Raw genomic sequence first — 288,358 nt, 5'->3', positions numbered from 1 at the left:
GGCGATGGAGACAGCAGCAATGGGAGGCCGTACAGGGACCCATGACAGACTCTAGACTTGGCAGCAGCATGAGGAGGCGGTATATAGGGGCCCATGGCAGATTAGGGGCCTGGCAGCAGCTATGTGAGGCCCGTAATCTGCCTGCACCCTATGTCAAAAAATTAAACACACCAGCAGTGTGAAGAGACCTGAAAGTGGCACATGGCAGAGTGTGGCGATGGAGACAGCAGCAATGGGAGGCCGTACAGGGACCCATGACAGACTCTAGACTTGGCAGCAGCATGATGAGGCGGTATATAGGGGCCCATGGCAGATTAGGGGCCTGGCAGCAGCTATGTGAGGCCCGTAATCTGCCTGCACCCTATGTCAAAAAATTTAACACACCAGCAGTGTGAAGAGACCTGAAAGTGGCACATGGCAGCAGAGTGTGGCGATGGAGACAGCAGCAATGGGAGGCCGTACAGGGACCCATGAGAGACTCTAGACTTGGCAGCAGCATGAGGAGGCGGTATATAGGGGCCCATGGCAGATTAGGGGCCTGGCAGCAGCTATGTGAGGCCCGTAATCTGCCTGCACCCTATGTCAAAAAATTAAACACACCAGCAGTGTGAAGAGACCTGAAAGTGGCACATGGCAGCAGAGTGTGGCGATGGAGACAGCAGCAATGGGAGGCCGTACAGGGACCCATGAGAGACTCTAGACTTGGCAGCAGCATGAGGAGGCGGTATATAGGGGCCCATGGCAGATTAGGGGCCTGGCAGCAGCTATGTGAGGCCCGTAATCTGCCTGCACCCTATGTCAAAAAATTAAACACACCAGCAGTGTGAAGAGACCTGAAAGTGGCACATGGCAGAGTGTGGCGATGGAGACAGCAGCAATGGGAGGCCGTACAGGGACCCATGACAGACTCTAGACTTGGCAGCAGCATGAGGAGGCGGTATATAGGGGCCCATGGCAGATTAGGGGCCTGGCAGCAGCTATGTGAGGCCCGTAATCTGCCTGCACCCTATGTCAAAAAATTTAACACACCAGCAGTGTGAAGAGACCTGAAAGTGGCACATGGCAGCAGAGTGTGGCGATGGAGACAGCAGCAATGGGAGGCCGTACAGGGACCCATGAGAGACTCTAGACTTGGCAGCAGCATGAGGAGGCGGTATATAGGGGCCCATGGCAGATTAGGGGCCTGGCAGCAGCTATGTGAGGCCTGTAATCTGCCTGCACCCTATGTCAAAAAATTTAACACACCAGCAGTGTGAAGAGACCTGAAAGTGGCACATGGCAGCAGAGTGTGGCGATGGAGACAGCAGCAATGGGAGGCCGTACAGGGACCCATGAGAGACTCTGGACTTGGCAGCAGCATGAGGAGGCGGTATATAGGGGCCCATGGCAGATTAGGGGCCTGGCAGCAGCTATGTGAGGCCCGTAATCTGCCTGCACCCTATGTCAAAAAATTTAACACACCAGCAGTGTGAAGAGACCTGAAAGTGGCACATGGCAGCAGAGTGTGGCGATGGAGACAGCAGCAATGGGAGGCCGTACAGGGACCCATGAGAGACTCTAGACTTGGCAGCAGCATGAGGAGGCGGTATATAGGGGCCCATGGCAGATTAGGGGCCTGGCAGCAGCTATGTGAGGCCCGTAATCTGCCTGCACCCTATGTCAAAAAATTTAACACACCAGCAGTGTGAAGAGACCTGAAAGTGGCACATGGCAGAGTGTGGCGATGGAGACAGCAGCAATGGGAGGCCGTACAGGGACCCATGACAGACTCTAGACTTGGCAGCAGCATGAGGAGGCGGTATATAGGGGCCCATGGCAGATTAGGGGCCTGGCAGCAGCTATGTGAGGCCCGTAATCTGCCTGCACCCTATGTCAAAAAATTTAACACACCAGCAGTGTGAAGAGACCTGAAAGTGGCACATGGCAGCAGAGTGTGGCGATGGAGACAGCAGCAATGGGAGGCCGTACAGGGACCCATGAGAGACTCTAGACTTGGCAGCAGCATGAGGAGGCGGTATATAGGGGCCCATGGCAGATTAGGGGCCTGGCAGCAGCTATGTGAGGCCCGTAATCTGCCTGCACCCTATGTCAAAAAATTTAACACACCAGCAGTGTGAGGAGACCTGAATGTGGCACATGTTTGAGGCATGATTCATGGCGGATTTAGTCAGTTGTGTCAGGAACTGGTGGTTTGAAATCCAGACTAATCCACGCCTGATTCATTTTCACAAACGTGAGTCTCTCCACACTTTGGGTGGACAGTCGTGTCCTCCGCGGAGTTACAATACCTCCTGCCGCACTAAACACGCGCTCCGATGCCACGCTACTGGCCGGGCATGACAGCCTTTCAAGGGCAAATTCAGCTAGTTGGGGCCAAAGGTCAAGTTTCGTTGCCCAGTAGTCAAGGGGATTGTCTACCTCGGTTGGCAGGGTGCTGTCCAAGTAGGCCCAAGCCTGTTGTTTGAGCTCCTGCTCCAGGTCCACCTGATGCTGCTGCTGCTGCTGCGGCTGGTTAGTAGTTTCCTCACTGCGCTGGTGAAGAAAGCTACTCATCATCGACTGCAGACTGAGGCAGCCACTGCTGGTGGAGCTGCCACTGCTCCTACCACCCCACCCCTCCCCTGCTGCCATGCCAGCGGAACGCGAGCGCACAGGGCCCACAGTGTCTGAGGATGGACGTTGGCGCACAAAGGCAGAGACCAACTGACTACATAGGTGGTTTTTATAGTACGTAATTTTGGCCTCCCTCTCAGCAGGTGTGAAAAAGGCCACCATTTTGGACCGGTAGCGAGGGTCCAACAAGGTGGACAGCCAAAAGTCATCCCTCTGTCTGATGGTTATTATTCGGCTGTCGCTACGCAAGCAACCGAGCATGCTATGGGCCATTTGTGCCAAGGAATGCGAGGGACTCCCTGCCTCCATCTCCACAGCATACTGCCACGGTGCGTCTGGGTCCTCTGTCTCCTCCTCCTCCTCCTCTACCAGATGCTCCTGCTCCTCCACTCCTGTTCGCTGAGTGGAAAAACCACCCATTTCACTCAATAATTCCTGAGCACAAATGTCCTCCTCTACCTCCTCCTCTTCTTCCTGTCCTGCCCCCACAGGGGTCATGTGGCGTTGAGATCTGTGCGCCACGTCTACCGCACCCTGACCAGCCATTGTTAACAGCATTTGTTCCAGGACGTGCAACAGAGGAATGACGTCGTTCATCCCATAGTCCTGCCGACTCACGAATAGCGTGGCCTCCTCAAAGGGCCTGAGCAAGCGGCAGGTGTCACGCATGAGCTGCCAATGGCTGACATCTAAGTTACACAGGGGAGTACCTTTATCCGCTTGTAACATCAGGAAATCGGTGATGGCCTTTCGCTGCTCGTAAAGGCGGTCTAACATGTGTAGGGTTGAATTCCACCTTGTTGCAACGTCGCAGATCAGGCGATGCTGTGGAATTCCGTTCTGCCGCTGCAGCTCAATGAGGGTGTTCTTTGCGGTGTAGGAATGGCTGAAATGCATGCACAGTTTACGTGACATTTTAAGGATGTCTTGCAGTGGGATGGTGGATTTTAGGAACCGCTTGACAACCAGATTGAACACGTGAGCCATGCATGGCGCATGGCACAACCTTCCTTGACGCAGAGCAGACACCATGTTCTTTCCGTTGTCAGTCAACATGGTTCCGATTTTTAGTTTGCGCGGAGACAGCCATCTGTCGATTTCTCTGTTCATTACACTCAGCAGTTCCTCCCCTGTGTGACTACGTTCGCCAAGGCATACCAGGTGCAGCACAGCGTGACACCGTTGCGCCCTGCACATGTGATATGCCGGTCGGGTAATGGGACTTGGCACGGGGGTGGCGGCTGAGGACACGGCGGAAAAAGAGGTGGTAGAGGCGGACATGCTTGCTGGACCAAGGACGTGCAAACGTGGAGGCAAAAGCGTCGTGACCTGTCCAAGTTGCTGGTGCGGCTGTGCCGGCACCACGTTCACCCAGTGGGCCGTAAATGACATGTACTGTCCCTGACCGTAGTTACAGCTCCACACGTCGGCGCTGCCGTGCACTTTGGCAGAGACCGACATGCTCAAAGACTGGCCCACCATCTCTTCTACATGTGAATGCAGGGCTGGCACTGCCTTTTGGGCAAAGAAATGACGGCTTGGCACTCTCCACCGCGGCGCGGCACAAGCCATCATTTCTCGGAAAGGTGCTGAGTCCACCAGTTGGAAAGGGAGGGACTGCAGCACCAGCAACTTGGACAGGAGGACGTTCAGCTTTTGCACCGTCGGGTGCGTGCTCGCAAACTGTTGTCTCTTGGATACGGATTCCAAGAAAGACTGTTGACGGAATCCGAGAAGAGGAGTAGCAGGAGAAGGAGCATCTGAACGAGCGGAAGATGCCAATGAGCGACAACTCCCCTCAGCAGAGGTGTTGGAGCCTTGACTGGCTGATAGAGGGCGATTGACGACGTCGGGTGACGGAGCAAGTAACGGAGCGGGTGATGGAGCGGGGGCTGGGGCAGGCAGAACCGCCGTATGTTTATCACGGTTTTCCCAGGCCACCGAATGGTGACGCTGCATATGCTGACGCAACGCTGTAGTCCCAACATGGGCCCCCTGGCCACGCTTGCATTTCTGGCCACATAGTCGACATACGGCTACGTTTACTTCCTCGGGCGGCTTGAGGAAAAATTGCCACACCACCGAGTAGGAAACTTTGCCCCCGCTACTCTTCACTGGCTGACTGCTACTTCCTCCGTGCGCACCGGCACCACTACTGGCCGTGGTGGTAGGCTGCAGTGGAGCTGGTGCTCTACTCCGTGGACGTTTGGCTCCACTGACACTGATGCGACCCTGCTGCTGTCTCCTGGGCAACCCACCGATTGTTTTGCTCGCTGCCAAGCTGCCACCCTCTTCTCCTGATGATGCGGAAGAAATTGCCTGATGACGACGAGGCTGCCAAGTGCGATCAACCTCCTCATCATCAAGTAGGGTCTCCGCCTCACTACTAGCCCCCTCGGCTGCGTCTGGGTCAGGAGACAGACCTGTCTCTAGACCGGCTACCGAGCCACTCTCCTCGCCAGTACTTGTTCGCTTGGCTGCTGAAAAGGCCGATGTCTCCCCCCGTTCCTGACCGCCCTCTGTTAGCTCTTCCTCACTGTACAGTGGGGCTGAGCCCACAGCATGCGATACTTCGCTTGGTGAGGGAACAGCAAAGGACAGGGGCAGGTAGAGGACACGTGATTTCAGTGGGCTTGGTCCCGGGCCATGCCAACTAACGGTTGTGTCTGACGTACCCACCGACCGTTGGCTGTAGGTGTCAGAGGTGACCTGGGAAGAGGAAGACGACCGAGCCAACCAATCAATGACGGCAGGGTTGTCGGTGGAGACACGACCGCTGGATGACACCGGGAGCACTGGCCTCTGGCTGCGAATACTGCTGCCTCGACCCCTTCCTCTGCTGCCACGTCTGCTCGCTCCTAAAACATTGCCTCCTCTGCCACTCCTCTGCATGTTGTCTGACATACTATTTAATTCAACGATTAGGTGTCCCTGAGTAACAATTCTCTGGCACTCAGTAACAATTCTGTCTGTCCCTGAGTATGAATTCTGTGGCCCTGAGTAACAATTCTGTGTCTGTGCGAGTAACAATTCTGTGTCTGTGCGAGTAACAATTCTGTGTCTGTGCAAGTAACAATTTTGTGTCTGTGCGAGTAACAATTCTCTGGCACTCAGTAACAATTCTGTCTGTCCCTGAGTAACAATTCTCTGGCACTCAGTAACAATTCTGTCTGTCCCTGAGTAACAATTCTCTGGCACTCAGTAACAATTCTGTCTGTCCCTGAGTATGAATTCTGTGGCCCTGAGTAACAATTCTGTGTCTGTGCGAGTAACAATTCTGTGTCTGTGCAAGTAACAATTTTGTGTCTGTGCGAGTAACAATTCTCTGGCACTCAGTAACAATTCTGTCTGTCCCTGAGTAACAATTCTCTGGCACTCAGTAACAATTCTGTCTGTCCCTGAGTATGAATTCTGTGGCCCTGAGTAACAATTCTGTGTCTGTGCGAGTAACAATTCTGTGTCTGTGCAAGTAACAATTTTGTGTCTGTGCGAGTAACAATTCTCTGGCACTCAGTAACAATTCTGTCTGTCCCTGAGTAACAATTCTCTGGCACTCAGTAACAATTCTGTCTGTCCCTGAGTATGAATTCTGTGGCCCTGAGTAACAATTCTGTGTCTGTGCGAGTAACAATTCTGTGTCTGTGCAAGTAACAATTTTGTGTCTGTGCGAGTAACAATTCTCTGGCACTCAGTAACAATTCTGTCTGTCCCTGAGTAACAATTCTCTGGCACTCAGTAACAATTCTGTCTGTCCCTGAGTAACAATTCTCTGGCACTCAGTAACAATTCTGTCTGTCCCTGAGTAACAATTCTCTGGCACTCAGTAACAATTCTGTGTCTGTGCGAGTAACAATTCTGTGTCTGTGCAAGTAACAATTTTGTGTCTGTGCGAGTAACAATTCTCTGGCACTCAGTAACAATTCTGTCTGTCCCTGAGTAACAATTCTCTGGCACTCAGTAACAATTCTGTCTGTCCCTGAGTAACAATTCTCTGGCACTCAGTAACAATTCTGTCTGTCCCTGAGTATGAATTCTGTGGCCCTGAGTAACAATTCTGTGTCTGTGCGAGTAACAATTCTGTGTCTGTGCAAGTAACAATTTTGTGTCTGTGCGAGTAACAATTCTCTGGCACTCAGTAACAATTCTGTCTGTCCCTGAGTAACAATTCTCTGGCACTCAGTAACAATTCTGTCTGTCCCTGAGTAACAATTCTCTGGCACTCAGTAACAATTCTGTCTGTCCCTGAGTAACAATTCTCTGGCACTCAGTAACAATTCTGTCTGTCCCTGAGTATGAATTCTGTGGCCCTGAGTAACAATTCTGTGTCTGTGCGAGTAACAATTCTGTGTCTGTGCAAGTAACAATTTTGTGTCTGTGCGAGTAACAATTCTCTGGCACTCAGTAACAATTCTGTCTGTCCCTGAGTAACAATTCTCTGGCACTCAGTAACAATTCTGTCTGTCCCTAAGTAACAATTCTCTGGCACTCAGTAACAATTCTGTCTGTCCCTGAGTATGAATTCTGTGGCCCTGAGTAACAATTCTGTGTCTGTGCGAGTAACAATTCTGTGTCTGTGCAAGTAACAATTTTGTGTCTGTGCGAGTAACAATTCTCTGGCACTCAGTAACAATTCTGTCTGTCCCTGAGTAACAATTCTCTGGCACTCAGTAACAATTCTGTCTGTCCCTGAGTAACAATTCTCTGGCACTCAGTAACAATTCTGTCTGTCCCTGAGTAACAATTCTCTGGCACTCAGTAACAATTCTGTCTGTCCCTGAGTAACAATTCTCTGGCACTCAGTAACAATTCTGTCTGTCCCTGAGTATGAATTCTGTGGCCCTGAGTAACAATTCTGTGTCTGTGCGAGTAACAATTCTGTGTCTGTGCAAGTAACAATTTTGTGTCTGTGCGAGTAACAATTCTCTGGCACTCAGTAACAATTCTGTCTGTCCCTGAGTAACAATTCTCTGGCACTCAGTAACAATTCTGTCTGTCCCTAAGTAACAATTCTCTGGCACTCAGTAACAATTCTGTCTGTCCCTGAGTATGAATTCTGTGGCCCTGAGTAACAATTCTGTGTCTGTGCGAGTAACAATTCTGTGTCTGTGCAAGTAACAATTTTGTGTCTGTGCGAGTAACAATTCTCTGGCACTCAGTAACAATTCTGTCTGTCCCTGAGTAACAATTCTCTGGCACTCAGTAACAATTCTGTCTGTCCCTGAGTAACAATTCTCTGGCACTCAGTAACAATTCTGTCTGTCCCTGAGTATGAATTCTGTGGCCCTGAGTAACAATTCTGTGTCTGTGCGAGTAACAATTCTGTGTCTGTGCAAGTAACAATTTTGTGTCTGTGCGAGTAACAATTCTCTGGCACTCAGTAACAATTCTGTCTGTCCCTGAGTAACAATTCTCTGGCACTCAGTAACAATTCTGTCTGTCCCTGAGTATGAATTCTGTGGCCCTGAGTAACAATTCTGTGTCTGTGCGAGTAACAATTCTGTGTCTGTGCAAGTAACAATTTTGTGTCTGTGCGAGTAACAATTCTCTGGCACTCAGTAACAATTCTGTCTGTCCCTGAGTAACAATTCTCTGGCACTCAGTAACAATTCTGTCTGTCCCTGAGTAACAATTCTCTGGCACTCAGTAACAATTCTGTCTGTCCCTGAGTAACAATTCTCTGGCACTCAGTAACAATTCTGTCTGTCCCTGAGTAACAATTCTGTCTGTCCCTGAGAATGAATTCTGTGGCCCTGAGTAAGAATTCTCTGGCACTCAGTAACAATTCTGTCTGTCCCTGAGTAACAATTCTCTGGCACTCAGTAACAATTCTGTCTGTCCCTGAGTAAAAATTCTGTGGCCCTAATAACGTTTCTGTGGCCCTAAGTAACAATTCTCTGGCACTGAGTGAAAATTCTGTCTGTCCCTGAGTATGAATTCTGTGGCCCTAACTAGCGTTTCTTTGTCCCTAAATAACGATTCTGTGGCCCTCATTAACAAGTCTGTGTCCCTGAGTAATGGTTCTCTGTCCCTAAGTAACTTCTCTCTGTCCCCAATTCTTGTTTCTGTGGCCCTAACTCTGTCCCTGTCCCTAGTACAGAGCGGTCTGCCTCTGTTCAATGACTGCAGGCAAATGAAGATTTCCAAAATGGCCGCTATATATACCTCGACCATTACACAGTGCTGGCTGGCTGGCTGCTGATTGGCTGATGCGATCACATGTCGTTGAGGAATGCATTATGGGGCAGCGCGCCTTGTCTGCGCGCCTTCCCCGACATCCCCGCTCCGTCGCCGCACATGTCAGCCGCCATTTTCGGAAAAATTTCGATTCGCGCGTCCGAATTAGGCTGTTTTTCGGATTCGGCACGAATCGAAATTTTTCCGATATTCGACTCGAATTCCACTTCGGATACTTCGATTCGCTCATCTCTAATTACCATATACAGGTATAAAAGTTTAGAAACTATTTTATGCTCTGAAATTACAAAGATTGATAGAGTTAGATTGAAGTTTCTAGGCGGTCTTTCTATAAATGGGAATGGGAATGAATGAGACAGGAGAATCACTTATTCTTCACTGGTTTCCATGGAATGTCTTCATGTACATCTCTCTGATATAAGAAAGAATCTCCCAATCTAATAATCCAGACAATCATCAATCATTCATTTTATTTTCAGATTGGAGAGATCTCTATGCATATATTTAGGAAAATCTGAAAAAAAAGACATTTTCCTGACTGTTACACTCAGGATATTACTTTCGGAGAGAGGACAAAGGAGGCTTCATATGGAGTGATTGGTATTGATTGTGATTAAGAATTTTCAGACACATCCTTATGTATTGTTCATTACTCATTACCACATCATTCCCTTCTTTATCTGAGGGTTTTATAACTAGGTCATTCCTCTCTTTTCTGGTCTTCTAAGGGTTCGATCTTGTTCAACAGTCAGATTTCATGGGATGGATCCTAAGGCCATAGTCTCCATTTCCTCCACCTTTATCTGAGGGTTTTATAACTAGGTCATTCCTCTCTTTTCTGGTCTTCTAAGGGTTTGATCTTGTTCAACAGTCAGATTTCATGGGATGGATCCTAAGGCCATAGTCTCCATTTCCTCCATCTTTATCTGAGGGTTTTATAACTAGGTCATTCCTCTCTTTTCGGGTCTTCTAAGGGTTCGATCTTGTTCAACGGTCAGATTTCATGGGATGGATCCTAAGGCCATAGTTTCCATTTCCTCCACCTTTATCTGAGGGTTTTATAACTAGGTCATTCCTCTCTTTTCTGGTCTTCTAAGGGTTTGATCTTGTTCAACAGTCAGATTTCATGGGATGGATCCTAAGGCCATAGTCTCCATTTCCTCCATCTTTATCTGAGGGTTTTATAACTAGGTCATTCCTCTCTTTTCGGGTCTTCTAAGGGTTCGATCTTGTTCAACGGTCAGATTTCATGGGATGGATCCTAAGGCCATAGTTTCCATTTCCTCCACCTTTATCTGAGGGTTTTATAACTAGGTCATTCCTCTCTTTTCTGGTCTTCTAAGGGTTGGATCTTGTTCAACAGTCAGATTTCATGGGATGGATACTAAGGCCATAGTCTCCATTTCCTCCATCTTTATCTGAGGGTTTTATAACTAGGTCATTCCTCTCTTTTCTGGTCTTCTAAGGGTTCGATCTTGTTCAACAGTCAGATTTCATGGGATGGATCCTAAGGCCATAGTCTCCATTTCCTCCACCTTTATCTGAGGGTTTTATAACTAGGTCATTCCTCTCTTTTCTGGTCTTCTAAGGGTTCGATCTTGTTCAACAGTCAGATTTCATGGGATGGATCCTAAGGCCATAGTCTCCATTTCCTCCATCTTTATCTGAGGGTTTTATAACTAGGTCATTCCTTTCTTTTCTGGTCTTCTAAGGGTTGGATCTTGTTCAACAGTCAGATTTCATGGGATGGATCCTAAGGCCATAGTCTCCATTTCCTCCACCTTTATCTGAGGGTTTTATAACTAGGTCATTTCTCTCTTTTCTGGTCTTCTAAGGGTTGGATCTTGTTCAACAGTCAGATTTCATGGGATGGATCCTAAGGCCATAGTCTCCATTTCCTCCACCTTTATCTGAGGATTTTATAACTAGGTCATTCCTCTCTTTTCTGGTCTTCTAAGGGTTCGATCTTGTTCAACAGTCAGATTTCATGGGATGGATCCTAAGGCCATATTCTCCATTTCCTCCACCATTCATTTGACAAATAACTCTACACTTGGGTTAGGCTGAGTTGGAAACTTAATGGATTTCTTTTTATTTTGTATTTTGGAACCGGGGTCAATGTCAGTAGTCTGCAGTATCTGTGGTAGAAAACTCTTTCCAATCTGCTGGAACATCCAATAAGGGTGTTTTTTGTTTTGTAATACTTTCACTCTCGGTCAAACATTTCTAACGTAACTTTCTACCAAACAATTTCCAACTTGTCAATTCTGCTATTATGGAAAAATGGAGACTATGCTGTCCTACTAATGGTTAGCCAACATACAGCTGACATAACTGACAGAAGCGGTGTTGTATTTCATTCCAAAACTGAATTTAATTCTGTGAATAATTTTGTAAAACTGCAATACAGTCACATAAACAGAAGTCACATTGAATACTTTTAAATACAATTTATAACAAGTTATGCCATCCATCCATCTTTATTCTAACTTGCTGTCCATGATGAAACAGCAGACGTGGCAACGCACGTGGCCAGAATAGTGAGTGAGTGCGAAAGTGAGATCATTGCATCCTGGGGATGAACTTGGCTGCAACACGGCACATGTTCAAACCACACGTGAGAATTACCTGAACTGTGACACACCAACAATGGCAGCAATGCTGTGGATTGTTCCCCAACAATCATAATGCACACGTGTCTGAATGGTTTCGTAATTTCAACATTTTCGGGGGTTAAGCTCATTGAAGGTTTTCCTGATCTCTCATTGACTTCCAGTGATGTTCTTCCACTTAAAAACACCTCAAGGGACTTATTGTAGCATTGCCGTAAACTTGCCAAATCATAGAAAATGTTTCTGTGGCAGATGTGCCTCATTTCACACAGAATTTCACATTTGCTCTTTGTTCTAACTTGATGTCTATGATGAAACAGCAGATGTGGTAACGCATGTGGTCAGAATAGCACCAGTTGCACAGCTCAATGTACACAGGACAATGTCTTTTGGCTCACTGACTTATGAAGGTTAGTGCTCCCTGTGACTTTGCATGAGGTCTTGTGCTGCTGTCTGTTGGTGTGTTACAAAATTAGTCTCAAAATCTTTTGATACCATCTAAACATTTTGAGTATCTGAAGACAGAACTGGAGATTATAGGTTATGGTAAAGATACAGGAGGAGGCCAAAGTATTTGTGCTGGAGGATGGGGGTCTCCTTCTAGAAATAACAATTAGTGTGTGCTAGAGGTCAGGCCAGAGCTTTAAAGAACCTTACAATTAAGTCCTGTGACAAAGTTCTTTCAAGAAAAATGCTTTGTTTTGCCTCCTGACCTTTCAGGGTGCTAAACGCTAACCCCTTTTCCATTCTTTCATGGAGAAACTCTGAAATAGATACTGTATCCTGAAGAGCAAATCTTTTTGACACACACCGTGAATTGAAACGCTTCCAAATCTTGAAGTAAATATCTCTTGTGATGTTCTTCTAACCAGTAAGGTCGTAATGAGCTTTCCTGATAAACCTTTCTTTCTCAGTATTATTATTATACAGTATTTATATAGTGCCAAAGGGTTTGCTCAGCGCTGTACATTATAGTGGGGGACAGAACATGAGACAATACAGTAACAATACAATACACAAGGGGTTCGAGGGCCCTGCTCTTTCAAGCTTACAATCCAGGAGGGAGGGGATAGTGGTACAGGAGGAAGTGGCTGTGGGGGATGGAGTGGTAGGTGGAGTGGAGGAGTTCGGTTGTTAGGTGATGGTGGGGTAGGCTTCCCTGATGAGATGGGTTTTTCAGGGTGCGCCTGAAGGTGAGGAGGGTAGGTGACAGTCTGATGGATTGGGGTAGGGAGTTCCAGAGGATGAGGGAAGTCCTGGAGAAGTCCTGCAGTCGGGCATGGGAGGAGGAGACCAGGGAGCTAGAGAGTAGGAGGTCCTGTGAGGAACGAAGGGCACGGGTAGGGTGGTATTTGGGTATCAGGTCGGTGAGGTAGTTTGGGGCAGCGTTGTGAATGGCTTTGTATGTCAGAGTTAGTAGTTTGAATTTAATGTGTTGGGCAATCGTGAGCCAGTGAAGGGATTGGCATAGGGGGGAGGCAGATGTGGAGCGGTTGGTGAGGTGAATGAGTCTAGCCGCTGAGTTCAGGATAGACTGGAGTGGGGATACCATTTGTTTGGGTAGGCCAGTGAGAAGGGAGTTGCAGTAGTCCAGACGTGAGATAATGAGGGAGTGTACGAGTTGTTTAGTAGCGTCTGGGGTGAGGAACGTACGTATCTTGGAGATGTTGCAGAGGTGGAGCCTGCATGACTTTGATAGTGATTGGACATGAGGTTGGAAGGAAAGGTTTGAGTCCAGGGTGACACCCAGGACTTTGGCGTGTGGGGTGGGATTGATGGTGGCGTTGCTAGTCGTGATGGAGAGGATGGGGGGGAGGGCACGGGCTGGGGGGAAAACTAGGAGCTCGGATAAGTTGATCCAGAAACCAGGCTGCTAGTGTGAGGTGACTTGATTTATGAATGGAAGAGGAGGCCTTGTGTGAGCAGATCCTCCCTGATTGGCAACATCCCGAAGACTTGGTTGGCAGGCTTAGTAAAGTTGATAACTACAATCTTTTTGGGCAGGAGGAGGCTATCAGAATGAAAGCTATGGTTTCTTATTCAGGACAAGATGAATCAACTGAAAAGGAGGGAATGCATAGCACAGATGATACAGACCAAGCATGGGCCATTGCATCTAACCCTAAAGCCTGATCCCTTCTATAAAGGGAAAAGAAGTCCGGAACCTTCATATTTGCCTGACTTGTGAATAGATCCACTTGGGGAACTCCTCAATCATTCTAAATCATTTGAAAAACCACTTAGTTCAGGCTCCATTCTGACTCCTTCCTTTTGCATAGAACATTGGCTATCTGATTCAAACTCACCTTTAGGGGCACAACTGCTAGGAAGGCTAGATTTTGTTCTGACCATTTTCAAATATGCTCCTCCAAAGCTAAGATGGTTCTGCTTTTGGTGCCCCTCTGCTTCAAAATATATGCCATGGTTGAAGCGCTGAAAGGAAACAAGACCCAACTTGATTTTATTAGGTCTCCTCATTTACATGTCCTTCTGGCCTCCTCATTTTGACCAGGAACCTTGGGCCATTTGACCATCCAGATGGGCTCCCCACACCCATCAACTTGGGTTAGCTTCTTGGTAAAATTGGTCCTATACCTCTATCCCCAAAGGGCCTTCTTCATTCAGCCAGAAAACTTGATGGTGTTTTCCAGGAACTGACAATGATTCCAGTTCTGGAGTATAAACTGCGTAAACTGTATGTGCTTGGTAAAATGCTGGTATAGAAGCTGTGAGTTGACCCTGCTAACCTCACTGACATCGACTGACTGAGTTGAATATGTTTTAAAACTAAATGGATCTTCTCTCTTTTTTCTACTGGGAGGAAGCTTTTTTCCTGCACTGAATTTACAGTGTACCCCAAAAATCTGAGAACCTGAGCAGTAACTAGATTTGATTTTTGCAGTCTCAACAACCAGCCTAAATCCTCCAGATGGGCCTTCATTATCTGTCATTTTGTCACTAACTGATCCTTGGAGTTGGCAAACAGTAGAAAATCATTCAAATACAGGACAATGGAAATCCCCTTCATTCTCGGACACAAGACCTCAGCCATCACCTTGGTGAAAATTCTTGGAGCAGAGGACAACTTGAAAGGGATAGCCCTGAACTGTAGGTGAGAAATTTTGTCTCCCACCCAGACCACAAGGCGAAGACGTCTTTGGAAACTCAAACAAATGGGAATGAGAAGATGTGCATCCCTCAGATCGAATAATGCCATGAAGCAGCCAAAGGTGAGTAACTTTCTACTCGAAAAAGCTTGTATCCACTCAAAATATTTAGTAACAAATGGATTTGTTCAAAATCATCAGGTTTGGAATTATCTGAATCTTGCCAGATTTCTTTTTTCACCAGGATCACATGGGGATTGAATCCTTGTCCTTCCTGATCACCTGTTCTGGCACAACCAGTACACCCCTTCCCCTTGTGCTCCAAAAGCCTGCTTCATCAATCTTCCAGAAGCAATATCATGGCTAAGGATTTTTTTCAGTCCCCCAGAAGCTGAGTTACAAAAAATCTCTGGGGAATCTGAAAACTCCAACCTATAACTGTGAGCGATGACATTTCAAATGAAAATACTGGATTTCATGCTCTCCTACCATGGAAGGAAGACCTGAAGCCTCCCTCCCACTGGTAGGACATTGTTATTGGCTCTTGGAGGCCTGTTCAGGAGGCCAAAGCAAAACACATCCCTTCTATTTCCTTTCTAGGGAATACAAGATTTTCTTTCCGAGCAAACTCATTGATATTTAAGGACTATTGAAAAGAACAAAAACTATGCTTTCCTATAGGCTCCTTCTTCTTCTTTGCTGGAAATGTTTTCTTCTTTTTAGTAGTTCTATAACTGCTTCTAGGTCCAGCCTGAATAAGAGGTCTCCAGAAAAAAGGTATACCACAGAGTTTGATTTTCCATGGCAAATCCCCGAATCATGTTTTGAACCAAAGGGCCCTTCAAGCAGAATTCTCATAGACCTGGCTGAGGTGTCAGCCATGTACCCTATAGCTTTCAACAAAGTGGGAATAGTGTCTAACATTTCCTCATGAGAGGTGCCACAGTGATCTGTAATTTTATTGGCTTGTTTGTCCATAGCAATTTTTTATATGCCCATTTGTAACTTTTATCTGTCAAGACAGACAAAAAAAAAAATGAAAACAATTCCAAACCACAACCCTGTGAACAGACCAACAGAAAAGCATGAGCCACCAAACTGTACATCCAAGAGACATACACCTAAAGAGAATTGGTACAGGTCCCAGTCCACTGGAGGAGAAAAACATCACACAGGATCAGGGGCAGACTGACAACTTATGGGGCCCCCGGGGCAATAGGGGATCATGAGGCTCCTGTGTCCTTGCCCACACTCAAACCACACCCAAAAAAGCCTATGAAAGGTACCAGGGACATCTCATGGGGCCCCCTACTGACCCCGGGCACTCGGGCAGTGCCCGAGTTCCCCAATAGTTAGTCCGCCCCTGCACAGGATAGAAGGCACCCCTGCACCCTGCTTACTGGCTGGTGTTCAGAGCACCTGTTACTGCTGTTGCTGTTGGGTCCACCTTTTCCATATTGCAAGGGGAACAGCAGAGAGTGCTGAGACTCTTTTTGAAAAGTGGATTCTCGTGCTTGCACCGAGCCAAGGAAGCACCAACTTGTTCCACCCCTTCCCCTTGTGCTCCAAAATCCTGCTATGCCTGGCCAGAAGTACTGCCTCCCTGATGTGATGTCAACGATCTCTGGGTCCCAGAGCGAATGGAGAGCCCTGTGAAACATTGTCAATATGGAATATGGGCAGCACAGTGGTAAAATGGTCAGCACTTCCGCCTGGCAGTACTAAGGTTGTTGGTTGGATTCCCAACCACAGCACCACCTGCCTGGAGTTTCCATGTTCTCCCTGTGCCTGCATGGGTTTCTACGGGTACTCCGGTTTCCTCCCACACTCAACAGATATGCTGGTAGGTAAATTGGCTCCTGTCTAAACTCAAGTTGGTATGGAAAGAACATTAACCCTTGAAAGCACCTGTTTACATGGTCTTCCATTAAATGGTGTAGGGGGCCTCCATTTTGTTGATGACCATGTCTATGACTTCTCTGTAGAGCACAGGGTGGTGGAGCATTATGCTGGAGTCAAACATTTCTAGATTTCTAAAGCAATGGTAGCTGTGTTCCCAAACACCAAATTGTACTGGCTGCAAGAACACATATGCACACGGACATGACTTTCATGTTAAACTTTATTGAGCCAACCAAAGACATGGCGATGTTCCCAAGTGAAGACTGCCTGTGTGACATGGTGCACCCTTATCAGCTTATTGAGCCAACCAAAGACATGGCGTTGTTCCCAAGTGAAGACTGCCTGTCTGACATGGTGCCCCCTTATCAGCTTAGTCCTAGAGACTGGGGCAGTAGGGAGCAGGATCCTTATAAACAACATATATAATCACTTAAGATGCTTTCAACCTGGCATGCAATGCCAAGCTGCGGGTTCTAAAGCGAGTAAAAATCCTCTCTTGTATTAACCTCCCTGGCGGTCTGATTATTTCAGATTTTTGGTGCTGAAAGCGGTACCATTATTTTGCATGGAAATATGTAGTTTTTTATTGTAGTCTTGTAATTTTTAGGAATAACTCACTGAAATCTGTCTAGTAACACCTAGTAAACATCCTGGGGGTGATAAAACTTGAAACACAAAATCATAAATTATAATTTAATAAATAATCATAAAAAATAATAATATAATAATAATACATTTAATTCAATAATATAATCAAACCAAAAACACTGAAATGTGAAATAGAGCGCCAAGTTCGCACATTGCTGAGCTCAGTCGCAGAATCGTTTTCAGTGTCTGATGAGGAATTTCCCCCACCAATCATTATCACTCAATCCTGCAAGTGGTTCTGATTTACTATCGCTGTTCTCTAGCCGGTCTAAAACCGCGTCTGACCTAAAGGGACGCTTTTTGGACGCCATGGACATTTCTCAGTTTCCAGGCAGAAAAAATAGTAACAATGCAGGCAGGGCGCCGGACAAAGCACTCGGGACAAAATGTATGTGAAATAGTTTGATACAGGAATGTTATACTATGTAATATAAGTTTAGAAAAAAATTAAATTTTTTAAAATTTTTAAATTTGCCGCTGGTTCCGGCGCCCGTACGTCCCGACGTCACAGGGACTGGAACACGGAAGAAGGATGCCGGAATCGGCCGGAGGAGATGGGCGAGGATGCTGCAGGGGACACATCGCGGGAGCGAAGGACAAGGTAAACGCTGCAGGGACTCCCTGAGCAACGCTGCATGGTAAGCCCGAGTGTAACTAGGGGTTACTGCTCTTGGTACTGAAACTTTACCCCGAGCTACACTAAGGAATACCACCAGGGAGGTTAAAAGAGATATAGACTCCAGAGAGAGATATCATTTCCCCCCCCCCCCGGTACAAATCATTAGTAACACCTCATCTGGAATATGCAGTTCAGTTTTGGGCACCAATTCACAAAAAGAACATTGGGGAACTGGAGAAAATACAGAGAAGGGCAACTAAACTGATAAGAGGCATGGAGGAGATCAACTATGAGGAAAGATTAGAGGAACTGAATTTATTCTCTACTGAGAAGAGGAGATTAAGAGGGGGTATGATCTCCATGTATAATACATAAGGGGGGATATGATCACCATGTATAATACATAAGGGGGGATATGATCACCATGTATAATACATAAGGGGGATATGATCTCCATGTATAATACATAAGGGGGGATATGATCTCCATGTATAATACATAAGGGGGGATATGATCTCCATGTATAATACATAAGGGGGGATATGATCTCCATGTATAATACATAAGGGGGGATATGATCTCCATGTATAATACATAAGGGGGGATATGATCACCATGTATAATACACAAGGGGGGATATGATCACCATGTATAATACACAAGGGGGGATATGATCTCCATGTATAATACATAAGGGGGGATATGATCTCCATGTATAATACATAAGGGGGATATGATCACCATGTATAATACATAAGGGGGGATATGATCACCATGTATAATACATAAGGGGGGATATGATCTCCATGTATAATACATAAGGGGGGATATGATCTCCATGTATAATACATAAGGGGGATATGATCTCCATGTATAATACATAAGGGGGGATATGATCACCATGTATAATACATAAGGGGGATATGATCTCCATGTATAATACATAAGGGGGGATATGATCTCCATGTATAATACATAAGGGGGGATATGATCTCCATGTATAATACATAAGGGGGGATATGATCACCATGTATAATACACAAGGGGGGATATGATCTCCATGTATAATACACAAGGGGGGATATGATCTCCATGTATAATACATAAGGGGGAATATGATCTCCATGTATAATACATAAGGGGGGGGTATGATCTCCATGTATAATACATAAGGGGGGATATGATCTCCATGTATAATACATAAGGGGGATATGATCTCCATGTATAATACATAAGGGGGGATATGATCTCCATGTATAATACATAAGGGGGGATATGATCTCCATGTATAATACATAAGGGGGGATATGATCTCCATGTATAATACATAAGGGGGGATATGATCACCATGTATAATACATAAGGGGGGATATGATCTCCATGTATAATACATAAGGGGGGATATGATCTCCATGTATAATACATAAGGGGGGATATGATCACCATGTATAATACATAAGGGGGATATGATCTCTATGTATAATACATAAGGGGGGATATGATCTCCATGTATAATACATAAGGGGGGATATGATCTCCATGTATAATACATAAGGGGGGGATATGATCTCCATGTATAATACATAAGGGGGGATATGATATCCATGTTTAATACATAAGGGGGGATATGATCTCCATGTATAATACATAAGGGGGGGATATGATCTCCATGTATAATACATAAGGGGGGATATGATATCCATGTTTAATACATAAGGGGGGATATGATCACCATGTATATTACATAAGGGGGATATGATCTCCATGTATAATACATAAGGGGGGGATATGATCTCCATGTATAATACATAAGGGGGATATGATCTCCATGTATAATACATAAGAGGGGATATGATCTCCATGTATAATACATAAGGGGGGATATGACCACCATGTATAATACATAAGGGGGGATATGATCACCATGTATAATACATAAGGGAGGATATGATCTCCGTGTATAATACATAAGGGGGATATGATCTCCATGTATAATACATATGGGGGGGATATGATCACCATGTATAATACATAAGGGGGGATATGATCTCCATGTATAATACATATGGGGGGGATATGATCACCATGTATAATACATATGGGGGGGATATGATCAGCATGTATAATACATAAGGGGGGATATGATCTCCATGTATAATACATAAGGAGGGATATGATCTCCATGTATAATACATAAGGGGGGATATGATCTCCATGTATAATACATAAGAGGGGATATGATCTCCATGTATAATACATAACGGGTGATATAATCTCCATGTATAATACATATGGGGGGGATATGATCACCATGTATAATACATAAGGGGGATATGATCTCCATGTATAATACATAAGAGGGAATATGATCTCCATGTATAATACATATGGGGGGATATGATCACCATGTAAAATACATATGGGGGGGATATGATCACCATGTATAATACATAAGGGGGGATATGATCTCCATGTATAATACATAAGGGGGATATGATCACCATGTATAATACATAAGGGGGATATGATCACCATGTATAATACATAAGGGGGGATATGATCACCATGTATAATACATAAGGGGGGATATGATCACCATGTATAATACATAAGGGGGATATGATCTCCATGTATAATACATAAGGGGGATATGATCTCCATGTATAATACATAAGGGGAGATATGATCTCCATGTATAATACATAAGGGGGGATATGATCACCATGTATAATACATAAGGGGGGATATGATCACCATGTATAATACATAAGGGGGGATATGATCACCATGTATAATACATAAGGGGGGATATGATCACCATGTATAATACATAAGGGGGGATATGATCTCCATGTATAATACATAAGGGGGATATGATCTCCATGTATAATACATAAGGGGGATATGATCTCCATGTATAATACATAAGGGGAGATATGATCTCCATGTATAATACATAAGGGGAGATATGATCTCCATGTATAATACATAAGGGGGGATATGATATCCATGTATAATACATATGGGGGGGATATGATCTCCATGTATAATACATAAGGGGGATATGATCTCCATGTATAATACATATGGGGGGGATATGATCACCATGTATAATACATAAGGGGGGATATGATCTCCATGTATAATACATAAGGGGGGATATGATCTCCATGTATAATACATAAGGGGGGGACATGACCTCCATGTATAATACATAAGGGGGGGACATGATCTCCATGTATAATACATAAAGGGGGATATGATCTCCATGTATAATACATAAGGGGGGATATGATCTCCATGTATAATACATAAGGGGGGATATGATCTCCATGTATAATACATAAGGGGGGATATGATCTCCATGTATAATACATAAGGGGGGATATGATCTCCATGTATAATACATAAGGGGGGATATGATCTCCATGTATAAATACATCAGTGGTTTATATAGTGAACTCGGTGTAGAGTTATTCCCCCTGAGGTAATCACAGAGGACAAGGGGGCGCTCTTTATGTCTGGAGGAAAAGAAATGTAATCTCCAAACACGGAAAGGTTTCTTCACAGTGAGAGCTGTGAGAATGTGGAATAGACTCCCTCCAGAGTTGGTTCTGGCCAGCTCAGTGGATTGCTGTAGGAAAGTCCTGGATTCTTTCTTGGATACACAGAATATAACTGGATAGAACATTTATAGGGAAAGTTCATCCAGCGAACATCCGATTGCCTCTCGGAGGATCAGGAAGGAATTTTTTCCCCTGCAGGAGCAGATTGGATCGTGCTTTGCTGGGTTTATTTTTGCCTTCCTCTGGACCAACTGTGGGTGTAGGATTATAACTTTTTTTTTTTTTAATGGTTGAACTGGATGGACTTTTGTCTTTTTTCAGCCAGACTAAGTAACCTGCTGCACTGCAGTTTGGCTACAGCACAGGTGCAACGCAGTTTAGCCATTGTTTTCATGCAGGTTACCTGTACTTTTCCGTAGACTTCTATTAGATCAGGCATGTTTGGTATGTTTTCTGAAAGCACACCTAAGTTCATTCATGCTTCATCTTTTGGTGTGCTTTTATAAAATGCATCAAAAATGCCCACTCTAATAGAAGTCCATGGAAAGTGTGGGTAGTTTGCCCAAATACTGCAGCACACTGAGCTGTAACTGCGCTGTGGCTAAACCACAGAGCAACAATGTGAAAAGGCCCTGAGATCTTTCTGCACTTTGATTTTTTTGCTTGTAAATTGTTGAATAGACTTACCCAGAAATAAACATAAGAATTCACAAATTATTGTAATAAATATAAATACATTTAAAGATACAGATATATACACTGCGGGCCAAAAGTTTTAGAACACCCCCATTTTTTTAGATTCTATTGCAATTTACACAGCTTAACCCCTCGCCCTCCAGAAGATCCCCCCCCCCCCCCCCTCCTGACCAGGCCTTGTTTTGAGATACAGAGCTGCGTTACTTTAACTGAGAATTGCACGGTCATGCAACGCTGCACCCAAATGCAATGTATGTCCTTTTTTCCCACAAATAGAGCTTTCTTTTGATGGTATTTTTTCATCTCTGCGTTTGTTTGTTTTTTTGCACTAAAAAACAAAAAAGACCAATAATTAGGAAAAAAAAAAGTTTTTGACTTTTTTCTATAAATCATATCTAATTAAAAAATTAAAAAAATAAAATGTCTTCATAAATTTAGGCCAACATATATTCTGCTACGTGTCTTTGCTAAAAAAAAAAAATCCCAATACGTGTAAATTAATTGGTTTACGTGAAAGTTATAGCGTCTACAAATGACGGTATATATACTGGGATTTTTTTTATACTAGTAATGGTGGCAATCAGCAACTTTTAGTGGGACTGCGGTGAGCGTTCTGACACTTGGGGGGGGGGGGGTGGATTGACTAATTGCCAATAACATCCCAATGACACTAATGCAGTGATCAGTGCTAATAAAAAGCACTGACAGTGTACTAATGGCAATGGGCAGGAAGGGGTTAACATCTGGGGACAATCAAAGGGTTAACTGTGTGCTGTGTGTGTTTTACTAGGGAAACATGCTGCTGTGTATTTCTTTGCTGTGCAGAGAAAAATACAGCATCATGTTACTGCTGGCAGGAGATTGATCAGTGTTGTTCACACACAGACCTCTCCCCTGTCAGTAATACTTCGTTAATCGCCGGGTGTCGTCGGGGAATCTCCGCCCAGGACCCAGTGATCAACATCTGTAGCCACCAATGGTGGTGCAAATAGGGCAGCACGTGTCCTCTACCACGAAATGCAAAATCACATATATATACGTGATTTTGCACAGCTCTGCCTCCCTGCAGCCATGCTTCTGCTATAGGAGGTTCGGGAAGCGGTTAATGTCTCAATGAATATAAAGCTTTGAACAAATAAACAATTGGACATAAAAAAGAAGACATGGAGTCATTTTTCTTAAACAAAACGTCATCTAAATATTTGACTCATTATAGTAGCCACCTTTTGCAGATACAGTATAGGGCCCCATGTACACGGGACGTTTCTGAATGATGGAAACTGACTGCTGGAAAACGTAGGTTAAAAAACATCTGTTTAGCTGTGTTTGCATACTGCGTTTGTGTGCGTTTAGAAGAATTTTTTAAAGATAAGCACAGGAGAACCTCCCAAATGCCCAGAATACACTGAAAAGTGGTAAATTATGAACTATTTCAGACTTTCATAGAAATACAGAGAGTAGAAGCACAGACAGCAGTATGTGTGGAGATTAGCTTAGGTGTGAGTTACTAATTAACATTTCTTTTGTTTCCAAGGGTGGGAAAGGTATCTGGTGGAGGGAGTCATTAAGGTCACCTGGCAGGGGGTCTTCATGAGGAAGTTGAGTTGTGAATGGTCATTAACATATCTTTTGTTTCCAAGGGTGGGAGAGGTCTGAGGTGTGAATTGGTCATTAACATATCTTTTGTTTCCAAGGCCGGGAGAGGTCTGAGGTGTGAATGGTCATTAACATATCTTTTGTTTCCAAGGGTGGGAGAGGTCTGAGGTGTGAATGGTCATTAACATATCTTTTGTTTCCAAGGGTGGGAGAGGTCTGAGGTGTGAATGGTCATTAACATATCTTTTGTTTCCAAGGGCGGGAGAGGTCTGAGGTGTGAATGGTCTTTAACATATATTTTGTTTCCAAGGGCGGGAGAGGTCTGAGGTGTGAATTGGTCATTAACATATCTTTTGTTTCCAAGGGTGGGAGAGGTCTGAGGTGTGAATTGGTCATTAACATATCTTTTGAATCCAAGGGCGGGAGAGGTCTGAGGTGTGAATGGTCTTTAACATATATTTTGTTTCCAAGGGCGGGAGAGGTCTGAGGTGTGAATTGGTCATTAACATATCTTTTGTTTCCAAGGGTGGGAGAGGTCTGAGGTGTGAATTGGTCATTACAATGTGTGACAAGCTTGGTAGGAACATTCTGTGTTTAGTGTTTTGTCCATCTGAGTACCTTGAAAATGCTTTGCATGCATTTTTCATGATGAATAAAGGCTCTGGACAGCATCAGGAACTGGAAGAGTTAAAAAAAATTTCAAACGCAAACGCTTAGAAATGCGATTTGCCGCGTTTAGTGTTTGAAATGCTTATAAAATCAACGTCTGAACGCAAGTTTGTTGCATTCAAAAAAATTACTGTAAACTCAACTTACTGTAAACAAAGATGTGTACATGGACACAGAGGAAAACATTAGGGTGAGTTCAGGGGCTGCTGAAAAAATGCAGAACAGTTCCTAAACGTGAGTTTGTCAGCTGCAGTGTACATGAGCCCTAACAGCCAAACACACTTGTGACATTCTTTCTACAATGGAAACCAAATACTGTTCAGAAAGGTCTTCCTAACATTATTACTGAAATGTGTTGGACTTGTAGGCTGCTTTGCTTTCACCTATCTGTCTAGTTCATCCCAAACTACCTCAATGGGGTTTAAGTCTGGAGACTATGTTGGCCACTCCATGATTTGAAGCCTACCGCCTCGTTTTTTTACCTTCTAAAGTAGTTCTGACGTCAGGAGGAATGTTTCGTGAGTGCCAATTGCTAACCCTGTATCCAGCAAAAGAGTCCCAGACTATCATGCATCCTCCTCCATAAGTGATAGTTGGTGTCACACACCCAGGAGTCATCTTTTCACCTATTCAACAACATACAAAAACCCTGCGTGATGAATCTCAAATTTTGATACCAGTCTTCAGTAGTCCACTGGTGGTGCTTCTTAGCCCAGGCAAGCCTCTTTTTACTATTTTGCTATCTTAGCAATGGCTTTCCTACAGCCACTCAACCTGTCAAACCTGCAGCTCGAAGTCTTCTCTCCACAGTTGAATCTGAGACTTGATTACTTTGATCAGTGTTAAGTTGTGGTTGAAGCTGTTGTCCTGTGAGCCGCCTGTCATGCAAGCTATTTACTCTCAGAAACGTGTCTTTTGATTCTGCTGTGGCTTTGGGTCTGCCTGACCTCCTCCCGTCGGAGTTTCCTGCAGCTTCCAAAGGTCTTTTGATGGTGCGGGTGTAACGGAACTGGACCGCAACGGCACTAGGGTATTTCCGTTAGACTCCCGCTTCCCTGTCCGAACACCGATCCACGGACACCACTCAAAGTAAAACCAGGAAATAAGACTGCTTTATTTTAACACAGACACAAGATATAGACATTCAAGTGTACAACCCTCCTCCCTACATATGGACACAGGGAGGGGCAAACCAAATCTAGTAACCAGACACACATCAGCAGACACCCCATCAGGGGGAAGGGCTGCCGGAAACACCCCTCACCAAGCCAGTACACAAACACATACATCCAATAACAGTTTGCTCCCAAGCAAGACACACAATAGAACAATGGGACCACATGGCAGTAAACAATGAACAACCCCCACACCAATATTAGAACATTTTACCCTGCACCCCTAACAAGCACAGGGTGACTTACACATAATAGGGATATGGGGAGCTGAGACAGGGGTCTCCCCACCCCTCCAAAGGGGGCTGTGTTCCATGGGCCCCCCACCCAAAGTGACTCCTCACTGTATATTGTACTGTTTCCTGCAGTACAATACTGCACAATTATTGCTTAGAGGGTGTATTAACACAGTCTGTTTACCTTTGTATCACTTGAGGTTATTTAATGGACTAGAATGGTTTAAATTTCAATACAGTGAAAAAATGTAGTGTACACGCATCGGGCACTTTATTAGGTCCACCTTGCTAGGCCCAGGTTGGACCCCTTTTGCCTTCATTCTTCTTGGCATAGATTCAACAAGGTGTTGGAAACATTCTTCAGGGATTTTGATCCATATTGGCATAATAGCATCACAGAGTTGCTGCAGATTTGTCGGATGCACATCCATGAACCGTTGATACAAGGCAGGATGGATCCATGCTTTCATGTTGTTTATGCCAAATTCTGACCCCACCATCTGAATGTTGCAGCTGAAATCCAAACTCATCAGACCAGGCAACATTTTTCCAATCTTCTATTGTCCAATTTTGATGAACCTGTGTGAAGTGTAGCCTCTGTTTCCTGTTTTTAGTTGACAGGAATGGCACCCTTTGTGGTCTTCTGCTGTTGTAGATCATCTGCATCAAGGTTGGACGTGTTATGTGTTCAGAGATGGTAGTCTTGGTTGTAACGAGTGGTTATTGGAGTTACTGTTGCCTTTCTATCATCTGGAACCAGTCTGCCCATTCTCCCCTGATCTCTGACATCAACAAGGCATTTTCCTCCACACAGGTGCCACTCACTGGATATTTTCTTTTTCAGACCATTCTCTGTAAACCCTAGAGATGGTTGTGCATGAAAATCCCAATAGATCAGTTTGAAAATACACAGACCAGCCCATCTTGCACCAACAACCATGCCACGTTCAAAGTCACTTAAATCCCCTTTCTTCCTCATTCTGATGCTCAGTTTGAACTTCAGCAAGTTGTGTTCATCACATCTAGATGCTTAAATGCATTAAGCTGTTGCCATGCGATTGGCTGATTAGAAATTTAGCAACTGTGTGATGCTATCATGTCAATATGGCCCAAAATCTCTGAGGAATGTTTCCAACATCTTGTTGAATGTATGCCAAAAAGAATGAAGGCAAAAGGGGGTCCAACTCGGTACTAGCAAGGTGGACTTGCTAAAGTGGCCGGGGAGTGTATGTATGAGTCTGGACTGTATGAATGTTTCTTTTAACATAGTATATACTGTATAAAGAAAATAGTAAAACCAAAATTCAATAACGGGTAAAACAAATTCCACTACTTGTCTCCCTTATTTTAAAAAAAAACCCCAAACATTTATTTAGTTATATTGAACATGAATACCGAAATAAAAAATGTTGGTGATTGCAGTTTTCCTGATTGCCTAGGAAATGAGAGGAGGGTGGAGATAGCTGTCCATCTCACTCCCGGAGTTTTTCTTTCACATAATTATACAGTGCTCAAAAAAATTAAATGACATCTTTTTACTGTAGGAGAGCTGGACAGGGCCATAGAAGGTCCTTAACCCATCAGCAGGACCGGTATCTGCTCCTTTGTACAAGGAGGACCAGGATGAGCGCTGCCAGAGCCCTACAAAATGACCTCCAACAGGTCACTGGTGGGAATGTCTCTGACCAAACAATCAGAAACAAACTTCATGAGGGTGATCTGCGGGCCCAAAGTCCTCTAGTGGGACCTGTGCTCACTGCCAGGCACCATAGAGCTTGATTGGCATTTGCCATTGAACACGAGAATTAGCAGGACTGGCACCCTATGCTTTTCACAGATGAGAGCAGGTTCACCCTGAGCACATGGAACAGACATGAAAGGGTCTGGAGAAGCCGTGGAGAACGTTCTGCTGCCTGTAAAATTGTTCAGCATGGCTGTTTTGGTGGTGGGTCAGTGATGGCCCGGGGAGGCATCTCCATGGAGGGACCCACAGACCTCTACAGGCTAGACAATGGCACCCTGACTGCCATTAGGTATTGAGATGAAATCCTTGGACCCATTGTCAGAAACTACGCTGGTGCAGTGGGTCCTGGGTTCCTCCTGGTGCAGTGGGTCCTGGGTTCCTCCTGGTGCAGTGGGTCCTGGGTTCCTCCTGGTGCAGTGGCTCCTGGGTTCCTCCTGGTGCAGTGGCTCCTGGGTTCCTCCTGGTGCAGTGGGTCCTGGGTTCCTCCTGGTGCAGTGGGTCCTGGGTTCCTCCTGATGCACGACAATGGCCGGCCTCATGCGGTGAGAGTATGCAGGCAGTTCCGGGAGGATGAAGGAATTGATACTATTGAATGGCTCCCACGCTCACCTGACCTAAATCCAATAGAACACCTCTGGGATGTCATGTTTTGGTCCATCCAATGCTGCCATGTTGCACCTCAGACTGTGCAAGAGCTCAGTGATGCCCTGGTCCAGATCTGGGAGGAAATCCCCCAGGACACCATCCGTGGTCTCATTAGGAGCTTCCCCCGATGTTGTCAGGCATGCATACAAGCACGTGGGGGCCACACAGACTACTGAGGGCCATTCTGAGTTGCTGCAATGACATTTCAGCAAAATGGACTCGCCTGCCGCGTCATCCTCAAACAATGGGGCGTTCTTACATTCCTAACACATTACCCCGTCCATATCAGTATAGAGATCCAGCAGGAGATTTGTCCCCATTGAGATGTGATGGGTTTCCAAAGTCTTCCTTTCATTTTTTTCAGCAGTGTATAATCTAGGATAGAATCATAGTAATACAAACACTTATTATCCAACTTACTCTGTGCAGGAATCCATTTTGTTCAGATGTATTTTTCATCATGTACATCCCATGTAGAGCGTGGGCCAGAACATACACAGCCCTGTATGCATAGGAGGGAAGAGTTGTATAAGCAGAAAATATGCCTGAAAAATCTCGTACACCTGAACAAAGTTTTACAGAAATGCCATGGATTAATGGTAAATAGTAATTTTTGAATATGTTTGGGGAAAGGCAGCGAAAGCGAAGTATCCAAAGATCTTGTATTATTGGGTCATTTAAAGAGCTGGACAAGTTGGCTCCAGGATCATAAGTAATGTTTAGGTTTTTTTTTTGTGGCCATAAAAAAATGAAGCTGCAGTTGATTAATGCAAAGTTGTCAATATTGATGCCAGTTAGTTTACTCCAGGATGATGGGAAAATAAATGTGACAGTTTCTGTAACAGAGGGTATTCGAGACATTACATTGGAAAATTTTATTTCGAAGGTTCCACACACTATGATGACTTTAGCTGCTGATTCACTAATAATCCTCATTCTCCGAAAATTACCAGCTTCATCAACAGTGAATCGAAAGATATAATCTGTGCAGATCCCATGTTGGCTCATCATCTTACTCAGTTCTTTGGACTCATCATCACCACTGCCATCCCATGTTGTTAATATTCCAACCCAGTTCCACCCAAAATGCTGCAAAAGTCTTATAATAGCTGCAAAACGGATCCGATCATCTGGCATCGTACGGAAGAAGGTTGGGTACATTTGTCCATCACTCAGGTGAGGGTCAGCGGGCCGATAACTGATCTGGATAATATGTTGGGAAATACATAAATGGGACGTTATTACTGAAATAATAAACAATTGTGTGGAATGGAATATAGAAATGGACACAAATAGGGCTGTATCTATGGAAAGGAGATCCCATGGCAAACACTGAAATTGCACCCCTATCCAAACGTCTGACACCCAGAGATGGTTAGACCAGGGCTCAAAATTTCAAGTCCTGAGCTACTAGCCAGGCCTTAAGAGTTACTCGCCACCAACAAACACACACAAACTGAGACACCTGTTATCTGCTCACTGTAATTGGGATAATGAGGGAATAACACACACCTGGCCATGGAACAGCTGAGAAGCCAATTGTCCCATTACTTTTGGTCCCTTAACAAGTGGGAGGCACATATGCAAACTATTGTAATTCCTACACCGTTCACCTGATTTGGATGTAAATACCCTCAAATTAAAGCTGACAGTCTGCAGTTAAAGCACATCTTGTTTGTTTCATTTCAAATCCATTGTGGTGGTGTATAGAGCCAAAAATTTTAGAATTGTGTCAATGTCCCAATATTTATGGACCTGACTGTACGTATAGTTCCCTGTGTATCACCCATACCACATGTTTGCATGAATAAAATCATAAATAATCATAAATTTACATATACATAAAATCTTTTAAGACCATTATAAGACCATGTATAAAACACTAACAATAAAAAGCTCTATACCAAGCGGAGTTAAAAGTCACTTATAAAACAATTGAGGTCAAATTCTATATTTAATCCTCTAGGTGTCAGTGTTTGCATACAGAAAATCCACCTGGACTCCGCCTGATTTATTGCTCTAACCTTGTGGCAACCTCTCCAGTGTTTCCTGTAAAGTTCTATCCCCCAAAATCTCAATCCAGAGGGATCTTTCCCATGATGACTAGCAAAGTGTTTGGATACACTATGTTTGGGATTACCTATTCTAATGTTTTTAACATGTTCCCGTAATCTAACCCACAAAGGTCTTTTAGTACGCCCCACGTATTGCAGGCTGCAATGCATTTTGATGGTGAGACATCTGTCAAGCATGTCTTCACCTTAGATAAGTTCAAGATTTAAAAAAAAAACCGCTTATGGGGGGTGCATGAAATCCTCTGAGCTTCATGGCCACGTGAGTACAGAGCTCCGCTCAGAGACCAGGAATCGCCTCTGACTCAGGAGCCCTAAAGCATCGCTGCCCAGCCTGCCAATTTTGAGCAACTTGTTTCACAAAGACATTTATGATGACTGGCTGCCTGCATGCCATTGGAAGAGATTATACTTTTTATAATTTATTTCAGGTACTTATATGTCAATATAGTACATTCACATCAGTCTCTAACCCTAAAGGGGCATATAATCCAAGGTCCCTAACTTACATTCATATACTAGGGCCAATTTAGACAGGACCCAATTAACCTATCAACATGTCTTTGGAGTGTGGGAGGAAACTGGAGTACCACAAAGGAAACCCAAGCAGTCACAGGAAGAACATGCAAATTCCAGGCAGGTGGTGCTGTGGTTGGGATTCGAACCAATAACCCTAGTAGTGCCAGGTACAGGGGCAGACTGACCATTTGGAAACTCGGGCACTGCCTGAGGGCCCGGGGTCAGTAGGGGGCCCCATGAGATGCCCCTGGTACCTTTTTCATAGGCTTTTTTGAGTTTGGGCAAGGACACAGGGGCCCCATGATCCCCTATTGCCCGGGGGCCCCATGAGTTGTCAGTCCGCCCCTGGCCAGGTGGAAGTGCTAACCATTTAGCCACTGCGCTGCCCATTTTTATTTGCATAGACATAATTCATACTCCTGTATAGATCTCTTTGTGGTTGACAAGTGATTGATGCATCAGATTTTCAGATCAGATATAACCTGGTCTGATCATGCAATGATCACTATCACCCTGGAGTAGAGGGGACTCACCAGTTCCAATTCTATTATTCAATATCCGAATAGCAGCGTGATGCTCGCTCAGCATATCCGGAATTATTTTCCTGCAATGATACCTCGATATATTTCCCTCTACATTATGGAATGCCCATAGTGTATGTATGGGAGGCACCCTATTACAATTTGGTGCCAAAGCTAAAAAGCACTTTGAGACAAACACTTCCAAACCTCTGAATGACAAAGCGTCTCCAGATAATGGTGTGGCTGCCTCCTTAGCTAAACTCCATACGGATCTCAGAAGGTTGATGGACCAACAACACGATAAATGCCTGTGGTCCTAACAGGTCTGTTTTTACACTCATATTAATCCAATCAATCAGCTGAATAATTGTTTTCAGTAATGGCCATTTTCTAAGCTTAGAGTTAAGAGATTGACAAAAAAGGGAATGGGGGGCCAGGCACTGACCTGGGGGACATGTAAAAAACATCTTTTTTTTTTTTAATTATGGCTCAATAGAGAGAGACCATTTTAGAGCATCCCAAAGGGTGACATAAAAAAATACACAATTCTTTTAAATAACATTCTTGGGCGATGCTTCAAAGTTCACCTTAAAAAAATAATAATAAATGAACATTCTTTTGCAGGTAAAAAAAAAAGTCCAATTAATATTTTTGTAGGAGCCTTGAAAGCATTGCAGCAGTGATCAGCAGATCACTGATGCCATGCAGGGCTCCTGTAGACTGTCAGTGCAAGCTAAATGCACATATTCGGCCGCACCAAGGATCTCCAAATGTTGTCCAAAAGGCTTTTACTGCAGAAAGATCACATCATAAAGTAACAAGCAGAGGCGGACGGACAACTCATGGGGCCCCCAGGAAATAGGGGATCATGGGGCCCCTGCGTCCTTGCCTAAACTCAAAAAAGCCTATGAAAAAGGTACCAGGAGCATCTCATGGGGCCCCCTACTGAATCCGGGCCTTCTGGCAGTGCCCGAGTTTGCAAATGGTCAGTCCGCCCCTGGTAACAAGTGCAACATTTTGGAGCTACGCAGGACCCGTTTGACACTCTGATTACTCCAACCAGCAATGCCAGTTATTCTAAAAACATAGAGGATTATCCTGCCTTTTTGGATGTAGAGGCCTTCATCCACATGGTAAGGGCCACCCAAACTCATAGGATCCTACAGATTCCAATTATAAAAGCAGGATCAAAAAGACAAAAAAGTCCTGTGTTGATATTTCCAGAAAAATTTCAGATTTCAAAAGTTTTTCTGCAACACAGGAAGAGAACCGCGTCTATGTATACTGTAGTATGTTTGTTGAACCCTGTTTAGAAACTGACACTGCACCTAATACATTTTTTTCCCTTGATGGCTCCATGTCAGCACCGATGAGTGAATCCCTGCCCACACCCTGCATGATCAAGACCTGCAGTCTCAGAGTTCATTTTTCTTCCTCCTGCATGCAGGAAAAGTGGTGTCTTCCCTCCTAGCTGGTCAATGGGCTGGCTATCCATCTGGCAGCAATCCATATGCTGGACGTGGTCCCTGTTGTTAATGTGAGGTGTAGGGACCCCGCTGCTGGTCCTCGGGGGCATAGTTCCTGCTGCGGCTGTTAATAGGGCTATCAGCGCTTGCTTCTACTGATTGGAAAATATCTTTTTCCTCAATCAAAGCTATGAGAAATGTAATCCCATGAACCAACTTTTATTTTCAAACATTTATGGATGATAAGTACTGCTATTCCTTTATGACTGTGAGGTACAACATTTCTTAGCCTTTCTTTGATGACACTTTAATATAACCTAGTCGTCTCTTTTTTCTAGACTCATATTCGACTTTTGTCACCGTATATTCAATGATGTTGTTATGCGCATGTATACCTTTAACGTTTCAATAAAACTTTATGGAATTAAAAAATAAAATAAAATGTGAAAAAAGAATGCAGATCACATCCCAGATGAGGAAAAGTTTGGACTGGTTACTGAGAGAATGGAACGTTACCACTCTTTACTCACAACACAGTATTGGTAGTCCAATCGGATGCCAGAAAAGGAGCTTTGGAAGCCCTATGCAAGGACATTTGGACCCAGGAGCATTGGCAGTTCAATGCTTCCAATATGGTTTCCAACACACTGGAATTGATGGTAGCTTTCTAGGCCCTCCTGGCTTTCAGAATTCAGATTTAGGGTGCAGCTGTTCTTATAAAGCAAGACAACACAACAGTGGTGACCTATATCCACAGGCAAGAGGACACCCACAGTGCTTCTCTTATGAGGAAGGTTGCACCAATTATGGAATGGGCCCAATCCAACTTACAACTGCTAATAGCAGTGTATGTGCTCGGCCAGATGAATATCAAGGTGGACTACCTTTCCAGAGTGAACTGGGACAACAATGAATGGGCACTATTACTGCAAGTCTTTCAGGATTTGGTGGCATGGGCCTTTCTCCCAGAGGTGGACCTGCTTGCTTTCCCAGAAAAGACCAAACTTTCAGTCAGCCACAAGTGATAGGGGTGGATACACAACAAATGCCTTTCCTCCGATCCCAGTAAGCCTCAACCTTCTACACCGAGTGCATCAGGAGAAGTTGACTGTCCTGGCAGTAATTCTGGATTAGCCAAGCAGACCCTGGTATCTGCTGCACCTCTCACTGAGCACACCTTCTGCCAGTAACGCCGGACCTGCCGACGGAAAGACCCATCCAAATTTCGACTATGGAGAGACTCAAACTGATGGCTTGGGTCTTGAGAGGCAAAAGCTAATCAATATGACAAGCTTTGACATGGTCACAGATAACCTGATTAAGGCCAAGATGGACAGCACAAATAGAATATGGAAGTTTGCATGCAAGCACAGTTTTTCACCAGTCTCTCGGAGAATGTGCCACGTGCTGGAGTTTCTTCAAATGGGTTTCTTCAAGCAGAATCCACCTAAATCCACCTAGATCTTTCATATTCTCAAAATGGGTCTTGCCCCTGTTATTAGATTTCCTTTTCCCTGACCCCTTTAGTCATCCTGCCTCGCTGTGGCATCTCTCTCTTAAGGCAATGTTTCTGGCAATCAGCCAGAAGGGTATCAGAGCTGGCAGACTTAGGGTTTAAAGAACCCTTCCTCTATTTCTTTCCAGATAGATTGGTGCTTAGCCAGATGCTTGGATTCATACCCAAGGTGGCCTCAGATTCCTCATGATGCAAGAAATGACACTTTCTATGTTCCTCTCAGAAAATTCCCAGGAAGAAACAGGAAACGTACCAAGTATACAGATACAGATAATTCTATTGCAGGGTCCAGGGAGAGCGGATATAGTGAATGCAGGATCCGTGGAGAGACGATATAATGAATGAAGGTCCGGGGAGACCAGATATAATGAATGCAGGGTCCAGAGAGAGCGGATATAGTGAATGCAGGGTCCGGGGAGAGCGGATATAGTGAATGCGGGGTCCGGGGAGACCGGATATAGTGAATACAGTGTCCGGGGAGAGCAGATATAATGAATGAAGGTCCGGGGAGACCAGATATAGTGAATGCAGGGTCCAGAGAGAGCGGATATAGTGAATGCATGGTCCGGGGAGACCGGATATAGTGAATACAGTGTCCGGGGAGAGCAGATATAGTGAATGCAGGGTCCGGGGAGAGCGGATATAGTGAATGCGGGGTCCGGGGAGAGCGGATATAGTGAATGAAGGGGCCCGGGAAGACCAGATATAGTGAATGCAGGGTCCGGGGAGAGAGGATATAGTGAATGCAGGGTCCGGGGAGCGGATATAGTGAATGTAGGATCCAGGAAGACCAGATATAGTGAATGCGGGGTCCGGGGAGAGCGGATATAGTGAATGCGGGGTCCAGGAAGACCGGATATAGTGAATGAAGGGTCCGGGGTTTAGTAACACTTTAAGAAGCAGGAAATTGTGAGCAGTTTGATTGGCTGTGAATCTATTCTGAATAGAACTGATTCAAGTGGGGGCATGTAGGATATTGTAATTTTATTTAAAAATATATATATATATATATATATATATATATATATATATATATAGATATATCTATATATATCTCAGTTAGGGGAATCACCTTCCCTGGGAAAGAGGTAGTCCAGACGGCAGGTCTTTCTTAAAAATCTGACTTGTAGCCAGTTTTATTTAAAAGGTTGCATGGATCATAAACAAAACAGAACGGGAAATAAATCCTTGCCATCCAGGCACTAACCAACCAGAAGAGATTCCTATATCACGGGTGAAGGGCTTCTCCCAGTCACCAACAGAACAAAAAGGTGTGCAAACCTTTTCCTTTCTTGAACAAAGAAAAATCTTTCATTCCCAGCTCCCTGGGGTACGGCTCCCTGAGTCCCAGGCCAAGAGCAACTTCTTGCTCCAGTCCTACTTTATTTATACCACCTGCTGGTGGTCATCAGTGGACCGCGAAATCTGGTTCGGAACCAACCCTGCCAAAGTGGCCTGGAAAACCCAGACTGGAGTTCACCTTAATCTTCTAGATATGAATGCATGCGAATAAATATATAACCTCCTCCACTTCAAACCCCTCAAAAAGTCATACTTTCTCCCTAGAAAGTGCAATAATCATATATTATAACCTTTTTGTGATGCAATAATAATACAATAAAACCTTAAAGTGTCATATATAATCACCAAAAACCCCCATAAATTGTCCAAAAAGAAAGAAAAGAAAAATCCAACGAAAAGTCCAGTGTTCAAAAAAAGTCCCAGATTTCCAAACTTTATCATCCAATAGGAAGGATTGAATCCTATTCCATCCCGTGATAACCTCAAAGAAAAAATATAGATACTCTAGTGCATTATCCTTATATAAAAGAATATTCACTCCGTGCAAAAACACAACCTATAAAAATGTGCAAAAACTTTTTAGGTTGAATTAATAATTATATATAGTGCACATATAGACTACAAATTAAACTGTGAGCACTCCGTGAACACTGCAACACTGTGCAACCACCAACACCAATAGTATTACATACTATTACCCTCTGTATATATATAATCAGCTCATCAGCATTAAATCAGAGATCTTCCATTTCCTCTTCAAAGATATTTTTCAAGGTCCTCAAAAGACAAGAAGGGTCTCAAGACTCATATTCAAAGTATAGGGAAAATTTTAATAGCCACTTACATTTAAAATTCCAAATTTCCAGCTCCAAACATGGCTCCTATGCAAGTTCTAACAAACAAATGCAGTAAGCCATGTGTGAACAACCAACAAAATGGCCGCGGCGACACTTCCGGTCTGCGTACGTGCGTCTTGACGTCACACCACTAACGCGTTTCGTCACTTCCGGACTTCGTCTGAAGGGATACGGACGTCCCACTTCTCACTCCTTTTAGATCAATGCCTCTCAATAGTCTGAGGCTACCGCCGCCATTTTAGAAGAGGGAAAAACAGGCAATACCAATTCCTCTGTCATTCTTATAGGTACACAAGACCTAACGCATATCGGTCTTATCAAAATACCATACCCAAAGTATAACAGGGGACTGCAGGTTACTTATACATATAACAAATCACAATTACAATATACAAATATTACTCCACTAATTCTTGCCTCAATATTAACAAAGATAATTTGATAAAATATTGCACCACATACCTAGACTATCTTACATATAATCATCACCATAATTCTAAAACCATTTTAATAAATACAGATAAAATAATGATAATTATATTAATATTAATAATAGCCCCTTAAAATTTCATTTCTATCATTATATCTTGGACTCTCATTAAAATCTTAATACTATACTCCCTCTAGTGGTCACTCTCATGAACTATCCGACCTTACAAATAAAAGCATATTTTATTATTATTTAATAGCTCATACCATTTAAAATATCAAGGTCAAAAATCTTTTTCACCTCAAATCATATAGTTCAATTCCCTTTACTACAACTACAATAAGACTGCAAATAAATGCAACTATAAAAATAAATAATTATATTAAATATAAATATATATATATATTATATATCATATTACATTATATTCTATTGCTCTCCTTAACTACCATCCTAAAATCCTAAAAGAATCCTATTAACAGCTCCCAACTAATATACTTAACTTTTCACTATTAAAAATCTGAAATAAAACAATTTAAGTCAAGTTCTATATTTAGACCCCTCGGTTTTAGTGTATTCATCCTAAATATCCAAAAAGTTTCATTTTGAGACAATTTTTGAATTTTATTCCCACCCCTCCAATGTCCTATTACAGTATCAATCCCACAAAATTTTAAAACACTTGGATCTGAGTTGTGAAATTCTTTAAAATGTCTCGAGACACTATGGTCTTTTTTGCCCTTAATGATATTCCTCACATGTTCTTCCAATCTAACAGATACATTTCTTTTCGTTCTACCTATATATTGGAAGCGGCATGGACATTCCAACATATACGTTACATAACGTGCGTTACATGTAATAAACCGCTTAATGGAAAATTCTTCTCCGGTTGAATGGGATCTAAAGGATGAAATCACCCTATCTTTTATCCCAGTAGCTCTACACATCCTACACTTTTTGCATGGAAAAAAACCTTTAAAATTGAACATCTCAAAAAATTTATCTTTTGGTGGAGAAATCACGCCTTTCACTAATGTACTCCTTAAATTATTCGCCTTTCTATAAATAAAGGACGGTTTGTCTGGTAGCACCGAACTTAAAATATTATCTTTTTTTAAAATTGGCCAATATCTCATAAATATATTTTCAATTTCTTTATATTGACAATTAAAACCTGAAATAAACACGTACTCAATTCCATTCTTCTTTTCTTTAATTTTTAATTTATTCTTAATTTTCCCATCCCCTAAGTAATTCTGACTTATTTTAAATCTAATTTTTTCCAATTTAATTGGATCATATCCCTTAGCAATAAACCTATTCATAATAACTTCTGATTGCAAAATATAGTCCTCCAATCTGGAACAATTCCTGAAAATTCTAGTAAATTGTCCCTTTGGTATGCCCTGTATCCACCGGGGATGGTGACAACTACTTGTAGGAATGTACCCGTTTCTGTCTGTATCCTTAAAAAAAGTTTTAAAATATAATTTATTATTCAACTTAAAAATAGTTAAATCTAAAAAATTGACCAATTCCTTACTGACATTATGGGTAAAAATTAGTTCATAACTATTTTTCCCAATATAGTCTAGAAATTGCTGCAGACTCTCCTCCGTACCCTCCCAAACTACCAGAATATCATCAATGTATCTTTTCCATGTTTTTAGCCCTTTCCAGTTTTTGCCATAGATTTCCTTATCCTCCCATTTAGCTAAAAAAAATGTTGGCCAGACTGGGAGCAAATTTCGCGCCCATCGCGACACCTTTCCTTTGCTCATAATATCCACCATCATACCAAAAATAATTCTTCCCCATGGAAAATTCCAATAGTTGTATGATAAACTTTCTTTGTTTAATATGTAAATCTGTATGATGTTTCAAGGCCCACTTTATTGCATCTATTCCATCTTTGTGTTTTATACTTGTGTATAAGGAATTTACATCTATGGTTACTAGATACATCTCTTGCGTAGTCTCCATGCCCTCCAATAAATTAATAACATCTTGACCGTCCTTTAAATACGAAGGCATTTTTTTAACCACCGGCTGTAAATAAAAGTCAATATATTGCCCCACCCTTGAATGTATTGACCCTATTCCATTAATAATAGGCCTACCTGGAGGATTAATCAAACTCTTATGGATTTTAGGTAGGATATACAGTCATGGCCGAAATTGTTGGCACCCTTGATATTTTTCCTGAAAATCAAGTATTTCACACAAAAAAGGTATTGCATTAACACATGTTTTGCTATACACATGTTTATTCCCTTTGTATGTATTGGAACAAATATAAAACAGAGGCAGAAAAGCAAATATGACATAATGTCACACAAAACCCCAAAAATGGGCTGGACAAAAGTATTGGCACCCTTAACTTAATATTTGGTTGCACACCCTTTGGAAAACATAACTGAAATCAGTCGCTTCCTATAACCATCAATAAGCTTCTGACACCTCTCACCCGGAATTTTGGACCACTCTTCCTTTGCAAACAGCTCCAGGTCTCTCTTATTGGAAGGACACCTTTTCCCAACAGCAATTTTAAGATCTCTCCACAGGTGTTCAATGGGATTTAGATCTGGGCTCATTGCTGGCCACTTCAGAACTCTCCAGCGCTTCTTTGCCATCCATTTCTGAGTGCTTTTTGACGTATGTTTGGGGTCATTGTCCTGCTGGAAGACCCAGGATCTTGGACGCAAACCCAGCTTTCTGACACTGGGCCCTACAGTGCGACCCAAAATCCTTTGGTAATCCTCAGATTTCATGATGCCTTGCACACAGTCAAGGCACCCAGTGCCAGAGGCAGCAAAACAACCCCAAAACATCATTGAACCTCCACCATATTTTACCGTAGGTACTGTGTTTTGTTCTTTGTAGGCCTCATTCCGTTTTCGGTAAACAGTAGAATGATGTGCTTTACCGAAAAGCTCTATCTTGGTCTCATCTGTCCACAAGACGTTTTCCCAGAAGGCTTTTGGCTTACTCAAGTACATTTTGGCAAACTGTAGTCTTGCTTTTTTATGTCTCTGTGTCAGCAGTGGGGTCCTCCTGGGTCTCCTGCCATAGCGTTTCATTTCATTTAAATGTCGACGGATAGTTCGCGCTGACACTGATGCTCCCTGAGCCTGCAGGACAGCTTGAATGTCTTTGGAACATGTTTGGGGCTGCTTATCCACCATCCGGACTATTCTGCGTTGCAATCTTTCATCAATTTTCCTCATCCGTCCACGACCAGGGAGATTAGCTACAGTGCCATGGGTTGCAAACTTCTTGATAATGTTGCGCACTGTGGACAAAGGCAAATCTAGTTCTCTGGAGATGGACTTGTAACCTTGAGATTGTTGATATTTTGCCACAATTTTGGTTCTCAGGTCCTCAGACAGTTCTCGTCTCCTCTTTCTGTTGTCCATGCTTAGTGTGGCACAGACAGACACACAATGCAAAGGTTAAGTGAACGTCTCTCCTTTTTATCTGCTTTCAGGTGTGATTTCTATATTGCCCACACCTGTTACTTGCCCCAGGTGAGTTTACAGGAGCATCACATGCTTGTAACATTCTTATTTATCCGCAGTTGTGAAAGGGTGCCAATACTTTTGTCCAGCCCATTTTTGGAGGTTTGTGTGACATTATGTCGAATTTGCTTTCTTTCCTCCCTTTTTTTGTTTTGTCCCAATACACACAAAGGGAATAAACATGTGTATAGCAAAACATGTGTTAATGCAATACGTTTCGTGAGAAATACATGATTTCCTGGAGAAATATCAAGGGTGCCAACAATTTCGGCCATGACTGTATATATGGAACCTTACAATGCAATGGAACAAGATATAACGCTTCTTTTTCATAAATAATTTTATCTTCTTCTGCTTTTTTTACCAATTTCAGGAGCTGTTTTCTATACAAGGCTGTAGGATTTTTTGAAATTTTTTCATACGTACTCCTATCTCCTAAGATTAGATTCATTTCCTCTTCATATTTCAATCTATCCATTATAACCACCCCTCCCCCCTTATCTGAACCACCCCTCCCCCCTTTACTATAGCCCAGGTCGGAACAGAGGAAGGGGGAATTTTTTTCAGAGAGGTCGGCCACCAGGTCCACCTTTTATGAGACCATACTTCCAACCCCAATGGGGAAGAGGAGGACAGAGAAATCCCCAATATTATCAACAGATGGAAGGGGAGGGAGGGAGGTTATGCTCCGAGAGAAGAAATAGGAAGGTATTATCAGGTGGAGGAGCGAACATCAGAAGGAGGAAACGAAAACAAAAGGAAGAGAAAAGAAGTGTAGGGGAAGGTATTTATAATCTTAGTTCAGTCCCGTTAACAGATGAGGAAATTTTAGTATTAGATAAAGGTCTTAAGTTTGCTCCCAAATCGAATTTAAATAAATTCGACACATATTGATATTAATAAATACATTAGGAAAATTAATATTAAGAAATATTTTGCCTCTCTACCAGGGCCGACATCTACTGCAAATTTGCAGTCTAGGTCTAGAGATGCCCATAGTGATTTAAAGAATAAATCAACGTTTAACCCTTCGAATTCTAGAAATATGAATGTAGAGGTGTTTAAACAGATGACAATAGATGATTTATATGAATTAAATGCACGGAAATTCAAAGAAGAAGAATCCATATATAAGGGTCTGCTCACATTAAAAGAAAAAAATAATGTCGTGATTCGACCAGCAGATAAGGGGGGAGGGGTGGTTATAATGGATAGATTGAAATATGAAGAGGAAATGAATCTAATCTTAGGAGATAGGAGTACGTATGAAAAAATTTCAAAAAATCCTACAGCCTTGTATAGAAAACAGCTCCTGAAATTGGTAAAAAAAGCAGAAGAAGATAAAATTATTTATGAAAAAGAAGCGTTATATCTTGTTCCATTGCATTGTAAGGTTCCATATATATACAGTTGTGTCCAAAATTATTCAACCCCCAATGCTGTAAAGGGGTTTAGGGACTATAGTGTACATTTGGAATTGTATTCAGAATCAAATCCTACAAGGACGTTGTAACTACCCAAATGCAACTAAAATGACATCAATTGTTTATGTAATACAGTAGTAAATGGTTCTTATGTGGTTTCTTCATTGCCACAATTATTCAACCCCTTAAAGACTACCACTCTGAAGAACAGAGGTTCATACAGGTGCTTTCCATCAGGTATTGAAAACACCTGTGGATGTCACCGAGCAGCAATCAAGCATAATAAGCACCAATTAGGCAGCTTTAAAATGACTGTGATACTCAGCTCCTTCTAGACATTTACTGGTGTGGTTACAAACATGGTGAAGGCAAGAGAATGGTCCAGGAAGACAAGAGAAGAGGTGATTTCTCTTCACAGGAAGGGCAATGGCTATAAGAAGATTGCAAAGATGTTAAACATACCAAGAGACACCTTAGGAAGCATCATTCGCAAATTCAAGGCAAAGGGCACTGTTGAAACGCTACCTGGTCGTGGCAGAAAGAAGATGCTGACTTCGACTGCTGTGCGCTACCTGAAGCGTAGAGTGGAGAGAAGTCCCCGTGTGACTGCTGAGGAACTGAGAAAAGATTTGTCAGATGTGGGTACAGAAGTTTCAGCCCAGACAATAAGACGCACACTGCGTAATGAAGGCCTCCGTGCCAGAACTCCCAGGCGTACCCCCTTGCTGTCTCCAAAGAATAAGAAGAGTCGACTGCAGTATGCCAAAAGCCATGTGGACAAACCACAAAAGTTGTGGGATAGTGTTCTGTGGACTGATGAAACAAAATTAGAACTGTTTGGGCCCATGGATCAACGCTATGTTTGGAGGAGGAAGAACAAGGCCTATGATGAAAAGAACACCTTGCCTACTGTGAAGCATGGTGGAGGGTCAATCATGCTTTGGGGCTGTTTTGCTTCTGCAGGTACAGGGAAGCTTCAGCGTGTGCAAGGTACCATGAATTCTCTTCAGTACCAGGAGATATTGGATGGAAACGTGATGCAGTCCGTCACACACCTGAGGCTTGGGAGACGTTGGACCTTTCAACAGGACAATGATCCCAAGCATACCTCCAAGTCCACTAGAGCATGGTTGCAGAGGAAAGGCTGGAACATTTTGGAGTGGCCATCGCAGTCACCAGACTTAAATCCGATTGAGAACCTCTGGTGGGACTTAAAGAAAGCAGTTGCAGTGCGCAAGCCTAAGAATGTGACTGAACTGGAGGCCTTTGCCCATGAAGAATGGGCGAAGATACCCGTAGATCGCTGCAAGACACTTGTGTCAAGCTATGCTTCACGTTTAAAAGCTGTTATAACTGTAAAAGGATGCTGTACTAAGTACTAAGATTGAATGTCACTTGGGGGTTGAATAAAACTGATAATGCTGTGAGCACAGAAAAGACATTTGTGGTTATTTCATTATAACTGTTATGTTATATTTGTCTGACCTACAAGTGCCTCTTTAATGTAAATGTAAGCAAGATGACTGAATGATCAAAAGCAATGTCAAACTGGCCAAAACACTCAATTTCAGTGGGGGTTGAATAATTTTGGACACAACTGTATATCCTACCTAAAATCCATAAGAGTTTGATTAATCCTCCAGGTAGGCCTATTATTAATGGAATAGGGTCAATACATTCAAGGGTGGGGCAATATATTGACTTTTATTTACAGCCGGTGGTTAAAAAAATGCCTTCGTATTTAAAGGACGGTCAAGATGTTATTAATTTATTGGAGGGCATGGAGACTACGCAAGAGATGTATCTAGTAACCATAGATGTAAATTCCTTATACACAAGTATAAAACACAAAGATGGAATAGATGCAATAAAGTGGGCCTTGAAACATCATACAGATTTACATATTAAACAAAGAAAGTTTATCATACAACTATTGGAATTTTCCATGGGGAAGAATTATTTTTGGTATGATGGTGGATATTATGAGCAAAGGAAAGGTGTTGCGATGGGCGCGAAATTTGCTCCCAGTCTGGCCAACATTTTTTTAGCTAAATGGGAGGATAAGGAAATCTATGGCAAAAACTGGAAAGGGCTAAAAACATGGAAAAGATACATTGATGATATTCTGGTAGTTTGGGAGGGTACGGAGGAGAGTCTGCAGCAATTTCTAGACTATATTGGGAAAAATAGTTATGAACTAATTTTTACCCATAATGTCAGTAAGGAATTGGTCAATTTTTTAGATTTAACTATTTTTAAGTTGAATAATAAATTATATTTTAAAACTTTTTTTAAGGATACAGACAGAAACGGGTACATTCCTACAAGTAGTTGTCACCATCCCCGGTGGATACAGGGCATACCAAAGGGACAATTTACTAGAATTTTCAGGAATTGTTCCAGATTGGAGGACTATATTTTGCAATCAGAAGTTATTATGAATAGGTTTATTGCTAAGGGATATGATCCAATTAAATTGGAAAAAATTAGATTTAAAATAAGTCAGAATTACTTAGGGGATGGGAAAATTAAGAATAAATTAAAAATTAAAGAAAAGAAGAATGGAATTGAGTACGCGTTTATTTCAGGTTTTAATTGTCAATATAAAGAAATTGAAAATATATTTATGAGACATTGGCCAATTTTAAAAAAAGATAATATTTTAAGTTCGGTGCTACCAGCCAAACCGTCCTTTATTTATAGAAAGGCGAATAATTTAAGGAGTACATTAGTGAAAGGCGTGATTTCTCCACCAAAAGATAAAATTTTTGAGATGTTCAATTTTAAAGGTTTTTATCCATGCAAAAAGTGTAGGATGTGTAGAACTACTGGGATAAAAGATAGGGTGATTTCATCCTTTAGATCCCATTCAACCGGAGAAGAATTTTCCATTAAGCGGTTTATTACATGTAACACACGTTATGTAACGTATATGTTGGAATGTCCATGCCACTTCCAATATATAGGTAGAACGAAAAGAAATGTATCTGTTAGATTGGAAGAACATGTGAGGAATATCATTAAGGGCAAAAAAGACCATAGTGTCTCGAGACATTTTAAAGAATTTCACAACTCAGATCCAAGTGTTTTAAAATTTTGTGGGATTGATACTGTAATAGGACATTGGAGGGGTGGGAATAAAATTCAAAAATTGTCTCAAAATGAAACTTTTTGGATATTTAGGATGAATACACTAAAACCGAGGGGTCTAAATATAGAACTTGACTTAAATTGTTTTATTTCAGATTTTTAATAGTGAAAAGTTAAGTATATTAGTTGGGAGCTGTTAATAGGATTCTTTTAGGATTTTAGGATGGTAGTTAAGGAGAGCAATAGAATATAATGTAATATGATATATAATATATATATATTTATATTTAATATAATTATTTATTTTTATAGTTGCATTTATTTGCAGTCTTATTGTAGTTGTAGTAAAGGGAATTGAACTATATGATTTGAGGTGAAAAAGATTTTTGACCTTGATATTTTAAATGGTATGAGCTATTAAATAATAATAAAATATGCTTTTATTTGTAAGGTCGGATAGTTCATGAGAGTGACCACTAGAGGGAGTATAGTATTAAGATTTTAATGAGAGTCCAAGATATAATGATAGAAATGAAATTTTAAGGGGCTATTATTAATATTAATATAATTATCATTATTTTATCTGTATTTATTAAAATGGTTTTAGAATTATGGTGATGATTATATGTAAGATAGTCTAGGTATGTGGTGCAATATTTTATCAAATTATCTTTGTTAATATTGAGGCAAGAATTAGTGGAGTAATATTTGTATATTGTAATTGTGATTTGTTATATGTATAAGTAACCTGCAGTCCCCTGTTATACTTTGGGTATGGTATTTTGATAAGACCGATATGCGTTAGGTCTTGTGTACCTATAAGAATGACAGAGGAATTGGTATTGCCTGTTTTTCCCTCCTCTAAAATGGCGGCGGTAGCCTCAGACTATTGAGAGGCATTGATCTAAAAGGAGTGAGAAGTGGGACGTCCGTATCCCTTCAGACGAAGTCCGGAAGTGACGAAACGCGTTAGTGGTGTGACGTCAAGACGCACGTACGCAGACCGGAAGTGTCGCCGCGGCCATTTTGTTGGTTGTTCACACATGGCTTACTGCATTTGTTTGTTAGAACTTGCATAGGAGCCATGTTTGGAGCTGGAAATTTGGAATTGTAAATGTAAGTGGCTATTAAAATTTTCCCTATACTTTGAATATGAGTCTTGAGACCCTTCTTGTCTTTTGAGGACCTTGAAAAATATCTTTGAAGAGGAAATGGAAGATCTCTGATTTAATGCTGATGAGCTGATTATATATATACAGAGGGTAATAGTATGTAATACTATTGGTGTTGGTGGTTGCACAGTGTTGCAGTGTTCACGGAGTGCTCACAGTTTAATTTGTAGTCTATATGTGCACTATATATAATTATTAATTCAGCCTAAAAAGTTTTTGCACATTTTTATAGGTTGTGTTTTTGCACGGAGTGAATATTCTTTTATATAAGGATAATGCACTAGAGTATCTATATTTTTTCTTTGAGGTTATCACGGGATGGAATAGGATTCAATCCTTCCTATTGGATGATAAAGTTTGGAAATCTGGGACTTTTTTTGAACACTGGACTTTTCGTTGGATTTTTCTTTTCTTTCTTTTTGGACAATTTATGGGGGTTTTTGGTGATTATATATGACACTTTAAGGTTTTATTGTATTATTATTGCATCACAAAAAGGTTATAATATATGAATGCATGCGAGGTTGCACATCAACCACCTCACCTTTCATAATGTCACAATATATATGGTGTATATTAATGTTATTGACCAGGCCAGCATCTGACTGAGGTAGTTTTATACAACAAAAGCATAGCCAACAACTCTATGTTAATGCTATGTTCATTTTATGTAACATCACCTTGGCACTTGGGGCCAACTTGTTACATTTCAAAGGAAGGCATTTGCAAACTTCCAAGTGTGGTATAATGCAATTTGCTCAGTCAGACTTGAAAGGACGTGGCCAGCATCGAACATCTAATAACATGGAAAGGGGTATTAAGTATGGTAAATAGCATTCTTCAAGGGATAACTTGTGTATCTAATTAATGGTAAAAGAATGCAGTTTAGGAAATATCTGGACAACTTTGGTTAGAATTTATGACTGCAGCTGTCAAAGGCCAAAAGGCATTACCTGTCACCCAGAAGATCAAAGGGACTACTAAAAGTGGCCAATCAGAGTGCTTGTCATTTTACTGAATGGGGAAGATGTGTATATTAGGGAAGGTCCTTTTTGGCTATATGATGACAGGAGAAAGTGGGTCCTCTGAAGGTGTCTGATAATTGCATGAATACTCTAAGTACTCTTTCATCTGCCTTGTCTGTACTTGTCTTATAGATTGTTGCTGAGCCCATTAAATCTCTCTCTGGAAAAGAACCGTCAAACTTGTTGCTGCGGGAAAATACGTTTAGAAATACACTCGTCATCCTTGTGGTATAAGACAACAATGCAGTCCAAGAATGTTGAGATTCCGTACTGGAAGTAATGGCTTCACTCGGCGAGTTTTAATTGTAAAGGAAGCTTCTGACTACTCTAATAAATGAAATGATTTCCAATCAGATCCGGCACTCACAATACAGTAATGTCGGCAGATGTCCAGGCTACTCGAAGGAGAACTAAACAAGAAGCGTCACTTGTTTTCCTGAACCTCCTGACTGCAGAGCCTACAATATGAGCACTAGATCCCAAACACCAGAAGAGAACTCCAAGAACCAACAAAGGGGCATGGTGGGATTAAGCCATCTGGAGTGCTCTCTTATTCTGGTTAGTAATATGGTGGGATCCAGTGGGATCCAGTGTGTGGAAAATTATCTCTGGATAATTTCTTCAGGTTACAAAGTTCTGGGTAACCTAAATAGTATAAATATGTTTCTGTTCATTTTCATCTGCATCCTTTTCAGGTTAGTAAAGCTACAAATATTCCACTCAGACTGTACTAAGTCATCTATTGAACATACTATGTCCCATGTACCATGTTACATACATGAAATAAATAAAGGATAACTTACCTGTGTAAACCGATACAGACTAAGTAACTGAGCCAACGCATGACTTGAATGGAAACTACTGTCACCAATAAATCCGGCCACTTCTCCACGTCCCTTACAGTAATAGTTGGGAGCTTCCTTCTCTCCAGACAATATCTTCATGGCATATCCCAAAGATTTCTTTGGATCATTACAAGTATTAAATATATGATAGCCCAGGGTGACATTGGGCAGAAGATCGGGGTTCATGTTGATCTCTTTGACAGCAAAGATCATCGTCAAGATGCTTTTGTACTCTTCAATGTCAACACTGAAGGATATGAAGAGGTTTAAAATGACCCAAAATGATTAGTTCTAAGATTACAGTTTGGACGCAGTCAGGGGCAGACTGACAACTCATGGGGCCCCTGGGCAATAAGAGATCATGGGGCCCCTGTGTCCTTGCCCAAACTCAGAAAAGCCTATGAAAAAGGTACCAGGGGCATCTCATGGGGCCCCCTACTGACCCCGGGCCCTCGGGCAGTGCCCGAGTTTCCAAATGGTCAGTCCGCCCCTGGGCGCAGTTCATAGTTCCATCAGAACTAACACAAATTTCTTTCAGCAAGAACAATAATAATTTAAATTTAAAAGGTATGGCAGAAAACATGTAATACAAACAGTAAAATACTAATGGTATTAATTAAACATGACAGCGTTGCCTAATTTAGACAATTATACACACTCACCGGCCACTTTATTAGGTCCACCTTGCTACTGCTGGGTTGGCCCCCCTTTTACCTTCAAAACGGCCTTCATTCTTCGTTGCATAGATTCAACAAGGTATTGGAAACCTTCTGCAGAGATTTTGGTCTATATTGACAGGATAACATCACACAGTTGCTGCAGATTTGTCGGCTGCACATCCATGAACCTTTGATAAAAGGCAGGATGGATCCACCACACCATGACACCGCCACCACCAGCCTGAACCGTTGATACAAGGCAGGATGGATCCCCCACACCATGACACCACCACCAGCCTGAACCATTGATACAAGGCAGCATGGATCCACCACACCATGACACCACCACCACCACCCTGAACTATTGATACAAGGCAGGATGGATCCCCCACACCATGACACCACCACCACCAGCCTGAACCGTTGATACAAGGCAGGATGGATCCACCACACCATGACACCACCAGCCTGAACCGTTGATACAAGGCAGGATGGATCCACCACACCATGACACCACCACCACCAGCCTGAACCATTGATACAAGGCAGGATGGATCCACCACACCATGACACCACCACCACCAGCCTGAACTGTTGATACAAGGCAGGATGGATCCACCACACCACCACCACCAGCCTGAATCGTTGATACAAGGCAGGATGAATCCATGCTTTCATGTTGTTTACGCCAACTTCTGACCCTACCATCTGATTGTTGCTGCTGAAATCCAGTCTCATTAGACTAGGAAACATTTTTCCAATCTTTTATTGTCCAATTATGATTAGCCTGTGTGAATTGTAGCCTCTGTTTCCTGTTCTTAGCTGACAGGAGTGGCACCCGGTGTGCTGCTGTAGCTCATCTGCTTCAAGGTTAAATATGTTGTGTGTTCAGAGATGGTATTCTGCATACCTTGTTTGTACTGAGTGGTTATATGAGTCATTTTTGCCTTTCTATCACCTAGAACCAGTCTGCTCATTCTCCTCTGACCTCTGACCTCAACAACACATTTTCCTCTACACAACTGCCACTCATTGGATATTTTCTCTCTTTTGGACCATTCTCTGTAAACTCTAGATATGGTTGTGCGTGAAAATCCCAGTAGATCAAGAGTTTTTGAAATACTCAAACAAGCCCGTCTGGCACCAACAACCATGCCACGTTCAAAGTCACTTAAATTCCCTTTCTTCCCCATTGTGATGCTCAGTTTGAACTTCGGCAAGTCATATTCACCACATCTAGATACCTAAATGCTTTGAGTTGGCTGGTTAGCAATTTGTGTTACCAAGCAGTTGAACAGATGGACCCCAAAAAAATTGGCTTTTGAGTGTAAAATTTTACCTTTATTCTAAATTGTCTTCTTGGAAAGCTAGCCAGCATCTCCTGTTGTACCACCCCAGACTCTAGATCAGCAATGGGCAAACTACAGGCCCGCGGGCCGTATATGGCCCGGCGGACCTTTTAATCCGGCCCGCAGAGCGTGATACTGTCAGGATGGCTGTCAGGATGTGTGTAGGCGGGGCAGCGTGACGAACGTGAGGGGAGCTAGGCTCCTCTTACAGTCCGCCCTGAAGACCTGAACGGCGCGGGAACACGGCGAGAGGAACGCACGGAGCAAAGGTAAGTAAATTGACACAGGGGGGACTTGGCTTACTACTTGGGAGGGAATAGTACTATGGGGGATGAAATACTATATGAGGGATGAATTAATATGGGGGATGAATTACTATGGGGGATGAATTAATATGGGGGATGAATTACTATATGGGGGATTAATTACTATGGGGGATGAATTACTATGGGGGATGAATTACTATGGGGGATGAATTACTATATGGGGGATTAATTACTATGGGGGATGAATTACTATGGGGGATGAATTACTATGGGGGATGAATTACTATATGGGGGATGAATTACTATGGGGGATGAATTACTATGGGGGATGAATTACTATATGGGGGATTACTTACTATGCTTACTATGGGGAAATATTACTATACTTACTATGGATGACACATACACATCATTCATCTACTCTTGGTCCGGCCCCCGGGTCCAATATATGAACCCATTGCGGCCCTCAAGTCAAAAAGTTTGCCCACCCCTGCTCTAGATACTCCTTACTCAGTTGTTCTGGTTGAATCGCTGCATTGATGGTCTTTGCTCTGGGGGCCAACGAAGTCCTGAGCTTTCCTCTTTCCAAGCTTCCCTGCCTGTAGTTGAGCCCCTGCCCATCTGGGCTTCCTCCCAGGCTCCTGCTCTCCAGCTTCACTTCTCCATCTTCCACCTGAACTCTCCCTGCTACTGAGTATTCTCACACACTCTTGAGGGCTGTCCTGGCCCCTTGCCAAGACTCCTGTTAGGGATTGGCCAGGAACCCTTATGAGTGAGTCCAGCCACTCCTTACCTCCACCCACTGCTTTCTCCAAAGTTCTAGCACAGGGTGAAGTGTCAGAGAGATGGTCTGCAGAGCTTCTCAGCCCTGACTTGAATTTGACCTTCCTCTGACTGTTGTACCAGGCTGATACTCAGCCTCTGCCTAAAAACTCTAGGCTCCCCCTAACTACCTAGGAGGGTGCTGCACCAGCATCTAGCATCAAGCCCTTCGGGTCTGGTATGGATTTTGAGAGGGACCCCCAAGCCAAAATTTGAAAAAAATGGTGTGGGGTCCCCCCCAACATCCATAGCAGACCCATATCCAAGCATGCATCCTGGCAGGTCAGGAAAAGGGGGTAATGAGCAAGCACCCCCCTTGAACCATACCAGGCCACATGCCCTCAACATGGGGGGTGTACTTTGAGGCAAGGTGGACTTCCCCCACCCAAAGCACCTTGTCCCCATGTTGATAGGGACAAGGACCTCTTCCCCACAACCCTGGGCTGTGGTTGTGGGGGTCTGCGGGTGAGGGGCTTATCAGAATCTGGAAGCCCCCTTTACAAAGGGTCCCCAGATCCCATCCCCCCATGTGAATAAGTATGCGGTACATAGTATAGCTGCCCATTCAGAAAATAATGTGTAGTGTAAAAAAGACAGGAGGCAGTCTTTGACAAGTCCTTTATTAAAAATAAAAGTAAAAAAAATGCCCCCCCTGTAGTAGATCCAACATCAATCATGATGCCTGCCGCTACCTGAAAACAAAAACGGTCCGCTCGCAATGCTGGCTCCCGCCGTCTGACAGCTGCGCCACGATGACAGTTAAATACTGTCATGATGTCACAAGGGGTCGGGGTGAACTGTAATCCTGTGCTGTGATTGGCCAAAGCATTGCACCTGACCTGTGGTCCGGTGCATTGCTTTGACCAATCACAATGCACTGTCAGGGCGCAGTGCATTGTGGGGTGTGGCAGACGAACAGCCTGCCGTATGTCTGTATTGTTCATGGATTCAGCGAACACATGAGCGGTCAATGTTCGAGTCAAGCTTAGGTTCAACTCGAACATTTAACCCAACTCTAACCAGCAAGGAGACAGTCCAGATTCTCAGCATGACAGATGGAATTCTAACATTCAGACTCCAATTCTGCATATGAATCCTTGGAGAGCAGTGGTTCAGTAACCAATTCAGAGGAGGAAAGGGTCCCAACAAAAAGAATCCGGCGTTCTGAGGAGCAGCAGGCAACCACCAGCATCTCATGTAAGTGGTGAGCACCAGCAATGCAGTACACCCAGATGAAAGACCAAATACAAGTAGTGAGTGTCAGATGACCCACCAAGGATCAGGGCCCAATACTAGTGTCCCAGAGGCACTTTATGTACTGTAGAACTGCATCCAATTTCAGCAGCACCTCTAATCCCTCCATTTACAGCACAGCTAGAGTTTCAGGCAGAAACCTCACATTTTTACACCTATTCATTTTTCTATTTTTTTTTCACAAACGATTTTTTAGTTCAGTTGTGGATCAATGCAATCTTTATGCCCAGCAGTATATTACCAAAATCCCCAGCTTTGTTTAGGACCACCTATGTGAGTGGAAACCCATCAGAGTTCAAGAATTTGAAGCGTTTCTTGGCCTCACATTGAAAAAAATGAAGTGCCGGCCTGTTGATCCACACACACCATTCGCCATATTCCACTCTATTCTTCTGTTATGTCCAGTACCCACTATAAAATAATTATGGCATTTCTACACTTCAAGGACAATTCCCTGCACCCTGTGTTGATGAGTCCCTCATCCAGGCTGGTCATCAATTAATATATCCAAAGTAAATGGGCCAGATATGAGGGAAAGTTATACAGGTACACATATACTGTAAATGGAAGAATAAATGAGATGTTTATGTCTTTTCATCTATCCATCCAGATACAAATCCTGGTAAGTGCCGGTCTGGTACAAAAACCTCTCTGCGTTCATGAGTACAATCTAATTATATGAGGTATAGATTTCAATGACCAGATAATGAAGCCCTACCTGGCAACCTTCAGATTAAGGTCTGGTATAAAAGATCAAGTACTGGTGCAAAAAAAATTGTCCATCTATTTATTACAACTGGTTGTCTACATTTCACATATCATTTATATGTCTGTACAAAGACCTGGCTCCTTCCTAAACTGTCAAGAAAAACATACACCAGCGGCATCCCAAGATGGTGGATGTGTGAAGGGTGAGCTCTGCTGATTCTCAGCCTTTACAGACCTCCTGCTACTCTTCTGCAGCAGCAACAGATCCAGGAGTGCTCTCCCCCGAGTCAGGACACTCTCAGGCACACCCATGGGCAAAATTGGGCGTTGGAAGCCACCCATGCCGCTTCCTCCGGATCCGAGGCCTTCCATGCCGGATCGCTTCTTTACTAGGCCTGCATCCCCAGCCTCGAGTAGTTGTGGCAGTCCGAGTGAGTGCTTTGGAGGGTCTGCTGAAATGGAGGGGACAGACACAGATGCCCCTGCTGCTTTGCTTCCTACTCTGGTGGTCCCTCTCTGATGGTGGATATCCTGGAGGACAAACTGCAAGTATTGTTACACAATATTACTCACACTATCTCTGCTGAAATTGGGAAACTGGCTCAAGAATTTAAGGGGGAGATTACCCAATTGGGAGACCGCACAGACCACCTTGAATCAAAGTTTGATGAATTGGTGTAATATGTACATGTCCTGGAAGAGGATAATGCGAATCTGAAACATTACATGTCTGAAACACTCCATGGCTTCCATTCAGACCCCATTCACATATTAAGGGGAACTAGATAGGGGTGTCCCCTTTCCCCTTTGATATTTGCTATAGCTATTGAATCCCTGGCCATTGCCCTTTGATCTGACCCCAACATCCAGCGGATGACCTAAAGGAACCAAACCAAACAAAACAGTCCTCTTCCCCGTTGGAGATCCTTGGAAATCACCGGGTGCCAGTGAGTAATTACCGGCTGGGGCCTTGGGATTGACAGCTGCAGCAGCACCCCCTACCTAGAAAAGCAAAATCACGTATATATACACATGATTTTGCCCACCTGTGCCACCCTGTAGCAGTATTTCTGCTATAGGACAGTCAGGAAGTGGTTAATGAATTTGTTAGGAAAAATACTTTTTTGTGTGTGCAAATGAAGAAATCTTGTTTTTAATCAATGGCCGGCATTGGTGGGAGGATTTTGTAGTATAGTGTTCCATAGAAAATGTGGATACTGAAAGGAAAGTAAAGGTTTTCTGACAAATCTGTTGGGGTGGACTCATTTATTCTGAGCTCTGCATATAACCAAGAGTGAGTTTGCTTGAACCTATGCAATACAAACTTGGACCTCTCATTCTAGTTGAGTGTGAAGGGATCAGGAGGACAGAGATGGCCATTATGCATGCTATGTTTATGGAGTATATTACAGTTCTATATTTTTTATGGTAAGCTGTCCTGGAACAGTATTGTGAGAAGACCGTGGAAGGAGATATCAGCCCCAAATGTTTGGAAAGTCCTTTGGAAAGTTAAATCATAAGGACAAGGTCCCACGGAGAACGTGAGAGGGCTCCAATTAAAGGTGGAAGTGAACCATTTCACTCACTAAAGGCAGAGGTGTATTTAGCTCGTCTGCTGCCCTAGGCAATGCTAAAATTGGGTCCCCATCCCCACCAACATCCCCCTGGCCACCGACATTAAAACTGGGTGCCCCCCACCACCATCAGCACACCCCGGCCCCCACTGCCACTAAAATTGGGCTCCCCCACCAATACCAGCACCCCCCTGCCACTAAAATTGGGTGCCTGCCACCACCACCACAAATCGGATGCCCCACCACCACTCCCTGCCAAACAAAACTCCCCCCGCCAACGCATATAAAGAGAGAGCGAGTTAGTGAAGCACTAACCTTAACCTCTCCGGAGCCAAGCCCAGTGTCTTCCTTCCTTGTGCGGAAAACTTACACCCTTCAGCGGCACGCAGCCTCCTGGGATTCCATGGTGGAGCTTCACCAGGTCTCCAGGCAGTGTGACCTCCCTGAAAATTGCCACCCTAGGCAAACGACTTGTTTGCCCCACAAGAAATACACCACTGACTAAGGGTGGAGTGGCACAGAAGTTGATCCTTTTGGAGAAAGGATCTTTGCACAAGGAAAAGAAGCCGTGGTTTGGAGGATCACATCTGCCTGAACATTTGTATATTATTTGTGTGAAAGCTATTTAATATTGCTTGGTTCAGTAAAGATCACCTCTGTGTTCATTCAGGACAAGAAAAGGATCGGTAAATATGACACAAATATTTATCAGTCCTATGCTCAGCCATCCTGAATGATCGATCCTGCCAGAGAGAGGCTGGCACTCTTCTCCCATGTACAGCCCGCTGTCCCCTCTGCTGCAGGCAGGGAGAGAAGATGTGGATCAGAGGACGCAGGGGAGATCAGGCTGCGAAGTGGACACAGAAATGATTTTTTGGCCTGTGCCCAACAGGGAGGATCTGTGCCAGCAGAGTGGCTGGTTTAACCCCTTCATGCCTGAGGGTAAAACAAATCTGAACACCTAAGCACGATTTTGTAACTTTGACATGTATTAGTAAAACCGTCCGTATCATCGCAACTACTTTGTACATCCGGGTGGATTATACCGCGTTTTTTTCAGGACAAATTGGGCTTTCATTTGGTGGTAAATGGTCATGGATATCTCCTGATTTTTTTTATTATCAAAGGAAAACTGGCCCAAAATAGTAAAATAAAATATATTTTTTTTAAATATAGCTGTGTGTTTCTTGTCACTACCATAACCTACCACCAAAGAATGACCCAAAATACATTTTCCAGCTCTTGAGGATCGCAGTGATACCATATATGTGTATGTTATTTGTTGTTTGTACCCGGAGTACAGCCCAGAAACAATAGTGCGCATTTTTTTTTGTTTACCTAAAACACACTGACAATAATACCAATTAAAAAAAATAAATCCTGACCTTTGACCCTGACCTTGAGCCAAACACTAACCCTGGCACTGAACTAGATCAAACCTTCATCTAGGTATTTTTTCTTTATTTTTTAATATTTATTTATTTATCCTTTTTTTAACAAACATTTTTTTCCCTCTATGCTAGGAGTTAAGAGAGATACAATGTATAATAGAATGTATATAACAATACAATGTATAATAGAATGTATATAACGATACAATGTATAATAGGATGTATATAACGATACAATGTATAATAGAATGTATATAACGATACAATGTATAATAGAATGTATATAATGATACAATGTATAATAGAATGTATATAATGATACAATGTATAATGGAATGTATATAATTATACAATGTATAATGGAATGGAATGTATGGAATGGAATGTATAATGGAATGTATGGAATACAATGTATAATATGATGTATATAATGATACAATGTATAATAGGATGTATATAATGATACAATGTATAATGGGATGTATAGAATGATACAATGTATAATGGATGTATATAATGATACAATGTATAATGGGGTGTATATAACGATACAATGTATAATAGAATGTATATAATGATACAATGTATAATAGAATGTATATAATGATACAATGTATAATGGAATGTATATAATGATACAATGTATAATGGAATGTATATAATGATACAATGTATAATGGAATGTATATAATGATACAATGTATACTAGGATGTATATAATGATACAATGTATAATAGAAAGTATATAATGATTCAATGTATAATAGAATGTATATATTGATACAATGTATAATAGAATGTATATAATGATACAATGTATAACAGGATGTATATAATGATACAATGTATAATAGGATGTATATAATGATACAATGTATAACAGGATGTATATAATGATACAATGTATAATATGATGTATATAATGTATAATAGGATGTATATAATGATACAATGTATAATATGATGTATACAATGATACAATGTATTATGGAATGTATATAATGATACAATGTATAATGGAATGTATATATTGACACAATGTATAATAGAATGTATATAATGATACAATGTATAATAGGATGTATATAATGATACAATGTAGAATAGAATGTATATGATGATACAATGTATAATAGAAAGTATATAATGATACAATGTATAATAGAAAGTATATAATGATTCAATGTATAATAGAATGTATATAATGATACAATGTATAATAGGATGTATATAATGATACAATGTATAATAGGATGTATATAATGATACAATGTATAAAAGAATGTATATAATGATACAATGTATAATAGGATGTATATGATGATACAATGTATAATAGAATGTATATAATGATACAATGTATAATAGGATGTATATAATGCTATAATGTATAATAGAATGTATATAATGATACAATGTATAATAGGATGTATATAATGATACAATGTATAATGGGATGTATATAATGATACAATGTATAATAAAATGTATATGATGATACAATGTATAATAGAAAGTATATAATGATTCAATGTGTAATGGAATGTATATAATGATTCAATGTGTAATGGAATTTATATAATGATACAATGTATAATATGATGTATATAATGATACAATGTATAATAGATTGAATATAATGATACAATGTATAATAGAATGTATATAATGATACAATGTATAATGGAATGTATATAATGATACAATGTATAATGGGAGGTATATAATGATACGATGTATAATGGGATGTATATAATGATACGATGTATAATGGGATGTATATAATGATACGATGTATAATGATGCATATAATGATACAATGTATAATAGAATGTATATAATGATACAATGTATAATAGGATGTATATAATGATACAATGTATAATATGATGTATATAATGATACAATGTGTAATAGAATGTATATAATGATACAATGTATAATAGGATGTATATAATGATACAATGTATAATAGAATGTATATAATGATACAATGTATAATAGAAAGTATATAATGATACAATGTATGATGGAATGTATATAATGATACAATGTGTAATGGAATGTATACAATGATACAATGTATAATAGGATGTATATAATGATACAATGTATAATGGGATGTATATAATGATACAATGTATAATAAAATGTATATGATGATACAATGTATAATGGAAAGTATATAATGATTCAATGTGTAATGGAATGTATATAATGATTCAATGTGTAATGGAATGTATATAATGATACAATGTGTAATGGAATGTATATAATGATACAATGTATAATATGATGTATATAATGATGCAATGTATAATAGATTGTATATAATGATACAATGTATAATAGAATGTATATAATGATACAATGTATAATGGGACGTATATAATGATACGATGTATAATGGGATGTATATAATGATACAATGTATAATGGGATGTATATAATGATACGATGTATAATGATGCATATAATGATACAATGTATAATAGAATGTATATAATGATACAATGTATAATAGGATGTATTTAATGATACAATGTATAATATGATGTATATAATGATACAATGTATAATAGAATGTATATAATGATACAATGTATCTCTCTCCTCCATTCATAGAGAGAAGAAAAACAAGGGGATTGGGATGTACAGTGACTGATCAATGTGGTAGCCAATCAGAGGCTATCACAGCAATCATGTGACCCGGAATCAGGAGTCCCGGGTCCCGATCGTTAGAACGAGACCTGGGGCTCTCAGTGACACCGCGGTTTTTGGTGCTGGAAGTGCACTGTGCAGCGCGCTCCCAGCACGAAGACAGGTACACAAATATGCGGCCCCACGGAAAAAAAAAAACAGTTCTGTTAAGCCGAATATTTGTGTGACATTGGCGTCAAGGGGTTAAGAAGGTGGTGGTTGTGGTGGAGGGGGGTCATGTTGTGAATGAATTGTTGTGATCGGTGACTTAGCTGCTGATCATATCTATTCTGTTCTTCGATAGAGTCCGGAGAAGCACTCTGATATTAGTCCATGGTTGCTGATGTGACCGTTAGCTGATAACAGAGTAGGAAATGCAGCCGACATAAAGCATACCGACCTGGCCAGTCCTGTGCCGCCATACACCTGATGTCACTGGCAGAAAAATGGTTGAAGAAAATTTGGAAATGTGAAATGAAGTATTTTTGCTTATGACCATTTAATATTTACCTATGGAAAGCAGATGATGAGTGTGAGGAAACAACACCGAGGAACACATTTATAAAGCAGTGGTTGTGACTTTTGCCAAACTTTCACTGGAGGGGAGTCAATCTCTATCATTTAAAACACATGCAACTGGGAGACTCATCTGCGGTGAATGTTTGGTGAATGTAAGATTCAACGTTTCATAAATACGCCCTTACATTTTCATCAGACAGATTTACTGCTACGCCGTGAATAACCTTTATTGTCAATAAACCCGAATAGCAAGATATCATACAAAAAAGCTTTTGTATAACAGCACATTTCCCTCCCTCTTTCCTGGCAGATAATGGACCATCTGGATTTTCAGTCTACTGTCTATAAGGACATGACAAGGTTATTTATTAGAAATCCCAGCATGGTGGCCTGAAGATTATTATTATTATTATTATAGAGTCTTTATATAGCACTAAATGGTTTTGGTCAGCGCTGTACATTAGAATGGCGGACAAGACATGAGACAATACATTAGCAAAACAATACACAATAAGTGAAGGTTAGAGGGCCCTGCCCTTTCGAGCTTACAGTCTAGGAGGGAGGGGATGGTGGTACAGGAGGAGATGGCTGTGGAGGATGGAATGGAGTGAGGAGTGGAGGGGATTGGCTGTTAGGTGAGGGTGGGGTAGGCTTCCCTGAAGAGATGGGTTTTCAGGGTGCGCCTAAAGGTGAGGAGGGTAGGGGACAATCTGATGGATTGGGGAAGTGAGTTCCAGAGGATGGGGGAAGCTCTGGAGAAGTCCTGCAGTCAGGCGTGGGAGGAGGAGACCAGGGAGCTAGAGAGTAGGAGGTCTTGCGAGCAGTGAAGATTACGGGTTGGGTGGTATTTGGGTATCAGGTTGGTGAGGTAGTTTGGGGCAGCGCCATGAATGGCTTTGTATGTCAGTATTAATAGTTTGAATTTGATGCGTTGGGCAATCGGGAGCCAGTGGAGGGAATGACAGAGGGGGGTGGCAGATGTGGATCAGCTGGTAAGGTGGATGAGTCTGGCCGCTGAGTTCAGGATAGACTGAAGCGGGGATAGTCTGTGATGAGGTAGGCCGGTGAGGAGGGAGTTGCAGTAGTCCAGACGTGAGATAATAAGGGAGTGTACGAGTTGTTTAGTAGTGTCTGGGGTTAGGAACGAGCTTATTTTGGAGTCGTTGCGGAGGTGGAACCTGCATGCGGTAGTCAGCGATTGGGCATGGGGTTGGAAGGACAGGTTAGAGTCTAGGATGACACCTAGGACCTTGGCTTGCGTGGTGGGACTGATTGTAACATTGTTGGTCGTGATGGAGAGGGTGGGGGGGGTGCGGGCGGGGGGAAAAATTAGGAGCTCGGTTTTGGAAAGGTTCAGTTTGAGGAAGTGGAGCAACATCCAGTCTGATATGTCGTTCAGTAGGTGGGTGATACGGGCGGAGAATGAAGGGGTGAGGCGAGGGGTGGAGAGGTAAATTTGCGTGTCATTGGCGTAGAGGTGATAGTTGAAGCCGTGGGAGTGTATCAGTTTTCCGAGGGAGGAGGTATAGATGGAGAAGAGAAGGGGCCCAGGGACAGAGCCTTGGGGACCCCAACAGAGAGGGGGAGAGAGGGGGAGGTGGCAGCGTTATAGGTAATACTGAAGGAGCGTTGGGATAGATAGGAGGAGAGCCAGGAGAGAGCAGAGTCTCTGATGCCAAGGGAGTGTAATTTGTTAAGGAGGAGGGGGTGGTCAACTGTGTCAAAGGCCGCGGAGAGGTCGAGGAGTAAGAGAACAGAGTAGTGTCCATTAGTTTTGGTGGATAGCAGGTCGTTAGTGATTTTGAGTAGGGCGGTTTCGGTGGAATGTTGGGGCGGAAGCTAAAATATGGTGGAAACCATGTGTATTACATTTACAGTATAATAATGAAACAAAGACTGTAATCTAATAATGGGGTCATATAAATGATCAGAATACACATTTGTAATTTTCATAAAATATTACAGTGAAAATGAAAAATTATATGTTCTCTTTACTGAGCTATACAGAGGGAGCAAAGATGAAAAAAGAGACTTACAGGTGACATATGGAAAAGCATGCAGGTGAACCAGGAACACCCATACTTCCGCTTGCTACATCTTTCTGATATATGGTCATAGCGTGAGCAGACACTAGTCCTCCGATAATGACATCCCCCTCCCGGTAATATTCATAGTCAAATGTTGGCTTTTGCATATGAAGTCTGCAGCCAGATGCTGAGCTCCGGGTCAATACTTCTCCATAGGATGTGATGGGAAGCACGAGGATCAGCAGGAACAGACCCAGAAGAGAGAACATCTCATGGCACACAACAGATCCTCACAGTCATCGGCAGATCTGCTCAGGAGGAGACACAATCACCAGAACTTTATACACATCGACTGAGACCGATTTACACTACAGAACAAAGAAGGGAAGAATAGAAACATCGACTGAGACCGATTTACACTACAGAACAAGGAACGGAAGAATAGAAACATCGACTGAGACCGATTTACACTACAGAACAAGGAACGGAAAAATAGAAACATCGACTGAGACCGATTTACACTACAGAACAAAGAACGGAAGAATAGAAACATCGACTGAGACCGATTTACACTACAGAACAAAGAACGGAAGATCAGAAACATGGACTGAGACCGATTTACACTACAGAACAAAGAACGGAAGATCAGAAACATCGACTGAGACCGATTTACACTACAGAACAAAGAAGGGAAGAATAGAAACATGGACTGAGACCGATTTACACTACAGAACAAAGAACGGAAGAATAGAAACATGGACTGAGACCGATTTACACTACAGAACAAAGAACGGAAGAATAGAAACATCGACTGAGACCGATTTACACTACAGAACAAAGAACGGAAGAATAGAAACATCGACTGAGACCGATTTACTCTACAGAACGGAAGAATAGTAACTTCATTCTGAAATTATACAATCTATATCAGACAATGTAACTGATTTAATAAAGTTGATTTATACTTTTATTTCACATTTAGTACACTTTCAGTAGTTTCTAGTTCTCTAAAAAATACACTCACAGGCCATTTTAGTAGGTCCACCTGTTCATTTGCTTGGTAACACAAATTGCTAATCAGCCAATCATAACAAGTCAACGCATTTAGGCATCTAGACATGGTGAAGACGACTTGCTGAAGTTCAAACCAAGCATCAAAATGGGGAAGAAAGGAGATTTAAGTCCTTTTCAACGTGGCATGGTTGTTGGTGCCAGACGGGCTGGGGGGAGTATTTCAAAAACTGCTGATCTACTGGGATTTTCACACACAGCCATCTCTAGGGTTTACAGAGAATGGTCCAATAAAGAGAAAATATCCAGTGAGTGGAATTTATGTGGATGAAAATGCCTTGTTGATGTCAGAGGTCAGAGGAGAATGGGCAGACTGGTTCGAGATGATAGACAGACAACAGTAACGCAAATAACCACTTGTTACACCCAAGGTATTCAGAATACCATCTCTGAACGCACAACAAGTCCAACCTTGAAGCAGATGGGCGGCAGCAGTAGAAGACCACACCGGGTGCCACTCCTGTCACCTAAGAACAGGAAACGGAAGCTACAATTTTCACAGGCTCACCAAAACTGGACAATAGAAGATTGGAAAAAACGTTGCCTGGTCTGATGAGTCTGGATTTCAGCTGCAACATTCAGATGGTAGAGTCAGCATTTGGCATGGATCCATCCTGCCTTGTATCAATGGTTCATGGATGTGCAACCGACAAATCTGCAGCAACTGCGTGATGCCATCATGTCAATATGGACTGAAATCTCTAAGGAATGTTTCCAACACCTTGTTGAATCTATGCCACAAAGAATGAAGGGGTCCAACCTGGTACTAGCAAGGTGGACTTAATAAAGTGGCTGTTGAGTGTATATATTTTTTTCTGATTGAAAGAGAATTTCAAAAAGGGGTGAATGAGTCCATTAAATTCCACTCTGATTTATTGGGTTTTTGGACCCGAAACTAACTCGCCAGGGAAAATTCACAACAAAAAAATGGTTTTGTAAATCAGTAAACGAGTTACTATGGTGTTGTAGGAGTTCATAGGGGCAGGTATGGCTAACTAATTAAACCTCACCCCACTGTATAGGATTTGTAGACCATTTTCCTTCTTTGTAGCAGTTTAAAAGTATCACCATCAGTTTACTTATACTCTTAAACTTAATTCATTAAGAATGCTTATTGGATTAGGATGTGATGTACAATTCTCCAACAGGGATGTAGCATAAAAACATGTCACCATTCTGGACCCTCTTATAGAACGAGTTGTCTATGTCCCTGTAGGAATAATTACCTTTCCCACATCACCAAGACAAGAAAATAAAGGGAATTGTCCCCAACTGAGACACAGACAACACTAAGACCTGAACAAGGTTCTAACCCTTGGCTTGGAGCAGAGACATATTAGATGTGACATATTTCATGTTTTCTATGTACACTATATGGCCAAAAGGATTGGCTTTCTGCCTTTCCACACACATGAACTTTAATGGCATCCCTAAGTCTTAGTCCGTAGGGGTCAATATTGAGTTGGCCCCGCCCTTTTCAGCTATAACAGCTTCAACTGTTCTGGGAAGGCCGTCCACAAGGTTTAGGAGAGTGTCTATGGAAAGGTTTGATCATTCTTCCAGAAGCACATTTGTCAGGTCAGGCACTGATGTCGGGGGAGGAGGCCTGGCTTGCAGTCTTTGCTCTAATTCATCCCAAAGGTATTCTATCGGGTTGAAGCAGGGGCCTATTTACCACAAGGCAAGCAAGGCACTTGCCTAGGGTGGCATTTTTCAGGGGGCAGCACCTCCCTCCAGAAGAATGGATGAAAGGGAGACAAGGGCCATGGGAACCAGGTGGGATCCAAGAGAGGCTACAGGCTGCTTGATAGTGTATGTAGAACCTGACTATTGTTCCCGGGATGTCTGGAGCTTAAAAGATGGGGGGGGTAGTGGAAGTCTCTCCCGGGTGGGGGCAGGGGTGTTGTTGGTCAATGCCAGGCTCTCTCCGTGGGAGGGGAAAGGGGGGTGATGGTGTTGGTCAGTGTCTGCATGCGGGCAGATGATTTTTGTTTTGCCTAGGGCAGCACAAAATATAAATACACCACTGGGTTGAAGTCAGGACTCTGTGCAGGCCAATTAAGTTCCTCCACCCCAAACTGGCTCCTCCATGTCTTTATGGACCTTTCTTTGTGCACTGGTGTGCAGTCATGTTGGAACAGGAAGGGGCCATCCCCAAACTCTTACCACAAAGTTGGGAGCATGAAATTGTCCAAAATGTCTTGGTATGCTGACGCCTTAAGCAATTGAACAGGTGGACCTAATAAAATGGCCGGTGAGTGTATTTTGTAGAGAACAAGAAACTACTGAAAGTGTACTAAATGTGAAATAAAAGTGTAAATCAACTTTATTAGATCACTGGAACTAAGGGGCCAAGCCCAACCCCTGAAAAACAACCCCACACCATAATCCCCCCTCCACCAAACTTTACACTTGGCACAATGCAGTCAGGCAAGTACTGTTCTCCTGGCCACCGCCAAACCAAGACATGTCAATCAGATTGCCAGACAGAGAAGTGTGATTGGTCACTCCAGAGAACACGTAATCACTGCTCTAGAGTCCAGTGGTGGCGTGCTTTACACCTCAGCATCCGACGCTTTGCATTGCACTTGGTGATGTAAGTCTTGGATGCGGCTGCTCGGCCATTGAAACCCATTCCATGAAGCTCTCTACGCACTGTTGTTGGGCTCATCTGAAGGCCACACCAAGTTTGGAGGTCTTTAGCTATTGATTCTGCAGACAGTTGGTGACTTCTGCGCACTGTGCGCTTCAGCGTGCGCTGACCCCGCCCTGTCATGTGACGTGGCCTACCACTTGGTGGATGAGTTGCTGTTGTTCCCAGTTGCTTCCACTTTGTTATAATCCCACTAACAGTTGAGCGTGGAATATTTAGTAGCCAGGAAATGTCACGGATGGACTTATTGCCCAGGTGGCCACCTATCACGGGACCACGCTTGGAGTCACTGAGCTCCTGAGAGCGACCCATTCTTTCACCAATGTTTGTAGAAGCAGTCTGCATGCCTAGGGGATGATTGTATACACCTGTGTCCATGGAGGGGATTGGAACACCTGAATTTGGTGATTTGGAGGGCGGGGCCAATACTTTTGGCAATATAGTTTATCTAAGATGAGTGTAAGAATGCGGCTCATTAGCATATTAACCCAAGAACAAAAGATAAATGTGGTGATTTTGGAAAAATTGATTTTGCTGTAAAATTTCCTTTTTCAGCTTTGACGATGTTAGTGCAAATTTTTCTTTGAAAAAAATGCTCCACTTTAATATATAAAAAAAAACAAACCTCATCTTCCTTTGAAATTCCTGTACCCCCCACCCACCCCTCCAGTCATCCTATTGAAAGCAAAAAGTGAAATCCCATCCCCAGGGCCGGTGCTAGACTATTTTGTTCCCTAGGCAAGACCAGCTACATGACCCCCCCCCCCCCCAACTAAATAAATAAATACAAATTTTTAAAAACAGTGGAAAATATTAAATCAACAAAACATGAAACTGCCAAAAAAAAGGTTAATTTGCAAAAATAAGCACCATAACATACCACCAGCACTAATATTAACCCCTTCACGCCGGATCGTCATGGCGTGAAGAGGAGTTCCTGCGCCAGGCGGTGGGCGGGCTTAGAGTCATGTGGCCGCCGTGACGTCGCGTCACGGCCGGTCACATGATCTGGAAAGGTCCCGATCGAAAGAGCGGACTGGGACCTTTCCGTGAGTACCGCACATGTGTGCTGGGAGCGCGCAGGGCGCGCGCTCTCAGCACATATGTTTTTTGTTACATGAACGCAAATGTGCGGACGCTCAGGCCCTGATTCACTAAGATGTGAGTGTACTAGCAGAGACTGACCATTCAGGCAGACTCAGGTCAATCAATCAGTCGTCTGACCAGCGTCTAGCAAGCTCATTAACGAGCGTCTACTGTCTACTTTGCTATTAGTAAATGGGGTATCCCATCTGGCACATTTTTAGGTGCAATACCGGATATGTTCGCTAGATGGGGCACAAGCGCGGGCTTTATTAATATTGGCGTTTTTCTGATAGCAAAAGAGAATCCTTAGAATGTAATAAATAGTACACCTGTATTAGAATTTTCTATTTTTTTTTATTTCTTTTTTTTGCTGTTTCTCCAAAATGATCAGGAAACTAATGCATTTACTAATGAATGTCATACATTCTGTATTCAAATGTTAAACATTTTCACACTTATATCTCAAATAATTTATATACTTCTAATTTCCCAATATAATTAGATATCTTCATTCTCTGTAATCACGTAACTATTCTATGTTAAAGACAAGTGCAGCGCTATAAATGCATGTGATCAATAATGAACGCATGTAAAAACCAAAAAGTGCAAAGAATTGCAATAATGATGTAAAATGGTAAATGGTGCTAAAATAAGTTCATATAATCATTCCTGAATAATGGAATGTCCTTGGTGTGAGAGTACCAACTCAGAGAGTGCCTATGAATGGCACGTGTGGTCTCTCCGTGACGGACAGTAGTGCATGAACTCGTGAAAGTTAAACCACCCTTGGGACTGGTATACACTCACCAGAACAAAAGTATTAATGTGCATGGGTTATACACATCACACATCTGGGGGTGCAGCGGTATGCTGGCAGCTATGGGTTAGTCATCCAGCTCCATCCATCCATCCATCAGGGTGGGTGCCCAAATGGTCCTGGGGAGGAATTAGCTCAGCCACAGGAGCCAGAAAGGTGCTTAATAGTGTAGTACACTGTCACAAGGGTGGATGACCTTTCACGAGTTCATGCACTACTGTTCGTGGTTATATTTATCTGGTGTAATACCATTTTAGTAGTCTATATCATTTGACCAGCGCTCGCTTTATCATTTTTAAACAATGTAACAATTCTACATTATAGCTCAAACTGTGTCTCCCACAGTGGTTTAGTGGTTAGAGCTCAGAACTTACAGCACTTGGGTCATGGGTTCTAATCCCAGTCATGGTTACATCCCAAAAAATGGAGATCAGTTTTCTGGGTTGTGTCAGTGCCAGGAATATTGATCAATCAATTATGATTTTGCCTAATGACTAGAAAGTGGATGAATGTTACCTGCGTACTGTTCTTCTGCCAATTAGGAAATGTGCAAGTTTCATGCTGTGTATATTTCATTGTAACTTTTTTCTCTTCTTTTAAATCTGTCTCCTTATACAACTTGACCCCCTCCCCCACCCCATCATCACCTGTCCCATATGCAAATCTATGGATCACCGCCCCACTCTTTTTAACTATTTACTGATCAAGCGAATGTATCTCATTTTCTATCAGCTACAGCTCAGATCTCACATTATTATACGATTGCTGATTGTATATCACCACTAGTCTGATTGAATTCACAATCCCTGGTCAGTCCCGTTCCCTGACCTCTAATAACCTTTAGGGCCAGTTCACACTACATGTGTTTCAGTTGCTTTTTCGGCATCACAAACGCACAGAAAGAAGGTTATATGGTTGTCAATGTCATAGTTCACATCAGCGCTTGCATTTTCAGTGCATTGCAGGTGCTGTAAACAAAGTTGACCATGCTGCATTGTTTCTGCACAGAACTGTACTGGAACACATTGAAATGTCCTTGAATGTACTGAAACGCACATGTCCCTAATTAAATTGAATAAAAAGAAAGTAGAAAAAACTAACTGGAAGGGATACAAAAATGCAATGCAACGTGTCCAAAATGCATCCAAAATGTACTGGAGCACAGTAAACATGCATGCCAAAAGGGCATGCAAAAACACATCAGGAACACATCTAGACTGTTTCTATAGTGTGAACTGGCCCTTAGGACTTGTTCACACCATTGGTGGTGCAGAAACGCATGCAAGAACACACATTTTGCAGCACAGCAAAGAAATGCAATGCCCTTTGCAGATGTGCGCGGTTAGGTGCAACACACTTTTAAAATAATATGCCTGCAGTATTTTTGCATGTTCCCACATGTCAGGCAGCCCATTGAAATTAACCAGCTGAGGAGAAAAAAAAAAGTAAAAAATGCCCCATTCACACAGGTCCTCTGGCCTGTACAGCATGAATGAGTGGGTTGTTTATGTGGCTAGAGCCACCTGTTACACTATGGGGACACAGCAGCTGTATGAACACAGGTTTTAATCTGACAGGTGTGATGGCGTGGGGAAGTGGCCCTGAATGGTCACTGTGTTCAGGGCTGTACACCTGCACCCATATGCTTGTCAAATTATGACCTGCAGCAATTCCATAGTGTAACATAGGTTGCCTGCAAACGGCGATAGCCACAAAAACCAACCACTGATTCCCACTCTACAGGCCGCAGCACCCATGAGCCCCAAAACCTCAATTACACACACAGCTTTATTTATGAACTCAGTACAGTTTTATCATTTAGATTTCACAGGAATATGGTTGGGATTATGTCCATTAATAATGTTTTTAGTGTATTTTTACCATAAATATAATTTGGATATTTTCTCTGGCGGTGGGGGGCTGTCAGGTATGCTGTACGGGGCCCCATGATATCTAACAGTGGCCCTGGGTGTATGCTGGTGTGTGTGCCACCTGTATAGTTAGGAAGAACCTTGAACCTCTGCTATGTACCTCAATGGATCTAGGAATTGGACATGTTTTCAACTGAAAATACAACAATTATTAGTAATGTTTCCCCAGCGAATGAGGATCAGCTCCTCGGTGGAGAACAGCGATCTCGCCATGTCCAGATGTGGTCTGGAATTCCACAAAAGAACAATTCACAAAACTAAAAAAATAGACTTGCAAATTACCACTAAACTCTCCTAACTACACTCCCATCCACTCACACTCCCCACTTCTGGGTGTGTGCAAACGTCCTTCCGCAAACGTCATGACGTATTTCCGGTATGACAGCTGCTCTAGCGCCTCCTCCAACAGCCGCCTTGGCGTTTATTTTTGCACCATAGCAATTTTACATGCGGCGTCATTGTGTATATGACATTCGCAAATATGTTTGCAGTTCTATTGTAGATTTGGCATTGGTGAATGTATGCTTGCAGCTATACTGTGTATATGACATTGGTGAATGTATGCTTGCAGCTATACTGTGTATATGACATTGCTGAATGTATGCTTGCAACTATGCTGTGTATATGGCATTGGTGAATGTATGCTTGCAGCTATACTGTGTATATGACATTGGTGAATGTATGCTTTCAGCTATACTGTGTATATGACATTGGTGAATGTATGCTTGCAGCTATACTGTGTGTATATGACATTGGCGAATATATATTTGCCAGTAAAGGCCCAAAGTCAACATAAATTGGGGGCCAATTTATTACTGTTAAGAGGATTGTAGAAAAAGGAATAGCTAGCTGCACATTGAACATGACCTATTCATTGGTACATAACATGGTCTTGTCATGCAATAGGGGGCTTTTGGTTTGTTATTTTGGACATACTTGCACATGTTCGCTCTAACAAGGAAGATTTGGGCATATTATATAGTTAGCAAAAATAAGTGTTAGGGCTGCTAGTACATTTCAGATACTTATATAACGCTGTCAATTTACGCAGCACTTTACATATAGATGTGGTAAATTCACATCAGTCCCTAACCCTCAAGGGGAGTACTAAGAGCCCTAACTTACATTCATACATATACTAGGGCCAATTTTGACAGGATCCAATTAACCTACCAGCATGTCTTTGGAGTGTGGGAGGAAACCGGAGTACCCGGAGGAAACAGGCACAGGGAGAACATGCAACCTCCAGGCAGGAGGTGCCATGGCTGGGATTCGAACCAACAATCCCAGTACTACCAGGTGGAAGTGCTAACCATTTAGCCACTGTGCTACATTCAACTAGAACATGGAATAATCCCCCCAAAAAATACATAGTACAAATGTTTATTGATCAAATACACATTCCACATTTATTTGGACAGCAACAAAAAGCTACATTCAATATCTTGGTGTGGGAAAAAAAAAAAAGCAGGATTGATGTTGCTAAAATAGAACGGTCCTGCTCATAAGAGCTTACAATCTAAAAGATTATACTTATAATGAACTGTGCTTTCACAGGTTACAGCAGGAAACAAACGGTTAATATCACTTGGGCTTATTCACAGAAGCTGCAGATCGAAATATCAATATAAAAATACATACATGCCAAAATATAAAACACTTCCCCCTCCCCAAATCCCCCACACATACATTTCTCACCATGTTTGTCTGAAAACTGCATTTCAGTCTAAATAAAGCAAACTTGGAAGAGCAGAGCAATGGACATGTGCTAGGATTACAATGCAAAGATAATAAACACAATTATTGTACAATAACACACAAACACACCTTAGATGGAAGAACATGCAAAACATTTACAGCCCACATCAAAACACAGCGTGAGTGTGGCCTGGGACAATTCACCACACTATCTCTTCCTCCCCAAACCACCACAGACAAGGACATGCAGAAATAATGTGCCTGTACAAGGCAAAAATCAGCCACTACTGCATCGCTTTATATAAGGTAGGCCACACCCACCACTGTCATTCATTTAGTCAGAGAAAGTGTTTGCACCTGATGAATCCTCTTCCCACCTGCGTTAACCCTTGGTATACAGGCCCCACAAATCAGAGTCAGAAAGAAAGCCGCAGTGACGTGTACCTGTGCAGCATACAACAGAACATTGAACAGGAATGTGAAAGGGAACCCTATTGGCAATATTGCTTGGCCCTATGGGCACAATTCACTCCAGATTATCGCATGATTTAGGGCAGTCACATGACCACATCTCGCATGCAATACTGAAAATGTCAATTCACTTTTGCTAGTATGCGGCATTTCCCATAAATCAGAAAAACACTCAGGAAATCAAACATAAAAAGGCCTTACACTGCGGTCACATCAAAGCCGATTTCGAAATTGTGCGACGTACAGTGAAGATGCTGATTTCCTTGCGATTTGCAAGACATCTGACACAGATATCTATGCAAATCGTCACAAAAGTAGTACATGTACTACTTTAGAAATCAGTGTCAGAAACGCACCCATGTGACCGCTCTAATAGCAGACAATAGGGTGCGACTTGGCATACAATTTGCAAGTCGCATGCCATGTAAATCGCATGACAAGTCGCATCCAGGGTGCACGATTTCAGGTGCGATTTGGGAATTGAAATTGTACCTGATATCCGATCTAATGAATGTGGATGTGAGTGTCTTAAGCGATTTGCTGCAGCACAATTTCAAAAGTAGTTCTCGTCTAACATTTTCAGCATTTTGTAGCGATTTCACATATAGACTACAATAGAAACCGCAGTGCAAACACAATTGAAAACGCAATAGCTCATTGGTAAATCTACAGAAAACACGGTGAAATTGCCAACAAAAAGCACAATTTTAAATCACATCTAGTGTGAACCAAGCAGGCAATTCAACAAAGGAAATAAATCCTAGAAGGCATGTGGTATCTGCATGCTCAGATAAGGGTCTGTTATGGATTTGGCGGGGGGACGGGACTCCATGCCATTATTTATTTTTTTTTTAATCCATCTCTTTCGCTCACTCTTCTCATGGTTTAACAAACTTTCCCAAAGGATTTGGAGTGCAAACCAGCATTATCCAATCAATCATTGGTCCAGGCCCTTATCTCATCCCATGGTTTGACATTCACATAAGGTGCTACTTTAAAGGTGTTTGAACAGACAAGGCCTCATTCTAATTCACATTCTAGGGATCATTTAAACAGAAAGCAAAGATGCTGCCACCAGCACATGTATGTTAGGGTAGTCACACAGAGATCATGCAAATTTATTGCTGTGGTTGGGATTCAAACCAACAACCCTAGCATTGTGAGACAGTAGTGCTAACCACTAATCCACGGAGCTGTTGAACACTAAACCTGCCTGTATTTCTGTGGTGTGAATCAATCCTAGGTCCCTGGGCAAGGTCAGTGTAACTAGCCAGATATCTCCAATGCGACACAAATGTTGTGCTATGTTGCCAATTCACATGTATGTTGGTTCTATGTATCCCAATACAAAGGATTGCAATACTAATACAGGCGTACCTTGGTTTACCAACGCCTCGGTTAACGTAATTTTTGGTTTACGAATGAAAATCCATTGAAAATAATGCCTCGGTTTACACAATTGTTAATAATTTTTTTCGCAATACAAAGTGTATGTCGGCGCCGATTTTCAAATGCAAATGCCAGCCTTTTTTTTTTCTTCACTATAGTTCACAAGCTTAGAAGTCACTTTCCCCGAAGTTACAGAAAACTTTGTATCTTTAAATAAACTCAAAGTAAACATTGTTTCCTTTAGGGATATAAATTCCAAGAACACTTTCTCTTTTAGCTGGGGGAAGTGACAGGTGAATTTCTGAGCTATAGTGAAGAAAAAAAAAAGGGAGAATTACATTTAAAAACCAGCACCATAATAAATAAAAAACGGCATGAGGTCCCCTCTCCCATCCACACCAAGCCCTTCGGGTCTGGTATGGATATTAAGGGGTAACTCCGCGCCGAAATTAAATAAAAAACAGCTTGGGGATCCCCCCAAAATCCATACCAGACCCTTATCCGAGCATGCAGCCCGGCAGGTCAGGAAAGGGAGGGGGACGAGCGAGCACCCCCCTCCTGAACCATACCAGGCCACATGCCCTCAACATGGGGGGGTGCTTTGGGGCAGGGGGGCTCCCCCCCAAAGCACCTTGTCCCCATGTTAATGGGGACAAGGGCCTCTTCCGTTAGTGGGATAATTGGTCGGCCATTTTTTGGGATTTTAGCATATTTTGTTTATCAGTAAAGTTGGAAATTTTTTTTCCAAATTTACTGATAAAAAAAATGTGCCAAAATCCCGAAAAACGGCTGACCAATTAACCCACTAACGGCCAGAAAATTGTTCGATTTTTTTTTCAGCAGAAAAATCGGCCGATTTTAGACCCATCTATGGCCTGCTTTAGATGGGTCTAAAATCATCCGAAAAAAAAATCGGCTGATTTTCGGGCCGTTAGTGGGTTAATTGGTCAGCCATTTTTGGGGATTTTGCAACTTTTTTTAATTGGTAAATTTGGCTAAAAATCGGCCGATTTTGCAGATCGGCCGCTTTTAGCTGCAATGATCGGCAAATTGGCTGATCTTTTAACAGATAAAAAAATCTGCACATGAGCCATGACCTGCAAGAAAAAGAAGAAGAAAATGAAAAAGAAGAATAAAAAAAAAGAATAAGAAAAAGAAAAATGCAGGCCATAGATGGGGCGAAAACTGACCGTTTTAAAAAAAAAACAAAAAAAACTAAAAATCGGTTGTTCAATGGGCCGACGTTACCACCAATGGTAAAAAAATTGTCCGATTTTCGCCCCGTCTATGGCCAGCAAATATAATAGCAAAGTAATTACTTCTGTCCCTGCAGAGAGCTGCGCTATTATATTTGACATTAAAAAGTATAAAGGTTGCAACATTGTATCTATATGTATCCGAATAAAACCATCTGTATCCAAAATGGATACAAATAGATACAATGTTGCAGTCTCTATACTTTTTAATGTCAAATATAATAGCGGAGCTCTCTGCAGGGACAGAAGGAATGTTTCAGCTGTCATCGGGGTTTCCCACTGACAGCTGAATTTTAAATTGTTTCCGTGAATTAAATAAATAATAAAAAAAACTGCGTGGGGTCCCCCCTCTCATCCATACCAAGCCCTTCAGGTCTGGTATGGATATTAAGGGGGAACTCCACGCTGAAATTTAAAAAAAAAAAACAGCGTGGGTCCCCCTCAATATCCATACCAGACCCTTATCCGAGCATGCAGCCTGGCAGGTCAGGAAAGGGGGGGGACGAGCGAGCGCCCCCCTCCTGAAACATACCAGGCCACATGCCCTCAACATGGGGGGGGGTGCTTTGGGGCAGGGGGGCTCCCCCTCCCCCCAAAGCACCTTGTCCCCATGTCGATGAGGACAAGGGCCTCTTCCCCACAACCCTGGCCGGTGGTTGTGGGGGTCTGCAGGCGGGGGGCTTATCAGAATCTGGAAGCCCCCTTTAACAAGGGGGCCCCCATATCCTGCCCCCCCCCCCACGTGAATGAGTCTGCGGTACAGGGTCCCGCCACTCATTCACCAAAAAAAAAGTGTGGTGTAAAAAAAAACCACAGTACAGGGTCTTTGACAAGTCCTTTATTAAAACAATGTCCCCCAAAGTAGATCCAACGTCAATCACGGTGGCGGCGGGGACCCGAAAAAAGAAAAAAAAAAAAAGTTCCGTTCCAGCCTTGTGAAGAAAAGGCTAGCTGACATTTCTTATATAGGTATGGGGCGGGGCCAGCCGGGGACATCATCCCCGCCCCTTACCTATATAAGAAATGTCACCTTGTCTCTCCACTGAGGCTAACTAGCTGAATGCAGGAGACAGTCTGACATTTCTTATATAGGTATGGGGCGGGGCCAGCCAGGAACAGCAAGCATGTGACATGGGGCGGGTCACTCGGATGATGTCCCCGCCTGGCCCCACCCCAAACCTATATAAGAAATGTCAGCTAGCCTTTTCTTCACAAGGCTGGAAGCCTCCGACGGGAGCGGAACTTTTTTTTTTTTCTTTTTTCGGGTCCCTGCCGCCATCGTGATTGACGTTGGATCTACTTCGGGGGACATTGTTTTAATAAAGGACTTGTCAAAGACCCTGTACTGTGTTTTTTTTACACCACACTTTGTTTTTTTGTGAATGAGTCGCGGGACCATGTACCGCAGACTCATTCACGTAGGGGGGGCCGGGATCAGGTAGCCCCCTTGTTAAAGGGGGCTTCCAGATTCTGATAAGCCCCCCGCCCGCAGACCCCCACAACCACTGGCCAGGGTTGTGGGGAAGAGGCCCTTGTCCTCATCGACATGGGGACAAGGTGCTTTGGGGGGGAGCCCCCCTGCCCCAAAGCACCCCCCCCATATTGAGGGCTTGTGGCCTGGTATGGTTCAGGAGGGGGGGGGGGCTCGCTTGTCCCCCCCCCCCTTTCCTGACCTGCCGGGTTGCATGCTCGGATAAGGGTCTGGTATGGATATTGAGGGTGATCCACGCTGTTTTTTTTTTTTAATTTCAGCGTGGAGTTCCCCCTTAATATCCATACCAGACCTGAAGGGCTTGGTAAGGATGAGAGGGGGGACCCATGCTGTTTTTTTTTTGTTTTTTTTTATTGCGGACCTTTATTTTTACATTCAGCTGTCAAAATAAATATTATCTAGACCTTCGAAATAAGTAAAATCATTACAGAAATAATTATAAAGGATAAGAAACAAAAATAGAATCACTAGAACTAAGGAAATCAAATTACAATACATGAAGATATGCCGAGTGCTGTTTGTTTAACACAGGAGACGCGACCAAGTGCCGGCTGTCAGAGGACTCCACCCACAGGAGACGCCACCGAGTGCCGGCTGTCAGAGGACTCCACACACAGGAGACGCGACCAAGTGCCGGCTGTCAGAGGAATCCACACACAGGAGACGCGACCGAGTGCCGGCTGTCAGAGGACTCCACACACAGGAGACGCGACCAAGTGCCGGCTGTCAGAGGAATCCACACACAGGAGACGCGACCGAGTGCCGGCTGTCAGAGGACTCCACACACAGGAGACGCGACCGAGTGCCGGCTGTCAGAGGAATCCACACACAGGAGACGCCACCGAGTGCCGGCTGTCAGAGGACTCCACACACAGGAGTTGCGACCGAGTGCCGGATGTCAGAGGAATCCACACACAGGAGACGCGACCGAGTGCCGGATGTCAGAGGAATCCACACACAGGAGACGCGACCGAGTGCCGGCTGTCAGAGGAATCCACACACAGGAGACGCGACCGAGTGCCGGCTGTCAGAGGACTCCACACACAGGAGACGCGACCGAGTGCCGGCTGTCAGAGGACTCCACACACAGGAGACGTGACCGAGTGCCGGCTGTCAGAGGAATCCACAGTGAGATTTACTATTGGGCAGTGGCTAAAAAGCAAACGCCCATGGCAGACACCTAAAATGTGTTCTGCACATGCGCATTTATATCGGCTAAAGACACTGCACGGGCGCCTAGATTTTCACTGTGTCGATTTCCTTGAAAAAAACGATTTTTAACACATTCTTAATTTTTTTGGAAATAGCAGATATTGTTTAAAGTGAAGTCCTGATATTTGGCAAAGCAAATTTCTAAGTGAACGTCTCTGCAGTGATTTTTCATGGTGTTAGACGTGCTTCTTCGCAAGTCTGCTTTGTGAGTCTGATTCCGGGCGTGTGTCTTTTTTTAAATTCGATTGGGCATCTGCTTATGGGTGCTGCTCAATAGTAAATCTCGTTGCGGGGTAAAAATAGACGGTCGCCCATTAAAATTGGGCGTTCGCCCATGAATATGCGCCCACGCCCAATAGTAAATCAGAGCGTGGTGTCTTCCCTCCTAGCTGGTCAATGGGCTGGCTATCCATCTAGCAGCAATCCATATGCTGGACGTGGTCCCTGCTGGTCCTTGGGGGCATCGTTCCTGCTGCGGCTGTTAATAGGGCTATAAGCGCTTGCTTCTACTGATTGGAAAATATCTTTTTCCTCAATAAAAGCTATGAGAAATGTAATCCCATGAACCAACTTTTATTTTCAAACATTTATGGATGATAAGTACTGTTATTCCTTTATGACTGTGAGGTACAACATTTCTTAGCCTTTCTTTGATGACTCTTTAATATAACCTAGTCGTCTCTTTTTTCTAGACTCATATTCAGCATTTGTCACCATATATTCAATGATGTTGTTATGCGCATGTATACCTTTAATGTTTCAATAAAACTTTATGGAATTAAAAAATAAAATAAAATATAAAAAAAAGAATGCAGATCACATCCCAGATGAGGAAAGGTTTGGACTGGTTATTGAGAGAATGGAATGTTACCACTCTTTACTCACAACACAGTATTGGTAGTCCAATCGGATGCCAGAAAAGGAGCTTTGGAAGCCCTATGCAAGGACATTTGGACCAAGGAGCATTGGCTGTTCAATGCTTCCAATATGGTTTCCAACACACTGGAATTGATGGTAGCTTTCTAGGCCCTCCTGGCTTTCAGAATTCAGATTTAGGGTGCAGCTGTTCTTATAAAGCAAGACAAAACAAGAGTGGTGACCTATATCCACAGGCAAGAGGACACCCACAGTGCTTCTCTTATGAGGAAGGTTGCACCAATTATGGAATGGGCCCAATCCAACTTACAACTGCTAACAGCAGTGTATGTGCTCGGCCAGATAAATATCAAGGTGGACTACCTTTCCCGAGTGAACTGGGACAATAATGAATGGGCACTATTACTGCAAGTCTTTCAGGATATGGTGGCATGGGCCTTTCTCCCAGAGGTGGAACTGCTTGCTTCCCCAGAAAACACCAAACTTTCAGTCAGCCATAAGTGATAGGGGTGGATACACAACATTATTATTATTATTATACAGTATTTATAAAGCGCCGATAGTTCGCTCAGCGCTGTACATTACAAAGGGGGACAGAACATGTGACAGAATAATAATACAATGCAAAACATGAGGGGATCCAGGGCCCTGCTCTTTCGAGCTTACAATCTAGGAGGGAGGGGATGGTGGCACAGGAGGAGATAGCTGTGGGGGATGGAGTGGTAGGAAGAGTGGAGGAGATCGGCAAGTTAGCAGGGGGTGGGGTAGGCTTCCCTGAAGAGGTGGGTTTTCAGGGTGCGCCTAAAGGAGAGGAGAGTAGGTGATAATCTGATGGGTTGGGGCAGGGAGTTCCAGAGGATGGGTGACACCCTGGAGAAGTCCTGGAGGCGGGCATGGGAGGAGGAGACCAGGGAACTAGAAAGAAGGAGGTCTTATGAGGAGCGGAGTGTGCGTGTTGGGTGGTACTTGGATATTAGGTCAGTGATGTAGTTCGGGGCAGTATGGTGGACGGCTTTGTACGTCAGTGTTAGGATTTTGAATTTGATCCGTTGCGCAATCGGAAGCCAGTGGAGGGATTGGCAGAGGGGGGTGGAGGACACTGAATGGAGGCCAGTGGAGGGATTTGCAGAGGGGGGGGGTGGAGGACACTGATTGGAGGCCAGTGGAGGGATTGGCAGAGGGGGGTGGCGGAGACGGAGCGGTTGGAAAGGTGAATGAGTCTGGCTACCATATTCAGGATTGACTGAAGCGGGGATAGCCAGTGGCGAGGCAGGCCAGTGAGGAGGGAGTTGCAGTAGTCGAGTCGTGATATGATGAGGGTGTGGATGAGCTGTTTAGTGGTTTCTGGGGTTAGGAACGTGAGGATTTTGGCGATGTTGCGGAGGTGGAGTCTGCACGAGCTTGTTAAAGATTGGACTTGGGGCTGGAAGGATAGGTTGGAGTCCAGAATAACACCAAGTACTCTGGCCTGCGGGGCGGGTTTGATGGTGGCGTTGTTGGACATGATGGAGAAGTCAATGGGGGGTGGTGTCCGGGCTGGAGGGAAGACAAGAAACTCGGTCTTGGAGAGGTTCAGTTTAAGGAAGTGGAGCAACATCCAGTCTGATATGTCGCTCAGTAGGTGTGTGATTCGGGCGGAGACCAAGGGAGTGAGGTGGGGGGTTGAGAGATAGATTTGTGTGTCGTTGGCATAGAGGTGGTAGTTGAAGCCGTGAGAGTGTATGAGTTGGCCAAGGGAGGAGGTGTAGATGGAGAAGAGAAGGGGCCCGAGGACGGAGCCTTGAGGGAGGGGGAGGTGGTAGCATTATAGGTAACGCTGAAAGAGCGTTGTGACAGGTAGGATGAGAGCCAGGAGAGAGCAGAATCTCTGAGGCCAAGGGAGTGTAGTTTTTTGAGGAGGAGGGGATGGTCGACTGTGTCGAAGGCCGCAGAGGGGTCAAGGAGTAGGAGCACTGAATAGTGGCCTTTAGCTTTGGCGGTTAGCAGATCGTTGGAGAGTTTGAGTAAGGCAGTTTCGGTGGAGTGTGGGGGACGGAAGCCAGACTGTAGGGGGTCGAGGAGGTTGTTGTCGTTGAGGTGAGAGCATAGTCCGGTGTAGACTAGGCACTCGAGGAGTTTGGATGTAAATGGGAGCAGGGAGATGGGTCTGAGGTTGTTTGGGTCATTGGGGTCCAGGGAGGGCTTTTTAAGTATGGGGGTGATGTGTGCATGTTTCAGAGGGGAGGGGAAAGTGCCGAAAGAGAGGGAGAGATTAAAGATGTGGGTGAGGGAGTGTAGGACGGAGGGGGATCGTAGGAGTTGTGAGGGGATAGGGTCGAGGGGGCAGGTGGAGAGGCGGGCATCAGAGAGGATCTTGGAGACTTCCTCGATGGTAGTAAGGTCAAAGGTGTGAAGTGTTGGGGGGGCTTCAGTATGAGGAATGAAGGGTGGGGTGGAAGTGGAGGTCAGAGCAGTGGTGGGGCCTTTCCTCCGATCCCAGTAAGCCTCAACCTTCTACACAAAGTGCATCAGGAGAAGTTGACTGTCCTGGCAGTAATTCTGGATTAGCCAAGCAGACCCTGGTATCCGCTTCTGCTCTCACTGAGCACACCTTCTGCCGGACCTGCTGACAGAAAGACCCATCCAAATTTCGACTATGGAGAGACTCAAACTGATGGCTTGGGTCTTGAGAGGCAAAAGCTAATCAATATGACAAGCTTTGACATGGTCACAGATAACCTGATTAAGGCCAAGATGGACAGCACAAATAGAATATGGAAGTTTGCATGCAAGCACAATTTTTCACCAGTCTCTCGGAGAATGTGCCACGTGCTGGAGTTTCTTCAAATGGGTTTCTTCAAGCAGAATCCACCTAAATCCACCTAGATCTTTCATATTCTCAAAATGGGTCTTGCCCCTGTTATTAGATTTCCTTTTGCCTGACCCCTTTAGTCATCCTGCCTCGCTGTGGCATCTCTCTCTTAAGGCAATGTTTCTGGCAATCAGCCAGAAGGGTATCAGAGCTGGCAGACTTAGGGTTTAAAGAACCCTTCCTCTATTTCTTTCCAGATAGATTGGTGCTTAGCCAGATGCTTGGATTCATACCCAAGGGGGCCTCAGATTCCTCATGATGCAAGAAATGACACTTTCTATGTTCCTTTCGGAAGAAGAAGAAGAAACTGGAAACTTACCAAGTATACAGATAATTCTATTGCAGGGTGCAGGGAGAGCAGATATAGTGAATGCAGGATCCGTAGAGAGCCGATATAATGAATGCAGGTCAGGGGAGACCGGATATAGTGAATGCAGGGTCCGGGGAGCGGATATAGTGAATGCAGGGTCCAGGAAGACCGGATATAGTGAATGCATTGTCTGGGGAGACCTGATATAGTGAATGCGGGGTCCTGGGAGACCAGATATAGTGAATGCAGGGTCCAGGAAGACCGGTTATAGTGAATGCGAGGTTCGGGGAGACCAGATATAGTGAATGCGGGGTCCTGGGAGACCGGATATAGTGAATGCGGGGTCCGGGCAATATACACTTAGCAACAAGAGACACACCAACAGACAGTCCCATCAGAAGGGAGGGCTGCTGGAGACACCCCCCACCAAGCCAATATACATAAACACATACATCCCATAATAGTTTGCTCCCAAGCAAGACACACTAGAACAATGGGATACAACCACATGGCATTAAACAATCAACAACCCCCCACCCCAATATTAGGACAGATCACCCTGTACCCCTAACAGGCACAGGGGGACTTACACATTGAAAAGGAAAGGTGATCTTATATAACATTCGATTACAATATGACATACGTGGCAATTGTATATGCTATATTAATTTTTTTTCATTTGCTATTTTTTTCCCACAAAAGTCAATGTTTACTGCAGAGTACAAAAGCATGGTGACAATGGACTTGGCTGTAATGTGGATTACCCAGAACCCCGATCTTCTGCCCAATGTCACCCCCTGGGCTATCTTATATTTAGTACTTGTAATGATGTAATGAAAACTTTGGGATATGTCATGAAGATATTGTCTGGAGAGAACGAAGATCCCAACTATTACTGTAAGGGACTTGGAGAAGTGGCCGGTTTTATTGGTGATGGTGCTTTCCATACAAGTCATGTGATGGCCCAGCTACTTAGTCTGTATCGGTATACACAGGAAAGTGATCCCTTCAGTATATTATGTACTGTATGTAACATGATGTGTTCAATAGATGGCTCTCTACATTCTAGGTGGCATTTCTGTACATTCTACGTGGAACGTCTCTACATTCTAGGTGGCATTTCTGTACATTCTACGTGGAACGTCTCTACATTCTAGGTGGCATGTCTGTACATTCTAGGTGGAATGTCTGTAGATTCTAGATGGAATTTCTGTAGATTCTAGATGGAATTTCAAAACATTCTAGGTGGAATGTCTGCACATTCTGGATGGAATTTCTGTACATTCTAGGTGGCATGTCTGTACATGCTTGGTGGAATTTCTGTACATTCTAAATGGAATATCTGTCCATTCTAGGTGGCATTTCTGTCCATTCTAGGTGGAATTTCTGTCCATTCTAGGTGGAAGGTCTGTAGATTCTAGATGGAGTTTCTGTCCATTCTAGATGGAATTTCTGTCCATTCTAGGTGGAATTTCTGTCCATTCTAGGTGGAAAGTCTGTAGATTCTAGATGGAATTTCTGTACATTCTAGGTGGAATGTCTGCACATTCTGGATGGAATTTCTGTACATTCTAGGTGGAAGGTCTGTAGATTCTAGATGGAATTCCTGTCCATTCTAGGTGGAATATCTGTCCATTCTAGGTGGAATATCTGTATATTCTAGGTGGAATATCTGTATATTCTAGGTGGAATGTCTGCACATTCTAGATGGAATTTCTCTACATTCTAGGTGGAATTTATTCTACATTCTAGGTGTAATTTCTGTAGCTTTACTTTTCTAGAAAAAGTACAGATCCGAAAAATTTAAATTTGAATATTTCAGGAAGGCAGAAGATTGTAATTTGGGGAAATGATTCAGTGATGATAGTTATCCACAAATTTCACTGGGTGGGTCCCACCACTTTGCAGTTTTAATGGCTTGGATGAGGCAGCAATCCAGGCTGCTCAATCCCACCACATCCCTTTGTAGGTTCTTAGAGTTCTCTTCTGGTTTTTGGATCTAAAACCCAGAATATTAAATTAACATTTAGGAGCTGTAAGAAAACAAGTTGTGGCATTTGTTTACGTCTCCTTTACGTAGTTGCTTTTAATCTGGACACTTTCATCCCCCTTCCAGTCCGGACACTTTCATCCCCCTTCCAGTCCGGACACTTTCATCCCCCTTCCAGTCCAGACACTTTCATCCCCCTTCCAGTCCAGACACTTTCATCCCCCTTCCAGTCCAGACACTTTCACCCCCTTCCAGTCCAGACACTTTCACCCCCTTCCAGTCCGGACACTTTCATCCCCCTTCCAGTCCGGACACTTTCACCCCCTTCCTGTCCGGACACTTTCACCCCCTTCCAGTCCAGACACTTTCACCCCCTTCCAGTCCGGACACTTTCATCCCCCTTCCAGTCCGGACACTTTCATCCCCCTTCCAGTCCGGACACTTTCATCCCCCTTCCAGTCCAGACACTTTCACCCCCTTCCAGTCCGGACACTTTCACCCCCTTCCTGTCCGGACACTTTCACCCCCTTCCAGTCCAGACACTTTCACCCCCTTCCAGTCCGGACACTTTCATCCCCCTTCCAGTCCGGACACTTTCACCCCCTTCCTGTCCGGACACTTTCACCCCCTTCCAGTCCGGACACTTTCCCCCCCTTCCTGTCCAGGCCAATTTTCAGCTTTCAGCGCTATCGCACTTTGAACGACAATTGCGCGGTCATGCAACACTGTACCCATATTAATTTTTTAACATTTTTTTGAGACAGAAAAAGCTTTATTTTGGTGGTATTTATTCACCAATGGGATTTTTTTTTTTGCTATATAAATGAAAACGTCCAAACATTTTGAAAAAAAGAGTTTTTCTTATAAAATTTTGCAAATAAATATTCTTTCTTCATAAATCTTGGACAACATTTATTCAGTTATCTTTTTAGATACATTTTTGTTTTTTTTAAATATATTATTAATGTTTTGTTGTTTTTTTAACATACTGTCACCCTAGCAGTACAGGGTCACCATAGTGACACTAATACTTGTGGCGGGTGATGAAGATTTTTTTTTTTTTTTTTACTACACACGAATTGCTTTTACACCCATAAAGGCTGTAAAAGCAATCATTTCTCCTTCTCTCTGGCTGCATTCCTGCAGCCATTGAGAAATACTGTGAGAGCTGTGATTGATCACAGCTTGTCACATGGTACAAGGCTGTTGTGAATAGCCCTGTGCCATGTGATCTCTGTGATCATTCACAGATTTCACTAGTAGTAAGCAATTATGTCAGGAAGTGACATCTTGCTTACTACTGTTCCTGTGATCACTGATTGGCCAATCAGTGATCACATGCTCGGGACCTCACACAGAGCTCCTGTACAATGATCCAGAGGACACACCAGGCTCCGGGTCGCAGTGCTGAGTGCTCCCAACGAGCGCGTACAAACAGGGGGCGGGGAGACCGTTTATAAAGTCAGAACTGAATGTATCTGGACATCTGACAACATTATGGTATTGTATGTGCAGACAGGACCATCCTAATAGCATCAAGGGCCCTTGGGAAAAGGAATGTACTGGGACCCCTACCAGCCTGCCCCAATTTACACACCTACTCTCAGGAATTGAAGTATAAATGATTCATAGAATTAAAGTGGTTGTAAAGGGAGAAGGTGTTTTACCGTCATGCATTCTGTATGCAGCAGTCCTCCCAGCCCTCCTAATACTTACCTGAGCCCCCCTCATTGGCTGAGATGGCAGCAGGAGTGCCCCCACTGCTGGCAATCACAGCCAATGAGCCAAGAAGGAGGAAAACCTTAAGATCCTCACTGATGGGGAAGAAAAAAACCACAAAAATGAGGAAGTAGACAACACACAAGGATCATGGTTATCCCCTACAGAAAACAACGACAGGCAGTGCAATTAGTGATACACAAACATGCATTCAATTGGGGAATACAAACAACCAGAATAAAAAGTCAACATTTTAGATAAAAAAAATCAAATAAAACCAAGAGGAGTGATCATGTGGGAAAGATAAGTAGACGTACATTTATAAACGGCCTCCCCGCCCCCTGATTGTGCGCGCTCCCTGGGAGTGCGCTGCAGCGCGATCCAGTGCCCGCGGTGCCCTCCAGACACAGAGGAACACAGATTGTTGTACGGGATCTCTGTGCGAGGTCCCGATCATGTGATCACTGATTGGCCAATTCCTTCTCTGTTTTCATAATTGTAAATGGAGTCATTACTCCTTTCTGCCGACCACACCACTGCCGGCTAATTGTTGTAGCTGGGATGTAAAAGTTTCTGTGGAGTTCGGTACAGAAGGAGTAGAATCCATTCCATGTGAAGAGCGAGCCCTTGTATTATCACCCCTTCACGTCTAAGGGGAAAACAAATCTAAATGCCTAAGCACAATTTTGCAACGTTGACCTGTGTTAGTAAATTTGTACATATCATCACAGCTACTTTGTACATCCGGGTGAATTATACTGCATTTTTTTTCAGGACAAATTGAGCTTTCATTTAGTGGTAAATGGTAATGGATATCTCCTGATTTTTTTTTATTATCAAAGGAAATCTGGCCCAAAATAGTAAAAAAAAAAATCATTTTACTGCCATAACCTCCCACCAAAGAACAACCCAAAATAAAATTCTCCAGCTACATACCATATATGTGTATTCTATTTGTTGTTTGTACCCGGAGTACAGCCCAGAAACAATAGTGCCATTTTGTTTTTGTCTTTTTTTTTTTTTTTACCTAAAACACACTGACACGGACACTGATACCAATTTTTTTTAAATCCTGACCTTTGACCTCGACCTTTGAGCCAAACAACAATCCTGGCACTGAACTAGATCAAACCTTGATCTTGGTATTTTTTCTTTATTTTTTTCTTTAATTTTTTAATATTTATCTTTTTTTTTACAAACTTTTTTTTCTCTCTATGACAGGAGTTAGAGAGATACAATGTATAATAAAATGTATATAATGATACAATGTATGATGGTATGTATATAATGATACAATGTATGATGGAATGTATATAATGATACAATGTATGATGGGATGTATATAATGATACAATGTATAATGGGATGTATATAATGATACAATGTATAATAGAATGTATATAATGATACAATGTATAATGGGATGTATATAATGATACAATGTATGATATGATGTATATAATTAAATAATGTATAATAAAATGTATATAATGATACAATGTATAATGGAATGTATATAACGATACAATGTATAATAGAATGTATATAATGATACAATGTATAATATGATGTATATAATGATACCATGTATGATGGAATGTATATAATGATACAATGTATAATAGGATGTATATAATGATACAATGTATAATAAAAATGTATATAATGATACAATGTATAATATGATGTATATAACGATACCATGTATGATGGAATGTATATAATGATACAATGCATAATAGGATGTATATAATGATACAATGTATAATAGAATGTATATAATGATACAATGTATAATATGATGTATATGCTGATACAATGTATAATAGAATGTATATAATGATACAATGGATAATAGGATGTATATAATGATCCAATGTATAATAGGATGTATATAATGATCCAATGTATAATAGGATGTATATAATGATCCAATGTATAATATAATGTATATAATGATACAATGTATAATATAATGTATATAATGATACAATGTATAATGGAATGCATATAATGATACACTGTATAATAGGATGTATATAATGATACAATGTATAATGGAATATATATAATGATACAATGTATAATAGAATGTATATAATGATACAATGTATAATATGATGTGTATAATGATACAATGTATAATAGGATGTATATAACGATACAATGTATAATGTGATGTATATAATGATACAGTGTATAATAGGATGTATATAACGATACAATGTATAATAGGATGTATATAATGATACAATGTATAATAGGATGTATATAATGATACAATGTATAATAGAATGTATATAATGATCCAATGTATAATATGATGTATATGCTGATACAATGTATAATAGAATGTATATAATGATACAATGGATAATAGGATGTATATAATGATCCAATGTATAATAGGATGTATATAATGATCCAATGTATAATAGGATGTATATAATGATCCAATGTATAATATAATGTATATAATGATACAATGTATAATATAATGTATATAATGATACAATGTATGATGGAATGTATATAATGATACAATGTATAATAGGATGTATATAATGATACAATGTATAATAGAATGTATATAATGATACAATGTATAATATGATGTATATGGTGATACAATGTATAATAGAATGTATATAATGATACAATGTATAATAGGATGTATATAATGATCCAATGTATAATAGGATGTATATAATGATCCAATGTATAATAGGATGTATATAATGATCCAATGTATAATATAATGTATATAATGATACAATGTATAATATAATGTATATAATGATACAATGTATAATGGAATGTATATAATGATACACTGTATAATAGGATGTATATAATGATACAATGTATAATGGAATGTATATAATGATACAATGTATAATGGAATGTATATAATGATACAATGTATAATAGAATGTATATAATGATACAATGTATAATAGAATGTATATAATGATACAATGTATAATATGATGTGTATAATGATACAATGTATAATAGGATGTATATAACGATACAATGTATAATGTGATGTATATAATGATACAGTGTATAATAGGATGTATATAATGATACAATGTATAATAGGATGTATATAATGATACAATGTATAATATGAAGTATATAATAATACAATGTATAATAGCATGTATATAATGATACAATGTATATTGGAATGTATATAATTATACAATGTATGATGGAATGTATATAATAATACAATGTATAATAGAATGTATATAATGATAAAATGTATAATATGATGTATATAATGATACAGTGTATAATAGGATGTATATAATGATACAATGTATAATAGGATGTATATAATGATACAATGTATAATATGAAGTATATAATGATACAATGTATATTGGAATGTATATAATGATACAATGTATAATAGGATGTATATAATGATACAATGTATAATAGAATGTATATATTGATACAATGTATAATATGATGTATATGCTGATACAATGTATAATAGAATGTATATAATGATACAATGTATAATAGGATGTATATAATGATCCAATGTATAATAGGATGTATATAATGATCCAATGTATAATAGGATGTATATAATGATCCAATGTATAATATAATGTATATAATGATACAATGTATAATAGGATGTATATAATGATACAATGTATAATGGAATGTATATAATGATACGATGTATAATGGAATGTATATAATGATACAATGTATAATAGAATGTATATAATGATACAATGTATAATAGAATGTATATAATGATACAATGTATAATATGATGTGTATAATGATACAATGTATAATAGGATGTATATAACGATACAATGTATAATGTGATGTATATAATGATACAGTGTATAATAGGATGTATATAATGATACAATGTATAATAGGATGTATATAATGATACAATGTATAATATGAAGTATATAATAATACAATGTATAATAGCATGTATATAATGATACAATGTATATTGGAATGTATATAATGATACAATGTATGATGGAATGTATATAATAATACAATGTATAATAGAATGTATATAATGATACAATGTATAATATGGTGTATATAATGATACAGTGTATAATAGGATGTATATAATGATACAATGTATAATAGGATGTATATAATGATACAATGTATAATATGAAGTATATAATAATACAATGTATAATAGCATGTATTTAATGATACAATGTATATTGGAATGTATATAATGATACAATGTATGATGGAATGTATATAATGATACAATGTATAATAGAATGTATATAATGATACAATGTATAATAGAATGTATATAATGATAAAATGTATAATGGAATGTATATAATGATACAATGTATAATAGGATGTATATAATGATACAATGTATAATAGGATGTATATAATGATACAATGTATAATGGAATGTATATAATGATACAATGTATAATAGGATGTATATAATGATACAATGTATAATAGAATGTATATAATGATACAATGTATAATGGGATGTACATAATGATACAATGTATCTCTCTTCTCCATTCATAGGAAGAGAAAAAAACTAGGGGGGCCAGGGTGCACAGTGACTGATCGTTGTGATAGCCAATCAGAGTCTATCAGAGAGATCATGTGACCCGGAATCAGGAGTCATGATTGTTAGAACGGGACCCAGGGCTCTCAGTTACGCCATGCGCTCCCAGCACAAAAGACATGTACGCAAATATGTGGCCCCGCAGGAAAAAATCCCAGGTCTGTGAAGCCGCATATTTGTGTGATGTCAGCACATTCACATTCTGAGTTCAAATATAACAATGAAATTTGTCAATTGGCTCTAGTTTTTCTGTAAACGGAAAGTTTTCTACTATAGGCGTAATGACTACATAATGCACAATAATTATATAGATAGATGTCTTTCCACAAATATAAAGCAAGTGATATGACTACATAACAGCCTAAATGGCATAATATATTGCATAGGATTACCAAGAAAAATTATAGCCATAAGCTAAGTTGAATCATTTTAATACTTAGGATTCTCACTAGTTTTGTCTTCAGTTTGTGTCGGTTTTGCTTCTCTTGGCTTTTCTCTTGTATTCGAGGAAAGGGCTATCTCTTACAACTGCACATGACTACACGCTTCAGGTTCTTCCTCACTTGACTCAACCACGAAGGATTCTGGTGCTTTAGGAATTGGTTGCCCCTCTCCATGAGGAACTGGACGTATTGCCGATGGAATATTTGGATAGTGCACAGATAACTTTTTCTTCTTATTTAGCCCTTTTACAATTGGAGGCACCATACAAAAGTAACAATTACTAACACGATCTGTTGGCTCTCTCCAAATCATTGGCACAGCGAAAGGCATAGATGCCTTTTTTCCATTCAACCATTGCTCCAGTGCCGTCCCACAAGAATTGCAGCATACATGTGGTGCCCAGCTCTTGTCCTGGTCTCCTATCTTGCAGCCAAAATACAAGTTGTAGGCTTTCTTAATCATTCCTGTTATCCTCCTTTTTTGTGAGATAAAAGTTATTTCACCGCAGATATAGCAGAAATTATCTGCTTTATTCACACAAGTTGGAGGCATTACTGAGTAGCCTATATAAGCATAAAACGAAATGTAAAGACGCTGTGGAACTCCAATCAGCTACAGATACTGCAGCTTTTATGCAGTGAAGTGATGCAATTAAAGGCTAATATTGCATCATCTCAGTATACATGCAATTTTCTATTGGTCACCAGTATCAATTGCGCAATATGCAGCTGAAGTTGCATCATAATTTTGAATGGCTTACGTCATTAGATGGGTGAATGTATCATGGAAACTAGAGCCAATCAACATTTTTTAGGGTCATATTCGTTTTCAGCACCCCAAAATTATGTAAGATTAGCTAATTTTATGCCCAAAACTTTTTACCTGTTGAACAGTGTTACCTGTACTCTGAGTGACAGAAGACCCAAAAGATCGATTATCTCAGCATGAAATGAAGAAGTATTATGAATAGTGTGTTATTTTAAGGTGAGTATCCAGCACATTATTGTGCAAATGTCGGTGAAGTTTACTTGAACCCTGGTGCTAAACCGCTTTAGCTCCGCCCTATAGCAGAAATGCTGCTACAAGGCAGCAGCTGTGGACAAAATCAGGTTTATATACGCAATTTTCCATTTCCAGATAGGGGAAGCGCATGACATACCAACGCCGCAATTCATGGCCATCAATCACTGCATCTTGGCAAAAGATTATTCGCCAGCACCGAGTGATTTCAGAGGATCTCCAACGGGGGGGGGGGGGGGGGGTTTGGAACAGTTAGTAAACAAAACAGTTCTCCATTTCAGCTCCTGCACACTTCTTTGCATGGCTGTGCACAGGACAGCCATGCAAAGCAGTGTGGTTACAGTGAAGCACAAACACAGAACATGATGTAAAACAGCACACAGTTAACCCTTTGATCACCCCACATGTTAACCCCTTCCTGCCCAGTGCCATTAGTACAGTGCCAGGGATTTTTATTAGCACTGATCACTGAATTGGTGTCACTGGGGATGTCAGTGGCAGCTAGTCAGTTCTTCCCCCCAGTGTCAGAATGCCCGCCGCAGTTCCGCAGTCGTGCTATATGACGCTGATCTAGTATCTAGTAAATAGTTACTAGTAAAAATTAAAAAATATATATAAGCAGTCAGGTCCATAAATATTGGGACATCGATATAATTCTAACATTTTTGGCTCTATACACCACCACAATGGATTTGAAATGAAACAAACAAGATGTGCTTTAACTGCAGACTGTCAGCTTTAATTTGAGGGTATTTACATCCAAATCAGGTGAACGGTGTAGGAATTGCAACAGTTTGCATATGTACCTCCCACTTGTTAAGGGACCAAAAGTAATGGGACAATTGGCTTCTCAGCTGTTCCATGGCCAGGTGTGTGTTATTCCCTCATTATCCCAATTACAATGAGCAGATAATAGGTCCAGAGTTCATTTCAAGTGTGCTATTTGCATTTGGAATCTGTTGCTTTCAACTCCCAAGATGAGATCCAAAGAGCTGTCACTATCAGTGAAGCCATCATTAGGCTGAAAAAACAAAACAAACCCATCAGAGAGATAGCAAAAACATTGGGCGTGGCCAAAACAACTGTTTGGAACATTCTTAAAAAGAAGGAACGCACCGGTGAGCTCAGCAACACCAAAAGACCCGGAAGACCACGGAAAACAACTGTGGTGGATGACCGAAGAATTCTTTCCCTGGTGAAGAAAACACCCTTCACAACAGTTGGCCAGATCAAGAACACTCTCCAGGAGGTAGGTGTATGTGTGTCAAAGTCACCAATCAAGAGAAGACTTCACCAGAGTGAATACAGAGGGTTCACCACAAGATGGAAACCATTGGTGAGCCTCAAAAACAGGAAGGCCGGATTAGAGTTTGCCAAATGACATGTAAAAAAGCCTTCACAGTTCTGGAACAACATCCTATGGACAGATGAGACCAACATCAACTTGTACCAGAGTGATGGGAAGAGAAGAGGATGGAGAAGGAACTGCTCATGATCCTAAGCATCCCACCTCATCAGTGAAGCATGGTGGTGGTAGTGTCATGGCGTGGGCATGTATGGCTGCCAATGGAACTGCTTCTCCTGTATTTATTGATGATGTGACTGCTGACAGAAGCAGCCGGATGAATTGTGAAGTGTTTCGGGAATATTATCGGCTCATATTCAGCCAAATGCTTCACAACTCATTGGACGCTTCACAGTGCAGATGGACAATGACCCAAAGCAGACTGCAAAAGCAACCAAAGAGTTTTTTAAGGGAAAGAAGTGGAATGTTATGAAATGGCCAAGTCAATCACCTGACCTGAATCTGATTGAGCATTTCACTTGCTGAAGACAAAACTGAAGGGAAAATGCCCCAAGAACAAGCAGGAACTGAAGACAGTTGAAGTAGAGGCCTGGCAGAGCATCACCAGGGATGAAACCCAGCGTCTGCTGATGTCTATGCGTTCCACACTTCAGGCTGTAATTGACTGCAAAGGATTTGCAACCAAGTATTAAACAGTGAAAGTTTGATTTATGATTATTATTCTGTCCCATTACTTTTGGTCCCTTAACAAGTGGGAGGCACATACGCAAACTGTTGTAATTCCTACACCGTTCACCTGATTTGGATGTAAATACCCTCAAATTAAAGCTAACAGTCTGCAGTTAAAGCACATCTTGTTTGTTTCATTATAAATCCATTGTGGTGGTGTATAGAGGCAAAAATGTTAGAATTGTGTCCATGTCCTGATATTTATGGACCTGACTGTATATGCCGCCATTTGTAGACGCTATAACTTTCACGTAAACCAATTAATTTACATGTATTGGGATTTTTTTTAGCAAAGACATGGAGCAGAATACATTTTGGCCTAAATTTAATTTTTTAATTCTCTTTACTGGACATGTTTAATAGCAAAAAGTCAAAAAAATTGTTTTTTTCTCAAAATTGTCACTCTTTTTTTTTATAGCGCAAAAAATAAAAACCGCACAGGTGATCAGATACCACCGAAATAAAGCTCTATTAGTGGGGTAAAAAGGACATAAATTTAATTTGGGTGCAGCGTTGCATGACTGCGCAATTGTCGTCAGTTAAATTAACACAGCGCCATAATGCAAAAAAATGGCCTGGTCAGGAAGGGGGGAAATCCTCTGGAGGGGGAGGGGTTAACAGCAACCTGTGAAGAGGAAGATACAGAAGAGGGAAAAGATGATAAAGAACCTCTATTGGCATTATTTCGCCAAATGTCTTGGTTTTGTCCCCGACCACTCCTATTTTTCAGACTCCATTTGTATGTTCTACCAGAATTTTGGCTCTTTGGCTACCGAGGTCTTTCATGAACTGATGAAGCTTTTCTTGTGAAGCAAATTGGGGAAAAGACTTAAAAGGTAGAAGCTTGGTGCTAACTTCATCTATTTCCTTGTCTACCAAAATTAAATGTTTCCTATATTCATTAACTGCTTCCCGTCCGCCTGCAATGGACTGCCGATGGGCGGCAGCCACAAGAAAAGCCACAAACTGGTACACTGCTCTGGCTGTACTAACACAGGGGGGCGCTGCGTGCTCGAGCAGGCACGCTGCACTTCCCACCCATGACTGCTGTGTCCGGCGGACACAGCGGAATGAATGTCCAAATCTTGTAGACTTCACCTCCGCAACATCTCTAACCTCCACAACATCTCCAAGATACGCCCGATCCTAACCTCGGAAACCACTAAGCAACTTATTCACTCCCTGGTTATCTCTTACCTTGACTATTGCAACTCCCTCCTCATTGGCCGACCTCATCACAGGCTATCCCCTCTTCAGTCTAACATGAATGCTGCTGCCAGACCCATCCACCATACTAACTGTTCTGTATCTGCCACCCCTCTCTGCCAATCCCTCCACTGACCTCCACTCAGTGTCCTCCACCCCTCTCTGCCAATCCCTCCACTGGCCTCCACTCAGTGTCCTCCACCCCTCTCTGCCAATCCCTCCACTGACCTCCACTCAGTGTCCTCTGCCCTTTTCTGCCAATCCTTCCACTGGCTTCCATTCAGTGTCCTCCACTCTTCTCTGCCAATCCCTCCCCTGACCTCCACTCAGTGTCCTCCGCCCCTCTCTGCCAATCCCTCCACTGGCTTCCATTCAGTGTCCTCCATTCCTCTCTGCCAATCCCTCCACTGACCTCCACTCAGTGTCCTCCACCCCTCTCTGCCAATCCCTCCACTGGCCTCCACTCAGTGTCCTCTATCCCTCTCTGCCAATCCCTCCACTGACTTCCACTCAGTGTTCTCCGCCCCTCTCTGCCAATCCCTCCACTGGCTTCCACTCAGTGTCCTCCATCCCTCTCTGCCAATCCCTCAGCTGGCTTCTCATTGCCCAATGAATAAAATTCAAAACATTAACAATAACATATACAGTAAAGTCATTTATAACTCTGCCCCAAATTACATCACCAATCTTGTCTCCAAATATCACCCAAACCATACTCTTCGCTCCTTGCACGACCTCCTGCTCTCTAGCTCCCTTGTCTCCTCCTCCCATGCTCATTTCCAGGACTTCTCCAGAGCCTCCCCATCCTCTGGAACTCTCTACCCCAATTTATCAGACTATCGCCTACTTTGCTCACCTTTAGGCGATCTCTGAAAACCTCTCTCTCTCCAGGGAAGCCTATCCTGCCCTCAGCTAATAATGGAATCTTCTACTCCTCCTACCAGTCCATCCCCCACAGTTACTACCTTTTTTACCACTAACCCCTCCCTCTTAGATTGTAAGCTCCCAGGATCAGGGCCCTCCTATCCCTCTTGTATTGTTGCTGTATTGTCTCCCGTTATATTGTAAAGCGCTGAGCAAACTGTTGGCGCCATAAATCCTGTATAATAATAATCATCATAAGATCCCGGTAAATGAGACTCGGTGATCATGTGATCGCTATGTGATCACAATGTTAGCAAAGATGGTCTGATTCATAATAGCTCTGCTTCTCTTCCTAGTGAACTGTGATTGGCCCACAGCTGTCACATGATACATGGGGGCAATCACATGACCCTCTACCTTGTGACCAGCTCCAGCCAAATCGCAGATCACTATCTTAAGCTGTCATGACAGTTCATGAATGAGTTCGGTTCATGAAAGCAAGCTTTGCATTGCAGGATAAATTATATTTATTTCTCCTAAAAGCAAAGTGTAAAAAAAAAAATATCCTTGATCACCCCCCAGAGTAGTACAATGTTACTATGGTAAGTATTTAAAAAATAATAAAAAAAGTTTTAAAAATAAATTAAAAAATACTATATTGAGAATTAAAAAAAAAAATGTAAGGGTCTTTTTTTATAACTACTTGCCGACCGCTTACCCTCACTTTGTGGGTGAGCAGTGACATAATCTTACATCGTGCCTGACCCCCCCCCCCATTGACCCCCTAGTTGGTCCAGGGAGAGAAGAGAGAACATGGCACCAAGTAAAAGTGCTACACTTTACGTGTACACGATAGATTAGCACATTTAACCCTTTGGTCACCTCTAGTAACTCTTTGATCGCCCCATTAACCCTTTGATCGCCCCGTCACCCAGCCAGTGCCATTGTTACAGTGTCAGTATATAGAATTTTTCACTGATCACTGCCACTGGCGACATCAGATAGCATCAGGGTCAGTTAGCGCCCCACCCAGGCAGTGTCAGCTAGTATTGCACACTATTGCACTCACGCTATAGGTCACTGATTACCACCATTACTAGTAGAGTGTTTGTATGGATCAATATAATGAACATGAACAGAACTATACTAGTGCATGCTTTGTATAGTGTCCCCAAAAATGCAGTGCTAGCAGGATTGGCCCCATTCGCTGTAAGCACTAGCGTTTAGCTCCTTCTGCTGATTTGTACCAATTGGTTGTGGGCCAAAGCAATTTATACGGACAACAATACATCGCCACCCACCCAAATTCAGTTCTTGCCAGACAATTTGCATGGAAACCTATCATGGTTTCTGAATTTAAAACTTTTTTGGGCCTAACCCTCAACATTGCAGAAAAGAATGAATTGAGGTCATATTGGTCCACAGACCCGATTCATCATATGCCCTTGTTCTCTGCTGTATATATATATATATAATATATACATACATACATATACACACACATACGTACATACACACACTAAAGGGAATTATTTGATCCCCTGCTGATGTTGAATGTTTGCCCACTCACAAAGAAATTATCGATCTAAAAATCGAATGTTCGGTGTATTGTAACACTGAGAGACAGAATACAACAACAAATTCAGCAGAAATGCGTCTAACAAATGATGACTGATCTGCATGTTCATGAGGGAAAGAAGGATTGGATCCCCTATCATTCAGAAGGATTTCTGGCAATCAGGTGTTTTTCATACAGGTAACAAGCTGAGATTAGAAGCAGTCTCTTAAAAGGGAGTGCTGCTAATCTAATTTTGTTACCTGTATAAAAGACACCTGTCCACAGGAGCAATCAAACAATCAGATTCCAAACTCTCCACCATGGCAAAGACCAAAGAGCTGTCCAAGGATGTCAGGGACAAGATTGTAGACCTACACAAGGCTGGACTGGGCTACCAAACTATGGCCAAGAAGCTTGGTGAGAAGGTGACAACAGTTGGTGCAATCATTCACAAATGGAAGAAACACAAAACAAGTGTCAGTCTCCCTAGGTCTGGTGCACCATGCAAGATCTCCCCTCGTGGAGTGTCAATGATCATGAGAACAGTGAGGAATCATCCCAGAACTACACGTGAGGATCTTGTCAATGATCTCCAGGCAGATGGGACCACAGTCACCAAGAAAACAATTGGTAACACACTACGCCGACAAGGACTGAAATCCTGCAGTGCCCGCAAGGTCCCTCTGCTCAAGAAAGCACATGTCCAGGCCCATCTGAAGTCTGCCACTGAACATCTGAATGATACAGAGGAGGACTGGTTGAAAGTGTTGTGGTCAGAGGAGACCGAAATCGAGCTCTTTGGCATCAACTCAACTCGCCGTGTTTGAAGGAGGAGGAATGCTGCCTATGACCCCAAGAACACCATCCCAACTGTCAAACATGGTGGTGGAAACATTCTGCTTTGGGGGTGTTTTTCTGCTAAGGGGACAGGACAACTGCACCGCATCAAAGGGACGATGGACGGGGCAATGTACCATCAAATCTTTGGTGAGAACCTTCTTCCCTCAGCCAGGGCATTGAAAATGAGTTGTGGATGGGTGTTCTAGCATGACAATGACCCAAAACACACGGCCAAGGCAGCAAAGGAGTGGCTCAAAAAGAAGCACATTAAGGTCCTGGATTGGCTTAGCCAGTCTTCAGACCTTAATCCGATTGAAAATCTGTGGAGGGAGCTGAAAGTTCGAGTTGCCACCAAACCTTAATGACTTGGAGAGGATCTGTCAAGAGGAGTGGGCCAAAATCCCTCCTGAGATGTATGCAAACCTGGGGGCCAACTACAGGAAACGTCTGACCTCTGTGATTGCCAATATGGAATTTGCCACCAAGTACTAAGTCATGTTTTGTGAAAAGGATTGAATACTTATTTCCCTCATGAACATGCAAATCAGTGCATCATTTGTTAGACGCATTTCTTTTGAATTTGTTGTTGCTATTCTGTCTCTCAGTGTTACACCGAACATTCAATTTTTAGACTGATCATTTCTTCTTGAGTGGGAAAACATTTAACATCAGCATGAGATCAAATAACTATTGCCTTCACTGTTTATATATGTATGTGTGTCAAGTACCAGGAGTGCAGAGACTCTTCCCATCGCTGTTGGCTGACTTCCTCCAGCATCTGGACCAGCTGATCTTTGTTAAGTCCCTTGTAGGCCCAAAACTCTGGCATTTTCTTGTAAGCTGGTTGCTGTCCAGTGTCGATATTCTGGGGCCTCAGATTCCATCGTATACTGACTCTCATCTCGAGTGCTTTCGTCCTGCTGCTGCCAACCAGTTTTCAAATACCAGGAGCGCAGAGAGAGAGCACACAGAAACAGATTGCACAGAACCTGGCGTGCGGGCGTTTATTGGGGAGGTTTTCCAGATACAGACAATAGATCAGTTAGTCCACAGATCAACACCAGACACAGGAACACAGTAAAGTTCTCTGGAAGGCAATATGGAACAACAGGGGGTCGATAGTCCACAGGGTTCAGTAGGACAGTGGGGTGGAGGTTTTGTGAGAATTGGGGTTCCTGGGGAGGATTGGGCTAAGTCTTTCGGGAGGCACGGGGGTTAGTCCACTAACTGGATGCAGGGAGCAGGACACGGATGGTTACAGTCCACAAAGGCAGCTCCAGGCAGTGAAGGGTTCAGTCTGCCAGGCTCACGGGCAACAAAGGGTTAAGTCCACTAGGCTCACAGGCAACAAAAAGTTAAGTCCGCCAGGCTCACAGGCAACAAAGGGTTAGGTCTGCACAGGCTCACAGGCAACAAAGGGTTAAGTCCACACAGGCTCACGGCAACAAAGGGTTAAGTCTGTACAGGGGAGAGATCCAGGCAGCAGGCTCACAGGCAGCAGAGGGTTCATCCACAGTGAGGAGCTCCAGGCAGAAGAGAGTTAACCCCACACAGGGGAGGGATCCAGCAGCAGACTGGCAGGCAGGGGAGCCAGTCAGAAGAGAGGAGAGGGATTGGAGCAATGAGGAGGCTGGCACAGAGCTCAGACCTCTCTCACTAACAGCAGGCAGGAGAACACACCTGACCGGCACCATGCTCTGTCTTAAGTACAGAGCCGGGCGCGTTGCCGTGGTAACCCGAGACTTAGCATTGGTTACCATGGCAATGGGCCCCGCCCCCGCATCTCCAGACCTGCACAGGGAATGCAGCCTTTGTCTCTGTCGGTCTTGGAGTGCAGGAATATGTGCACGAGGGGACAGGGAGGGGGGGGTGACAGGAGGGAGCCTGTATTTGGATTCCCACAGCAGGGGGGCCGACTTTCTGGTGCTCGGCCAGGGAAGCAGGATGCTCCCTTGGCAGGGGGCCAGATTGCCAGCAACAGAAGGGTGAGGGGCCACTGGGGGGGTGACTGTATTAAGGACAATAAGGACTAGAAGTCCCAGCATGGACAGGACAGAAGAGTGAGGGGCTGATGAGGGATGGGGGGTGGCAGGCAGCAAACCCATAGGATGGGGGGACATACCAGCTCTGTGACTATATATATATATATACATACATACATATATACATATATACACACACACATACTGTATATGCCCAACATGGACCAGCAATGTACTGGTACAACGCTGGACTTTGATTGGTTATATTGGAATGATGCCTGCAGCAACTGGCATCATCCTGGTATTGTTTGTTTCAGCTGGCGGTCGGCTTTCATGTAAAAGCAATTCTAGTGGCCAATTAGCTGCTGGATTGTTTTTACAAGGAAGGGACTCCCCCTCCTCCTGCCACCTTCCACAGTTTTCTTGGGCTCTTCTGTTCTACAGGGCAATCCGAGAATGCAGCCAACAGTTCTCCTGGCTGACCATAGAGCTGATTAGAGACCAGAATGGCTGCAAGAAAGGGACAGTGTAAAAAAAAAAAAAATCACCCTGCCCCTCCCCCCTTCCCATGCTCGTGCTAAAAGGCGAACGCAAGCGTTGGTCCCATGTTGGTATGTAAACAGAGATTGCACCATTCATGTGAGGTATCACCAGGAACATTAGATCAAGGGCAGTAATTCTAGCATTAGACTTCCTGTGGAAATATAAATTCATGACCTGTAAAGGCTTTTAAAGTGTTGCCTATTGATATTATTAGGATATTATTAAGATACTATTCTTCCGTTCTTTGTTCTGTAGTGTAAATCGGTCTCAGTCGATGTTTCTATTCTTCCGTTCTTTGTTCTGTAGTGTAAATCGGTCTCAGTCGATGTTTCTATTCTTCCGTTCTTTGTTCTGTGGTGTAAATCGGTCTCAGTCGATGTTTCTATTCTTCCGTTCTTTGTTCTGTAGTGTAAATCGGTCTCAGTCGATGTTTCTATTTTTCCATTCTTGGTTCTGTAGTGTAAATCGGTCTCAGTCCATGTTTCTATTCTTCCGTTCTTTGTTCTGTAGTGTAAATCGGTCTCAGTCGATGTTTCTATTTTTCCATTCTTGGTTCTGTAGTGTAAATCGGTCTCAGTCGATGTGTATAAAGTTCTGGTGATTGTGTCTCCTCCTGGGCAGATCTGCCGGTGACTGAGAGGATCTGCTGTGTGCCATGAGATGTTCTCCACTCCTCTGTGTCTGTTACCTGCTGATCCTTGTCCTTCACATCGCATTCTATGGAGTTGTAGTGACCCGGAGCTCAATATCTCCTTGTAGACTTGATATGTTAAAGCCATTGTTTGAGTATGAATATTACCAGGAGGGAGATGTCATTATCGGAGGATTAATGCCTGCTCACCATAACACCCTATATTCGAGTAAACTTAATAGTTATGGTTTGCCTGGTGCACCTCCACGCTTTGACTTTTGTGAGTTGTAAGTCTCTCTTTACAATCTTTGTTCTCTCTGTATAACTCAACAAAATAAAAGGTTTGTCTTCATTTTCACAGTAATATTGTATGAACATGTATAGCTTTTATTCTGATATAACCCTTTACATATACTAACATGTATCATTTTATATTAACCCACTACTAAAAACATACATGCTATCGGTACCTGCACAATTCTGATTGCTGGGAAGGGCTATGGCAGTTGTACAGCAGCTCCTTGTGGCTTAGTGGTGGGCGGCACAGTGGCTCAGTGGTTAGTATTCCTTCTCTGAAGCACTAAAGTCCTTGGCATGATTCCCAACTAGGAGAAGGAAGAATATCCATCTATCCTTCTCCTCTCTGACGAATGATGCCGAAAGCTATGAGGATTTTGTCATTTCCAGTTACTGATCTGTGTTTGATCAGATGCTTCGGAGGGCAGAGGAGGGATCAGGGCTACAATAGATCCCTACACTCTTCATAAAGAGTACCTGTCACTGTCTGAACGTTCACAAAGGATGTTGTTCACCTTTTGCCTACTAACTGGGCCACTGTGATCCCAGGTGTAACAGTCTCCTCTCCATGTGTAAGCGTTGGCTTCTCCTGCTGCTCCACACACCAGATCCTTTCTACATCAGCAAGGTTGGCTCAAGAGAAAAGATAACTTTCATTGTGGAATATATTAATTCAAATGCCCCAAAATATTTAAAAGCCAGAGAAAAGCTCTCACAAACAATGTACACTGTATCCCAATGAACTCAGATATATTGCCTCCATGAAAGCTGTATTGCCCCCGTAAGTAATACATAGACATCAGTACACGTGTAAAAACCTAATTTCAGGTAAGGACCCCGGAGTGATGACATCATCATCATACGGCCGCGCTCCTGCTGTGTTTGGTCATTTTACTGCAATGTTTTCTAAGGAAGACAGCCGTAACACTGTTCCTGTGCTATGTATACCAGCTTCCTATATAGAATCACCAAGATTAAAATGTTGCCTATGAATAATTGTAAGCACTGTAGTTTGTCGCCATTTTACAGGAATGCACAGTTCTAAGTCTTGACATGTTTGGTATCTATCTACTAGATGCAATATTATCTTTTACATTTTACCAAAACATTTGTATTATTTTGTGACTGTGTGCACTAAAATTCATGAAGGTTCATTTTTTTTCTGAATAGTTCAGAAAATCTTTGATGTTTGGGGGTTCAATGTAGGAAAAGTAAATCTGATACCAACCTGTATGTGATGTCATTACTATTCTGGATGGCAAGTGGTTATGTTGTCCCAATAAACCTAGATACAGTATTCATCCATTCTGCAAAACAGGATAGAAAGGACATTCCTCATAGTATCCATAAAAGCATCAAGAGACCTGGTCTGACTTGTTAGAATGTCCTACAGGGCTCCCTTCCCTTTACCAACATGGTGCACATTGAGCCATTCCTCACAGGTCTCACACCTTGCACAATGTGACCCGTCCACAACACAATGGTTCAATGTTATGGCACCACATGCAAGGAATGCACACCTACTAACATCAGACCACACAGGCAGTGATGGTCACATATACAGTAGTTCAGGTGGGCTGTGCAGCTGAGCTTGTGGATAACAACCAGCAATCCACCATCCAGATCTACACAGCCCCGCTCCGACTCACAATGGACCTCCAGAATTAAAGCCAATCTCAGGACTGCTGGAGTCCCTCTGCTGGAATAACTGGGAGGACCATGACATGGACACATCGCTCCCCAGAGTAGCACAATAAAATTGCAGGCATACAGGACATTTTCATTATATACAAATTACATGTACAAAGGTGGTTACATTAAATTCAGTGAAAAAATATATATATACACACAGTGGCTTCCCTAGGGTTGGTGTGGTAACACTTGGTGACACCCCCTCCGACAATCCCCGCAGAATGGATCGGATCTGCGGACTGATCATAATGGATCAGAGTCCGATCCATTATCCTCCTCAATCCACAGATCCCATCCATCCTGCGGGGATCATCGGCATTCAACCTATACGGGGTGACACCGGACCGGCTCCACGAAAAGGTAAGTTGTAAAGCAAGCCAATGATCCCCGCAGAGGGGATCGGATCTGTGGATTGAGCATAATGGATCAGAGTCCGATCCATTATCCTCTGCAATCCACAGATCCCATCCATCCTGTGAGGATCATCGGCATTCAACCTATATGGGGTGACACCGGACCCGCTCCACGAAAAGGTAAGTTGTAAAGCAAGCCAATGATCCCCGCAGAATGGATCGGATCTGCGGATTGAGCATAAAGGATCAGAGTCCGGTCCATTATCCTCCGCAATCCACAGATCCAATCCATCCTGCGGGGATCATTGGCATTCAACCTATACGGGGTGACACCGGATCCGCTCCACGAAAAGGTAAGTTGTAAAGCCATCTGATGATCCCTGTAGAATGGATCAGATCTGTGGATTGGGGAGGGTAATGGATCGGACTCTGATCCATTATGCTCAATCCGCAGATCTAATCCATCCTGTGCGGATCATTGGCTTGCTTTACAACTTACCTTTTCGTGGAGCGGGTCCGGTGTCACCCCGTGCGGTAGGTATCACCCGGTACCCCCCACACCTGCCTAGGGACGCCCCTGTGTATATATATATATATGTATGTATATATGTGACATGGGGGATGTATAGTTCCATGGTAGATGCATTTACAAGTGAGTTCACATCAGTCAGGAACTATATTTCAGGGCTTGGTAGCCCACTTTTATTAACCCCTTCCCGTCCAGCCACTGTTTATAAACGGCAGGAAGGTGGCAGTGCAGGGGTGGGTCGCCGTTCATAAATGGCACCCGCATTTTCAAGCTGTGCGCGCTCCCTGGGAGCGCACAGCACCGTGATCCGGACACAGTGGAACACCGATCGTCATACGGGACCTCTGTGCGAGGTTCCGATCATGTGATCACTGATTGGCCAATCAGTGATCACATGCAGAGTAGTAAGCAAGATGTTACTTCTGACATCATTGCTTACTACGTGTGAAATCTAGGAATGATCACAGAGATCACATGGTACAGGGCCATTCACAACAGCCTTGTACCATGTGACAAGCCGTGACCAATCACAGCTCTCATGGCATTTCTCAATGGCTGCAACAATGCAGCCAGAGAGAAGGAGAAATGATTGATATTACAGCCTTTATGGGTGTAAAAGCAATCAGTGTAAAAAAAAAAAAATCTTCATCACCCCCCACAAGTAGTACAGTGTCACCATGGTGACTGTACTGCTAGGGTGACAGTATGTAAAAAAAACAACAACACATAAATAACAATATAAAAAATAAAATAAAAATGTAAAAAATGTTTTTTAAAAATTATAATTTTTGGTTATAAACTAATTTGGGTTATTTTATTTTTACTAAAAAGATAACTGAATACATTTTGGCCAAGATTTATGATGGAATATCATTTATTTGCACATTTTTATAGGAAAAACACTTTTTTTTCAAAATTTTGGGACTTTTTCATTTATATAGCAAAAAAAAATTAAAATCCCAGTGGTGAATAAATACCACCAAAATAAAGCTTTATCTGTCTCAAAAAAATGCTAAAAAATTCATATGGGTACAGTGTTGCATGACCGCGCAATTGTCATTCAAAGTGTGATAGCGCTGAAAGCTGAAAATTGGCCTGGGCTGGAAGGATGGGGGGGGGGGGGGTGGAGTGTCCGGACTGGAAGTGGTTAACCCCTCGCCCTCCTTAAAATGTACCCCCATTCATGACCAGGCCATTTTTTGCTGTTCGGCACTGCACTATTTCAACTGGTAATTGCGCGGTCGTGCAGTGCTGCACCCCATTTAAATTTATGCCTTTTTTTCACACAAATAGAGCTTTTTTTTGGTGGTATTTGGTCACTTCTGTGTTTTTTACGTTTTGCGCTATAAACAAAAAAAGATTCAAAATTTTGAAAAAAAAACCAATATTTTTCAATTTTGGTTATAAAAAAATCAAACTTAGTCATAAATTTAGGCCAAAATCCCAATACGTGAAAATTAATTGGTTTGTGTGAAATTTATAGCGTCTTCAAACTATGGTATATATATTGGAATTTCCACAGATTTTACTTTCTGCCCATCACATTTCTTGAGGTGCTAAAATACCAGGACAGTACAACCCCCCCCCCCCCCCCCCCAATGATCCCTTTTTGGAAAGTAGACACCTCAAAAATTTGAAGAGAGGCATGCTGAGCCCCTGGAAATTTTTATTTTTTGCCCTTCTCTCCCTGGACTTATGTGGTGCAGCTGGGGGCCGAAAGTTCACACCACAAAATAGTAAGGGACGTAAGATTACATCGCTTTGCCCAGAGCTGCTGCTCGCCCGCAAAAATGAGGGTAAGCAGTTGGCAAGCAGTTTAACCAATTCAATATCGGGCATTTTACCCCCTTCCTGCCCACGCCATTTTTCAGGTTTCAGCGCTCTCACACTTTGAATGACAATTGCGCGGTCATACAACATTGTACCTAAACTAAAATTTTATCATTTTCTTCACACAACTAGAGCTTTCTTTTGGTGGTATTTAATCATTGCCGGGGTTTTTATTTTTTGCTAAATTAACAAAAAAAGCAAATAAATAATTGTTCTTCATAAATTGAGGCCGAGATGTATTCTGCTACATGTCTTTGGTGAAAATAACCCAAATTAGGATGTATTTTTTAGTTTGTAGGAAAGTTATAGAGTTCACAAACTATGGTATAGATCTGAATATTGATCAGTCCTGAAGTACTGACAGCCAATCTAATTTCTTGAGGTCCAAGAATGTCAGAACAGTACAGATATCCCCCAAATGTCAGAACAGTACAGATATCCCCCAAATGTCAGAACAGTACAGATATCCCCCAAATGTCAGAACAGTACAGATATCCCCCAAATGTCAGAACAGTACAGATATCCCCCAAATGTCAGGACAGTACAGATATCCCCCAAATGTCAGGACGGTACAGATATCCCCCAAATGTCAGGACGGTACAGATGTCCCCCAAATGTCAGAACAGTACAGATATCCCCCAAATGTCAGGACAGTACAGATGTCCCTCAAATGTCAGGACAGTACAGATATCCCCCAAATGTCAGGACAGTACAGATGTCCCCCAAATGTCAGGACAGGACAGATATCCCCCAAATGTCAGGACAGGACAGATATCCCCCAAATGTCAGGACAGTACAGATATCCCCCAAATGTCAGAACAGTACAGATATCCCCCAAATGTCAGGACAGTACAGATATCCCCCCAAATGTCAGGATAGTACAGATATCCCCAAATGTCAGGACAGTACAGATATCTCCCAAATGTCAGGACAGTACAGATATCCCCCAAATGTCAGAACAGTACAGATATCCCCCAAATGTCAGAACAGTACAGATATCCCCCAAATGTCAGGACAGTACAGATATCCCCCCAAATGTCAGGACAGTACAGATATCTCCCAAATGTCAGGACAGTACAGATATCTCCCAAATGTCAGGACAGTACAGATATCCCCCAAATGTCAGAACAGTACAGATATCCCCCAAATGACCCCTTTTTGCAGAGTAGACAGTCCAACGTACTTCATAAGAGGCATGGCGAGTTTTTTAAAGCTGTATTTTTTTTGTCATAATTTTTTGGAAAATGAAAAAATAAAAAAAATAATTTTCACTATTTTTTTTTTACATACTGTCACCAGTGCAGTACAGCGTCATCATATAACTGGCATGGCGGTAATCAGGGACACTGACTGGTGACAGTGTGAAAAAAATATATATATTTTTTAATTTTTTAAAAACTTTTTTATTATTTTAAATTTTTTATTCCATTTTTTTTTTCTTTTTTTTAAGATTTTGTTTTCATATTTTACTAAGACCAAAGTAGTACAATGTTACCTTAGTAACATTGTACTACTTTGGGGAAGTGATCAGTATTTTTTTTTTTTTTTTTACACAATTTGCTTATAGCAAAGAATTACTTTGCTATAAGCAAGCATTTACCTGAATGACATCGATTCATTCAGATTTTTTTTTTTTTTTTTGTGCTTAGCTGTGATTTGGCCACAGCTAATCACATGACATGTGCATGTGACCTGCTGTGACCATTCACAGCTAGACACTAGTATACAATGGATGGCATGAATGAAGCCATCCATTGTATACAACTGTCATGTGACCTGCTGTGATTGGTCACAGCAGGTCACATGGTACCGGCAACGGGGCCGATACTCAGATCTGTCATCGGCCGTGTCCGAGGTACACGGCCGTTGACAGATCGTGCCGCTGCGCGGCTCTGCAAGCGCGCGAACTGCCCATGTGCGGGAGGACGCCATATGGCGGCTTCCCGGAAAGCTAGTGCATTTTTCCGGATGCCATACGGCTATTGGCCGGGCATCAAATGGTTAGAAAAAAACCCTTACATTTTTTTTTATTCTCAATAGTATTTTTTTTTACATTCTTTTCTTTTTTTTTAATACTTTTTATCAGAAAAGTACAATATTACCATAGTATGAGCTATGTTACCGCATTGTACTACTGGGGGGGGGGGGGGGGTTGGGGTGATCAGAGATTTTTCTTTTTTTCTTTTTACACAGAAATAAAGATAATTTTTCCTGCAATGCAAAGCCTGAACTGTCATGAAGATTTAGGTTTTGACAGCTCAAGATAGTGATCTGTGATTGGCTGGAGCTGGTCACATGGTACAGGGTGCTGTGATTGGCCCCATGTATCATGTGACAGCTGTGGGCCAATCACAGCTTACTAGGAAAAGAAGCAGAGCTATTATGAATCAGATTGATTCATAACAGCTTTGCTTACATTGTGATCATGTGATTGCATAGTGATCACATGTTCACTGGGATCTTCATTCCGCTGTGTCCGTGGGGGGAGTGTTTTGCACCCGCTCGGGCCTGCAGTGCCCCCCCGTGTTAGTACAGCCTGAGTGACATACCGGTACGTCCCTTTGCCTGTAGCTGCCGCCCGGCTTCAGTACATTGCAGGCGGGTGGGTGGGAAGCGGTTGAAAGGAAAGGCAAAAACAAAAGTCCAACATAAGGTTTCCCATGCAGGGGTTCTTCTCCAGTAAAATACACACAGTCCAAATGAAAATACTAGCCCACCTGGCTACTCTTCAGTAGCACTGCTGCTATAGATACTGGTCCTTCTGACCACCAGCTCTTCCAGACCTAGTCCTCAGGCCATTAACTCGGACGCACACAGCTCCTCTGGCCTAGTCCTTAGGCCGTTAACTGTCTCTTGCCGACATTCATACTTCGGCTGCCACCTGCAGCCTCTCTGACTCCTGTAGGAGACCTTCTGTCTCTCTTGGGTGGAGCCCTGAGGTATTCCTAAACCTCCATTATAGGGGCTGTGTGCACCTGGGCACACACCCTACTGTTCCTCCACAAACCCCGGACACTATGGAATCTACAAACTAGGGAGCCCCATCCAGGACTACCAAAATCTGGAGAAAGCTGCAAAATCAGTTTTCTCCATTTAAAACCTGTGCTCCCTAGTCCTGCACTCGTCAAAAGTGCAAACCCTGATACATTTTGATGACCAATTTCACCATGACAGAGTCTCATCCGGTCACAATTTATATATATATATACACACACACACACAATGAATACAGAATTAATGTGGTGAAGCCTTTGCTACTCCAAAGCCACAAAAAGCCTGGTTACAACGTGCCCGACAACACTTTGGCACGCATCACTGGGCTGTTTTGTGGCATTGGCACAGTAAAGGGCTGAGTAGTACCCAGAGTGTGAGTCAGTCAGGTCATTTTAGGTCATGGCTGAGGGCTCTGCAGGTCAGTTCCCTGATGCCTCTGCCTGCTCTGGAAGCTTGAACATTTTCTAGAAGTCAGTGGGTGGGGGTGAGGAGGGGCTGATCTGCATAATTAAGGGATCTTGACCAATCCCCAAGAAGGAGGCTTAGCATGCAGTCAGGACAGCCTTAAATATGAGAGATCCTGGCCAGCAGCAGGAAAGTGTTGGGTGGAATATGAAGAGAGGAGGCTGGAGTGTGGAGTTTGGGGGGAGGGGGCAGGGAGGGGTCTACCTACAGGCAAGAGTCCTTGAAAGGAGATCTCTCAGCAGTCCCCTGAGAGAGGACCACCTGTATAGCAGTGAAGGAGCCAGCAGAAGGTCTGAAGGCAGCCACCAACCCAACAAGCATGCAGGAGAGGTGGAGTTAGTAAACCTACACCCCCTGGGCCAGCTAAGGGGAGAGGGCATTCGGGTGGGAAAACTAACTAGCCACCATATGAGACTGTTGATTTAAAGTGGAAGATTCTGGGTGCCCTTGGCCAGGGATTCTTTCAAGCAGCTGTGTAAAGAAGTGAATTCATCTGGGGTCTGAGACTGCAGACACACTACAGGAGATGGTCAGAGACTGCAGACACACTACAGGAGATGGTCAGAGACTGCAGACACACTGTAGGAGATGATCAGAGACTGCATATACACTACAGGAGATGGACAGAGACTGCAGACACACTGCAGGAGATGGACAGAGACTGCATATACACTACAGGAGATGGACAGAGACTGCATATACACTACAGGAGATGGACAGAGACTGCAGACACACTACAGGAGATGGACAGAGACTGCAGACACACTACAGGAGATGGTCAGAGACTGTAGACACACTACAGGAGATGGTCAGAGACTGCAGACACACTGCAGGAGATGATCCGAGACTGCAGACACACTGCAGGAGATGGTCAGAGACTGCAGACACACTGCAGGAGATGATCAGAGACTGCAGATACACTGCAGGAGATGGACAGAGACTGCAGATAGTATTATTATTATTATACAGGATTTATGGCGCCAACAGTTTGCTCAGCGCTTTACAATATAAAGGGGGACAATACAGCAACAATACAGTTCAATACAAGAGGGTTAGGAGGGCCCTGATCCTGGGAGCTTACAATCTAAGCGTACGGGAGATGGTCAGAGACTGCAGATATAGTACAGGAGATGGTCAGAGACTGCAGATATAGCACAGAGATGGTCAGAGACTGCAGATATAGTACAGGAGATGGTCAGAGACTGCATTTATGCAATGATGCCGGAACCCAGTGTAAAAGTGTATAATATTGCAGGGCTGCTCCACTCTACTTAAGCAAGCTCTGCAAGATCCAGTCAGAAATCCTCATTACAGAGTACAACAAGTGACAGGAGGCAGGAGCACTTCCAATCTTCCAGTCTTATAAAACAGTCAACTGGTCAAGAGCCGTGGAGGACAGTAATCAGTTCATGAATCTGTGAAGCTGCCAGCCCTAACCAGCAGTAACACCTCCAAAGCCAACATCAATGTGTCCAACCATGTCTCACTGGTCGCCGGCAATGCCAACCATGCGTCACTGGTCGTCGGCAATGCCAACCATGCGTCACTGGTCGTCGGCAATGCCAACCATGCGTCACTGGTCGTCGGCAATGCCAACCATGCGTCACTGGTCGCCGGCAATCCCAACCATGTCTCACTGGTCGCCGGCAATGCCAACCATGCGTCACTGGTCGCCGGAAATGCCAACCATGTCTCACTGTTCACTGGTAATGCCAACCATGTGTCACTGGTCACCGGTAATGCCAACCATGTCTCACTGGTCCCCGGCAATGCCAACCATGCGTCACCGGTCACCCGTAATGCCAATTATGCATCACCAGTCACCGGTAATGCCAACCATGTCTCACTGGTCACCCGTAATGCCAACCATGCGTCACTGGTCACTGGTAATGCCAACCATGTCTCACTGGTCACCGGTAATGCCAACCATGTCTCACTGGTCACCGGTAATGCCAACCATGTGTCATTGGTAATGCCGGCTGATCCTATCAATGTGTTCAGACAACTTGCAGGTTAGATTAGGCAGTTATAAAATGAAGAGTAATGAATGAGACAAGACAGAGGGGAGGTTGTATGTATCCTGTCTAACCTGCACGCTGCCTAAACACACGGAGAAGATTGGCCGCCATTACAGGTGACCAGTGACACAGTTGTTTCTGATTGGACCTTCTTCTTGTAGTTCCTGGGCTTCAGGTTTTATGTCTCCCCCTGCCGGAGCCCTCATTCAGCCCCGCTCCAGCCACCAGCATCTTCCATATACAGTCAAATGTGGCGGACTGGAGAAGGGGAGCATTACAGTGTTTGCTGATTGGCTAAGGATGGGCGGGAGGAGGAACAACTGTCGCTGCAGTCAGTGCAGTGTATTTGTCTTGTCCCTCCCCCATAATTAGATAGGCAGTGCTATTGGCTGCTCTACTAAGCATGCAAAAACTTGAATCTTTTGTGTAAATTCAAAGCCAAGTTAACCCCAAATGCTATTAGACCAATAAGTATGTGCTATAAATACGTTTCCAAAGTGTCCAACCCCTGACCACCAAGTTATCTCTTCCTCCTCAGGAAGCCCAAAATGTAACTCTTCCTCAGCGTTCAATCAATAAACTTCCTTAGTTTGTAACCATAAGTGATCTTTCATTTCATCCCAGCTCACCAGGTGCTCAACTTTCAAATCCTCTATGTGATATCATCCTCTTCCTCTTCTAACCCTAAAAAAAATGTGTATAAACAGCACATAGTGCATTACCTTCATCACATGGAAATCAGCTATAATAAATGACACACAAAAAGTGCTCAAAACGGGCAAAAAAACTCCACCAAGTGTCAGCATATAATATCTGTAATTCCCACCCTTACCCTCTGGGTAGGCCTCTCTTGGTTTATATATACATTTTCAATGAGTGGACTCTTCCTCTAATAATCCTCCTTGTGGATAATCATGCCTTCCAAGAGATTTAAAACATATAGTGTAATATTGTTAACAAGTAGATTTCATATAGTGCCACTCAGTGCTCCTTTTATTCCATCCTTTGACAAAGTCGTAATGACGAGACGCATACAGGAAGTGACATCAGATGCCAACCGGAAGTTGTGCGGTGGCCATTTTGGGTGAGGTCCATTCCATAGAAACTGTATACCAAACGCTGATGTACATCCCATACTTGTAAGAGCTTTTACAATTAATAAATCTGATGGTTGTGATTTGCTATGCAATGCAGATTGCCGGGCCCCTCTGGCAAAGTGGCAGGGCCCTGGCCCCCTACAGGAGGTCCCCCCTTATCAGCGGCCATGCACACAGGTGTAACAGCTTAATAATACCTAGGATCAGGGTGAATAGGCAGGAACCAAGGCAACTTGGGCAGGAGACAAAACCCAGCGCTGGATCAATGTCCATGGCAGCATGACATCTGGAGAGTCGAAGAGTTCCAAAAGTGGGGAGCTGTGAAGTTGAACATGTTGTAAGGCGTGGTCTATTTGAAGAACATGGAATGTGGTGTGGAGTAGACACAACAGAAGTCTTGGAAAGAACAAAGCTGTGATTGGAAGTACAAATGAGCAACTGGGTGGATGCTTGAAGATTCCCAATGCAAAAATATGTCACAGATGAGAGGTTCCAGTGATCCCAACCTTAACCGATGCAGAGCTGTGGATGAGAGGTGATAACAAGGCCCCACTAAAGAACTCCACACCTTGCAGGCAGTAGTGTTGGGTTCTATGTTCAAGTCAAACCTAAGTTCAACACGAACATGGACCGTTCGTGTGCTCACTGAACATAAGAATGGTATGGGAATTTGGTGGTCTGTTCGACCACCACGCCCCACAATGCACTGTGCACTGACAGTGCATTTTGATTGGTCAAAGCAATGCACCTGACTGCAAGTTTCCCTCAAGATCCATACCAGACCCAAAGTTTGTATAGCCATCTGTGTTTTTTTTACATATATTCTATTATAATATGGTTTAAATGATATTCTCTTAAAAAAAACCCTCAAGTAATTATTTAATACAACAGCCCTAAGCCCATATTTTTTTAGAAGAAGCACTCTTGCAATCAGCATGTCCTGCACCCCCACACTTCGGGTGGGACATTCCTTTGTTTTTATAACAAGAACCTGGAGTGGTAGATAGCAGAGCCATCTTTAAGGTGAGGAAAAGGGGGCAGTTGCCCTGGGCCCAGTCAAAGTTGTGGGACCCAAAGCAGCTGCCCCATACTTGCCAACTGTCCCAGTTTACATTCCCTTATCCCTTGAAGTCTTCGTCCCGCGCTGCCTTCCAATATCTCAGTGTGAAGGGCTGTCTCTTATGCTGTCCAGCTCTGACCTATTGCCAAGACTCACATGCAGACCATGTCACCATTCACATGGAAACAACTGGCATTCATATGTAAATAGAGGCGGGTCAGTAAAATTGATCTGGTAATAGTGGGGCATTCATATGTAAATATCTACAGCATTCATATGTATATTATACCCCCTGAGTGTCCCCATGTGTGTAGATGTACTTCACATGTTGGGCAGCCCATTTATTTGAATTGGCTTCTCAATGCGCTAGAAATGCAAAAATAAAGTCCTTTCAAAATTACACCCAGCCTCAGCACCCTGAATTTTGGTGCATGTGGAAATGGTCACGTCAGCAGATGTGTGAGGGTGTCACCAACAATTAATGGCACTCCTGTGTATCTGCTAAAGGGCATCACATTTCTGTGGTGTCAGGAAAGTGATTTTGCATGTGTTCCCGACACGCACAAATGTGAACATAGGCTAAATGACTCAATTACATTGGAGGTCAGTATAAATCTTCTCATCACATTGGGGCTTGGTGAAGAATCCTTTCATTCACACTAGTGGTCAGTGTAAATCCCTCCTCACATTGGTGGTCACTGTGAATGGTCCTATTTCATTAGTGGTAAGTGTAAATCCCCTTTACATTGATCGCCACTGGAAAAAATCCTCTTTATATTGGTAGGCAGTAAAAAATCCTAACTTTCATGTTTGGTCAGTGTTGAATCTTCCTTTACATTGGTGGTCCATGTAGAGGCCTCCCTTTAATTGGTGGTCAGTGTAAATTCTCCCTTACATTGGTGGCCAGTGCAGAAATGTATTGCTTGTTGTTGTAACTTCCCCCCATTACATTGGTCGTCAGTGTAAATTACTATTACATTGGTTGTCAGTGTAAATTCTCCATTACATTGGGGATCCATATATATTTCCCTTTGCATTGGTGGTAAGTGCAGAATTGCCTTTACACTAGTGGTCAGTGTAAATCCCCTCTTACATTGGTGGTCAATGTAGAAATGTCATCTTCCATCCCCATCCGGCACTGCCACTGATCCCATACACCCCAAGGACTGTCACTCATCCCATCCCCCCCAACAGTGTCACTTATCCCATCCCCCCACCACTGCCACTGATCCCATCCCCAAACCACTGCCACTGATCCCATCAACTCCCAGCACTGCCACTGATCACACCCTCCCCCCAGCACTGTCACTGATTCCAGGAGTCCTAGAATCCCTAGGAGTTTTCTGTCTTTTAGTGGGTTCCTTCGCCTTCCCATTCAATGGTGTGCAGGCAGTGAGGAGATGATGTGCTGTAACATTCAGCAATCAATCAGTGAGCTGCAATGATGTGCGGTAACCAGGGGCAGACTGACCATTCGAGCACTCGGGCACTGCCCGAGGGCCTAGGGTCAGTAGGGGGCCCCATGAAATGCCCCTGGTATCTTTTATAGGCTTTTTTGGGTGTGCTTGAGTGTGGGCAAGCACAGCCCTATTGCCCAGGGACCCCATGAGTTGACAGTCCGCCCCTGGCTGTAACTTCTAGCAATCAAGGAGGAAGTGGTAATAATGCACGGTAACCAACAGCAACCAATGAGCAGTAATAATGTGCAATAACCTCTAGCAATCAGTGAGCAGTAATGATGTGCAGAACCTCTAGCAACCAATCAGTGAACAGTAGTGATCTGCTGTAATCTCTAGCAACCAATCAGTGAGCAATAATGCTGTTCAGTAACCTTTAGCAACCAATCAGTGAGTAATAATGATGTGCAGTATCCTCTAGCAACCAGTCAGTGAACAGTAGTTGTCTGCTGTAATTCCTAGCAACCAATTTGTGAGCAATAATGATGTGCAGTAACCTCTAGCAACCAATCAGTAAGTGGTAAGGATGTTCGGTAACCTCTAGCAACCAATGGGGGATCAGTGATGATGTGCAGTAACCGCTAGCAGTCAATCAGTGAACTGTAATAACGTGCAGTAACCTTTAGCAACCAGTGACCAGTAATGATGTGCAGTAATCTCTATCAACTAACCAGCAAGCAGAAATCATGTGCTGTAACCTCCAGCAATTAATCAGTGAGACGTAATGTGTGCTGTTAGCGGTAATGATATGCTGTAACCTCCGGCAACCAATTGCAATTGATGACAGTCCTGCTAAATAAACAGATTTTAGCTGCTAAATAAACTGAGTCTATCTGCTGTCTCAGAACAGGTGAGAAGTGAAATTGCATGGGGGGCCCAATAAAATGTTTGCCCAGGGTCCAATCAATAATAAAGATGGACCTGGTAGATAGTATGCAAAATGCTTTCATATACAGTAGTTGTCATAGACACTACAATGAAAAGGGGGTTGGAGATTATAAACATCCTGAGAGTTCCATTCCACTGACCTCCATGGCCTGCAGAAGAGCCAGAAGGATCTGGTGGGATCATTGACAAGAGCTGGTGAAGGAGAGAGTGAAGGCGCTGGGGCAGTGGTAGTAGCATAATAAAATAGAACCTCACCCTTCTGTATACACAGCACATGGGCCCAGTATGAGCTGGGAATGGTGATGGTGGTGGTGGTGGTGATGGTGGTGATGGTGGGGGGGGGGGGGGGGGTTAAAACAATGGCAGTAGATGCTAACTGTGCCAGGCCAGTAGTGGTAGAAGAAACTGTTAATGGTGGCCAGCTGTGCTCATGGGGGGGCAGGAGACAGCAATAGTGGAGGACGGTGGGATTTATTTCATTCCTGTAGTGATGAAAGGAGAGGTTCAGGCTGTACAGAAAATACATATTTTAGCAGAATGACCCAATTATTCGGAAGCATCTTCAGCAGGGGCTTTTTATTTGTTCCTGATTCAGGACTGGATCATTTTCAGCCACACAACTGTGTGCAAGGACAGATGAAATAATTGGTCTGTCACAAGGACCCCCCATCACTAAATGTATGTATGTGCAGAGAGGGTACTCGCTGCAGTACAGCCCAGCAGCTTGAGTGCATACTGGGAGAGCTTTAGTCAGTGATCCATCTTTCTTGCCCAATGATCAAGGGGGTCATCCATTGTAATGGTGTCAGAATCTGCCTTTGACGCCATGTAATCCCTCACCACACGATGCAGCCTCTGCCAATAGTTGCTGGCAGTAGACAACCCTAGGCACTGGGTAGATAGAAAGGTTTTAAACACCTTGTTTCAGTAGCCTCACCCCCATAACCCCACTGCTCCTCCCTTCAACCATAACAGGCTCCAAACCACATCATCCATGAGACAGTATACTGCCGTTTTCTGGGGAAGAGGTTTACCATTTCTTTTTTTTTTGTTTACAAACGATTTTATTGTATAAAAGTAGACTGTAAAACAACAGTACATTTTCAAATAGAATTTTCAGCAAAAACAAGGCACTTTTGAATAGTACATTACAGAAAAGTATATTAACGTAAGAAAGAAAAGGAATAGAAAAAAAATAGATAGCAAGCACATGAAATGTGTAAACGATGAGTTAGGTTAAATGATACATCTGTCAACAGTATATGCCATTCAACTTTCACTGGGAATGTAATCAATCATGCAATAAATGTCTATAGTCCCTCCATGACTCCCATTTTTTATCAAATAAGTGCATCTTATCCAGTAGGGTATAATGAATGTGTTCCATGAGCATTACAGTATCAATTCTGTGTAAAACGGAGGTCAAGGGTACAGTATTGGACTTCCAATGCAAGGCAATAGACCATAAAGTGGCAATACTTATAGTATGTATCAATCTCATAGTGGCATCAGAGACCCCCGGGATATGAGCCCCCAATAAACAGGTCTGCATAGACAATCGTACCTGGGTACCCGCCAGTGAGGTAGCCACCTCAGATATTTTGCAACAAATCAAAGATATGGTCGGGCAATCCCAAAATATATGAACCAAAGTTCCTGTAAGGCCACAGCCCCGGAAGCAGAAGGGGGACGTTTGTGGGAACATGAGGTTTTCCATTTCTTTCATAGCACATCCTCCAAGTATTTTATCTTTTACTCCCTCTGCAAAGACAGGATGAGCTCTGATGCTTCCCCCTTGTGACATGGATCCTGGAGAGTTGACAACCAGTAAAGTGTCCCCTATTTGTGCCTCAAATTCTGGGGATCTTTTGAAGGCTCTGGAGCATGGATGTGACCATCTAAAACAAGTTACAGGAGGCAGAGAAAACAAAGTCCTCAGGGTCATTGAGAATGACATTTTCCTCAGCTACCTCTCCATATCTACATACAACTCCAAGGGTTTGTGAGGAAAGAAACCAACCCCCCAAAGCCTGCCCTATGCCCTCCTTCTCCTCAATGCCATCATGGCAACTATATTCCTTCTCCTCCTAATGTTGCTTCTGTACCTGCTAAGGCCTCACAGGGATGGTGGCCAGATATATCCGACCCTGAGACACTGGGAAGTTCACCTTCTAATTTTACTGTGCCCCCAGTGCCCTGTCTATAACACCATGCACTGTCTGTTCCAGCAGAAATGCCACAGGAAGAGTGATGCTGATGCCCGCATTGTTACAGCTCACCATTGTGGTTGCCTCCTCAAATCATGACGATATGGTGCATGCACCTTGTATGAGATGCTATTGACATGGGGAGAAGAATCCCAATTCCCTGAGTCTGTCCTCATTTCATACTCACAAAAGGACTCATTTATGGCCCGAAGATGCATGAGCAGTTGATGCAGCAAGACAGTAGAGGTCCACTAGCTGGGTTACATATCAGTTTCCATACATGTCAATTTCCCTGCTGAATTTCACAAAGTTGCATACTATCTGAGTGTGACCAACTGAAATGACTACAAACTCTCTTCTTGCCTGCCTCAAAAATATTTGTAAGCCAGGGTACCTGTCCAGGAAGCACTTCACCACCAGGCTGAGGACTTACACCAGGCAAAGTATGTATATGAAATTTTCATGCTGAAGGGCGGACAACAGGTTGGTGCTGTTTTCCCACATGGCCTTACCCGGCACAAAATATTGTACAATCAACCACTTCTGGGCCGACCATATCTCTACCTCAGTGGGGTTCCTGTCACCTAGGGGTACCAGCTGCAACAGCGCATGGCATCATTTTGCCTGAGCCATTGCATAGTCTCTAGATTCAGTGGCTGATTCCCCCAAAGAGGGCATTAAAGAGGCAAAGAAGTTGGAGGCTATTTTCACCATCAGCAGTTGTAAGGACACAGGAAAGAGGAATTGGCTCAGATGGTGTGCCCCATCCTACATTCACCCTTGATGCCAGCACAGTTATCCAGTGGGCCATGAGTGATAAATATATAATGCCCCCGGCCATACTGTCTGGATTACATGTCTGTGGTCAAGTGAAAAAACCCAATTCATCACGGTGTGTTTGCTCTAGACTTTTTTACAAGTTTACAATAGAGATTAGCAAACTCCGGCTTCATTTAGATGTACAATATTCTGCTTTGCTTTTAGCTTAGAATGTTTTCATTGTATGTATCTTGTCTCTGCTTTTCATTAACCTCCCTAGCGGTCTGATTATGTCCATATTTCTGTGCTCCAAGCGGTACATTTTTTTGCATGGAAATATGTATTTTTTTTATTGTAGGTCTGTAATTTTTAGGAATAACTCACTGAAATCTGTCCGAACAAGAGTCTAGTAAACATCCCGGGGATGATAAAACTTGAAACACGAAATCATCAATTATAATATAATAAATAATCATAAAAAATAATACTAATAAATTTAATTCAATAATATAATCAAACCAAAAACACTGAAATGTGAAATATAGCGCCAAGTTCTCACATCACTGAGCTCAGTCGCAGAATCGTTTTCAGTGTCTAATGAGGAATTTCCCCCACGAATCATTATCACTCAATTCTGCAAGTGGTTCTGATTTACTATCGCTGTTCTCTAGCCGGTCTAAAACCGCGTCTGACCTAAAGAGACGCTTTTTGGACGCCATGGACGTTTCTCAGTTTCCAGGCAGAAAGAACAGTAAAAATGCAGGCAGGGCGCCGGACAAAGCACTCGGGACAAAATGTATGTGAAATGGTTTGATACAGGAATGTTATACTACGTGATTTTAGTGTATTTAGTGAATGTCACTTTTTGTCATTTTTAAATTTCCCGCCAGTTCCGTCCCCCATACGTCCCGACGTCGCAGGGGACAGAAACCGGAAGATGGATGCCGGCATCTGCCGTAGGACATTAGAGGGGACACTGCAGGGGGGACATTGCGGGAGCGAAGGACAAGATAAGAGAAGAACAGATCCTGGAGCAACACCGCATGGTAATCCCGAGTGTAGCTCGGGGGGGTTACCGCTTGTGGTACTGAAACGTTACCCCGAGCTACACTCAGGAATACCGCCAGGGAGGCTACACATGTCTTCAGGTGTCCGTGATGTTTTTTAAGGGTGTTTCAGTCTGGTCTGTGGAGTTCTGGAGTTATCACCTTCTCTGAATAAGTCAATGTATAATAAAGCTGAGCTGTATTCTAGTGGGGGGGGGGGGGTTATATGAAATGTCTCACTGTCTCTGGCTGTCTACCATAGACATAAAGCAGGCCATACAGCACTTATTGATGGGGAAAAACTGAACAGACTTACAGTAGATCAATTTCTGTGCAACCAGCCTGCCCACACATGGATGGAAATTTGGCCGGTCCCTGCTGCCTTGAATGAAGTTTCCTCTATGCATGGCTGCATTAAGATTTCAATCTCACCTTTTTGTCACTCTCTTTCAACACTGTTCACCCCTTCACCCTGCCCTTCTAATCCAGAACTGCTCACTTCTGTGCCTCATCCACCCTCTTCCAAACTTGCTCACTTTTGCACCCCTGCAGACTGATCTCAGTACTGCTCCCCTCTGCACCTCCTGCAACCCTCTTCCAACAATACTCACTTCTCCCCCTTTGCATCCTTGCACCCCTGGGGTACTGCATTACAGCACTTTCAAAATGGAGTTACTGATTACCAATAGCAGTTCATGGTTTGTAATTTATGTTGTCTGCAATTGCCATTTAAATCATTTTTTTTCCTGTGAGAGTCTTAGTTTTATGATCTGTGGCTAAACTGTAATCTCAGAACTCACCATTTTCTGTGGTTTGAAAACCTCTCAATATCCTGCAGAGTTGACTTAGAAGAGTACAGAAGCATCTTAGCGATGATCTATGCTATCAATGAGGTTAACAAGGAGCCCGATCTTCTGCCCAATGTCACCCTGGGCTATCATATATTTAGTACTTGTAATGATGCAAAGAAAACTTTGGGATATGCCATAAAGATATTGTCTGGAGAGAAGGAAGCTGCTAACTATTGCTGTAAGGAACATGGGGAAGTGGCCGGTTTTATTGGTGAGAGTGGTTTCCATTCAAATTATGCATTGGCCCAGTTACTTAGTCTGTATCGGTATACACAGGTAAGTGATCACTGCAATCAATTATGTATGTAACATGGTGAGTTCAATGGATGGCTCTGTACATTCTAGGTGGAACGTTTGTACATTTACTTTTCTAGAATGAGTGCAGATCAGAATGAACAGAAATATGAATATTCCAGGTATATAGAACATTGTAATTTGGGGAAATTATTCAGTGATCATTGTCCCCAAAATCCAGCATATTACTAACCAGGTTCAATGCTTGAATGAGAGAGCAATCCAGGTGGCTCACCATGTCCCTTTGGTAGGTTCCTGGAGTTGTCTTCTGGGTTTTGGATCTAATGCCCAGAATATGAGCTCAACAATCAGGAGCTGTAAGAAATGAAGTTGTGTCATTTGTTTAGTCTCCTTTAAGTAGTTGCTTTTAAACCGATCAGAAGTGAATGTATCTGGGCATCTGCCAACATTATTGTATTGTGTGTGGAGGATCTGTACAGGAAATCATTTAAAAAGGTAGAGTAGTCAGTGACGTCTTTCACCAGGTGCCACCATTACTTCCAATCTGGAATCTCACCATTCATGGATGGTGGCTTTAAACAGAGTCCATCCCACACTGAGAATTCCTTTCAGTCTACATATAGGGATGGGAGGACAGAAATAGAGGGATCCCAGATCCAAGAAGGTGAAGTAGAATCCAGGACATCAATACAGTAAAAAGAACTAAATATAGCAAAATTTAACCAATCAAGTGACAGCATTAAGGGTTCTCCATGTATAATACATAAGGGGGGATATGATCTCCATGTATAATACATAAGGGGGGGGTATATGATCTCCATGTATAATACATAAAGGGGGATATGATCACCATGTATAATACATAAGGGGGGATATGATCTCCATGTATAATACATAAGGGGGGATATGATCTCCATGTATAATACAAAAGGGGGGATATTATCTCCATGTATAATACATAAGGGGGATATGATCTCCATGTATAATACATAAGGGGGGATATGATCACAATGTATAATACATAAGGGGGGATATGATCTCCATGTATAATACATAAGGGGGATATGATCTCCATGTATAATACATAAGGGGGGGGATATGATCTCCATGTATAATACATAAGGGGGGATATGATCTCCTTGTATAATACATAAGGGGGATATGATCTCCATGCATAATACATAAGGGGGATATGAGCTCCATGTATGATACATAAGGGGGATATGATCTCCATGTATAATACATAAGGGGGATATGATCTCCATGTATAATACATGAGGGGGGGATATGATCTCCATGTATAATACATAAGGGGGGATATGATCTCCTTGTATAATACATAAGGGGGATATGATCTCCATGTATAATACATAAGGGGGGATATGAGCTCCATGTATAATACATAAGGGGGATATGATCTCCATGTATAATACATAAGGGGGGATATGATCTCCATGTATAATACATAAAGGGGGATATGATCTCCATGTATAATACATAAGGGGGGATATGATCTCCATGTATAATACATAAGGGGGGATATGATCTCCTTGTATAATACATAAGGGGGATATGATCTCCATGTATAATACATAAGGTGGGGATATGATCTCCATGTATAATACATAAGGGGGATATGATCTCCATGCATAATACATAAGGGGGGATATGAGCTCCATGTATAATACATAAGGGGGATATGATCTCCATGTACAATACATAAGGGGGGATATGATCTCAATGTATAATACATAAGGGGGGGATATGATCTCCATGTATAATACATAAGGGGGATAAGATCTCCATGTATAATACATAAGGGGGATATGATCTCCATGTATAATACAAAAGGGGGGATATGATCTCCATGTATAATACATAAGGGGGGATATGATCTCCATGTATAATACATAAGGGGGGATATGATCTCCATGTATAATACATAAGGGGGATATGATCACCATGTATAATACATAAGGGGGGATATGATCTCCATGTATAATACATAAAGGGGATATGATCTCCATGTATAATACATAAGGGGGGATATGATCACCATGTATAATACATAAGGGGGGATATGATCTCCATGTATAATACATAAGGGGGGATATGATCACCATGTATAATACATAAGGGGGGGATATGATCACCATGTATAATACATAAGGGGGGGATATGATCACCATGTATAATACATAAGGGGGGATATGATCACCATGTATAATACATAAGGGGGGGATATGATCTCCAAGTATAATACATAAGGGGGGATATGATCTCCATGTATAATACATAAGGTGGGATATCATCTCCATGTATAATACATAAGGGGGGATATGAACTCCATGTATAATACATAAGGGGGGATATGATCACCATGTATAATACATAAGGGAGGATATGATCTCCTTGTATAATACATAAGGGGGGTATGATCACTATGTATAATACATAAGGGGGGGTATATGATCTCCATGTATAATACATAAGGGGGGAAATGAGCTACATGTATAATACATAAGGGGGGTGATATTATCTCCATGTATAATACATAAGGGGGATATGATCACCATGTATAATACATAAGGGGGGGGGTATGATCACCATGTATAATACATAAGGGGGAGGATATGATCTCCATATATAATACATAAGGGGGATATGATCTCCATGTATAATACATAAGGGGGGATATGATCTCCATGTATAATACATAAGGGGGGATATGATCTCCATGTATAATACATAAGGGGGGATATGATCTCCATGTATAATACATAAGGGGGGATATGATCACCATGTATAATACATAAGGGGGGATATGATCTCCATGTATAATACATAAGGGGGATATGATCTCCATGTATAATACATAAGGGGGGATATGATCACCATTTATAATACACAAAGGGGATATGATCTCCATGTATAATACATAAGGGGAGATGTGATCTCCATGTATAATATATAAGGGGGGATATGATCACCATGTATAGTATATAAGGGGGATATGATCTCCATGTATAATACATAAGGGGGGGATATGATCTCCATATATAATACATAAGGGAGGATATGATCTCCATATATAATACATAAGGGGGATATGATCACCATGTATAATACATAAGGGGGATATGATCTCCATGTATAATACAAAAGGGGGGATATAATCTCCATATATAATACATAAGGGGGGATATGATCTCCATGTATAATACATAAGGGGGGATATGATCTCCATGTATAATACATAAGGGGGGGGATATGATCTCCATGTATAATACATAAGGGTGTTATGATCTCCATGTGTAATACATAAGGGGGGATATGATCTCCATGTACAATACATAAGGGGGGATATGATCTCCATGTATAATACATAAGGGGGGATATGATCTCAATGTATAATACATAAGGGGGATATGATCTCCTTGTATAATACATAAGGATGGATAAGATCACCATGTATAATACATAAGGGGGATATGATCTCCATGTATCATACATAAGGAGCATATGATCTCCATGTATAATACATAAGGGGGGGGTATGACCTCCATGTATAATACATAAGGGGGGGATATGATCTCCATGTATAATACATAAGGGGGGATATGATCTAAATATATAATACATAAGGGGGATATGATCTCCATGTATAATACATAAGGGGGGATATGATCTCCATATATAATACATAAGGGGGGATATGATCTCCATATATAATACATAAGGGGGGATATGATCACCATGTATAATACACAAGGGGGGATATGATCTCCATGTATAATACATAAGGGGGGATATGATTTCCATGTATAATACATAAGGGGGATATGATCTCCATGTATAATACATAAGGGGATATGATCTCCATGTATAATACATAAGGGGGGATATGATCACCATGTATAATACATAAGGGGGATATGATCTTCATGTATAATACATAAGGGGGGATATGATAACCATGTATAATACATAAGGGGGGATATGATCGCCATATATAATACATAAGGGGGGGGTATAATCTCCATGTATAATATATAAGGGGGGATATGATCGCCATGTATAATACATAAGGGGGGATATGATCTCCATGTATAATACATAAGGGGGGATATGATCTCCATGTATAACACATAAAGGGGATATGATCACCATGTATAATACATAAGGGGGGATATGATCTCCATGTATAATACATAAGGGGGGATATGATCTCCATGTATAATACATAAGGGGGTATATGATCGCCATGTATAATACATAAGGGGGGGATATGATCTCCATGTATAATACATAAGGGGGATATGATCTCCATGTATAATACATAAAGGGGATATGATCTCCATGTATAATACATAAGGGGGGGATATGATCTCCATGTATAATACATAAGGGGGGATATGATCTCCATGTATAATACATAAGGGAATAAGATTAACATGTATAATATATAAGGGGGGATATGATCTTCATGTATAATACATAAGGGGGATATGATCTCCATGCATAATACATAAGGGGGGATATGATCACCATGTATAATACATAAGGGGGTATATGATCTCCATGTATAATACATAAGGGGGTATATGATCTCCATGTATAATACATAAGGGGGTATATGATCTCCATGTATAATACATAAGGGGGGATATGATCTCCATGTATAATACATAAATTGAGATATGATCTCCATGTATAATACATATGGGGGGATATGATCTCCATGTATAATACATAAGGGGGGATATGATCTCCATGTATAATACATAAGGGGGATATGATCACCATGTATAATACATAAGGGGGGGATATGATCACCATGTATAATACATGAGGGGGGATATGATCTCCATGTATAATACATATGGGGGGATATGATCTCCATGTATAATACATAAGGGGGGATATGATCTCCATGTATAATACATGAGGGGGGATATGATCTCCATGTATAATACATAAGGGGGGATATGATCTCCATGTATAATACATAAGGGGGGATATGATCTCCATGAATAATACATAAGGGGGATATGATCACCATGTATAATACATAGGGGGGGATATGATCTCCATGTATAATACATAAGGGGGGATATGATCTCCATGTATAATACATAAGGGGGATATGATCTCCATGTATAATACATAAGGGGGGATATGATCACCATGTATAATACATGAGGGGGGATATGATCTCCATGTATAATACATATGGGGGGATATGATCTCCATGTATAATACATAAGGGGGGATATGATCTCCATGTATAATACATAAGGGGGATATGATCACCATGTATAATACATATGGGGGGATATGATCTCCATGTATAATACATAAGGGGGGATATGATCTCCATGTATAATACATAAGGGGGATATGATCACCATGTATAATACAAAAGGGGGGGATATGATCTCCATGTATAATACATGAGGGGGGATATGATCTCCATGTATAATACATAAGGGGGGATATGATCTCCATGTATAATACATAAGGGGGGATATGATCTCCATGTATAATACATATGGGGGGATATGATCTCCGTGTATAATACATAAGGGGGGATATGATCTCCATGTATAATACATAAGGGGGATATGATCACCATGTATAATGCATAAGGGGGGGATATGATCACCATGTATAATACATGAGGGGGGATATGATCTCCATGTATAATACATAAGGGGGGATATGATCTCCATGTATAATACATAAGGGGGATATGATCTCCATGTATAATACATAAGGGGGATATGATCTCCATGTATGATACATAAGGGGGATATGATATCCATGTATAATACATAAGGGGGGATATTATTATTATTATTATTATTATTATTATTATACAGTATTTATAAAGCGCCAATAGTTCGCTCAGCGCTGTACATTACAAAGGGGGACAGAACATGTGACAGAACAATACCAATACAATGCAAAACATGAGGGGATCGAGGGCCCTGCTCTTTCAAGCTTACAATCTAGGAGGGAGGGGATGGTGGCACAGGAGGAGATAGCTGTGGGGGATGGAGTGGTAGGCAGAGTGGAGGAGGTCGGCAAGTTAGCATGGGGCGGGGTAGGCTTCCCTGAAGAGATGGGTTTTCAGGGTGCGCCTAAAGGAGAGGAGAGTAGGTGATAATCTGATGGGTTGGGGCAGGGAGTTCCAGAGGATGGGTGACACCCTGGAGAAGTCCTGGAGGCGGGCATGGGAGGAGGAGACCAGGGAACTAGAGAGAAGGAGGTCTTGTGAGGAGCGGAGTGTGCGTGCTGGGCGGTACTTGGATATTAGGTCAGTGATGTAGTTCGGGGCAGTATGGTGGACAGCTTTGTACGTCAGCGTTAGGATTTTGAATTTGATCCGTTGCGCAATCTGAAGCCAGTGGAGGGATTGGCAGAGGGGGGTGGAGGACACTGAGTGGAGGCCAGTGGAGGGATTGGCAGAGGGGGGTGGCGGAAACGGAGCGGTTGGAAAGGTGAATGAGTCTGGCAGCCGTATTCAGGATGGACTGAAGCGGGGATAGCCAGCGGCGAGGCAGGCCAGTGAGGAGGGAGTTGCAGTAGTCGAGTCGCGATATGATGAGGGAGTGGATGAGCTGTTTAGTGGTTTCTGGAGTTAGGAACGTGAGGATTTTGGCGATGTTGCGGAGGTGGAGTCTGCACGAGTTTGTTAAAGAGTGGACTTGGGGCTGGAAGGATAGGTTGGAGTCCAAAATGACACCAAGTACTCTGGCCTGCGGGGCGGGTTTGATGGTGGCGTTGTTGGACATGATGAAGAAGTCAATGGGGGGTGGTGTCCGGGCTGGAGGGAAGACAAGAAACTCGGTTTTGGAGAGGTTCAGTTTAAGGAAGTGGAGCGACATCCAGTCTGATATGTCGCTCAACAGGTGTGTGATTCGGGCGGAGACCGAGGGGGTGAGGTGGGGGGTTGAGAGATAGATTTGTGTGTCGTCGGCATAGAGGTGGTAGTTGAAGCCGTGAGAGTGTATGAGTTGGCCAAGGGAGGAGGTGTAGATGGAGAAGAGAAGGGGCCCAAGGACAGAGTCTTGAGGGACCCCAACAGAGAGGGGGAGTGAGAGGGAGGTGGTGGCATTATAGGTAACGCTGAAAGAGCGTTGTGACAGGTAGGATGAGAGCCAGGAGAGAGCAGAATCTCTGAGGCCGAGGGAGTGTAGTTTTTTGAGGATATGATCTCCATGTATAATACATAAGGGGGGATATGATCCCCATGTATAATACATAAGGGGGGATATGATCTCCATGTATAATACATAAGGGGGATATGATCACCATGTATAATACATAGGGGGGATATGATCTCCATGTATAATACATAAGGGGGGATATGATCTCCATGTATAATACATAAGGGGGGATATGATCACCATGTATAATACATAAGGGGGGATATGATCTCCATGTATAATACATAAGGGAGATATGATCTCCATGTATAATACATAAGGGGGATATGATCACCATGTATAATACATAAGGGGGGGATATGATAACCATGTATAATACATGAGGGGGGATATGATCTCCATGTATAATACATAAGGGGGGATATGATCTCCATGTATAATACATAAGGGGGATATGATCTCCATGTATGATACATAGGGGGGGTATGATCTCCATGTATAATACATATGGGGGGATATGATCTCCATTTATAATACATGAGGGGGGATATGATCTCCATGTATAATACATATGGGGGGATATGATCTCCATGTATAATACATAAGGGGGGATATGATCTCCATGTATAATACATAAGGGGGATATGATCACCATGTATAATACATAAGGGGGGGATATGATCACCATATATAATACATGAGGGGGGATATGATCTCCATGTATAATACATAAGGGGGGATATGATCTCCATGTATAATACATAAGGGGGATATGATCTCCATGTATGATACATAGGGGGGGTATGATCTCCATGTATAATACATATGGGGGGATATGATCTCCATGTATAATACATAAGGGGGGATATGATCTCCATGTATAATACATAAGGGGGATATGATCACCATGTATAATACATAGGGGGGGATATGATCTCCATGTATAATACATAAGGGGGGATATGATCTCCATGTATAATACATAAGGGGGGATATGATCACCATGTATAATACATAAGGGGGGATATGATCTCCATGTATAATACATAAGGGGGGATATGATCTCCATGTATAATACATAAGGGGGGATATAATCTCCATGTATAATACATAAGGGGGATATGATCACCATGTATAATACATAAGGGGGATATGATCTCCATGTATAATACATAAGGGGGGATATGATCGCCATGTATAATACATAAGGGGGGAGGGGTATATGATCTCCATGTATAATACATAAGGGGGATATGATCACCATGTATAATACATAAGGGGGGATATGATCACCATGTATAATACATAAGGGGGGATATGATCTCCATGTATAATACCTAAAGGGGGATATGATCTCCATGTATAATACATAAGGGGGGATATGATCACCATGTATAATACATAAGGGGGATATGATCTCCATGTATAATACATAAGGGGCATATGATCTCCATGTATAATACATAAGGGGGATATGATCTCCATGTATAATACATAAGGGGGAGGGGTATATGATCTCCATGTATAATACATAAGGGGGATATGATCTCCATGTATAATACATAAGGAGGTATATGATCTCCATGTATAATACATAAGGGGGGATATGATCACCATGTATAATACATAAGGGGGGGGGTATGATCTCCATGTATAATACATAAGGGGGGATATGATCTCCATGTATAATACATAAGGGGGATATGATCTCCATGTATAATACATAAGGGAATAAGATTAACATGTATAATATATAAGGGGGGATATGATATCCATGTATAATACATAAGGGGGGATATGATCTCCATTTATAATACATAAGGGGGGATATGATCTCCATGTATAATACATAAGGGGGGATATGATCTCCATGTATAATACATAAGGGGGATATGATCTCCATGTTTAATACATAAGGGGGATATGATCTCCATGTATAATACATAAGGGGGGATAGGATCTCCATGTATAATACATAAGGGGGATATGATCACCATGTATAATACATAAGGGGGGGATATGATCTCCATGTATAATACATAAGGGGGGATATGATCTCCATGTATAATACATAAGGGGGGATATGATAACCCTGTATAATACATAAGGGGGGATATGATCTCCATGTATAATACATAAGGGGGGATATGATTTCCATGTATAATACATAAGGGGGGGATATGATCTCCATGTATAATACATAAGGGGGATATAATCTCCATGTATAATACATAAGGGGGATATGATCACCATGTATAATACATAAGGGGGGATATGATCTCCATGTATAATACATAAGGGGGATATGATCACCATGTATAATACATAAGGGGGGATATGATCTCCATGTATAATACATAAGGGGGATATGATCTCCATGTATAATATATAAGGGGGATATGATCACCATGTATAATACATAAGGAGGTATATGATCTCCATGTATAATACATAAGGGGGATATGATCACCATGTATAATACATAAGGGGGGATATGATCACCATGTATAATACATAAGGGGGGGATATGATCTCCATGTATAATACATAAGGGGGGATATGATCTCCATGTATAATACATAGGGGGGATATGATCTCCATGTATAATACATAAGGGAATAAGATTAACATGTATAATATATAAGGGGGGATATGATATCCATGTATAATACATAAGGGGGGATATGATCTCCATTTATAATACATAAGGGGGGATATGATCTCCATGTATAATACATAAGGGGGGATATGATCTCCATGTATAATACATAAGGGGGGATATGATCTCTATATATAATACATAAGGGGGATATGATCTCCATGTTTAATACATAAGGGGGATATGATCTCCATGTATAATACATAATGGGGGATAGGATCTCCATGTATAATACATAAGGGGGATATGATCACCATGTATAATACATAAGGGGGGGATATGATCTCCATGTATAATACATAAGGGGGGATATGATCTCCATGTATAATACATAAGGGGGGATATGATCACCCTGTATAATACATAAGAGGGGATATGATCTCCATGTATAATACATAAGGGGGGATATGATTTCCATGTATAATACATAAGGGGGGGAAATGATCTCCATGTATAATACATAAGGGGGATATGATCTCCATGTATAATACATAAGGAAGGATATGATCTCCATGTATAATACATAAAGGGGATATGATCTCCATGTATAATACATAAGGGGGGATATGATCTCCATGTATAATACATAAGGGGGGATATGATCTCCATGTATAATACATAAGGGGGGATATGATCACCATGTATGATACATAAGGGGGGATATGATCACCATGCATAATACATAAGGGGGATATGATCTCCATGTATAATACATAAGGGGCATATGATCTCCATGTATAATATATAAGGGGGGATATGATCTCCATGTATAATACATAAGGGGGATATGATCACCATGTATAATACATAAGGGGGGATATGATCACCATGTATAATACATAAGGGGGGATATGATCTCCATGTATAATACATAAGGGGGGATATGATCACCATGTATAAAACATAAGAGGGGATATGATCTCCATGTATAATACATAAGGGGGGATATGATCTCCATGTATAATACATAAGGGGGATATGATCTCCATGTATAATACATAAGGGGGGATATGATCTCCATGTATAATACATAAGGGGGATATGATCTCCATGTATAATACATAAGGGGGGATATGATCTCCATGTATAATATATAAGGGGGGATATGATCTCCATGTATAATACATAAGGGGGATATGATCACCATGTATAATACATAAGGGGGGATATGATCACCATGTATAATACATAAGGGGGGGATATGATCTCCATGTATAATACATAAGGGGGGATATGATCACCATGTATAAAACATAAGAGGGGATATGATCTCCATGTATAATACATAAGGGGGGATATGATCTCCATGTATAATACATAAGGGGGATATGATCTCCATGTATAATACATAAGGGGGGATATGATCTCCATGCATAATACATAAGGGGGGATATGATCACCATGTATAAAACATAAGGGGGATATGATCTCTATGTAAAATACATAAGGGGGATATGATCTCCATGTATAATACATAAGGGGGGATATGATCACCATTTATAATACACAAGGGGGATATGATCTCCATGTATAATACATAAGGGGAGATGTGATCTCCATTTAAAATACATAAGGGGGGTATGATCTCCATGTATAATACATAAGGGGAGATATGATCACCATGTATAATACATAAGGGGGATATGATCTACATGTATAATACATAAGGGGGGGATATGATCTCCATATATAATACATAAGGGGGGATATGATCTCCATATATAATACATAAGGGGATATGATCTCCATGTATAATACATAAGGGGGGTATATGATCTCCATGTATAATACATAAGAGGGGATATGATCTCCATGTACAATACATAAGGGGGGATATGATCTCCATGTATAATACATAAGGGGGGGTATGATCTCCATGTATAATACATAAGGGGGGATATGATCTCAATGAATAATACATAAGGGGGGATATGATCTCCATGTATAATACATAAGGGGGGATATGATCTCCATGTATAATACATAAGGGGGATATCATCTCCATGTATAATACATAAGGGGGGATATGATCTCCATGTATAATACATAAGGGCGGATATCATCTCCATATATAATACATAAGGGGGGATATGATCTCCATGTATAATACATAAGGGGGGATATGATCTCCATATATAATACACAGGGGGGATATGATCTCCATATATAATACATAAGGGGGGATATGATCTCCATGTATAATACATAAGGGGGATATGATCTCCATGTATGATACATAGGGGGGTATGATCTCCATGTATAATACATATGGGGGGATATGATCTCCATGTATAATACATAAGGGGGGATATGATCTCCATGTATAATACATAAGGGGGATATGATCACCATGTATAATACATAGGGGGGGATATGATCTCCATGTATAATACATAAGGGGGGATATGATCTCCATGTATAATACATAAGGGGGGATATGATCTCCATGTATAATACATAAGGGGGGATATGATCACCATGTATAATACATAAGGGGGGATATGATCTCCATGTATAATACATAAGGGAGATATGATCTCCATGTATAATACATAAGGGGGGATATGATCTCCATGTATAATACATATGGGGGGATATGATCTCCATGTATAATACATAAGGGGGATATGATCACCATGTATAATACATAAGGGGGGGATATGATCACCATGTATTATACATAAGGGGGATAGGATCACCATGTATAATACATAAGGGGGATATGATCTCCATGTATGATAAATAGGGGGGGTATGATCTCCATGTATAATACATAAGGGGGGATATGATCTCCATGTATAATACATAAGGGGGGATATGATCTCCATGTATAATACATAAGGGGGGATATGATCTCCATGTATAATACATAAGGGGGATATGATCTCCATGTATGATAAATAGGGGGGGTATGATCTCCATGTATAATACATATGGGGGGATATGATCTCCATGTATAATACATAAGGGGGGATATGATCTCCATGTATAATACATAAGGGGGATATGATCACCATGTATAATACATAGGGGGGATATGATCTCCATGTATAATACATAAGGGGGGATATGATCTCCATGTATAATACATAAGGGGGGATATGATCACCATGCATAATACATAAGGGGGATATGATCTCCATGTATAATACATAAGGGGCATATGATCTCCATGTATAATATATAAGGGGGGATATGATCTCCATGTATAATACATAAGGGGGATATGATCACCATGTATAATACATAAGGGGGGATATGATCACCATGTTTAATACATAAGGGGGGATATGATCTCCATGTATAATACATAAGGGGGGATATGATCACCATGTATAAAACATAAGAGGGGATATGATCTCCATGTATAATACATAAGGGGGGATATGATCTCCATGTATAATACATAAGGGGGATATGATCTCCATGTATAATACATAAGGGGGGATATGATCTCCATGTATAATACATAAGGGGGATATGATCTCCATGTATAATATATAAGGGGGGATATGATCTCCATGTATAATACATAAGGGGGATATGATCACCATGTATAATACATAAGGGGGGATATGATCACCATGTATAAAACATAAGAGGGGATATGATCTCCATGTATAAAACATAAGGGGGGATATGATCTCCATGTATAATACATAAGGGGGATATGATCTCCATGTATAATACATAAGGGGGGATATGATCTCCATGCATAATACATAAGGGGGGATATGATCACCATGTATAAAACATAAGGGGGATATGATCTCTATGTAAAATACATAAGGGGGATATGATCTCCATGTATAATACATAAGGGGGGATATGATCACCATTTATAATACACAAGGGGGATATGATCTCCATGTATAATACATAAGGGGAGATGTGATCTCCATTTAAAATACATAAGGGGGGTATGATCTCCATGTATAATACATAAGGGGAGATATGATCACCATGTATAATACATAAGGGGGATATGATCTACATGTATAATACATAAGGGGGGGATATGATCTCCATATATAATACATAAGGGGGGATATGATCTCCATATATAATACATAAGGGGATATGATCTCCATGTATAATACATAAGGGGGGTATATGATCTCCATGTATAATACATAAGAGGGGATATGATCTCCATGTACAATACATAAGGGGGGATATGATCTCCATGTATAATACATAAGGGGGGGTATGATCTCCATGTATAATACATAAGGGGGGATATGATCTCAATGAATAATACATAAGGGGGGATATGATCTCCATGTATAATACATAAGGGGGATATGATCTCCATGTATACTACATACGGATGGATAAGATCACCATGTATAATACATAAGGGGGGATATGATCTCCATGTATAATACATAAGGGGGATATCATCTCCATGTATAATACATAAGGGGGGATATGATCTCCATGTATAATACATAAGGGCGGATATCATCTCCATATATAATACATAAGGGGGGATATGATCTCCATGTATAATACATAAGGGGGGATATGATCTCCATGTATAATACATAAGGGGGGATATGATCTCCATGTATAATACATAAGGGGGATATGATCTCCATGTATAATACATAAGGGGGGATATGATCTCCATGTATAATATATAAGGGGGGATATGATCTCCATGTATAATACATAAGGGGGATATGATCACCATGTATAATACATAAAGGGGGATATGATCACCATGTATAATACATAAGGGGGGGATATGATCTCCATGTATAATACATAAGGGGGGATATGATCACCATGTATAAAACATAAGAGGGGATATGATCTCCATGTATAATACATAAGGGGGGATATGATCTCCATGTATAATACATAAGGGGGATATGATCTCCATGTATAATACATAAGGGGGGATATGATCTCCATGCATAATACATAAGGGGGGATATGATCACCATGTATAAAACATAAGGGGGATATGATCTCTATGTATAATACATAAGGGGGGATATGATCACCATTTATAATACACAAGGGGGATATGATCTCCATGTATAATACATAAGGGGAGATGTGATCTCCATTTAAAATACATAAGGGGGGTATGATCTCCATGTATAATACATAAGGGGAGATATGATCACCATGTATAATACATAAGGGGGATATGATCTACATGTATAATACATAAGGGGGGGATATGATCTCCATATATAATACATAAGGGGGGATATGATCTCCATATATAATACATAAGGGGATATGATCTCCATGTATAATACATAAGGGGGGTATATGATCTCCATGTATAATACATAAGAGGGGATATGATCTCCATGTACAATACATAAGGGGGGATATGATCTCCATGTATAATACATAAGGGGGGGTATGATCTCCATGTATAATACATAAGGGGGGATATGATCTCAATGAATAATACATAAGGGGGGATATGATCTCCATGTATAATACATAAGGGGGATATGATCTCCATGTATACTACATACGGATGGATAAGATCACCATGTATAATACATAAGGGGGGATATGATCTCCATGTATAATACATAAGGGGGATATCATCTCCATGTATAATACATAAGGGGGGATATGATCTCCATGTATAATACATAAGGGCGGATATCATCTCCATATATAATACATAAGGGGGGATATGATCTCCATGTATAATACATAAGGGGGGATATGATCTCCATATATAATACACAGGGGGGATATGATCTCCATATATAATACATAAGGGGGGATATGATCTCCATGTATAATACATAAGGGGGATATGATCTCCATGTATGATACATAAGGGAGGATATGATCTCCATGTATAATACATAAGGGGGATATGATCACCATGTATAATACATAGGGGGGGATATGATCTCCATGTATAATACATAAGGGGGGATATGATCTCCATGTATAATACATAAGGGGGGATATGATCTCCATGTATAATACATAAGGGGGGATATGATCACCATGTATCATACATAAGGGGGGATATGATCTCCATGTATAATACATAAGGGAGATATGATCTCCATGTATAATACATAAGGGGGGATATGATCTCCATGTATAATACATATGGGGGGATATGATCTCCATGTATAATACATAAGGGGGATATGATCACCATGTATAATACATAAGGGGGGGATATGATCACCATGTATAATACATAAGGGGGATAGGATCACCATGTATAATACATAAGGGGGATATGATCTCCATGTATGATAAATAGGGGGGGTATGATCTCCATGTATAATACATAAGGGGGGATATGATCTCCATGTATAATACATAAGGGGGGATATGATCTCCATGTATAATACATAAGGGGGGATATGATCTCCATGTATAATACATAAGGGGGATATGATCTCCATGTATGATAAATAGGGGGGGTATGATCTCCATGTATAATACATATGGGGGGATATGATCTCCATGTATAATACATAAGGGGGGATATGATCTCCATGTATAATACATAAGGGGAATATGATCACCATGTATAATACATAGGGGGGGATATGATCTCCATGTATAATACATAAGGGGGGATATGATCTCCATGTATAATACATAAGGGGGGATATGATCACCATGTATAATACATAAGGGGGGATATGATCTCCATGTATAATACATAAGGGGGGATATGATCTCCATGTATAATACATAAGGGGGGATATAATCTCCATGTATAATACATAAGGGGGATATGATCACCATGTATAATACATAAGGGGGATATGATCTCCATGTATAATACATAAGGGGCATATGATCTCCATGTATAATACAAAAGGGGGGATATGATCTCCATGTATAATACATAAGGGGGGAGGGGTATATGATCTCCATGTATAATACATAAGGGGGATATGATCACCATGTATAATACATAAGGGGGGATATGATCACCATGTATAATACATAAGGGGGGATATGATCTCCATGTATAATACCTAAGGGGGATCTGATCTCCATGTATAATACATAAGGGGGGAGGGGGATATGATCTCCATGTATAATACATAAGGGGGATATGATCACCATGTATAATACATAAGGAGGTATATGATCTCCATGTATAATACATAAGGGGGATATGATCACCATGTATAATACATAAGGGGGGATATGATCACCATGTATAATACATAAGGGGGGGATATGATCTCCATGTATAATACATAAGGGGGGATATGATCTCCATGTATAATACATAGGGGGGATATGATCTCCATGTATAATACATAAGGGAATAAGATTAACATGTATAATATATAAGGGGGGATATGATATCCATGTATAATACATAAGGGGGGATATGATCTCCATTTATAATACATAAGGGGGGATATGATCTCCATGTATAATACATAAGGGGGGATATGATCTCCATGTATAATACATAAGGGGGATATGATCTCCATGTATAATACATAAGGGGGGATATGATCTCCATGCATAATACATAAGGGGGGATATGATCACCATGTATAAAACATAAGGGGGATATGATCTCTATGTATAATACATAAGGGGGGATATGATCACCATTTATAATACACAAGGGGGATATGATCTCCATGTATAATACATAAGGGGAGATGTGATCTCCATTTAAAATACATAAGGGGGGTATGATCTCCATGTATAATACATAAGGGGAGATATGATCACCATGTATAATACATAAGGGGGATATGATCTACATGTATAATACATAAGGGGGGGATATGATCTCCATATATAATACATAAGGGGGGATATGATCTCCATATATAATACATAAGGGGATATGATCTCCATGTATAATACATAAGGGGGGTATATGATCTCCATGTATAATACATAAGAGGGGATATGATCTCCATGTACAATACATAAGGGGGGATATGATCTCCATGTATAATACATAAGGGGGGGTATGATCTCCATGTATAATACATAAGGGGGGATATGATCTCAATGAATAATACATAAGGGGGGATATGATCTCCATGTATAATACATAAGGGGGATATGATCTCCATGTATACTACATACGGATGGATAAGATCACCATGTATAATACATAAGGGGGGATATGATCTCCATGTATAATACATAAGGGGGATATCATCTCCATGTATAATACATAAGGGGGGATATGATCTCCATGTATAATACATAAGGGCGGATATCATCTCCATATATAATACATAAGGGGGGATATGATCTCCATGTATAATACATAAGGGGGGATATGATCTCCATATATAATACACAGGGGGGATATGATCTCCATATATAATACATAAGGGGGGATATGATCTCCATGTATAATACATAAGGGGGATATGATCTCCATGTATGATACATAAGGGAGGATATGATCTCCATGTATAATACATAAGGGGGATATGATCACCATGTATAATACATAGGGGGGGATATGATCTCCATGTATAATACATAAGGGGGGATATGATCTCCATGTATAATACATAAGGGGGGATATGATCTCCATGTATAATACATAAGGGGGGATATGATCACCATGTATAATACATAAGGGGGGATATGATCTCCATGTATAATACATAAGGGAGATATGATCTCCATGTATAATACATAAGGGGGGATATGATCTCCATGTATAATACATATGGGGGGATATGATCTCCATGTATAATACATAAGGGGGATATGATCACCATGTATAATACATAAGGGGGGGATAGGATCACCATGTATAATACATAAGGGGGATATGATCTCCATGTATGATAAATAGGGGGGGTATGATCTCCATGTATAATACATAAGGGGGGATATGATCTCCATGTATAATACATAAGGGGGGATATGATCTCCATGTATAATACATAAGGGGGGATATGATCTCCATGTATAATACATAAGGGGGATATGATCTCCATGTATGATAAATAGGGGGGGTATGATCTCCATGTATAATACATATGGGGGGATATGATCTCCATGTATAATACATAAGGGGGGATATGATCTCCATGTATAATACATAAGGGGAATATGATCACCATGTATAATACATAGGGGGGGATATGATCTCCATGTATAATACATAAGGGGGGATATGATCTCCATGTATAATACATAAGGGGGGATATGATCACCATGTATAATACATAAGGGGGGATATGATCTCCATGTATAATACATAAGGGGGGATATGATCTCCATGTATAATACATAAGGGGGGATATAATCTCCATGTATAATACATAAGGGGGATATGATCACCATGTATAATACATAAGGGGGATATGATCTCCATGTATAATACATAAGGGGCATATGATCTCCATGTATAATACAAAAGGGGGGATATGATCTCCATGTATAATACATAAGGGGGGAGGGGTATATGATCTCCATGTATAATACATAAGGGGGGATATGATCTCCATGTATAATACATAAGGGGGGATATGATCTCCATATATAATACACAGGGGGGATATGATCTCCATATATAATACATAAGGGGGGATATGATCTCCATGTATAATACATAAGGGGGATATGATCTCCATGTATGATACATAAGGGAGGATATGATCTCCATGTATAATACATAAGGGGGATATGATCACCATGTATAATACATAGGGGGGGATATGATCTCCATGTATAATACATAAGGGGGGATATGATCTCCATGTATAATACATAAGGGGGGATATGATCTCCATGTATAATACATAAGGGGGGATATGATCACCATGTATAATACATAAGGGGGGATATGATCTCCATGTATAATACATAAGGGAGATATGATCTCCATGTATAATACATAAGGGGGGATATGATCTCCATGTATAATACATATGGGGGGATATGATCTCCATGTATAATACATAAGGGGGATATGATCACCATGTATAATACATAAGGGGGGGATAGGATCACCATGTATAATACATAAGGGGGATATGATCTCCATGTATGATAAATAGGGGGGGTATGATCTCCATGTATAATACATAAGGGGGGATATGATCTCCATGTATAATACATAAGGGGGGATATGATCTCCATGTATAATACATAAGGGGGGATATGATCTCCATGTATAATACATAAGGGGGATATGATCTCCATGTATGATAAATAGGGGGGGTATGATCTCCATGTATAATACATATGGGGGGATATGATCTCCATGTATAATACATAAGGGGGGATATGATCTCCATGTATAATACATAAGGGGAATATGATCACCATGTATAATACATAGGGGGGGATATGATCTCCATGTATAATACATAAGGGGGGATATGATCTCCATGTATAATACATAAGGGGGGATATGATCACCATGTATAATACATAAGGGGGGATATGATCTCCATGTATAATACATAAGGGGGGATATGATCTCTATGTATAATACATAAGGGGGGATATAATCTCCATGTATAATACATAAGGGGGATATGATCACCATGTATAATACATAAGGGGGATATGATCTCCATGTATAATACATAAGGGGCATATGATCTCCATGTATAATACAAAAGGGGGGATATGATCTCCATGTATAATACATAAGGGGGGAGGGGTATATGATCTCCATGTATAATACATAAGGGGGATATGATCACCATGTATAATACATAAGGGGGGATATGATCACCATGTATAATACATAAGGGGGGATATGATCTCCATGTATAATACCTAAGGGGGATATGATCTCCATGTATAATACATAAGGGGGGAGGGGTATATGATCTCCATGTATAATACATAAGGGGGATATGATCACCATGTATAATACATAAGGAGGTATATGATCTCCATGTATAATACATAAGGGGGATATGGTCACCATGTATAATACATAAGGGGGGATATGATCACCATGTATAATACATAAGGGGGGGATATGATCTCCATGTATAATACATAAGGGGGGATATGATCTCCATGTATAATACATAGGGGGGATATGATCTCCATGTATAATACATAAGGGAATAAGATTAACATGTATAATATATAAGGGGGGATATGATATCCATGTATAATACATAAGGGGGGATATGATCTCCATTTATAATACATAAGGGGGGATATGATCTCCATGTATAATACATAAGGGGGGATATGATCTCCATGTATAATACATAAGGGGGGTATGATCTCCATGTTTAATACATAAGGGGGATATGATCTCCATGTATAATACATAAGGGGGGATATGATCTCCATGTATAATACATAAGGGGGATATGATCACCATGTATAATACATAAGGGGGGGATATGATCTCCATGTATAATACATAAGGGGGGAAATGATCTCCATGTATAATACATAAGGGGGGATATGATCACCCTGTATAATACATAAGGGGGGATATGATCTCCATGTTTAATACATAAGGGGGGATATGATTTCCATGTATAATACATAAGGGGGGGATATGATCTCCATGTATAATACATAAGGGGGATATGATCTCCATGTATAATACATAAGGAAGGATATGATCTCCATGTATAATACATAAGGGGGGATATGATCTCCATGTATAATACATAAGGGGGATATGATCTCCATGTATAATACATAAGGGGGGATATGATCACCATGTATGATACATAAGGGGGGATATGATCACCATGCATAATACATAAGGGGGATATGATCTCCATGTATAATACATAAGGGGGATATGATCTCCATGTATAATATATAAGGGGGGATATGATCTCCATGTATAATACATAAGGGGGATATGATCACCATGTATAATACATAAGGGGCGATATGATCACCATGTATAATACATAACGGGGGGATATGATCTCCATGTATAATACATAAGGGGGGATATGATCACCATGTATAAAACATAAGGGGGGATATGATCTCCATGTATAATACATAAGGGGGGATATGATCTCCATGTATAATACATAAGGGGGATATGATCTCCATGTATAATACATAAGGGGGGATATGATCTCCATGTATCATACATAGGGGGGATATGATCTCCATGTATCATACATAAGGGGGATATGATCTCCATGCATAATACATAAGGAGGGATATGATCACCATGTATAAAACATATTGGGGATATGATCTCTATGTAAAATACATAAGGGGGATATGATCTCCATGTATAATACAAAAGGGGGGATATGATCACCATTTATAATACACAAGGGGGATATGATCTCCATGTATAATACATAAGGGGAGATGTGATCTCCATTTAAAATACATAAGGGGGGTATGATCTCCATGTATAATACATAAGGGGAGATATGATCACCATGTATAATACATAAGGGGGATATGATCTACATGTATACTACATAAGGGGGGATATGATCACCATGTATGATACATAAGGGGGATATGATCTCCATGTATAATACATAAGGGGGGATATGATCTCCATGTATAATACATAAGGGGGGGATATGATCTCCATGTATAATACATAAGGGGGGATATGATCTCCATGTATAATACATAAGGGGGGTATGATCTCCATGTATAATACATAAGGGGAGATATGATCACCATGTATAATACATAAGGGGGATATGATCTACATGTATAATACATAAGGGGGGGATATGATCTCCATATATAATACATAAGGGGGGATATGATCTCCATATATAATACATAAGGGGATATGATCTCCATGTATAATACATAAGGGGGGTATATGATCTCCATGTATAATACATAAGAGGGGATATGATCTCCATGTACAATACATAAGGGGGGATATGATCTCCATGTATAATACATAAGGGGGGGTATGATCTCCATGTATAATACATAAGGGGGGATATGATCTCAATGAATAATACATAAGGGGGGATATGATCTCCATGTATAATACATAAGGGGGATATGATCTCCATGTATAATACATACGGATGGATAAGATCACCATGTATAATACATAAGGGGGGATATGATCTCCATGTATAATACATAAGGGGGATATCATCTCCATGTATAATACATAAGGGGGGATATGATCTCCATGTATAATACATAAGGGCGGATATCATCTCCATATATAATACATAAGGGGGGATATGATCTCCATGTATAATACATAAGGGGGGATATGATCTCCATATATAATACACAGGGGGGATATGATCTCCATATATAATACATAAGGGGGGATATGATCTCCATGTATAATACATAAGGGGGATATGATCTCCATGTATGATACATAGGGGGGTATGATCTCCATGTATAATACATATGGGGGGATATGATCTCCATGTATAATACATAAGGGGGGATATGATCTCCATGTATAATACATAAGGGGGATATGATCACCATGTATAATACATAGGGGGGGATATGATCTCCATGTATAATACATAAGGGGGGATATGATCTCCATGTATAATACATAAGGGGGGATATGATCTCCATGTATAATACATAAGGGGGGATATGATCACCATGTATAATACATAAGGGGGGATATGATCTCCATGTATAATACATAAGGGAGATATGATCTCCATGTATAATACATAAGGGGGGATATGATCTCCATGTATAATACATATGGGGGGATATGATCTCCATGTATAATACATAAGGGGGATATGATCACCATGTATAATACATAAGGGGGGGATATGATCACCATGTATAATACATAAGGGGGATAGGATCACCATGTATAATACATAAGGGGGATATGATCTCCATGTATGATAAATAGGGGGGGTATGATCTCCATGTATAATACATAAGGGGGGATATGATCTCCATGTATAATACATAAGGGGGGATATGATCTCCATGTATAATACATAAGGGGGGATATGATCTCCATGTATAATACATAAGGGGGATATGATCTCCATGTATGATAAATAGGGGGGGTATGATCTCCATGTATAATACATATGGGGGGATATGATCTCCATGTATAATACATAAGGGGGGATATGATCTCCATGTATAATACATAAGGGGGATATGATCACCATGTATAATACATAGGGGGGGATATGATCTCCATGTATAATACATAAGGGGGGATATGATCTCCATGTATAATACATAAGGGGGGATATGATCACCATGCATAATACATAAGGGGGATATGATCTCCATGTATAATACATAAGGGGCATATGATCTCCATGTATAATATATAAGGGGGGATATGATCTCCATGTATAATACATAAGGGGGATATGATCACCATGTATAATACATAAGGGGGGATATGATCACCATGTATAATACATAAGGGGGGATATGATCTCCATGTATAATACATAAGGGGGGATATGATCACCATGTATAAAACATAAGAGGGGATATGATCTCCATGTATAATACATAAGGGGGGATATGATCTCCATGTATAATACATAAGGGGGATATGATCTCCATGTATAATACATAAGGGGGGATATGATCTCCATGTATAATACATAAGGGGGATATGATCTCCATGTATAATACATAAGGGGGGATATGATCTCCATGTATAATATATAAGGGGGGATATGATCTCCATGTATAATACATAAGGGGGATATGATCACCATGTATAATACATAAGGGGGGATATGATCACCATGTATAATACATAAGGGGGGGATATGATCTCCATGTATAATACATAAGGGGGGATATGATCACCATGTATAAAACATAAGAGGGGATATGATCTCCATGTATAATACATAAGGGGGGATATGATCTCCATGTATAATACATAAGGGGGATATGATCTCCATGTATAATACATAAGGGGGGATATGATCTCCATGCATAATACATAAGGGGGGATATGATCACCATGTATAAAACATAAGGGGGATATGATCTCTATGTAAAATACATAAGGGGGATATGATCTCCATGTATAATACATAAGGGGGGATATGATCACCATTTATAATACACAAGGGGGATATGATCTCCATGTATAATACATAAGGGGAGATGTGATCTCCATTTAAAATACATAAGGGGGGTATGATCTCCATGTATAATACATAAGGGGAGATATGATCACCATGTATAATACATAAGGGGGATATGATCTACATGTATAATACATAAGGGGGGGATATGATCTCCATATATAATACATAAGGGGGGATATGATCTCCATATATAATACATAAGGGGGTATGATCTCCATGTATAATACATAAGGGGGGTATATGATCTCCATGTATAATACATAAGAGGGGATATGATCTCCATGTACAATACATAAGGGGGGATATGATCTCCATGTATAATACATAAGGGGGGGTATGATCTCCATGTATAATACATAAGGGGGGATATGATCTCAATGAATAATACATAAGGGGGGATATGATCTCCATGTATAATACATAAGGGGGATATGATCTCCATGTATGATAAATAGGGGGGGTATGATCTCCATGTATAATACATATGGGGGGATATGATCTCCATGTATAATACATAAGGGGGGATATGATCTCCATGTATAATACATAAGGGGAATATGATCTCCATGTATGATAAATAGGGGGGGTATGATCTCCATGTATAATACATAAGGGGGGATATGATCTCCATGTATAATACATAAGGGGGGATATGATCTCCATGTATAATACATAAGGGGGGATATGATCTCCATGTATAATACATAAGGGGGATATGATCTCCATGTATGATAAATAGGGGGGGTATGATCTCCATGTATAATACATATGGGGGGATATGATCTCCATGTATAATACATAAGGGGGGATATGATCTCCATGTATAATACATAAGGGGAATATGATCACCATGTATAATACATAGGGGGGGATATGATCTCCATGTATAATACATAAGGGGGGATATGATCTCCATGTATAATACATAAGGGGGGATATGATCACCATGTATAATACATAAGGGGGGATATGATCTCCATGTATAATACATAAGGGGGGATATGATCTCCATGTATAATACATAAGGGGGGATATAATCTCCATGTATAATACATAAGGGGGATATGATCACCATGTATAATACATAAGGGGGATATGATCTCCATGTATAATACATAAGGGGCATATGATCTCCATGTATAATACAAAAGGGGGGATATGATCTCCATGTATAATACATAAGGGGGGAGGGGTATATGATCTCCATGTATAATACATAAGGGGGATATGATCACCATGTATAATACATAAGGGGGGATATGATCACCATGTATAATACATAAGGGGGGATATGATCTCCATGTATAATACCTAAGGGGGATATGATCTCCATGTATAATACATAAGGGGGGAGGGGTATATGATCTCCATGTATAATACATAAGGGGGATATGATCACCATGTATAATACATAAGGAGGTATATGATCTCCATGTATAATACATAAGGGGGATATGATCACCATGTATAATACATAAGGGGAGATATGATCACCATGTATAATACATAAGGGGGGGATATGATCTCCATGTATAATACATAAGGGGGGATATGATCTCCATGTATAATACATAGGGGGGATATGATCTCCATGTATAATACATAAGGGAATAAGATTAACATGTATAATATATAAGGGGGGATATGATATCCATGTATAATACATAAGGGGGGATATGATCTCCATTTATAATACATAAGGGGGGATATGATCTCCATGTATAATACATAAGGGGGGATATGATCTCCATGTATAATACATAAGGGGGGTATGATCTCCATGTTTAATACATAAGGGGGATATGATCTCCATGTATAATACATAAGGGGGGATATGATCTCCATGTATAATACATAAGGGGGATATGATCACCATGTATAATACATAAGGGGGGGATATGATCTCCATGTATAATACATAAGGGGGGAAATGATCTCCATGTATAATACATAAGGGGGGATATGATCACCCTGTATAATACATAAGGGGGGATATGATCTCCATGTTTAATACATAAGGGGGGATATGATTTCCATGTATAATACATAAGGGGGGGATATGATCTCCATGTATAATACATAAGGGGGATATGATCTCCATGTATAATACATAAGGAAGGATATGATCTCCATGTATAATACATAAGGGGGGATATGATCTCCATGTATAATACATAAGGGGGATATGATCTCCATGTATAATACATAAGGGGGGATATGATCACCATGTATGATACATAAGGGGGGATATGATCACCATGCATAATACATAAGGGGGATATGATCTCCATGTATAATACATAAGGGGGATATGATCTCCATGTATAATATATAAGGGGGGATATGATCTCCATGTATAATACATAAGGGGGATATGATCACCATGTATAATACATAAGGGGCGATATGATCACCATGTATAATACATAACGGGGGGATATGATCTCCATGTATAATACATAAGGGGGGATATGATCACCATGTATAAAACATAAGGGGGGATATGATCTCCATGTATAATACATAAGGGGGGATATGATCTCCATGTATAATACATAAGGGGGATATGATCTCCATGTATAATACATAAGGGGGGATATGATCTCCATGTATCATACATAAGGGGGATATGATCTCCATGCATAATACATAAGGAGGGATATGATCACCATGTATAAAACATATTGGGGATATGATCTCTATGTAAAATACATAAGGGGGATATGATCTCCATGTATAATACAAAAGGGGGGATATGATCACCATTTATAATACACAAGGGGGATATGATCTCCATGTATAATACATAAGGGGAGATGTGATCTCCATTTAAAATACATAAGGGGGGGTATGATCTCCATGTATAATACATAAGGGGAGATATGATCACCATGTATAATACATAAGGGGGATATGATCTACATGTATACTACATAAGGGGGGATATGATCACCATGTATGATACATAAGGGGGATATGATCTCCATGTATAATACATAAGGGGGGATATGATCACCATGCATAATACATAAGGGGGATATGATCTCCATGTATAATACATAAGGGGGATATGATCTCCATGTATAATATATAAGGGGGGATATGATCTCCATGTATAATACATAAGGGGGATATGATCACCATGTATAATACATAAGGGGCGATATGATCACCATGTATAATACATAAGGGGGATATGATCTCCATGTATAATACATAAGGGGGATATGATCTCCATGTATAATATATAAGGGGGGATATGATCTCCATGTATAATACATAAGGGGGGGATATGATCTCCATGTATAATACATAAGGGGGATATGATCTCCATGTATAATACATAAGGAAGGATATGATCTACATGTATAATACATAAAGGGGATATGATCTCCATGTATAATACATAAGGGGGGATATGATCTCCATGTATAATACATAAGGGGGATATGATCTCCATGTATAATACATAAGGGGGGATATGATCACCATGTATGATACATAAGGGGGGATATGATCACCATGCATAATACATAAGGGGGATATGATCTCCATGTATAATACATAAGGGGGATATGATCTCCATGTATAATATATAAGGGGGGATATGATCTCCATGTATAATACATAAGGGCGATATGATCACCATGTATAATACATAACGGGGGGATATGATCTCCATGTATAATACATAAGGGGGGATATGATCACCATGTATAAAACATAAGGGGGGATATGATCTCCATGTATAATACATAAGGGGGGATATGATCTCCATGTATAATACATAAGGGGGATATGATCTCCATGTATAATACATAAGGGGGGATATGATCTCCATGTATAATACATAAGGGGGATATGATCTCCATGCATAATACATAAGGGGGGATATGATCACCATGTATAAAACATATTGGGGATATGATCTCTATGTAAAATACATAAGGGGGATATGATCTCCATGTATAATACATAAGGGGGGATATGATCACCATTTATAATACACAAGGGGGATATGATCTCCATGTATAATACATAAGGGGAGATGTGATCTCCATTTAAAATACATAAGGGGGGTATGATCTCCATGTATAATACATAAGGGGAGATATGATCACCATGTATAATACATAAGGGGGATATGATCTACATGTATACTACATAAGGGGGGATATGATCACCATGTATGATACATAAGGGGGATATGATCTCCATGTATAATACATAAGGGGGGATATAATCACCATGCATAATACATAAGGGGGGATATGATCACCATGCATAATACATAAGGGGGATATGATCTCCATGTATAATACATAAGGGGGATATGATCTCCATGTATAATATATAAGGGGGGATATGATCTCCATGTATAATACATAAGGGGGATATGATCACCATGTATAATACATAAGGGGCGATATGATCACCATGTATAATACATAAGGGGGATATGATCTCCATGTATAATACATAAGGGGGATATGATCTCCATGTATAATACATAAGGGAGGATATGATCTCCATGTATAATACATAAGGGGGGTATGATCACCATGTATAATACATAGGGGGGATATGATCTCCATGTATAATACATAAGGGGGGATATGATCTCCATGTATAATACATAAGGGGGGATATGATCACCATGTATAATACATAAGGGGGGACATGATCTCCATGTATAATACATAAGGGGGGATATGATCTCCATGTATAATACATAAGGGGGGATATAATCTCCATGTATAATACATAAGGGGGATATGATCACCATGTATAATACATAAGGGGGATATGATCTCCATGTATAATACATAAGGGGCATATGATCTCCATGTATAATACATAAGGGGGGATATGATCTCCATGTATAATACATAAGGGGGGAGGGGTATATGATCTCCATGTATAATACATAAGGGGGATATGATCACCATGTATAATACATAAGGGGGGATATGATCACCATGTATAATACATAAGGGGGGATATGATCTCCATGTATAATACCTAAGGGGGATATGATCTCCATGTATAATACATAAGGGGGGAGGGGTATATGATCTCCATGTATAATACATAAGGGGGATATGATCACCATGTATAATACATAAGGAGGTATATGATCTCCATGTATAATACATAAGGGGGATATGATCACCATGTATAATACATAAGGGGGGATATGATCACCATGTATAATACATAAGGGGGGGATATGATCTCCATGTATAATACATAAGGGGGGATATGAACTCCATGTATAATACATAGGGGGGATATGATCTCCATGTATAATACATAAGGGAATAAGATTAACATGTATAATATATAAGGGGGGATATGATATCCATGTATAATACATAAGGGGGGATATGAACTCCATTTATAATACATAAGGGGGGATATGATCTCCATGTATAATACATAAGGGGGGATATGATCTCCATGTATAATACATAAGGGGGATATGATCACCATGTATAATACATAAGGGGGGGATATGATCTCCATGTATAATACTTAAGGGGGGATATGATCTCCATGTATAATACATAAGGGGGGATATGATCACCCTGTATAATACATAAGGGGGGATATGATCTCCATGTTTAATACATAAGGGGGGATATGATTTCCATGTATAATACATAAGGGGGGGATATGATCTCCATGTATAATACATAAGGGGGATATGATCTCCATGTATAATACATAAGGAAGGATATGATCTCCATGTATAATACATAAAGGGGATATGATCTCCATGTATAATACATAAGGGGGGATATGATCTCCATGTATAATACATAAGGGGGATATGATCTCCATGTATAATACATAAGGGGGGATATGATCACCATGTATGATACATAAGGGGGGATATGATCACCATGCATAATACATAAGGGGGATATGATCTCCATGTATAATACATAAGGGGGATATGATCTCCATGTATAATATATAAGGGGGGATATGATCTCCATGTATAATACATAAGGGGGATATGATCACCATGTATAATACATAAGGGGCGATATGATCACCATGTATAATACATAACGGGGGGATATGATCTCCATGTATAATACATAAGGGGGGATATGATCACCATGTATAAAACATAAGGGGGGATATGATCTCCATGTATAATACATAAGGGGGGATATGATCTCCATGTATAATACATAAGGGGGATATGATCTCCATGTATAATACATAAGGGGGGATATGATCTCCATGTATAATACATAAGGGGGATATGATCTCCATGCATAATACATAAGGGGGGATATGATCACCATGTATAAAACATATTGGGGATATGATCTCTATGTAAAATACATAAGGGGGATATGATCTCCATGTATAATACATAAGGGGGGATATGATCACCATTTATAATACACAAGGGGGATATGATCTCCATGTATAATACATAAGGGGAGATGTGATCTCCATTTAAAATACATAAGGGGGGTATGATCTCCATGTATAATACATAAGGGGAGATATGATCACCATGTATAATACATAAGGGGGATATGATCTACATGTATACTACATAAGGGGGGATATGATCACCATGTATGATACATAAGGGGGATATGATCTCCATGTATAATACATAAGGGGGGATATGATCACCATCCATAATACATAAGGGGGATATGATCTCCATGTATAATACATAAGGGGGATATGATCTCCATGTATAATATATAAGGGGGGATATGATCTCCATGTATAATACATAAGGGGGATATGATCACCATGTATAATACATAAGGGGCGATATGATCACCATGTATAATACATAAGGGGGATATGATCTCCATGTATAATACATAAGGGGGATATGATCTCCATGTATAATATATAAGGGGGATATGATCTCCATGTATAATACATAAGGGGGATATGATCACCATGTATAATACATAAGGGGCGATATGATCACCATGTATAATACATAAGGGGGGGATATGATCTCCATGTATAATACATAAGGGGGGATATGATCACCATGTATAAAACATAAGGGGGGATATGATCTCCATGTATAATACATAAGGGGGGATATGATCTCCATGTATAATACATAAGGGGGATATGATCTCCATGTATAATACATAAGGGGGGATATGATCTCCATGTATAATACATAAGGGGGATATGATCTCCATGCATAATACATAAGGGGGGATATGATCACCATGTATAAAACATAAGGGGGATATGATCTCTATGTAAAATACATAAGGGGGATATGATCTCCATGTATAATACATAAGGGGGGATATGATCACCATTTATAATACACAAGGGGGATATGATCTCCATGTATAATACATAAGGGGAGATATGATCACCATGTATAATACATAAGGGGGATATGATCTACATGTATAATACATAAGGGGGGGATATGATCTCCATATATAATACATAAGGGGGGACATGATCTCCATATATAATACATAAGGGGATATGATCTCCATGTATAATACATAAGGGGGGTATATGATCTCCATGTATAATACATAAGAGGGGAAATGATCTCCATGTACAATACATAAGGGGGGATATGATCTCCATGTATAATACATAAGGGGGGGTATGATCTCCATGTATAATACATAAGGGGGGATATGATCTCAATGTATAATACATAAGGGGGGATATGATCTCCATGTATAATACATAAGGGGGATATGATCTCCATGTATAATACATACGGATGGATAAGATCACCATGTATAATACATAAGGGGGGGATATGATCTCCATGTATAATACATAAGGGGGATATCATCTCCATGTATAATACATAAGGGGGGATATGATCTCCATGTATAATACATAAGGGGGGATATGATCTCCATATATAATACACAGGGGGGATATGATCTCCATATATAATACATAAGGGGGGATATGATCTCCATGTATAATACATAAGGGGGATATGATCTCCATGTATGATACATAGGGGGGTATGATCTCCATGTATAATACATATGGGGGGATATGATCACCATGTATAATACATAAGGGGGGATATGATCTCCATGTATAATACATAAGGGGGATATGATCACCATGTATAGTACATAGGGGGGGATATGATCTCCATGTATAATACATAAGGGGGGATATGATCTCCATGTATAATACATAAGGGGGGATATGATCTCCATGTATAATACATAAGGGGGGATATGATCACCATGTATAATACATAAGGGGGGATATGATCTCCATGTATAATACATAAGGGAGATATGATCTCCATGTATAATACATAAGGGGGGATATGATCTCCATGTATAATACATATGGGGAAATATGATCTCCATGTATAATACATAAGGGGGGATATGATCTCCATGTATAATACATAAGGGGGATATGATCACCATGTATAATACATAAGGGGGGGATATGATCACCATGTATAATACATGAGGGGGGATATGATCTCCATGTATAATACATAAGGGGGGATATGATCTCCATGTATAATACATAAGGGGGATATGATCTCCATGTATGATACATAGGGGGGGGTATGATCTCCATGTATAATACATATGGGGGATATGATCTCCATTTATAATACATAAGGGTGTATATAATCTCCATTTATAATACATAAGGGGGGATATGATCTCCATGTATAATACATATGGGGGGATATGATCTCCATGTATAATACATAAGAAGGGATATGATCTCCATGTATAATACATAAGGGGGATATGATCACCATGTATAATACATAAGGGGGGGATATGATCACCATGTATAATACATGAGGGGGGATATGATCACCATGTATAATACATAAGGGGGATATGATCTCCATGTATGATACATAGGGGGGGTATGATCTCCATGTATAATACATATGGGGGGATATGATCTCCATGTATATTACATAAGGGGGGATATGATCTCCATGTATAATACATAAGGGGGATATGATCACCATGTATAATACATAGGGGGGGATATGATCTCCATATATAATACATAAGGGGGATATGATCTCCATGTATAATACATATGGGGGGATATGATCACCATGTATAATACATAAGGGGGGATATAATCTCCATGTATAATACATAAGGGGGATATGATCACCATGTATAATACATAAGGGGGATATGATCTCCATGTATAATACATAAGGGGCATATGATCTCCATGTATAATACATAAGGGGGGAGGGGTATATGATCTCCACGTATAATACATAAGGGGGATATGATCACCATGTATAATACATAAGGGGGGATATGATCACCATGTATAATACATAAGGGGGGATATGATCTCCATGTATAATACCTAAGGGGGATATGTTCTCCATGTATAATACATAAGGGGGGATATGATCACCATGTATAATACATAAGGGGGGAGGGGTATATGATCTCCATGTATAATACATAAGGGGGATATGATCACCATGTATAATACATAAGGAGGTATATGATCTCCATGTATAATACATAAGGGGGATATGATCACCATGTATAATACATAAGGGGGGATATGATCACCATGTATAATACATAAGGGGGGATATGATCTCCATGTATAATACATAAGGGGGGATATGATCTCCATGTATAATACATAGGGGGGATATGATCTCCATGTATAATACATAAGGGAATAAGATTAACATGTATAATATATAAGGGGGGATATGATATCCATGTATAATACATAAGGGGGGATATGATCTCCATTTATAATACATAAGGGGGGATATGATCTCCATGTATAATACATAAGGGGGGATATGATCTCCATGTATAATACATAAGGGGGATATGATCTCCATGTTTAATACATAAGGGGGATATGATCTCCATGTATAATACATAAGGGGGGATATGATCTCCATGTATAATACATAAGGGGGATATGATCACCATGTATAATACATAAGGGGGGGATATGATCTCCATGTATAATACATAAGGGGGGATATGATCTCCATGTATAATACATAAGGGGGGATATGATCACCCTGTATAATACATAAGGGGGGATATGATCTCCATGTTTAATACATAAGGGGGGATATGATTTCCATGTATAATACATAAGGGGGGGATATGATCTCCATGTATAATACATAAGGGGGATATGATCTCCATGTATAATACATAAGGAAGGATATTATCTCCATGTATAATACATAAAGGGGATATGATCTCCATGTATAATACATAAGGGGGGATATGATCTCCATGTATAATACATAAGGGGGATATGATCTCCATGTATAATACATAAGGGGGGATATGATCACCATGTATAATACATAAGGGGCATATGATCTCCATGTATACTACATAAGGGGGGATATGATCACCATGTATGATACATAAGGGGGGATATGATCACCATGCATAATACATAAGGGGGATATGATCTCCATGTATAATACATAAGGGGGATATGATCTCCATGTATAATATATAAGGGGGGATATGATCTCCATGTATAATACATAAGGGGGATATGATCACCATGTATAATACATAAGGGGCGATATGATCACCATGTATAATACATAACGGGGGGATATGATCTCCATGTATAATACATAAGGGGGGATATGATCACCATGTATAAAACATAAGGGGGGATATGATCTCCATGTATAATACATAAGGGGGGATATGATCTCCATGTATAATACATAAGGGGGATATGATCTCCATGTATAATACATAAGGGGGGATATGATCTCCATGTATAATACATAAGGGGGATATGATCTCCATGCATAATACATAAGGGGGGATATGATCACCATGTATAAAACATATTGGGGATATGATCTCTATGTAAAATACATAAGGGGGATATGATCTCCATGTATAATACATAAGGGGGGATATGATCACCATTTATAATACACAAGGGGGATATGATCTCCATGTATAATACATAAGGGGAGATGTGATCTCCATTTAAAATACATAAGGGGGGTATGATCTCCATGTATAATACATAAGGGGAGATATGATCACCATGTATAATACATAAGGGGGATATGATCTACATGTATACTACATAAGGGGGGATATGATCACCATGTATGATACATAAGGGGGATATGATCTCCATGTATAATACATAAGGGGGGATATGATCACCATGCATAATACATAAGGGGGATATGATCTCCATGTATAATACATAAGGGGGATATGATCTCCATGTATAATATATAAGGGGGGATATGATCTCCATGTATAATACATAAGGGGGATATGATCACCATGTATAATACATAAGGGGCGATATGATCACCATGTATAATACATAAGGGGGATATGATCTCCATGTATAATACATAAGGGGGATATGATCTCCATGTATAATATATAAGGGGGGATATGTTCTCCATGTATAATACATAAGGGGGATATGATCACCATGTATAATACATAAGGGGCGATATGATCACCATGTATAATACATAAGGGGGGGATATGATCTCCATGTATAATACATAAGGGGGGATATGATCACCATGTATAAAACATAAGGGGGGATATGATCTCCATGTATAATACATAAGGGGGGATATGATCTCCATGTATAATACATAAGGGGGATATGATCTCCATGTATAATACATAAGGGGGGATATGATCTCCATGTATAATACATAAGGGGGATATGATCTCCATGCATAATACATAAGGGGGGATATGATCACCATGTATAAAACATAAGGGGGATATGATCTCTATGTAAAATACATAAGGGGGATATGATCTCCATGTATAATACATAAGGGGGGATATGATCACCATTTATAATACACAAGGGGGATATGATCTCCATGTATAATACATAAGGGGAGATGTGATCTCCATTTAAAATACATAAGGGAGGTATGATCTCCATGTATAATACATAAGGGGAGATATGATCACCATGTATAATACATAAGGGGGATATGATCTACATGTATAATACATAAGGGGGGGATATGATCTCCATATATAATACATAAGGGGGGATATGATCTCCATATATAATACATAAGGGGATATGATCTCCATGTATAATACAGAAGGGGGGTATATGATCTCCATGTATAATACATAAGAGGGGAAATGATCTCCATGTACAATACATAAGGGGGGATATGATCTCCATGTATAATACATAAGGGGGGGGTATGATCTCCATGTATAATACATAAGGGGGGATATGATCTCAGTGTATAATACATAAGGGGGGATATGATCTCCATGTATAATACATAAGGGGGATATGATCACCATGTATAATACATAAGGGGGGATATGATCTCAATGTATAATACATAAGGGGGGATATGATCTCCATGTATAATACATAAGGGGGGATATGATCTCCATGTATAATACATAAGGGGGATATGATCTCCATGTATAATACATAAGGGGGGATATGATCTCCATGTATAATACATAAGGGGGATATGATCTCCATGCATAATACATAAGGGGGGATATGATCACCATGTATAAAACATATTGGGGATATGATCTCTATGTAAAATACATAAGGGGGATATGATCTCCATGTATAATACATAAGGGGGGATATGATCACCATTTATAATACACAAGGGGGATATGATCTCCATGTATAATACATAAGGGGAGATGTGATCTCCATTTAAAATACATAAGGGGGGTATGATCTCCATGTATAATACATAAGGGGAGATATGATCACCATGTATAATACATAAGGGGGATATGATCTACATGTATACTACATAAGGGGGGATATGATCACCATGTATGATACATAAGGGGGATATGATCTCCATGTATAATACATAAGGGGGGATATGATCACCATGCATAATACATAAGGGGGATATGATCTCCATGTATAATACATAAGGGGGATATGATCTCCATGTATAATATATAAGGGGGGATATGATCTCCATGTATAATACATAAGGGGGATATGATCACCATGTATAATACATAAGGGGCGATATGATCACCATGTATAATACATAAGGGGGATATGATCTCCATGTATAATACATAAGGGGGATATGATCTCCATGTATAATATATAAGGGGGGATATGTTCTCCATGTATAATACATAAGGGGGATATGATCACCATGTATAATACATAAGGGGCGATATGATCACCATGTATAATACATAAGGGGGGGATATGATCTCCATGTATAATACATAAGGGGGGATATGATCACCATGTATAAAACATAAGGGGGGATATGATCTCCATGTATAATACATAAGGGGGGATATGATCTCCATGTATAATACATAAGGGGGATATGATCTCCATGTATAATACATAAGGGGGGATATGATCTCCATGTATAATACATAAGGGGGATATGATCTCCATGCATAATACATAAGGGGGGATATGATCACCATGTATAAAACATAAGGGGGATATGATCTCTATGTAAAATACATAAGGGGGATATGATCTCCATGTATAATACATAAGGGGGGATATGATCACCATTTATAATACACAAGGGGGATATGATCTCCATGTATAATACATAAGGGGAGATGTGATCTCCATTTAAAATACATAAGGGGGGTATGATCTCCATGTATAATACATAAGGGGAGATATGATCACCATGTATAATACATAAGGGGGATATGATCTACATGTATAATACATAAGGGGGATATGATCTCCATATATAATACATAAGGGGGGATATGATCTCCATATATAATACATAAGGGGATATGATCTCCATGTATAATACAGAAGGGGGGTATATGATCTCCATGTATAATACATAAGAGGGGAAATGATCTCCATGTACAATACATAAGGGGGGATATGATCTCCATGTATAATACATAAGGGGGGGGTATGATCTCCATGTATAATACATAAGGGGGGATATGATCTCAGTGTATAATACATAAGGGGGGATATGATCTCCATGTATAATACATAAGGGGGATATGATCACCATGTATAATACATAAGGGGGGATATGATCTCAATGTATAATACATAAGGGGGGATATGATCTCCATGTATAATACATAAGGGGGATATGATCTCCATGTATAATACATACGGATGGATAAGATCACCATGTATAATACATAAGGGGGGGATATGATCTCCATGTATAATACATAAGGGGGATATCATCTCCATGTATAATACAAAAGGGGGGATATGATCTCCATGTATAATACATAAGGGGGGAAATGATCTCCATATATAATACACAGGGGGGATATGATCTCCATATATAATACATAAGGGGGGATATGATCTCCATGTATAATACATAAGGGGGATATGATCTCCATGTATGATACATAGGGGGGTATGATCTCCATGTATAATACATATGGGGGGATATGATCTCCATGTATAATACATAAGGGGGGATATGATCTCCATGTATAATACATAAGGGGGATATGATCACCATGTATAATACATAGGGGGGGATATGATCTCCATGTATAATACATAAGGGGGGATATGATCTCCATGTATAATACATAAGGGGGGATATGATCTCCATGTATAATACATAAGGGGGGATATGATCACCATGTATAATACATAAGGGGGGATATGATCTCCATGTATAATACATAAGGGAGATATGATCTCCATGTATAATACATAAGGGGGGATATGATCTCCATGTATAATACATATGGGGAAAAATGATCTCCATGTATAATACATAAGGGGGGATATGATCTCCATGTATAATACATAAGGGGGATATGATCACCATGTATAATACATAAGGGGGGGATATGATCACCATGTATAATACATGAGGGGGGATATGATCTCCATGTATAATACATAAGGGGGGATATGATCTCCATGTATAATACATAAGGGGGATATGATCTCCATGTATGATACATAGGGGGGGTATGATCTCCATGTATAATACATATGGGGGGATATGATCTCCATGTATAATACATAAGGGGGGATATGATCTCCATTTATAATACATAAGGGGGGATATGATCTCCATGTATAATACATATGGGGGGATATGATCTCCATGTATAATACATAAGGGGGGATATGATCTCCATGTATAATACATAAGGGGGATATGATCACCATGTATAATACATAAGGGGGGGGATATGATCACCATGTATAATACATGAGGGGGGATATGATCTCCATGTATAATACATAAGGGGGGATATGATCTCCATGTATAATACATAAGGGGGATATGATCTCCATGTATGATACATAGGGGGGGTATGATCTCCATGTATAATACATATGGGGGGATATGATCTCCATGTATATTACATAAGGGAGGATATGATCTCCATGTATAATACATAAGGGGGATATGATCACCATGTATAATACATAGGGGGGGATATGATCTCCATGTATAATACATAAGGGGGATATGATCTCCATGTATAATACATAAGGGGGGATATGATCACCATGTATAATACATAAGGGGGGATATGATCTCCTTGTATAATACATAAGGGGGGATATGATCTCCATGTATAATACATAAGGGGGGATATAATCTCCATGTATAATACATAAGGGGGATATGATCACCATGTATAATACATAAGGGGGATATGATCTCCATGTATAATACCTAAGGGGGATATGTTCTCCATGTATAATACATAAGGGGGGATATGATCACCATGTATAATACATAAGGGGGATATGATCTCCATGTATAATACATAAGGGGCATATGATCTCCATGTATAATACATAAGGGGGGATATGATCTCCATGTATAATACCTAAGGGGGGAGGGGTATATGATCTCCATGTATAATACATAAGGGGGATATGATCACCATGTATAATACATAAGGAGGTATATGATCTCCATGTATAATACATAAGGGGGGGATATGATCTCCATATATAATACATAAGGGGGGATATGATCTCCATATATAATACATAAGGGGGGATATGATCTCCATGTATATTACATAAGGGGGGATATGATCTCCATGTATATTACATAAGGGGGGATATGATCTCCATGTATAATACATAAGGGGGATATGATCTCCATGTATATTACATAAGGGGGGATATGATCTCCATGTATATTACATAAGGGGGGATATGATCTCCATGTATATTACATAAGGGGGGGTATAATCTCCATGTATAATACATATGGGGGGATATGATCTCCATGTATATTACATAAGGGGGGATATGATCTCCATGTATAATACATAAGGGGGATATGATCACCATGTATAATACATAGGGGGGGGATATGATCTCCATGTATAATACATAAGGGGGATATGATCACCATGTATAATACATAAGGGGGATATGATCTCCATGTATAATACATAAGGGGCATATGATCTCCATGTATAATACATAAGGGGGGATATGATCTCCATGTATAATACATAAGGGGGATATGATCTCCATGTATAATACATAAGGGGGATATGATCACCATGTATAATACATAAGGGGGATATGATCTCCATGTATAATACATAAGGGGCATATGATCTCCATGTATAATACATAAGGGGGAGGGGTATATGATCTCCATGTATAATACATAAGGGGGAGGGGTATATGATCTCCATGTATAATACATAAGGGGGATATGATCACCATGTATAATACATAAGGAGGTATATGATCTCCATGTATAATACATATGGGGGATATGATCACCATGTATAATACATAAGGGGGGATATGATCACCATGTATAATACATAAGGGGGGGATATGATCTCCATGTATAATACATAAGGGGGGATATGATCTCCATGTATAATACATAGGGGGGATATGATCTCCATGTATAATACATAAGGGGGGATATGATCTCCATGTATAATACATAAGGGAATAAGATTAACATGTATAATATATAAGGGGGGATATGATATCCATGTATAATACATAAGGGGGGATATGATCTCCATTTATTATACATAAGGGGGGATATGATCTCCATGTATAATACATAAGGGGGCATATGATCTCCATGTATAATACATAAGGGGGATATGATCTCCATGTTTAATACATAAGGGGGATATGATCTCCATGTATAATACATAAGGGGGGATAGGATCTCCATGTATAATACATAAGGGGGATATGATCACCATGTATAATACATAAGGGGGTGATATGATCTCCATGTATAATACATAAGGGGGGATATGATCTCCATGTATAATACATAAGGGGGGATATGATCACCCTGTATAATACATAAGGGGGGATATGATCTCCATTTATAATACATAAGGGGGGATATGATTTCCATGTATAATACATAAGGGGGGGATATGATCTCCATGTATAATACATAAGGGGGATATGATCTCCATGTATAATACATAAGGGGGATATGATCTCCATGTATAATACATAAGGGGCATATGATCTCCATGTATAATACATAAGGGGGGAGGGGTATATGATCTCCATGTATAATACATAAGGGGGATATGATCACCATGTATAATACATAAGGGGGGATATGATCACCATATATAATACATAAGGGGGGGATATGATCTCCATGTATAATACATAAGGGGGGATATGATCACCATGTATAAAACATAAGGGGGGATATGATCTCCATGTATAATACATAAGGGGGGATATGATCTCCATGTATAATACATAAGGGGGATATGATCTCCATGTATAATACATAAGGGGGGATATGATCTCCATGTATAATACATAAGGGGGATATGATCTCCATGTATAATACATAAGGGGGGATACGATCACCATGTATAAAACATAAGGGGGATATGATCTCCATGTAAAATACATAAGGGGGGATATGATCACCATTTATAATACACAAGGGGGATATGATCTCCATGTATAATACATAAGGGGGGATATGATCACCATTTATAATACACAAGGGGGATATGATCTCCATGTATAATACATAAGGGGAGATGTGATCTCCATTTAAAATACATAAGGGGGGTATGATCTCCATGTATAATACATAAGGGGAGATGTGATCTCCATTTAAAATACATAAGGGGGATATGATCTCCATGTATAATACATAAGGGGGGATATGATCACCATTTATAATACACAAGGGGGATATGATCTCCATGTATAATACATAAGGGGAGATGTGATCTCCATTTAAAATACATAAGGGGGGTATGATCTCCATGTATAATACATAAGGGGAGATATGATCACCATGTATAATACATAAGGGGGATATGATCTACATGTATAATACATAAGGGGGGGATATGATCTCCATATATAATACATAAGGGGGGATATGATCTCCATATATCATACATAAGGGGATATGATCTCCATGTATAATACATAAGGGGGGGGATATGATCTCCATGTATAATACATAAGGGGGATATGATCTCCATGTATAATACATAAGGGGGATATGATCACCATGTATAATACATAAGGGGGATATGATCTCCATGTATAATACATAAGGGGGGTATATGATCTCCGTGTATAATACATAAGAGGGGATATGATCTCCATGTACAATACATAAGGGGGGATATGATCTCCATGTATAATACATAAGGGGGGGTATGATCTCCATGTATAATACATAAGGGGGGATATGATCTCAATGTATAATACATAAGGGGGGATATGATCTCCATGTATAATACATAAGGGGGATATGATCTCCATGTATAATACATACGGATGGATAAGATCACCATGTATAATACATAAGGGGGGGATATGATCTCCATGTATAATACATAAGGGGGGATATGATCTCCATGTATAATACATAAGGGCGGATATCATCTCCATATATAATACATTAGGGGGGATATCATCTCCATGTATAATACATAAGGGGGGGATATGATCTCCATATATAATACACAGGGGGGATATGATCTCCATATATAATACATAAGGGGGGATATGATCACCATGTATAATACATAAGGGGGGATATGATCACCATGTATAATACATAAGGGGGGATATGATCTCCATGTATAATACATAATTGGGATATGATCACCATGTATAATACATAAGGGGGGATATGATCTCCATGTATAATACATAAGGGAGGATATGATCTCCATGTATAATACATAAGGGGGGGGTATGATCTCCATGTATAATACATAAGGGGGGATATGATCACCATGTATAATACATAAGGGGGGGATATGATCTCCATGTATAATACATAAGGGGGATATGATCTCCATGTATAATACATAAGGGGGGATATGATCTCCATGTATAATACATAAGGGGGGGATATGATCTCCATGTATAATACATAAGGGGGTATATGATCACCATGTATTATACATAATTGGGATATGATCACCATGTATAATACATAAGGGGGGATATGATCACCATGTATAATACATAAGGGGGATATGATCTCCATGTATAATACATAATTGGGATATGATCTCCATGTATAATACATAAGGGGGATATGATCTCCATGTATAATACATAATTGGGTTATGATCTCCATGTATAATACATAAGGGGGATATGATCACCATGTATAATACATAGGGGGGGATATGATCTCCATGTATAATACATAAGGGGGATATGATCTCCATGTATAATACATAAGGGGGGATATGATCACCATGTATAATACATAAGCGGGGATATGATCTCCATGTATAATACATAAGGGGGGATATGATCTCCATGTATAATACATAAGGGGGGATATAATCTCCATGTATAATACATAAGGGGGATATGATCACCATGTATAATACATAAGGGGGATATGATCTCCATGTATAATACATAAGGGGCATATGATCTCCATGTATAATACATAAGGGGGGATATGATCTCCATGTATAATACATAAGGGGGGAGGGGTATATGATCTCCATGTATAATACATAAGGGGGATATGATCACCATGTATAATACATAAGGGGGGATATGATCACCATGTATAATACATAAGGGGGGATATGATCTCCATGTATAATACCTAAGGGGGATATGATCTCCATGTATAATACATAAGGGGGGATATGATCACCATGTATAATACCTAAGGGGGATATGATCTCCATGTATAATACATAAGGGGGATATGATCTCCATGTATAATACATAAGGGGGGATATGATCTCCATGTATAATACATAAGGGGGGATATAATCTCCATGTATAATACATAAGGAAGGATATGATCTCCATGTATAATACATAAAGGGGATATGATCACCATGTATAATACATAAGGGGGATATGATCTCCATGTATAATACATAAGGGGGGATATGATCTCCATGTATAATACATAAGGGGGATATGATCACCATGTATAATACATAAGGGGGGATATGATCTCCATGTAAAATACATAAGGGGGATATGATCTCCATGTATAATACATACGGGGGGATATGATCACCATTTATAATACACAAGGGGGATATGATCTCCATGTATATTACATAAGGGGAGATGTGATCTCCATTTAAAATACATAAGGGGGGTATGATCTCCATGTATAATACATAAGGGGAGATATGATCACCATGTATAATACATAAGGGGGATATGATCTACATGTATAATACATAAGGGGGGGATATGATCTCCATATATAATACATAAGGGGGGATATGATCTCCATATATAATACATAAGGGGATATGATCTCCATGTATAATACATAAGGGGGGGGATATGATCTCCATGTATAATACATAAGGGGGGATATGATCTCCATGTATAATACATAAGGGGTGATATGATCTCCATGTATAATACATAAGGGGGATATGATCTCCATGTATAATACATAAGGGGGATATGATCTCCATGTATAATACATAAGGGGGGTATATGATCTCCGTGTATAATACATAAGAGGGGATATGATCTCCATGTACAATACATAAGGGGGGATATGATCTCCATGTATAATACATAAGGGGGGGTATGATCTCCATGTATAATACATAAGGGGGGATATGATCTCAATGTATAATACATAAGGGGGGATATGATCTCCATGTATAATACATAAGGGGGATATGATCTCCATGTATAATACATACGGATGGATAAGATCACCATGTATAATACATAAGGGGGGGATATGATCTCCATGTATAATACATAAGGGGGGATATCATCTCCATGTATAATACATAAGGGGGGATATGATCTCCATGTATAATACATAAGGGCGGATATCATCTCCATATATAATACATTAGGGGGGATATCATCTCCATGTATAATACATAAGGGGGGGATATGATCTCCATATATAATACACAGGGGGGATATGATCTCCATATATAATACATAAGGGGGGATATGATCACAATGTATAATACATAAGGGGGGATATGATCACCATGTATAATACATAAGGGGGGATATGATCTCCATGTATAATACATAATTGGGATATGATCACCATGTATAATACATAAGGGGGGATATGATCTCCATGTATAATACATAAGGGAGGATATGATCTCCATGTATAATACATAAGGGGGGGGGTATGATCTCCATGTATAATACATAAGGGGGGATATGATCACCATGTATAATACATAAGGGGGGGATATGATCTCCATGTATAATACATAAGGGGGATATGATCTCCATGTATAATACATAAGGGGGGATATGATCTCCATGTATAATACATAAGGGGGTATATGATCACCATGTATTATACATAATTGGGATATGATCTCCATGTATAATACATAAGGGGGATATGATCTCCATGTATAATACATAATTGGGATATGATCTCCATGTATAATACATAAGGGGGATATGATCACCATGTATAATACATAGGGGGGGATATGATCTCCATGTATAATACATAAGGGGGATATGATCTCCATGTATAATACATAAGGGGGGATATGATCACCATGTATAATACATAAGGGGGGATATGATCTCCATGTATAATACATAAGGGGGGATATGATCTCCATGTATAATACATAAGGGGGGATATAATCTCCATGTATAATACATAAGGGGGATATGATCACCATGTATAATACATAAGGGGGATATGATCTCCATGTATAATACATAAGGGGCATATGATCTCCATGTATAATACATAAGGGGGGATATGATCTCCATGTATAATACGTAAGGGGGGAGGGGTATATGATCTCCATGTATAATACATAAGGGGGATATGATCACCATGTATAATACATAAGGGGGGATATGATCACCATGTATAATACATAAGGGGGGATATGATCTCCATGTATAATACCTAAGGGGGATATGATCTCCATGTATAATACATAAGGGGGGATATGATCACCATGTATAATACCTAAGGGGGATATGATCTCCATGTATAATACATAAGGGGGATATGATCTCCATGTATAATACATAAGGGGGGATATGATCTCCATGTATAATACATAAGGGGGGATATGATCTCCATGTATAATACCTAAGGGGGATATGATCTCCATGTATAATACATAAGGGGGATATTATTATTATTATTATTATTATACAGTATTTATAAAGCGCCAATAGTTCGCTCAGCGCTGTACATTACAAAGGGAGACAGAACATGTGACAGAACAATACCAATACAATGCAAAACATGAGGGGATCGAGGGCCCTGCTCTTTCGAGCTTACAATCTAGGAGGGAGGGGGTGGTGGCACAGGAGGAGATAGCTGTGGGGGATGGAGTGGTAGGAAGAGTGGAGGAGGTCGGCAAGTTAGCAGGGGGTGGGGTAGGCTTCCCTGAAGAGATGGGTTTTCAGGGTGCGCCTAAAGGAGAGGAGAGTGGGTGATAATCTGATGGGTTGGGGCAGGGAGTTCCAGAGGATGAGTGACACCCTGGAGAAGTCCTGGAGGCGGGCATGGGAGGAGGAGACCAGGGAACTAGAGAGAAGGAGGTCTTGAGAGGAGCGGAGTGTGCGTGCTGGGCGGTACTTGGATATTAGGTCAGAAATGTAGTACGGGGCAGTATGGTGGACAGCTTTGTACGTCAGCGTTAGGATTTTGAATTTGATCCGTTGCGCAATCGGAAGCCAGTGGAGGGATTGGCAGAAGGGGGTGGCGGAGACAGAGCGGTTGGAAAGGTGAATGAGTCTGGCAGCCGTATTCAGGATGGACTGAAGCGGGGATAGCCTGTGGCGAGGCAGGCCAGTGAGGAGGGAGTTGCAGTAGTCGAGTCGTGATATGATGAGGGAGTGGATGAGCTGTTTAGTGGTTTCTGGGGTTAGGAACGTGCGGATTTTGGCGATGTTGCGGAGGTGGAGTCTGCACGAGTTTGTTAAAGATTGGACTTGGGGCTGGAAGGATAGGTTGGAGTCCAGAATGACACCAAGTACTCTGGCCTGCAGGGCGGGTTTGATGGTAGCGTTGTTGGATGTGACGGAGAAATCAGTGGGGGGTGGTGTCCGGGCTGGGGGGAAGACAACAAACTCGGTTTTGGAGAGGTTCAATTTAAGGAAGTGGAGTGACATCCAGTCTGATATGTCGCTCAGTAGGTGTGTGATTCGGGCTGAGACCAAGGGGGTGAGGTGGGGGGTTGAGAGATAGATTTGTGTGTCGTCGGCATAGAGGTGGTAGTTGAAGCCGTGAGAGTGTATGAGTTGGCCAAGGGAGGAGGTATAGATGGAGAAGAGAAGGGGCCCGAGGACAGAGCCTTGAGGGACCCCAACAGAGAGGGGGAGTGAGGGGGAGGTAGTAGCATTATAGGTAACGCTGAAGGAGCGTTGTGACAGGTAGGATGAGAGCCAGGAGAGAGCAGAATCTCTGAGGCCGAGGGAGTGTAGTTTTTTGAGGAGGAGGGGGTGGTCGACTGTGTCGAAGGCCGCAGAGAGGTCAAGGAGTAGGAGCACTGAATAGTGGCCATTAGCTTTGGCGGTTAGCAGGTCGTTGGAGAGTTTGAGTAAGGCAGTTTCGGTGGAGTGTAGGGGACGGAAGCCGGACTGTAGGGGATCGAGGAGGTTGTTGTCGTTGAGGTGAGAGCATAGGCGGGTGTAGACTAGGCGCTCGAGGAGTTTAGATGTAAATGGGAGCAGGGAGATGGGTCTGAGGTTGTTCGGGTCATTGGGGTCCAGGGAGGGCTTTTTAAGTATGGGGGTGATGTGTGCATGTTTCAGAGGGGAGGGGAAAGTGCCTGAGGAGAGGGAGAGATTGAAGATGTGGGTGAGGGAGCGTAGGATGGAGGAGGAGGAAGGTCGTAGGAGTTGTGAGGGGATAGGGTCGAGGGGGCAGGTGGTGAGGCGGGCATCAGAGAGGATCTTGGAGACTTCCTCGATGGTAGTAAGGTCAAAGGTGTGGAGTGTTGGGGGAGCTTCAGTATGAGGAATGTAGGGTGGGGTGGAAGAGGAGGTCAGAGCAGTGGTGGGGCCTTGGGAGAGGGGTGATGAGGGGGTAGCTGAGTGAGGGTGAAGGGGGTTGGAGAGAGTTTGAGCAGCGACGAAGTCCCTGCGGGTTATGTCGAGGGGGAGGGGGGATAAGGGGGTAGCTGTGTGAGAGGGGACGGGTTGAGAGGGCGTGTGAGTTGCGGCAATGTCCTTGCGAATTGTGTCAATTTTGTTTTGGAAGTGATTGGCAATCTCAAGGGCAGTGAGTGAGGTGCTGGGTGGAGGTGGGGGTGGAGAGAGTAGAGAGTTGAAGGCAGAGAAGAGTCGGCGAGGATTGGAGGAGAGGGCCTTGACGAGGGTCAAGAAGTAGGCCTGTTTGGCAGCATGGAGGGAGGAGGTGTAGGTGTGGAAGGCAGATTTGTAGCGGGTGAAGGCTTGTTGGGATTTGGTTTTGCGCCATAGTCGCTCCAGGGCACGACTTTGTCGTTTGAGGGTTTTGGTGTGATCAGTCTGCCAGGGCTGGAGCGGTCGGGGTCTGATGTTGCGTGTGGTTAAAGGCGCTAGTGAGTCAAGGGCTGTTGAGAGCGCATTGTTGTAGGCGGTCAAAGCCAAGTCGGGGCAGGACAGGGGGAGGATGCGGTCGTGGAGTTGATCAGCTGCAGAGTGGAGGGAGGCAGGGTTAAGGTTGCGGAGGTTACGGCTGGTAGTAGTGTGACATTTGGAGGGGTAGGCGTTGGAGGACGAGGAGATAGAGAAGGTGATCAGGTTGTGGTCAGAGAGAGGGAAGGGGGTGTTAGTGAGGTTGTGGGGAGCGCAGCGGTTGGAGAAGACAAGGTCCAGGATATTTCCGTCGGAGTGGGTGGTGGATTGTATGCACTGTGCAAGTGCAAAGGAGGAGGTTAGGTGGAGGAGACGGGCTGTGTCCGGGTTGTCGAGGTTGACAGGGATGTTGAAATCCCCAAGAATTATGGTGGGTAGCTCAGAGGAGAGGAAGAAGGGTAGCCAGGAGGAGAAGTCATCCAGGAAGCGGGGTATGGATCCAGGAGGCCGGTATATCACAGCAATCTTCAGGGGGGTTGGGGAGAATAGTCGGAGGCAGTGGGCCTCGAAGGAGGAGAAGGATAGGGAGGGGGGGTTTGGGAGGACTCGGAAGGTGAGGGAAGCAGTGAGGACACGATATACAAATGTTTGGGAGGGGTGGAGGGATATAGTGAATGGATTTTGGGAACGGAGGAGAGGAAAATGAGAAGGAGGAGTGGAAGAGACATTTTGGGGATGTGAAGAGAGCAGTAGTAGGGAGATGATAGCAGTGAGGGGGAGATGTACAGGTTGTGGGGTGGAGCAGAGGGGTAAAGAAATGAGATTTGGAACAGAGGATAGTAATATGATAAGGAGAAGAGGGGCGTATTATATAAAGGTACACGGAGTGGGTCTCAGGCATGTAAGAGGTTTCCCGGGGTGTTTGCTTGCAGTCTTCCAGCATGCAGTAGAGCTTCTTGCTGTTGTTGTGTCTTCCTGCTGCTTGGGTTCTCCTGCTTTAGTTCAACTGCTGCGTTTAACTGCTTCTTCTATGCACTCGTTCGAAGCCGCACTCAATCTGAAGCAGCACCCCATCAGAGATCTCCCCCATGAGCTGATCTAAATTTATAGGGAGATGCTCAAATGAGCATTCAACTCCACCCCAATTAGAAGCTGATAAAGATCACATGAGGAGTGGGGGATGATTCTCTCAGGAAACAGGCACCGGTCGTAAAACGGGTGCAGCTGAAGGTGAGAGCTTGTCAACATATACAAAAATATAAATACACCATTTGTTTTGAATATAGCAGGAGTCAATGCGTTTTGGAGTTAAGAGTGGAGGTAGGAGAAAGGTGAATTTACCCAGGAGGAAGGCAGCAGGAGTCAATGCAATACATGATCTCCATGTATAATACATAAGGGGCATATGATCTCCATGTATAATACATAAGGGGGGATATGATCTCCATGTATAATACATAAGAGGGGATATGATCTCCATGTATAATACATAAGGGGGGATATGGTCACCATGTATAATACATAAGGGGGGGGGATATGATCTCCATGTATAATACATAAGGGGGATATGATCTCCATGTATAATACATAAGGGGGGATATGACCTCCATGTATAATACATAAGGGAATAAGATTAACATGTATAATACATAAGGGGGGATATGATCTCCATGTATAATACATAAGGGGGGATATGATCACCATGTATAATACCTAAGGGGGGATATGATCTCCATGTATAATACATAAGAGGGGATATGATCTCCATGTATAATACATAAGGGGGGATATGATCTCCATGTATAATACATAAGGGGGGATATGATCTCCATGTATAATACATAAGGGGGGATATGATCTCCATGTATAATACATAAGGGGGATATGATCTCCATGTATAATACATAAGGGGGGATATGATCTCCATGTATAATACATAAGGGGGGATACGATCACCATGTTAATATATTAGGGGGGATATGATCTCCATGTATAATACATAAGGGGGGGATATGATCTCCATGTATAATACATAAGGGGGATATGATCTCCATGTTTAATACATAAGGGGGATATGATCTCCATGTATAATACATAAGGGGGGATAGGATCTCCATGTATAATACATAAGGGGGATATGATCACCATGTATAATACATAAGGGGGGGATATGATCTCCATGTATAATACATAAGGGGGGATATGATCTCCATGTATAATACATAAAGGGGGATATGATCACCCTGTATAATACATAAGGGGGGATATGATCTCCATGTATAATACATAAGGGGGGATATGATTTCCATGTATAATACATAAGGGGGGGATATGATCTCCATGTATAATACATAAGGGGGATATGATCTCCATGTATAATACATAAGGGGGATATGATCTCCATGTATAATACATAAGGGGGATATGATCTCCATGTATAATACATAAAGGGGATATGATCTCCATGTATAATACATAAGGGGGGTATATGATCTCCGGGTATAATACATAAGAGGGGATATGATCTCCATGTACAATACATAAGGGGGGATATGATCTCCATGTATAATACATAAGGGGGGTATGATCTCCATGTATAATACATAAGGGGGGATATGATCTCAATGTATAATACATAAGGGGGATATGATCTCCATGTATAATACATAAGTATGGATAAGATCACCATGTATAATACATAAGGGGGGGATATGATCTCCATGTATAATACATAAGGGGGATGTCATCTCCATGTATAATACATAAGGGGGGATATGATCTCCATGTATAATACATAAGGGCGGATATCATCTCCATATATAATACATAAGGGGGGATATCATCTCCATGTATAATACATAAGGGGGGGATATGATCTCCATATATAATACACAGGGGGGATATGATCTCCATATATAATACATAAGGGGGGATATGATCACCATGTATAATACATAAGGGGGGATATGATCACCATGTATAATACATAAGGGGGGATATGATCTCCATGTATAATACATAATTGGGATATGATCACCATGTATAATACATAAGGGGGATATGATCTCCATGTATAATACATAAGGGGGGATATGATCTCCATGTATAATACATAAGGGAGGATATGATCTCCATGTATAATACATAAAGGGGGGTATGATCTCCATGTATAATACATAAGGGGGGATATGATCACCATGTATAATACATAAGGGGGGGATATGATCTCCATGTATAATACATAAGGGGGATATGATCTCCATGTATAATAAATAAGGGGGGATATGATCTCCATGTATAATACATAAGGGGGGGATATGATCTCCATGTATAATACATAAGGGGGGTATATGATCACCATGTATAATACATAATTGGGATATGATCACCATGTATAATACATAAGGGGGGATATGATCTCCATGTATAATACATAAGGGGGGATATGATCACCATGTATAATACATAAGGGGGGATATGATCTCCATGTATAATACATAAGGGGGGATATGATCTCCATGTATAATACATAAGGGGGATATGATCTCCATGTATAATACATAAGGGGGATATGATCACCATGTATAATACATAAGGGGGGATATGATCTTCATGTATAATACATAAGGGGGATATGATCTCCATGTATAATACATAAGGGGGATATGATCTCCATGTATAATACATAAGGGGGGATATGATCACCATGTATAATACATGAGGGGGGATATGATCTCCATGTATAATACATAAGGGGGGATATGATCTCCATGTATAATACATAAGGGGGGATATCATCACCATGTATAATACATAAGGGGGGATATGATCTCCATGTAAAATACATAAGGGGGGATATGATCTCCATGTATAATACATAAGGGGGATATGATCGCCATGTATAATACATAAGGGGGGGAATTGATCACCATGTATAATACATAAGGGGGGATATGATCTCCATGTATAATACATAAGAGGGGATATGATCTCCATGTATAATACATAAGGGGGGATATGGTCACCATGTATAATACATAAGGGGGGGGGATATGATCTCCATGTATAATACATAAGGGGGATATGATCTCCATGTATAATACATAAGGGGGGATATGACCTCCATGTATAATACATAAGGGAATAAGATTAACATGTATAATACATAAGGGGGGATATGATCTCCATGTATAATACATAAGGGGGGATATGATCACCATGTATAATACCTAAGGGGGGATATGATCTCCATGTATAATACATAAGAGGGGATATGATCTCCATGTATAATACATAAGGGGGGATATGATCTCCATGTATAATACATAAGGGGGGATATGATCTCCATGTATAATACATAAGGGGGGATATGATCTCCATGTATAATACATAAGGGGGATATGATCTCCATGTATAATACATAAGGGGGGATATGATCTCCATGTATAATACATAAGGGGGGATACGATCACCATGTTAATATATTAGGGGGGATATGATCTCCATGTATAATACATAAGGGGGGGATATGATCACCATGTATAATACATAAGGGGGGGATATGATCACCATGTATAATACATAAGGGGGGATATGATCACCATGTATAATACATAAGGGGGGATATGATTGCCATGTATAATACATAAGGGGGGGATATGATCACCATGTATAATACATAAGGGGGGATATGATCTCCATGTATAATACATAAGGGGGGAAATGATCTCCATATATAATACATAAGGGGGGATATGATCGCCATGTACAATACATAAGGGGGGGATATGATCTCCATGTATAATACATAAGGGGGATATGATCTCCATGTATAATACATAAGGGAGTATATGATCTCCATGTATAATACATAAGGGGGGATATGATCTCCATGTATAATACATAAGGGGGGATATGATCTCCATGTATAATACATAAGGGGGGGATATGATCTCCATGTATAATACATAAGGGGGGATATGATCTCCATGTATAATACATAAGGGGGGATATGATCACCATGTATAATACATAAGGGGGGATATGATCTCCATGTATAATACATTAGGGGGGATATCATCTCCATGTTTAATACATAAGGGGGGATATCATCACCATGTATAATACATAAGGGGGGGGATATGATCACCATGTATAATACATAAGGGGGGAAATGATCTCCATGTATAATACATAAGGGGGGATATGATCGCCATGTATAATACATAAGGGGGGATATGATCTCCATGTATAATATTTAAGGGGGATATGATCTCCATGTATAATACATAAGGGGGATATGATCTCCATGTATAATATTTAAGGGGGATATGATCTCCATGTATAATACATAAGGGGGGTATATGATCTCCATGTATAATACATAAGGGGGGATATGATCTCCATGTATAATACATAAGGGGGGATATGATCTCCATGTATAATACATAAGGGGGGATATGATTGCCATGTATAATACATAAGGGGGGGATATGATCTCCATGTATAATACATAAGGGGGATATGATCTCCATGTATAAAACATAAGGGGGGGATATGATCTCCATGTATAATACATAAGGGGGATATTATCTCCATGTATAATACATAAGGGGGATATGATCACCATGTATAATACATAAGGGGGGATATGATCTCCATGTATAATACATACGGGGGGATATGATCACCATGTATAATACATAAGGGGGGGTATGATCACCATGTATAATACATAAGGGGGGATATGATCTCCATGTATAATACATAAGGGGGATATGATCTCCATGTATAATACATAAGGGGGGATATGATCTCCATGTATAATACATAAGGGGGGATATGATCTCCATGTATAATACATAAGGGGGGGATATGATCTCCATGTATAATACATAAGGGGGGATATGATCTCCATGTATAATACATAAGGGGGGATATGATAACCATGTATAATACATAAGGGGGGATATGATCTCCATGTATAATACATAAGGGGGGATATGATCACCATGTATAATAAATAAGGGGGGATATGATCACCATTAGAGATGAGCGAATCGAAGTATCCAAAGTGGAATTCGAGTCGAATATCGGAAAAATTTCGATTCGTGCCGAATCCGAAAAATAGCCTAATTCGGACGCGCGAATCGAAATTTTTCCGATATTCGACTCGAATTCCACTTCGGATACTTCGATTCGCTCATCTCTAATGGTGATCATATCCCCCCTTATTTATTATTCCTCAACTACATGTGATCACATCAGCCAATCAGCAGCCAGCCAGCCAGCACTGTGTAATGGTCGAGCTATAAATAGCGGCCATTTTGGAAATCTTCATTTGCCTGCAGTCATTGAACAGAGGCAGACCGCTCTGTACTAGGGACAGGGACAGAGTTAGGGCCACAGAAACGATAATTGGGGACAGAGAAAAGTTACTTAGGGACAGAGAACCATTACTCAGGGACACAGACTTGTTAATGAGGGCCACAGAATCGTTATTTAGGGACAAAGAAACGCTAGTTAGGGCCACAGAATTCATACTCAGGGACAGACAGAATTGTTACTCAGTGCCAGAGAATTGTTACTTAGGGCCACAGAAACGTTATTAGGGCCACAGAATTTTTACTCAGGGACAGACAGAATTGTTACTGAGTGCCAGAGAATTGTTACTCAGGGACAGACAGAATTGTTACTGAGTGCCAGAGAATTGTTACTTAGGGCCACAGAAACTTTACTTAGGGCCACAGAATTTTTACTCAGGGACAGACAGAATTGTTACTGAGTGCCAGAGAATTGTTACTCAGGGACAGACAGAATTGTTACTGAGTGCCAGAGAATTGTTACTCAGGGCCCCAGAACCTTTACTTAGGGCCACAGAATTTTTACTCAGGGACAGACAGAATTGTTACTGAGTGCCAGAGAATTGTTACTCAGGGACAGACAGAATTGTTACTGAGTGCCAGAGAATTGTTACTTAGGGCCACAGAAACTTTACTTAGGGCCACAGAATTGTTACTCGCACAGACACAGAATTGTTACTCGCACAGACACAGAATTGTTACTGAAGGCCACAGAACTGTTACTTAGGGCCACAGAATTGTTACTCGCACAGACACAGAATTGTTACTTGCACAGACACAGAACTGTTACTGAGGGCCACAGAACTGTTACTTAGGGCCACAGAATTGTTACTCGCACAGACACAGAATTGTTACTCAGGGCCACAGAACTGTTACTTAGGGACAAAGAAACGCTAGTTAGGGCCACAGAATTCATACTCAGGGACAGACAGAATTGTTACGGAGTGCCAGAGAATTGTTACTCAGGGCCACAGAAACTTTACTTAGGGCCACAGAATTTTTACTCAGGGACAGACAGAATTGTTACTGAGTGCCAGAGAATTGTTACTCAGGGCCCCAGAAACTTTACTTAGGGCCACAGAATTTTTACTCAGGGACAGACAGAATTGTTACTGAGTGCCAGAGAATTGTTACTTAGGGCCACAGAAACTTTACTTAGGGCCACAGAATTGTTACTCGCACAGACACAGAATTGTTACTGAGGGCCACAGAACTGTTACTTAGGGCCACAGAATTGTTACTCGCACAGACACAGAATTGTTACTCAGGGCCACAGAACTGTTACTTAGGGACAAAGAAACGCTAGTTAGGGCCACAGAATTCATACTCAGAGAACAGACAGAATTGTTACGGAGTGCCAGAGAATTGTTACTCAGGGCCACAGAAACTTTAATTAGGGCCACAGAATTTTTACTCAGGGACAGACAGAATTGTTACTGAGTGCCAGAGAATTGTTACTCAGGGACAGACAGAATTGTTACGGAGTGCCAGAGAATTGTTACTCAGGGCCACAGAAACTTTACTTAGGGCCACAGAATTTTTACTCAGGGACAGACAGAATTGTTACTGAGTGCCAGAGAATTGTTACTCAGGGACAGACAGAATTGTTACTGAGTGCCAGAGAATTGTTACTCAGGGACAGACAGAATTGTTACGGAGTGCCAGAGAATTGTTACTCAGGGCCACAGAAACTTTACTTAGGGCCACAGAATTTTTACTCAGGTACAGACAGAATTGTTACTGAGTGCCAGAGAATTGTTACTCAGGGACAGACAGAATTGTTACTGAGTGCCAGAGAATTGTTACTCAGGGCCACAGAAACATTACTTAGGGCCACAGAATTTTTACTCAGGGACAGACAGAATTGTTACGGAGTGCCAGAGAATTGTTACTCAGGGCCACAGAAACTTTAATTAGGGCCACAGAATTTTTACTCAGGGACAGACAGAATTGTTACTGAGTGCCAGAGAATTGTTACTCAGGGACAGACAGAATTGTTACTGAGTGCCAGAGAATTGTTACTTAGGGCCACAGAAACTTTACTTAGGGCCACAGAATTTTTACTCAGGGACAGACAGAATTGTTACTGAGTGCCAGAGAATTGTTACTCAGGGACAGACAGAATTGTTACTGAGTGCCAGAGAATTGTTACTTAGGGCCACAGAAACTTTACTTAGGGCCACAGAATTGTTACTCGCACAGACACAGAATTGTTACTCAGGGCCACAGAACTGTTACTTAGGGACAAAGAAACGCTAGTTAGGGCCACAGAATTCATACTCAGGGACAGACAGAATTGTTACGGAGTGCCAGAGAATTTTTACTCAGGGACAGACAGAATTGTTACTGAGTGCCAGAGAATTGTTACTCAGGGACAGACAGAATTGTTACTGAGTGCCAGAGAATTGTTACTCAGGGACAGACAGAATTGTTACGGAGTGCCAGAGAATTGTTACTCAGGGCCACAGAAACTTTACTTAGGGCCACAGAATTTTTACTCAGGTACAGACAGAATTGTTACTGAGTGCCAGAGAATTGTTACTCAGGGACAGACAGAATTGTTACTGAGTGCCAGAGAATTGTTACTCAGGGCCACAGAAACATTACTTAGGGCCACAGAATTTTTACTCAGGGACAGACAGAATTGTTACGGAGTGCCAGAGAATTGTTACTCAGGGCCACAGAAACTTTAATTAGGGCCACAGAATTTTTACTCAGGGACAGACAGAATTGTTACTGAGTGCCAGAGAATTGTTACTCAGGGACAGACAGAATTGTTACTGAGTGCCAGAGAATTGTTACTTAGGGCCACAGAAACTTTACTTAGGGCCACAGAATTTTTACTCAGGGACAGACAGAATTGTTACTGAGTGCCAGAGAATTGTTACTCAGGGACAGACAGAATTGTTACTGAGTGCCAGAGAATTGTTACTTAGGGCCACAGAAACTTTACTTAGGGCCACAGAATTGTTACTCGCACAGACACAGAATTGTTACTCAGGGCCACAGAACTGTTACTTAGGGACAAAGAAACGCTAGTTAGGGCCACAGAATTCATACTCAGGGACAGACAGAATTGTTACGGAGTGCCAGAGAATTGTTACTCAGGGCCACAGAAACTTTAATTAGGGCCACAGAATTTTTACTCAGGGACAGACAGAATTGTTACTGAGTGCCAGAGAATTGTTACTCAGGGACAGACAGAATTGTTACGGAGTGCCAGAGAATTGTTACTCAGGGCCACAGAAACTTTACTTAGGGCCACAGAATTTTTACTCAGGGACAGACGAATTGTTACTGAGTGCCAGAGAATTGTTACTCAGGGACAGACAGAATTGTTACTGAGTGCCAGAGAATTGTTACTCAGGGACAGACAGAATTGTTACGGAGTGCCAGAGAATTGTTACTCAGGGGCAGACAGAATTGTTACTGAGTGCCAGAGAATTGTTACTTAGGGCCACAGAAACTTTAATTAGGGCCACAGAATTTTTACTCAGGGACAGACAGAATTGTTACTGAGTGCCAGAGAATTGTTACTCAGGGACAGACAGAATTGTTACGGAGTGCCAGAGAATTGTTACTCAGGGCCACAGAAACTTTACTTAGGGCCACAGAATTTTTACTCAGGGACAGACAGAATTGTTACTGAGTGCCAGAGAATTGTTACTCAGGGACAGACAGAATTGTTACTGAGTGCCAGAGAATTGTTACTCAGGGCCACAGAAACTTTACTTAGGGCCACAGAATTTTTACTCAGGGACAGACAGAATTGTTACTGAGTGCCAGAGAATTGTTACTCAGGGACAGACAGAATTGTTACGGAGTGCCAGAGAATTGTTACTCAGGGCCACAGAAACTTTACTTAGGGCCACAGAATTTTTACTCAGGGACAGACAGAATTGTTACTGAGTGCCAGAGAATTGTTACTCAGGGCCACAGAAACTTTACTTAGGGCCACAGAATTTTTACTCAGGGACAGACAGAATTGTTACTGAGTGCCAGAGAATTGTTACTCAGGGACAGACAGAATTGTTACTGAGTGCCAGAGAATTGTTACTCAGGGCCACAGAAACTTTACTTAGGGCCACAGAATTTTTACTCAGGGACAGACAGAATTGTTACTGAGTGCCAGAGAATTGTTACTCAGGGACACATAATCGTTGAATTAAAGAGTATGTCAGACAACATGCAGAGGAGTGGCAGAGGAGGCAATTTTTTAGGAGCGAGCAGACGTGGCAGCAGAGGAAGGGGTCGAGGCAGCACTATTCGCAGCCAGAGGCCAGTGCTCCCGGTGTCATCCAGCGGTCGTGTCTCCACCGACAACCCTGCCGTCATTGATTGGTTGGCTCGGTCGTCTTCCTCTTCCCAGGTCACCTCTGACACCTACAGCCAACGGTCGGTGGGTACGTCAGACACAACCGTTAGTTGGCATGGCCCGGGAGCAAGCCCACTGAAATCACATGTCCTCTACCTGCCCCTGTCCTTTGCTGTTCCCTCACCAAGCGAAGTATCGCATGCTGTGGGCTCAGCCCCACTGTACAGTGAGGAAAGCTAACAGAGGGCGGTCAGGAACGGGGGGAGACATCCGCCTTTTCAGCAGCCAGGCGAAGAAGTACTGGTGAGGAGAGTGACATAGGGTGCTGGCAGATTACGGACCTCCCATAGCTGCTGCCAGGCCCCTAATCTGCCATAGGCCCCTATATACCGCCTCCTCATGCTGCTGCCAAGTCCAGAGTCTCTCATGGGTCCCTATACGGCCTCCCATTGCTGCTGTCTCCATCGCCACACTCTGCCATGTGCCACTTTCAGGTCTCCTCACACTGCTGGTGTGTTGAATTTTTTGACATAGGGTGCTGGCAGATTACGGGCCCCCTATAGCTGCTGCCAGGCCCCTAATCTGCCATAGGCCCCTATATACCGCCTCCTCATGCTGCTGCCAAGTCCAGAGTCTCTCATGGGTCCCTGTACGGCCTCCCATTGCTGCTGTCTCCATCGCCACACTCTGCCATGTGCCACTTTCAGGTCTCCTCACACACTGCTGGTGTGTTGAATTTTTTGACATAGGGTGCTGGCAGATTACGGACCTCCCATAGCTGCTGCCAGGCCCCTAATCTGCCATGGGCCCCTATATACCGCCTCCTCATGCTGCTGCCAGTTCCAGAGTCTCTCATGGGTCCCTGTACGGCCTCCCATTGCTGCTGTCTCCATCGCCACACTCTGCCATGTGCCACTTTCAGGTCTCCTCACACACTGCTGGTGTGTAGAATTTTTTGACATAGGGTGCTGGCAGATTACGGGCCCCCTATAGCTGCTGCCAGGCCCCTAATCTGCCATAGGCCCCTATATACCGCCTCCTCATGCTGCTGCCAGGTCCAGAGTCTGTCATGGGTCCCTGTACGGCCTCCCATTGCTGCTGTCTCCATCGCCACACTCTGCCATGTGCCACTTTCAGGTCTCCTCACACACTGCTGGTGTGTTGAATTTTTTGACATAGGGTGCTGGCAGATTACGGACCTCCCATAGCTGCTGCCAGGCCCCTAATCTGCCATGGGCCCCTATATACCGCCTCCTCATGCTGCTGCCAAGTCCAGAGTCTCTCATGGGTCCCTATACGGCCTCCCATTGCTGCTGTCTCCATCGCCACACTCTGCCATGTGCCACTTTCAGGTCTCCTCACACACTGCTGGTGTGTTGAATTTTTTGACATAGGGTGCTGCCAGATTACGGGCCCCCTATAGCTGCTGCCAGGCCCCTAATCTGCCATGGGCCCCTATATACCGCCTCCTCATGCTGCTGCCAGTTCCAGAGTCTCTCATGGGTCCCTGTACGGCCTCCCATTGCTGCTGTCTCCATCGCCACACTCTGCCATGTGCCACTTTCAGGTCTCCTCACACACTGCTGGTGTGTAGAATTTTTTGACATAGGGTGCTGGCAGATTACGGGCCTCCTATAGCTGCTGCCAGGCCCCTAATCTGCCATAGGCCCCTATATACCGCCTCCTCATGCTGCTGCCAGGTCCACAGTCTCTCATGGGTCCCTGTACGGCCTCCCATTGCTGCTGTCTCCATCGCCACACTCTGCCATGTGCCACTTTCAGGTCTCCTCACACACTGCTGGTGTGTTGAATTTTTTGACATAGGGTGCTGCCAGATTACGGGCCCCCTATAGCTGCTGCCAGGCCCCTAATCTGCCATGGGCCCCTATATACCGCCTCCTCATGCTGCTGCCAAGTCCAGAGTCTGTCATGGGTCCCTATACGGCCTCCCATTGCTGCTGTCTCCATCGCCACACTCTGCCATGTGCCACTTTCAGGTCTCCTCACACACTGCTGGTGTGTAGAATTTTTTGACATAGGGTGCTGGCAGATTACGGGCCTCCTATAGCTGCTGCCAGGCCCCTAATCTGCCATAGGCCCCTATATACCGCCTCCTCATGCTGCTGCCAGGTCCACAGTCTCTCATGGGTCCCTGTACGGCCTCCCATTGCTGCTGTCTCCATCGCCACACTCTGCCATGTGCCACTTTCAGGTCTCCTCACACACTGCTGGTGTGTTGAATTTTTTGACATAGGGTGCTGGCAGATTACGGACCTCCCATAGCTGCTGCCAGGCCCCTAATCTGCCATGGGCCCCTACATACCGCCTCCTCATGCTGCTGCCAAGTCCAGAGTCTCTCATGGGTCCCTATACGGCCTCCCATTGCTGCTGTCTCCATCGCCACACTCTGCCATGTGCCACTTTCAGGTCTCCTCACACACTGCTGGTGTGTTGAATTTTTTGACATAGGGTGCTGCCAGATTACGGGCCCCCTATAGCTGCTGCCAGGCCCCTAATCTGCCATGGGCCCCTATATACCGCCTCCTCATGCTGCTGCCAGTTCCAGAGTCTCTCATGGGTCCCTGTACGGCCTCCCATTGCTGCTGTCTCCATCGCCACACTCTGCCATGTGCCACTTTCAGGTCTCCTCACACACTGCTGGTGTGTAGAATTTTTTGACATAGGGTGCTGGCAGATTACGGTCCTCCTATAGCTGCTGCCAGGCCCCTAATCTGCCATAGGCCCCTATATACCGCCTCCTCATGCTGCTGCTAGGTCCAGAGTCTCTCATGGGTCCCTATACGGCCTCCCATTGCTGCTGTCTCCATCGCCACACTCTGCCATGTGCCACTTTCAGGTCTCCTCACACACTGCTGGTGTGTAGAATTTTTTGACATAGGGTGCTGGCAGATTACGGGCCTCCTATAGCTGCTGCCAGGCCCCTAATCTGCCATAGGCCCCTATATACCGCCTCCTCATGCTGCTGCCAGGTCCACAGTCTCTCATGGGTCCCTGTACGGCCTCCCATTGCTGCTGTCTCCATCGCCACACTCTGCCATGTGCCACTTTCAGGTCTCCTCACACACTGCTGGTGTGTTGAATTTTTTGACATAGGGTGCTGGCAGATTACGGACCTCCCATAGCTGCTGCCAGGCCCCTAATCTGCCATGGGCCCCTACATACCGCCTCCTCATGCTGCTGCCAAGTCCAGAGTCTCTCATGGGTCCCTATACGGCCTCCCATTGCTGCTGTCTCCATCGCCACACTCTGCCATGTGCCACTTTCAGGTCTCCTCACACACTGCTGGTGTGTTGAATTTTTTGACATAGGGTGCTGCCAGATTACGGGCCCCCTATAGCTGCTGCCAGGCCCCTAATCTGCCATGGGCCCCTATATACCGCCTCCTCATGCTGCTGCCAGTTCCAGAGTCTCTCATGGGTCCCTGTACGGCCTCCCATTGCTGCTGTCTCCATCGCCACACTCTGCCATGTGCCACTTTCAGGTCTCCTCACACACTGCTGGTGTGTAGAATTTTTTGACATAGGGTGCTGGCAGATTACGGTCCTCCTATAGCTGCTGCCAGGCCCCTAATCTGCCATAGGCCCCTATATACCGCCTCCTCATGCTGCTGCTAGGTCCAGAGTCTCTCATGGGTCCCTATACGGCCTCCCATTGCTGCTGTCTCCATCGCCACACTCTGCCATGTGCCACTTTCAGGTCTCCTCACACTGCTGGTGTGTTACATTTTTTGTCATAGGGTGCTGGCAGATTACGGGCCTCCCATAGCTGCTGCCAGGCCCCTAATCTGCCATGGGCCCCTATACCGCCTCCTCATGCTGCTGCCAAGTCCAGAGTGTGTCATGGGTCCCTGTACGGCCTCCCATTGCTGCTGTCTCCATAGCCACACTCTGCCATGTGCCACTTTCAGGTCTCCTCACACTGCTGGTGTGTTAAATTTTTTGACATAGGGTGCTGGCAGATTACGGGCCTCCCATTGCTGCTGCCAGGCACGTAATCTGCCATGGGCCCCCGTACCGACTCCTCATGCTGTGACGTTGCAACAAGGTGGAATTCAACCCTACACATGTTAGACCGCCTTTACGAACAGCGAAAGGCCATCACAGATTTCCTGATGTTAAAAGCGGATAAAGGTACTCCCTGTGTAACTTAGATGTCAGCCATTGGCAGCTCATGCGTGACACCTGCCGCTTGCTCAGGCCCTTTGAGGAGGCCACGCTATTCGTGAGTCGGCAGGACTATGGGATGAACGACGTCATTCCTCTGTTGCACGTCCTGGAACAAATGCTGTTAACAATGGCTGGTCAGGGTGCGGTAGACGTGGCGCACAGATCTCAACGCCACATGACCCCTGTGGGGGCAGGACAGGAAGAAGAGGAGGAGGTAGAGGAGGACATTGGTGCTCAGGAATTATTGAGTGAAATGGGTGGTTTTTCCACTCAGCGGACAGGAGTGGAGGAGCAGAAGCATCTGGTAGAGGAGGAGGAGGAGGAGACAGAGGACCCAGACGCACCGTGGCAGTATGCTGTGGAGATGGAGGCAGGGAGTCCCTCGCATTCCTTGGCACAAATGGCCCATAGCATGCTCGCTTGCTTGCGTAGCGACAGCCGAATAATAACCATCAGACAGAGGGATGACTTTTGGCTGTCCACCTTGTTGGACCCTCGCTACCGGTCCAAAATGGTGGCCTTTTTCACACCTGCTGAGAGGGAGGCCAAAATTACGTACTATAAAAACCACCTATGTAGTCAGTTGGTCTCTGCCTTTGTGCGCCAACGTCCATCCTCAGACACTGTGGGCCCTGTGCGCTCGCGTTCCGCTGGCATGGCAGCAGGGGAGGGGTGGGGTGGTAGGAGCAGTGGCAGCTCCACCAGCAGCGGCTGCCTCAGTCTGCAGTCGATGATGAGTAGCTTTCTTCACCAGCGCAGTGAGGAAACTACTAACCAGCCGCAGCAGCAGCAGCAGCATCAGGTGGACCTGGAGCAGGAGCTCAAACAACAGGCTTGGGCCTACTTGGACAGCACCCTGCCAACCGAGGTAGACAATCCCCTTGACTATTGGGCAACGAAACTTGACCTTTGGCCCCAACTAGCTGAATTTGCCCTTGAAAGGCTGTCATGCCCGGCTAGTAGCGTGGCATCGGAGCGCGTGTTTAGTGCGGCAGGAGGTATTGCAACTCCGCGGAGGACACGACTGTCCACCCAAAGTGTGGAGAGACTCACGTTTGTGAAAATGAATCAGGCGTGGATTAGTCTGGATTTCAAACCACCAGTTCCTGACACAACTGACTAAATCCGCCATTAAATCATGCCCCAAACATGTGCCACTTTCAGGTCTCCTCACACACTGCTTGTGTTTTCAATTTTTTGACATAGGGTGCTGGCAGATTACGGGCCTCCCATAGCTGCTGCCAGGCCCCTAATCTGCCATGGGCCCCTATATACCGCCTCCTCATGCTGCTGCCAGGTCCAGAGTCTCTCATGCCATGTGCCACTTTCAGGTCTCCTCACACACTGCTGGTGTGTTCAATTTTTTGTCATAGGGTGCTGCCAGATTACGGGCCTCCTATAGCTGCTACCAGGCCCCTAATCTGCCATGGGCCCCTATACCGCCTCCTCATGCTGCTGCCAGGTCCACAGTCTCTCATGGGTCCCTGTACGGCCTCCCATTGCTGCTGTCTCCATCGCCACACTCTGCCATGTGCCACTTTCAGGTCTCCTCACACTGCTGGTGTGTTCCATTTTTTGTCATAGGGTGCTGGCAGATTACGGGCCTCCCATTGCTGCTGCCAGGCCTGTAATCTGCCATGGGCCCCCGTACCGCCTGGTCACGCTGCTGCTGGGTCCACAGTGTGACATGGGTCCCTGTACCGCCTCCCATTGCTCCCACTCTGCCATGTGCCACTTTCAGGTCTCCTCACACTCCTGCTGGTTTCCATTTTGTCATAGGTTGCTGTATGGCCTCCCATTGCTCCAAACACTGGTTTTGGCCCCGTGACTGGCCAAATGAGTGAAGTGTGCGGTGATTCCTGCTCCTGCTGGTTTCCATTTTGTCATAGGTTGCTGGCAGATTACAGGCCTCCCATAGGTGCTGCCAGGCCCCAAATCTGCCATGGGCCCCCGTACCGCCTCGTCACGCTGCTGCTGGGTCCACAGTGTGACATGGGTCCTTGTACCGCCTCCCATTGCTCCCACTCTGCCATGTGCCACTTTCAGGTCTCCTCACACTCCTGCTGGTTTCCATTTTGTCATAGGTTGCTGTATGGCCTCCCATTGCTGCTGCCTCCACCGCCACACTGTGGCTCCAAACACTGGTTTTGGCCCCGTGACTGGCCAAATGAGTGAAGTGTGCGGTGATTCTAAGATCGACGGCACTCATCTGCATGTCATACTGAGTGACAGTATTATTTCTCTTCCCCAGCAGACTCCAAGGGCATTTAAATTAAAGGTACAGTGTTCTGCACTAATATTAAGTCTCTCTGAAGCCTAGAAACACCCTTTTTTAAGTTAAATTCACAGCGAATTTATTCGACTCGAATCGAATATTGTCCACGAATTCGCCGAATCAGTCGAATCAAATTTTTCATTTCTTCGCTCATCTCTAATCACCATGAATAATACATAAGGGGGGATATGATCTCCATGTATAATACATAAGGGGGGATGTGATCTCCATGTATAATACATAAGGGGGATATGATCTCCATGTATAATACATGTTATGATCTCCATGTATAATACATAAGGGGGGATATGATCTCCATGTATAATACATAAAGGAGGGATATGATCTCCATGTATAATACATAAGGGGGATATGATCTCCATGTATAATACATAAGGGGGATATGATCTCCATGTATAATACATAAGGGGGGATATGATCTCCATGTATAATACATAAGGGAGGATATGATCTCCATGTATAATACATAAGGGGGGATATGATCTCCATATATAATACATAAGGGGGGATATGATCACCATGTATAATACATAAGGGGGGGATATGATCCCCATGTATAATACATAAGGGGGATATGATCTCCATGTATAATACATAAGGGGGGATATGGTCACCATGTATAATACATAAGGGGGGGATATGATCTCCATGTATAATACATAAGGGGGGATATGATCTCCATGTATAATACATAAGGGGGGATATGATCTCCATGTATAATACATAAGGGGGATATGATCTCCATGTATAATACATAAGGGGGGATATGATCTCCATGTATAATACATAAGGGGGATATGATCTCCATGTATAATACATAAGGGGGGATATGATCTCCATGTATAATACATAAGGGGGGATATGATCTCCATGTATAATACATAAGGGGGGATATGATCTCCATGTATAATACATAAGGGGGATATGATCTCCATGTATAATACATAAGGGGGATATGATCTCCATGTATAATACATAAGGGGGGATATGATCTCCATGTATAATACATAAGGGGGGATATGATCACCATGTATAATACATAAGGGGGGATATGATCACCATGTATAATACATAAGGGGGGATATGATCTCCATGTATAATACATAAGGGGGGATATGATCACCATGTATAATAAATAAGGGGGGATATGATCACCATGTATAAAACATAAGGGGGGATATGATCTCCATATATAATACATTAGGGGGATATGATCTCCATGTATAATACATAAGGGGGGATATTATCTCCATGTATAATACATAAGGGGGATATGATCTCCATGTATAATACATGTTATGATCTCCATGTATAATACATAAGGGGGATATGATCTCCATGTATAATACATAAGGGGGATATGATCTCCATGTATAATACATAATGGGGGGGATATGATCTCCATGTATAATACATAAGGGGGATATGATCTCCATGTATAATACATAAGGGGGGATATGATCTCCATGTATAATACATAAGGGGGATATTATCTCCATGTATAATACATAAGGAGGATATGATCTCCATGTATAATACATAAGGGGGGATATGATTTCCATGTATAATACATAAGGGGGGATATGATCACCATGTATAATACATAAGGGGGGATATGATCACCATGTATAATACATAAGGGGGATATGATCTCCATGTATAATACATAAGGGGGGATATGATCTCCATGTATAATACATAAGGGGGATATGATCTCCATGTATAATACATAAGGAGGATATGATCTCCATGTATAATACATAAGGGGGGATATGATTTCCATGTATAATACATAAGGGGGGATATGATCTCCATGTATAATACATAAGGGGGGATATGATCTCCATGTATAATACATAAGGGGGGATATGATCACCATGTATAATACATAAGGGGGGATATGATCACCATGTATAATACATAAGGGGGGATATGATCTCCATGTATAATACATAAGGGGGGATATGATCACCATGTCTAATAAATAAGGGGGGATATGATCACCATGTATAATACATAAGGGGGGATATGGTCACCATTAGAGATGAGCGAATCGAACACGACGAAGTGGAATTCGTTCCGAAGATTTGGAAAAATTCTATTCGCGACGAATCCGAAGATTAGCAAACTTCGGATGCACGAATCGAATTTTCCCAAAAATGGCGGCGACATGTGTGGCGACGGAGAAAATGGACAGAGAAGATGGGGCTGGGATCTCTGGGAAGGCGCGCAGACATGGCGCACTGACCCATAATGCATTCATGACATGTGATCGCATTAGCCAATCAGCAGCCAGCCAGCACTGTGTAATGGTGGAGCTATAAATCGCGGCCATCTTAGAATTCTCCATTAGCCTCCGGTCATTCAAGAGAGGCAGACCTGTGTGTATTAAGGGACAGAGTTAGGGCCACAGAGACTTTAGGGCCAAAGAATCGTTACTCAGGGCCACAGAATCGTTACTCAGGGACACAGAATCGTTACTCAGGGACACAGAATCGTTACTTAGGGCCACAGCTATCAAAGAATCAAAAATTTAAAGTGACATACACCCTTTTTTTTTTTGGTGGCTGTCGTGCACAGTTGGTGCTGCAGTTTGCCGACTGTGCAAAATAAACTGACTTTCTGCTTCACAACCACTATTGTACGTTCAAATAGTTAAATCCATTTACACGCCGGCTGGCGGTAATATTTTTTGGGTGATTAGTGCATTCCAGTGACACAAACGTACAGTTTCCAGCCAACGGCAAGCTGCAATTGACCGATTGTGTACAATAAACTGACTTTCTGCTTCACAACCACTATTGTACGTTCAAAGAGTTAGATCCATTTACACGCCGGGTGGCGGTAATATTTTTTGGGTGATTAGTGCATTCCAGTGACATAAACGTACAGTTTCCAGCCAACGGCAAGCTGCAATTGACTGTGTATGGCCTTCAATTGAAGCTGCTTCCGCTCCGCCACTCTGCCATTGGACTCTTGATAGTCGTCTCCCCACACTGCTGCTGGGGGGACTTTTTAACATAGGCCTCTGTATGGCCTTCAATTTAAGCTGCTTACGCTTCGCCACTCTGTCATGGGCCCCTGTACCGCCTCCTCTTGCTGCTGCCAGGTCCAGAGTGTGTCATGGGTCCCTGTACGGCCTCCCATTGCTGCTGACTTCATCGCCAGACTCTGCCATGTGCCACTTTCAGGTCTCCTTACACTGTTGGTGGTTTCCATTTTGTGATAGGGTGCTGTATGGCCTTCCATTGCTGCTGCCTCCACCGCCACCCTGCGCCATGTGCCTCTGTCGTCTGCTCACGCTGCTGACGGCTTCCGCTTTTTAACCGAGGCCTGTGTTTGGCTTCCGAATACTGCTGCATCCACCGCCACCCTGCGCCATGTGTCTCTGTCGTCTGCTCACGCTGCTGACGGCTTCCGCTTTTTAACCTAGGCCTGTGTATGGCTTCAGAATAATGCTGCCTACACCGCCACCCTGCGCCATGTGCCTCTGTCGTCTGCTCACGCTGCTGCCAGGTCCATACTGATTCATGGCCCCCTGTACCGGCTCCTCATGAACGTGGTTCAGCGGGTTTGCATCACTTAACGGCAAATCGTTGACAAACACTGGGATGTTCAGTGTTGTGCGCATTAAGCCAGACACCAAAGGGCAGCACAGACCTGTTATTACTCGCTCAAGCATGGCTGAACAAAACCAGTCTCTACCACAAATTGGACCCAGACCTGCCCAGGGTCTCGTAAGTAGATTGCACGGAGGAGTAGAGTCCGTTATTGGAATTAACTGTGAGGGACTTTTAAACCTAGGCCTGTGTATGGCCTTCAATGGAAGCTGCTTCTGCTCCGCCACTCTGCCATTGGACTCTTGATAGTCGTCTCCCCACGCTGCTGCTGGGGGGACTTTTTAACATAGGCCTCTGTATGGCCTTCAATTTTAGCTGCTTACGCTCCGCCACTCTGCCATGGGCCCCTGTACCGCCTCCTCATGCTGCTGCCAGGCCCGTAATCTGCCATGGGCCCCCGTACCGCCTCCTCATGCTGCTGCCAGGCCCGTAATCTGCCATGAGCCCCCGTACCGACTCCTCATGCTGCTGCCAGGCCCGTAATCTGTCATGGGCCCCTGTACCGCCTCCTCATGCTGCTGCCAGGCCCGTAATCTGCCATGGGCCCCCGTACCGACTCCTCATGCTGCTGCCAGGCCCGTAATCTGTCATGGGCCCCTGTACTGCCTCCTCATGCTGCTGCCAGGTCCAGAGTCTCTCATGGGTCCCTGTACGGCCTCCCATTGCTGCTGTCTCCATCGCCACACTCTGCCATGTGCCACTTTCAGGTCTCCTCACACTGCAGGTGGGTTCCATTTTGTCATAGGTTGCTGTATGGCCTCCCATTGCTGCTGTCTCCACCGCCACACTGTGGCTCCACACTCTGGTTTTGGCCCCGTGACTGCCCAAATGAGTGAAGTGTGCGGTGATTCTAAGATCAACGGCACTCATCTGCATGTCATACTGCCTGACAGTATTATTTCTCTTCCCCAGCAGACTCCAAGGGCATTTAAATTAAAGGTACAGTGTTCAGCACTAATATAAAGGCTCTCTGAAGCCTAGAAACACCCTTTTATAAGTTAAATTCGCAGCGAATATATTCGGCTCGAAGCGAATTTATTCGGCGAATTCGGCGAATCAGCCGAACCGAATTTTTGAATAATTCGCTCATCTCTAGTCACCATGTGTAATACATAAGGGGGGGGATATGATCTCCATGTATAATACATAAGTGGGGATATGATCTCCATGTATAATACATAAGGGGGATATGATCTCCATGTATAATACATAAGTGGGGATATGATCTCCATGTATAATACATAAGGGGGGATATGATCTCCATGTATAATACATAAGGGGGGATATGATCTCCATGTATAATACATAAGGGGGATATGATCACCATGTATAATACATAAGGGGGGATATGATCTCCATGTATAATACATAAGGGGGATATGATCACCATGTATAATACATAAGTGGGGATATGATCTCCATGTATAATACATAAGGGGGGATATGATCTCCATGTATAATACATAAGGGGGGATAGGATCTCCATGTATAATACATAAGGGGGGATATGATCTCCATGTATAATACATAAGGGGGGATATGATCTCCATGTATAATACATAAGGGGGGATATGATCTCCATGTATAATACAAAAGGGGGGATAGGATCTCCATGTATAATACATAAGGGGGGATATGATCTCCATGTATAATACATAAGGGGGATATGATCTCCATATATAATACATAAGGGGGGATATGATCTCCATGTATAATACATAAGGATGGATATGATCTCTATGTATAATACATAAGGGGGATATGATCTCCATGTATAATACATAAGGGGGGATATGATCTCCATATATAATACATAAGGGGGATATGATCTCCATGTATAATACATAGGGGGGGATATGATCTCCATGTATAATACATAAGGGGGGATATGATCTCCATGTATAATACATAAGGGGGGGATATGATCTCCATGTATAATACATAAGGGGGGATATGATCACCATGTATAATACATAAGGGGGGATATGATCTCCATGTATAATACATAAGGGGCGATATGATCTCCATGTATAATACATAAGGGGGGATGTGATCTCCATGTATAATACATAAGGGGGGATATGATCTCCATGTATAATACATAAGGGGGATATGATCTCCATGTATAATACATAAGGGGGGGATATGATCTCCATGTATAATACATAAGGATGGATATGATATCTATGTATAATACATAAGGGGGGATATGATCTCCATGTATAATACATAAGGGGGGATATGATCTCCATATATAATACATAAGGGGGATATGATCTCCATGTATAATACATAAGGGGGGGATATGATCTCCATGTATAAATACATCAATGGTCCTTATAGCGAACTTGGTGTAGAATTTTCACTCTAAGGGCCCCTTTACACTGGAAATGCATGTCAGCTCTGTGTTTTTATGTCTGCGCATTTTAATACTTTTAAAGTGTGTTCGCATTAATTTTGCTCTGCATTCTGCAGTGCTTTTTTCTTTGCATTTTTGGGTTTGTCTTTCATGTATTTCCTTTGAGGCCACTTCCTTCTTCTTCTTTGTCCTTTGAGGTGCTGTGTGTTTGCAATGCGTTCTTGCTCGTTCACATGCAGTTGCAGTGTGGAAAAATGCAGCTTGCTCTACTTTCTTTGACTGCAGTGCAATAGTGTGAACTCTGCCCATAGGATTGCCAGGATTTTGGACTGTCTATACATTTGGAGTGCAGTAGAAAATCCATCCAACTGCAGCAAGCTGCATCTCACTGCTTTAGGTTTGAATGGGCCGCAAAAGGTCGTCACAGAGGACAAGGGGGCGCTCTTTATGTCTGCAGGAAAAGAGATGTAATCTCCAAATATGGAAAGGTTTCTTCACAGTAAGAGCTGTGAGAATGTGGAATAGACTCCCTCAAGAGTTGGTTGTGGCCAGCTCAGTAAATTGCTGTAGGAAAGTCCTGGATTCTTTCTTGGATACACAGAATATAACTGAATATAACATTTATAGGTCGGGGGCATGGTCTGCCACAATCCAAGATGGCCACTTAAGCACGGAGCTCCTGCCAGCCGGAGACATCCTGCTTCCCTGCACAGAGGATCGGGTGAGCGCAGGGCTTAGAGAGATGGGGAAACCGGACAGGAACACATCTGGATCCTGGTCCCGTTCCCCCCGGGCCCCTAGTCAGCAGCAGGCAAGACATATAAAGGGGCTATTCCGCTCCCAGCAGAGGGACAGGCCGCAGGCATCCCCCTCTCCCTCTCCCTCCCCGCCTCCCTCTGTATCTGCAGCCAGCTCACAGAGCACAGCCTCTGACACAGAGCCAGACACTGTCCCCCAACAAGATCTCTCCTCTGAATCTCATGCCCTATCACTGAGAGATCTCCATGCTGTGGCAGCCGACATCAAGATTACATTCACCACTGCCCTTTCTGACCTACGTGATGACCTCCACTCCCTGGGCACCAGATTAGAGGGGGTGGAACTCTCTACCAAACAAAATACAGAAGATGACACAAATAGAGCTTTATTTTGGTGGTACGTACTCGCCGCTGAGTGCTTTACTTTTTGCGCTATAAACAAAAAAAGAGCAAAAAATTAAAAAAAAAAGTTTCTTTGTTTGTATTATAAAATTTTGCAAACAGGTAATTTTTCTCCTTCACTGATGTGTGTTGATGAGGCAGCACTGATGGGCACTGATAGGCAGCACTGATGGGCACTGATAGGCAGCACTGATAGGCAGCATTAATGAGGTAGCACAGATAGGCAGCACTGATAGGCGGCACTGATAGGCGGCACTGATAGACAGCACTGATAGACAGCACTGACTGGCATCACTGCTGGGCACTGACTGGCGGCACTGCTAGGTATTGACTGGCGGCACTGTTAGGCACTGACTGGCACAACCGCTGGGCACTGACTGGCACAAACGCTGGGCACTGACTGGTGGCACTGACTGGAAGCACTGCTGGGCTGCACTGATGGGCACTGGTGGGTGGCACTGGTAGGCACAGGTGGGTGGTACTGGTGGGCACAGGTAGGTGACACTTCTGGGTGGCACTGTTGGGCACAGGTTTGTGGCACTGCTGGGTGGCATTGGTGGGCACAGGTGTGTGGCACTGCTGGGTGGCACTGGTGGGCACAGGTTGTTGCACTGCTGGGCACAGGTGGGTGCACTGCTAGGCACAAGTGGGCAGAACTGGTGGGTGGCACTGCTGGGCATCAATCATCAGGGCACTGATCATCAGTGCCCTGATGATCGGTGCCGATCCCCGCTCCAACAACTGCCGGTTCTCGGCAGTACTTTCCTCACGACCTGACAGCGTGAGGAAAGTGCAGCCGAGGATCGGCAATTGCATTTCCCTGTGATCAGCGTGTCATTGGACACGGCTGATCACATGGTAAAAGGCCGCTGTGATTGGCCTTTTACCACATCGTGTGATCAGCTGTGTCCGTAGGATCATGGAGATCGCCAGGTACACGCCCCCGGGGGCGCGCAGGAGAGCGCGTTCTGGGAGGAAGTCATATGACGCTCTCCCAGAACTGACTGGCCGCAGTGTAGCCGTCATTCGGCTATCTGCGGTCGGCAACTAGGTAATATTTATAAGTAATAATACCAGAGCTAGTTGATCCAGGGAATGTGTGATTGCCTCTTGGGGAATCAAGAAGGATTTTTTTCCCCTTCTGGAGCAAATTGGATCATGCTTTATTTGATCCTCTTGATCAGCTGTGGGTATAGGACTGTGTGTATGGAAACTTTATATTTGTGTGTGTTTTTTTTCCCTTTTTTTCCTGTTTTTTCTCTTTTCCATTGGTTGAATTGTACTAGTGTCTTTTCAACCTAACTATGTAACAATAACTCTATACCACAGAGCTCAGTTGGAGCAGAAACTTATTGAGACAAGTCATCAGCAAAAGTCCAGCATTTTTTCTCTATGTTCCCCACTTTCTGTATCCACCCCTCTACAATAATATACAATTTTTCTCATATGTGACCTTTATTGACTGGGAGGGATGTCTCCCAAAAGGTTTTAGAGGCTTAGAATATTCCACATCAAGCTGGAAAGAGCGCCATGTGGCCAGGCTGAGAAGGGTCAAGTGAAGGCTATTAAATGAGTAGCTTTCCTACACCCACATTGCCATTTCCAGAAGCACCCTTCTTATGTCAGATGTCTCTTCCTCAGCTACTGGAGGGGAAGGAAAAATGCCCCCAATTCACCAACATGCCCAGCACCTCAAATTGGCAATACTGCTGGCTTCACAGATAGAACTTGGTCTGAATTTTATCTGTTCGGCATTTGAAAAATTGGCAAACTAGATGGCTTGAGATGGAACTCATAAGTGATAACTTTTGCAGTGATATTACTACACTGATGCAGGCTGGTTGTTCGGTAGTTGGAAGCCACCATCCCTGTACCTTTGTTTACATTCACTTGGCAAAGTATAGTATATGGAGCAGGTTATCTCAGTTGGCTTTTTTTATTTGATGGGTCAGCAGCTGGTGTGATCTGTGATCAATCTCCAGTGGGCAGGGAGAAAGGCATCAGAGGGCATGGCCGGAGCGGTGGCTGAAGCCAAGCCAAACCATCCATGCTTCTGACTCCTGAGGTCAGTGGAGAGGAGTCCGCTTTTATCTCCTATACTGGAAATTGCTTTGGGACACCTGCTCCATTTCCTTGCCGGAGGGGTGATTTTATTTCTACTATCCAGCTTGGAGTAGCTCACATGTGTTTATTTACTGTTTACAATGTTTTTGTGAATGAGTAGGGTACTATTTAATTGGAGTAAACACAGGAAAAAAAATAGTTTGTAATATGTTTCCATTCAATTCATCCCTTGTATGATCCCCTGGTCAAGTGTACATCCAGGGCAACTGGTTTACAGGATAGATAGAACCCAAAGTTATAGAGTCATTTCTGTCATTGTGCTTGAAGAAATATCAGGATTGTTGGTCATCATTAGTGCAGGGCATGTAAACAACAGATTTATGGAGTAGTTTGGAGACCAAAAGGAACGTAAATCTGACAGGTTATGTTGATGGAGGCCAAAAGGAATCAAAAGTCCATCCACTTAACCAGTATGAAGCATAGCAAAGCAAAGCCTTTTTAGAAGATATATGCATGAATCATTCAAATAAATCACAAAACAAGGGGATTGTTTCTCATTTTTGGATAATGGATGAAGCAATGCAAATGACATGTCTTCACTTCCATTCCAGGGTCAGAGATGTCAAGAGGATGGAATGTCATAGAGCCATCATTAATGATTCAGCTGACAAAAACAATGAGGTAGAAATATAGTCATGTTACTGAACACCCCCCCCCCCCCGTTCATCTTAGTATAACTTAACTACTTCCAGGCTCTGGGCAATGGGCGGATGGAGTTCAGGTCCTGACTGGCACTCAAGGACACCAGTTCTTTATTTCTCCACTCTTCTTCTCCCCATACTATTCCTCCTCATTCTAGATTTCTGTTATTTCATTCTTTGCTTTCTTCTCCCTTCTATAATTGCTCCTTTCCACTGACTGATTGTTGAACATACCTACAGTTCCACTTGGGATGGTATTTATTGGCTACATTCTTAGTTCAGATGAGCAAGTTAAATAATGTTCCAATGCACAAAAAGTTCTAGAAAATGCAGTTTTGTGAGGAGCAGTGATTCTATTATTGCTTAAAGTGAAATATTATATTTACACTATTCCTTTAGAAAACTTTCTTCAGAGTTCCTCTAAACCTGCTTGTGAAGTAGCACATCTCTAGGGTTTAGTGATATTTACAAAGAAATAAATGCCATTTAAATTGCCAATCATTTCCATTTCCCTGCAAGTTTCCTTTATTTTTTAAAAATTATTCATTTTGTTATTACATATTTTGAAAATTACCAGCAATTTGTTCTGTTACTTTTGCTGTTAAAAAGGTGGGATTCCTCTAAAATCAATACCAAACCATAGTGCCTCTACTCATTCAGAAAAACACAAGTCCCTTATAAAAAAAAAGAAGCTATAAATCCATCATCAATCACATTGTCCAAAGATGCAGTTCCTGGTAAATCAGAATAATTGATGCCCTCTGAGTGCTGAAAGAAAAAACAGCTGAACCTTCCAACATGTCCCTACCCCATCATACTTCTAGAGGTCAACAACACCTCCCTGAGCTGAACACAAGGGTGGGGATGATGGCTGACATTACTAACCAAATAAGACCATCAGTGATGTCGGCCATCATTCCCATCCTTTGTTTACATGGTTGGGGATTCCCGGCTATACAGTTGCAAGATAAAGTATGTGAACCCCTTGGGATTACGTGGAGTTTTGCATGAATTGGGCATAAAATGTGCTCTGAACGTCATGTAAGTCACAACAATAGAAGAACACAGTCTGCTGAACATAATACTACACAAACATTAGATGTTGCCATGGTTTAATTGCACATAACATGTAAACATTCACAGTGCAGGGAGGAAAAAGTATGTGAGGCCCTAGCTTAATGACTTCTCCCAGAGCTAATTGGAGCCAGGAGTGAGCCAACCTTGACTCCAATCAGTGTGATGATATTGGATGTGTTGCTGACAGCTGTCCTGCCCTTAAAAAACACACACCTGTTTTGGGTTTACTGGTTTCAAGAAGCACTGTCTGATGTGAACCATGCCTCGCAGAAAAGAGCTCTCAGAAGACCTACGATCAAGAATTGTTGACTTGCATAAAGCTGGAAAGGGTTACAAAAGTATCTCCTTGAGCCTTGATGTTCATGTGTCCATGGTAAGACAGACTGTCTACAAATGGAGAAAGTTTAGCACTGTTGCTACTCTCCCTAGGCGTGGTCGTCCTGTAAAAATGACTGCAAGAGCACAGCGCAGAATGCTGCATGAGGTAAAGAAGAATCCCAGAGTGTCAGCTAAAGACCTACAGAAATCTCTGGCACAAGCTAACATTTTTGTTGACACATCTACAATAAGGAAAACATTAAACAAGAATGGAGTACATGGGAGGACACCACGGTGGAAGCCATTGCTGTCCAAAAAGAATATTGCAGCACGTTTGAAGTTTGCAAAAGAGCACCTGGATGTTCCACAGCACTACTGGCAAAATATACTGTGGACAGATGAAACCAAGATTGAGTTGTTTGGGAAGAACACACAACACTATGTGTGGAGAAAAAAAGGCACAGCACACCAACATCAAAACCTCATCCCCACTGTAAAACATGGCGGAGGGAGCATCATGGTTTGGGGCTGGTTTGCTGCCTCAGGGCCTGGACGGATTGTTGTCATTGATGGGAAAATGAATTCCAGAGTTTATCAAGACATTTTGCAGGAAAACGTACGACCATCTGTCCGCCAACTGAAGCTCCGCAGAGGATGGGTGATGCAATAGTTTGGGTCATGCAACAATGACCCATAACATACAAGTAATTCAACAAAACAATGGCTTTTAGAAGAAGTAGAAGTACCCTGATGTGTTTTTCAGCCAAAAACTCTCTGACAGCCAAAGTACTGTGGCTTGGAGCATTGTCATGATGAAGGATCCATGTTGAGATGGTCTCAGAATGCACATAAAAACCTCTTTGTCTCAAGCGACCAAGAACTTCCAGGTAAAATCTTTGATTCACAGTTTGACCAGTAGGTACAAATTCCTTATAGACAATTCCATGTGAATAAAAGAAAAAACAATGACCATTGATTTGACTTTTGATTTGCTCATTCAAGCTTTCTTGGGGTAAGGGGATGAGGGTGTGTGCCATTTTGAACTTTGTTTCTTCATTTTGGGATCATACTTAAACACTCAGGATTCATCTCCTGTGATCACTCAACTCAAAAGATCAGGCTCTCTTTCCAAGCAGGCCAACAGGTCTTGGCAAATGAGTTGACAGCGTTCCTTCTGATCAGGTGTCAAGTTCTTTGGAACAAGTTTTCCGCACACTCTTCTCATGTTCATGATTTCATGAACAATTGCCTTGGCAATTTCCCGTCAGTCACAGTTGAAACCAGACCTCACCGCATCCACATTCTGTTCTGTTTTTGACAAAAAGGGGCATCCTGTTCATCTTCAACACCATCTTGTCCTTCATTGAAGGCCTTGTGCTCAGGGGCGGACTGACAACTCATGGGGCCCCCGGGCAATAGGGGATTATGGGGCCCCTGTGTCCTTGCCCAAACTCAAAAAAGCCTATGAAAAAGGTACCAGGGTCAGGCAAGCTGGGTCACACACTAGCGGGCACATCAGAAACAGAGTAGCAGGCAGAAGATTAGTCAGATTCAAGCTGGGGTTGGCAATGGTAAGCAAACAGACAGGTGGATCAAGCAGAGACATAGTCAAGAGCAAGCCAGGGGTCGGTTCATGCACCATTCAAGCATAGTCAGATGGATCAGGACGGCAACAGGAGATCAAGCACAGAAAGAGGTATCAAGTAGCAGAATGCAAAGTCCTAGAGCAGCAGAACTTTTTAAATAGCTCATTAGGTGCAAATCTAGTGGCGGGTGTGCATGCCTATGAGCACAAGCATGGGATCGGCTAATGGAAATTGTATGTTACCAATGGTGGGTCCTTTGAGCAGGTGTGTGTGTTGCCACACATATGAACATCGTTTTGGGACAGGGTTGGGTGCAGTTGTGGGTATTGTGGGTGCCTGTGTGTTGGAGGGGGAGGGCTGGGTTTCAGGGGTGTTTGTGTTTGCCAGGGTAAAGGATGGTGTATGTTACCAATGGTGGGTCCTTTGGGCAGGTGTGTGTGTTGCCACACATGTGAACATCGTTTTGGGACAGGGTTGGGTGCAGTTGTGGGTATTGTGGGTGCCTGTGTGTTGGAGGGGGAGGGCTGGGTTTCAGAGGTGTTTGTGTTTGCCAGGGTAAGGGATGGTGTATGTTACCAATGGTGGGTCCTTTGGGCAGGTGTGTGTGTTGCCACACATATGAACATCGTTTTGGGACAGGGTTGGGTGCAGTTGTGGGTATTGTGGGTGCCTGTGTGTGGCTATATGAATGATTGGAAGTGTGTGTGCACAAGTTGCATTGAGTGTTTTGGAGTGGATGGATTTACTATTGTTAGAAGGTGGATATATGATTACATACTGTATATAGCCCCGCTGGCATCTGTGTGGTTTGTAGTGAGGTTTCATGGAGATATTGGGTCTGATTCTTGATGGATGGTGATTGCAATGTAGTTGAGGTGGGATGTCTGCTCTTTTAAAATGTATACATAATTATTGTGGTTTATACAGTATGTGGACCCGGCTGGGCTCCTTTGAGGCATTTCACACGTTGGTTGGATACACTATTACCACCCTTGATGTAGTGCTGTTTGAATCTGGGAGACTAATTTTTTGAGAATGTGGTATTGTGGTATTTAAAATTCTTTCCAATGTAGGAAGGCTTGCACTTTCATTATAATTGTCTGTCTCTCTTTTTTTTTTTTTTGTTGCTCTAAAGTCGTTCTGAATAATTTGACTTCTGACAACCTACTTGTCATAACATTGTGCATCTTCTTCCCTTTCTGTAATATACGGTTGAAGGAAACATCTTACTTTTATACCATACTATTTGTGGTTTCTGCCTGTACTTGTCAACAACCTATTATCCTGTAGGTCCTCTTAACATCTAGGGAAAGTGTTGAACCCAGTGAGTAAAATGGTTATATTACTAATAATATCTATGTTGGTTAAACACTTCCAGCAGGGCTTTCGTCGTTCCGGGTTGACGTCACATGACGTCCTCCCGGTATGCTCCACGCTGTGCTGCAGTTGCAATCTGTCATTGGCTGTGTCTATGACAGATCACTGTACTGGCCAGCTGCTGGTACCGTGTGATAGCTGTGACCAATCACAGCAGATCATATGACAACTGCAAATAATTAATGGCTTAATTAGACTGGCTAGCTCACTTGTAGGCCGTCAGTCAGGAGAGTCTTAGTTTAATCTTGAGAATTGAGTAAAACACCTGCAACCAGTGTCTCCAAAAAGAATAAACTCTGAATATAAAACAATCTGAAATTTTGGCTCTTCTGTCGGCTTGGCTGGGACCATGCTTTGGTGCTCAATGCAAGGTGCTGTCTCTTTTGGTAGTGCGATGAACAGTATATTTCTCTTTTGAGAGACAGACTCGTTGGCACAAATCACTTTAGGTAAGGTGAGGTGAGGTGGCTGACAACTTTCACTTCAGAATGAGGAGCGGTGGGCTGAAGTTAATTTAAGATATGTAGCTGTTGGAAAAAAGTCACTCTGTCTAGAATATGAAGCAGTAGGCCAGTTTAACTTGAGATGTGATGTGAGCAAAGTCACTTTAAGGGAGTGATTCTATGGTCTTGATGGACTCTAAGATAAGCTTGATAATAACCACAAAGGAAACTATCACATATCTGGTGATGGAGGCCAATGGAGAAAGGGCTTCCTTTGCGGCTAAGTTCCGGACTCCCCTGAGAGTGGGACAGCGGGAGTCAGGCCCAAAGTGGCACAGGTCACCTTTAGGAGTGCTGGTTGGTGACACACCCAGAAGCAAAGCTGATGTACAGAGATAGGTCTGCAGACAGGAGGTGCCTGTGCGTGGTATGCAAGCCCTTCGGGGATTTAGAAATTTACTGGATAGCCGATTCAAGCCAAGATCAGGTAACAGGTGGGAATCAGAGCAGACATAGTCAGATGGGATAGCCGAGGTCATACACAGAGGAGCGAGAGAGAGAGAGAGTATCCGTAAGCCAAGCCGAGGTCAGATCAGGGGTTAAGCAGAGTAGACAGGTCCAGGAGCAAGACGAGTCGGTAACAGGAAATCACAGGTCAAAATCACAGGAACCAGGAACAGGGCACGGGGAGCTGGAGATCATCCAGCAACTTGAGGAAGTGATGAGCCTCTTTATAAAGGCCATCTGGCACCAAACTGAGGCTGATGTGTGCTTCTGCAGCCTTGCAGGGTACTGACAAAAATGCCAGATCTTCCAGAACGTCTGCCATGGACAGGACCCTGACAGCAACCTCATTAGATGGCTTGGACAGAAGTGGATGTAGTCACTTGAAACACACTTTGCTTAGCAGGGAACAAGGGGTTAATTCGGTTTGGCAACCTGCAAGCAAAGTTTTGCAAAAAGTAGAATTTTGAACACCGATCAGCCATAACTTTATGACCACTGACAGGTTAAGGAAATAACATTAATTAATTACAGTGGCAACCTGCAAGCAGAGATTACGATGGCAGAATGAAGGATGGCAGTCTGAAACTTGAAGAACCTGAATGGTAGCAAGCTGATTATAACTGAATATGATGATATGTGTGCCAGGAATCCTCTCATCCAATCCTTGCGTGGCGATCAGTAGAGTCAATGGGGGGCAGGTAGTGGGGGGCCTTAAGATGTGGCTATGATGGCAGCAACTCTCAAGTTTCTTGATCCAACAGGTTTCCTAGAGGCGGCCTCGTTTTGACAGTAATCTCTCCAGTTCCTCCAGCAGCTGTGCTTCCTCTGCTCCAGTCTGGTCCAGTCTGGAACAGCGTGGCTCAGCACAAACTATCACTTGCACCTTCAACTTCCAAAATCTCTCTCCAACTCCCCACTGTCTTCCCAGGCTTTTTCTTTTAAATGCCCCTGCCCCTTAGTGATCGCTCATGGATCCTGTAGTTTATCCTCAGATTAACGATGTAGAAAAGTTTTGCTTTCAGCTTACACTTCCCAGAAGTCTCTGATTATCGGGATTAGGACTATGGCAGATAAAGTGCTGAATGTTGTCATATTGAGAATAAGGAAAGTTCTGCATTCACAGAAACAATGTAAAGTGTTTGAATAATAACAACCCAATAAAATATTTCCCAACATTTCATCTAGATTAATTATCAAGTCACTGACCGTCGCCTGAGTGATGGAAAAAGCTTTCCAACTTTATTCCGTATGACACCAGATGATGGGGCTCGTTACACGGCTATTATTAAAATTTTGCAGCATTTTGGGTGGAACTGGGTTGGAATAATATCATCAGGGGTTGGCAGTGGTGATGATGAGTCCCAGGAACTGAGTAAAATGATGAGACTACATGGGATCTGCACAGATTACATTATTCAACTCACTTCAGATAGACCCCCTTATATTCAGAAAAGGAGAACTGTTAGTGAATCATCAGCTGAGGTTGTCATAATATGTGGAACTTTTACAATAACCTTTTTTTATTTAGCTTCTGGTATACATTCTGTTATAAACAATATCACATTTATTCTCCCACAATCATGGAATAAATTAAGAATTATGATTAGCTATGACTTGACTCCACTCAATTGCAGCTTCATGTTTATGTGGCAACCAAGAGGAGACTTAAGCATTAATATTTATGATGATGGTGCCAACATCTCCGACTGTCTAACCGACCCAATACTGGAAGATTTTTGGATTTATGGGTATCGCTGCCTTTCCCCAAACTCACACAAAAATTACATTTTCCAATCAAGGTATAATTTTTCCGCAAAACCTTGTACAAAGGTAACAGATTTGTCATTAATATTTTCTCGTTATACAAATATGCCCGCCTGTGTGATGATGGCTGTAAATGTTCTGGCCCATGCTCTTCACAGAATGTACATGAAGAGAAATAAATCTGAACAAAATGGATTACAGCACAGAGTAAGTTGGAGAATACGTGTTTATCTTACTAGGATCCTATATTATAAAATACAAGTAATTATGTCATTTAGGTGAGATGGACAGCTACAATATATGGGTAAAATGTACATAAAGCAACAGTGATCAATACAAAAGTTGCACATGATTGTAAATCTAAAACATATGTTAGTAACACATTAGCAGTTAATTGAAAAAAAATAAAGATAGAGATAAAATTTCAGCCAGAGTATAATGTACCAATGGGATAACTTAGGTAGGGAAAAACAAGGGGGGGGATGGAACACGGCCTAGTGATCAAAATAGAATGGATGTGCTGGTATATAATAAAGAAAATGACCTCACAGTCAAGAAATGCCCGTAGCGGATAAGGAAGAATGAAAAATAGCGCAGGGCATACATGACTAGGCCCAGAGTGGTGAAGGGGAACGGAAAGAGTTAAAGTTAGCTCCAGGGGGTTGGGAGTTGATAGTGGGATGATCTGGTTGGCAGAGGTGGAGTGTAGGAGGGGCTGTGGCACCTTAGGGTGGGGGGTTCTGTGGGGGGGGCGTCAGTGGAGCTGGACGAGAGGAAGGACCAGAGCTTCATTAGCTGGGTCCTGATATTGCCACCCATCAGACCTGCATGGAGGGGATCTTGGCACAGCTGCGGGAAGCAGCAGAAGACAGGGGCATGGACTGGCTGCAGGGCCGGGTCTCTGATCTGTTGGGAGACCCGGGCTTGTCATCAGCAGCAGGGGGGCGGGAGCGCCCACGTGCTCGGAGGTCTAGGCCTCCGGAGCGCTTTAGTCCGGCCCCACCCCCTGTAGGAGCTCAGCGCCGACTTGGGGGCCCCGCTGGCAGGGCGCTCACTTGCCTCTGCTAGCGGAGATGCCGAGAGGAATCCCCAGCAATGGCAGAGCTCGGGGGTGGGGTTTCGTGAGGAAGCCCCTCCCCCCGCCCATGTGGCGAGGAGGAAGAAGAGAAAGTGCTGTCACCGGCTCCTCCGCTGACATGGTGCCTGTCAGGCAGGGTGCTCGGCGTGGGTGGCGTTCGGCTGCGGCTGCCGTGCTGTCTCCTGATGTGGCTGGCGGGCCCCCTGGGAAGTCTGGAGCTCTAGCTCCAAGAAGACAGAGGAAGAGGATCAGCACTGGGTGGAGTGCAGCTGGTTGTGCTGCAGGACGGAGCCCAGGGACGGCGACAAGCGTGGCTGGTGCCAGGAGACGGAGTCAGGAGCGGCACAGCCCTGCGGGACCCGTGGCTCCTGGGACCAGGAGGCCATCCAGACGTCGAGAGGTGGAAGAGAGGTGGGAGAGCGAGCTGTCAGAACCCGATGCGGGGGCGACAGCTGGCCGCTCTTCAACGGTGGAGCAGGGGTGCGCGGCTGATGGGGCATCTCCTGGGCAGCCTGGTGAGTTATCTGTTCCTGAGTCTGTCTCCTTTTCTTCTGCGTTATGGGATCTGCTGGGGGGCAGTCAGGCCGCCCCTGTGGGCACAGCCTCGGTGGCGTTAGTTGGCGGCGTTCCCCTGTCGGGTTTTGGTGGGGGTCTCGGAGAGGTGATTTCAGGTTTGCGGGACTTGTTGCGGCGGCTGGAGTGGGGCGGTGTTAGGACCCCTGAGCCTGCTTCTGCATGGCTCCCGCCGGCCGGTGGGGATGGGCTTGTGGTTCCTGGACAGGAAAGCGGGGTGGTGCGGGGCCTGGGGGTCTCTTCTCCACTTAGTTATGGGACAGGGGTGGTTACCGCAGAGTCCGGGGCTATGGGCTCTACGGTTCCCTCCGCGGTTTTGGGGGAGGGTTCGGGGGTGTCCGGACCTGTCGGCGTGGCGGACTCTGCCAAGGGGGAAGTGTATGTGTGTTTTGAGGGCCCTTTGGGTGCGCATTTACAGTCGGACGTACGGGAGAAAATTTGGAAAGGGGAGTATGTGGCTATATTCACGCTTTTGCCTTTGGAGCGTTTTCCGTTAGATGGGTCCCGGGTTGATGACAGTAGGCGGGAGGAAGCGGAGAAGCGGCGTTTTCGTTTTATCCCCCGTACCTTTGCGAATTGGTTGCAGGCTTTCGCAATCATGGCCAGTGTCATTGGGGAAAAAGCTCTGCAGCATTGCTCGGCATTGTTCTGTTACCTGGACGCCATTAGTGAGGCTCACAGGGTTTATGGTGGGTCTGCGTGGCTTCGGTACGAGGAGCAGTTTCGGCAGCGGAGGGCTGTTCGCCCGTCATTGCTTTGGGACCATAAGGACATTGGCCTCTGGATGCGGCTCATGACGCCGGCGAGGGCCCCGGTCCGTTTTTTTAGGGCGGGGCCGGTGGTTCGTTTTCCCCGGGACAATCGGCCGCCAAGCGTAGGGGTTTCTGCTGGCAGTTCCAAGAGGGCACTTGTCGTTTTGGAGGGTCTTGCCGGTTTAAGCACGAGTGTTCTGGGTGCGGGGGCTCCCATCCTTTGTCGCGCTGTTTCAAGCGGGTAGAGGCCTTCCTGGAGAGCATGCGGGTAAGAGGATCGACGTCGGTGAGGGTGGAAAGGATGGGGCCTTTCTTAAATAGATATCCTGATCGGGCTGCAGCGGTGCTGCTGGCGGCAGGGTTTTCGGAGGGTTTTCGCATCCCATGTACTTTGACTTTGATTCCTCCCTTAGCTCGGAATTTACGGTCGGCCTTGCAGCATGCTGAGGTGGTTTCGGCTAAGTTGCGGAAGGAAATGGGGTTAGGACGCATGGGTGGTCCGTTTGCTTGTGCTCTGTTTTCGGATCTGGTAGTTTCTCCCTTGGGGGTTATGCCCAAAAAAGAGCCGAATGCGTTTCGGTTAATTCACCACCTGTCCTTCCCTAAGGGGGGGTCGGTGAATGACGCTATAGATCCAGAGTCGTGTTCGGTGTCTTACACGTCCTTTGATGCGGACGTTTTCTGGGTTCGTCGGTATGGGCACGGAGCGCTCATGGCGAAATCGGATATTGAGTCGGCGTTCCGGCTGTTGCCGGTTCATCCGGACAGTTTTAGTTTTTTGGGTTGCCATTGGCAGGGCGCGTTTTACATTGATAAGTGCTTACCCATGGGGTGTTCTATCTCTTGTGCGTTTTTCGAGAAGTTCAGTTCGTTCGTGGAGTGGGTGGTTCGGGATGTTTCGGGGGTGAATTCGGTCATCCATTATTTGGATGATTTTCTTTGCGTGGGTCCGCCGGCTTCCAGGGTGTGCGCGGTCTTGCTACATTGCAGCACGTTGCTGAACGTTTTGGGATTCCTTTGGCGGCTGATAAGACGGAGGGCCCTGCTTCGGTGATGACTTTCTTGGGCATCGTTTTGGATTCTGGCGCAATGGAGTGCTGGCTGCCTGAAGAGAAGCTGTTGGCCCTACAGGGGGAAATTTGTGCGGTTCTGGGTAAGCGAAAAATTCAGCTGCGGCCCTTGCAGTCGTTGTTGGGAAAACTTAATTTCGCTTGTCGGATCCTGCCAATGGGTCTAGTGTTTTGCCGCCGGTTGGCGGTGGCGACGGCGGAGATTACCTCCCCTTTTCATTTTCTTTGGCTGACTCGGGAGCATCGGGAGGATTTGCAGTTGTGGCACACCTTTTTGAATTCTTTCAACGGGCGGGCGCTTTGGATGTCTGGCCCTGATAGCAATTTTGACTACGGGTTTTTTTTCCGGGGTCGGTGGAGTGCGGCCTTGTGGCCGGCTTCCTGGTGGGAGGCAAGTTTTCTCCGTAACTTTGTGCTGTTGGAACTTTTTCCAGTGGTGTTGGCGGTTGAGGTTTGGGGGGAGAATTTTTGGAATCAAAAGGTGCGTTTTCACTGTGACAATTTTGGGGTGGTTCAGGTCATCAATCGGGTCTCGGCTTCTTCACGACCGGTGGTGGCCTTGCTTCGCCATTCAGTGTTGCGCTGCTTGCAGCTGAATGTTTTTCTCCATGCGGTGCATCTCCCTTGGGTTGACAACACCTTGGCTGACACGTTGTCTCGCTTTCAGTGGGACAAATTCCGAGAGTTGGCGCCGGCGGCGGAGCAACACGGGGTTCCTTGTCCTGACCAGCTGTGGGAGATTGCCTTGGAGTCGTTGCGGGCTGGATCCGGCGTTCGGTGAGTGAGGCGACTTGGTCCGCATACTCTAAGGTCTGGCGGGAGTGGCTGGATGTGTTACAACGAGTCGATATTGATCCTTGGGGGCCGGAGGTGCGTGTGGCAGTGTTCTTCTTGGTGCGGAGTTTGGAGCGGGAGATGTCGGGATTTCACGAAAGATTTTTGGGTTCGACAGGCTCTACGGGGTTACCGGAGGGTTCATCGCTGTAAGGATTCTCGTCGTCCAGTGTCCTTTGAGTTGTTGGGGTCTTTGTTTGAGCATTTGCAGACTGTGTGTTCTTCGGATTTTGAGGTGTGCTTATTTCGGGCTGCCTTTGCGGTGGCATTTTTTGGGGCATTGCGGATAGGGGAGCTCGTTAGTCCGTCCAAATCGGTTCTTGGGGGGTTATTGGTGGAGGAGGTTGTGTGCTCCGGTGAATGGGTGAAGGTGCTAGTTCGTCGGTCTAAGACAGACCAATTGGGACGGGGTGCGAGGGTGCGTTTTTTCGCTCTTCCAGGGTCACTGGTGTGCCCGGTTCGGGCGGTTTGGGAATTTTTGTCCCGTCGCCCGGGGGGCGGGGGTCCTTTTTCAGGCACAATGATGGATCCCCTTTAACGCGTTTTCAATTTGTGGCAGTTTTTCAACGGTGTTTGACGGCTGCTGGTTTGGATGCGTCTTTGTATGCTTCGCACTCGTTTCGTATTGGGGCTGCTATGGAGGCGGCCAGGTGGGGGCTGTCGGATGATGTGGTGAAGCGCATCGGTAGGTGGGATTCCCAGAGATTTCGCCTGTACGTTCATCCGCATTTGTTGCGGGATTAGTGGGCGGTCCTGTGTTTGTTTGTTTTGGGTTGTGGGAGGTAGTTGCGGTCTTGTCCCTGGGATGTATTGTTCTGGAGGTATTGTTTTCTTTTCTTTCAGGTGGAGTGTTGTGCCTGGTGTGGATCCTGAGTCACTCTTATGTGTTTTGGGGTGCCAGGCGGGCTGATGTGCGGCCCAATGGCAGGCAGCTGGGGTTGGATAGAGGGGAGGTTTGTGTCCGCTGGATAGGTGTGTCGGGCATGTTGTGGAGTTGTGTTATGCCAGAGGTGCAGCGTTTTGTGCGGCTGGATAGACCACCGGATGTTTTGGTGCTTCACGCAGGTGGCAATGATTTGGGGGGTAGGTCCATGCGGGAGCTGGTTCGAGATGTCAAGCTGGATTTTCTTCAGTTGCGGCGGGAGTTTCCGGGGATGGTGGTGGTGTGGCATGTGGAGTTGGAGGTGGATACTTGGCGGTACCTTCGAAGCGATGGAGTGCATTTGAATGCGGTGGGCACGGATTTGTGGTCCCTGGAGCTGCAGGACGGCATACTACGGGTGGTTCGTTTGTGGCGTGGCACGCATGGGTAAGGGCTTACCCAGCGTGCTGTGGCGGTTGTTGGTCTTTGGAGGCGGTTCTCATCTTGGAAGGTCAAACAATGGTGTGGGACCCATCGGTGGTATGGGGGCCCGGTGGACATTCCCAGTTAACCGAGGTTTAACTGGAAGGTGGTGGTGCTGCACTGCGGACAGTATGGTTGTCTCCGAGCTGGATGGTTGCGGCTGGAGGCCTAGTGTATAGGGTTGTCCGCAGGTGCATTTTGGATAACTTGGGGGTGCCTTCGAAGACCAACAACAATTCTTTGGTTTCCGTTATAAGGAATGGTTGATGTATTTAAAATGTGAAGCTGTTAATAAAAGGCCATGTTGGCCATTTTACTCCAAATGGTGTCATGTGTTTTGTAAAGTTTATTTGGTTAAGGGGTGGGGAGTGGTATGGATCGGTAATGGTGGAAGTAGGAGTGGACAAGCCTATCTATGGTGCATTAGTCATGAAATTATTATAGATATAATAATATGGCATCTAAACCTTATAGTGGACGTGCCACAGAAAGCATGAATAGGGGGAAAAAATAAATACATAAACCACAATTACCATTATAACCAAAAATGGACTGGACCTTAGTTTCTATGGTATGTACTTACTTGTGGAAGATGGCTATAAATTAGAGCTGAAAGCCAAAAAGCCAACCACCCGTTATAAATAACTTGTACAGTAAATGCAGAATCTGAAAAGACCACATATAGAATTAGTATAAATGATGTTATATAATATAAATATAGATTCTATATAATGGTGTTGATGTCAAGGTCCTCGTTTAGACCACCAGGAGATAGTACATCCAAAGCATAAATCCAACAGGTCTCCCTAAGGGCGTATACATATTCATTTCCAGTGCTGCCCTTTTCCTGGCCCTTTTTCCTATTTATGTGGCTCCATTCCTCCTTGGGCTCTGTGATGAAGAAGGAGCATGCTGCGAAACGCGTCACCGCCCTACAACCACGTCACTTCCGGTTTGCATGCATTCCAGCATTCCTGGAAGAGCAGCAGCCATCTTGGCATCTCATGTTGGGGGGGGGCTACAGCAGGCTGACATACAGTGAGAAGAGCCCCGCATAGACGTACTATCGATGAGCCTGTTGATTTATCACTCCTGTGTGTTTTTATTAAAACCTTTTGGACTTATTGCAACTAGAAGCGCTTTCTTGCTTCTTCTCTATTCATATATTTGCATAGATACAGCACCAGGGGATATGAAAAAGCCTTGCTGCATTCAAATGGCTCGGATAGTCTGAATAGTAACTGCAAAGAGACAAACAGGGCACAAGCCTAGTGCATTATCCCAAGGATAGCTTGATGAAAAAACAAATCACAAACAATGTGTGTGTGGAGCATGTCAGGCCACTGCCTTGTGGTACAGTGGTGGGTGAAACCCAGAAGAACCTAATGCCAAAGGGACGTCTTCCTTGGTCCAAAAAGTGTGTTACGCATTTCAAGGGTAAACCCTCTACTTCAGAGCCAAATCATTTGTCTCTGAGGATACGGGTTTACACTTGAAACACATAAGCCGCTTTTTGGATCCTGGATGGTGTCCCTTGGCATTTGATTCTGCTGGTTCTGATTTACCGTCATACCATGAGGCCGTGGCCTGACTTGCTGTTCACAGACATTGTTTGTGAGTCTGTTTATATCCTTTTTCATTCATCTATCCTTGGGATAATGCACTAGGCTGGGGTGCTGTTTGTCTCTTTGGAACAGGACAACACAGTTCCAGTTGTCACAGTAGCAGCGTGTGAACACCATTGTGTTCTGTATTGGGAGTCTGAGTTCTAGAGAGCCGTGTAGTCCGAGGTGAGCTCCCTTATAGCCAGGGGCTGTGTTTTTGCTTCTGATTGCTGTGCGGAAGATGAACCCCTGTGTGGGAATCCTCATGTGAGGATCCTTTACTTTTAAATTATTTTAAATGAAAGTGGGCAAAGAAAGCCCTTCAATGGACTTCACTGGCAGGACTGAAGATCATGAAATGTTCTACCAAATCTTGAGATTTTTTTTTTTAATCTTCACATTAAACAGAAAATGATAACACAGAATCACTTGGATCTACTCCCACGCCTAAACCAGTGCCATCTTAATAGTATGATGAGCCCCTGGTTAAAGAGGGGAAACTTGGGCTCCTACTAGCCTGCATCAGGTTTCCCCTTCACAGTGCCCATATATTGTTCATCAGATGTCCCCATCACAATCTTCCCATACATCATGTGTCTCCACCACAATCTCCCCATACATCAGGTGTCCCCATCACAATATTCCCATACATCATGTGTCCCCACCACAATCTCCCCATACATCAGGTGTCCCCATCACAATCTTCCCATACATCATGTGTCCCCATCACAGTATTCCCAAACATCATGTGTCCCCATCACAATCTCCCCATACATCATGTGTCCCCATCACAGTATTCCCAAACATCATGTGTTCCCATCACAATATTCCCATACATCATGTGTCCCCATCAAAATCTTCCCATACATCATGTGTCCCCATCACAATCTTCCCATACATCATGTGTTCCAACCAAAATCTCCCCATATATCAGATGTCCCCATCACAGTATTCCCAAACATTTATTTATTATTATTATAGGTATGTATATAGCGCCATCAATTTACTCAGCACTTTACATTTATATGGTACATTCACATCAGTCCCCAACCCTCAAGTGGTGTACAATCTAAAGTCCCTAACTCTCATCCATACATACACATCCTGGGGCCAATTTAGACAGGAGCCAATTAATATATTAGGTGTCCCCATTTCTATAATAAATTTGTATTATTATACAGGATTTATATGGCGCCAACAGTTTGTGCAGCACTTTACAAAATGAAGGTAGACATTCCAGTTACAATACAATTTGGTACAAGAGGAAACAGAGGGCCCGGCTCGTTAGAGCTTACAATCTAGGAGGAAGGGCTGAGTGATACAAAGGTAATAGCTGTGGGGGGATGAGCTGATGGAGGAAATAAAAGGCAGTTTACTAATTATAAGCAGGATAGGCTTCTTTAAAGAGAAAGGTTTTCAGGGATCGTCTAAAGGTAGATAGATTAGGATTTAGTTGGACAGATTGGGGTAGGGAGTTCCATAGGATGGGAGAAGCTCTGGAGAAGTCCTGGAGGCGAGCATGGGAGGAGGTGACATGGAAACTAGAGAGCAGAAGGTCTTAGGAAGATTGAAGAGAGCGGTTTGGTTGATATTTTGAGACCAGGTTGGTGATGAAAGTCAGTGGAGGGATTGGCAGAGAGGAGTGGAGGACACTGAACGGCTGGTAAGGTGGATGAGCCTGAAAGCAGTATTCATAATGGACTGGAGGGGGCATAGCAAATGTAAAGGTAAGCCAATGAGGAGGGAGTTGCAGCAGTCAAAGGCAAGAGATAACCAGGGAGTGAATTAGGAGGTTTGTGGTATCATTGGGTATAAAGGGGCGTATTCTGGAGATGTTGCGGAGGTTGAGGTGGCATGATTTTTCAGGGATTGAATGTGGGCCTGAAAGGATAGTTCAGGATCCAAGGTTACCCCTAGCACCCTGGCATGCAGGGATGGGTTGATAGTGGTGCTATTGATCCTGACCGAGAAATCAGGGGTAGAGGCACAGTGTCCCCTTACATCAGGTTCCCCATAACAATCTCCCCATATATCAGGTGTCCCCTTCACAATCTCCCCATACATCAAGTTTCCCCTTACATCAGTTTCCCCCATCACAGTGCCCCATAAATCAGGTGTCCCCATCACAGTGTCCCCTTACTCCAGTTTCTCCCATCACAGTGCCCCATACATCAGGTATCTCCTACCACAGTGTCCCCACAATGCCAGGGTCCCTCTCCACAGTTGTCCGCTTATAGCAGATGCTCCCCATTACAGTATCCCCATAGATCAGATGTCCCCATACATCAACGTTATACCCCATTTCACTGTTGTACTCACAGCCATCTGCAATGAAGACAGCTCCTCCTTCTTCTCCCACACTGAGGCTGAGATGTGTTCCCAGTCTCAGTGCCCATTCTCTGCCACCCCCTGCAGGAGGGAGGAGAAAGCTGAATCTTCTCTCCAGTGGAAACCAGCTGTTGCTCCTTCTTCAGTTACTCCTGTCAAAGAAGAGTATCACGAGTGGCCAAATCGCTGGTGCACCCCCCCCCCCCCAACACAGCACCTACCCACTCCCCCTTTGTCTTGGGCCTGATCATGGGCCCCCCATGCACCTGGGGATCCTGGGCAGTGCCCAGGTGTGCCCCTTCATTAAGACAACCCTGTCCTACACCTCTTTCTATGGTTACTTCTTCACACACTTCTAGCTTATTCTTGATCATGAATTTGCACATTTTTGATCTTGCTTCATTAGTGGTCCATGGTGCACCAGGAAAATGGTAGCCTGCTCTGAAGAACCCCATTTTTTTTATCATGAAGATGGCTGGGTGTGTGTGGGAAGAGATGGCACCAGGATAGAGTATGGGAAGAACACAAGCCAGTGGAAGCAGGGCCCGGGGTCAGTAGGGGGCCCCATGAGATGCCCCTGGTACCTTTTTTCATAGGCTTTTTTGAGTTTGGGCAAGGACACAGGGGCCCCATGATCCCTTATTGCCCGAGGGCCCCATGAGTTGTCAGTCCGCCCCTGCCTGATATGTACCACCTACCTAAACATTGTTGTTGACTAAGTACACCCCTTCATGGAAATTATATTCCCTGATGGCAGTTGCCTCTGTCAGCATGATAATTTACCCTGCCACACTACAAACAGTCTTCAAAAATGGTTTGAAGAATACAAGTTTGAAGTGTAAACTTGACCACTAAATTCTCCAGATCTCAATTTATCAAGCATTTGTAGGAGGTGCTTAATGTATATCCCCATACATCAAAGTTATGCCTCCACCCCCTTCACTGTTGTACTCACAGCCATCTGCAATGAAGACGGCTCTTCCTTCCTCTCGCACACTGAGACTTAGATGAGTTCTCAGTCTCAGTGCCCATTCTCTGCCACCCCCTGCAGGAGGGAGGAGAAAGCTGAATCCTCTCTCCAGCAGAAACCAGCTGTTGCTCCTTCTTCAGTTACTCCTGACAAAGAAAAGCGTCATGAGTGACCAAATCGCCAGTGCACCCCCCCAACACAATAGAAATATAGGGAAAAAGTGAGCGCTCTTTAAATCAGCAGCTATAGCACCAAAGACAATAAAAACCTTCAAACAATCATAATAAGAGAAAAGTTGCAGCGCTAAAAATATAAATATTAATAGTGTTCATAAACAAATTAATATGCCAAATAAAGGGTGTCAGTCTATGCAGATCTGGGTGCGAGAAAACAGTAGAATCCAAGTAATGGTGCTCCAAATAGTGTGATAAAATGACGCACTCACGTATATACACATTATATGGATATGTAGAGGTCCCATTTAGGAGTAGATACGGTCCTAATCCAGGATGATCCTCCTTCTAGGTATGGTGGTGCTGTCAGGGGTTTGTAGGAAGATATAGGACCCAGCTGGCCAGAGGTCCCTTTAAGGGAAGGACGGGTGTGGGTGTCTGCTTTAAGGAACTCCCCTCTCTGGGTAATGTTGGGTGGCTGAATAAGGATGGGCTCTAAAAGTAAATAGCTTGGTAATGTGTGTTGCTTTGCTTATCTGTCCAGAAGATTTTCCCTGTGGGGTGTGGTCACATGATCATAACATCATCACAGCTACAGAGACCATGACCGTCCTGGTGATGTCGTTCCAGAAGTAACAAGGACAACTCAGTTCCTCTCTTCTAATCTTCCACTCGGCATTTCTTCTGTTCATCTGGTGTCTTCTCTTCAGTAAGAAGCAGAAGTTGAATCCAACACCACTTCAGCTAATTGCAGTGCAAAAGATGTTTGTCCAGTTTTTCGAAGTGGATAAAGACAATGGGGTTGATTTACTAAAACTGGATCATGTAAAGTCTGGTTCAGCTGTGCATGGTAGCCGACAACCCCAACACAGCATCTGCCCACCCCCCTTTGTTTTGGACCTGATCATGGGCCCCCCATGCACCTGGGGCTCATGGGCAGTGCCCAGGTGTGCCCCTTCATTAAGACAGCCCTGTCCTGCACCTCTTTCTTTGGTTACACCTTCACACACTTATCCTTGATTAAGAATTTGCACATTTTTGATCTTTCTTCCTTAGTGGCCCATGGTGCACCTGGAAATGTGTGGCCTGGTCTGATGTACCCCATTTTGTTTTCATCATGAAGTTGGCTGGGTGTGTGTGGGAAAGATGGCACCAGGATACAGAATGGGAAGAAGGAAAGTCAGTAGAAGCAGAGTGATGCCGCAGATTTCTTTCTTGCCATACTCCATCCTGTTCTGCTGTTTCACCGGGAATGTTCTGTTGAGAAATCTTGGGTCCTGCCATTCATGGGAATGTTACTTGACATGTACCGCCCACCTAAACATTGTTGTTAACTAAGTACACTCCTTCATGGAAATGACAATCCCTGATGGCAGTGGCATCTTTCAGCATGATAATTTGCCCTGCCATACTGCAAATAGTCTTCAAAAATGGTTTAAGGAATACAAGTTCGAGGTGTAAACTTGACCACCAAATTCTCCAGATCTCAATATATCAAGCATTTGTAGGAGGTGCTTAATGTATATCCCCATACATCAAAGTTATGCCTCCACCCCCTTTATTTATCAAGCAGCTGTGGGAGGTGCTGGAAAAACTTCTAATCCATGGAGGCCCCATCCCACAACGTACAGGACAAGCTACTGACAACTTGGTGCCAGATACCACAGCATACCTTCAGAGGTCTAGTAGTGTCCTTGCCTTGGGTCAAGGCCATGTTGACAGCAAAACGGGGACCTACTCAGTATTAGGTGGGTGGTCATAAAGGTATGGCTGGTCAGTGTATTTGTCCTTATTGGGGTGCTGCATCAGAGTGGACAGAGTTTTCTTCTGCAGATACTACAGACTATTGACATTGACTCTAGATGCAAAATACAACAGGGATATAAAAACAAATCCAATGGGTTTCCAACTCAGACTAACCCGAGTGTAGAGCTATTTGTCAGATGAATGGTGGAGGAGATGAAGAATATGGCCTTAGGATCTATATCCTGCAGTTGGAGCCCTTAGAACTAGACTACACTGAAAGAGAGAAATGGTCTACCTACAAACCTTCAGACAAAGGAGGTAACATTGTGGCAGGTATTTAGGAATACATAATGGTGGGTTTGAAAATTCTTAACCCTTTTTTTGCCCTTACATAGTAACTATGGTGGTCAAGGGGGGAGGGGGGGGTTTGCACACACTCCCAGAAGCTGCAAGTGTTCCCAACAGAAGATGGAAGTGTTCTGGAGGCCGGGGAGCCACTCAATCACTTTTAAACACCCCCAGTAACAGCTGCTATGCACCATCAGAGATCTTTTAGAACCTGTCACCAAAAAAATCATCATATAGGGGACTTTCTGACTCCTATGGGATGAAAAAAGTTATGTAAAATAAAAATTAAAAACAAAATTGTAAAAAATTTAATTTACTTCAAAGCACTTAAAATAACCCCTCCAAAATTCTGAGGCCCCCAACCCCCGCACATATGAATGTATTAATGTAATTGCATGCATTAGGAAAGCCTTTGAAGGAAAACGTTGCTTGTGCTACACATTTTACATATCACCGTACACTCCGGAGTGAGACCAATAATTCTGGCACCAGAGCTCCTAGAGAACTCTGAACTGATGACTTGTAAAGCTTTGACTATCCACTCGCCCTCCAGGAGATTGACCCCCCTTCATGACCCGGCCATTTTTTGCTATACGGCGCTGTGTTACTTTAACTGACAATTGCACGGTCATGCAACACTGTACATTTCCCCTTTTTCCCACAAATAGAGCTTTCTTTTGGTGGTATTTGATCACCACTGTTTTTTTTTTGTACACTATAAACAAAAAGATTGACAATTATAAAAAAAAAACAAATTTTTTACTTTCTGCTATAAAAACATATCCAATGAAAATTTTTTTTTTTTTTAATCTAATTTCTAGTTACTAGTAATGGCGACGATCAGCGACTTATAGCAGAACTGCAATATTGTGGTGGAAAGGCTGACACTAACTGACACTTTGTGGGAACCAGTGACACTAATACAGAGATCAGTGCTAAAAATATACACTCATTGTATGAATGACACTGGCTGGGAAGGGGATAAACATCTAGGGAGATCAGAGGGGTAACTGTGTGCCTAGCCAGTGTTTATGTGTACACAATGGTCTGTTTTTAGGTAATGTGCTGGATTTTATTCCCTGCTTTGCAGAGAAAGATAACCCAGCACATTGCCACTGACAGGACACAACTCAGCCTTGTTTACATAGGCAGAGCTGTGGTCTGTCTCTCTCCTCACCGATCACCATGTGCCGGCGGACATCCCTTTTCTGGCATACGCTGATAGGCTTTTGCTGTGACTAATCATGTCAGAAGCTATGTGCCGGCAGTGTGTATGTCCCCTAAACAAGAAGGCGCAAACTCCCGTATATATATGGAATTTTGCTTAGATCGGCCACCCTGTGGCAGTACATCTGCTATAGGGCGGTCCTTAACCTCCCTAGCGGTCTGATTATGTCCATATTTCTGTGCTCAAAGCGGTACATTTTTTTCATGGAAATATGTATTTTTTTTTTATTGTAGGCCTGTAATTTTTAGGAATAACTCACTGAAATCTGTCCGAACAAGAGTCTAGTAGACATCCCGGGTAGAAAAAAATATGAAACACGGAATCATAAATTGTAATTTAATAAATAATCATAAAAAATAATAATAAATGTAATTAAATAATAAAATCAAACCAAAAACACTGAAATGTGAAATAGAGCGCCAAGTTCGCACATCGCTGAGCTCAGTCGCAGAATCGGTTTCAGTGTCTGATGAGGAATTTCCCCCACGAATCATTATCACTCAATTCTGCAAGTGGTTCTGATTTACTATCGCTGTTCTCTAGCCGGTCTAAAACCGCGTCTGACCTAAAGGGACGCTTTTTGGACGCCATGGACGTTTCTCAGTTTCCAGGCAGAAAGAACAGTAAAAATGCAGGCAGGGCGCCGGACAAAGCACTCGGGACACAATGTATGTGAAATGGTTGGATACAGGAATGTTATACTATGTGATTTTAGTGTATTTAGTGAATGTCACTTTTTGTCATTTTCAAATTTCCCACCAGTTCCGTCCCCCGTACATCCCGACGTCGCAGGGAACGGAACCCATATGACAGATGCCGGCATCCGCCGGATTACATTGCCGGGGACACTGCAGGGGGGACATCGCGGGAGCGCAGGACAAGGTAAGTGCAGAAGGGATCCCGGAGCAACGCTGCAGTGTATTCTCGAGTGTAGCTCGGGGTTACCGCTTGTGGTACCGAAACTTTACCCCGAGCTACACTCGGGAATACCGCCAGGGGGGTAACTGGCTATAGAAAATACAGGGTAATGATGTTTGTTGCCATTTCATGGGCGTGCAGAATTTTACAGTTTGACATGTTGGGTATCTATTTACTCGGTGCAACCTGATCTTTTATATTTTATCAGAAAGTGGGAAATACAGTACATTGTGTCTGCGTGCCAAAAAATTATCTTTAGTGTATTTTGTACAGAAATTTCGTTTTTCCTAAACCAGCGCACTAATATTGTGTGACATAAAACATTAGAGTTGCCACCATTTTATTTTTCCTACTTTTAGAAAATACTGTATATAATTTTTGGGAGTTTTATATAATCTTTAGGATTAAATGATTTTTTAAACATTGCAAAAAACGCACAAAATGGTTCCGGAAGCGAAGCAGTTCATAATAATCAATACCAATCACTCCATATGAAGCTTTTCTGTCCTCTGCTTATCTCTCTCAAAAATGTAAATAGAATAGACAGAAAAATGTACATTTTTTGATCCTCCCAAATATATACATACAGACTTGTGCAATCTGAATATAAAATGAATGATTGATGGTTCTCTGGATTATTAGGACAGGGGATTCTTTACATATCAGAGGAGACATTGCAGGACAACCTAAAGTGAAGAATAAGTGATTCTCCTGGTTCATTCATTTATAGAAAGACCGCCGAGTCACTTGGATGGAGCTCTCTCACTCTTTGTGTTTTGTTAAGAAATTCCAGAACTCTTCTATCTGTATATAGTAATCTGTGAATTTTTGTCTTCCATGAAAAGCTGCATAAATATGTGAGAAAAGTTCACTTAATGGACCTAGCAGAAGGTGATGTCTACTTCAACGAGAGAAGAGAAATTCCATCCGATCTTCTGTTACTCCACTGGACTATGAATGGTCGTACCCTTGATTTATCTGTAGCTTCCATTATGGAAGGCCCAGATTATGTGCCAGAAACGTTTACAAATATGAGTGAGCCCCGCTTGTGGAAAAATGGCAAAGTAAGAAATGACTTGATTGTTTTCTGTTTATATACAGTGGGGATCGAAAGTTTGGGCACCCCAGCTAAAAATTTGTATTAATGTGCATAAAGAAGCCAAGGAAAGATGGAAAAATCTCCAAAAGGCATCAAATTACAGATTAGACATTCTTATAATATGTCAACAAAAGTTAGATTTTATTTCCATCATTTACACTTTCAAAATAACAGAAAACAAAAAAATGGCGTCTGCAAAAGTTTTGGCACCCTGCAGAATTTATAGCATGCACTGCCCCCTTTGCCAAGCTGAGACCTGCCAGTGTCATGGATTGTTCTCAATCATCATCTGGGAAGACCAGGTGATGTCAATCTCAAAGGTTTTAAATGCCCAGACTCATGTGACCTTGCCCCAACAATCAGCACCATGGGTTCTTCTAAGCAGTTGTCTAGAAAACTGAAACTGAAAATAGTTGATGCTCACAAAGCTGGAGAAGGCTATAAGAAGATAACAAAGTGTTTTCAGATGTCAATATCCTCTGTTCGGAATGTAATTAAGAAATGGCAGTCATCAGGAACAGTGGAAGTTAAAGCAAGATCTGGAAGACCAAGAAAAATATCAAACAGAACAGCTCGCAGAATTGTGAGAAAAACAATTCAAAACCCACATTTGACTGCACGATCCCTCCAGAAAGATCTGGCAGACACTGGAGTTGTGGTACACTATTCCACTATAAAGAGATACTTGTACAAATATGGTCTTCATGGAAGAGTCATCAGAAGAAAACCTCTTCTACGTCCTCACCACAAAAATCATCGTTTGAACTTTGCAAATGAACATATAGACAAGCCTGATGCATTTTGGAAACAAGTTCTATGGACTGATGAGGTTAAAATTGAACTTTTTGGCCGGAATGAGCAAAGGTACGTTTGGAGAAGAAGGGGCACAGAATTTAATGAAAAGAACCTCTGTCCAACTGTTAAGCATGGGGTTGGATCAATCATGCTTTGGGGTTGTGTTGCAGCCAGTGGCACAGGGAACATCTCACGAGTAGAAGGAAAAACGGATTCAATAAAATTTCAGCAAATTTTGGATGGTAACTTGATGCCATCTGTGAAAAAGCTGAAGTTAAAGAGAAGATGGCTTCTACAAATGGATAATGATCCTAAACACACCTCGAAATCCACGGGGGATTACATCAAGAGGCGTAAACTGAAGGTTTTGCCATGGCCTTCACAATCTCCTGACCTCAACATAATTGAAAATCTATGGATAGACCTTAAAAGAGCCGTGCGTGACAGACAGCCCAGAAATCTCAAAGAACTGGAAGACTTTTGTAAGGAAGAATGGGCAAAGATACCTCAAACAAGAATTGAAAGACTCTTGGCTGGCTACAAAAAGCATTTACAAGCCGTGATACTTGCCAAAGGGGGCAGTACAAGATATTAACTCTGCAGGGTGCCCAAACTTTTGCAGACGCCATTTTTTTGTTTTCTGTTATTTTGAAAGTGTAAATGATGGAAATAAAATCTAACTTTTGTTGACATATTATAGGAATGTCTAATCTGTAATTTGATGCCTTTTGGAGATTTTTCCATCTTTCCTTGGCTTCTTTATGCACATTAATACAAATTTTTAGCTGGGGTGCCCAAACTTTCGATCCCCACTGTATGTAGTTCTAACTTCACAGGGGCCGCTTAAAATGCTTGTCCCCAATGGTTGCCGTGACCTTGCAAGCCTCCCGACACTTCTGTGACCAAGCCCCGGTGTGTGGGGTGAAACATGTCAGAGGGCCTGGATGCAGGAGGGGCAAAAGTCATTGTTGTGGGGCCCAAAGCAGCTGCCCCATACTTGCCAACTGTCTCGGTTTACATTCCCTTGTCCCTTGAAGTCTTCATCCTGCATTGTGTCCTGATATGTCAGTGTGAAGTGCTGACGCTTATTCTGCCCAGCTCTGCCCTATTGCCCTGTAAAGATGATTCACCTGGGCAGGTGGGGTCAGCATTCACATGTAAATAACCGACATTCATATGTAAATAGTGGTGGCAATGTGACATTCATATGTAAATAGTGGTGGCAATGTGACATTCATACATAAATAGTGGCGGCAACGTGGCATTCATATGTAAATAGTGGCGGCAATGTGACATTCATACGTAAATAGTGGTGGGAATGTGACATTCATATGTAAATAGTGGTGGAAATGTGGCATTCATATGTAAATAGTGGTGGAAATGTGGCATTCATATGTAAATAGTGGTGGCAATGTGGCATTCATATGTAAATAGTGGTGGCAATGTGACATTCATATGTAAATAGTGGTGGCAATGTGGCATTCATATGTAAATAGTGGTGGCAATGTGGCATTCATATGTAAATAGTGGTGGCAATGTGGCATTCATATGTAAATAGTGGTGGCAATGTGGCATTCATATGTAAATAGTGGTGGGAATGTGACATTCATATGTAAATAGTGGTGGAAATGTGGCATTCATATGTAAATAGTGGTGGAAATGTGGCATTCATATGTAAATAGTGGTGGCAATGTGGCATTCATATGTAAATAGTGGTGGCAATGTGGCATTCATATGTAAATAGTGGTGGCAATGTGACATTCATATGTAAATAGTGGTGGCAATGTGGCATTCATATGTAAATAGTGGTGGCAATGTGGCATTCATATGTAAATAGTGGTGTCAATGTGGCATTCATATGTAAATAGTGGTGGCAATGTGACATTCATATGAATAATATGCCCCCCTGAGGTTCCAGCCGCCATCACCTCTGCTGAATGCTACACATTGGGAATGTAAACAGGGAAATACCTGAAAGTCCTGCCTGCAATTGTGGTCACTGAGCCTACCATCAGCCTGTTCAGTGGGGGGGGGTGCAGAGGTAGGCAGAAAAGGAATGACAGTTTTGGGGTGCACAGATGAGTAAGTAAGAGGTAAGGAAGGTGGGTACAAAGATGAGCAGAGAACGCATGTAGAGTTAAGGTGGGGGGAGGTTGGAGTGGAAAGGATGGGGGAGGTTGGAGTGGGAAGGATGGGGGAGGTTGGAGTGGGAAGGATGGGGGAGGTTGGAGTGGGAAGGATGGGGGAGGTTGGAGTGGGAAGGATGGGGGAGGTTGGAGTGCAGATTTTAGCAGTGAAATTCAGGATGCAATGGTGTACTGATGGGGTGGATAAAGATGTCCACCACACGTAGGGCAGCCCATTCATTTCAGTGGGCTGGTCTATGCATTAGAAATGTGGGAAAAAAGTCCCTGATCCTTTTTCAAAATCGGACCAAGCCACATAGTGCTACAGGACCGTAAACTTTGGTGCATGTGAAAATGCACCCGCCAGCAAATGCCGCCATTAACAATTGTTTCTGTGGTGGCAGGAAAGAGATTTTTCATGTGTTCCCGACACGCACAAATGTTAGCATAGGCTAAATGTCTCAATTACAATGGTGGTCAATGTATATCTTCTCATCACATTGGGGCGTGGTGTAGAATCCTTTCATTCACATTAGTGGTCAGTGTGAACATCACCCTTACATTGGTGCCATTCATGACCTGGGTCAATGAGCTGTGCTTCTTCCATCCTCTGATGATGCTCCTACACCCCTGAATGATGCACAGTTGTGAGATATTAGGTGTGGCAGTGACGTCGGTCAGTATGACAGTTGTGAGATATTAGGTGTAGCAGTGACGTCAGTATGACAGTTGTGAGATATTAGGTGTGGCAGTGACATCAGTCAGTATATCAGTTGTGAGATATTAGGTGTGGCAGTGATATCAGTCAGTATGACAGTTGTGAGATATTAGGTGTGGCAGTGACGTCAGTCAGTATGACAGTTGATGGGAGATTCTGAACAGAGACTAATACACCTCCCTAGCTTTTTCTATCTGTGCCATCTTCTGTGACCACCTGAAGACCGGGCCTTTCTCTGACACTCTTTGTTTACAAAAAAAAAATCAAAATTGAATGACTTAGAACCCCCAAACATGATATATATTTTTAGCAGAGGCTCTAGAGAATAAAATGGCGGTCATTACAATTTTTAAAGTCATACTGTTTTTGCGCAGCAGTATTTGAAATGCAATTTTTTGGGAAAACATGCACTTTAATGAATTGAAAACAAACAGAACACAATATATACCCCAATTGTTTTGTAAAATATGAAACTCGATGTTACGCCGAGTAGATCGATACCTAACACGTCACGCTTTAAAATTGTGCATGCTTGTGGAATGGCGGTAAACTACAGTACTTAAAAATCTCCATGAGCAACGCTTTAAAAATTTCTACAGGTTACAAGTTTAGAGTTACAGAGATCCAGTTCTAGAATGATCGCTCTCGCTCTGAAGTTTGTGACAATACCTCACATGTGTGGTGCAAACACCATTTATATATGTGGGCGTGACCTACATATGCATTCACCACTGTGTGCAAGCACAGGGGGGGGGGGATGGGGGTGCTTTAACATTTTTTTATTATTATAATATATTTTATTATATTTTTTATTTTTGCACTATCCCTTTAATTTTTTTATTCACTTTTATTGTTATCACAAGAAATGTAAACATCCCTTGCGATAACAATACAGCATGACAGGTCCTCTTTATGGAAAGATCTGGGGTCTATAAAACCCCAAATCTCTCCTCTACCTTTAAAACAAAAGATAAAAAAAAAGTTTGATGTTTTGCTTTAAGAAAAAGAAAATGGTGTTTACATTGAGCCAGAACCGGAAGGGACGTCATGAGGTTGCTCTGGTTCTCTTAGGCCATTAAGATGGGTGGTGGCCATCTTACCTTCATCCATCTTTGTGACCAGCCACTACCAGTGCTGAATCAGTTCCTGGGGCTACCGATCAGGCAGGTAAGCCCCCAAACCACCATAATGTGGCAGGAGGGGGTCCCTCCTGTTGCTTCTAAAAGTGATCCAGCGGCAAATGCACCACTTGGATCACTTTTTTGAGAAAGAGTGGTGGCTGCTGCAAAAATACCCGGGTTATAGTTGACAGCTACAGCTACAACCCCAGTAAACCACTTCAAAACCGCAACGTATATATATGTAAATGAATGATAGTTAATATTGACTGAAAGAGTTTAGTTCTGCTTTATGTATTGTGGCCCCGCCCCTGGGTCCTAAACTGGGGCTACTATGCAAATGTAGTTTTTGGCTGGGCTGTAGTTAGCTCAAATTGATTGTACAGTTTCTTTATTTGGCATTCCCCTAAGCTCAGTTGGGTTGTGCATTTCTCATTGTCACCAGTAGGTGTCACTGATACAGCAGGTCATAGTATGAGATTGCACAAATGGACTGAGTTATGAATATTCATATTTCTTTCAGTCAGCCCACTTGGAGGTTCCAGGTCACTAGTGCATGCTGGGAGAGGATATAAATTTGTCCTGCGCTTGCTCTCTCATCTCAGGTTGAGGAGGTGCTGTTGAAGAGAGCTCTGTGTTAAGCCCAGAAGTCTATCTGGGCCTACCTGCTTTGAAGTGACCCTGAGGCTGCCCTGCGCAGGGTGTAGGAAGCCGAGCCAAGGTGAGAAGATCCAGGGGAGGCCCCTTGCTGGAGAGGGCTTGGGGGTGCATTAGACTCCAAGAACGTGCTTGCAGTGTTACCAGGTCGGCTTAAAGGTTTGTTCGGAATCCAAGGAGTCTATAATTGATATGCTGTGGCATCTGAGACCCCTAATCCTCTCTCCTTCTACCTCCTTTCCAAGTTCAACCTTAAAACTGGAAAAGACCAAAATGACTGGCGCCCAATTTCTATTTTAATTTACTAGTGCCGAGCTACCTTTTGGTGAACTGGCGAGCACCAGCGGCCTAGTACATCCTGGTCTTATACATACCAGCAATGCAGTATCATGGCGAGTCCCATAAGTGCAGTACAAGCTGGTGCGGAGGCGAGCACAAGTAGTTCTTCTCTTTTTTTCATTCAATCCACAGGCTGCATAAAGAAAAAACATAGTATATATACCCAACAAGGACCAGAGACGTACCGGCACATCACTGGACTTTGAGTGTCTATACCAGGATGATGCCTACAGCTGCAGCCATCATCCTGGTATTGTTTTTTTCAGCCGGCGATCGGCTTTCCTGTAAAAGCAATCCTAGTGTCTAATCAGCTACAGGATTGCTTTTATAAGCAGCAGGAGACAATGCAAACCCCCCCCCCCCCACTGCCTTCCACGGCCTTCTCGGGCAGTCCATTGGAGGAACCTGAGAATGCAGCAGGTGTTTCTGCTAGCTGACCATAGAGCTGATTGGAGACCGAAATGGAACCAATCATCTCCATATTCTAAGAAATCGGAAGCTACGAGCATTTCATCACTTCAGTTTCGCAGGATATAAACAGCGCCATTTGTAAATTGGGAAAGCATCTGATCACACCGATCTTGGTTTGATTAGATAATGTAAGGGCAGAAGAGATATCTAGAGTCTGATAGACCCCAGATTTCTCCAAAAAGAATATATGACAATGCCCATTGAAGTTATAGGGGATATTTGCATTCCCTGTTACAGCATTAAAAGTGATCAAAAAGATGGCGCATGTGCGGCCGGCTCCGGGACGGACGTGATGTGACAGGAGCTCCGTCCACCTGTTCCTGTAGCTGTCGGAATGGCACACACCGACCCCAAAGCAAAAAAAACAGTCAGATTGTCTTATAAGGGTGTTACCACCCTCCCTGAGAAATGCCATGCCGCAGAAAAGCCCCGGGACAGCCAGGGAAGCTTACCAATTTCTTCCCTTTCACAGCATCCAGCCAAGATGGCGCCGGCAGCTCCTTAAACGGCCAGAGTCATTATGAGGGGAACCACAAAGCCCAGCATCTGGATCCCAGGCTCAGGAATCCTCTCTACCCATGAGACCCGGGTGAGTCCTCTCCCCCCCAGCAGCCCAGCCAAATCCAGGCCCAGACTAGACACGGACCCCCTATCTGTCCTCACACAGGTGTTACCTCGCAACGCTATGCCATCTTTGACAGATTCCTTCCCTGCTGCTGACCAACCTATCACCGAAATAAGCGTGAAAAATATGCTTCTATTTCTACATCAAACAATACATAGCGATATGACAGCATCAATATCTCAAATCTCAAACGTGCTGCAGCAACAAGACCACCGATTGTGCCACATTGAAAGTAAAATGGGAGAAATGGTTACAGCGCATAATGACCTGATTGACGCACACGCGGACCATGATACTGATATTGAAAGAATAAACCTTAAATTAGGGGATTTAGAAGACCGATCCAGACGCAATAATATTAAATTCAGAGGTATATCTGAGAATGTTACCAATGACGCACTGCTCCCCTATATTCACCAGTATATGAAACACCTCATACCGTCACTCTCGGACATAGAGCTAGCCATTGATCGAGCACACAGGATACCCAAACCATGGTTCCTCCCAGTTTCAATCCCCAGAGATGTATTGGCACACATCCACTTTTACCACATAAAAGAAAAATGAATGTCCGCAGCTAGAAATCCTCCACCACTCCCACCATCACACGCAAATATCAAATTATATGCTGATTTGTCCAAAGCCACACTACTAAACCGCAAAAAGTTAATTAACATCACCAAAGCACTGCGGAACCACGGAATAGGCTACCAATGGGGCTTCCCCACAAAAATCCCCGTTAAATACCACGGTACAATCTACACCATCAAAAACCTAGAAGCAGGCATTGACCTCCTAAAGACCTGAAACATAATACCTGTAGAACCACACCAATCCACCTCAACCAATACACAGCAAATGAATGCTGAATGGTCCTGACTTACAACACCCTTAATCCTCCTACATCATATTGCCTTGGGCGTTATATCTACATTAATACAAGCTAGCAAACGGCCTGTTACCGAATATTTCTACGTTACAAGATATTTTTTGGTATGATCCCATTTGCGATCAATACCTGTTCATACCCCCCTGTTATGAAGTAGCAAGTTTCGCTACTCATATCACTTGCATTTTTGACAAGTTTTTTTTACCCTTTCTTACCTTCAACCTTTCCTGCACCACCAGTCGATCGACTAAGTCCTCTGCTCAACTGGTACTCTCACTACAACAAGGAAAACTTCTCCTATCTCAGTGACTGAACCATAATCACACTACCCCATACAAGGAAAGACACCATCAACGACCACGACCTATCAACTTTCTTCAACTATTAAAGAAACAACGCTCCTACTCAGTTAACCCAACCTTCAAAATGATTAATATATCCTCACTTAATGTGCGTGGCCTCAACTCCCCCTTCAAAAGATCATTGCTCCAAAAAGAAACCCGCTCACTTCATGCTGACATACTCTTCTTACAGGAAACCCACTTTGCATCAACTAAAACCCCCAAGTTTCATCTTCACTGATACCCCCACATATACCTAGCAATGAACCCTAAAAAGAAAAATGAAGTCATCACAGACATAAAAGGCTCTATTCAATTACACCACATCTCAGAAACAGCAGACCCACTAGGGCGCTATCATATTTTGATCTGCAAAATCAACAATATTCCCTACACTCTAGTGAGCGTCTATGGTCCCAACAGCAACCAGATGCAATTCTACAACAAACTTCATTCCACCATATCTTCTCAAACTAGGCAGACTTCTCATCGGCGGAGACTTCAATGTCATCGGTAACCCACATCTGGACTCTTCCTCCAACAAAAGATCCCCTAAACATAACTTCAACCGTTTATTACACGAACATGATCTCTATGACATCTGGCGATGCCAACATAGCACAGAAAAAGACTATACTTATTACTCTCCATCCCATTTATCCTACTCCAGAAATGACTTCTTCGTCACAGACAAATGGACTCTACAACATATAAAGTCCTCCAAAATTGGCACCATAACCTGGTCTGACCACACTCCAATCAACATAACCTTAGACAACAATCAACACTCCTCAATCCCTCGCATATGGAGACTGAATTCATCGATAGTGAAGAACCCAGATGACAAAAAGCAATTGCTAGAAGCGCACATGTTTTTTGAATGTCATACCACACCTGATATCTCTATAACCACATTGTGGCCTGCCTACAAAGCATACATGAGAGGTATCCTCATACACCTAAATTCACATATCACCAAACAGAAAACCCAACAAATTGACCAACTCCTGACTGCAATAAAACTAAAAGAAGAAATGAACAAAAAAAATCAAAATCCCTCCATTTCTGCATCCTTTGCATCAGATAGAAACAAACTCCGAGCCCTCCTACTCTATAAATATGACCTTAACCTACAAAAAACTAAAACACAATTCTATTCCCTAGGTAATAAAGCAAACTCCTTCTTATTGAAATGAATCACACAACGACGCCTAAAATCTAAATTCTCCTCAATTCAACACCCAACTACTCATACCTCCCTCACAAATCCGCAAGTATAGCTAATGCTTTTGCGGCCTACTATCAAAAATTATACAACCTCAAAACAGACCCATCTATATCCAACCCAATACTTCCTATGGAGATAGAAACAGTCGTCAAAACCTTACCTCATAACAAATCACCAGGAAACGATGGTTTTACCAATGAATTTTACAAAATATTTGCCCCTGACCTTTCACCACACCTGTCCAAACTCTTCAACCATGCCGCCTCTACGGGAGAATTCCCCAAAGAAATGATACAATCCATAATCACTACAATTCCCAAACCTGGTAAAGACCCCCAAATTGTCCAAAACTATAGACCCATTTCACTACTTAACACAGATATAAAAATCTATGCCAAAATAATAGCCCAAAGACTCCTAAAATATCTCCTTACTCTAACACACCCTGACTAAGTTGGATTTATCCCTGGTCGCCAAGCCCCAGACCCAACTAGAAGACTCATATCCCTTATCCACAACTTATAAACCACCAAACAGCCCTCCTTATTACTATCCCTGGACACAGAAAAAGCATTCGACCGCATACACTGGCATTTCATGCAACTAACACTACAAATATTCAGTATCACAGGTTGGATGCTATCAGCAATTCTTTCCCTATACTCCAACCCATCAGCCAGAGTTTTAACGGACGGCACACTCTCAGACTCATTTAACATCTCAAACGGCACTAGAGAAAGATACCCCCTATCTCTTATAATTTTCACCCTTCTCATTGGGCCCCTAGCCTCAATACTCAGAGACGACTCCACATTTACAGGAATCACATACATGAAAACAGAACATAAAATCAGCTTATTCGCAGACGATATTATACTGATGATTACTAACCCACAAAAATTGCTACAGACAATCCGCTCACATCTTCAATATTATTTGGAAGTTTCCTATTATAAACTCAACGAAACCAAATCCTCCATCCTAAACCTCCATACACCTATCCAGACCCGAACAATACTAGCCAAACAATTTCCCTTTTCTTGGGAACAACACAACATTCCTTATCTAGGAATCAAGCTCACTGCTACGACAAATCAGTTATATTCCTTGAATCACAAACTCTTACTTGAAACCATACCATGTGAACTTACCAACCTCCGCACAGCCACATTATCCAAACTAGGACGAGTAGCAACTCTAAAAATGTACATACTACCCAAAATTCTATACATATTCCGCACACTTCCCATCCCCATTCCCAATACTTTCTTCTCTAAATTCCTCTGGAATTCTAAAAAACCCAGATGCACCACAAACCTCTTAATACGTCCAACATCCAGAGGAGGAGCAGGTCTCCCACATCTAAAATCATACTATAATGCCACTCTCCTCGACCAAATTTATTTTTGGTGGCATCCAACTGAAGAAAAATCTTGGTCCATCAATGGAAACACTCTCACTTTTCCCACTAGTTCCACGTAACATACTTCTCTTACCACAAATGCCCCAAACTAAAATCTTACTCAAACATCCATGGATTAAGGCTTCTCTTCAAGCCTGGTAAGATCTCTACTTGTCTAACTCTGCAGATACCAACCAGATACCTACCCCACTCAATACATTACACTTCACTACACCATCCCTAAACCTGCTACAGTGGGACAAGTGTGGGTTATCTAATATACAAGACCTCTACACAGATCATAAATTGGATTCTTTCCCGACTCTGCAAAAGAAATTTAACTTACCCTCCACTGAATATTTCACCTATCTGAGAATAGCTCACTCCCTACAAACAGCAAATATCCCGCTTCTCTCAAACATTCCTACCACCGCATACCATTTTTTCAACAAAACAAAATACCCAAGAAAAGGTATCTCAACTTTCTACACGCACACAATAAATACACCCTACAAACTACTTCTCTAATCAATTGGGAGAAAATTCTCTCACAATCAATAACACCACATACATGGGAAAAAACCTTTAAAATATACGCTCCTTCCTTACACCAGACACCACTAAACTACTCGTACACTCCCTGATTATCTCACACCTTGACTACTCCCAACTCTCTTCTCACCGGCCTACCCCAGTGCAGGTTCTCCCCGCTTCAGACCATCCTGAACTCAGCGGTCAGACTCATCCACCTCACCAACCGCTCCACCTCTGCCACCCCCCTCTGCCTCTCCCTCCACTGGCTCCCGATTGCCCAATGCATAAAATTCAAACTGCTAACCCTGACCTACAAAGCCAGTCACAACACAGCCCCTAACTACCTCACCAACCTGATTCCCAAGTACCACCCTACCCATACCCTTCGCTCCTCACAGGACCTCCTTCTATCTTGCTCCCTGGTCTCCTCCTCCCACGCAGGACTGCAAGACTTCTCCAGGTCCTCCTCCATCCTCTGGAATTCACTACCCCAATCCATCATATAGTCGCCTTCCCTCCTCACCTTCAGGTGCTCCCTGAAAACCCACCTCTTCATGGAAGCCTACCCCACCCTCACCTAACAGCCGTCCTCCTTCATTCCTCCTACCACTCCATCCCCCACAGCCACTTCCTCCTGTACCACTACCCCCTCTTCCTAGATTGTAAGCTCGAAAGAGTAGGGCCCTCTAACCCCTCGTGTGCTGTTCATTGTTACTGTGCGGTTTCATGTATTGTCCCCCCCCCCTCTATTGTACAGCGCTGAGCAAACCCTTTGGCGCTATATAAACTCGATGTAATAATAATAATAACCTATAAAGCCTCTAAATGCAGTTCCCACTGGGAATCATATATGAAACTTTTACAACAATGGTACTTAACACCCGTCAAACTATCGCTATACTACCCACAACATTCCCACTCCTGCTGGAGACAATGGGGTGAAACAGGCTCCACACTCCATATATTATGGACGTGTAAACCATTCAGATCTTTCTGGAATAATGGTCTTCCATCCGCTCTCAACACTAACAGTAACCTCCATAACCCCAAACCCTGCTTTAGCCCTCCTCCACATTGAAATTGATAATTTCCCGAAAGACTCCCGAACCATCATTATCCACACATTAGCGGCAGCCAAGCTTAATATTACCAAATTGTGGAATACCTCTAAAATCCCCTCCCTCAACTCACTGATAACAGACCTTAACTTCCAGTGTGACATGGAAAGAAGATCAGCATTTGCATTTGAAAAATCGCTGCGCAAGTACTATGTGAGATAAAAAATTTCAGCACCCACCATTTTATTCACTAGGATGTCTGCTTTAAAAAAAAATATACTGTTTGGGGGTTCAAAGTAACTTTCCCTAGCAAAAAATACTGATTTTATTGTGTGAACAAAAAGTGTCAGAAAAGGCTTGGTCTTCAGGTGATTAGAAGAGTGAGTGATGTGTGGCATAAACTTCTAATCAGGGGCATCCTTAGGGTTGGTGTCACCCGGTGCGGTAACACTTGGTGTTGCCCCTCCGACAATCCCTGCAGGATGGATCGGATCTGGATTGAGCACAATGGATCGGAGTCCAATCCATTATGCTCCCCAATCCCCAGATCTGATCCATCTTGCGGGGATTCGTCGGCTTGCAACCTATGCATGGTTAACTGATCTTTCAACACCGGTCCAGTCTGCACATGCTCGAGAAGTGATGTCAGATAGAGGAGGTTCCTGCTATAGTGGCCACATTTAATGGATACAGACAAGCCCTGGTACCTTTTTCATAGGCTTTTTTGAGTTTGGGCAAGGACACAGGGGCCCCATGATCCCCTATTGCCCGGGGGTCCCACGAGCTGTCAGTCCGCCCCTGGTTGCAAGCTAACAATCCCCGCAAGATGGATCGGATCTGCGGATTGGGGAGCATAATGGATCGGATTCCGATCCATTATGCTCAATCCGCAGGTTAACTGATGGCTTCTAGTGAATTGCTGTGTACTTACCGATAACTTATATAACACCGAAGACGTTCCCTACTTATCTTTCTGATGAAGTGAATGATAAATGCATTGAAGAATAGAAAGCCACCTTTACATCACCCACCTGAAGGGATTGCATTCCTGTGGAAAAAGTGTTTCGGCTGATCTATTAGAACTGAGCTGTGTAATGGTGTAAAGGAATTTAAAGTGGCAATAATTATTACATTCTGTAATGTTCAACCATATATATTCCAGTTTATAGGGTCTATTGCTGCTGGCTGCTGGGGTATCTATTGTTGCTGTGGGGGTCAATTGTGGGAGAAGTCTTCTGTTGAGGGAAGGGTCTATTGTTGCTGGGTGCTGGAGAATCTATTAATGAACCCCCCCAAATTCATGAAAACACCAAAATATTATCCCCAAATGGATCTCAGACCTGCAGATTTGATCTTGAACCCATGGCTGAGGAAAAACTGAACATCTGTACTATTTGTAACACTTGTATATCCTCATGCGATATGATGGAATGTCACAAAATAATCATCATCATCATATTAATAATAATATCTGATTTCAGATTCCGGTATCTCGATGCTCAGATCCCTGTTTACCCGGCAGCAGAAAAAAGTTTGGATCTTCAATTCATAAATGCTGCTATGAGTGTGTCCTGTGTCCGGAAGGAGAGATATCCAACATTTCTGGTAGAGTTTGTACTTGTTACTAAGTTATTTTTGGCCTGGTCAGAAGTAACCTCACTACTTAAAGTGTTAATCAGGGAAAAAAATATGAAGTATGTACCTACAAAATGTGCACATTTATTACTACTATTATTATTATACAGGATTTATGGCGCCAACAGTTTGCTGAGCACTTTATAATATAAAGGGAGACAATACAGCAACAATACAGTTCAATACAAGAGGGTTAGGAGGGCCTGGTCCTGGGAGCTTACAATCTTAGAGGGAGGGGCTAGTGGTACAAAAGGTAATAACTGTGGGGGATGGACTGGTAGAAAGAATAGAAGATTCCATTATTACCTGAGGGCAGGAGAGGCTTCCCTGAAGAGATAGGTTTTCAGTGATCGCCTAAAAGTGAGCAGAGCAGGCAATAGCATGATAAATTGGGGAAGAGAATTCCAGAGGATGGGGGAAGCTCTGGAGAAGTCCTGGAGATGAGAATGGGAGAAGGAGACAAGGGAGCTAGAGAGCAGGAGTTCATGCAAGGAGCGGAGATTACGGTTTGGGTGATATTTGGAGAAAAGATTGGTGATGTAATTTGGGGCTGTAAGGGACCGCCCAGCGGTACCACTAGCACTCCACTGATCGGATGTTCCCAGCGCACGGAGTCTAAGCCCCAGAGTACTTGTTCACCAGGGCCCCTGATGGTGGGGATGGACTTGGAGTACCCTGGGACCAGGTCGTGACTACTGAGGACACCCGTCAGTGGTAGGGGTATTCGCCAGGGGCTCCCACGGGAGAGAGCCAGGTATGAGGAGGTCTGGAGACCCCGTTGAGAGGGATGGATGGATGGCTGAGCAAGTGCAAGGTCATACAAGCCGGGTCGGTAACTATGGGGACGGTGCGGTACAGAGCAGCGGACAAAGAATAGTCAGGTCACACGCCAGGTCAGCAACAGCAGGTCAGATCCAAAAGGGGGCATTCAGGAGAGAGGTCAGGCAAGCAAGGGTCAAGAACAGGAGAAACAGCAAGGTCAGGGCACAATCCGGGTCAGCAACTTACTTTCACAGGTTTCACAGGTACACAGGATTCAGAAAGACCAAAAGGCACTGAATGACAGCTCAGGGCCGTTTAAATATCCCGCCCTGCGCTGTCATTGGTGCCAGGCGCGCGCCCGTGGTCTCTACTGCGCATGCGCGAACCTGGTTGCCGCGGTCGGCCAGGTCCCGGCGCCCGCATCCCTGCACAGGGCGGTGTACTGCGCCTGCGCGAAGCCCAGCGGCGCGGCGATCCCCGACATTGCCCCCCCCCTAGGGGCAACCTCCGGATGCCCACCCGATCTCTCCACCACGGGTGATCATGAAGAAACTCCCGGACTAGTCTAGGTGCGTGGACATTATGAGCCGGTTCCCAGGAATTGTCCTCTGGACCATAGCCCTTCCACTTAATTAGGAATTGGGTCTGGCCCCCCCTTCTTCGGCACTCAAGGATTGTTTCCACCTCAAATTCCTCTTGTCCTTCGACCGTTATGGCCTCCGGGGGTCTGGATTCTCGTTCTGGGAAGGCATCTGGGATCACTGGCTTCAGCAGGGATACATGGAAGACTGGATGAATTCTGGACGTGTCCGGAAGGATAAGCTCATATGCTACTTCGTTGACCATCCGCTTTACCTGAAAAGACCCCACAAATTTAGGTCCCAATTTTTTCGAGGGACAAAGCATCTTTAAGTTGGTTGTGGCCAACCACACCTTCTGCCCAGGCCGCAACGCCAAATCCCCTCTTCGTTTCTTGTTAAACGCCTTCTTATTGTCCTCTTGGGCCCGAGCGATGGCTTCCTGGAGTATTTTGTTATTAGCGGAGAAGAAGGTCAACGCATCCTGCATCGCTGGAACTGGGCATTCAGAGACCAAATCAGGGAGAAAGACAGGGTGAAACCCATAATTCGAAAAGAATGGGGACTGCCCCGTTGCAGAATGGCTTGCGTTGTTATAAGCGAACTCCGGCAGGGGTAAGAGTGACAACCAATCATCCTGCAGGAAAGACGTGTAGCAACGCAAGTATTGCTCCAGGGTCTGGTTCGTCCTCTCAGTCTGACCGTTGGTCTGAGGGTGGAACGCAGAGGAGAGGGACAACTTGATGTCCAGGGCCTTGCACAGAGCCCTCCAAAACTTAGATGTAAATTGGACCCCTCGATCAGAGACAATGTCCTCAGGTACTCCATGAAGTCTAACGATCTCCTGGATAAATATTTGCGCCGTCTCAGCTGCTGACGGCGTCTTCCTTAGTGGCACGAAGTGAGCCATTTTGGATAGGCGATCAATGACCACCAGAATTGCTGTGTGGTCTTGCGACGGTGGGAGCTCGACTATGAAGTCCATCGCGATCCTCTACCAAGGACGTTCGGGAATCGGCAAAGGTCGCAACAGCCCCCAGGCTTTGCTCCTCGATGGTTTGCTCTTCTGGCAGATGGTACAGGATCTCACGTAGCGCTTGCAATCCTTAGCCATGTTTGGCCACCAAAAAGAGCGCCGGAGAAGCTCCAGAGTCTTGACTGGGCCAAAGTGTCCTGCCAGCGGGTGATCGTGGCAATGCCCCAAAACCAGGGTCCGGACTTCCTCAGGTACCACGATTGAATCTTCCTTCCACAGGAGTCCCCCCTTGTTCTGGAGGGACACCCCAACTGGGGTTGATGTGGCCGTAGATGCTTCTATTAACTTGGAGCGAAGGTCCGTCTGGAGCGCCAAGAAGTTCCCTGAAGACAAGATAGTGTCGGGTACCAGTTCTTCTTCGGAGTCCTCATACATACGAGATAGCGCGTCGGGCTTCGTATTTTTAGATCCGGGCCTGTAAGTAATATGAAAATTGAATCTGGAAAAGAACAGGGCCCATCTTGCCTGCCATGGGCGTAGACGCTTGGCAGTCCTCAGATACTCCAGATTCTTGTGGTCTGTGAAAATCAATATGGGGTGTGAGGCACCTTCCAGCAGGTACCTCCATTCCTCTAACGCTGCTTTGATAGCCAACAGCTCTCGATCACCGATATCGTAATTCTTCTCCGCTGAGGTGAGTTTCCTCGAGAAGAATGCTACGGGATGGAGTAATTCTTTGGTGCCTTTCCGCTGAGACAGGATGGATCCTACCGCATTCTCCGATGCATCTACCTCCAAGATGTAGGGCAGAGCCGCGTCCGGGTGGCCCAGGATGGGTGCCGAGGTAAATAGCTTTTTCAGAGCTTCGAAGGCTTCTTGAGCCTCCGGTGTCCATTTGAACCGGGTTTCAAGTTTGGTTAGTTGAGTAATGGGGGAGACCAGACCCGAGAAGTTCTTGATGAACTTCCGATAAAAGTTTGCGAACCCTATAAACCATTGGACGCCTTTTTTGTCCGTGGGTTCAGGACAATCTAAAATTGCAGAGACCTTCTGGGGGTCCATCGCGACCCCCACAGTGGAGATAATCAGGCCTAGAAACGTGATGCTAGATTGCTCGAAGCAACATTTCTCCGCCTTAGCATATAACCCATGCTGCCGCAACCGCCCCAATACCTTTGCCACATGCATCCTATGATCCTCCAGAGGGGGTGAAAAAATTAGTATGTCGTCCAAGTAGACGATAACGAAGACATCCAAAAAATCCCTGAAGATGTCGTTCACGAAATGTTGGAAAGTGGCTGGTGCATTGCACAGCCCAAATGGCATGACCAGGTATTCAAAGTGGCTAAACCCGGTACGGAAGGCCGTTTTCCACTCGTCCCCCTCTCTTATGCGTACCAGGTTATAGGCCCCCCTTAAATCAAGTTTTGTGAATATAACCGCAGCTTTTAGGCTCTGAAACAGTTCTGGTACCAATGGCAACGGGTAACGATTTTTGATCGTGACCCTGTTCAGCTCCCGGTAGTCGATACAAGGTCTCAGGGTTTTGTCTTTTTTCTCCACAAAGAAGATTCCCGCTCCTGCTGGAGAAGTGGAGGGGCGGATGAATCCCTTCTGGAGGCTGTCCTCAATATATTCCTTTAGGGCCCCCAATTCAAGCTCAGATAGGGGGAAAATTCGCCCAAAAGAGATTTCAGAGCCTGGTAACAGGTCGATTGGACAGTCATATGGGCGGTGGGGGGGCAGGGTATCGGCTCCCCGCTTACTGAACACATAGAGAACCCATGATAGGCTGCGGGAATAACCTGTTTCAAATCGGAGTCTCCTTCGGAGCATAGGAGAACTCGGGGCCCTGCGGGGCCCAAAGTGCGACAATGTTCCCGACAGTATGGGGAAGGGAACGAGATTGACCCGGTTTCCCAGTCAATCTGGGGGTTATGGGCCTGTAACCATGGGAGTCCCAGAATGACTGGGAAAAGAGGTGACGCAATAGCGCCCAGACGGAGGAATTCCTGGTGCTGGTTGGCAATGGTAGTGGCAATGGGGGGAGTTTCCTGATTAACTACCCCCGATTTTATCTGGGAACCATCGGCCAAAAAGATGTTGAAGCCCTTCTGTCTGTGTTGGAGAGGGATACCCTGCTGGTGAGCAAACTCTAGATCCAGGAAACAGCTGCATGCCCCCGAATCAACTATGGCTGTCACCTCCACGGTCCTTTCTGGAAGCTGAAAGGAGAGGGGCACTACTAAGTATTGCGAAGGACAGGTATTGCTAATAGACAAGGAAGAAAAACGGGTGCACTTACTCATTTTCAGTGGGCAGGATCGCACCATATGACCAGCTTCACCGCAGTAAAGGCAGAGGTTCTGGGCTCGTCTGCGCTGGCGTTCCTCCGGTGGTAATTTAGGCCGCACCAGGCCTATCTGCATAGGTTCCGGAACATCTCCTGGTGGTGGGTTCTGGATGCTTTGTCGGGTTGATTGGCTGGGGCCTAGGAATGGACCCCAGGTATTTCCGGGACCCTGGCCGGACCTCTCAAGCCTGCGTTCCCGCAGTCTTCTGTCAATTTTAATTGTCAGGGCGATAAGGTCTTCTAGAGACTCGGGAACCTCCACCCGGGCCAGCTCATCTTTCAAGGGAGCCCCATATGGAACTGGTGCAACAGAGCAAACTCGTTCCAGCGTGTGTCCCCCATCCACCGCCTGAAATCAGAGGCGTATTCCTCTGCCACCCGCCGGCCCTGCCGGAGCGCATATAGGGTCGCTTCGGCAGAGGCTGTCCGCTGTGGGTCATCATACAAGATGGCCATTGCTTCAAAATAAACTATTGACCGATCCCAGATGAGGATCATTGTTTCCCCTTAACCGGTGGGCCCAATCCTGGGGTTTACCCTGCAATAGTGAAATAATGAATCCTACCTTCACATTTTCGGTCAGGAAGGTACGGGGTTGTAGCTCAAAGAACAAGAGACAGGAATCACGGAATGACCGGGAGCGTGTGCGGTCCCCGTGAAAACGCTCCGGTAAGGGTACTCGGGGTTCCGCCATAGGGAGCGGGGCGGAAGCCCCTGAGACTGGCTCCTGAGCTACCAGGGCAGAAACCGGGGCCTGTGGGGCAGGGTCAGAAATAGAGCAAGTCTGGAAGCGATTCTCCAGCTGCATGCATCTGTCCTGCAGGGCCGTTACGGCCTGCGTAAAATTAGCTAGGTGCCTGCAAATTTCCTCTAGCGGGGAGGGCCCTCCTCTAGGCTCAGTCATGGCCTTTTGGTACTGTAAGGGACCGCCCGGCGGTACCACTAGCACTCCACTGATCGGATGTTCCCAGCGCACGGAGTCTAAGCCCCAGAGTACTTGTTCACCAGGGCCCCTGATGGTGGGGATGGACTTGGAGTACCCTGGGACCAGGTCGTGACTACTGAGGACACCCGTCAGTGGTAGGGGTATTCGCCAGGGGCTCCCACGGGAGAGAGCCAGGTATGAGGAGGTCTGGAGACCCCGTTGAGAGGGATGGATGGATGGATGGCTGAGCAAGTGCAAGGTCATACAAGCCGGGTCGGTAACTATGGGGACGGTGCGGTACAGAGCAGCGGACAAAGAATAGTCGGGTCACACGCCAGGTCAGCAACAGCAGGTCAGATCCAAAAGGGGGCATTCAGGAGAGAGGTCAGGCAAGCAAGGGTCAAGAACAGGAGAAACAGCAAGGTCAGGGCACAATCCGGGTCAGCAACTTACTTTCCCAGGTTTCACAGGTACACAGGATTCAGAAAGACCAAAAGGCACTGAATGACAGCTCAGGGCCGTTTAAATATCCCGCCCTGCGCTGTCATTGGTGCCAGGCGCGCGCCCGTGGTCTCTACTGCGCATGCGCGAACCTGGTTGCCGCGGTCGGCCAGGTCCCGGCGCCCGCGTCCCTGCACAGGGCGGTGTACTGCGCCTGCGCGAAGCCCAGCAGCGCGGCGATCCCCGACATTGCCCCCCCCTAGGGGCAACCTCCGGATGCCCACCCGATCTCTCCACCACGGGTGATCATGAAGAAACTCCCGGACTAGTCTAGGTGCGTGGACATTATGAGCCGGTTCCCAGGAATTGTCCTCTGGACCATAGCCCTTCCACTTAATTAGGAATTGGGTCTGGCCCCCCCTTCTTCGGCACTCAAGGATTGTTTCCACCTCAAATTCCTCTTGTCCTTCGACCGTTATGGCCTCCGGGGGTCTGGATTCTCATTCTGGGAAGGCATCTGGGATCACTGGCTTCAGCAGGGATACATGGAAGACTGGATGAATTCTGGACGTGTCCGGAAGGATAAGCTCATATGCTACTTCGTTGACCATCCGCTTTACCTGAAAAGACCCCACAAATTTAGGTCCCAATTTTTTCGAGGGACAAAGCATCTTTAAGTTGGTTGTGGCCAACCACACCTTCTGCCCAGGCCGCAACGCCAAATCCCCTCTTCGTTTCTTGTTAAACGCCTTCTTATTGCCCCCTTGGGCCCGAGTGATGGCTTCCTGGAGTATTTTGTTATTAGCGGAGAAGAAGGTCAAAGCATCCTGCATCGCTGGAACTGGGCATTCAGAGACCAAATCAGGGAGAAAGACAGGGTGAAACCCACAATTCGAAAAGAATGGGGACTGCCCCGTTGCAGAATGGCTTGCGTTGTTATAAGCGAACTCCGGCAGGGGTAAGAGTGACAACCAATCATCCTGCAGGAAAGACGTGTAGCAACGCAAGTATTGCTCCAGGGTCTGGTTCGTCCTCTCAGTCTGACCGTTGGTCTGAGGGTGGAACGCAGAGGAGAGGGACAACTTGATGTCCAGGGCCTTGCACAGAGCCCTCCAAAACTTAGATGTAAATTGGACCCCTCGATCAGAGACAATGTCCTCAGGTACTCCATGAAGTCTAACGATCTCCTGGATAAATATTTGCGCCGTCTCAGCTGCTGACGGCGTCTTCCTTAGTGGCACGAAGTGAGCCATTTTGGATAGGCGATCAATGACCACCAGAATTGCTGTGTGGTCTTGCGACGGTGGGAGCTCGACTATGAAGTCCATCGCGATCCTCTACCAAGGCCGTTCGGGAATCGGCAAAGGTCGCAACAGCCCCCAGGCTTTGCTCCTCGATGGTTTGCTCTTCTGGCAGATGGTACAGGATCTCACGTAGCGCTTGCAATCCTTAGCCATGTTTGGCCACCAAAAAGAGCGCCGGAGAAGCTCCAGAGTCTTGACTGGGCCAAAGTGTCCTGCCAGCGGGTGATCGTGGCAATGCCCCAAAACCAGGGTCCGGACTTCCTCAGGTACCACGATTGAATCTTCTTTCCACAGGAGTCCCCCCTTGTTCTGGAGGGACACCCCAACTGGGGTTGATGTGGCCGTAGATGCTTCTATTAACTTGGAGCGAAGGTCCGTCTGGAGCGCCAAGAAGTTCCCTGAAGACAAGATAGTGTCGGGTACCAGTTCTTCTTCGGAGTCCTCATACATACGAGATAGCGCGTCGGGCTTCGTATTTTTAGATCCGGGCCTGTAAGTAATATGAAAATTGAATCTGGAAAAGAACAGGGCCCATCTTGCCTGCCGTGGGCGTAGACGCTTGGCAGTCCTCAGATACTCCAGATTCTTGTGGTCTGTGAAAATCAATATGGGGTGTGAGGCACCTTCCAGCAGGTACCTCCATTCCTCTAACGCTGCTTTGATAGCCAACAGCTCTCGATCACCGATATCGTAATTCTTCTCCGCTGAGGTGAGTTTCCTCGAGAAGAATGCTACGGGATGGAGTAATTCTTTGGTGCCTTTCCGCTGAGACAGGATGGATCCTACCGCATTCTCCGATGCATCTACCTCCAAGATGTAGGGCAGAGCCGCGTCAGGGTGGCCCAGGATGGGTGCCGAGGTAAATAGCTTTTTCAGAGCTTCGAAGGCTTCTTGAGCCTCCGGTGTCCATTTGAACCGGGTTCCAAGTTTGGTTAGTTGAGTAATGGGGGAGACCAGACCCGAGAAGTTCTTGATGAACTTCCGATAAAAGTTTGCGAACCCTATAAACCATTGGACGCCTTTTTTGTCCGTGGGTTCAGGCCAATCTAAAATTGCAGAGACCTTCTGGGGGTCCATCGCGACCCCCACAGTGGAGATAATCAGGCCTAGAAACGTGATGCTAGATTGCTCGAAGCAACATTTCTCCGCCTTAGCATATAACCCATGCTGCCGCAACCGCCCCAATACCTTTGCCACATGCATCCTATGATCCTCCAGAGGGGGTGAAAAAATTAGTATGTCGTCCAAGTAGACGATAACGAAGACATCCAAAAAATCCCTGAAGATGTCGTTCACGAAATGTTGGAAAGTGGCTGGTGCATTGCACAGCCCAAATGGCATGACCAGGTATTCAAAGTGGCCAAACCCGGTACGGAAGGCCGTTTTCCACTCGTCCCCCTCTCTTATGCGTACCAGGTTATAGGCCCCCCTTAAATCAAGTTTTGTGAATATAACCGCAGCTTTTAGGCTCTGAAACAGTTCTGGTACCAATGGCAACGGGTAACGATTTTTGATCGTGACCCTGTTCAGCTCCCGGTAGTCGATACAAGGTCTCAGGGTTTTGTCTTTTTTCTCCACAAAGAAGATTCCCGCTCCTGCTGGAGAAGTGGAGGGGCGGATGAATCCCTTCTGGAGGCTGTCCTCAATATATTCCTTTAGGGCCCCCAATTCAAGCTCAGATAGGGGGAAAATTCGCCCAAAAGAGATTTCAGAGCCTGGTAACAGGTCGATTGGACAGTCATACGGGCGGTGGGGGGGCAGGGTATCGGCTCCCCGCTTACTGAACACATAGAGAACCCATGATAGGCTGCGGGAATAACCTGTTTCAAATCGGAGTCTCCTTCGGAGCATAGGAGAACTCGGGGCCCTGCGGGGCCCGAAGTGCGACAATGTTCCCGACAGTATGGGGAAGGGAACGAGATTGACCCGGTTTCCCAGTCAATCTGGGGGTTATGGGCCCGTAACCATGGGAGCCCCAGAATGACTGGGAAAAGAGGTGATGCAATAGCGCCCAGACGGAGGAATTCCTGGTGCTGGTTGGCAATGGTAGTGGCAATGGGGGGAGTTTCCTGATTAACTACCCCCGATTTTATCTGGGAACCATCGGCCAAAAAGATGTTGAAGCCCTTCTGTCTGTGTTGGAGAGGGATACCCTGCTGGTGAGCAAACTCTAAATCCAGGAAACAGCTGCATGCCCCCGAATCAACTATGGCTGTCACCTCCACGATCTTTCCTGGAAGCTGAAAGGAGAGGGGCACTACTAAGTATTGCGAAGGACAGGTATTGCTAATAGACAAGGAAGAAAAACGGGTGCACTTACTCATTTTCAGTGGGCAGGATCGCACCATATGACCAGCTTCACCGCAGTAAAGGCAGAGGTTCTGGGCTCGTCTGCGCTGGCGTTCCTCCGGTGGTAATTTAGGCCGCGCCAGGCCTATCTGCATAGGTTCCGGAACATCTCCTGGTGGTGGGTTCTGGATGCTTTGTCGGGTTGATTGGCTGGGGCCTAGGAATGGACCCCAGGTATTTCCGCGACCCTGGCCGGACCTCTCAAGCCTGCGTTCCCGCAGTCTTCGGTCAATTTTAATTGTCAGGGCGATAAGGTCTTCTAGAGACTCGGGAACCTCCACCCGGGCCAGCTCATCTTTCAAGGGAGCCCCATATGGAACTGGTGCAACAGAGCAAACTCGTTCCAGCGTGTGTCCCCCATCCACCGCCTGAAATCAGAGGCGTATTCCTCTGCCACCCGCCGGCCCTGCCGGAGCGCATATAGGGTCGCTTCGGCAGAGGCTGTCCGCTGTGGGTCATCATACAAGATGGCCATTGCTTCAAAAAAAACTATTGACCGATCCCAGATGAGGATCATTGTTTCCCCTTAACCGGTGGGCCCAATCCTGGGGTTTACCCTGCAATAGTGAAATAATGAATCCTACCTTCACATTTTCGGTCAGGAAGGTACGGGGTTGTAGCTCAAAGAACAAGAGACAGGAATCACGGAATGACCGGAAGCGTGTGCGGTCCCCGTGAAAACGCTCCGGTAAGGGTACTCGGGGTTCCGCCATAGGGAGCGGGGCGGAAGCCCCTGAGACTGGCTCCTGAGCTACCAGGGCAGAAACCGGGGCCTGTGGGGCAGGGTCAGAAATAGAGCAAGTCTGGAAGCGATTCTCCAGCTGCATGCATCTGTCCTGCAGGGCCATTACGGCCTGCGTAAAATTAGCTAGGTGCCTGCAAATTTCCTCTAGCGGGGAGGGCCCTCCTCTAGGCTCAGTCATGGCCTTTTGGTACTGTAAGGGACCGCCCGGCGGTACCACTAGCACTCCACTGATCGGATGTTCCCAGCGCACGGAGTCTAAGCCCCAGAGTACTTGTTCACCAGGGCCCCTGATGGTGGGGATGGACTTGGAGTACCCTGGGACCAGGTCGTGACTACTGAGGACACCCGTCAGTGGTAGGGGTATTCGCCAGGGGCTCCCACGGGAGAGAGCCAGGTATGAGGAGGTCTGGAGACCCCGTTGAGAGGGATGGATGGATGGATGGATGGATGGATGGCTGAGCAAGTGCAAGGTCATACAAGCCGGGTCGGTAACTATGGGGACGGTGCGGTACAGAGCAGCAGACAAAGAATAGTCGGGTCACACGCCAGGTCAGCAACAGCAGGTCAGATCCAAAAGGGGGCATTCAGGAGAGAGGTCAGGCAAGCAAGGGTCAAGAACAGGAGAAACAGCAAGGTCAGGGCACAATCCGGGTCAGCAACTTACTTTCACAGGTTTCACAGGTACACAGGATTCAGAAAGACCAAAAGGCACTGAATGACAGCTCAGGGCCGTTTAAATATCCCGCCCTGCGCTGTCATTGGTGCCAGGCGCGCGCCCGTGGTCTCTACTGCGCATGCGCGAACCTGGTTGCCGCGGTCGGCCAGGTCCCGGCGCCCGCGTCCCTGCACAGGGCGGTGTACTGCGCCTGCGCTGAGCCCAGCGGCGCGGCGATCCCCGACAGGGGCAGAGTTATAAATGGCTTTATATGTTATTGTTAATGTTTTTAATTTGATCCGTTGGGCAATGAGAAGTCAGTGGAAGGATTGGCAGAGAGGGATGGAGGACACTGAGTGGAGGCCAGTGGAGGGATTGGCAGAGAGGGGTGGAGGACACTGAGTGGAGGCCAGTGGAGGGATTGGCAGAAAGGGATGGAGGACACTGAGTGGAGGCCAGTGGAGGGATTGGCAGAGAGGGGTGGAGGACACTGAATGGAGGCCAGTGGAGGGATTGGCAGAGAGGGGTGGAGGACACTGAGTGGAGGCCAGTGGAGGGATTGGCAGAGAGGGGTGGAGGACACTGAGTGGAGGCCAGTGGAGGGATTGGCAGAGAGGGGTGGAGGACATTAAGTAGAGGCCAGTGGAGGGATTGGCAGAGAGGGGTGGCAGATACAGAACAGTTAGTAAGGTGGATGAGTCTGGCAGCAGCATTCATGACAGACTGAAGAGGGGATAGCCTGCAATGAGGTCGGCCAATGAGGAGGGAGTTACAATAGTCAAGGCGAGAGATAACCAGGGAGGGAATAAGTTGCTTAGTAGTTTCCGTGGTTAGGAACGGCCGTATCTTGGAGATGTTGCGGAGGTGAAGTCTACAAGATTTGGACAGTGAATGGATTTGGGACTGAAAGGACAGATGGGAGTCTAGGATTACACCTAGTACCCTGGCATGAGGGGAGGGACTGATGGTTGTATTATTGATCTTGATGGAGAAGTCAGGGGAGGGGGTACGGGCTGGGGGGAATACTAAGAGTTCAGTTTTGGAAAGATTGAGTTTGAGGAAGTGGAGTGACATCCATGCCGATATGTCACTTAGTAGGTTAGTAATGCGAGAGGAGACTGAAGGGGTGAGGTGAGAAGGAGACTGAAGGGGTGAGGTGAGGGGTAGAAAGATAGATTTGTGTGTCATCAGCATAGAGATGGTACTTAAACCCGTGGAATTTTATCAAGTGACCAAGGGAGGAGGTGTAGATGGAGAAGAGAAGGGGTACAAGGACAGAACCTTGAGGGACCCCTACAGAAAGAGGGAGAGGAGAAGAGGAGACGGAGTTATGGGTTACACCAAAGGAGCTGCGATATGTAGGAGGAGAACCAGGAGAGAGCAGAGTCTCTGAGGCCAAGAGAGTGCAGTTTTTTGAAGAGAAGGAGGGGATGGTCAACCGTATCCAAAGCCGCAGAGAGGTCAAGTAGTAAGAGTACGGAGTAGTGGCCATTGGTTTTAGCAGTTAGTAGATCATAGTGAGTTTTAGTAGGGCAGCTTCAGTGGAGTGGAGTGAGCGAAAGCCAGACTGTAAAGGGTCAAAAAGGTTGTTGTCGGTGAGGTGGGAGCTCAGATGATTGTAGACTAAGCGTTCTAGGAGTTTAGAGGTAAACGGGAGCAGGGAGATGGGTCTTAAGTTGTTCAGGTTGGTGGGGTCCAGGGAGGGCTTTTTAAGTATGTGATGTGCGCATGCTTTAGAGGGGAGGGGAAGGTGCCAGTAGAGAGCGAGAGATTGACGATTTGAGTGAGGGAGCATAGACTGGAAGAAGAGGGTGACCGTAGTAGTTGTGAGGGGACAGGATCCAGGGGGCAGGTAGTGAGACGGGCTTTGGAGAAAACCTTAGTGACCTGTTTGGCAGTAGCAAGTTCAAAAGAGGAAAGTGTTGAGGGAGGTTTAGTATAAGGTATGCTAAGTGGGATGGATGTCTGTGCAGTGGCGATGCCCCTAAGAATTGCGTCAATCTTGTTTTTGAAATGATTTGCAATCTCGTGAGCAGTGAGTGAGGTACTGGGTGGAGGTAGAGGTGGAGAAAGTAGAGAGTTAAAAGTAGAGAAGAGAGGACGAGGACTGGATGACAAGCTATTGATGATGAGAGTGACAAAGTAGGCTTATTTGGCAGCATGGAGGGAGGAATTGTATGTTAAGAAAGCAGATTTATAACGGGTGAAAGCTTGCTGAGATTTGGTTTTACGCCATAATTGCTCCTGTTTTATATCGTTAAAGCCACTGCAAGTACAGAAAGATACTTGTTGATCCTGCTAGAAATGTAGTTAGCTCCTCATACTGGTGTAGGCTGACAACACACAGGAGTTTGGGAATTGAAATGGTGTCAGCCCTGCCTGGTTGTATTTTGCTGTTGTTACTACTACTGCTAATACTACTATCACCACTAACACTACTACATACAAGAAAAAATTACCCCCTTGGGACTTAAATGCAGCTAATAAAACATCACCACATATATTTTGATTCAAAATTAGATATACTTTATTATACAAAAAAAGATTTATTACACCCTAAAATCACATTAATATAAATTAATAGGCATCCGCTGTAGTGAAGGAGTGTGTAGCCTCTGGATGGATAATGGTCACCGGCATCTGGCGGTGGTGCTCGTGGCTTCCAGCACGTTCTCCTGGTTCTCGGATTCCCTCAGCTGAGACATCACTTCCGGTCACGTGATGTCAGGGGTTGGCGCGTGTTTGCAGCATGCATGCTCCCTCCACATGGCCCAAAACTAGGAGGACATGCTGGAAGCCACCAGCACCATTGCCAGATGCTGGAGACCACCATCCATCCAGAAGCTTCACGCGCCTTTACTACAGCGGATACCAATTACTTTACAAGCGCAAACCTACTTACGCTTTGTGTGTGGCCTGTATTACTACACTTTGTATCCATTAACAACCTTTCATACTGCACTTAAAGGGTGCCGCCTTTTTCTTCCTGATCTTCCACAGGCCCTCTCTACCTCGTTATTGGCCAGCTGCCTCCACTCCATGGTGCATCAGAGTTACCAATAGGACTCTTTCTAAGGCAATTTTATTTGTGTATTTATTCCAGTATATTGTTCATGATTTATTTCCCCTAATTCCATCACCATTGATTATATGCTTATACATATTATTGTATGCCGCATCTACCTCCTTACTCCATCTCGAAGTGCGCCAAATATCCTACTTGCCTTTTGGTGTTAGTCAAATTAACAACAGGTGCACTAGATCGGCAACAATGAGACAACTCCCAAAACAGGAATGGTTTTACAGGTGGAGGCCACTGACATGTTTTTCCCTACTCATCTTTTATGACGGTTTTCCCGAGTTTTGCATTTGGCTAGGGTCAGTGTCACTACTGGTAGCATGATGTGATGCCTGGACCCTACAGAGGTTGCATAGGCAGTCCAACTCTTCCAGGATGGCACATCAATAAGTGACATTGCCAGAAGGTTTCCTGTGTTTCCCAGCACAGTCTCAAGAGCATGGCAGAGATTCCAGGAGACAGGCAGTTCCTCTAGGAGAGCTGGACAGGGCCATAGAAAGGGTCTTAACCCATCAACAGGACCGGTATCTGCTCCTTTGTACAAGGAGAAACAGGATGAGCCCTGCCAGAGCCCTACAAAATGACTTCCAGCAGGCCACTGGTGTGAATGTCTCTGACCAAACAATCAGAAACAGACTTCATGAGGGTGGCCTGAAGGCCTGACATCCTCTAGTGGGCCCTGTGCTCACTGCCCGGCACCATAGAGCTCGATAGGCATTTTCCATTGAACACCAGAATTGGCAGGTCCACCATTGGCACCCTGTGCTTTTCACAGATGTGAGCAGGTTCACCCTGAGCACATGTGACAGACGTGAAAGGGTCTGGAGAAGCCATGGAGAACATTATGCTGCCTGTAACATTGTTCAGCATGACCATTTTGGTGGTGGGTCTGGGGAGGCATCTCCATGGAGGGACGCAAAAACCTCTACTACACCCTGACTACCATTAAGTATCCTTGGACCCATTGTCAGACTTTACACTGGTGCAGTGTGTTCTGGGTTCCTCCTGGTGCACGACAATGCCCAGCTTCATGTGTCAAGAGTATGCAGGCAGTTCCTGGAGGATGAAGGAATTGAATGGCCCCCACACTTGCCTTACCTAAATCCAATAGAAGACCTCTGGGATATCATGTTTCGGTCCATCCGACACTGCCAGGTTATGCCTCAATGTCCAGGAGCTCAGTGATGCCCAGGTCCAGATCTGGGACGAAATACCCCAGGACACCATCCGTTGTCTCATTAGGAGCCTCCCCCGACGTCAGGCATGCATACAAGCACATGGGGGCCATACAAACTACTGAGGACCATTTTGAATTGCTGACACAAAGTCCATCCAATTCAACCAACAGAAAATAAATAAAAAAATAAAAATGCTCAACAGGTATTTTTATTTGCACTTTTACAGATATAACAAATGTTTCCAGTTGTGTATTTAACAAACCAACAAGGGTAGAAAATATGTTCATTATCAGGGTTTTCTGACAATTTAAACTGAAACTCCCAATTATCACATTTCTGCCTATAACACAGTTCTTGTGCATTCTATTTTTCGTCTTTTCACTCTTTATTGTGTCCTTATGGAACCAACATTTTTTTTAGCACTTCCCATTAGGCACATTCAACTGTGTGATAGATAATAACTATCTATCTATCTATCTATCTTAAATTAATTCATATTTTTAATTTGTTTTCTAAGCTCTGACCCCGATGCTCATTGTGTTTGTATTGTTCTCCCTGCAGACAGTGAAAACTGCATGAAATGTCCTGATGAAGAATGGCCAAATGAAGAGAAGGATCGGTGTGTTCCAAGAGCGGTGGAATTTCTCTCCTACACTGATGACACCATTGTTGCAGTATTTTCAGCCGTCTCCATCCTCTGTTGTCTTCTGACTGGTTTAATATTGAGGATATTTATACATTACCAGGACACCCCCATTGTTAAAGCCAATAACCGGAACCTGAGCTATCTTCTCCTGGTCTCCATCATGCTGAGCTTCCTCTGTGTCTTCTTGTTCTTCGGCCATCCAGTAGATGTAACCTGCATGCTGCGTGTCACATCTTTTGGTGTCATCTTCTCAGTTGCCGTCTCTTCTCTACTTGCCAAAAGTATCATGGTATGTATTGCTTTTAAAGCCACCAAACCCGGGAGTCCCTGGAGGAAATGGATGGGAGCCAAACTGTCCAATTTTATCATTTGTGTCTTCTCACTGGTTCAAGTCATAATCTGTGTCACTTGGTTGTCTATTTCTCCCCCCTTCCAGGATCGAGACACTCACTCTTATCAGGGGAAGATCATCATTCAGTGTAATGAGGGTTCAGTTATCGGCTTCTACTCAGTCCTGGGATATATGGGGCTTCTGGCAGCTGTGAGCTTCATTATCGCTTTTATAGCCAGGACATTACCGGACAGTTTTAATGAGGCCAAGTACATCACTTTCAGCATGCTGGTGTTCTGCAGTGTCTGGATTGCCATGATCCCGGCCTATCTGAGCACCAGAGGGAAATACATGGTGGCTGTGAAGGTTTTTGCTATAATGGCCTCAAGTTCTGGACTTCTTGGCTGTATATTCTTCCCAAAATGTTACATAATTCTGCTCAGACCTGACCTGAATACAAAGACAGTTATCCGCTAATATGTGAGGAGCAACACTGGGTTACCAGTCGTTATGGCATTATCTCTATTATTGTTCATTTTAGTATTTTGCTAGTGTATTGAGAATTAACTGTTATATATAAACGTTTCATGCTTACTTCTCTAGAACAAAGTAAGATGGTGGACAGTGAGGGTGATTTTTGCTCTGGACACTGTTGGTATCAGATATTTTGGATTTGTTGGAAACCTTGTCCCTTGCTGGGTTTAGTGGTTCTTCCCACCAGCCATTACATCACTACAGAACAATGTAGTCACTTAGTGAGGAGGAACCACAGTTACCAGAGGGGGGAAAGTATTCTAAACATCCTAAAGTGTCAGATACCAGAGCCACCCATCACTCTTCCAGAGAGGGAAGATTTCACTCACCACCTTCCAGAGAGATCAATATTATACATGTTCTTTCATAAGCTGACTTTAATGTAGTTTAGTTTGGTGTCAGGGTCAATGTAATTATATTGTATGTAGATGTATTTGTCTATATTAATAAATACATTCTGCTTGGTTTATTTTAAAATCATTTTTAATATTAGGTAAAGTTGATGAGAGCGTGTTCTCAGGAAGATCACATTTAAAGTGAAAGGTTTACTTCATTTTAAAGGACATTTTCATTATAGGACCTACTAAATCTTTCTCCTTGTAGACATTACAAACTGCTGCCACAAGGGAGTATACGGCTTCCCCATACAATGCTGCAGAGACAATTCTCTACACCAGATCCTGATAGGAAAACTAAAGTAAAAACAGATTCTATGGGTGCATTGATCAATCAGAGGTTTTATTCTCAGAATCACAACAACCAAGGACCCACAATGTAGGACCCATAAGGTTGTATGTCTCCAAGCTCTAAGATCTCCTGGTCAGACATGTCAAAGAAAAAGCTCAAAAGATTAACCACTTGCCCTCCAGAGAATTTACCCCCTTTAATGACCACGCCTCTTTTTGCTGCTCGGCACTGCACTAATTCAACTGATAATCGCGCGGTCATGCAATGTTGCACCCAAATTAAATTTACGTCCTTTTTTTCACACAAATGGAGCTTTCTTTTGGTGGTATTTGATCACCTGTGCATGTTTCATTTTTTGCGCTATAAACAATAAACGACCAAAAATTTGGAAGAAAAACTATATTTTTTACTTTCGACTATAAAAAATATATCGTAAACTCAAGGTTAGTTATAAATTTAGGCCAAAATGTATTCTGCTCCATGTTTTTGGTAAAAAAAATCCCAATAAGTGTATATTGATTGCTTTGTGTGAATGTTATAGCGTCTACAAACTATGGTATAGATATTTCAATTTATACAGCTTTTACTTTCTGACATCCCATCACATTTCTTGAGGTGCTAAAATACCAGGACAGTACAATCACCCCAACATGACCCCTTTTCGGAAAGTAGAAACCCTAAGCTATCTGCTGAGAGGCATATTGAGTCCATGGAAGATTTTTTTTTTCCCACAAGTTTCTGGAAAATGACAAAAACATTTTTTTTTACACAACGTTGTCACTTAAATGATTGCTCACACAAGCCTTGGGTATATGTGGAATTACACCCCAAAATACATTCTGCTACTTCTACTGAGTATGGGGATACCACATGTGTGAGACTAGCCACATACAGGAGCCTGACATCCAATGACCACTTTGAAAGCCTGAAGGTGCGTAACTTCCTCATTTCACTTCCTCACTACCTATCACAGTTTTGGAGGCCCTGAAATACCAGGATAGCACCAAACCTCCGCCCAAATGACCCCTTTTTAGAAAGTATATACCCCAGGAAATTTAAAAAGAGGCATGGTGAGTATTTTGCAGATCTCATTTTTTTCTCACAAGGTTTTGAATTATAAAAAATAAATAAATAATATGTTTTTGTTTTCTTTCTTCATTTTCTAAAAACTTGTGACAACAAATGAGATCTGCAAAATGCTCACCATGCTTCTTATCAAATTCCTTGGGGTGTCTACTTTCCAAAAAAGGGTCATTTTGGGGGGTTAGGTGCTATCCTGGCATTTCAGGGCCTCTGAAACTGTGATGGGTAGTCTGGAAGTGTAATGAGGAAATAAAGCCTTTTAAAAGCCTGAAGGTGCTTATTGGATTTTGGGGTCCTGTACTTGGCTAGACTGCCAAAACGTCTCTCACATGTGGTACCCCCATACTCGGGGAAAGTAGCAAAATGTATTTTGGGGAGTAATTCCACATATACCCATGGCATGTGTGAGCAATAAATCATTTAAGTGACAATTTTGTGTAAAAAAATTTTTTTTTTGTCATTTTCCAAAAACGTGTGGTAAAAAAATAAATTCTTCTATTGTTTCAACATGCCTCTCAGCAAATAGTTTGGGGTGTCTACTTTCCAAAAAGGGGTCGTTTTGCGGGGTGGGGGCATTTTATGCCCAGCATTAGAAGTTTATGCCACACATCACTCACTCTTCTAACCACATGAACACCAAGCCTTTTCTGACACTTTTTGTTCACATGAAAAAAAAAAAATCAGTATTTCTTGATAGGAAATTAATTTAAACCCCCAAACATTATATATTTTTAAAAGCAAACACCCTAGTGAATAAAATGGTGGGTGCTGAAATTTTTTATCTCACATAGTACTTGTGTGGCAATTTTTCAAACGCAATTTTTTTAAATACATATTTTTTACTTTTAATGCACAAAAACACAATATATTGTCCAATTATTTGGTCAAATATAAAAGATTACGGTATGCCGAGTAAATAGATACCAAACATGACATGCTTTAAAACTGTGCATGCCCCGTGCAATGGCGACAAACTGCATACGTTTTTAATATCCATAGGCAACGTTTTAAAAGTCTTTACAAGCTACCATTTTAGATGTACAGAGGAGGTCTAGTGTTAGAATTACTGCCCTTGATCTGACGTTCGTGGCGATACCTCACATGCATGGTGCAACCACTGTTTACATACCGGCACAGGGCCAACGCTCGCGCACACAGGTGGTTTTTTTTTGTTATTTTGATTTTTTTAAAATTATTTTTACATTGTACCTTTCATTTTTCTTTTTATCACTTTTAATGCTGTCACAGGGATTGCAAATATCCCCTATAACTTCAATGGGCATTGTCATATATTCTTTTTTGCGAAATCTGGGGTCTATCAGACTCTAGATATCTCCTCTGCCCTTACATTATCTAATCTCACCAAGATAATGCATATAAGGGGGGGGGTGGGGTGCGCATAGGAGCTAAACGCAGGGGCTGGCAGGTGCCGGGGCTGATCCTGCTAACGCTGCATTTTTGGGGACGCTATACTAATGTGAACGCTGGTATAGTGCTGATCTGATCAAAGATAGAGACCCGTTCAGATACTATACTAGCAATGGAGGTTTATTGTGCATGAGCGTCTTCCTGGCAATCAAGGGGTTAAATGTGATGACTGGTGTACTGACGGGCAATCTGACTCTATCTGGAAGGGGTCTGAACACTGCGGGAGCGCGAATCATGTATATATATGTGATTATGCGTACCCATGCCGCCCTTTAGCAGTATTTCTGCTGAATGGTGGTCAGGAACCGGTTACAGAAGAGGTTTGTGTTACGTCGCTGCGTTATCTTAACTGACAATTGCGCGGTCATGCAACACTGCACCCAAATTAAATTTACATTCTTTTTTTTCCCACAAATTGAGCTTTCTTTCGGTGGTATTTGATCGCCTGTGCGTTTTTTATTTTTTGCGCTATAAAAGAAAAAAGGCTGACAATTTTGAGAAAAAAACAATATTTTGGACTTTTTGCTATAAAACATGTCCAGTAAAAGAATTAAAACTCAAATTTAGTCATAAATTTCATCCAAAATGCATTCTGCGACGTGTCTTTGCTAAAAAAAATTCCCAATACGTGTAAATTTATAATTTTTTTTTTAATTATTTTATTAGAAAAGGTACAAAAACAATTTCACAAAACAGAGTTCCAACACTCTTACAGCACAAGGTCCATCAAGATTTACATACAAAAAACCAAAATACACAAAAAGGTCAAAGAATACAAAAAATGTTACAACACATCATATTCAAAAATAATTTTCCCAAAAGAAAATACATCAAAATATACACATATATATATATATATAAAAAATAAAGAGAAAATTTTACATGTTACAGCACAAGGTTCAAAGTACCAATGGGTACAAAAGGTAAACAAAAACAAAATTTGGAGCACAAACATCATGCTCCAATACGTGTAAATTAATTGGTTTACGTGAAAGTTATAGCGTTTACAAATGGCAGTATACATACTGGATTTTTAATTTTTTTATACTAATAATGGCGGCGATCAGCGACTTATGGCGGCGATCAGCGACTTACGGAGGGGATCAGTGACTTATGGCGTAACTGCAGCAGACATTTTGACACTGGGGGGGAACTGACTTGGGGTCACTGACATCCCCAGTGACACCAATACAGTGATCGGTGCAAAAAAACCCCACTGACACTGTACTAATGGCACTGGGCAGGAAGGGGTTACATTTTTTTAGGCAATGAAAGGGTTAACTGTGTGAGGGGAGTGTTTTATTAGTGGGTGGGGGTGTGTGCTTCACAGGAACACACTGATCCCGAGAGATAAACTCCTCTCTCAGGATCAGTGTGCTCGGAACTGACAGGGAGCAGAGCTGCAGTGTAAATGCTGCAGCCGTGCTCCCTGTCAGTGATTGCCGGTAATTGCCAGGACCCGGCGGGCAATGACCGGCTGGGACCCGATGATTGACACCCGCAGCTGCGATCAGCGGCGTGGGAAGGGCGGTCGCGCGCCTCGCACACGCCCCCTACCTGTTTTGCAGAATGACGTTTAAAAACGTGATTCTGCGCAGCGGTGCCGCCCTGTCGCAGTATAAACACTGTGGCTGGTCGGCAACCAGTTAATTCTATGTACTATAACGGTCATATATCCACAATGTGTTCTGGGCCTATTTTTGCTCTATTGTAGAAATGTATACTTTGTCTCCCTGAAGAAACGGGCTTTGTCCCGTGAAACGCGTTGGAGTAACGAACAAAGTATCCATTTGTACATAAATGCTGGAGCAATTAACAGAGTATTTTATCGGCACCAAAGATGTCAAGGAATCATCCAAGAGTGTCATTATTTCAATCTGTGATTTATTGTCAGTAGGTTACATTTTGTAGTACTTTCTGTCCAACACATTTGGGCCTATTATGATCTATGTGTCCTATTGTCATGCCCCACCAATATGGTGGTTTTTTAACCTCCTTGGCGGTTTTCCCGAGTGTAGCTCGGGGTAGAATTTCTATACCAAGAACGGTAACCCCCCCGAGCTACACTTGGGCTTACCATGCAGCGTTCTCTGGGGGTCCCTGCAGCACTTACCTTGTCCTTCGCTCCCACGATGTGTCCCCTGCAGCGTCCCCGTCCATCTCCTCCGGCGGATGCCGGCATCTGGCTTCCGTGTTCCAGTCCCCGTGACGTCAGAACGTTCGGGCGGCGGAACCGGCGGGAAATTTGAAATTTTTAAAAAATGACATTTTTGCTGTCATTGCTTTTTCACTGCATTTCACATACATTTTGTCCCTACTGCTTTGTCCGGCGCCCTGCCTGCATTTTGAATGTTCTTTCTGCCTGGAAACTTAGAAAAGTCCATGGCGGCCAAAAAGCGTACATTTACGTCAAAAGCGGTTTTAGAACAGCGATAGTAAATCAGAACCACTTGCAGAATTGAGTGATACTGATTCGTGGGGGAAATTCCTCATCAGACACTGAAAACGATTTTGCGACTTTGCTCAGCGATGTGCGAATTTGCCTCTGTATTTCAAATTTCATGTCCTGCACTGCTGGTGCTCACCATTTCACCATGAAATACTGCAGTGCTAATGTTTAAAAGGCCAGGATGTACTACACTGCCGGTGCTTTCCAGATCACCAAAAAGTAGTGCAGCGCTAGTACTGCTCCCTGCTACATATTTTCATAATCTTATGTTTCTAGAACTGCAGCAACATGGGGTCGAATACACCTGATTTTAGTGAGGACCTCTTCACCATCATCCAAGCTACATGTTCGGGTGGTGCTACATTCTACAGGTTGATATTCGGAGCCTCATTCTGACAGTGAAGTCTCCCCTTTGTTGTCATCTCTCATGCTCAGAATCCTGTATGCCTCTTCACTAGTGTACATATTTTTGGACATTTTGGTACTTTACAGGTACATAGTGGTGACTATGGGAATGAGAGCTCCTTGCTAGCAATCAGGGACTGCTTGTGCACTAGAAATAAAATGAATGCTAGTGCTAGCAGAGATCAGACCTGATCTTGCTAGCACTAGCAGTTTTGTGGATAATGGGGTTGATTTATTAAAACTGGAGAGCGCAAAATCTGGTGCAGCTCTATAAAAAACCAATCAGCTTCCAGGTTTTATTGTCAAAGCTCAATTGAAAAGCTGACGTTAGAAGCTGTTTGGCTACCATGCACAGTTGCGCTTGATATTTGCACTCTCAAATCAATGGTTTGATCAGTGATCAGAAAAATTATACTAACACTGCACCTGTTGTGGGGGCTAAACATAAGTACTGCCAGTGATCTGGGCTGTTCCTGCTAATGCTGCATTTTATTGGGACACTATACTGTTGGGGACACTAGTATAGTTCTGATCCTGACCAGAATACTAATCAGGACAGACACTATACTATTAATGGTGGTGATCAGTGACTTATAATGTGACTGTGATAGTGTGGTGGGGACTGGAGCTAACTGACACTGGCTGGGAGGGACACTAACTAACTGTAGCTGACACTATCTGCCACTGCTAATGACACTAATACGTTGATCAGTGATAATACTGTACACTGTCACTGTACTAATGACACTGGCTGGGTGACAGAGGTGATCAGGAGGGCAATCAATAGGTTAACTGTGTGCCTTACAAGCGTATGTGTGCTGATTTACTCTCAGACTGACTGGCTTTTCTTCCTGATCTCAGCCCTGAATGGTAAGTGAGATCAGGGAGAAGAACCAGCCAAATTTGGGTTCTGTGTTCACTAACACACTGACCTCTGTACTGTGCTTGGCCACAGTTATCAGCAGGGGTGGACTAACAACTCATGGGGCCCCCGGGCAATAAGGATGGGACCCCTGTGTCCTTGCCCAAATTCAAAAAAGCCTATGAAAAAGGAACCAGGGGAATCTCAAGGGGCCCCCTACGGACCCCGGGCCCTCGGGCAGTGCCCGAGTTTCCAAATGGTCAGTCTACCCCTGGTTATAAGTAGGTTCACAGTCAAAATCATTGGCTGTGAGCCTGCAGAGAAACTCGTGCTGTGTCTAACTACAGCATGTGCAGAAGGGGGCGCATGTGCCTGTAAACCTGGGAGTTCCCCCACAACGTACCCACAACAATAGAGCCGCCAACCAGCAATAAAATGTTAACTGCTGGTCAGCAAGTGTGAGGTAAGTGTTGTATGCCGTCTGTATATTGTTACAGAAAAAGAAGATCTAATATCAATATTTAGGGGTAAGCTTTACGTTGGGATTGAATATGAGTTCCATCCAAACCAAGCCTGTCTGCAGTTCAGTGAATGGACAAAGAAACTCACCATATGTTTGTCCAGTTCTCTGATTTACAAATAAACATCAGCCAGAAATCTCTTAGGCCCCTTCGACATGGGTCTGGTTCTATTGGAGCCTGCCTGCTCAGTGGGGAATCTGTCTGCTGATCACCACTGAGCAGGCGGATGACAGGTTTGTGTTCATTCCAGAGTGGACACAGACATAGCCCGCTCTCCTGTATGGTGATGTAAACAGACCACATGTCCAGTAAAACCTGACTGCCATCCCATCCACTCCTCCAGACTGATCTGAAACAGATCTCCATCTGTCTGTTTTTAGTGGATATTACCACGTTGAACAGAGCCATCTCATGGTCTGATCCAATCTATGCAAAGCATCTCAAGCTACTAGACTACAGATGTTAGGATCACGCCATTGATGTTGGAGTTCCGAGGTGCAAGGAGACATTGCAGCACTCTTGGTCCAAATGTGAGGTCTCAGAGACACCTGGACTTTGATTGTTCTGTCTCCAGTCTATCGTGATGTGTTCATCAGAACACATAAGGAGCTCTGTCATGCTCGAGAGCGCAAGAAGGAAGAGGCGGCCATGGCGGTGGTGGGGGTCTGGCCTTCCAGGCTGTCAAGGCGTGCCTCGTTGCCCAGGCGACGTTGCCAGGACAACCGGGAGCGTCCTGTAGAAGCCTTAAAAAGGCTGATGCAGGGCTCCCCTGGTTGTTCTGTCCGCTGCCAGCTGCTGGGAGGTCTACGCTGAGGCGAGACCTCCACAGCCACTCTGCAATACCCCCGAGATAAGAGACCTATTACCCGCTGGGCACTCTGCAATACCCCAGGGACTTGAGGATTATTACCCACTGGGCACTCTGCAATACCCCAGGGACTTGAGGTTTATTACCCACTGGGCACTCTGCAATACCCCAGGGACTTGAGGATTATTACCCGCTGAGTACTCTGCTAATACTCAGGGCTCAGGAGGAGTACCTGCTGCTATACTGCCTAATACTGCTGGTCCAGGATTGCTTGTGTTGCTGTGTGCTGGAGTATCAGGACTAGTGCCTGCTGTGAGGACCCTCTGCTGTGTGCTGAGGAGGGTTGCCCCCCTTGCTGTAGTCTGCTGTGAGCCAGGACATCCCTGATGGAACCATGAGTGTCTGCACCCCTGTTTTATCCCTCTATGGACTGTCCATGAACTCTTCCTCCCTTTCTCCTCCCTGTTTGGATTACAATCTACCAGAGACTCTAACTTTGCCTCCCTGGGGCCGGATTACAATTGTTTTGGGCCCCATCCCTGCTCTCCCCCTGCACTGGGTAATGGGACGCTACCTGCAGACCCCAATTGAGTGACTGTCATTTTCTCAATAAAGCTTTGTGTGTTTATCATCTGCTCTGTGTGTTCTGTCCCTGCCTACGCTCCGTCACATGGACCTCTCTGCTGCCTTTGACACAGTTGACCACTCTCTCCTCCTCAAAAAATTCTTTTTGACTGTACCCTCCTTCTGTGCCACTTACAACTCTACCTGCTCTCCTATTCCTTTCTCTGTTGGGGTTCACCAAGGTTCAGTCCTTGGACCTCTCTTATTCTTGATCTACACCATCTACAGCTTTCAATACCATGTCTATGCTGATGACACCTAAATCTTTCTACCCCTATCACTGAATAATTAACAGACATATCAATATGGATGTCACACCACTTCCTCAAACTCAATGTATCCAAAATGAAGCTCATAATATTTCCTCCCCCATGTACCCCTTCCCCAGACTTCTCAGTCAACATTGATGACACGGCTATCAGTGTGTCCCATGAACATGTAAATCAGTCATCATTTGTTAGACATGCAGTTCTGCTGAATTTGTTGTTGCTATTCTGTCTCTCAGTGTTACAATACACCGAACATTCGATTTTTAGACTGAACATTTCCTTGTGAGGGGCGAACATTCAACATCAGCAGGGAAGCAAATACGCATTTCCTTCACTGTATGTCTTATCAGGAGATAAGAGGGGGGGGGGGACTGGAAGAAGGGGAGGATCATAGAAGTCAGGATCAAACAGTATTTTTACACAATGCAGAGGATTAACCCCTTAGGTTGTACAGTGAGTATAACACGCATGCTTTACTGCATCTACAGACTGATTGTACTGTTGTGGGTTCAGTAACACTTTAAAGAGCATGTTCTTAGAAACATATTTTTGGATTCTGTGTTATGGATCTGAAAGTAGCACTTTGCCATGTTTACGCACTTGTGTATATGGCTCCATTGAAAACAATCTAGCTGTGGTCAGATCCGTAATTAAAAAACCCTTATTGTGCGCCCGTGTGAATGAAGCCTAATTCCAATGGCATTGTATAAAGACATCGGTCTTCCTTGTGGCTGTGCGTTATTAGGACTTTGCTCAGGAGGATCTCAGTGGTCACGGTGTAGCACCTACCTGGGTATATCTATAGATTTCAAGCATTTGTGCCATTGGGATTGTTGTCAATGAAAAATGGTCTCCAACAAAGCCCACCAGATGACCTTCTCCAGAACACCTGTAATTGCGGACTGTCTTCGGTGGTCCAGATAAAATACTTAGGACATGTCCTATGGCCTTACTAGTATGTAAACATGAGTCTAGCACATGAAATCCCAGAGTAATATTGGGCAAAATTTCTGGATTCTTGTTGACATTGTGTATAGCCGAAATAAAAGCCAACGCATTTATAAATAATTGTTCATCCCAACTGCAAAGGCAAAAATATCACAGATGAGGGGAAATTCCAAGATGCCTTTTTTACACCCATGACACAACAAACACTTACCTGCTACATAGTTCTTCTTCATAGGGATTCTTCCTAATTTTTCTTTATTAAAAGTCTTGCAATCAATAAACATAAAATAATATACAGAATATAAAAAATAAATATTTATATATATATTTACAGCAAAACAAAAATAAATATAGCAAAATCTGCTGTCAGACAAAAGCAAACGTCTCAGAAATGAACTTGACATAATTGGGGAAATAAATCGTACTACCACTCACATCACTACACCAGACATCAAACCTGAGAGGTCAAGAAACCACCCTGCCCCCCTTATGCATGCAGCCCTTCTTCAAAAAAGATCTTAATCAACAAAAACTACGGGAGTGAAAAGAACAGTATAAGGAAAGACCCCCTCACCCAGAGATGGACAGTTCACCAAAGGCAGGTCTGATATTCCTCCACGCCCTTATCCAGACCGCCCGAGGCTCTCTGCCCTTCTCAAGACCCCGAATCTTCCCAACCTCACCCAGAATATCGTGCACCACCACCTCTACAGGGAGGACTTTCTTCCGCAGGGTAATCTGACACCGTGCGTTCCATGTGAAGTAACGAACAACTATAATAACTAGAAAAAGTGTATCCAAATCAAAGTCCCAGCGAGCTGGGAATGCCCCGTACACCCACTCTGCATAACTCGTGCGATAGAGAAAGGGGATGCCCAGAACCCTCCCCACCCTTTTATACACCTCTATGTTAAAGGGACACAGGAGCAGAAAGTGGTCCATAGACTCCACTTTACCAACACACTCTGCTCTAAGACAATCCCGATCATCCACAGGATGGTGCTTCAGGTTCCCTCTCACATAGAGCCTTCCATGAAAAGGGAGCCAGGCTTGATCCCTAAACTTCAAAGGGATTCTCTCCAAGTTAATTAAACGCAACCCCTCCCTCATTACGGAACCAGGGCAATCCTTTAAGGCCAGTGACACACTGAAAGCAGAAGCCAAAATTCTCTCCCCCAGAAGCTTCCTGGGAAGGGACCTGATATCCTCCACTGTCACCTGCCACTGCCGCAGTATTTTCAGACACGGGGCAACATAAGCCGGGAGCTTGCCATGTCAGACTCTCAGACTTTTCACTGGGCCGCCATCTTCCCAGCAATGCAGAAAAGGCCTAAACCAAGACTGAAAAATACCCACCCATCCCAGCGGGGTCTCTGCTAACATATTACCAAGATTGTACTTTAAAAAGAGCAAAGAAAAGAAAACTATTGGGTTGACCATTCCTAGGCCACCCTCCCGCCTGGACAGGTAAGTTACATTGCGTTTGATCAGGTTCAGCCTATTTCCCCATAACAGTTGGAAAAAACAGCTGTAGACCCTTGCATAGAGAGATACTGGCAAGATACAGACGAAGCTGACATATAAAAAGATCGGGATCAGGTAAGTTTTGATCAAGTCAACCCTCTCTCTCAAGGAAAGCCTCCATCTCTTCCAGCTTGCTACTTTGGCATTGGCATCTACCAACATGCTTTCCCAGTTTTGATGACCATAGTCACCAGGGCCAAATTTGATGCCCAAAAATTTAATTTCCTGCTGGGGCTCTGGGAAGGCATCCGGAAGTTCGAAGCTTTCACCCTCCTCACCCATCCAGAAAACTTCACTCTTTTCATGGTTGACTTTAGAGCCAGAAGCCTCCGTGTACTGCTCTATCACAGAGACCACCTCCTGCGCCTCCTCAGTCCCAGAGATAATAACAGACACATCATCAGCATAGGCAACGACCTTCAAAGGCGGCACACCAGCAATGCCCAGAGGCACCCGCACAACGATGCGCCCTCTAGCCTTCTTACAAAGGGATCGATTGCAAAAGCATATAGCAGGGGGCTCAAAGGACATCCCTGGCGCACACCAGAGCCAACCTCAAAAGGCTGTCCAACCCAACCATTAACAAGTGGGAAGCTCTCAGCCCCTTTATATAATGTCTTCAGCCAATCTATAAACCTCCCCTGCAGGCCGTATCTACCAAGCAGCAACCACCGATATTCATGATTCACTCGATCAAAAGCTTTCGCCTGATCCAATGCCAGCAAGTACTTTCTCCATCCAGCAGCCCTGCATCGTTCCAAAGCCTCCCAGATAGCGAAAACCGCTGAAAAGGTACTTCTACCTTGGACCAAACAGTGCTGATGGCTGGACAACAAATCGCCTGCTACTGACGACAAGCGCCAAAAAAGAATCTTTGCCAAGATCTTTCTATCAACATTGAGAAGACTGATGGGGCGCCAGTTCTCAATCATTGAGGGGTCTTTACCTTTTGACAGAAGAATCACAGCAGATTGCCTCATGGAGGGAGGGAGCGAACCCTCTTCTAGACAGCTGTTAAAAACCTCCGCTAAAAAGGGAGCCAGAATGGACTTAAAACACTTGTAAAATTCAGCTGTCAATCCATCTGGCCCAGGCGATTTTTTGGTAGCCAGCTTGTCTATAGCATGAACTACCTCATCCGCTGAAATTGGTTCTGTCAAATTCATCAAAAGCAATGCACCATTTTCCAATCCTGGAGTAGAATCCAGAAAGCTTTCCATCCTGTCCCGGCTAAGGTCCTTTCTTCCCAGGAGGTCTGCATAATACGACCCAAAGATCTCCAAGATCCCTGATCTGGACTTTATCAGGAAACCCGTACTGTCTTTCAGGCCAATGACCGTCTTAACTGCTATGCCTTGCTTACAGTTCTGGTAAGGATCAGGTGAGTGATATTTCCCATAATCCCTCTCCAGAACCAAGGAGGCATGCCGGTCGTATTGACACTTCCTAAGAAGAAGCTTCACTTCAGAGATCTCCCCTGGATCTCCTCCATACGAGACAAGACGATCAAGCTTCCTCCGCAAATGCTGGTAGGCAATATACATACCAAGCTGCTTCTTCTTACTTATGGCCTTGAAAAGTCCAATCGCAATTGTTTCACAAGCTCCCACCACTCTGACTTACTGCTGCAAAAGTCCAGAATAGAAACCTGTGCCTGAAAAAAATCCTCAAAGGATTGTCTTACCTCTCCATCTTCCAGGAGAGCCGAATTCAGTTTCCAGACACCCCTTCCCCTGGGTGGAGTGTCCGAGGCATTCAGAGTCACAGACAGCATACAGTGGTCAGAGAACTCCACCGCCTTCAACTCAGGACCCGAGAAAGCAGAGTTCTCCTTTAAAAAAAACCTGTCTATCCTGCTCTGACTATTCCCTCTCTGAAATGTGAACCCCGTGCTGCCAGGGCAGTGCTTAATGTGCACATCTACCAGGCCTGCCTGTCTAACCAAATCTCTGAGAAAAACGCTATCATAACCCAGCCTGTCTATGGAGCCTCTCCTGTCTTCAGGCCTAATTATGGTGTTAAAGTCACCTCCAAAGACAACCTGCTGGGACATAAAAAGGAAGGGCTTGATCTTTGTGAGGAGGCATTTCCTGCCCCATTTTGACTGCGGTCCATAGATATTGATCAGGCGCAGGTCCTGCCCCCTAACAGAGATGTCTAAGACCATGCATCTCCCCATTTCTACCTCAATTACCCGCCGGCACGTTACCATATCGGTTTTAAAAAGGACCGCAACTCCGCTGCAAGGTTCAGCCACAAGAGACCAAAAGGAGGGACCACATCTCCACTCCCTTTTTGCTAGATAGACATCGGCCAAAGTATTGAGCCAGGTCTCTTGCAAAAATAAAATCTCAGCATCAAACTCGCTGAGCAAAAATAAGGCCGTATCACGAGCTCTTGCAGATTTAATGCTGGCGACATTAATGGTCGCCACCTTTAACAGAGTGGGAACTGCCATCAGGATGATTGGGGTAGTCGTTTCTTAACCTCTACCACACTCTCATCACCCGAAACAGCTCTCTTCAGAGTATGTGACTCCCCTTCATCCATAGATGATAGAGAAATGGATATATCAGATACCATCTCCTCACCTGACAAAACTGAAAAAGTATTGCCAAGAGGGACCCCTCCTGGATCTGATTCTGAGCAAGAGAGGACAGCTATTCTCATCCTCAGCTTCTTCTTCCTCTTCTCCTTCACCCTCTCCCACCCTTCATCAGCCGAATCCCCCCCAGCAGGAGGCGAGACATGGGACATGGATACCCCTCCCTGAGCCCCATCGGCTCCACCCCCATCCGGCACCCCCACAACCTCCTGACCACGTTTGCGCTGACGGGGGACAGGTACCGGAGGTGGAGTAGGCTGAGAGGGAAGATCAGCTACACCCGCCCCCCCAGCAGCTTCCGCCAGTCTGGAGGATCTACGTACCGTAGGAACAGGAGGGACAGACTCAGGGGTGACATTACTGGGGGAAACACAATCTGACACAACAGACGGAACAGACACAGGAGGGGCAACAACAGTTTCCTCCCTGGCATCAGCTGCCTCATCCTCTTTATCCAGCCTCTGCAGCTCAGCCTCCAGTCCTGGCAGGTTGTGTAGTGCCTCTGGGCACAGACTGTATGGATGACCCAGCTGCTGGCACAAATTACACCGAATCTCGGTGCATTCTTTGGCCAAATGGCCAAAATCCTGGCACAGTGAGCACTTCTTGATGGTGCAGGACGATGCAAAATGGCCTTTCTCTCCACATTTGTTACAAACTTTAGGCTGACCTTGATAGAAAATGGTCAGCCTATCCCTCCCCAGAAAGGCTGAGCAGGGAAGATGTTGAACCACATTGCCCAGCACCCTCAATTGCACTGACACCGTCCAGGCCCCTGTCCATATCCTATGCTCATCCAGGACCTTCCGCAGTGGGGTGAGGACCTCACCATGTCGGCGTAGCCAAACTACCAAATCAGCCTCTGGTATGGATTCATTCCGGACCAAAATTGTCACCGATTTTATCAAAGGCTGTCTGGAATCCACCTTTGCCACCAAACCTTTCCACTGCTGAAGGCTCCTGCACCTCCTATATCTCTCCCAAAACAGGTCCAGGCCTTCAGGTTTTACAAATGACAAATCGTATTCATAGCTGCCGACTGGGCAGATGAATGCAAACACATCACAGGCTTTAAACCCCATCTCCAGAATCAACTCCGCCACCCTCCCCCTTACTGGTGGGTTCCCTTCCCCCTCCCACTTCAACTGTACCACATTCCTTCTCCTGACCCCACCACCAAACCTCCCCAAATTGTGACCATTAACATTCCCAACACTACCCCCACCCCCCTTGGTGCGACTCCCCAAAACAGAGGCATAGCTCCCCCCAATCCTCCCAGCAGCAGAAATATTTGTGTGTCTGGGAGCATCTGGTGCAACTCTAGCAGATACTGATTGCACAGATCCGGGATTGGATGGTGTATCCTCTCTCTGCTCAGCAGGGGGAGAAATGTCATTATTACCTCTGTCAGCAATGTTAACCCCTTCACCCACCACCAACACATCCATTGCTTTACCAGTCTCAACAGTCATAGAGTTCACAGCAATGTCCACACTCACTGCTGCAACCATAGAAGCTCCATCAGTCATCTCTTCTTCCAAGAAAGGACACTCAGCCCAGGACTGGATTCGATGTTCAGACACAGCAACAAGTGAGACATCCATGTTTGCTGTTTGCTCTCCACATGGTGCAGTGTGCTGCTCCCCTCCCCCACCAGCATCAATCAGCTCTGGAGCACCTGGGAGCTCAGGTGAAACAGTCTCTCTGCAGGGGGCAGCCATCTTGCCTGTAGAGGGACTACTGGTCTCAGCAGGAACAGCAGCAGCAATTTCCATCTGTGGGGTGCTTGGTGCAGGTTCATCCACATTCCCCTGATGGTCTGGAGACCTCTCTGCCAGGGATTTTCCCTCCAGGTTGGCTGAGGATTCCTCCACAGCAGGCTGCTTGCAGAGCTCCTCATCCACAGTACTCACCACAGCAGGTGGGGCAGACATGCTGGAAGCAGCCATGTTGGTATACTGGGCTTTCTCCACCAGTCTTGGCTTTGCCAGTCTGTATCTTCTCTGTCCATCCTCAGGGACTTCTGCAGGGTCATCAGTGAAGGCGAACTTGTCTGCTCTCAGGGGTGACTCCATTTGCTGGATGAACTTCAGGGTTCCATATTCACCCTCAACCCCCTGGCTGGTTGCTACTGGTGATTCCACAGCCTGACATTCCACGCTGATGTAGATGGAGCTGGGTCATCTATTACCTGAGGCTGCTGATCCACAGAGCTTGCTGATGTCTGGCTGGCAAATCTCCTCTCATTATCAAACTTTTCTTTAAATGCTCCACTTCTGGCTTTCAGCTTTTCTAATAATAAAGATTGCTTCTTTACTTTCTCCTCCATGTGCTGGAGCGCTGGCTTCATGCCCAATCTGTTCTTGCCCCAGGCCTGGCAGTATTTGGCTCTGAAGGATTTGTGTTCAGATTTTAAAACAATAAGTTTCTCCTCAGCTCTGCCAATAGTCACAAATCTATCAGTAATCTTCTGCCTGAAGACACTGACATCCTCACCAGGGCTGGGACCCACAGTCAGGTCCTCCACCTCCTCCTCTTCACTAGGCCCGGTCTCATCAGGGGAATCCCTCCCAGGGCCTCCCCTGGATCAGGCATGGTTCCTGGGCCAAGCTAGCAGGCAAGTCCCAGGCTTGAAAACGCTGGTTCTCAGGGAGAGCTCCTTCAGTGTGTCCTCCTCCTTCTCCAACTGACCACCAATGTAAGGAGCATTCTTCCCACTGACCCCCAATGTAAGGGACATTCTTCCCACTGATCACCAATGTAAGGAGCATTCCTCCCACTGACCACCAATGTAAGGAGCATTATTCACACTCACTGATTGGTTGCTAGAGATTATTGTACATCATTACTGCTCACCCATTGGTTGCTAGAGGTTACTGCACATCATTACTGCTCATTGATTTGCTGATAGAGGTTATTGCACATCATTACCACTCACTGATTGGTGCTAAAGGTTACTGCACATTATTACTGGTCAGTTTTTGGTCTCTATTGGTTACTACACATCATTACCACTTATCGATTGCTAAAGATTACAAAACATCATTACAGCTTACTGATTGATTGCTAGAGGTTACAGCACATAATTACGTCTCACTGATTGGTGCTAAAGGTTACAGCACATCATCCCCTCATTGCCAGCACAACATGGACTGAGAAGGCGAGGGGAACCACCAATAGACAGAAAACTCCTAGATATTCTAGGACTCCTGGGATCAGTGGCAGTAGCTGACCACCAATGTAATGAAGAGTTTACACTGACAACCAATGTAATGGGGGTTTTACACCAACGACCAATGAATTGCTACACTGACCACCAATTTAAGGGGGGCTTCTAAATAAACCACCATTGTAAGGGAGGATTTGACACTAAGCAAAATGCAAGTTAGGATTTTTTACCAACTGCCAATATAAAGAGGAGTTTCTACACTGACCACCGATGTAAAGGGAATATTCACACCGACCAATAGTGTGAATGAAAGGATTCTATACCACGCCCCAATGTAATGAGAAGATATACACTGACCACCAATGTAACTGAGACATATAGCTTATGTTCACATTTGTGCTTGTCGGGAACGCATGCAAAATTGCATTCCTTACACCACAGAAACGTGCTGCCCTTTAGCAGATACACAGCAGTGCCATTAATTGTTAATGACACCCTCGGACATCTGCTGACATGCGTGTTTTCACATGCACCAAAATTCACGATGCTGTGGCACAGCATGTTTTTGAAAAGGGTCAAGCACTTTTTTAGTGCATAGAGCAGCCCGTTAAAATCAGTTGGCTATCCTACAGGCGATGTACATCTTTATCCACCCCGTCAGTACACCTTTCCATCCTAAATTTCCCTGCTAACTTCTACACCCCGAATCTCCCCCAACCTCTCCACTCCAACCTCCCCCGCTCCACCTTAACTCTATATGCCACCTCTGCTCATCTTTCACCCACCTTCCTTACATCTGTACATCCCCTCCTTGTTCACCTGTGCACCCCAAACTGTAATTCCTTTTCTACCTACCTCTGTAACCCCCCTCCCTTTGCTTACATTTACAGAACAGGCTGATGGTAGGCTCAGTGGCCACAGTTGCAGGACTTTCAAGCATCCCCTGTTGATGGTGGCTGGAACCTCGGGGGGTCATGATATATATATGAATGCCACATTGCCGCCTCTATTTACATATGAATGCCAGTTATTTACATGTGATTGCTGACATAGTCTGCACACTTGATTTATACATGGCAGAGCTGGGCATCATATATGACAGCACTTCACATTGAGATATTGGGACACAGCATGGGACGAAGACTTCAAGGGGCAAGGGCATGTAAACCAGGACAGTTAGCAAGTATGGGGCAGCTGCTTTGGGCCCCACAACAATGACTGGGCCCAGGGCAGCTGCCCCTTTTTCCTGCCTCCTTAAAGATGACCCTGAATTGACTACTATAGATGACACTTCACTAAGTTATATTCCCTGACCACTCGTACAGATATGACCTTTATTTGGGCAGCACAGTGGCTAAATGGTTAGCACTTCCTCCTGGAAATACTAGGGTTGTTGGTTCGAATCCCAGCCACAGCACCTCCTGCCTGGAGTTTGCATGTTCTCCCTGTGCCTGCGTGGGTTTCCTCCCACACTCCAAAGACAAGCTGGTAGGTTAATTGGATCCTGTCTAAATTGGCCCTTGTACATGAATGGGAGTTAGGGACCTTAGATTGCATTCCCCTTGAGGGTTAGGGACTGATGTGAATGTACAATATATATGTAAAGTGCTGCGTAAATGGACGCCGCTATATAAGTTCCTGTAATAAATAAATTATAGTACATTGGTTGATTTGTGTGATACACAAGATACAATATCCGATACATAATCAGTCCAGACAGGGAAAAAGTCTCACACATGGTATCCTCTTTCTGAGAAGGAGTAACAAAACATGGTTTGGGATGTAATTCTAAGTATGCCTATGCTATGTGTGTGAAATATATTATTAAATTGACAACTTTGTGTAAAAATAATTTACATTTTCATTCCACATTTTCCAAAAACCTGTGGCAAAAAAATGAAATCTTCAAAAGACTGCCTCTTAAAAAAAATACCTTGGGGTGTTTACTCTCCAAAATGTGGTCATTTTATGTATTGGTTCTCCAGGGCCTCCAGAAATGTGATAGGCAGTCAGTGAATTAGATGCATAATTTATGCCCCTAGAATGCCTGAAAGTACTCCTTGAATTTTGGGCCCTCCTATGTGGCTGTGAAAAAGTCTCACATGTGTTATCTCCATGCTCAGAAGGAGTAGCAGAATGTGTTTTGGGGTGTAATGATTGGTATGCCTATGATGTGTGCTAGTCATATCTAATTAATTAAAGCAAAGAATTTCAAGACAGGGCTCTTCAAAAAATATCTCTTTTATAAGAGATATTTTATTATAAGTTTTTTTATTATATGTTTTTTATAGTTGTTTTTCGGCACTTTTGTATTATTACAAAAGTGCTGAAAAGCAACTATAACAAACTTATAATAAAAAAGTGTGGGAAAGTGTCCGAAACTACAATGTGTGGAAAACATTTCAAAAACATAGCATATTAATAAATATATCTTGGAGTGATTAACATCAATCATATCTTATTAATTGACAAAAAAATACAATTTAATTTTCTTTCCTGCATTTTACAAAAATTTGTCTGTAGCAATATGAAATTGGGACTCTTCGTGTACCTCCAGAGGTATAACACCAAAAAACAATATCAGTACATAAAAAAACATATTTTATTGATACCATATTCATACAGTTGTGCTTAAAAGTTTACACACCCTGACAGAAATTGTGAAATTTTGGCATTGATATTGCAAATATGACTGATCGTGCCATAAAATGCTCTTTTATTGAAGGATGATGATCATATGAAGCCATTTATTATCAAATAGTTGTTTGACTCCTTTTTAAATCCTAATGATAACAGAAATCACCCAAATGGCCCGGATCAAACGTTTCCCTCCCCTGGAATGTTTGGCCTTGGTACAGACACACAAGGTGACAGACACGGGTTAAAATGCCAACTAGAGGTTAATGTCCCACTTCTGTGGCTTTTTAAATTGCAATTAGTGTCAGTGTATAAATAGTCAATGAGTTTGTTAGCTCTTACATGGAAGCATTGACTAGGCTAGATACTGAGCCATGGGGATCAGAAAAGAACTGTCAAAAGTGCTGCGTAACAAGGTAATGGAACTTTATAAAGATGGAAAAGGACATAAAAAAGATGTCCAAAGCCTTGAATATGCCAATCAGTACTGTTAAATCACCTATTAAGAAGTGGAAAGTTTGGCGATCTCTTGATACCAAGCCAAGGTCAGGTAGACCAACAAAGATCGCAGCCACAACTGACAAAAGAATTGTCCCGGATTCAAAGAAAAGCCCACAGGCAACCTCAGAAGAAAAACAGGCGTCTCTGGAAAAAGATGGTGTGGTTGTTTTTAAGGAGTACAATACGGTGATACTTGAACAAAAATGAGCTGTTTGGTCGAAGTGCCAGAAAGAAGCTTTTACTGAACCAATGCCACAAAAAAGCCCGGTTACAATATGCCTGACAACACCTTGACATGCCTAACCGGGCCTTCTTGTGTCGTTGATGCAGTAAAGGCTTCTTTCTGGCACCTCCTTCATGCAGCTCATTTTTGTTCAAGTGTCATCATATTGTGCTCCTTCAAAACAACCACACTGTCTTTTTCCAGAGCAGTTTGTATTTTTCTTGTGGTTACCTACGGGTTTCCCTTTGTATCCCGGACAAATCTTCTGTCAGTTGTGGCTGCAATCTTTCTTGGTCTGACCTTGGCTTGGTATCAAGAGATCCCCGAACTTTCCACTTCTTAATAGGTGATATAACAGTACTGATTGGCATATTCAAGGCTTTGGACATCTTTATATGTCCTTTTCCATCTTTATAAAGTTCCATTACCTTGTTACACAGTCCTTTTCTGCTCCCCATGGCTCAGTATCTAGAATTGTCAGTGCTTTCAGGTAAGAGCTAACAAACTCATTGACTATTTATACACTGACACTAAGTGCAATTTAAAAGTCACAGATGTGGGACATGACCATCATCCTTCAATAAAAGAGCAAATTTTGGCATGATCAGTCATATTTTCAATATCAATGCCAAAATTTCACAATTTCTCCCAGGGAATGTAAACTTTTGAGCACAACTGTGTATGAAAAACAATCATCATAAAAGACTTTAAATCTTAAAAGTAAGTGCATATTGTGTCTCCTTTTTGTATAACCATGTATCTGTTCCTGAAATCCTATGCTTATATGGCCGATGCGTTTTGTGGGAAAACTCGCTTCCTCAGGACCTTGGATCTTGTTATACAAAGACTAGAACAAAGTATATACAATTAATAGAATCATATAACAATCACAGCACTATAAACAACCATAGCCACCAACAGGGGCGGACTGACAACTCATGGGGCCCCCAGGCAATAGGGGATCATGGTGCCCCTCTGTCCTTGCCCAAACTCAAAAAAGCCTATGAAAAAGGTTCCAGGGGCATCTCATGGGGCCCCCTACTGACCCCGGGCCCTCGGGCAGTGCCCGAGTTTTCAAATGGTCAGTCCGCCCCCTGGCCACCAATTACATACCATGGAGTCTGTTAATGTGATTAACCCCAACTGGTAAATACCCATCCTGGATTACGGAACAAAGTCAGAAAGGCCAAAGAGGTGGAGGATTTTTTTCAAAATATTTGTATTTTTTTTGTTTAGCAAAAAATAAAAAAACAAGTGGTGACTAAATACCACCAAAAGAAAGCTCTATGTGTCTCTAAAAAATTGTACAAATTTCAGTTGAGTGCAGTGTTGCATGATCGCGCAATTGTTGAAAGCTAAAAATTGTCCTGGTCAGGAGGGGATGAAAGTGTCCGGACTGAGGTGTTTAAGCATGTCTGCCTGCAACCACGGCATGCAAGGTATCCAGTTTTTTAAAGGGTTTACCTCCATCCATCTGGACCATCCAACCCCAAGACAGGCTGTACCTGGGGGTGGAGGTAAATTCGGCAGGGAGGAATTGCACATTTCTCCAAATCCAAGCGTCAATAAAGTGAGCCAAATGTCTGATGGGCTGGAGTCTGACCAAAAAAGTGAACACAGGATGAAGAGGTGGTTCTCTTTTTATTAGACAAGAGAAAGGTGGTCCTGAGGGTCCTGGAGGAGGAGTTTAACTCATATGTACTGGCGTGAAGTGGGCCAGGGAAACCCTTTTCCAGTTGAAGAAGAGATGTTACCAAATGTCACAGAATGCAGTTCTCACTAGGCCAATACTGGGCAGATATGCACTATTTCTGCAAACAATATAGTTGGAGTATGGAGAATGGAGAATGGAGTATGGAGAAAGGAGCATGGAGTATAGAGAATGGAGCATGGAGTATAGAGAATGGAGCATGGAGTATGGAGTATGGAGAATGGAGAATGGAGTATGGAGAAAGGAGCATGGAGTATAGAGAATGGAGCATGGAGTATAGAGAATGGAGCATGGAGTATGGAGAATGGAGAATGGAGCATGGAGCATGGAGAATGGAGAATGGAGTATAGAGCATGGAGAATGGAGCATGGAGTATAGAGCATGGAGAATGGAGCATGGAGTATGGAGAATGGAACATGGAGCATGGAGTATGAAGCAGGTAATACAGCCTACATACTGACATTGGGGAACTGGAGAAAGTACAGAGAAAGGCAACCAAACTGATACGAGGCATGGAGGAGATCAGCTACGAGGAAAGATTAGAGGAACTGAATGTATTCTCTACTGAGAAGAGGAGATTAAGGGGGGATATGATCACCATGTATAATACATAAGAGGGGATATGATCTCCATGTATAATACATAAGGGGGGATATGATCTCCATGTATAATACATAAGGGAGGATATGATCTCCATGTATAATACATAAGGGGGGATATGATCTCCATGTATAATACATAAGGGGGATATGATCTCCATGTATAATACATAAGGGGGATATGATCACCATGTATAATACATAAGGGGGGTATGATCTCCATGTATAATACATAAGGGGGGATATGATCACCATGTATAATACATAAGGGGGGATATGATCTCCATGTATAATACATAAGGGGGATATGATCTCCATGTATAATACATAAGGGGGGATATGATCTCCATGTATAATACATAAGGGGGGATATGATCTCCATGTATAATACATAAGGGGGGATATGATCACCATGTATAATACATAAGGGGGATATGATCTCCATGTATAATACATAAGGGGGGATATGATATCCATGTATAATACATAAGGGGGGATATGATCTCCATGTATAATACATAAGGGGGGATATGATCTCCATGTATAATACATAAGGGGGGATATGATCACCATGTATAATACATAAGGGGGATATGATCTCCATGTATAATACATAAGGGGGGATATGATCTCCATGTATAATACATAAGGGGGATATGATCACCATGTATAATAAATAAGGGGGGATATGATCTCCATGTATAATACATAAGGGGGGATATGATCTCCATGTATAATACATAAGGGGGGATATGATCTCCATGTATAATACATAAGGGGGGGATATGATCTCCATGTATAATACATAAGGGGGGTATGATCTCCATGTATAATACATAAGGGGGATATGATCTCCATGTATAATACATAAGGGGGATATTATCTCCATGTATAATACATAAGGGGGGTATGATCTCCATGTATAATACATAAGGGGGATATGATCTCCATGTATAATACATAAGGGGATATGATCTCCATGTATAATACATAAGGGGGGATATGATCTCCATGTATAATACATAAGGGGGGATATGATCTCCATGTATAATACATAAGGGGGATATGATCTCCATGTATAATACATAAGGGGGGATATGATCTCCATGTATAATACATAAGGGGGATATGATCTCCATGTATAATACATAAGGGGGGATATGATCTCCATGTATAATACATAAGGGGGGATATGATCTCCATGTATAATACATAAGGGGGGGATGTGATCTCCATGTATAATACATAAGGGGGGATATGATCTCCATGTATAATACATAAGGGGGGGGGATATGATCACCATGTATAATACATAAGGGGGGATATGATCTCCATGTATAATACATAAGGGGGGATATGATCTCCATGTATAATACATAAGGGGGGATATGATCTCCATGTATAATACATAAGGGGGGGGATATGATCACCATGTATAATACATAAGGGGGGATATGATCTCCATGTATAATACATAAGGGGGGATATGATCTCCATGTATAATACATAAGGGGGGATATGATCTCCATGTATAATACATAAGGGGGGATATGATCTCCATGTATAATACATAAGGGGGGATATGATCTCCATGTATAATACATAAGGGGGATATGATCTCCATGTATAATACATAAGGGGGGATATGATCTCCATGTATAATACATAAGGGGGGGATATGATCACCATGTATAATACATAAGGGGGGATATGATCTCCATGCATAATACATATGGGGGGGATATGATCTCCATGTATAATACATAAAGGGGGATATGATCTCCATGTATAATACATAAGGGGGATATGATCTCCATGTATAATAAATAAGGGGGGGATATGATCTCCATGTATAATACATAAGGGGGATATGATCACCATGTATAATACATAAGGGGGGGATATGATCCCCATGTATAATACATAAGGGGGATATGATCTCCATGTATAATCCATAAAGGGAGGATATGATCTCCATGTATAATACATAAGGGGGATATGATCACCATGTATAATACATAAGGGGGATATGATCTCCAGGTATAATACATAAGGGGGGATATGATCTCCATGTATAATACATAAGGGGGGATATGATCTCCATGTATAATACATAAGGGGGATATGATCTCCATGTATAATACATAAGGGGGGATATGATCTCCATGTATAATACATAAGGGGTGATATGATCTCCATGTATAATACATAAGGGGGGGATATGATCTCCATGTATAAGACATAAGGGGGGGATATGATCTCCATGTATAATACATAAGGGGGGGATATGATCTCCATGTATAATACATAAGGGGGGGATATGATCTCCATGTATAATACATAAGGGGGGGATATGATCTCCATGTATAATACATAAGGGGGGGTATGATCACCATGTATAATACACAAGGGGGGGATATGATCACCATGTATAATACATAAAGGGGGATATGATCTCCATGTATAATACATAAGGGGGGATATGATCTCCATGTATAATACACAAGGGGGGGATATGATCACCATGTATAATACATAAAGGGGGATATGATCTCCATGTATAATACATAAGGGGGGATATGATCTCCATGTATAATAAATAAGGGGGGGATATGATCTCCATGTATAATACATAAGGGGGATATGATCACCATGTATAATACATAAGGGGGGGATATGATCTCCATGTATAATACATAAGGGGGGATATGATCTCCATGTATAATCCATAAAGGGAGGATATGATCTCCATGTATAATACATAAGGGGGATATGATCACCATGTATAATACATAAGGGGGATATGATCTCCATGTATAATACATAAGGGGGATATGATCACCATGTATAATACATAAGGGGGGTATGATCTCCATGTATAATACATAAGGGGGATATGATCTCCATGTATAATACATAAGGGGTGATATGATCTCCATGTATAATACATAAGGGGGGATATGATCTCCATGTATAATACATAAGGGGGGATATGATCTCCATGTATAATACATAAGGGGTGATATGATCTCCATGTATAATACATAAGGGGGGGATATGATCTCCATGTATAATACATAAGGGGAGGATATGATCTCCATGTATAATACATAAGGGGGGGGGATATGATCACCATGTATAATACATAAGGGGGGATATGATCTCCATGTATAATACATAAGGGGGGATATGATCTCCATGTATAATACATAAGGGGGGATATGATCTCCATGTATAATACATAAGGGGGGATATGATCTCCATGTATAATACATAAGGGGGGATATGATCTCCTTGTATAATACACTCCCATACTTAAAAAGCCCTCCCTGGACCCCACCAACATGAACAACTTAAGACCCATCTCCCTGCTGCCATTTACCTCTAAACTCCTAGAACGCTTAGTCTACAATCACCTGAGCTCCCACCTCACCGACAACAACCTTCTTGACCCTTCTTGACGCTTTCGCTCACTACACTCCACTGAAACTTCCCTACTAAAGCTCACTAATGATCTACTAACTGCTAAAACCAATGGCCACTACTCCGTACTCTCACTACTTGACCTTGCGGATTTTGATACGGTTGACCATCCCCTCCTCCTCAAAAAACTCCACTCTCTTGGCCTCCCAGACTCTGCTCTCTCCTGGTTCTCCTCCTACCTATCACAGAGCTCCTTCGGCGTTACCTATAACGTTGCCTCCACCTCCTCATCACTCCCTCATTCTGTAGGGGTCCCTAAAGGTTCTGTCCTTGGACTCCTTCTCTTCCCCATCTACACCTCCTCCTTTGGTCACTTGATAAACTCCCATGGCTTCAAGTACCATCTCTAGGCTGATGACACACAAATCTATCTCTCTACCCCTCAGCTCACCCCTTCAGTCTCCTCCTCACCTCACCCCTTCAGTCTCCTCTCGCATTACTAACCTACTAAGTGACATATCGGCATGGATGTCACTCCACTTCCTCAAACTCAATCTTTTCAAAATTGAGCTCCTAGTATTCCCCACAGCTCGTGCCCCCTCCCCTGACTTCTCCATCAAGATCAATAACACAATCATCATTCCCTCCCCTCATGCCAGGGTACTAGGTGTAATCCTAGACTCCCATCTGTCCTTTCAGCCCCAAATCCAATCATTGTCCAAATCTTGTAGACTTCACTTCCGCAACATCTCCAACCTCCGCAACATCTCCAACCTCCGCAACATCTCCAAGATACGCCCGTTCCTAACCTCGGAAACCACTAAGCAACTTATTCACTCCCTGGTTATATCTTGCCTTGACTATTTTAACTCCCTCCTCATTGGCCGACCTCATCGCAGGCTATCCCCTCTTCAGTCTATCATGAATGTTGCTGCTAGACTCATCCACCTCACTAATCGTTCTGTATCTGCCACCCCTCTCTGCCAATCCCTCCACTGACCTCTACTCAGTGTCCTCCACCCCTCTCTGCCAATCCCTCCACTGGCTTCCCATTGCCCAATGGATAAAATTCAAAACATTAACAATAATGTATAAAGCCATTTATAACTCTGCCCCAAATTACATCACCGATCTTGTCTCCAAATATCACCCAAACCGTACTCTCCGCTCCTTGCAAGACCTCCTGCTCTCTAGCTCCCTTGTCTCCTCCTCCCATGCTCATCCCCAGGACTTCTCCAGAGATTCCCCCATCCTCTGGAACTCTCTACCCCAATTTATCAGACTATCGCCTACTCTGCTCACTTTTAGGCGATCTCTGAAAACCTATCTCTTCAGGGAAGCCTATCCTGCCCTCAGCTAATAATGGAATCTTCTTCTCTTCCAACCAGTCCATCCCCCACAGTTACTACCTTTTTTACCACTAGCTCCTCCCTCCTACATTGTAAGCTCCAAGGAGCAGGGCCCTCCTATCCCTCTTGTATTGAACTATATTGTCTCCCGTTATATTGTAAAGCGCTGAGCAAACTGTTGGCGCCATAAATCCTGTATAATAATAATAATCCCTGCAGGCCAGGGTGCTAGGGGTAACCCTGGATCCTGAACTATCCTTTCAGGCCCACATCCAATCCCTGTCCAAATCATGCCACCTCAACCTCCGCAACATCTCCAGAATATGCCCCTTTTTAACCAATGATACCACAAAGCTCCTAATTCATTCCCTGGTTATTGACTCGATTACTGCAACTCCCTCCTCATTGGATGACCTTTACATAGACTACCCCCCTTCCAGTCCATCATGCATACTGCTGCCAGGCTCATCCACCTTACCAACCATTCAGTGTCTGCTACCCCTCTCTGCCAATCCCTCCAATGGCTTCTACTCAGTGTCCTCCACCCATCTCTGCCAATCCCTCCACTGGCCTCCATTCAGTGTCCTTCAACCCTCTCTTCCAATCCCTCCACTGACCTCCATTCAGTGTCCTCCACCTCTCTCTGCCAATCCCTCCACTGGCTTCCACTCAGTGTCCTCCATCCCTCTCTGCCAATCCCTCTACTGGCTTCCACTCAGTGTCCTCCACCCCTCTCTGCCAATCCCTCCACTGGCTGCCACTCAGTGTCCTCCACCCCTCTCTGCCAATCCCTCCACTGACCTCCACTCAGTGTCCTCCACCCCTCTCTGTCAATCCCTCCACTGACCTCCATTCAGTGTCCTCCACCTCTCTCTGCCAATCCCTCCACTGGCTTCCACTCAGTGTCCTCCACCCCTCTCTGCCAATCCCTCCACTGACCTCCACTCAGTGTCCTCCACCCCTCTCTGCCAATCCCTCCACTGACCTCCATTCAGTGTCCTCCACCTCTCTCTGCCAATCCCTCCACTGGCTTCCACTCAGTGTCCTCCACCCCTCTCTGCCAATCCCTCCACTGACCTCCACTCAGTGTCCTCCACCCCTCTCTGCCAATCCCTCCACTGACCTCCATTCAGTGTCCTCCACCTCTCTCTGCCAATCCCTCCACTGGCTTCCACTCAGTGTCCTCCACCCCTCTCTGCCAATCCCTCCATTGGCTCCCACTCCCTCAACGCATAAAATTCAAAATACTTACAACAACTTACAAAGCCATCCACAACTCTGCCCCCAGCTACATCGCCAACCTGGTCTCAAATTATCAACCAAACTGCTCTCTTCGATCCTCCGAAGACCTTCTGCTATCTAGTTCCCGTGTCACCTCCTCCCATGCTCGCCTCCAGGACTTCTCCCTAGCTTCTCCCATCCTATGGCATTCTCTACCCCAATCTGTCTGGCTGTCCCCTAATCTATCCACCTTTAGACGATCCCTGAAAACCTTTCTCTTTAAAGAAGTCTATCCTGCTTCTACCTAGCCTTTCATTTCCTCCATCAGCTCGTCCCCCCCACAGCTATTACCTTTTGTATCATTCAACCCTTCTTCCTAGATTCCTAGGTTCCTAGATTGTAAACTCTAACGAGCCGGGCTGTTTCCTCTTGTACCAAATTGTATTGTAACTGTAATGTCTGCCTTAATTTTGTAAAGCGCTGCGCAAACTGTTGGCGCCATATAAATCCTGTATAATAATAATAATAATAATAATAATAATAAATCACTTGTGTCATTGGCTTGCTTTCTCCCTCAGAAATTGTGGCCTATCCGATAAAAGCTTCAAAGTTGTACTGAAAATCTTTACAATTTTTTTTCTTTTGATTTTGTAACAAATAGGTGCTATTTTTTATCTTTTATCTGTGGTGCAAAATTGTAAAACAAATTCACTGTTTAGTCTCTGAATTAAGTCGCTCATTTTTTTTTATTTTCCAGATATGATAGCCATTTGATGCCATTCTGCACTTTTTCTGGCTTCAGCAGAGTTATCCGGTGGGTGATGAACAATATATAATATCTCTGCCATTGCTTTTTGGACCAAGTGTCTGTGGTCAGGTTGCCCCTGTTTACCACATGATGAGGCAACTTACCTTACACAATTGTGGTTGTTCGGTTGGTCATCCAAATGCCTAAATGTTTACTCATTCAGCCCCCTGTTTGGTGGGAGCTGAGCATCATCTATAGTAATTAGTATTTCCATCACTTCTATACATTTATCCTGAAGCTGGACTTTATGGTTGGCTATTTTTAATTTACGGGTTTCATAAGAAATACCAACTTTTTAAAAAATGCTAATATTTTTTGTCCTAAGGAAAACAACTTATGTGTGACTTTGTTATTACATAGTTATTGCTGAATCAAGAGTTTCGTAGTGGAAAGTACACATTGCTCTGCTCCATCGGTGGTGTACAGGTGTGAGAGCCAAAGTGGTTAAAAAGATTTAAAAAGATGAAAGGTATTTATCCCTGTAGATGCATTTAATGAAGAAAAATCCATATATATATTACATAACCTTTCTTCACAAATCTTAAGTCCATTATTCATAGCATTTAATATACAGTAATAATAATAATAATAATTATTATTATTGTTATTGTTATCAATATCAATAGCAAAAAAAGTAAATACATACAATAATAATAATGATAATAATAATATTATTTAATATACAGTGATAATAATAATAATAAAAATAATACTAATAATAACAATATTTAATATACAATAATAATACTAATAATAATAAGTATTATTATTATTATTGTTGTTGTTGTTGCTATTATTATCAATAACAAAAAATAAATTCAATTAAAAGAAAATAATAATACTAATATTAATACTGATGATGAAGATGTTGATGATGATATTATTATTATTATTATTTAATTATTTTGTTATTGATATTTTATAGAACAGTACATTTTATATTTAATTATAATATACATTTTCTTAATATTGTACATGCTAATAACAACTTCATTATTTTGTAATCTTGCATCTGAATGTTAAATACAATATATACTGAATATCCAGCAAAATAAACTATTAAACATTATAAGTTTTATCTCTCAGCATCGCTCGTACTGGAAAGCAGTTCTGTAGTAAAGTATTATCAGACATCTTCTTCAGGGAACAGCCGGAGTTTGTTCTATTGGATGGAAGTTTCTGTACAATCTCTCAGGGGATGGAATCTGAATTTACTCTTCTTCACCTCATCACTGAAGTCACATTTAGACTTTTGTATTTCTTGTGTCTTTTACAGTAAAATCTTTAATATCCCCGCTGTGTTGGGTTCCCCTGATAGGTCCTATTCTGGAGGCTGCTCACCGAATGATGACAATATTTCACACATTGCAGCAGAACAGTAAAGATGGCGACTGATAATAATATTTATTTATATATATATATATTTGTAACCAGCATTATACAGATAATTGATATGATTGTACAGCGACGTTCAATGTGTACATTGCTATCCTAGTTTGCTGTTTTATTGAACATCCAAGTATTGCTGCTTTTGTGCTTTTTACTTCCATATGGTACAGTACATAATTCAGAATAAAAACTTTACTTCAGATTAATTCAAAGAAAAAATAAAATGAAAGTGACCGGGTTCCTGTGCAGTAACTTGTAAATGCATGAAGCTGAATGACCTACCAGAAGAATTCCTGTACACTATGGTGTCATAGAATAAAAGCAGAAAATATACACTATATTGCCTGCAGTATTGGACCGCCTGCCTTTCCACACACATGACCTTTAATGTCCTCCCAGTCTTAATCCATAGGGTTCAATATTGAGTTGGCCCCGCCCTTTCCACACACATGAACATTAATGGCCCCCCAGTCTTAGTCCGTAGGGTTCAATATTGAGTTGGCCCCGCCCTTTGCCGCTATAACAGCTTCAACTCTTCTGGGAAGGACGTCCACAAGGTTTAGGAGGGTGTCTATGGGAAGGTTGGACCATTCTTCCAGAAGCACATTTGTCAGGTCAGGCACTGATGTCGGGGGAGGGGGCCTGGCTCGCAGTCTCCGCTCTAATTCATCCTAAAGGTGTTCTATGGGGTTGAGGTCAGGACTCTGTGCAGGCCAATCAAGTTCCTCCACCCCAAACTGGCTCTTCCATGTCTTTATGGACCTTGCTTTGTGCACTGGTGGGCAGTCATGTTGGAACAGGAAGGGGCCATCCCCAAACTTTTCCCACAAACTTGGGAGCATGAAATTGTCCAAAATGTCTCAGTATGCTGACGCCTTAAGAGTTCCTTTCACTGGAACTAGGGGGCCAAGCCCAACCCCTGAAAAACAACCCCACACCATAATCCCCCCTCCACCAAACTGTACACTTGGCACAATGCAGTCAGGCAAGTACCGTTCTCCTGGCAACTGCCAAACCCAGACACGTCCATCGGATTGCCAGACAGAAAAGCATGATTGGTCACTCCAGAGAACACATCTCCTCTGCTCTAGAATACAGTGGTGGCGTGCTTTATACCACAGCATCCGACGCTTTGCATTGCACTTGGTGATGGAAGGCTTGGATGCAGTTGCTTGGCCATGGAAACCCATTCCATGAAGCTCTCTACGCACTGTTGTTGGGCTCATCTGAAGGCCACACCAAGTTTGGAGGTCTTTAGCTATTGGCTCTGCAGACAGTTGGTGACTTCTGCGCACTGTGCGCTTCAGCATGCGCTGACCCCGCCCTGTCATGTGACGTGGCCTACCACTTGGTGGCTGAGTGACTGTTGTTTCCAGTGGCTTCCACTTTGTTATAATCCCACTAACAGTTGGTGGAATATTTAGTAGCCAGGAAATGTCACGGATGGACTTATTGCCCAGGTGGCCACCTATCACGGGACCAAGCTTGGAGTCACTGAGCTCCTGAGAGCGACCCATTCTTTCACCAATGTTTGTAGAAGCAGTCTGCATGCCTAGGGGCGTAATTGTATACACCTGTGTCCATGGAGGGGATTAGAACACCTGAATCACATGATTTAGAGGGTGGGGCCAATACTTTTGGCTATAAAGTGTATACTTATCATACACAGGCTAGTGTATAGCACAGATACAGATGCATGAGCTGTATAATATGCTCCTCTATGGTTTTTTAGGGTTTTTGAAAATTATGGATTTTACAGGCTCTATAAGTAACAGACCAGCTTCCTTTTGAGAGAATTGTCTTGCAAATTTTTTTTTCAAACCCCCTTATTGGCCTTTTAGGCCAGACGACCTAAGTTCAAAGGTCGATGTGACTAACCGTCCCTTTGTGATAACATTTTGCCCTTTCTGTTCTGGTTTTATCCCCTTGGTAAAGCTGTATATATTTAGCAGCTGGTACAGTATGTAGACAGGCATTCTACAGTGTTTGTTCATACTGTATTGTTGGTTGTAGGGTTTTGTTGTGGGTGGGGAAAACCCGGTGCCAGGCTGTCTGGTGGGGTTGAAGCTGTATATATTGAGCTGTGTTTAATAAGATTGAGTCATTTTCACCCTACACGAAGTTCCGACTCGTGGTTTGGGGTAGCAGAGAAGGACTGGTATCAAGCTCTAATACCTGCCTTGGCAGAGCAATGGAAGACTTGCAGGACAAGGGGACCATTGGCTGAGACGCATCGCTCCGTACGAGGAAGCCCAGGCGGAACGGTTCCGCCACAGTCGGAATATGTAGTATGATGTAGTATGATCACAAAAACTGTTGTCTGGCAATTCCTGCACTAATCAGGATTGTGCTATTCTGGGATTCCGGATTATTTACTTTGAATCACTTTCACCCCCTTCCAGTCTGGACACTTTCACCCCCTTCCTGTCCAGACAAATTTTCAACTTTCAGCGCTATCACACTTTGAATGACAATTGCGCGGTCATGCAACACTGTGCCGTATGAATTTTTTTGTTTTTTTGAGACAGATAAAACTTTATTTTGATGGTATTTATTCACCACTGGGATTTTTATTTTTGTTGCTATATAAATGAAAAAGTACAAACATTTTGAAAAAAAGTGTTTTTCTTATAAAATTTTGCAAATAAATAATCTTTCTTCATAAATCTCGGCCAAAATGTATTCAGTTATCTTTTTGGTAAAAAAAATAAATAACCCACATTAGTTTATAATCAAAAATTATAATTTTTCAAAAACTTTTTTTACATTTTTATTATTTTTTTTTATATTATTTATTTATTTATTTATTTTTAACATACTGTCACCCTAGCAGTACAGTGTCACCATGGTTACACTGTACTACTTGTGGAGGGTGATGAAGATTTTTTTTTTTTTTTTTTACACTGATTGCTTTTACACCCATAAAGGCTGTAAAAGCAATCATTTCTCCTTCTCTCTGGCTGCATTGTTGTGCAATACTGTGCAAGCTGTGATTGGTCACAGCTTGTCACATGGTACAAGGCTGTTGTGATTAGCCCTGTACCATGTGATCTCTGTGATCATTCACAGATTTCACAAGTTGTAAGCAATGATGTCAGGAAGTGACATCTTGCTTCCTACTATTCATGTGATCACTGATTGGCCAATCAGTGATCTCATGATCGGGACCTCACACAGAGGTACAGCGAGCACCGTATTTTGGTGCCGCGCGTTCCCAGGGAGCGCGCACAGGCATTGAATGAGGAGCCCATTTACAAACGGCAACCCACTCCTACACTGCTCCCGTCTGGCCGTTTATGTACATGGGCTGGACGGAAGTGGTTAAAGCAGAACTTTACCCATAACAACCTGATACCAAATAATGTTCTTTAGCAAGGAACACACATTCCACATTTAAGTGGTTGGATTTATATTTCCATGCTTGAATTCTTTGGATTGCAGTGTTGGGGGACATTTTCTTATGTGTCCTGCCTGTGTGCACAGATCTGTACAACCAAAAATCATTTTAAGGACCAACATCTGTCCTCAACAACTGCCTGTTAGATAACTCTTCAATTGTCAACACCTTCCCTTACATGATATGTACAGTTGGGCAGTCTAGCACCTCAAGTACATACTGGTCACCTCCAGTCAATGGTACATCCATCACACCCACTAACCCAAAGCTATGAAGACTTTTAGTAGAAGACTATGAAAGCTTTTTAGTTGTAGCCTTGCCTTCCCTGCCATGGTTGGCTTGAACAGGAACAGCCTTACAAGGAAAAAATAAAATAATGTAAAATATATACAGTATATAAAAAAAGGAAAATGGTAAAATATATTCTTTACAAAATGTTAATAAAAATATAAACCACCACAAAACAGTGATGGTGGGAAATGACTGGGTCTGGACAGTGGCTCTCACTACTATCAAAGGTGAAGGTTCTGCCTTTTGTGGGGTCTCTGGTGAAGATCTGGTCTCTGTACATAGGTCCTGTTCATCAGTCCTTTTAAGGTCTCCCACCCTCTCCAATGTGCAGATAGCACAGAGGGGCCACTGTTCATTTCATCCATGGAAATCTGGTTCTCTCTGGGCTTCAGAAATGATCTTTGTAACCCATTAGAGCCCCTCCTCTCGCTACTCTCCCCTAGGTGATATTCCTTGTAGCCATCACCTCTACCAGGCAACGATTATTATTATTATTATTATTATTATACAGGATTTATGGTGCCAACAGTTTGCTCAGCACTTTACAATATAACGGGAGACAATACAGCAACAATACAGTTCAATACAAGAGGGTTAGGAGAGTCCTGCTCCTTGGAGTTTACAATCTAAGAGGGAGGGGCTAGTAGTACAAAAGGTAGTAACTGTGGAGGATGAACTGGTAGGAGGAGTAGAAGATTCCATTATTAGCTGAGGGCAGGATAAGCTTCCCTGAAGAGATAGGTTTTCAGAGATCGCCTAAATGTGAGCAGAGTAGACGATAGTCTGATAAATTGGGGTAGAGAGTTCCAGAGGATAGGAGAAGCTCTGGAGAAATCCTGGAGACAAGCATGGGAGGAGAAGACAAGGGAGCTAGAGAGCAGGAGGTCATGGGAGGAGCGGAGAGGATGGTTTGGGTGATATCTCGAGACAAGATTGGAGATGTAATTGGGGGCAGAGTTATAAATGGCTTTATATGTTATTGTTTTGAATTGTATCCATTGGGCAATGGGAAGCCAATGGAGGGATCGGAAGAGAGGGGTGGAGGACACTGAGTGGAGGCCAGTGGAGGGATTGGCAGAGAGAGATGGAGGACACTGAGTGGAAGCCAGTGGAGGGATTGGCAGAGAGGGGTGGCAGATACGGAATGCTTAGTAAGGTGGATGAGTCTGGCAGCAGCATTCATGATAGACTGAAGAGGGGATAGCCTGCGATGAGGTCGGCCAATGAGGAGGGAGTTACAATAGTCTAGGCGAGAGATAACAAGGGAGTGAATAAGTTGCTTAGTAGTTTCCGAGGTTAAGAACGGGCGTATCTTGGAGATGTTGCGGAGGTGAAGTCTACAAGATTTGGACAGCAATTGGATTTGGGGCTAAAAGGACAGATGGGAGTCTAGGATTACACCTAGTACCCTGACATGAGGGGAGGGACTGATTGTTGTGTTATTGATCTTGATGGAGAAGTCAGGGGAGGGGGCACAGGCTGGAGGGAATAGTATGAGCTTCGTTTTGGAAAGATTGAGTTTGAGGAAGTGGAGTGACATCCATGCCGATATATCACTTAGTAGGTTAGTAATGCGAGAGGAGACTGAAGGGGTGAGGTGAGGAGTAGAAAGATAGATCTGTGTGTCATCAGCATAGAGATGGTACTTGAAGCCATGGGAGTTTATCAAGTGACCAAGGGAGGCGATGTAGATGGAGAAGAGTAGGGGTCCAAGGACAGAACCTTGAGTGACCCCTACAGAAAGAGGGAGTGGAGAAGAGGAGACAGAATTATAGGTAACGCTGAAGGAGCGCTGCGATAGGTAGGAGGAGAACCAAGAGAGAGCAGAGTCTCGGAGGCCAAGAGAGTGGAGTTTTTGAGGAGGAGGGGATGGTCAGCAGTATCAAAGGCCACAGAAAGGTCAAGTAGTAAGAGTACGGAGTAGTGGCCATTGGTTTTAGCAGTTAGTAGATCATTAGTGAGCTTTAGTAGGGCAGTTTCAGTGGAGTGGAGAGAGCGAAAGCCAGACTGTAAAGGGTCAAGAAGGTTGTTGTCGGTGAGGTGGGAGCTCAGACGATTGTAGACTAAGCGTTCTAATAGTTTAGAGGTAAATGGCAGCAGAGAGATGGGTCTTAAGTTGTTCAGGTTGGTGGGGTCCAGGGAGGGCTTTTTAAGTATGGGAGTGATGTGCGCATGCTTTAGAGGGGTGGGGAAGGCACCGTTAGAGATCAGTATTTTTTACTGCATTGCTTCCCTTTCTTCTGGCTCTTGTTTCAGGAGAAGTGTATGTTTGTATTCCTTTTTTGGGTTTATTGATGATTATTTCGTATTGATAGGACCTCTCTTTTATACTGAACTGATTTTTTGCAGCAGGGCTTCTCTATAGAAAAGTGTGCTTTTGTTTCATGTGTGACTGACTTTCATTTGTCTCTTTGGATCCGAGTTACCCGCCTGATGTTTTATATACAACAAGTGCTCTATGACCGACTTATCCATTGAAGAGGTCAGACTTATAAAGTGGGTGGATGACAGATTGGGGGGTTCATGAAGAGATTGCTAAAGAACACAAAGGAGCGAGTTTATTCCATGTCACTGAGGAGGGGGGGATCTATTACACTTAGTATTGTGAGGGACTTGATTTTCACGTTTCACATGATTTAAGGGGATTTCATCATTTTGCACATTCTTCGGCACTTTTATTGTGGGATGAGTTCTTGTATGTTCAATCATTGGAGATCTATGTATTCATCCTACACTGCTTGGCACTTTACTATTTGCACATTTAATATGTTTTGTGTAAGAATGATTCTTTTTATTAGAGGAATACTGATTAATAAAATATTTTTTTTTTTGGCGGGGGGGTTATATATATATTTATTTTATGCTGCATTGTTCTTAGTGTATATGATTTGAATACTTATAGGAAGGGACTCGGGGAGGGGGGGTGGGTGTTACTGTAATGGAACTGACCCAGTCTGCGCTTGGGTACTTCCGTTAGAATACAGCTTCCAGGTCCGAACACCGACCACAGACACCACAGCAGACCATACAAGACTAGACGACACCAGTCTGTCTGAACATGGAACTCTTTATTTCAAACTCGAACTGGCTTTTATACACTCAGGGGACAAATCCCCCCTCTCTGCATAATGACACAGGGTGGGGCAATCTACACT

The 288,358-nt window shown here is 43.1% G+C and overlaps 1 protein-coding gene across 1 annotated transcript; it reads left to right on the top strand.

The window, feature by feature from the left end:
- The first annotated feature begins 110,803 nt into the window (after nt 1-110,803).
- Nucleotides 110,804-250,741, top strand: LOC149452308 (vomeronasal type-2 receptor 116-like). The gene is made up of 6 exons (XM_089689527.1): nt 110,804-110,868; nt 119,137-119,425; nt 202,836-203,621; nt 219,227-219,445; nt 233,263-233,386; nt 249,323-250,741. Exons 1-6 carry the CDS (start codon nt 110,804-110,806, stop codon nt 250,213-250,215), a joined length of 2,376 nt encoding a protein of 791 aa, XP_089545653.1. The 3' UTR covers nt 250,216-250,741.
- The last annotated feature ends 37,617 nt before the right edge of the window (nt 250,742-288,358 follow it).

The sequence above is a fragment of the Staurois parvus genome, unplaced genomic scaffold (assembly GCF_062004578.1).
Source record: "Staurois parvus isolate SC_StPar_1 unplaced genomic scaffold, SC_StPar_1.0 ptg000483l, whole genome shotgun sequence".
Classification (NCBI taxonomy): domain Eukaryota; kingdom Metazoa; phylum Chordata; class Amphibia; order Anura; family Ranidae; genus Staurois; species Staurois parvus.
This window is presented reverse-complemented; position numbering and strand designations above follow the sequence as displayed.

Bases quoted from the DNA above. Each gene is read 5' to 3' on its own strand.
- LOC149452308 (XM_089689527.1), top strand. From the start codon at position 110,804: ATGACGAGACGCATACAGGAAGTGACATCAGATGCCAACCGGAAGTTG. The intron at 119,426-202,835 runs GTAAGTGATCAC...CATTTCATCTAG, and splicing joins GTCTGTATCGGTATACACAG to ATTAATTATCAAGTCACTGA. The intron at 219,446-233,262 runs GTAAGAAATGAC...ATCTGATTTCAG, and splicing joins GCTTGTGGAAAAATGGCAAA to ATTCCGGTATCTCGATGCTC.